The sequence below is a fragment of the Nyctibius grandis genome, chromosome 18 (assembly GCF_013368605.1).
Source record: "Nyctibius grandis isolate bNycGra1 chromosome 18, bNycGra1.pri, whole genome shotgun sequence".
NCBI classification, from domain to species: Eukaryota; Metazoa; Chordata; class Aves; order Nyctibiiformes; family Nyctibiidae; genus Nyctibius; species Nyctibius grandis.
In genome coordinates, this window is record NC_090675.1 from 3,855,332 (window position 1) to 4,092,816 (window position 237,485).

At 47.0% G+C, this 237,485-nt stretch overlaps 9 protein-coding genes across 11 annotated transcripts; 3 read left to right on the plus strand and 6 right to left on the minus strand.

Moving 5' to 3' along the window:
- Positions 1 to 16,047: 16,047 nt before the first annotated feature.
- RABEP1 (rabaptin, RAB GTPase binding effector protein 1) lies at positions 16,048 to 65,581 on the plus strand. Of its 2 annotated transcripts, XM_068415528.1 has the most exons (18): positions 16,048 to 16,244; positions 34,301 to 34,429; positions 36,581 to 36,784; positions 38,048 to 38,208; positions 44,629 to 44,748; positions 47,622 to 47,757; positions 48,530 to 48,708; positions 49,658 to 49,783; positions 50,650 to 51,117; positions 53,145 to 53,249; positions 54,010 to 54,126; positions 55,397 to 55,495; positions 56,877 to 57,017; positions 57,739 to 57,928; positions 58,185 to 58,240; positions 58,540 to 58,638; positions 59,443 to 59,559; positions 61,468 to 65,581. In XM_068415528.1, exons 1-18 carry the CDS (start codon positions 16,211 to 16,213, stop codon positions 61,567 to 61,569), a joined length of 2,583 nt encoding a protein of 860 aa, XP_068271629.1. In that variant the 5' UTR covers positions 16,048 to 16,210; the 3' UTR covers positions 61,570 to 65,581. The 2 variants fall into 2 exon arrangements, with proteins under 2 accessions (XP_068271629.1, XP_068271631.1); XM_068415530.1 differs by lacking the exon at positions 53,145 to 53,249.
- Positions 65,582 to 65,826: 245 nt separating this feature from the next.
- NUP88 (nucleoporin 88) lies at positions 65,827 to 76,386 on the minus strand. Its single transcript, XM_068415686.1, has 17 exons — positions 76,150 to 76,386; positions 75,631 to 75,800; positions 75,050 to 75,175; positions 74,746 to 74,832; positions 73,929 to 74,105; positions 72,655 to 72,838; positions 72,074 to 72,224; positions 71,283 to 71,381; positions 71,042 to 71,132; positions 70,069 to 70,170; positions 68,857 to 69,015; positions 68,266 to 68,391; positions 67,664 to 67,729; positions 67,393 to 67,473; positions 66,926 to 67,052; positions 66,440 to 66,558; positions 65,827 to 66,048 (listed from the first exon to the last, which is right to left on the minus strand). Exons 1-17 carry the CDS (start codon positions 76,384 to 76,386, stop codon positions 65,985 to 65,987), a joined length of 2,166 nt encoding a protein of 721 aa, XP_068271787.1. The 3' UTR covers positions 65,827 to 65,984.
- Positions 76,387 to 76,486: 100 nt separating this feature from the next.
- RPAIN (RPA interacting protein) lies at positions 76,487 to 79,579 on the plus strand. Of its 2 annotated transcripts, XM_068415748.1 has the most exons (7): positions 76,487 to 76,586; positions 76,890 to 77,078; positions 77,631 to 77,694; positions 78,208 to 78,322; positions 78,543 to 78,606; positions 78,719 to 78,853; positions 79,416 to 79,579. In XM_068415748.1, exons 1-7 carry the CDS (start codon positions 76,509 to 76,511, stop codon positions 79,443 to 79,445), a joined length of 675 nt encoding a protein of 224 aa, XP_068271849.1. In that variant the 5' UTR covers positions 76,487 to 76,508; the 3' UTR covers positions 79,446 to 79,579. The 2 variants fall into 2 exon arrangements, with proteins under 2 accessions (XP_068271849.1, XP_068271850.1); XM_068415749.1 differs by lacking the exon at positions 77,631 to 77,694.
- A 678-nt stretch (positions 79,580 to 80,257) lies between these two features.
- On the minus strand, positions 80,258 to 84,403 carry C1QBP (complement C1q binding protein). Its single transcript, XM_068415590.1, has 6 exons — positions 84,148 to 84,403; positions 83,733 to 83,883; positions 83,171 to 83,258; positions 82,032 to 82,127; positions 81,163 to 81,285; positions 80,258 to 80,683 (listed from the first exon to the last, which is right to left on the minus strand). Exons 1-6 carry the CDS (start codon positions 84,383 to 84,385, stop codon positions 80,534 to 80,536), a joined length of 846 nt encoding a protein of 281 aa, XP_068271691.1. The 5' UTR covers positions 84,386 to 84,403; the 3' UTR covers positions 80,258 to 80,533.
- An 886-nt stretch (positions 84,404 to 85,289) lies between these two features.
- Positions 85,290 to 95,812, minus strand: DHX33 (DEAH-box helicase 33). The gene is made up of 12 exons (XM_068415589.1): positions 95,705 to 95,812; positions 94,651 to 94,811; positions 93,718 to 93,945; positions 92,782 to 92,952; positions 91,685 to 91,870; positions 90,862 to 90,973; positions 90,322 to 90,481; positions 89,812 to 89,900; positions 89,089 to 89,216; positions 88,308 to 88,511; positions 87,467 to 87,553; positions 85,290 to 86,715 (listed from the first exon to the last, which is right to left on the minus strand). Exons 3-12 carry the CDS (start codon positions 93,874 to 93,876, stop codon positions 86,407 to 86,409), a joined length of 1,605 nt encoding a protein of 534 aa, XP_068271690.1. The 5' UTR covers positions 93,877 to 93,945; positions 94,651 to 94,811; positions 95,705 to 95,812; the 3' UTR covers positions 85,290 to 86,406.
- A 1,687-nt stretch (positions 95,813 to 97,499) lies between these two features.
- On the minus strand, positions 97,500 to 103,318 carry DERL2 (derlin 2). The gene is made up of 7 exons (XM_068415633.1): positions 103,206 to 103,318; positions 102,563 to 102,628; positions 102,224 to 102,297; positions 101,778 to 101,871; positions 101,048 to 101,243; positions 100,406 to 100,496; positions 97,500 to 98,430 (listed from the first exon to the last, which is right to left on the minus strand). The coding sequence occupies exons 1-7, from the start codon at positions 103,296 to 103,298 to the stop codon at positions 98,325 to 98,327; spliced, it is 720 nt and encodes a 239-aa protein (XP_068271734.1). The 5' UTR covers positions 103,299 to 103,318; the 3' UTR covers positions 97,500 to 98,324.
- Positions 103,319 to 103,622: 304 nt separating this feature from the next.
- On the plus strand, positions 103,623 to 105,006 carry MIS12 (MIS12 kinetochore complex component). The gene has a single exon (XM_068415873.1). It carries the CDS (start codon positions 103,852 to 103,854, stop codon positions 104,494 to 104,496), a length of 645 nt encoding a protein of 214 aa, XP_068271974.1. The 5' UTR covers positions 103,623 to 103,851; the 3' UTR covers positions 104,497 to 105,006.
- An 8,008-nt stretch (positions 105,007 to 113,014) lies between these two features.
- On the minus strand, positions 113,015 to 208,201 carry CAMKK1 (calcium/calmodulin dependent protein kinase kinase 1). Its single transcript, XM_068415450.1, has 16 exons — positions 208,117 to 208,201; positions 167,296 to 167,852; positions 158,494 to 158,541; positions 156,728 to 156,781; positions 149,212 to 149,263; positions 148,507 to 148,640; positions 147,847 to 147,883; positions 145,727 to 145,748; positions 143,689 to 143,777; positions 131,134 to 131,333; positions 130,355 to 130,408; positions 129,315 to 129,388; positions 124,797 to 124,884; positions 123,446 to 123,574; positions 122,290 to 122,393; positions 113,015 to 115,960 (listed from the first exon to the last, which is right to left on the minus strand). Exons 2-16 carry the CDS (start codon positions 167,749 to 167,751, stop codon positions 115,888 to 115,890), a joined length of 1,614 nt encoding a protein of 537 aa, XP_068271551.1. The 5' UTR covers positions 167,752 to 167,852; positions 208,117 to 208,201; the 3' UTR covers positions 113,015 to 115,887.
- A 6,684-nt stretch (positions 208,202 to 214,885) lies between these two features.
- Positions 214,886 to 227,446, minus strand: P2RX1 (purinergic receptor P2X 1). Its single transcript, XM_068415692.1, has 13 exons — positions 227,141 to 227,446; positions 223,981 to 224,128; positions 223,376 to 223,447; positions 222,621 to 222,690; positions 222,013 to 222,109; positions 221,208 to 221,288; positions 219,479 to 219,620; positions 218,365 to 218,495; positions 217,593 to 217,683; positions 216,856 to 216,921; positions 216,128 to 216,220; positions 215,548 to 215,595; positions 214,886 to 215,246 (listed from the first exon to the last, which is right to left on the minus strand). The coding sequence occupies exons 1-12, from the start codon at positions 227,275 to 227,277 to the stop codon at positions 215,551 to 215,553; spliced, it is 1,173 nt and encodes a 390-aa protein (XP_068271793.1). The 5' UTR covers positions 227,278 to 227,446; the 3' UTR covers positions 214,886 to 215,246; positions 215,548 to 215,550.
- Positions 227,447 to 237,485: the final 10,039 nt, after the last annotated feature.

Here is a 237,485-nt window from a genome sequence, read left to right on the forward strand (position 1 = left end):
GTTGGAAGTTTGGATGACCCTTCCAAGAAGCAGAAGGGAAGGCAGAGAACCAGTGAAGTCTGTTGATTCCTCCAAACAAATGTAGCCTTCTCTAGGTGTCCTCAGTCCCTTAGAGTGAACAGTTCATGTCCCCTTCTCATTCTGTCAGCAGCCGTGTACCCCCAAACCTCTGCTTTGTATGAACTGTGCACAAACTTGAAGTCTCCAAGTTCCTTGTCCCTTTTTGTGTTTTTTGTCCATACTGGAATTTAGTGGCTATTTGCTCCAGTGGCTTTTCTGTCATCACCTGCATTGTCATGATGGGTAACTGAGGCTGGAATCAGAGACATAGAACACTTTAAATATTAATTCATTCAAATACATTCAGCCTCCACACTGCAGAATCCAGAGACTCCAGGATACACCAACTGTTCAGTGAGAAAGGAACCTGTTACTTAAACAGAAGTTATTCAGGTGCAACATTATTTTGTCACTTGGCATTGAGTATTGATAATCCTGATAGCTTACATCGCTGTATTTATGATGTACAGAAATTATTTTCAAAGTCTTATTGCTGTATAGCTACAAAAAGCTTCATAGCTGTAGATGAGCTCTACTCAAGTTCACACTCATCGCCCACGAAAGCAGCTGGTACATCATTGCTTTGGATGGTTGACCTACCTGGACAAAGAGCATGGAAATTTGCTGGAGAGCAGTTCAGAATCAGAACAACTCTGCAGGGCTAGAAATGCAGAATTTTAAGACTTCAGGATCATACGTAGAAAGTTAATGGCTGTGACTATCTTGCAGACTGGTGACTCAAGACATTTAAGCTCTTCAATTATAAAACAGAGTTTGCTCAGGTTACCTCTTACAAGCTGTTTTCTGCACACGCAGACATTATGAAGCCAATAACTACTTGTGATGATGAAAACAGTTACAGGCACTGCAATCCAGATGCGTGGCTTCCAGGGTAAAAATCATACTTGTTTACAACCAAACTTTGGGAGTAGCAGCAAAGCCGAATGAAATACATTTGGACCTTACCAAAAAAATGCAGCTTTCCTTTCAAGTCATATATTTTGAAGGCCAGGCCTTTGGTCTCAGTTGGTCTCAGCAGTATTGTTCTAATGGACACAATAGACATAAACCCTCTGTTCCTATTTCTATTCTTGAACTGCCAAGTGACTATGAGGAAGTCACGTAGGCCACCACATTTAAGAGTGCCCATCCATGCTGTGTTTTTGCATGCTCAGTTTAAAATACGTAGGGTGCCGATGTGCAGACACTTAAGGAAGCAACTTCTAGAAGGTATCCAGGACCTCTTAAAATCAGACCTTAAATTACTCAACTTCTCAACAGGAGTACCTTGCTCTGCAGGACACTTGTGAATATTTCTTCTTACCACTTCCCCAGAAGTCTTCACTGGTGGAATACTTCAGTGGTGCAGCAAAGATTCCCCAAAAGACCAATACACCTTGTTGAGGAGTTGCCATTCCTGAGATGCTAGAAGCACTCTAACAGTAACTCACAGAGCTTTAGTCAGCGCTCCTCATGCACACACAGACGCTATTGCACTTGTGAATAAAAGATACCATATGCTACTACTCCAAGCAGTTCAGGGGGTTAATTCATGTGTGTGAAGCAGGCCCATTGTCAGTTCAGGTGTATATTTTTGCACTGATCCATCTTAAGTTATTTACTTAGGACAAGATCCCACCATGAGTGACTGAGGTTTACATAACTAGATACCTTGTAAAGGCGCCTCCTTAGAATTTGCTGAGAATTCATCCTCAGAAAATCAGTCCTCTTCACAAACAACAGTATCTGGAAACCTCTTACCTCTTGTAATCACCAGTCTGATGGAACTGGTTTTGTGCAAATGGTGTACAGGTTTGGTCCCCCATGCTCCAAAGACTACACTGAATCAGAAAAAGGCCACCTGAGTGGCTGAAGAAGAAACAATTTTATGAGAAGAGTTTGTTTTTTTCACTCTAGCAACATAGGGAGAGAGGGCACATGCTTGATTTCTGCAAATATATTACAAAGAAAGAAAATTGACTGTATTTGCCTCGACATAAGATAACAGGAGCAATCATCAGAGCAGGGATGCTGTTGCTGAAAGGCTGGACCATTCTGATTAAGTTACACAAACCTAAATATAAAGCACTCTCGTATCATCTGCTCCTTTTGCTTTTTTCCTCGCCCCACCTTGAATTTTTGGAGGAAATAATTTGACCTTGAATACAAGGTGACCTTATATTTAAGCTTTTTTTTTCCCTGAAAGAGACAAAAAGCAGGAGAAACCTAATATTCAGGCTCACATTCTATTTGTGTATAATCTAAACTAAAAGACATCTTTGGCACAATAATATATGTGAATAAACTAGTCATTAATAACTCTAGTCTGGAAATTGAAGGAGGTTTCTAACAGAGTGGGAAAAACCTGGCAGGTTTCAGAACGGTGCTTACTTAATAGTTTGTGATAGAGTGTCACTGGACTTGATCCTTTTAGTCCCCCTCTTGTTTTCATAAGAGGCGTATTTCTGTTTTATTCATGCAGGTATTTTTCATTTATGTAGGTATTTTCTACAGAGGTGACAGTAAACCAGAACATAAGCTCCAAACTTCCTTGAACTTTGAGATGCTTGGATTCTGATTCATACTCTCCGGCTGGAGATTAGTTGAAGACATTGGTTGTATTTATACATATGCAGAGGAAGTAAAGCCATTTTGTCAACTTGTAACAGAAGAAAGGTAACGCAAATTTTCTCACGTGAGTCTCACTTTAGAGAGTACTGTCTGAGGATGGGCACTGGGTTTTGCTTGCATAACTCACAGACAGGAACAAAAAAAAAAATTCCATATGTTTTGCTGAGTTCCATTGTCTCTTCCTTTGTAAGGAAAAGAAAGCCTATTTCTCTACTAGTTCCATGAAATCTATCTGAATCCTGGTAACATGTCTCTGAGAATTTGCTCAGAGGGAATAATAGAGCAGGGTACACCCTCCTTTGCTATGTTACTGTTCCATGAGTTCCAGACAAAGGCATTTATTGTGGTTTGGCAGCAGCCATCCAATTTCTAAAACCCTGGGACTGCATTGTTCTTTACTTGTCAAAAGTTGATTTAGTACCTACAGGCACTGATCGCAGGGTTCGTCTTTTTAGAAAGGATCTTCAGGCTTTCTAGACTGTTGGGGTCACCCCTCAAGACCACCTGGAGGAGTTGCACCAAAGTTGACTGTGAAGACCAGGCTCTCAAAGAAGCAAAAGCTCTGCCCTGCAATGAATATTCCAGGATTTTTATGCTGACCTAAGCTGAACAGTAATACTCCATAAACTGAGCAACCAACTGCTAGGCCCATAATAATAACTCTGAATCATTTAATAAAGATATATCTTAGCAAAAAATATTGTTAAGGCCCCAAAATTGTTTTGCTGTGTTTGGAATTCTAATAATGGTAGGCAGGTTTGACTGGAACTCCTAATGATACAAAGATCTTGCGATCCTACCTGTAGCTAAGATAGTGAGCCCGGGACCTAAACAAAGCTATCAGGAGGCCCTTCTTCTGCTCGGAATGGTGTATCTTTACTTTTAAAGTAGATCATTAAAAGTAATATCTAATGAAAACTCCATCTGTTTTCCATTGTGCATACACTTGGCCTTTTTTCCCCTAAGGTTGCATGAAGCTTTGCAGCCCACAGTGCTGACACCTTCACAACGTAATAGGATAAGCCAACCCTTGATGCAGTTCCTTTGTCCAGGGAAGTTAAATATTGGTTATATCTGGATCTATTAACATAAGGCTGAGCTTTTGGACCTTTAATTTCTTTCATATCCAGGAACTGAAGACAGATGTACAAATATGGTAGTGATGTAATAAATCTTAGGTCACACAGACCTGCACAGGTCTGAGTCTTCAGACCGTAAAGGTTATTTTACAAAGCATTAGCAATAAAAGCTAAAACTTGCCACTCCGTGCTCTCTTACCTACTCAGCTAAATGGGAATTTCTGTGTCGTGTTAAGACACAGGGTCTATGACACAAAGTTGGGCAGTTGTGATCCCTACAGACACTCCTACAGTTTTCTATATCATGAACCCACAGAAGCCAAACAGATACACATGCAGTTTCCATTACTAAATAATTCATTTGCCAGTCCCAGAAAAAACTAGTAGTATTAGATAGACAAACATTTTACGCTAAGTGCTGTTGAAGCCCAGTTTCCAATAGACTTGTGTCTTAAGGATTTACTCAAGCGTAGACTTTCTATCCTCTTAGAGGGGTCTTCCTCTCTTATTCTCTATACAGACATGGCTACCTATAGTAATGACTTTTTCAGGAATTTCATAACTTTGAGACTTCTCTCATTCTATCAGATGTGGCTGAAAATGGTCAATGGCTTAAGAAGGGATAGGAGAGAGAAACAAGCTGACACACAGGTAGACAGTATATTCTTATAGTCAGGCTAACAATCGAAGTATGAAGGTGGAATAACATGGCAAAGAGATCACTAACGGCACTTGTGTGGTGAGCAGGAATGTGTGTGTGCTTCTGTTCTGGTGATATGAGCATATGCTATGTGGCTGTGGATTGCTCTTTGCTACAGCATTTGTTAAAGTTTAATATTCCAAAAAAAACTGAAAGTCGGGACATTCATCCCCAACCATCTGCAGTTCCTGTTAGACTCTTGAGACTCCATCTGATTTCCTTTTTCTTTTACACCCAGACACCACTGGCCAACATCTACCATCCTGCCAGTTAAGACTTAGAAGACAAGTTCCAGGCCGTGTCTGGCTTCCTTTTGTCAGTGTCCTGAAAGGGGCCAGAAAACAGGAAAGATCCCTCCCAATCTTAACCTGCCAGGCATAGAGGAGATTCCTGGGTGATGGCTGCCTGCCACACACACCCTTGCAGACCCCTGGGACAAGGTGAGGCAGAGGAGGAAGGGGACCAATGTGGAAGATGATGAGTTTAGCCAGATTCCACTCCAGTTATCTTTGACTGCTGATATGTTTTTGTGGGGACCAGGATAAGCATTGTTCAGAAATCACTCACATCTAAAGAATCTGAAGCAGGCCTCTGCACCCAGCATCCAAGCATGGCTGCTTAGCACCAAGATGTGGCTCACTTCACAATACAGGCACTGGTTCCAGCTGACAAGGTCTCCTAAAGGAAAAGTTCCACTGCAAGAACAACCGCAGGCCCAAAATTTGGGTTTAAAATTTCCATTGCCATCTTTCTTGGGACCTTTCAGAGATCCAACTCAGATTCAAGGGCTTAATCTGCCATTATCAAATATAATGACAAAATCTGGCTACTTTGCAACAGAAGATAAGGGAGCCTTGACCTCTAGCTCTTGTTCTGTTTCCACATGATAGCTCCTCTTTAACCATAAAGAGATGCCACCTTTTACATTGGCACAAGTGAAGCTGAACACATCAAATTTTGTCTGATCTACTTCTTACCTTCTTGTCTCATCTTCTCCTTCTACCTCTTGAATTATTGCCCCCCCCCTCATGCTTTTCATTTTTAAATTAATTGTTCATTTACATTAAGCAAACTAAACTAACCTTGCAGAAGATTAAAAAGACAGTGAGAGTGACTTCCAGAGTTGTCGTACTTACAGGACTGTTCTCAAGATGCAAGCATAAAATTGAATCAGTGTCATTTTTCTTTACTCTTTGTAACTTAAATTCTAACAATCAAGGAGGTTTGAAAGAAGCAACTGTGATTTTTTTTAAGCTTTCTTAAATCCTGGTGATGTTTTGTAATAGCCATTTAACCATTTCTTAATATAGAGGAAGCACAAGTTACATTTCCAATGTAAAAAATAAGCAGTGTTTGAACGGATAGTGGGGTTATTAATCGGAGAGATGATGGTAAGGTCAATCAGAGGTGCTATGCAAGTAAAATGAATAAAATCAAGATGGACTTTTATTGTCACTGAGAAGAAAGTGAAAGAAAAGTTAGCTTTGCTGAAGGTACAGAACCCTGTTCATGTTTGTTTACAGGAGTTGGCCCCAAATAACTTTGGAACTGATTCATAATTCCCACTCAAATTTGACATTCTTGAGATACTTAACTCCTGCAAGCTTTGTGAAAGTAGACGGCCAAGTAAAGAAGACACATTTTTCATCCCTCATTGAAGAAACACGCTAAAATGAACTCAATCCCCATTAAACATCAGAGAATCCATGCCGAAATACAATCCAATATATAAATCCATAGGAAAAAAGATTTCCCTATTTGCAGAACTACTTGTATTGAATGAGATCACAGAGACATAACATCGGTATGACAGAATCTAATCACCACTCAACAAACATTTTGGAAACAAGTCAGCGACCACATCTGCTTCAACAGAACCAGAGCCTCATGTGACAGGAAGCTTATTAGAGACCCTGTCTCTCATTATTTTGTTTTTGCTTATAACTTCACAGCATATTGTAAAATAAAGCAGTTTCCTTCACAGACAGTTCAGAATGGAGAAAGAAATTGGGCCAGACATTCCAGATCCCGAAGAAATTGGTGCCTGTGGAGCTATGGATTTCTACCAGCAAAACATCTGGCACAAAATAACATTAAACATGAATAACTTGCTTCTCTTTCCTCTTACCGGTGGTGTGTGGCAAGAAGAACTCTACTGAAGTTTGCTGGATGTATCAAGCCTGAAAATAAGACAAAAGAGAAGAAAATCAGCCCTTTGAACATAGCAAGACATCTTAAAGGAATATAACTCAAAATATCTTATTTCCTTAATAGCATAAAATGTTACACTGTGAGACGTTTTTCTTGTCTACTACACATGAAACAGTTGCTTCACAATATTCTGAATGCAACTTAGGCATTCCCATTTGATGCTCTTTCATGGCTTCTGTCATAGCTCCAGGAGTCAGAGCCCCTGCACAGGTAAACTTGGGCGATTCGCAACACCACTCATCTGAAAATCTGCCCAGGAGTGGAGCCAAGTGGAGCTAAGTCCCAGGGAGGGTAATGGGAGTCCCGTGTGCTCTGCCCTTCTTAGCTGAAACACTTCCTAAAGTGAAAGGAGTTAATCTCAAACATCTCTAAATTAGGTGGTCCGTACGCATCAGCCCTTGATTCGCTTCTGCTGTCTCAGTTATTGAAGTGAAAAACACGTAAGCCTGCCCTTCCTCACCGTGCCCATCAGTGGCATGTGTTTTGGAAGACTAGGGCTGTGGATCTCTTAAGTAGGGGCACTTCCATCTGTTGTATGGCATCAGCCATACAACATGACAAGAGCTCCCATTTCCCCTTCTCACTCTTCAGCTCTGTAGGAGTTTTTCTTGCACATCAGGCAGGACTGGCAGTGGGATCTGTCAGTGCTGGGCAGTGGGATGCCGTTCACTTCCCCTGGCAGGAAGGTCTTGCACGGATGGATCCACACTAGGTCCCTGTCAGGGGCCGAGGGGTTTTATACAAAAACTCTCCAATAGGGCTACACTCTGCGGACACATCAGGCAATATCTTCCCTGATAGAAGTCTCTGGATAATGACTCCTTCTTTTCTCCTTCACCTTGAGGACAGATAAAAAGCCTTTCAGGGAGATCTTAAGTCAGTGCTGCCATTTCAACCCCACAGATGCCAAAGTGATTTTTATACTCTTTCTGCTCAACTAATTGCCAAGCCCCAACAAAGGGACTTTAATGGGTTGCACCAGGCAATAAACCATCCTCTGTTGGCTCTAGAAACAGGGAAGCAAGAGAGGGAATGTAAAGCTGGAACAAAGCATAGACCCAGAGCAGGTCCAAATACTTGCAGAAACTGATTTATCCAAAGATTTGATACCAGATGTTCTATTCAGACAACTTTAACAGAGCTCCATAGAACATTAAAAGCTTCTCATGTTTTCAGTATTCAAACCACTCCATCTGGGCTCTTCTGCCACAGGGCACAAAGAAAACACTGCTTAATATTAATCAAAGAAGTGAGTTCTGCTCCGCAAGTTCAATATAAAATGAGTAAGAGCAAACACATGCTAAGTTGTTCCTGGGAACGCTGAACACAACAGAGGAGCTGACTTGGATTACAGCATTTCTAAATTATGCCAGCCCAAAGTCTGATTTTAGGGAGGATATGTTAGTGATATGTTACAACAAACATTGTGCTAAACTGGAGCACTCTGCACCTTTGATTAATATATGTCCTGTTCGTAATATACCAAACATTCCTGTTTCCTTGTTTACCTAAAGTTTCAGCAGACTGTTGCACAACTACTGGTCCATGGAAAAGTTCCATGCTTTTTCTTGGACATCTACTTGGGTATCACTTCTTTGCAGATAATATTAATTTTTGCCTGTGCCTGCTTTTAGGCTCATGGACTCCTTGTTTTCCTATTAGTTCCTTCTCTCTAGCCCACCAAAAGCCTGTAGCCATACGTAATAAGAATAATTACTACTTATTGCACACTTCTGTGCAAAATCTTTTTCCAAATAATTTTCCTTCTTGAAATCCAGGACTACCTACATTTGTCAAGCAATACAAGACTGTTGAGACTGGGCAGTGGCAGCTGAAGTCACTTCTCCCTTATTTTCTCAGCTGCCAGTGGAACTTCCTAGCTTCTTTTTGCTGATTCCACGCTGCAAGGGGGAAGGATTACCGGATAAGAATCAGCCCAATTTTCTCTCTCTGCCGTAGGTCCTTCCCTTCATGTATTGAATTTGCATACTTTTCTTGACCAGCCCCATCTATTGCCACCTCCATTTCCTCCTGCTTGTGTCTTTTGCTCCCTCAATCGTCAATAACTCCAACTCAGAATACAGCTGTTCTTTAAAAGATGCAATCTTCCAGGTTGTCTCATGTCTTCGTGAAAGGTTGACAACTTTGCCAGTCTTCCCTTAGAAGTTCCTTCTATAACTGACTGTAGCCTCTTTTTATTTAGATCATCATTCACCCCGCCAGGTGTAGCTTGACTATGAGATGTGCAGATGCCTTTGTATCAACGCCATCGAGTTTTTCTGTATTTACTCTGATTAGACACTGGATGGTGCTCTTTGCACTTTCATGCCAGCAAAAGCCCTTCCAAAGCAAGCGAACTCCCTCTCACCACGAGAATTGTGAATTTCCCCAGGGTCAGATAGAGTTACATGTCTAAGCCTCTAAACCCTGTGGGAAGAGCATGTTTTGACTACACAGAATGTAGCTGAAGCTGCAGTGGAAGAAGCTCAGCTAGGTAAGGACAAATGCCAAATAACATGTCACTGCCTATTACACGCAAATCCACCAAGTAGTGGCTTTCACATTCCTCCTCAAATATTTTATTTGCTAATTGGTTCCTTATCAATGTTCCCCATAGCAACAAGAGAGATGTAAGTGGCATAAAGTGGGCTGAATGACATTATGTCTGCATGTAAATGTAACTCGGATTGTGCATGGAGGAGATGATCTGAAGGAGGTTAACAACGTAATGTGAAACCTCCTGTGGTCTCAGAGGAGAATGGAGATTCTTAATGGTGAAAATGGTGAAAGAGTAAGGCAGGAAAGCATATCTCAGCAGCAAACATTTTTGAGAGAATCAAACTGAGATTCTATAGAAAATGAGTTCATTTGATCTTTTTACCTGCTAAGAAATACTCATTTTACAACAGATGTTTGTCTTTAGCTATTTGTCAAAGATGGTCAGAAGCATCTTGATATTTTTAAAGGTGTGATGAATAAGCAGAGGAAAGAATATACTTTATGGCAAAAAAGCTACAGGGACATAGGAGATACATGTTCAGTTTTTTTCCCCACTATGCTGTCTTTTGTGTATCCCCAAGCAAATCAGGCTATCTCTCTGGGTCTTACCTTCCCAGCCTGTAAATCTGAGATCTCTTCTGGCTCTACTAAAAGGCTCTTTCTCCATTGAAAGGTGCCACAGAGGCACAAAATATTTTGTGTGTCTGCATCTAAGGGACACAGCTCAGGAAAAGGCACTCTAGTGAAACAAAGAGGCAAATAGGGAAACTACTGTAACATCTAGGAGAAATCAGGGAAAATAGGAAATAAAAGGATTCATAAGGATGGGATGGAATTGATGAGAAACAGTTGGACTATCTGGGTCTACCCACTGGCCTAAGATGTGTGATTTAAGCTTGTATTAACAAGTATTTGGGTTGGTTCACCTCTGGACATACAGGCATAGGCAGAGCCCCAGGAAAAGCTCAGGAATCACTGAAGAGTCCCACCTGGAGGAAGACCTCGAGCTATGCTTTTGGAACTTTGAGCAATCCTACCTGGATTAAACTGTTCAGAAGGGTGGGCTTGTTCAGCTGAAGGACTTGCAAAGATTTGGTGATCCTCTGAAATCCTATAGCATCTCTTCAGCTGCCTGGTCCATTGTTTACATAAAGACTGCTCAGTGTTCTTGGGTATCATGTTCTCCTAAATATCTCCGAAGACAGTTCTGAAAGAAACATACTGAGAGTTAACAGTGGTTAGATTAATAAAACAGTCCAAAATGAGCACTGCTCAGTTGAAGTCTTAACACTGAAATCTTTTGGCTACACCATTTAATACGACACACATGGGACAATGAATTTTATGGTACTTGCAACACGTCCCCCTTCTCTTGGCAAGAGGGCATTGCAATCATTAGAATTTATGGGATATCTGATCTGCTTATGCCTCAGAGGAAGAAAATGGGATAAATAGCCCAGTCCTGCAGATCTGACGTGACTCACCTTATTGATGTTAATGAACTGGTCTTCTCAAGATTAGGAAGTTGAATGCATGAGATGCTACTGCTAACACGGCCCGTTGTTTTGAAAATTACTACTATATGCAATATTTACATGCAAAACAGCCTCAAAAAGCAGAACCCCCTATTGTTATTTTAGGTTTTTTAAAGAAAAGTTTAATCTCATGAGCAGAGTGAAAAACAAGAGAGTTCTCTCTGGGGTCCCATTACCCTTGTTGTCCCTGGTGCTGGATGATGCTGGGCTTTGCTGGGTGAGGTCTGATGAATGTGAGAGCCTTGCTGGTGCCTGCTCTCCTCTATCATAAAATCCTGCTACAATAACAGAGTTGGCAGGAGGGACGGTGTGTGTCCACACTACTGCAACACAAAGTCCAACATCTCTACTTAAATCACTGATGAAGGCAGATGTGGATTAAGGTTAAACACTGCATGGCTAAGCACAATCCTACACTCCACTCTCTCTGCTTCACTGTGACAGGTCTCTCTAACACAAAAGCAGAGCAGGCTGTAGGGCCCTAGCAGTTTAAACCACTACGAGAACGTTTGCCAGAATATTTGCCAAACTCCTTTGCATCTTTCTCTGCATGTCTGTAGATAGATGCAGATAACTTTTTTAATACAGGTATAGTGAGTCTGAATGGGTTATGGCATATTTTCAGATCTTCCAGTGAAGAAGTCTGCAAGTACAAAGCAGTATTGGTTTTGTGTCTCCCTGCAATGACAATTCTAATGAAGTATTGCTGAACAAGGTTACCCAAAAGACTATGCTCTTAATGTGTCCTTTGTTATGCATACAGAATGAGTTTCTGATTCCTTCGTTATTTTGCAGTAAGCAAAATTGTTTAGTTTCATGGTACATCACAATATTCAATGAGATTGCCCCCTGGGAACCCAGAGAGCTTTCAAATCTTAATATAGACATCTTTCAAATGAGATCATTAATGTGCATATATCTAGATTTAAGGCCAATGCAAGCACTTCGATTTCTGCCTGCCAGATTTTCTTTTTTGGCTTCATTTGCTTCCCATTTATTCAAAGAACTGTACCACATGGAATCCTTTAAACAATGGATGGGATAACATAATTTTTCAATTGCTCTTGAAAAGGTTTTTAACCACATAAACTATTCCAGGGTTCGCTAAGAAGTTACCATTGCAAATAATGTAATTGTTCCAGACTGAATTCCTTGCATTCCAGAATAACTTTTGAAGCAAAGAGCATGACTGGTTTGGGACTTTTAACCAATCTCTTTATGGTAATACTTAGATGAATGTAAATTTTCTCCAAAAGCTTTGCATTAAAATGAAAAGACCTACAAACACTCAAATCTGCAGAACTTAATGCTAATGACCCATCAATCTCAACAAAAGGAAAATAAACATTTAAACATTAAGAAACTGTGAACACTTTTTTATCTTAAACAAATAAAGAAGTGAGAAAAACAGTAGACAAACTCTGGCAAACCTAGAAATACATGAAGCGCAAGCAATAAATTCTGGTTTTCCCCTTCTCTTTTCCTAGACGGACAAGTCTGTTACTTGCCTTTTGAATGAACCCAAGGCTTGTTGTGAGCAGCTGCATCCCACCTTAAAGATGTGTGCAACTTCTGTTTCCCTGAGCTTCACCTGGAGTTAAGAACACACATTTTTTTCTGGTCATATGTTTACTCTCCACATTCAAATCATTCTTGTTGCGTTCATCTAAAAACATGTCATTTCATGGTTTGTCCAATGAAGGAGACTGTTACCAAAATCTTCACTGTGTAACACCTACAGGTAGAGTCATCTGGGATAGATGAAATTAGCTCTCCTGGTTGCTCAGGCAGAGGGTCCTCAGTTCTGCAATTTTCTTCCTCTGTAAGTGGAATGGAGTCTGGTCTTGGCAACCCACAAAGCCACTTCCCAAATCTACCTTGTTACTCAGCTTTCTTGGATGAATTGAATTAAACAGTGGGAGGTTTATGAGATGAACTACACTGGGGAGCAGGGCCTGTAATTCACTGCATGCTCCTACCATACAGGGCACAATGGAATTAAACTCCTTTGTGGCCTGTAGGCCAGTAAAGCAATATAAATGGGAAACAGCATGCTTCAGAGGGTCTTTTTGATCTTCATTTTGATTCTGTGCTACAGGTCAGCTTCTCATTTCCCACATATCAGCCTGTTTCCACTGAATTCCCACCAGATGTAGGCTTGGACTGGCAAGTCCAGAACTTTAGCTTATCTTTTTAAGAGAATGGTTTTGGTAGAATCAGCTTAGCTGTCGTATAAAAAAAAATAGTATCTTGTATCATTCAAAACTAAAGGAATTAGCTCTGTATTTTATTGGCCTCACTTCCTATGAACACAAAGCTTTTGTGATCATACTCTTCATTGGTCTGATCACAGCCCTGGACCTCTGATCATCCACATCAAGGGACTTGCTGGAGTGTGCAGTGACTTCTCCCAAAGCTGTGTACTTTGCCGCAAGTGGTAGCACAGTGTATGTAATCGGGTCTTGTCCTGACATGGAGTTAGGAGAGAGCCAGGGTAACTCAACCAGACCTAGGATCTGGGACTACTTTCACGGATAAAGGCAGTGATCATTACATTCTTCAAAGCCTAATGAACAGAGATGCTTCAGTTGAGGTTAAAGCGCCCCAATTAAAGAAAAAAAAAAAGAAAAAGAAAAAGCAAAGCCACACAAAGAAAAGTCTTTCTACATGCTCAAAAAAAGTTTCATTTGGAACTTGAGCATTCATAAGCACTGAAGTCAGTCAACCACAAGACAGATCTATTAGGAAAACAGATTTAATTAGCTCTTTTGCTACTTATTTGTTTTATTTTCCTCAGGCAAAAAGAAAATACTTCTCTCCTTGATGTGTTATGTAAATTACTTCACTATGCTCTTTGTAACCAAACCACCACAGTCCCCCTCCCTTTACTCCTGGTCTCCAGACAACCACAGAGCGTACACACTTACTGCTTGTCACTGGATGTGACTGTTTAAACAAAAGCTGCAAACTTATCTTTTTCAGTAAGCCTGCAAGATTAAATTTCAGGCAGAGTGCAAGGTGACAGCTGCTCCTCCAGCTTGTACTAACACAGCACACACTCTCCAGGAAGATGCATCTTCCATTAACTTGTGTCTGCTGCTTCTGGTACTGATGCTGAAAACGCCCATGTTAGACTTTTAGGCCAAATATATTTGATAAAAATGCATGGGATTCTAGGATCATTATTATTTCTGGAGAAGTTTATTCCAGAAATAGTCTCTGCCCTCGTGCATCTCTCTAGATCTGACCCGTGTCTCACTGATTCATTAATACTGCACTTGTCTAACATTTACAGCATGGGCATTGGAATTCAGGACTTTTGGTCTCTGCTGGTTCTGCCACTGCAATAGACCTGTTTCTATGACTGCAAACCACTGTTGAACTTTGCTTATCTCCTTTAAGGTTTAGCTGAGTCATGTTGCAAAATTCTTTGAGATCGAGGCTATAAGAACTACAAGTGATTAGAATTAAATGGGACATTTTGAGAGCCACAGAGGAAGTTACCCAATTGTCCCCAGTTCCAAGACATTTTCACTAGATACTACATAAACTTTTGCATCTGTCAAATGCAATTACTGTCCACAAAAAGAAGGAAAGATTAAATAAGAATCATACCTATAAAGTTAGTACAGCTTTAGATTGGAGAACAAGAAGGAAAAAAAGTACGAGCCCCTTGAGAGTTTTTCTATTCTTCAAACTACTGTATAAACCCATTTCATATGTACGCTCAGGAGTTCTGATAGAGATTTTGAAATGTTGCAATTCAAATAGTCAATATTTTGGCTATGGAAGAGATGGGAGGGATATGATATCCATCCCTCAATAAGCGCTGGTAGGTACAACAGATATCAAGCTTGATATTATCTTACTTTATGTTTGCAGCTGGAGTAATGCATAAGGGTTTGACCCCAGATCGATCAAAAAGTGTGGGAGTTCTGTCTTTACATGAACAAGATGAAAGTAGCTGTTAATACGAGTGGTTTGGGGTACCCATATGAACACATGTGAGGACAGAGTTTCAAGACCTCAGTTACCACAGTTAGGACCAGACTTTCAGAAGGATTTATGTGTTGAATGCTTATAAAATCCAGCTCCTTCTAAAAGAGCCTAAGCAGTAGCTAAGAAATTTGGAAATGTACCTCAAGGGATAGATACTCCAGTCTTTGTCACTAAGAATTCTGTGAGCAATCGGCAGCTCTGGGTTCTCCAAATACCCATGAAAAGCAGCTCTCCATGCCTCAAGTTGGGAACACTGAAAAATTAAGTAAGTCTTTAGTTTAAGCCCGCTTTTTACAACAGCACAGACTGAGAAGATTTACCTCAACTGATCAAAATGAGAAAAATGTAAAGGAATAATTTTCAAAGACTCCCTATTTCAAGTTTGTATTTGGCTTAACTGAGCAAAAATCTAATACGAAACGGAGAATCCCATGTCTTGCCATACCACATATTTGATAGCAAGGCCCGAAAAATTGTGGCAACAAGCAAGACCCAGTTTGAAAATGACTTGTTTTTAGGGTACGTAAGCCATAAGAAAGGCCAGCCATAACAGATCCTGCCCTTTACAGGACTTAGTGTCTTACTCTCCACTCCAACTCTGCTTTCTCTGATTTTACATGGGCTCAAAGGACATAAATCTACTTTTCTAATGGTAAAAACCTGGAGTTTTGACATGATCTCCCAGTTAGGTGGAAGGATGCCCCCTCCTCCATCAATACAGACCAACACACCATGGGTGATGGATCTGGAAGGGATCCCATGGCTGGACAGGCTCCTTCCGCCACCCAGCCTGGTCACACCTGCTTCCCTCCCTGCGTTATACGGCAGAATAATATTCTGTTGGTGCCACTTATACCAATTCCCTGAATAATAAATACCAACTGCAGTGTGAGGGTAGCCTGTGAGCAGACCCAGGGATGTCTCCCCGACCCAGACCAGCCGGGCGGAGGGGACAGGCCGCGCAGAGGGGGCAGGCGGCGGCTCGGCCCACGACGGGGTCCCAGTGCGAACCCGGGGCGGCGGGACCCCTCGGGCGCCTTCAGCCCCACCAGCTCCTCCGTGAGCCCGCCGCCGCTCCGGTCCTGCCCGTCACGGGCGGAGGCTTCGGCCCAGCTCCCGCCGGGGCCGGCTCTGCCTCCCCTCTCGGCCGCTGGGTGACAAAGCACCTCAGCATGGGGCCGGGAGGCAGCAGCCGAAAGCCCCTCCGCCCCCGCCCCTGCCCCTGCCCCTGCCGCGGGGGCGGCCAGCGCGGCCCCGGCCCTCGCAGCCCCGGTGGCGGCAGCCGGTCCCGTGGTCTCACCGTGGGCGCCTGCGCGGCGCTCCTCCTCCTCCTCCTCCCGCCGGCGGCGGCCGCTGTCAGGATGAGGCGGAGGAGGCGGAGGCCCAGGCCGGCAGCTCCCGTCTCTCGCCGGGGCCCCCTGGCGTAGCGGTTCCCGCTCCGACGCCGCAGCTGGAGGCGGAGGAGGCCGCGGCGGCGCCGCCCGCCCGCCGGAGCCATGGCCCAGCCCGGCCCGAGCCCTCCGACGGACGGTAAAGGGGGAGGCGGCCTCGCTCCGCGGAGCCGGGCGGCCGCGGCCTGCCCAGCCCCGGGCTCGCCTGCGGAGCCGTGCCGGGCGGGGGGCAGCGGCCTGGGCGGCCTTGCCGGGCCGCGGCGGTGGGTGGTGAGGGCGGCGGGGAGGTGGGATCGGCCGGGGCAGGGTGCGTGGGGCAGCCGCGGGGGCGGCCCGGGGCGGGGGTACGCACGAAGGGGAGCCCCGCGGAGGGGCCTGTGGGGCCGTGCCCGGCCGGTGGCGGGGCGGCGGTGGCAGCCGCCGTGTGAGGGGAGGGCGGGCGGTGAGCGCCTAGGGGGGAGCTTGGCTGGGAGAGGTGGGTCGGGAAGGCCTTGCGAGGACGGAGGGGGCATCGCAGTGGTTATTAGTCTGTAAATGTGCTTAATGTGGAGCAAGGGCGGCTCCCCAGCGCGCCCAAGGAGGGAGGATAATGCTTCAGAGGACACCCGGCTGCCAGGAAAGGGGCTCAGCCTGGGCGTGCGGTGGGGCGAGGGAGGCCTCCCCACCCTGGGAATGGGGGGATGCTGGGTGGGAGGAAAAGAGTGGTGATGCTTGTATCCAGGTAGATGTTTCTTGTCTGGGTAGGACTTCATCAGTGATTTGGCCACAGCAGGTGATGTAGGGCTGTATTCGCAGTGTGCGTGTGGCGAAAAGGCACTTCAGGAGATTGAGGTCAGGCTACTTGGTGTGGACAATTCATTCCTGTGCTGGAAAAGACAAAGAAAATGACAGCTCTTCTCTCAAGATGGTATTTACCTGTGCAGGAGGAAGATAAGCTTTCCCTGAAGGCTTTTGTTACAGAAAGGTTATTTGTTTCTGCTTTGGGAGGAATTACAGACAAGGAAGTATTTTTTCCCTTGGAATAGGTTACAGAGCTGTATGCATATCAGAAAGCCTGTAGGTAATGCTTTGCTTGGAAGGTGGGACTGAAGGGACAATGTTTGGTGTATGGGGTGTATGGGAAGGGGTGAGAGAGCGAGAAATTTAAGTTGACACTGGTCATAATGTAGAAATAGGAGGACTAGAGAGCTGTACAGGATCTTGAAGGATAGGTGCTGACCCAGCCGTGGGACTGCGCCAGAGCTCTTTTTTTAGAGAGCAGATGAGTTTCCCTGGGAAAGCACTCTGTTAGAAAAGGGCAATGATGTATTCTTAATTATGCATATCTAGGGAATTGTGGGCTCTTTTTTTTTGTGTGTGGAGTTACACGAGAAGTGCTTATCCTCAGGGATTTCAGTATTTCAGTCTACCTTTCCAAAGTTTTAATGATGAAGGTGTTTAGATTGTGGGGCTTTTTTCCTACATTGAGGTCAATGATTGCATGCTTGTCCTTCTAGAGCACTGAGGGGAAGGTGAATTTACTTGCTGTCATGCTTGTGAGATTGGTGTTGGTATGGGTTGCTTTTGTGTACTTTCTGGTGAATAACCATTGTTTATTGGTCTTTAGCCTTTTCTTCTGAGAGCTACAGAACAACTTCCAACAAATTTTCTTCTTGGCTCTTGCAGACTGTTTGGCTGCAGATGTGCAGTGGAACTGTGCATTGTACAAATGTTTGCTGCCCCTTGACCAGGAAAGGTAGTTGTATGTTAGTAGTATATTAGAAGTTACAAATTGGGTAGATTTTATTTTTTTGTTGTCTAAAAAGAAGGCAAAAAGGTGCAAGTAAAATTTAGTAATGTGATAGGTTGATGAAGTCTTTCTTGTAGGAGGTACGGATTGCTGTCTTTCTCATGCTTTCTAGCTGTGGGAAGATGAGGGTGCTGTAAAAAAGGCACGTGGCTGCGAGTTGGATGGATTCTGAAAGTGGTTGCTGTGTTCTTGCACTAAAGAATTAGAGCTTCTAAAATGGCTCCTCTCCCCCGTCCTCCTTTGGCAGTAATAGGACCAGTTTGGGGTTTTTCATCCACTTTGATTACTATACTATTGTTCTCATGTGTGTTGGTTTTATTTTTAAGTAACTCACCAAAAGCAAGCCTTGAAACTTCTCCATTCTGTTTTAATGTGGATAAAAAATTGAAGAAAGGAATTATTAAATATTTTTAGTTATCTGCACTAAATTTATTGCTTAAAGGAGTAGTGTAACCTCTGATTTAAGATACATGACAAAATAGAACTGGATTAATATGTTCCCCTAAGGAAAAATAATGGCTTTTTATAATTACTTCTATTGATTATAAATACCTTATGCTTTCTTTACTTGTGCAAGATGCATCAGCTATGATTTTTTTTGTTGAAAGTAAGTATGAAAGAACTACTGTTTCTGCTGTAGTAGAAATAACATATATGGAACAACATGAGAGGAATATAATATAGAATGTATATTCTATTCTAATGTCCATCGTGAAATGAAAATGGGCACAAGAAGAGGGGAAGAAATAGCACAAAGAAATAGGAAAGGAATGGATGTTGGGTCCTACCCCATTTTTGTACTTTGGCTTGGTATAGAAGTTAATAACCTTCTCATTCTTTTGTGTGGGGTAATAGAGTTTCCATATGATAACAATCGCAGAAAGGCTAAGTGCAGAGTCCTTTGGCTGCTGGTGTGGCTTTGTGCACTCTGCTGTGAACTGTTAGCTAATGATGTCAGCCGGTGTTGCAAGTAGGGGTGTGCTTCATTGATCCTGGCCGAGGTGCTTTTTTTTTGAGATTTTAATTAATATGTGTGTTGTCTAGATTGTGTGACTGGAACAGTAATGCCTAATTTTTAAAAATATTTTTATTTTTGAAGGTTCAACTCTCAGCCTCCCTGGGTTTAGTTCAGGTCTGGATGCTTGCCATTTCTGAAAATAAGGTTACCAAACAAAATGTTTTGGCATAGTTTTTCCCTATCAGAACGCTTAGGCTTTAGTATTATTCCCCTTCTCATATCTGGAAAATGCTTCAATGAAGAAACCGAAGTTACATAAAACACTAGTTCTTCAAGACTAAAATTAATTACAGTGATATGCAAATTATTAAACTCTTCTTACTGCACCAGTAAACTTGAACTGTTAGTACGGTCAGACTGATAAATAGCATCTCTGTTGATATTATTCTGTGATAAAGGAAACTGTTAGTGGCACAGTCTAGCAAATATTTTAATAAGAATTTGCTAGCAGAAGGAATTCATACAGTATTGGAGTAACTTGTTCTTAACCCCTGTGCTTAGGCCAGTAAAAATGGTGTCTCTTTTTTATGGTCAGAGATTATGCCAGTTCTCAGGGGAGAGGACTGCTCAGCTGTATATAGAAGATTGGAGGACGTTGCCGTATTGATTTTAGTAGGACGAGCAGTGCTGTGGGCTGCGTTGTTTCCCTGTGGCAATAATACGGGATCCTGACAAGAGCTGCGACTTGCTGTCACTGTGCTTTTCACATATCCCAGAGGTTGAGCATTGCTTGTGAAGGGGTCTGGGATGTCATGGAGAAAATTAAGTAACAAAACTTAAGCCTTTGACACTTTTACATTTCTAGTTATTTTCCTTATAAGCGTCACTTATAAATTAAATTGAAGTATCTAAAAATGCTGTTACTCATCTCAAAAGCTAGGTGTGGTTGGTAGGGGACTGGTTTTGAGCGCTGAAGTTCAGCTCAGTGGTGTTGATGTAACGGTCAGATGTTAAACTCTTCTCTTGGGGAGTAACTTCAAAATTGTTGGTACTTTCCAAGAGCCAAAAAATTTCTTCCCTCACTTTCATTTTGCTTCATCTTAGTTTTATTATGTTATTTAATAGTTATTAATATTATTAAACAAATACATTTTTAATTAAAAACCACAGACATTCACACATCTTTTTTTAAGCTGTACTTTTCTCCATGTCAGTTCAATGGACAAATCTGGGATTTGGCTTCAAAAGCAATACGGACACTTTAAATGTACATGTTTCCACCTTTTAAAATTTCTAAGGAAGTTTTGATCTGCTCAGCAGGTCAGTTTGCTCCAGGGTGGAAATAAGCACATTCAGGGTGTCTGTTTTCCTGTGGAAGCCAAGTCCCAAATCTCTCTCTTAATTTTGAAAAATACCGTGACCCTGTTCTTTATAATTAGCTGTTGACTCGCCTGAGGGCACGATGAATATACTTTCACATGTGTACCAACTCTCTTTTTGCATTTTGAACACTGGAAAATATAAATTCTTTTCCCATTTGTATTGCTTCTTGGCCACTTCACCATCATCACAGAGAAGATGGCCTTAGTAAATGTTTTCTTCGCTTCCTGGCCTGATGCCTCAAGATGTTTAGTTGCTTTCCCATAGCCCTTTGTGGGTGGAGCAGATATCCACTGTGGAACTAGTTTGTGTGCGCTCCCTTGAAAGTGACTGGAGAATGCATTTTGTTTTAAAACTTTTAAGAAGCTAAAACAAACAGTGTCTCAGTGTGGGAGTAGCCCAAATCCCATAGGCTTCGTAATGTGTGATGGTTGAATGGCAGACTTCTTGGGTTTTCACTCCAGGCACTTTATTAAAAAGTACTTCTAAAATGTGAAGTTTTGTATTACATTTACGTATTTTTAAATAAAAGTATGTCGTTTAAACAAAAATAGAAAAAGCATGAGGTTATGGCTTTACTCTGACTGAGGTCTTCCAAGATAAGAACTGGTAACATTGATAAGCAGCACTTACTAAGCAGACTTCTAAGCAGTCTCTGACAGCAAGGTTGGAAAAAAAGATGACTAGCTATAATGCCATTGTGTGTGTGTATTTAAGAGGAACATCTTTCACTCCAAAGGTCTAGTACTTCTGAGTGGTTCATAGTCTTTACTTGTAGAATTGTTTTTAGTATCTGATTTAGTGGTGTCTGAGTTAATGGTACTAGCCTCTGCAAGTTATTCTATAAATAGTGTAAGCATTGTGTAATTTTAGTCATGGTATAGTCAGTTGAGCATGATGATGAATTATCTCTGGAAAAATTTAAATCATTTGATACCTTTATGGAAATTGGCATAGGAGGAATCAGTGAGTAGCATACCCTTAGTTAATATTTCTGTGTCTTTCAGAAAGAAGAGAATTGCTTTTTAGCTCTCCACTGAAATGTACCTGGTGCTTGAAAAAACTTCTGGGTTGTCCTGTTGCTTTATTAGCAGTGCCTATAGTACATTAAGAATGCAGAGCTGCAGCATGACTGTTAATATAATGAGGAATTGCTGCATTTATTTTTTTTTTTCCCCCCATTCGTGTCTGCTTCTGTCAGCCATGGCTCCTGTTGGCATTCAGCTGCTCGTGGTGGTGCTCCTCTCCTTCCTGTCCCCATCATATGCTTGTCTTCCCTGGCCTGACTCCTCCAGTTGCAACAAAGAGGAAAAATAAAAGCTTTCAAATCAACCTTCACATCTGTTTCCATCTTCCCTGGCAATTTCTGCTTCCACACAGTTAAGTGGCAGAAATGTGGCCTTACTTGACCTTTGGTCGCAGATTTTTCCTCTCCGGTCAAACAGCCAGTCATTTGACCTTGTCTTGGGCAACTACTGCTCTTCAGCTAACCCTCTGCTTTCCTCAGTCCTCCTTCCCAATCACCACCTCATCTTCTTTAAATATTGCTTTCCCTCTCGCAGGCTTTTTGCAACCTCCAGTCTGTGGGTGTTCATGTACCTTGCCCTTGTTTTGGCTGCTCTGGTCTTTGCTTGCCCTGCTCTGCAGTTAGCACACCCTCACTCTCCGTTTCCTTCATGCCTTCATTCTTCTTCTTCTAGAGAAAATTGCATGACCGTATAAACTTCCTCTGTGAAAAATGTCTTCTCTTTTCTTTTCCAAACAGCACTGCTTGCTGGTTTTTTTTAAATATCTTTTTCTTTAAGATCTCTCCAGTTTCTTTTTTTAATAAGGGAAGATCTCCTGCTTTGCTCTTGATATAGAGCAAGTACTCATCTGCTTTTCAACCCTACCTTATACATCTTCAGGTTCTGAGTTTTCTCAGAACAGGTTATAGTATGTTGCAGGCAATGGACTTCATTTACTCACCTGTTTATCATGAGGTTGGCTGACATCTAATTCTTCAATACCATAGTATCTTTATTTGTAAACCAAAGCAGGTACGTGACTCACAGATTGTGAGAATTAATTGCTGGAAGTTAATATATGCCTCTTGGAAAGGCAGAAAAATCTGAGTTCCATCTTTTGGCTTTCAGAGCAGTTCTGAAAATTGGTATCAGTAGAGAGCAGGGCAGGAAACCCGCACTGCTGCGATTTTCTTGTTTTGTTCTGTGTGCAGTTAAGAGCCCTGTCTTGTCTTGTGTGTCTGGCAGTGTTAAGAACTGAAAAATAAGATCTTAAGAAAAAAAAAAAAAAAAGCCTGATTTAGTTATTCATAAGCAGAAGAGACTTGCCTTACTGTGATGAGTCACTGAGAAAAGAAATTTAAATTCAGGTGGGATTTTTTTGTTAATGTTTATCTTCTTGTTATATTTTGTGGTTTCTGAAAATGTTTTTTAGTAAACCCGTGGAGCAGAAATGCAATAGCAGATAGAAGTTATATATGGCAAAGTGAATCAGAATCAATAATTGAAAGAGAACAAAAGCATTAACTGTGTGGTGTTGCAGAGGGAATGGCCTGTAGGTGAGAGAACAGGATTAACGGAGGATCAAACCAAACCAGCTTTGTTGGTAATAGCGGCATTGCCCAGGCCTTTAAGACAGTGACCTGAATCAACAGTATGGTTTTTATTGCATCTTTTGTCGATACATATTTTTAACTTACAGATAACCGCAACAAGACTTGAAATGCTATTTAAATGTCAACAAAAGAGAGAAATATGCAAAACAAAAGAAGAAAGAGCACTCTCACCGTTTTTGTCTTAAGTGTTTCCATGTATAACTGTTTACCCACCACACCCGTGCCTTGGTAGGGTAACTTTCTATTTGCATGGGTAGTTACCATTAATATACTCCCCAGCATATTATATTTTAATCTATGCTATTTCAATGCTATGCAAAACAATTACACTAGCACCGTGGTTGGTTGCTTTAAAAAAAAAAATACAGTGACTTGCAAACAGTAACTTGGATACAACCACAGAGTATAAAACAATCCTTACATCTGTATTTTCAGTGTAATTGGCTTAATCTACATAGGAAGAAACACAGATGAGTGATAGAAGTTGTTGCTCAAGCAATAATTATGTTAACCATCCACTATAAATTTTCATGTCTGGTACCCTTTAAGAAAATTGTCTTTCTGAAGGCCTACTGTTCCTATTAGACTCCCATTGATTTCAGACACAGGAATTGAAACATTCGTCTTACATTAAAAGTAGTCTATGCCAAAATCACTGTGATATAATTTAGCTGTGGTGTTACTTGGTTTATTTTGATGAAATACAAAGCATAAATTTGGCTCTGTTAGTTCAGATCATCTAACAGGCTGGCATCTTTATGTCATATGCTACATCTTTTAAATTTTGTTCTAAAGATTGGTTTCAAGTAAGGTTTTCTTAATTGTCAGCTGGCAACGTCTGTTTGAATCTTCTTCCTTGTGCTGTATCTAGAAATGTGTGCTAAATTAATGGGAAAGCAATTAGCCAAACTCTGGGTTCTGTGCTTGACTGACGCTTGTAACTGTGAACATATTATAGCTGTCTGTCTGGTCTTCACAGCTTCTGTTTGAGTTTTAGATGAAACTAAAGATAAAGATGCTAAATCTCTAAATGGTGTAGAACCTCCTGATGTTACAAAGGTTGCATTCATTTGAGGCCCTGAGGCTAACGTTTACCTGAGAATATATCAGAAGGGTTGTAATGGCACATTATAGGGTCTAATCTCACTGCAGTTTTGTATTGGCGTATTTGCTTTCAAGTAAGAGTAAACACGAGCCTAACCTTATTCTGGACTACAAGTGTTTTCTGATACTTTTTTATCTACAGCTCTAGGTTTTGTACCAGTCTAAATGTGTCTATACTGGAGACACCCTTTCAGCTGCATTTGTTCAAAACCTGTGTGTATGCAAACACTGATGGGAAAGCTGAGTTTTGGCATTTGCTTGCTGATACAGATTATGTTTGTAAGCTTCCCCTGAAGAGTCTGAATGCAAATCAGGATTTGAGGAAGGTCATTTATGACTTAAAAATGACAGTCATCAAGTCTTAAGAAGTAAGTTCTGCTGTGTGACTGCACCAGTCTCAGTTGCCGCAAGGGAGAGTGTAGGACAGAAGGAAGGCCAGGCTGTTTCTTTTGGCAAGCAGGATGCACTTAGGTTTAAACTGATTATCAAACTGTACCCATAGGCTATGGTTTCATGTTACAGCTATGCCAGTCTAGAGGGATGCTGCTGCTAAAAGGAGTGATCCTGCTCTCTTCTTCCTGCTTCCACAGTCGTGTTCCCATAATTTCCTTTGTGCCAGCTCTGCGCGTTGGACCCATCGCTGAGCCAGTTCAGCTCAGTCACCCAGTTGAGAACTACTCACTGCTGGATTAATGAGTTTAATTGATTTAGTGAAAGACCTGATGAGCATTAGAGCTAGCATAAAGGAAGGGGTGGAGACTGCCCAGTAGTAATATGAGTGTCCAAGGGTATAGTTCAGACTCTTCTTCACAGTTTAAACCAGTCTACATCCTCACTGTCATGTTTGTGCTGGTTCTGGTATATGCTCAGCCAAGTGATGGGCATGATCAGGGACCTGGTTTGGCTGAAAATTGGTTTAACTCACTCCCCTCCCACCCCCCAACTTTTTGCTGTATCACTTCTCTGATCCCATCACTGCACAGCCTCGAAGGCCCTCGTAGCATGGTGAAGTTAAAAGGCCCGTGTGGTCAGGGTGAGGTGGGAGTGCTGAGTTACCCTTTCAGATGACCACCAGTACTTAAATTGATTTAAAATTATCATAACTGCAGGCTTAGTAAAGTCTTCATGTTCTATATTGCTTATACCCCAGACATATTTAAAAATTTTTTAAAATCTCATGCTGGAGGAAGATTTTCTTCCTTTTTAACTGTTCAGGAATTCATTTGGCTGACAAGTGGTAGCAAAAAATATGAATATATAGAATGCTGGCAGTGTTTTCTGTCAAGAAATAGATTATAGAAGCTTGGGGGAGTAGTACTCCGTTGTTCTCAGGGAAACTATTAAATTGCTGTAGAAACCTTACTCCAAATTACAGGAACTGTATCCTGTTCCTTATCAAAGAAAAATGTTAATCATCTTTTATTATTTGTCATACTGTATTTGTCACCAGTGTCTCCATAAATACATCTGGCAACCATATTTTCCAGGCCGTTTATTAAGATTTATATCCTTTAAATGGTTACTCTACAGCACCATGTTTTCATGCCTGCAACCTGCTTTTCTGACAACTAGCACTTTTGAATTAGTATTCCTTGAAAGTAAGGTTTCACCTATTCTCTTTCTCAGTTTTTTCTCTGTCTGCCAATTTGAGTGGCCAAATTATGTGAAGGGATTTCTTTCCCATTCACAGAGGGAAAGAAATCTGGTGTTAACTCCCTTTTGTGGTGCTTGTTCCCATTCATAACTCTTGGGTTATGTATGAATTACTGCTATTTCTGAAGCTTTTCAGGTACCTGTAAAAATACAGTAGTGCTGTCTGGTAGCTGCACACATGGCAGTGACTTTGCGTGCTATTATTATGTCTTAGCTTTTGAAAATGTCCACAAAGATGCTGATTTGCTTTAAATGGCAGTCTCCTCATACCTGAAGGAATGGTAAGCTAGAGAAGCCATTGCCTATATAAATTTCACAAACAGTGACCTCTTTTTGTTTTTCTCTGCATCATTTTCTTGGTCTAGCTGTGTGCTTATCTCTCCAATTGAATACCTCACTTCTGTTACCTTCCTTTGAATTTTTAAGTGTGTTATGTCATCGTCAGTTTGTTCTTTCTGCTCAGGAATAGGGAAGCAGAGTTATTTGGGGTGGTCTGTAGCGTGAATGCTCTCAAAGCTACACCTCAATTATTGTCCCTACAACAAATGGCAAGACAGCATGAGATCTTAGATGAGTGGTATCTGGGGGAATTTTTGAATTAATGGAATGGTTTTGGTTTATGTATTAAATTACTTCATCGAAGAGAACAATGCAGTAGGGTTGTTTTGTTTTTGTTTTCCTGAGGGCTGAGTCATACTTTATTCCCTTTTTTCCCCAAAAGAGGACAGCCTTTAATAAACGTGTAGGCAAAGTGATAAACATATTATAAGGAGTCAAAGAGATTTTTTTTTTTCCTCCCACTGAAAATGAGTCAGCAATTAAATTACCTTGAAAGAAAATCAGTATTGAGTTTGTTGTCTGGGTTTAGCAAATGTTTACATTTTAAGAAAACATTTATACTAGTGGTATTAGAGTGACGAATTGTGTAAGTGGTCTCCTGTATAGTGATGTGCATGTCAGAATCTCTCCCTAAATATCTGTCACCCTGAAATATTCTTATGATCAGAACAGCAGGTTTCTGATGGTTTACTAAAGCAAACAATATCCTCTATGTAAATTTTGTTTTTCTTGCAAGGCAAGATACATTGAAAACCTCACTGTCAAGTGTAATTGCCACGTGAAGTAGTTTAATCCTGTTCTGGATTTTGTGGTTATATCGTACAAATGATGAGATGCGGTAGTGTGGAGAGGCTTGGCAGAAGCATTCCTGTGTAAATACCAAGAATTATTCATATTTTCAATGTTGCTTTGGTCAGGAAGAATTAAGTGACTTGACAGTTTTTGGGGGCTTGCTTTAAAATAGTGTGGAAGGGCAATAGGTGGCTCTGCTGGAGGTTGTCACAGGCTGAAGGAGCCTCTGTGTGTCTGTTTAAAATACCTGATGTTGAATGTTTAGCTTACCAGTTAATGAGGTAGGACAGACTGATGAAATAAAAGGAGTGGTGAAAGTGTGTGTGAATGTTGACATGTTTGACAGATCCATTGTTTAAGCTTAGATGTATTAAATGCTTGAAAAGCTTTGCCAAGGGGATCAAGTCAGGCTCTGACTGGAGGGTATGTAGATCTACCTAGGCTGGCTTTGGGCTGGTGGTGGTGTAATGGTAGCAGCAGTGACACTCGGTGCAAGCTGCGAACCTTTTGAGAGAAATCTGACCAATACTTGGACACTTATCCTTCAGAGTTTTGTGCTGCCATCACCGTGCACTTGTTTGCTCAAGCAGTGACTAGTTTGAGTAAATGTACACAGCCTGCAGAGTAAATAGACCCTTCGTAAACCCAAGAAGTCATTGAGCTTTTTTCCTGCAGTCTTTTTTAAAAAATTGATCCTCTTGTAAAGAGCAGTTATAAAAATGAAAAAAGTGTTAAAGCCCAGGGAATAAGATACAAGCGCTGAGAGAGCAGGGAAAATGCTGATGATTGTGATGAGATTGGTAACTCAGTTCTCTCCATTTTGTGTCGCTATGGATGAATTCACAGTGTCTGTGTTCACCAGACTGTATCTTGCCGTTGACTTTTGAGATACTCTGATATGCATTGAAGCTTACCAGCACTGAGAAGACTCACTGATGGTAGCAGCAGGATGCAGCCAAAACGCTTTCTATAGGTTACCATCTATTGTGGTGTCCGGTTGACTTTTCCAACACTCTGATTCATCCACTGCTGCACTATTTAAGTTATCGCTAAATTGATGAGGCAGAAAGCATGGTTGAAAAAATGCTAACAAATAGTGTTTTCCTAAAATTTTATGAGGGATTGTTCTCCCCTCCTTCCACCAAAACGTCAGTGGCAGAAATAAAATAGGGTAAAAACTAATGATGGCAAAACCTCTCACACATTGAGTTGAAACTTCTGTGGAGAAAATTGTGTGCACAAAACTGAGAGGTTTGATGGCAGTGCTAGTTAAACGGTGAAGGAAAGAACCAGCTACTATGATACGGGATGTAGGAAAAGCCAGGCTGTAAGCATGGAGGTATGGACTATCCTTGGGAAGAAATGGTGCTTTTAGCAAATGAAAGATGAATTGTGGGGCAAAAATTCAAGCCCACTTCTGTCATTGGAGACATATGTGATTAACTTCATTCCTGTGATACTTGATGTGAGTGAACACTCTTCCATTCCAGTCTAATTTAAATGATGTTTAAGCATAAATTTAAAACTAGACTTAAGTTACCTGGGGCCAGAATGAGTAAATGTGTAGAAGAGGTGAGGAGCATTACTGATCACATGAAGTGGGCTTATTGAAACTGGGAGGAAGTCGGGTGTGATCCTCCTTTACTGAGTGCGAATGGAGTGTCAGGGGGTGGTGATTTTCACCCCAGAACAGCAACTGCCTGGTTTTGCATCCAAGAAAGAAGACAAGGGAGGCAGTAACAAGGCAAGGAAGTAGTTGACACGTGAGCGCCATGAAAAGGGAGAAAAAGTGGGAAGCGGAAGTGGAAAAAATGGGGAAGGAGAAGCAGCATGTTGGCTTTTTTTCTTGATACTCTGCATGGTGATGTTTGCTGTATAAACAACTTTGAGGAAAATTTCAGTAAAAATGGTTACACATCAAAAATACAGGACTATACCTTGTCTAACTAACAAGTACTAAGTGACATCTTTGGTAATCAGTGGTTGACCTGAACCAGGAAGCTCTCTCATGCTCATTTGCCTGCTGTACGCTTCTGCATCAATTTAAACCAGCAGCACCAGATGTAGCTTTGGTGCTGATCTTGAGCAACGCTTCATAGTGAACAGCTGGTGGAAGCAGGAGCAAGACCTTTAGAGATGATGCACCTGTGAAATGCAAACAGCTCATGTAAAATGCCATGAAGATGGTCATATAAACAGCTATGCCGGTTTTTACAATGTCATGTTAAACATTACTTAGTTGTTACTGCGTATGGCTGTTCAACTGTGCAGGATTAATTAAGCCATTTAAAGGACCCTTGTCTTCTCTTTGCTTTGTTTTTATTCTGTTCTTGATTGTATTATAAAAGAGAATCTTCCCATTTACTCAAACGGCTCCATTTCTTTAATTTTAATTATTTTAATTTGATGGTGGCTTTAGTTTTTTTTCTGAGATCCTTAATGTAGCATGTCATACAGTGTGTAACATAACAGAGGAAAATAAAGAGTAGGAATAGGCACTACTGAGACTACAAGTTCGAGTGGAAAGCTGTGTTTCAGTCATTCAACTTCAATGAAAAAGTAATAATACTTTCAAACTTTAATAGTATATTGCAAACTTCCACTTGATGTTACTATAATATTTATAATGTGTGGTTAGATGTTTGTAACATACAGTGCTCAGTTGAATATTTTTGATCTTGCAATTATTGATTTACTGCAATAAATGAAAAGATCCTGTAACAGATATGATGCAGCAAGGCTCAATTCTGCATCGTGATACCTGCATTTGTGAGTAGCCCCAAGTTTTTGTGTATCTAGCATTAAATTTGTACTGGATTGTTTGCTTGTGAATGTTCAGTCAATAGAGAACAAATTGTGGATGTCAAATAACCTTAAACTGTACAATAAACTAGAAATTGTTGGATGAGTGCAACAATGAGTCGAAAGCCACGCTGCCCAAAATGCGGAACTGCCCGAGAGTTACTTCTGCAGAACTATGTGGTGGTAACAAGGGCGAGCAACAGCGTGCCTTCCGTGGCACAGCTGAGCGTTAGAATATTTTTCTTTTTTTTTCCTTTTTTTTTTCTTTTTTTTTACCCTTTCTGTAGCTTAGTTGTCATCATTTCATGCAGTGAAGTACTCTGGAAAGGAGAGGTGTGACAATCCAGAGGGATTTGTGGCCACTCTGAAAACGAAGGTGGCAAGTGAGAAGTCTGGTGCAATTCTCTGTCCTCAAATAGAACTAGGAAAGTGTATGTGGACCAGTAAGCTTATGTGGACCAGTAAGCTTTAGCCATTTGTCCAGGGAAATAAAATGCTTGATGCTCCCAAGTGCAAGTTTGGGAAAAGCAAATAATTCTTTTCTTCCTTTTTTTTTTCTTCCCTTTTCTTCAGTTTGGTCTGCCGCTGCTGAGTATCTGTGTGTAAGGGCAAATTTTGTTCCTTGAAAATAAACCAGCCTACATTTCATGAGTCAGGAATTATTTCTGTTCAACATGCTTATTAAAAGAACCATTATCTGTTCATTTACTTCTGGGTGCCTGTTAGAGAACAATTGTATTGAAGTGTATTTTAAGAATGTCGGGGGTTTCAGGTTTTTTTTGGGGGGGGTTATTTGCTTGGGTTTTTTTGTTTTGTTTTGTTTTTTTTAAAATCAAGTCCTGTTTGAAGAAAATAAAGAAAAACTTTTTGCAGTCTAAATATACGTTCTGGTGGCAGACTCTTAGATTAAAAATGTATCTAGTAACATAATTGTGGCTCCAATATGATGTCATGATAGATGAAAATTAGTACTCTTAGGAAATAAGCATGAAGAAAAATGGGCAGCCGTATATTTTTATTTATCCATACTTCTGTCTCAAGCAATCATGACAGGAAAAGAAGAGGTGGAAAATGACAGAAGAATGACAGAAGTTTGTTTTTTTTTAATCACCAAGTTTATTGGATGTATAGGGTTTTTTTCTGATCTGTTTTTCACATTTCAGCTGTGTAGGGCTGAACTCTTGTTGTCACATTTGACACTTTAAATATCAAGTAGAAAGATTTGTGGCATTAATTTTATAAATAGACCTAGTATTCAAAAATAGTCTTATTGATAATCAGCTTTGTCTATCTGAGTTCTGGAATGGTCAGTACATGTTTGTGTAACAAGAAACTTTGTCATACATAAAATTTAATCCTTTTGGGAGCTGATCTGTGAAACAGCATTTAAGTAACTAGTCAATAAGAAAAGTGTGTTTGTTCCCGTGTTTTCCTTGAATTGAAATTTTGCTGTGCAGTGGGTTAAGAGAAAGTTGTATCTCTTTCACTAGTTTGTGTACTCCAACAGTTTCATGGTTCTCCTGTAAATTGATGACTTCACTCTGAAATGAATTTTGCTACCCTTCTTTTGAGTTTTTCCACCTGGTTAAGCCTCACAATAGCATACACTGTACTTTGCTATAAATTAGTGTTAAACAGGGAGGTGGTGATGCCTGCGTCTGACCTGGTGTCCCTGCAAAATCCGTGTTGTTCGTTAGAAACAAAGCTAGTGATGTAATTGGCATGTCCAGCTGTGTCATCAATAGTCTATTTGCCCCAATACTCTGAGGGGAAAAAAGTGCTATTTACAGCTAATGAATTGTTGGCCAAAGGGACTTCTTGTTTGCTTGTTTGTTTTTCAGTTTGGCATATCAATTTTAACTTAAATTCTTCTCAATGGTATTTCAGAAGTTAAGAAATTAGGTCTTTAGGGTTTTTGTTTGTTTCTTGATGAGTTAGGGCCCTGATTAGCAAATTAGGTCTTCCACGCTACTGCTCTTCAGAAATACAGCGTGTCCCGTGCCTGTTCTGATCTTGTGTGTAGCGCAAGATCCTGTTTCAGCCGCGCGTAGCTCCACGAGAGGTGACCGTCTGTCAGGCTTTGTTGACTATATACTTCATCGGTGTCATTAAACATCGATAGCTGCATTTCGGTGCATGGAAATGGGAGCACAGGGACAGGGACTCTGGCAAGTTAATGAATGCTGTCATTGCAAAGTAGATGTTTTGGGTTTGGGATTAGGTTTTTTTGGTCAGTTTTAAGTTGATAGCCTGTGATGGTAAATACAGTTTTCTTTTACAGACCTGGGGTGAGTTGGTGCTAAATTCAGAGCAAGAAGTCAGCTGTAAATGACAAAAGCCTAATTGAAAATCTATGAATGAAGCCATTTCCTACCACTGCCTGCAGTGCGCTTCCAGGCGGACTTTAGCCCACAGTTACCTGCATTTGGCACTTTGGATTTGGGTTCACACTTTCATTTTGGAAAGTATGGCCATCATACAAATCATACCCCCAGAGAAGAAAGTAATTTTGGTGAAAATTTAATCATTCATACTTAGAAGAAAGAAGGTAGTTGTCATGCTGTCTTAGAAAATAAACCTTCCTTTGCTTTTACTTTTTATGCACATGCGTTTCAGGGGTTTGATGTATTACATAGCTTATTGTCCTCAAGTTTATGTGTTCTGTATCACTGCAATATGGATAGTGGTATTGGGGACAAACTCCTCCCCTGTGTGAGAAACGGCAAAGTCTGTCCTGAGCCGCATACACAGTACAGGTGGTAAAAACACATTAAACTTAATATCTGAGTTAAAAGAATGGTATTAATACACAGTTGCAGTGATGCATGACCTGCAGTTGAGATCTTAAACGGTTTGGTTTTTTTAATGCCTGCAGCTGGTCCTGACAGTGGACAGAGCTCTGTTGTGATGGGGGTTGATTATTTATTTATTACTTTTTTATACATAACTGCCAGGCTGTAGAGAAGGGCAATACTGTAAATGTAAATATTTGAAGTTTAAATTGCATTTCCTGCTCTGTGACTGCCGTCCCTCTTTCTGTTTGGGTGGGAGGATTTAAAAAGGATGAGTCTGTTGTTTCCCCAGCTTAAAGCACTGGAAGTTTCTGCTCTTGTGGTGTCCTCTCTTCCATCCACCCTCAGCAGAAGCAACTCTCGCCTTCAGAAGAAATACAGCTCAGTTGCTTTGCACAACAGCTTTCTGATGGGAGCAGTAGCACAGCTGCTGCTGTCTCTCTGCAAGAGAAAGATGGAAAGGGAAGCAAGTAAACAAGGAGTGCTGGAGTCCTCTTTGGTGAGGGGAGTTGACAGATGTCTGCAGTTGATTTGCTAACTTTCAGAATTGGTAATTGTAGAATTAAATATTTTTTTCTATGGCCTTCAAAACTGTGTTTGTAAGGTGAGCGATGTCCAGATTCCTCCTTGTTTTGTTTTGAATGTGTGCACGTGGCTTCAGGCCTCCCGGCTGGTAACTGGACACTGCACTGCGTGGCTGCACCTGGAGGGTTTAGCAACCTGCCCCTGACCGTGGCGTAGAGCTCACTCAGGTTTTAATGCCTGTCATAGTTTCCTTTCAAGAGCTGGAACTGTGAAATGGAAACCACCGCCTTAGAGCCGAATGTCGCTTCTCGTCGCTCAGAGGTGTGAAGCGGCGTTGCAGCAGCAGGCGTTGTGGCTGCGCGGGGCCCTGGCCTGGGCCAGCAAGTGAACTGCTCTCCCCGAGGCCGCGGGGAGCAGCTCTGCTGGCAGCATCACCCTCTCAGAAGTCAGCGGGGAGTGGAAATGCAGGCAAACCCTTTCCTTTTGGAAGACTTCAGCAAGAGATCAAAGGCAACTCTTTAGCCTTGGGAAGCATTTTCGCTGCCTAGGCCTGGCGCCATGTGTGCTATTTCTCTCCTGGTTTTGATCCAGCCGCTTTCCTAGCTCCTTTGGAGCCTTGCTCTGTGTCTTGTCTTTGCTACAGGTTTCTTTCATTTTCTGGAGAGTACTCCTGTGCAGTTGGCTTTGCACTATCGAGGTAGGGCTTGCTGGCCAGAAAAATGGCTGTGGTAAATACTGGAAAACAGCATGATGTATGTGCGCCCTTGAAGATTTTTACCTGCTGGAAATAAGGAGAATTTTATCTTATGATCAGTTATTTCTCCATGGATTGTGGTCATCTTCTGGCAAACTTCTCTGAGTATAGTCTGAGAAGCCTTCTTTTGGTGAACGTGAAGAACTGAAGACAGGCAAGATAAGGGCATCTAATTTTTAGCTTATGGGTTTTGCTGTGCCTTGTTCTTCCATAGTTGTTAGCTGAGCAGCTGTCACTTTGTTTTCTTTGATCTCAGCCTTTGAGAACTTGGTGCATTGTTGTTCAGCCTTTACACACTGTTCCTGTGCCTGGTGACTAGATTCCCGGTGTTTTGGAATGAAGCACCAATAGAAATAATTCTGGCGCTGTTTTTTTTCCATTTCTTCTTTTATTGTATATACAAAATTATGGTTTTCTTTGGGAGATTGATTGTTTTCTACAAAATTTCCTGCCACATGTACCCCTAGTGCTGTGAAGATGTCTATTACAACTTGGTGGTACAGTCTAAGAAAAATTACTTTACCTTGTTGCTCAAAGGACTCTGACTAGTTGTCCTAATGTATCATGGGGCAACAGCTGAGCTAATGAATAAAGATATTTTAAAAAGAATAAGCCCCAAACCTCAAAGTTGCAGAATGGGGTACCTTAACTGTTAGTGACATACCTTATCTTCTGTTTTATTTTTAGTTGCTCTTCTACAACGGGTAGCAGAATTGGAAAAGGTCAATGCAGAATTTCTGCGCACAAAGCAGCAACTTGAGCAAGAATTTAATCAAAAGAGAGCAAAATTTAAGGAGTTATACTTGGCTAAGGAAGGTAAGTTCTCAATTCTCTGAATTATTCTAAAGTTTAATTAAACTGGAGCTTCAAATAATCCCTGTGTGGAGAATAGCCATTGTAATGCCAGCTGCTACTACTCCCCATTTGCCTATGCACACTACATACTTTCTTTTGTGTGTGAGTTTTTTTTTAATTTGGTTAAGGATAATAAGGATTTAAGGGAGTTTTCTTTCAGTACTGGGATAGTTAACTGCATATCCAGCATGATTGTTATTTCTGATTTGCCAAAAATGAAAAAGTGGCAGTAGTCTTTTAAACAAACACATAATAAGAACATAGGAGACAAGCAGAGAGTAAAATTCAATAGATGGCTATTTAGCTTCCTGGAATTAATTTCTAGAATTAATTTAAAGATTTGCCTGCATGGCTAGGATTTAGCAGAGCAACTTGATGTACATGCAGAAACTCCACCACTGAGTTTTAATACTAACATTCTGAAGTGCTCATTCTCTCTGAACAGCAGCTGATCTGGTAAGTGGAAAGACAGTCTAGATGATGTGCTATTTGTACTTTGTGGCTAGCTTTTTTATGTTGTATTAATTTGTCTTAAATTTCCATCTGAGGTAGAATATAAGCAGACAAACATTATACAAGTTTTAATACCAGCCAAGGGCATCTATTTCAATAATGTTCTTTATAGGAAAATTTGAACCATATGAGCTCAAATATCTGATGAAGAATTGGAGAGTAGAGATAGCTGCGGTTCTGAGAGCCAAATTGATTTATTTCTAATCCTGATGATTTTCCTGTCCTTAGCATATGAAAGAAGAGCCAAAAAATAATGCATTAAGACTGCAGCTGCTTGTATAAGCTTATGAGATCAGAAATACAACAGGCATAATGAAGATCAGATCATACAGAAGGCCTATTTCTTTGTGTTTCTAGCAGCTGAATGAAAGGAAAGTTAAGATACAAGGCAATGGTGATGAGACAGCAATAATTCTTTCTTTTTCAGAACAGAACAGTCAAAAAAAATAGAAAAGAAAAATAAATTGTGACGAGGGAAAAAAATAATCCAACTTTCACATGTTCTGAAGTGAATGGATACAAAAGGAGGAGACTATACATGCAATTATTTTTTTTTTTTTCCCCAAAAGCTTTTTTTTCTCCTCCCTCTGTTCTGAGACCCTTTCTTAAATGTACATTGGGACTGTCACAGCCCATCCTTAATACTGCCATTTGAGAACTAAGTAATGTAAATGCTGCAAGGTCTTGTTTTTTTTTTTACGTGAGGATTAATGCCCTTTTGAGTACCTGGTTAGCTCTGGGTTCCATATTCGTTATCAAGGTGTAAGGTGTTGGGCACCAGGATTGATTAAGCATTTTGGTGCTGAAGGAAGTACATGAAAATAGCTTGCTGTTTGTTGTACATTGGCCAGGTGTTTCTGCTAAAAGTGATTGCCATTGAAATAGGCTATGTGGGCATAAAACTACATTTTGTGTTAGTGCTTTTGGAATTAATTCTATAATCTATATCTTCCAGAGCTTTTTGCTTCAGAAAACTCAGGAGGATAATGTGAAATTAGTTTAATTTCTGTTTGTAGTTGCAACAATTAGAGTAGCGGATGTTCCATTGAATGTATCCCTTTTTTCATTAGAAGCTTAGTTTTAGCAAAGCCATGGTAAAGAGTAAATCAGTCTGTGTAGTTTTCTTACGTGGGCTCCATTTAGTGGTCACAGAATGTTTCTGTTTGAGAAATATGAAGTGTTCTATCCAAATTCAGAACCAAGTTGGTGCCAAAACTGGGGGAAGATCTGTCTTCCTGTCTGTTGTTCTTATGTTTTCCAGATTCAATACCAGAATGAGTTAAATAATAATGAACTAATTAACAGCACAGTTCACTTTCATCAGGTATATTGATTCATAGGTTTTATCCACGGTGTCTACTTTGTGGCTGCATCTGTGAGAAGGTACTTTTTTAATAAAAGACAAGGGCAAACAAAGTCAAGAAATAATGTTCCCTAAAGATACGTGCTAACGTTTGTTCAGTTGTTATGGGTAGATGCTTTAGTATCAGTGCTTCCTTCACCCTCTTGTTAGAGCACTGTTCTTTGTCATAGCAACTATGTATATTCTTCAGATTGAATTTATTAATCAAGTTAAATGGACATAACACTTCTTTTCAGAGGACCTGAAAAGACAAAATGCAGTGCTGCAAGCAGCCCAGGATGATCTGGGACAATTGCGAACCCAGCTGATGGAAGCTCATGCTGAAATGGAGAACATCAAAGCTATAGCTACAGTATCCGAGAATACAAAGCAGGAAGCTATCGATGAGGTGAAGAGGCAGTGGCAAGAAGAAGTAGCTTCACTACAAGCTGTTATGAAAGGTAACAACCAGGCAAGCTGCTGCCACTTTAGACACCTCTAAAGATTAGACACCTCTTTAGTATGCATTCAGTGATTTGTGCCTGCTCTTGCACAGAATGTGGACAGCTGCCTTTCATGGCTTGGCAAAACTGGGCTACAGAAGTGATGGATGAAGTGTAGTTTGTAAGTTTGTGAAAAGGAGCTTGGTCGTTCTCTGTTAATACGGGGATAGAATTTAGAAGGAGTCATGGCAATGGGAACTCCCACATATATGCAAAGCATTTTTGAGGGACTATGAATGTGATACTTCATCCTTCCACAAAGATAAGTATAATGCATGTAATTTGACAAGTCTGGAAACAGCTTTAGGCTGACAGTATGATTCTCTTCTCTCCTTCTGTGTAAACCTAGTTCTGTCACAGTTAAGTGTCCCTCCAGTACTATCACATGGACTTTTCCCCAGGCTAGTGGCTGAACATGCTGCTCTGTATCAGTCGTGAGTCATTTTTTTTTCTTGATAGTTCTGACCTATTCTTTGTGATGTGTGCGTGTTGCACAGCTGTTGAAATTTCTGAGACAAACTATGTGCAAGGAACAAAATGCAGGACGTAAACTGAGGGCAGACTGTTGCCATAACTGGCTGTTTCCTTGAAGGTTCACAAACAGGATCACAGTATCCTGAGCCTACAGGCAGTTTTCCATCACATGATTATGCTTTTACCCCAGAGAACACAAATCTTCATGTACATTGAGTACACAAATTTCTGTTTATTTGTGATCTACATAGGTACATGAACCTAGATCAAGGCTCAGTTGTGCCAGCTGTGATACGTCTGTAAACAAAGACAGCTCCTTACCTGAAAGGGTAATACAAATAATAGGGAACTGAAAGCTATGTGAGAAGTTCTAGTTCCTTTGCATTTTGGAGTAAATAAGTAGGGTTTTCATAGTTTGTTTGGATGATGTGCTTGGAGGTAGAAAATGTGCTGCTAAAAAGGATGTTAGGCATGTACATTATTTTGAAATTAGGAGTTACATGGTTTTGGGGCCTTGTTTGTTTGTGTTCCGGTGATGGTACAAATTGAGATGCAGTTCCTTTGGATCTTTTGCGTATGTAGTTGGATTTGGGGGCAAGAGTCAAAGGGAAGAGAGAGGAAGGGAGAGTTCACTGTTGTCCTAGTTTTGATCAATTATGATAAATCATTGAGTGGTTGGAGATGAAGTTCCTAAAGCTCTGTTTTTTAATTACATTGCAAATAAGTTTTGAAAATGCTGTTTTATAGAGACTGTTCGTGACTATGAGCTCCAGTATCATCACAGGTTGGAGCAAGAGCGAGCTCAGTGGAATCAGTATCGAGAAAATGTGGAACGGGAAATAGCAGAGTTAAGAAGGCGTCTGTCTGAAGGTCAAGAGGAAGAAAACCTAGAAAATGAAATGAAAAAGGTACGCTGAAATCTAGCTCTTCAATTTCTGTTTCAGGATACACTTGTGTTGTTACACATGAGTTCATTTCTACACCCTGCTATAATTCCTCAGAAATACACACAGCCTCATTCTGCCAACTTTCAGCTCTTTGTTCATGAAAGTCATCATGACCTAATCCTGTATTTGAATCCATAAAAGCATTGTACCTGATTATGTGGATTCAGTAAGAGGATTGCACCTGAGAAGATGGTAGGGTTTGGCCTTCAGCTTGTAAAAGCAAGGAGGCCTTGTAAAGTCTCTTGTCATTACTTGAGTTCACTTGATGTTAAGCCCCCTTTAGATTTTTCTGGATTGGCTGCAGATTTATAAAATTTCCTTTACGCTTCTGCACCTTTATTCCTTTTCTCAGATCTTACAGACTTCTTTTGAGGTTTTTAATGGGCACTATATTTAAAATGTCTTTTGTCTTTCTTTAAGGTAAGCCATGTACTACTGGCTTCCTAGGAAATACATCATAAAACTATCATAAAACAATAGGTTCTAGATGATGAAAGATAATTGCTCTGGAGTTTGGAAAGATTTTGTTGTTGTTATTCAAAGATCTGTGACTTAAAAGAGTTCATAGAAGTAGATTGAGGTGCCTTGTGTTGAGTTTGGATTTTTTTTTTTGTTGAGTTTGAAGATCTGGTGTATTTCTCTCTCAGGCACGAAGGAGATTGAACCTGTTGTAATAGATCAATGTTTTGGAATCCTTGTTTATCGTATTATAAAAACTTGCATTTAAGTGAATTTGTCTTCTCAGCAGGCTTACAGTAGTCTTCAAGATATTATAAGACAATTTTTATGGAAGAAATGATCCTATATTCAATAAAGAAAAGAGTAGACTAACATTTGATAATCTGTCACATATCTGCATTTCCTTGTTTCTGCTTGCTGTCAGCAGAAGAAACACAGTATTGAATATCACAAACATTCCACATAATAAGTATTTTACCTATTTTTACTATGTTGTAACAAGCAATCGGTATTAGTGTTGCAAAATGGAATTCTTTTTCCGAGACTTAAGATATTCTTGAATATTCTAGTTGTAGTTGCGTAATTGCTGTTTGGTATTCAGTGAGGCTGCTCTTCATGTAGTCCTGATACATAAAGGTAGGAGACAGAGTAAAGCCTACTTGCCAATGTTCAACTACAGAATTACTGCCATCAGTAATGATGAAAGACATCAGCTGTTTTTAAGAGAAGGTTTTAGCCCTATTAAGAGAAAAAATGCTTCAATTAAAGCTGGAAGGAATGTTCAAAATTGGATCGGTGTGGTGAGTCTTGTAGAAATAACCCAGAAGATGCAGAGTTCATAGTGTAAGAGTCCCAGCAGTGGACTTAGGTTACCAACAAACCACCAATAAGAATTTTCAGAAAACAATTTCTCTCAACTGAGAGTCTTTCCAATAATTAAAATCTCAGCACTTTTTTTTTTTTTTTTAATCTGAATGTACTGGTCATGTAACAGTTGGAGTTGCAAGTTGCTCAGATGATAGCCCAGCTCACCTAAACTTGGTGGCTTTACTATGTGCCAGTGAGCATTTAGAAGTTGAATATAGCAGCTAAATAGCATTTTCAACTATACTCCTTTAAAAGGGAAATAGATATCCCTTGTGATCCTAAAGGAAAAGGTGATTGGTTTATTAATTTGTGATTATTATGAGCTCAGAAACCTTTATAGGCCTGTAAAGCAGAGGAATGTGTACTTTATGTAATAGGAGGGGGAGGGGGAAATCTGGTCTTCAGAGTGCAGCTTGAAATAATTGCTTAAACTGCTTTGCATGCGTTTTTTAATCTTCTTTGTCATTAAACCGGTGAGTTTTTTCCTCAAGGAGACTTAAGAATTAGATCAAAATTAGGAAAAGGACATTCAATTTTACCTAAAAGCAAACAAGCAAATCCCAAGTCCATAAAAAGCTGTGTTTGGCTAGCAAAATAATGAATATTCATGCCTCAGCAGTCAGTGCGAAAGGAGGAATGTCCTTGATCGCTTAGGATGTGCTATTTGAAGACTTGTGATCAATTCCTCATGCAAAGTGGCATTTCCAGGCAACAATGTTGTATTTATCCTCCACTATAAGGATGGATTTATTTTATTTTAAGGCATGAACTTGGAAAGAGTTTTTTCAAAAATCTCTTCATCTTCTACCCAGTTCTAAGGAATCTTCAAACATCTCAAAGGAATAAAAAAGAAAAAAAGTACTTTGCTCTCTGGGTTGTAAGTAGATGCTGAACCAGCATATAATATATCACATTTCTTAAAACTAGCAGAAAACCATCCTATTGTCTAGCGTTCTCAATGAGAGGTGAGGTGAGAAGAATGGACAGAACCAGAGGTAAGATTGCAAGCCATGTATTTCAGTCCAGGACGCTAACCTTCTTGGCTCTCTTGACTGGATAATATCTCAGTTCTGTCATGTTCAATTTGGCTATAAAATCCACTTTAAACTACAAAGAAAATCCATGAAATTTAATATTGTGTCCACATAATTGCTAATGATTATGCTTGTTGTCTGCATACTTTTTTCCCTGAAGAAGATGAAGGGTAGATAACAAATGTTGCTTCAAATTCTGTAAATATCTCTTTGAATTTAAAATTTATTTATTTATTTGGTTGAGTGTACAGTTTTTGTATGTGTGCTATAAGGCTTCCAGTATGCAAGTTACTTATCCTGGTTTGGGAGCATTTTGAGCGGGTCAGTAATGTTTTGATAAGCATACTATTTTGAGCTGTGTTTGCTAGATTGTGCCTACTTTGCCGGAGGTATCCAAGTCTAGCCTGCAAGCCTGGAGCTCGGCATTCTTGAGCATCCTCTGGTCGGAAAGCGTATCTGGTGGAACAAAGACACTTGTCTGGAAGCAGCAGTTTTGCCTTTCCATGTAAATGTATTTCAAGTTGCAAATTGCCAAATCTCTGTAGAAAACTTGTGTGTTCTGTGATTTTTATCATAAAGCAATGATTTCTAAGAAATTGGTGCTGAAAACTTTGTGTGTATTCTATAAATCTCCCTTTCCAACTCAAAAAAGGTAAATACCTTGTTCTAATGATGAGTGTGCTTACCTAGTGATTCATCTCTCAGAAAATGTATTGGTGATTTATAAAAATCTCTCTGTGTTTCTGTTGCTTCGTAATACCAGAGAAGTTCTGGGGTTTTTGTTATCACACGTGCTAAAGGCAGACTAGCCGTAGTGGCATGTGCTTCCATGCAAGTTCTCTGCTCAGTAATGGCTGGAGTCCTTCTGGGTAATGACTTGGCAGGGATGTGTCTTGCACACTGGCAAAATTTGGCTAGTCCTTTTTTTATTCAGACCTCATTTTCCGTTCAGTAAAGGATCTGGTTTTCAGTTGGAGCTGTGATGAATATAAAGACTCTTCTTAGCACAGTTGTGTCAAACTCTGAGTAGCAGAAGTCTGGAGGACATGTATTTTGCATATAGACAGAGTAAGAAAGGACTAACCTCCTCTGATGAAGTGTACTTATTAGTCAGAGGAGGGGAAATTGGAAGGGAAAGGTAATCTGATTTCTGTGACAGAGTTGGCCATAAAATCCTATACCCAGTAAGCTACTTTGTTAATGATAAAGAACAGTGGAATAGATTTAAATGAACTTTAAATGGTTTACTCGTACTTTAAAGAGAGATTCTCAAATTGTGTCTGTGCATTTTCCGCTTGTGTCATTTTTAAGGAACCTGAGATTTCTCCAGCCAGGTTTTTGTTCTTCTGAAAATGTTGGTTGGAATAACAGTAAAGGACATTCAGGATTGCCATAGGTAGCCGTCAGGCTAGCAATGCGATGTTTTGTGTGGTGACTTGGACTCATTTTTAGGACGTTCTCTCTGTGGAGTCATCTTCACGCTGTGGTCTGCAGGTCCCTTGCAGCGTGTTCTTCAGCCGCTGTGCTGGGGGAGGCAGGTTTTGCTGGGGCAGAAGCGGTTTGGATGCTTTGTTTTTGATTAGGTGATAAGTAAATACAAGCTGATAAATGTGTAAAAACCTTCGTCTTTGATAGTCAAGTTGGTTTGGCAAAAAGTTAGAAGGAAATAAATGTTTTGGGGATCACACCTCTGGAAGAGTCAGAGTAACGCCTTTTAACACAGGAAACGTGATGCTGTGGCACCTCTTGCCACACTGACTGTATCTTATGTAGCATTTTTCGACAGGGTAGATACTCTCATTTTATTAAAAGTTTGAGTGGGAACTTTAACCTCAATTTGGGAGTCTCAGTAATTATATTTTACCTTCGATAGCAGGCCCAGTGACCAGCACTCATTTTGTTCGGACATACAGGCTATTCTGAGTGTTTAGCTCAGTGTCACGCTGACCATTAATATGGATCCTTATCCCCCCCAACCTCACCCCCCCGTTTTTTAGAGGAAACATTTGCAATATGTTGCAACCATAGTGTCAAACTTCAGCTCTGTTTACCAAGCAGTAAAAGCTAGAGTAATTCTTCTGTCATGTGGAATTTGATACAGTTTTGTCTTTCCAGTTGGTCGCTGTTCAATAGTCTGAGTTTTGCTTTCAGGGAACTTTCTGACTCTTTCTCTGAACTGGTTGGTTCTGACATGGATGCATTTGTTGCTCTATATTCAGTGTTGAACTGTGTGAAATCAGACTGGTGATGAAATATTCCTGCAGTTATCATGAATAATTAGGAAAAAGCTTATTCAACAGTCCTAAAAATGTTGGGCTATCCTTAATCCGTATGAGCTGGCTATAGGTAGCATTAAATGAGTAGAACTGATACAATAAATGAAATATAAAGCAATCTTTGCAGTTGAACTCCTGCTCCCATCTGTTCGAAAAATGTGACTGATGAGTTGCTGGCTGCAAGTGACAGGGTATGTACGTACGTGTGACCCCGTCACATGTCCCTGGTATTGAATTCACTGCATCATGTGGTGTCCCTTGCCTTCCTCATGGATTTTGTTTGTACTCTTTGGACAAGCAAGCTAGCAGTGACAAAATCATAACAAATGTAGCAGGAGTGAACAAAACATGAAGAAATTTAATTTTGTTTTCTCTATAGAGTTTTCTTTAAAGCTTTTTAGAGCCCAAGGGCCTGGTAGCATTTGTGTGATTGACAGGTATTGCAATATTATTTTACTATGTCTATTAATTTTAAGTTTAGAATACTTCAGTGGATAAAAATATTGTCTGTTTTTCTTTCTGAAAGTCTTGCTCAGAATACAGTTGTCAATAAGCTTACCAGAAACTGAAAGTCAAATGAGTAGCCTCTAAGCCCTGCATTCTAGTCTAGATTTAAAAGAAGACATGAATGTTATCTTTGAGCAGCTGTTTTTGCTGATCAGGTTAGGAAAAGTGTCATCTTTTGAAACGTCAGCTTTGGGACACGGTTCTCTGCCTTCCCTCCCCTGCTGAGTTCCTGCAGTAGAAGACAGAGAACAATGGAGCATTCTGAGCCTTCATACATAAAACCAGCCCAAATTAGGTTGCTTAAATTCTTTGTGGCTTGAAGAATTTTACTGCAGTGAATATCTGAGTGTTCTGCCTGCTGTTGTGGAGTCTATGGGAGCTGTTCCTTTCACTTGGAAAGTTTTTAGTGCATCCATGAAGGAAAGCCAGAGCATTTAAGGAATGGGGATGTCAGGGCACACTTTGACATGTACAATTCTGAATTTGAACACTGAACGCTATTTCACATTTTAATTCTCACTGTTTTTACCTGGCTCTTTCTCTCCTCTCACCCACCCGTATAGTCTTCTCATTCTGTTGTCCTGCTTTGATCTTTTCAGAACTACTTTTTGAAAAAATCATGAGGTTTTTGATAAATTGTCTGTATATAGTTTTGCAATATTTAGTACAGTAACACCAAAAGCTGATGCTACATCAGTGGTAATTTAACGTTGAAAAATGGTCTTCCAAAACAGAACAAAGCGACACTAGGCATTACTGTGCAGATCCTTTTTCTTTTAACTTCATGAGTAGGTAGATGAATGGCCAATAAATAACCCACCGTGCAGTTCTTGCATTACACTTTTTTTATATGTGCTGTGTGGCAGCAAGTTGCGGGACACTTAGGACTTTAATAACAGGAAAGTGTACATATTTTGAAATGCCTGATCCATAAATTTTCTCCTAAGTATCAAGAGTGATAGATTTACTAACTTTTTCTTTAAAAACAGATATTCATGGCCTAATCCATACATGGATTTAAAATTTAACTGCCTTCTGTGCGTGGAGTAATATCAGCCTGTTGTCATAGAGATGACTGCTGAACTAAATAAATAGCAGTAAGATGAATATTGAAAGTGGAAGTTTAGTCAGCTATTTTTGTTGGCGTAGAAATTTTCTCCAAATGTCTCTGGTAATGGAAACTGTTGTGGTGAAAACTATGATAATGTGTTATTCATAATTTATTGTGTTAACTTCAGGCCCAGGAAGATGCCGAGAAGCTGCGTTCGGTTGTGATGCCTATGGAGAAAGAGATTGCAGCGCTAAAGGAGAAATTGACAGGAGCTGAAGAAAAAATAAAAGAGTTAGAAGCATCAAAGGTGAGGTGGAGCTGTAACTGTGTCCTGATTTCTGTCTTGCATCATGCTAGTTTGATGCAGATAAGTCAAATTATGTAAGAGAGAAAAAGGTGTATTGTGAAACTCTTCATGTGCGATACATCTTTTCTGCTGTAGCTCAAATAACATATTCAGCCTGTATATGTTTTCCCATCTTTCTGTTTTGAGGGTTGTGTTACGTGTGTGTATGTGTGTCATCTGTGCTTAGCTTTAAATTGCATGGCTTCGGGTCTACTAGTAACGAAAAAGCTCCAGAAAAATAGCTGCTTTGCGCCATTGCAACAGCCTGGCCTTTAGATTACTGTCGTGCTTGCAGCCCCAGGAAGATTTGCATTTGGCAGAATTCTTTTAATCTATTTCCATCCAGCATCTGCTATATTTCACTTTCTAGTCCTGGGCATAAAACTGAGGCAATATCACCAGAACTTTTATATCTTAAAATTTAAGCAAAGCTCAGATTTATAGAAAGGGATACTGGTCATGGCTGCCAAGAAATCAATGTAGGTGATTTATCTAGCATTCCTGTATTCTTCAGATATGTCACAACCCCTATTGAACTTTCTCATCAGTTGTGAAGGGTAAATAATATCTACATCACTGTAAGATAGTTGCATTTAGTGTACTCTTTTATACAGAAATCAAGATGTCTTCTGTAACAAATATTTTATCTTGAAAGTCAAATAGGCTGAAATTGCAAAGTTACTTACCATATGGATGTTTTTAAGATGTACAAATAAATACTTTCCTTGTCTTCTGGGTTACTTGCATTCTCATTTAAATAGATGATCATCACTTGTTGGAATTATTTCTCTTTTTTTTTAATATTTTTTTTGTTTGTTTTTTTCCCTTTTATTCCAACTTGGCGGTCTGTTTGAGATTTGGGAGAACAGTGTAATTTGTTTAATGGTCTAAATTTTACTAGCTTGAGAGTCCGTGCTTGAGTGTTTTCCTTCTTCATAGATTCTTTGTGCTTTATATGTGAAATTTTTGAGACTGAAATGTTCCTAGCAATAATAGTTCTCCGGGTAGTACTGCTTTTTCTCTTAATGCAAATCCTTTTCATTGCCACGGTGAATTTGAGGAAGATGAGGAAATGTGAACCTTCTCTTCTTGCTTGCTCTCAATATGCTTTTTTTTTCCTTATGTTTTATCTTCTTTTCTGAAGAGTAGTCTAGAACTTTTCTTAGTTCTGGTTATAATTTGGTGAATTGGGTTATAAAAATCATAGGTCATTCTTGTCTCCCTCTTTCCTTACAGGCAAGGCTTAAGTAAAATTGATAGTGTTTCAGGACCAGGAGTTGTGTTGGTTCTCTGTCAGACCTCTGAAATCTGAGCATGTCGTTCTATGGGATGAGTAAAACACAAGCACACCTCTTGGAAAAAAAGAGAATAATCACTTTATCCATGTTTCTAGATTATTGGGGGGTTGTTTTTAAAGATGTAAAGAAAATAAAGAAAATAACTTAGGCCCTTAATTCTTACCTGTGGTCAATTCCACTTCATTATTCCTTCTGTCCAAAGTTGCTGATAGTCCTTTTTAGCTTAATGGGGAAGAGTTGCTGTTTTGTATCTAGCAAGGAGATGTTTAAGCACAAACTTAGGAAGTTGTCAAAGTACTTTAATCTACGGCGCTATAAAAATGCAAGGTATTATTTACATGATATGTATTGCTAGATGGGTATGAGGAGTGATGTGCAGAATGAGCGGTGTATTTGGCTTCTCTGTTGGTCATGATGAAATCCCTCAGATCTGCTCGAGTCACGTCATTTTGTTTTTCAGTGTCAACTGTTTAGCTGGATTAGTGAAACAATGCGTTTCTTTTATCCCCCCCGCCAAGGGCTAGTCTCTCCATTTCGCAGGCTAAAAGACTAGCAGATAGAAGACTTGGTATCCTTGGGCAGGAGAAGCTGTCCCCACCATCAATGGCAAGTTAAAGCCAAAGGGCTATCTTGAACTCTGAGTTGGTGTCTGTGGCTCTTGTATTGTGTTGAGGAAGACAAGCAGCAGCTCTGTGGAGCCAGTTAGGAATTGCCTGAAGCTTGTGTTTCTTTTAAAATAAAAACTCCTGTGATTCCTGACTCAGCAAGCCATAGAACTGAATAGTCCCATAAAGAAATCTTTCAACCCATTCCTTGCTCCAAGATGGGATCCATTTCTACAAGCATCATGTTTGACAGATGTTTATGTAACCCTATCTTAAAAGGTTCTCACCGGATTCTCCAATCTCTGCAGGACATTCATTCCAGCTCTTTGTTAGCTTTGCTATTTAAAAAACAAAAAAGAAGAAAAAAATCCTAATATATTTCTTCAGTCTTTGTTGAGGTAATTGTTTTCCATTGACAGATTTTTCCTTTCTTTTTGCAGCAGTCTTTCACAGGTTCGAATGTTTTTTTTTCTTGTCCGTCCCCAGGTTTTCTCTCTTCTTAGGTTTACCATCTCTGGTTTAGTTCCAGCTTGCCTCATAGTCATGTTTTCTGACTACTATTATCACTATTTTGAACTGTCTCCACATCCTACTTAGTTGTTGGCTTATCAGCACTGATTAAAAGATTGCTTCATTGTTTGCTCTTCTTAGATATTTGCCTCTTTACCACCTTTGTGCTCAGTGCTGCTGCTGTTGTGATCCAGCTGTTATAACTGTGATATACTGATATGTTTGACTTTAGCAGAATTTTAATGAGTAATTTATTCAGAAATAAATACTTGAATATTTGTGATTTCTAGAAATAAACTTATCTTTCAGCACCTTAGGACCTATACGTTACCCAAACAGGCGACACTATAACTTCTAACAAAAAGGAAATGCCTGAGAGTGTTCCCCCAATGAGATGGTAGATTTCCCTCTTTTTATTCAGGTTAAAGAACTGAACCATTACTTGGAAGCTGAGAAGTCATGTAGGACAGACTTAGAGATGTACGTGGCTGTTCTTAACACGCAAAAATCAGTCCTGCAAGAAGATGCAGAGAAATTGCGGAAAGAGCTGCATGAAGGTACTTATCTAATAACAACCCTTTTGACTCTTTTACACTAGGGATGCAAAAACCAACATAGCTGTTAATTCTTTTCTGATTTCTTATTTGAATGGGATTTAAAGTATTTGTGGGGGGAGGTAGCAGTACTTTTAAATGTGAAAGCCCTTAAAATGTTTACAGAAGAGTTGAATGTGGAGGTTTTTTTATGACAGAGAAAAATAACAGAGCTATTAATTCTCTGGAGGGATGCTATTGAATTTCTGCTAAGTTCTTATAGTATTGCAAACTTCCTTCTTATTGAAGTGATTTTACTGGCGTCTTTTATTTGTGTACAATTATGAGCATTATTTCTGTAATGTATTGATATGTCTCCCTGAGGTATGTCAATTCTGAATGCCTGGTGGTGAAATGGATGTGTAAATGTACATGCATGGCAGTACAGGATTGCTGTAGGAGAATGAAAAATGGAACCTTCTGTTGAAATAAATAGGGATGTAGAAGACAGTCTTTTGAAGCCAGCACTAAAAAAAAATAAACTATTAGAATTCATTAATGAAATTAAGGTGTTAGTCTTCTAGTTGGGAAATCTTAAACAGTCAGTAATACATCCCTAATCACAAGCCAAGTTTGGGAATTAAGAAAATGTCTTATTTTATCCTAAATAGTTGTTGAACAAAGCCTGACTGTTCTCAATTAGAACAGTAATTACTTTTATTAATGAAAATGCTTCTCTTTGGAAAAGAGGTTAAAAAAATTCTGGTTCAAAATGACTCTTTCTGTTTTTGAACAGTCTGCCATCTCCTAGAGCAAGAGCGACAACAGCACAACCAGTTGAAACACACATGGCAAAAAGCCAATGACCAGTTCTTGGAGTCTCAGCGTTTGCTGATGAGGGACATGCAACGTATGGAAATTGTTCTGACCTCTGAGCAGCTCCGACAAGTTGAAGAACTGAAAAAAAAGGATCAGGTTACTTGCTGCTTTCCTCTTTTTTAAAATACTCTAGATTTAATGTGGTATAACGGGTATGGAAATCACATGTTGGAGACAAGGTATTTAAGTGTGTTAGTATTTCAAAAAATGATAGCTGACAGTTTTAATAGAAATTCTCCATTTGAATGACGGCCAACAGTTATAACAGAAACTCTCAATTTCTGTGAATATTTTAATATTAACGTATATAGTAACTTTAGAAATATTGTTGCCAATATTGTTAAATGAAGAGGTAACAATATCCAGAAGTTAATCTTGGAGGAAGAAACAGTGATCTATGAGGCAGAACTTCTGGGTTAAGGATGTTAGGGTAGCAAGTTTCACTTCTTTCTAGGCTTTTCCAACACAGTGCCTAGCTCAGGCATAAATTAAGAGCTTCATTTTAAATTAGCTTATGCAAGTGATTGTGTACATGCTTTATGACTTGGTGTTCAATGATGTCTTTCGATTCTTTTTCCGTATGTTATATTCCACTGTTTAGAGTTATCAAGGCACTTGTTTTCACCTTTTGTTTTAAAGTTCATGCTTGTAAAATCCTGTTAATGGGGCCATTAGTGAGGCAAATGTGTTATCAGGTTCTATACCATAGCCAGTGTAACTGCTATTTTTGTTACTTATTTGGTAATTCCTATAATAAGAATTTTGATCTAGGTAATATGTTCTTTGAATAAAATTATTCAAGAACATGAATTGGCCACTAAGCTTGAAAAGTAAGTTCTCATTTAAGTCAGTTTGGGTGCCTTGTGAAGTGAACACTAGATTTTTAACCAAAAGAATCCTTGTGTGATAAATACTGGGGTTTTAACCAAAATAATCTTTTCCGGTGCCGCCTTTGTAGCATAGTTTATCATGAAAGCTAATGTCATGACTACTACAGCAAAACTGAATCCCGCTTACGTGTTCTATATCAACCACTGATTTCTAGGAAGAAGATGATCAGCAAAGGCTTAGCAAGAGAAAGGAGCAGAAGCAAAAAGATTCAGATGATGAAACAAAAGCTTCATCTTCTCTAGCCCATGAGGAAACCCTTGCCCAGCTCTCTAGTGAAGAGGTAAAACAATTGGATGGCTCAAAGCAACTTTGAGCACTCGTGCTTTCCTCAGGGTGTTGATTACCAATACAAACGCAGACTTAGTGCCCTTTATTCTGTGTAGCTTATACTTCTTATTAAGCAATGAAAAATCTTTGGAGCTGCACTTGAATGTATACATTCTAATAAAGGTTGGAAGACAATACTTTACAATCCTGAGAGATGCTGTTAAAAACCGTAATTTACCTCTTGCATTCTGAATGTTAATTGCTGTTAAATTCTCTTGGGATTCATAGCCACATTCTAACACACCTGAATGTTCAGAATTAAACCAATTATATCTGAACACTGAGCTTTCACTCAAAGCAGAAGAAAAAAATAGAAGAATATTCACTTGTCAATATAGAGTAGATTTTAAGTATATAATTCTCTGTTTATTTTTATGTTAAAGTTTTTTGTTTTACAAAAGACTTCTGAATTTACTTGTGGAAGTGGAATATTTGCTTTCCATTGTGTAGATTATAGTTCTAGAAGTGATATTGCAAGTATATCTTTGTAGTGGAAGAAGCACTTTGTTTCAAATGTTGGAATAAGTAAGGTGACTGTGTCCTTGCTTGTCTGGCAGGAACACAGATTCTTACAAAAGCACTCTGTTCACAGAAGACTCTCTTTTTCGCTTGTGTGTTTGTTTTGGTTTTTAATTCTAGCTGGTACATTTCAGTTCTCTATCTTCTGCCTGCCATCTTAAGTTTAGTGATCAGATGTTCTTGCCAAAGCCAATTTAAACTTGCCTTTACCATGTCTGATAATTAGTGTCCAGCATTCCTCTTGTACCATGCTTCTAGAATGGAGTATATAATTTTTTCTTCCTTGTTTTTCAATTCCAGGTGCATGTAAATAGCACCCATGGCTCAGTCCATTCCTTGGATGCTGACTTGCTTCTTTCTTCTGGTGAATCTTTCAATAAATCGGATAATGATATGTTTAAAGATGGACTACGGAGAGCACAGTCAACAGACAGTCTGGGGACATCTGGATCTTTACAGTCCAAAGCTTTAGGATACAACAACAAAGCAAAATCTGCTGGGAACCTGGATGAGACAGATTTTGGACCACTTGTTGGAGCAGATTCAGTGTCTGAGAACTTTGATACAGCTTCCCTTGGGTCTCTGCAAATGCCGAGTGGTTTCATGTTAACCAAAGATCAGGAAAAAGCAATCAAAGCAATGACACCAGAGCAAGAAGAGACTGCTTCACTTCTTTCCAGCGTTACACAAGGGGTAGAAAGTGCTTATGTATCTCCTAGTGGTTACCGCTTGGTTAGCGAGACAGAGTGGAACCTACTGCAGAAGGAGGTGAGTACCCACTGCGTGCCTCTGCCGTGACCACTGCCTGCATGACAGGCTGCCTGCGCGTTGTGGGCTGTCTGCTAGGTGAAAGCTCTTCCTAATTTGCTTTACACGGAGTCAGGTGCAGAAGGAAATAGGTAGCATCGTATGTAGCTGTTCACTTTTTGCTCTTGGAATACTTCTGTAGGTAAAGCACATCTGATGTAAACCATATTGGCTGACTCTGTGGGAAAGTCAGCTGTACTAAATACAGGGTATTTTTCACTTAGGGGGGGGTCTGGCAGAGGTAGCTGTTGATCTCCCCAATATGTGAGAGGGTGGAAAAAGATGGAAGAACTCAAAGAAAAGGAGAAAATGAGAAGCTAAGGAAAGGACATTATAGTGCAACTGGGGGTGACTAGGAAAGTGCAAAGATTAACAAAAGGAGCAGAGCCAACAGTGCTGTTCTGTATGCCAAGGAGTTTTACTGAGAATTGTGCATGGAGTGCAGTTTAGAGATGAGCAGCCAAGATACACATAACACACAAAGCTACCACAAAGGAAGCTTCAGAAAATTCTTGGGGACTTGCATCATCAGAAACCAATTTCTGGGAGCGACAAGCAGCAGATTAGACTTAACACTGTGGCAGTTTCAGTGTGGGTGACCAAGGAAGTTGCTGCTCCTGGGTGTTCTGCCTGTCAGTTTTTCAGCAGCTTTATTTGATGCCAGTTCAAAGCTTGCATTTGGTTTATTGCTGAAAAGAGGTGTATTGTGAGGCCCCTGTGGTTACTTTTCAGAAGAAGAGAGGCCAAGGAGCAACACTTTGGGGGAAGAAAAGGGGAAGGGGGAGATAACAATCCATAATGGGTGAAAAGGAAGACAAGATGGGGGCGGAAAAAAAGGAATGTAAAAACGCAGTGAAAGAGAAGAGGCTAGGGAAAGGACAGATGAAATGAAGAACTAGTGATATTTTCTTCCCTCAACTTGTTGGAATTCAACTTACCTACAAATCATTACTTAGGACGTCTCTCCAAACCTATTGTAAAGTTGCTACTTTTCATGTTGCTGTTAATTTGTAATATCTGTAGAAATTACAGCGTTGTGATCTCAGAGCTGAGTTAAATCCTCTACTCTTGAGTATTTCCTTGCCCTGTTAACATTTGGATGACATTTTACTCCAGCCCTTTCTCAGAATTCGCAAAAGAAATGCACTGCTTCCCACGTGATTCTGGAGGCAGGAGTAAAGGCAGGGTGTGTGAATGCCACTCTGTGTGGGTGGGACATGGAGCAGCAAATACACATTTTCAGCTCAAACCTGACTGGCAGCTTTGATAAAACTTCCCTTTGTCCCCTTGGCCAAAACTATGACAATTTCAAAATGACAACTGATTTACTCTTTGTTTCCCCCCCCCCATCTGCGTGTCTTCTACTTTATTGTTTCCCAATTGTTCTTTTAGCAGATTATTCAGTCTCTGATACTGAGCAGAGCTGGAGGAGGGTAATAAAAAGTAAATAAAGTTACAGGAGGAAAAAGATTTAAGGAAGTCCTAACCTGATGAACTGACTTTCTTTTTAATTGGTTTGTGTTGATTTAAAAAACAAACAAACAAACAAAACCACCCCAAACACACACACAAAAAACCCAAACCAGGTAGTATTGTGTTTATAATTTGGTTTGTAATACCAAATAATTGCATGAAAAAATGCTGTGGTCTGTTGAAAGCTTTTCTCTGAGATGTCTGTTTCTATACAGGTGGTTAAGTAATATATTTCAGAAGGACACACTGAATGACTTGATGAACTCTTGTGTGCCATGGCTTATTGCTTTTGTGCTAATAGTGGGACATGTGCCAGGAAAGGCTGATATCCTGCAGCCGCTTTACATTATCCTTTACTTTTAGAGAAACTTAATCTTGCCATTACATGATTCTGCCACTGTCTTTTATCCGTCATATTTTGTGATCACACAACACACCTGAGAGTATGTAGCACTCCTGCATTCCTTGAAGAATTTTATGGCCTTTATGGCAGCTGATAACTCTGTGTTCTCCAGGTGCAGAATGCAGGGAACAAGCTGGGTAGACGCTGTGATATGTGCTCGAATTATGAGAAGCAGTTGCAAGGTATCCAGATTCAGGAAGCTGAGACAAGAGACCAGGTGGGATTTCTCTTCAAGCTTTAGCAAGCCTTTTGCAGTTGTTCATACTATTAAGGTTGCAACAGTGAACTATCTGCTGTTTTATTCATTGTTTTTAATTGAACAATGGCAGCATACTTAAAATCTGGATCTTCTGACGTTTTATTGACATAACCTGATTTGTTACTGTTATGCAGTCATGAGTACCACATATACCTATTTCTTAAGGATTCACCTTGGAGAACCACTTTATCCTGTGCTATAAGACCACGCAGTAAAGGCACTGTTCTATAAAAAGTGTTGTGCTCATTCTGAAGTCAGTATCTTTCATAATTTATATTCTAAAATGCTTTTATGCATTAAATTCTATTATCTTTGGAACTGCAAGAATTGTTAAGAGCGAAGGAAAAATTAGAGGACCTCATCCTAGCAGCATAAAATGACTGTAAAGTATTGGAGGATGTTTGTTTCCTGCCATATACTGAAGAACAACTTTCAGATGGGTACGGAAAGCATGAGTCACATTCTGCTTTGAAATAAGTGATTGAAGTCATTACGTGGCGATAGTCCAGTGCAGTTTGATGTCCCATGTTTCCTTATAGGTATAATCTGTGCTGCAGGGTGTTTCAGAAGAACAGTAAAGGAACTTCTGGGTAGCATAGGGTTTTGAGGGATTTGTTTTGTGGTTTGAGGGTGCAATGGGGCAGGTTATATTTGTGTTCAGGAAATAAAAGCTCCCCAAAAGAATGGAAAATTAAATTATTTTGTTGTAACAACACAGGTGAAAAAGCTGCAGGTGATGCTGAGACAGGCTAATGACCAGCTGGAAAAGACAATGAAAGACAAACAGGAACTGGAGGACTACATGAAACAAAGTGCTGAAGACTCCTCTAATCAGGTACAAGCATTTTGTAATCAAGATGGTAGGAATGATGAAATGTTATTCAAAAGTATGTAACAAGAACTCATCTTCTGTTAGATATGGATGGACTACCTGCTGTAGATGCAGCAAAAATGAGACTTTCTAGGGTTAGTTATGCTCCACCTGAGTCTGCCACAGTTTCTAGATAAGTCTGACATGTCTCTAATATCATGTTAAACAGTTTTGGCCCTAAAGTTTTGTTTCTAATCTTGAAATCCATTACAGAGATGATAATTGGAATTTGAGTTTTGAAGTGACCTATGGGTGAAATCACCCAAACATGCAAAAGTAGCCCTGTGTTCCTGGTCACTGTCCTTGTCAGTAGAAGAGTGGTACTATTCATACCATTTGCTCTCATCAATACTTGACACCCAGTTAACAGACTTGTGGTGAAGACATACAGTTAATGAGTAGCTGAGCAGGCAGTAACCGTAGTTGGTCCAAAATATGCACTGGACTTCTTTAAAATAATAGTCTGCTGAAAAGATTTTTCAATCTGAGATGTGTATATAACTCTCCTGGAACAACAGAGCCAAATAAGATGTGTGGTAGTCATAGCTTTAACAAAAAAAAGTCATCATCTTTGGCCTATTAAAGATTACAATATTAGGTAAATGCTGTGTACAAGACATTGAATTTACTTCACTTGAGCTGGAAGACTTTCTCTCTTCCATCCCACGCAGTATTTTCTTCTTACTGAGGAAGCAGTAGTCATCAGACAAAGTCTGTCTTAGATGACAGGAATATGTTTATATGTTTGTTCTTTTGGCTGTACCAGGGCACTGTTAATTAAGTAATGCTTAATCTTACTGTTAAGCATGTGTTGTTGTAGAATAACTTAATTGTAAAGTTTTTGAAGATTTATGCTTTCATTAAAAGGTACAAAAAATAACTTTAAGATAAAGAAAATGCTGAAAACTTAGGTAGTAACTCTGCAGTCTTCCTTCAGTGTCTCTGAACTGGCTTACATTCAAGTTTGATTAGAATTAACTGTTTGTTGTTTAGGGTTTAGAAAATAGAATATAAGTATATTATTGGTATAGAAGCACAGCACCTCTTCTTACTGACTGGAGCTGCATTACTGCTCTACTGAGTAGCGAATTAACAAAATGAACTTTGGTGGATTAGTTTAAAATTTCAAAGTATATATTAGTAATGATAACAGGCAAGCGAACTTCAATGCTTATTTCTTCTTCAAAATCTGTTTCGTGCTTTATATCTTTGTGTGGGTTTTCTTTTTTTTAAGATCTCTTTGCTTATGGCTAAATGTCAAAAGTCAGAGAACTTCCTCAGCGAACTGCAGCAGGCGTTTTCGCAAGCAAAGAGAAGTGTCCAGGAGCAAATGGTAAGCCAGCTTAAACCCAGAGGTCACTTGAACAGCACTGTTTGGGTAACCTTTGGAGCTCAGTGTGTTTGTGACAGACTTTGTCTTGCTGCCCGGCCAAGCTTGGCTGGAGAGAGCTGTGTGTCTTAACATAAAAAGATGCTGATCAAGTGAGCTCTGATAGCAGGTGCTGGGTTTGTAGGGTCAGTCTGTCATACTTTCTGTGTGTATGCACATTGATTAACATGGAGATCACTAGTCAACTTCTTTTCCCCCTTATTCTGAAGACAGAGTAGATTTTCTCAGGACAATTTTTTAGGATTCATCGCTAGTGAATATTTTCTTGAGTTTTGGAGATGAATGCTCAATGTTTAAATGTTTAAAATATCTGTCCTAACACTCGGGAAGAGGAAACTTACTTTTTTTTTTTTTAAACTATTTTGAACATCTTGTAGGAATTAAGGCAGAGAACAGGAATAGGACCTCATTTTCTAGGGCAGAACAAGGTCTAACTTCCTTAGAGCAATTCATTCACTTCTATAGTAGAATCAAGTCTCTTCTTTTTTCCTCCCTTGCACAGCATTGTGTGGACTAAGAGCATTCGTTCTCATGAATCCCAGTATCCCATTTCTGGGGTTTGGGATTGTCTCTAGGACATCAGGACGTTGCTTGCAGATGTGTTCTGGTTGATGATCTGCATGAGAGCATGCCTAATGGAGATGCAGAAGATTCAGAAAATGTATGGATCTGAATCTGCTTTTCATGCTATCCACCTATGATACAAAGAGCAGCTTCTGTCAGAGTTCAAGTCCTTATTTCCCTATACCGAAGCAATCATTCCTTTTAGAAAAGTTCACTGGATTTTTTTCTGTTGTAATGCAAGCAAAACTGTGTTTTCTTATCCTTTTTGTTCACAAGAGATCAGCTGTTTTCATCTTTTCCTCAAAAGACAGTGGGAGGCAGACACCTACCATTGAAAGTTTCAGGATGAATGTTCAAGGTTTTTGAATAACCTGACCTTACAGCTGAGTTGCCAAGTGATTCTAATAAACTTCACTGCCAGTTTCCCAAAACCACATGTGATTTCCTCCCCTGCCCCCCCTCCATGAGCACAGCTAGCTAATGGATAAGTACAGAGGAAAACTGGGAGACTTAACAGTGCTGTACTTGTCACCTGCTTCCTCCTGTCTGCCTGTACAATTAAGGTTGATCTTGCCTTTATTTCTGATGCATAGACCAGGCAAGAGAGAACTGATCATGCTGATCCACACAATCATTTTGTTGCCCATCTTTGCAAAGAGTATCAATTCACCAGGCTTTTGAAAGCAATGATAGTAAATGGGGCATGAAGAGATCTGAGCATGAGCCTAAGTGAGAATTTATGCTTTTCTTTGCATTGGAGGCTGTCCTGACACAGTCAAGGGAGCAGGTTTCTGAAGAGTTGGTGAGGCTGCAAAAAGATAATGAAAGTCTTCAAGGAAAACATAGCTTGCACGTGTCTTTACAGCAAGGCGAAGAGTTCGTTCTGCCAGAAGCAGCAGAGGTAAAACATTTTAAAATCGTTAACACAAATAATGCACGTGACTAGATGTCGCTGGAAGAATCTTTATCAAAAAGCTGACTCAAATAGCTCAATGAACAATAATCTGGATTTTAACCCCATAAGTCCGTGATGTACAAAATCAGCAGTCTTATCCCACTGTGCCATGGTGTGCTTCAGAGTATGGATAGATAGTAAAATGAGTTAACTATGGCCTGACAACTGCTCTGTTGTCAGTAGAGTGTGGGTTTATCCCAGTTCAGCTAGTTTAAGCTGTATTTTGCAACTGGGCACATAAGTGTTCAGTCATCATGGATCCTCTAATGTAGATATTGATTCAGTAAATTAAGCTAAGTCGGTCACTTTAATTTCTGTCCAGGCGTTAAGACTAGTAATAATCCTAAGCCTTGAATAATGATAAGCCTCGTCATCCTTTTCATGGCCACTCCCTTATGCTCAAGCATATCAAGCTTAAAAGCTTGTGGGGGGTGAAGGGCAGGGGGAGAGGGGTCATAAGCCTGTGGAGACGTGAATCTTTACACATTCTTCATTTACTATGGCCAACCAAACTGTTTGCAATTTTGTTTTAATACCTTGCTGGATGCAAGATCTGGTATGGTGGGGCAAACCTCAGGGTAGCATAACTTTGGCTTCTGTGCTGATAAATGTAGTACTGTGTGTATCTGAAGATCATAATACAAATCTTTGCTAATCATTGATTCAGGAGCTCCGTGAGCTGATTTTAAAATATCGCGAAGACATAATTAGCGTGCGGACAGCAGCAGATCACCTTGAGGAGAAACTTAAGGCGGAGATTTTGTTCTTAAAAGAACAGATTCAAGCTGAACAGTATTTGAAAGAAAATATAGAAGAAACTCTACAGCTGGAAATAGAGAATTGCAAAGAGGAAATAGGTGAGCAGGGGTAAAAGTCTCAAAATAGGAATATTAGAAATTAGTAAGATAAGTGAAGACTTGATTTTGTGATAAGTAGACTTATCTGAATTTTAAATACTGTCCCTTTTTGATAGCAATACACCAAAGCTGAAAACAAAAGTACAATTATTTATTTACCTTTGAGGTACCTTTGATGTAGCATGTGCTTAATTCTCCTTTAAACATCTGTAGAGGTTTTTTCTTGTATTTAAGCTTTAATATTCTTGTTTTTCAGCATCCATTTCTAGTTTAAAAGCTGAACTGGAAAGAATAAAAGTGGAAAAGGAACAGGTAAGGAGCTCTTTCACTGTGGGATTTGGGTCTTGGTGTGGTTTTTTTTTTTTTAAACAAAGAGAATAGGATTCCTTTTCTCTGCTAGTTCTATCAGTGACACTGTGTTGCTGTCTTTGACATCAACCTCTTCATATCAGAGATGTTATTTAGGTGTTTTCTGTGTCCTTAGGAGAGATTATTTAGGTGTATTCCTGAGGCCCAGGAAAGACACTTAGGTTATACTTCTGCATGGAGGGACTGTGAGAAATTGAAATGTTAGGAGTCTTAGTTAATACTTTTTTATTATTATAATATAGTTGGAAAGTTCTTCGCAGGAAAACCTGCAGCAGCTGGAGAGTCTGCAGGAAACAAAAAACACTCTAGAAGAACAGCTGAAGAAGGAGACAGCAGCAAAGGTAGCTATGATGTCTGAGTATGAAGTATGTAGGCATCTTTTATGGTGATCAAACTGTAGAGAGAGTGTATCGCTACATGAGAATGGAAAAGGAAGCTTTTGAACATTGATAAGATTCTGGCAGTAAAATAGTGTCCATTGGATGTGGTTTAAATCCTCATCCCAGTCACTTTGCACTTGTATTTGTAAAGCAGTGGATCTGAAATGCTGCTGACTTGAGTATCTCTTTTGGCTTGTCTTCCAACATTAGGCTTCAATAACATTTCTGCATGGAAAGCTTCCTGACTAACCAAACCTTGGTGTGAATGCTTTGATACTTTTGAATAAATGTCATTTTGTTGCTGCTGTAGGAAGGAGCCCAGCTTTGGCCCAGTCAGATTAATTAATTGTGATCTAACTTCTCCCTCTGTTTCTTGTTTTTCTTTGTCCCTTCCACCACAGACTTTTTTGACTAAAACTCGAGACAGCAAGATAGTTATATTTTCACCAGCAGATTACTGCCCTTCATCTATGGTCCATGTACCATTAAAACTCAGAAATCTGCTTTTTTATTTTGAGATTCTTGTACATAGTGCTGTTAAAAGACATGGGGCTTTTTCATGCTTTAACCAGTCTAATCATGAGAATGTTTGTCTGATGCAGTTAGGAAAATTGAGGTGTAAAAAGAGTGATTGGTTTAAATTTTTGCCAGGACTCTGAGAATAACCATGCTTCTTTGCTCTAGTATCATGCTTTAATCAGTTTATACCAGCTTCTCATTTTTTATTCAGTTTAAGCACAGCATAAAGAATCTCTCTCTCTTCAGGCAAACCTTGAACAGCTGGTATTTGAAGAGAAGAATAAAGCTCAGCGGTTGCAGACTGAATTAGATGTCAGTGAGCAAGTACAGAGAGATTTTGTAAAGCTTTCTCAGACGCTTCAGGTAAGGGAGGTGCAATCAGTTTGTAAGGTGCTGCTTTTGTTTCTTTACTTCTCCAGAGCTATGTAAAATAAGAAGTAGCAGTTGTAAATTGTCTTATGTTGGTATTTATGAACTATTTTTAAAGTTATTAGTATAATAAACTGATCAAGTATTCCTAGTATAATATTAATATTAAAGCCTATTGGGGATTTTATTCTGATGACTTGATTCCAACCAATACTCAACAGCAAAGATACACAATTATGGCGCTAAAAGGAACTGTAGCGAGCCATGAATGATGGTACCTTTAGACCCTAGCATTTCATTGTCCATCTCCTGATGTTTTTCCAGTATGTTACTTTTAATAGCAAATCATTAGGATGTAAATATTTGAGGACAAAGTAAGGAATTTGCACTGTTTGATCTGAATATATGAAATGGTTCTTCCTGTTACATTTACTGCTTTCTGTTTATACTGTCTTATCCTTGCTGTTGTCGCTGTTGCTATCCTTGTATTTCCTCCAAAAAGTGGAACCTGCGGTTGGCAGTGCCATACCAAGAGGTGGCTGAAGGAAGGAGTTTTGGCAGGGGTGTTCATCGAGGCTCATTCCAGTTTGTCAGGCTGATCTCTCTTCCTGTTAACTGTAGAGAACATGAAGGGACCTGCAGTTGTTGCGTTTGCAGGGTGACTGTCTCCTCAGGGAGCCAGGCTAGATTGGTCTCACCTTCAGTGTCTCTGTTTTTAGAATTTGCACCTGCCGTCACCTTCCAGCTTACTAGAAATCTTGCTCACAAATGAGGTATTGAATTTCAGCACTGTCTCCTTTGAGTTCTTGGCCAGTCTGCTTGGTGAAATTCAGCAGAATTAAAAATAGAATTTTTTTCAGTCAGGTGTCCAGGTTGATTTGGAAAACTAAAACAGGAATATAGGAGATTGTTTACTAGACAGAGTTTAGCTGGATGGACAATAGGGAATTGTCGTCTTTTGTTCTGGCTGTTTCTGGAGGAGTAGGTAGGACAAAGGAGACTATTGAATTGTCCTGGCTAGTGAAGTTGCTTCTTGCTTGTCATCCTCTTTTTTTTTTTTTTCTTTTAAGTACTACATGCACTGGTTTATGCAGTTCTTAGAGCAAAAACATACACACTGCTTTGAAGATGTGTGGCGCACTTCCAAAACTTGCAGGTAGCTTAGTAAGCCTTCAGTACTGAGCTCAGGAGGTGTTGTAGCTCTGTATTTGTGCTTTCTTTCTGCCCCTAAGCAGTTATTACACATCAGTTTCTCAGCAGTTAGTGTGTTCAATTTAAACAGTGGTTTGCACCATCTCCACCGTGCATAGTACAAGATCTGCTGCATAACATGAGATCACCATCAAATGAGGAGTTTGGTTTCTTGATAGCCAGTCAGGGTTATTTCCTTCCCTGACCTTGTTGGCGGAGAGCCTGGGTGAGTATGACTTGTGTGAGGTGTCCACTGGCCAAATTAGGTGTCAGCAATGGAGAGAAAGGGCTAAAAATCAATTAACCACTAGTTGCAAGTTTACAATTGAAAGCCCAGATCCTAACACAAAGAATGTGAAAGTTGGAATGTAAAAAAAAAAAAAAAAAAGGTTGCCTGGCCAGCATGGTGTTGGTTGCTGGTTATTAGGCAAAACATAGAGTGACGATGAAGGCTTGCTTGAGCCCCCCAGAAAGTGTCTTTTTATTGTAAAAACACAACTGCCTTATGTCTTCCTTCCCCCCATTCTTGGTTCTAAATTAAGCTTGAGCTCCTTCATGCCTTGCATTTTTCAGCCAATGATAATTTGCTGTCTCTTCTGCTTGCACAGGTAGTAGGGGTTGCTAACGCTGCCTGTTGGCTCAGTTCTGGTTATGGTTCCGTGGTCCCTTGGCATGTTTTACTAGTTCATTGTGTCTGTTGGCTTTCTGTAGGTGCAGCTGGAGCGGATCCGGCAGGCAGATTCCCTGGAGAGAATCCGTGCAATCCTGAATGACACAAAACTGACGGACATTAATCAGCTTCCTGAAACATGACACCCTGATGAGCGGGCTCCAAGGCTGCATTTGGGGTTTTTAACTCATCTTTATAGCAACATTAATTATTATTTAACTCTAACCGAAAGAGCAGAAGACAACAGAGGGGAGCAATGACTTAAGTTTTGTTTCTAGAGGGGAAAAAGGTTTCGTACTGGGCAGGAAGAGAGCACAAGGGTGACTTGCAGTGTAGGAAGGAGAATTTTCTAATGGAAACACTAATGAGTGCGGTGTTTCGTGTTCCACTGAGTGGGATCAGTCCTTACATTCTGAAAAACTTCCCCTCTTTCAGCCGACTTCGTAACCTAATATAGAGTTTTGGAACATTTACCCCCGTCTTTCCCTCTTTCCTTTCCCCCCTTTACTGTGATCAAAGTAGCTGCTGGAAACCATATTGTCCCTCCAAAACATTGAAGAGCAAAGTGGTTGAAGTTTTTCTGTTTGAATAGTCAGTAACAGTATTCAGCTAGCAGAGAGAATGAGGTGTAGAGTATGCTGTATGAATATTTTATATTAAAATATGACTTTATTAGCAGGACACTGGATATTGATCTTATTTCATAACTCAGTACTTTTTTTTTTTTTAATTTTTTTTTTAAACCATTGACTTTGTGTTGAAGAATCTGAATGCTGCTGAAATGTGGTGGACATGAGTGAGCTGTGTGTCTCCTGAACAGATAAATGCTAATCCAAAAAACATGAAAAATGTACTGAGAATTTAGCTCCTTGAAAATTTTTTGTTTAATTCTGATACTTCATGAAAAGCACAAGAAATGCACTGTTTTGTAATCTCTTTTCACAAATGTAATTTAGAATATGGAACTACAACTGGTTCTTTCTCATCTCTAAAGCTGAGCAGTACCTGCAATCCCTTCTCTGTGTTTATAAGTAAAAATCCTGTGCATTGTCTGAGCATTGGCATGGGGTTTTATGCAGGTCTGCTTTGCTCTGGTGGATGACAGCAGGTGTAAAGTTGCTGGCTTTCACTGGAAAGTGTCATGGGAAGGTGCTGAATGAAGCCGTAATAATATGCAAAACAGTGATTGCACTCTCGATCACAGAGCACAAATGCGCTGGAGCTGCATTATTCTCCTGGTTCAAGTTTGAAAGGTACAGTGCATCTCTTACAGTATGGTATTGTGGTATTGCTCCCATCTTTCTATAACTGTACATTGAAATTACATTATGTAACATGGCAGCAGAGGCAAGAAATTCTTGTGATCAATCGGGTGCTAGGTTTGGGTTTCTGGTTCTATAAATGTATGGCGGTAACATGGCCATTCCTCCTCCTCTTCCCCTTTTATTGGAGTTTCATGCACACAGTTGGATAGCAATGGTTTCATCTGCGGTTGCAGGGGTTGATAATACTGGTGGTACAAATTGAGTTCTTGAACAGGCCCCTGCTTACAACTCAATTAAAAGAAAGGAGGCTGAAGGAGCAGATCATTACTGCCCAAAATTTATAGCTTAGACTTTCCTCCATTGCTTATTGGTTTTTTCTTTATGTACTTGGTCATAGATCTGAAGATGATGAAGAAAACCAGAAGTGACAGAAAATGCTCCAGGCTGTAATGCACATGACTGTATTTTAAGTGCTTAAGTCTTATTTTTAGCAGTGTGTATCCTGCTACTAACATCAAGTTAGGACCAGTGGTTTTGAAGAGGAATGCCTTAAAAATAGCCAAAAAGCAGCATACAAGCTCAATTCTTTGTCACTCATTGAAGAACTAAAGCATTTTATTCACCCTAGCAATTAATTATTTTCATAATCCTGACACCCAAGAGCCATTTTTCCTACCTTAGTAATGACTAGACTAATAGATGGCAGAGTTGTCGTCTTCTTAAGATGACACTTAATTTCATTTAAAAGTGAAATTGAAATGTGGCTTAGGTTCTTTATTAATTGGCTAGTGGCAGATTTTGGGGTTTTAAATCTTTGTCAATATTTGCTGAACTGTGAGGTGACAGCAGCTGCCTCCTGATGCATAAATCCAATACCAGATATTTTGCATTTGGTTTTCCAGTGCTTAGGGTCCTGTTCTGTTGAATAAACTTTGGAGGAAAAAAAATAAAGGCTTTTCTTAGGAGCTGCAGAATGAAAAGCTTTTTCCTGTGTTCCCTTCCTTCCCAAAAACTAAATCTTCACTGATTACTGACACTTAACCTGGGCAGCAATGTTTAAGGAAGCCTGTTGTTGTATGGCAAAACGACAACAAATCCTACACCTCTCTTCAGCAAACTGAACGCTTGAGGAACTGCACCTGAAGACCTGTGCAGAAAAAGAGTTTTTGATTGAGTTTCTGGATTGGGCTCCTAGTGCAAGAGAGCAAGGAAAGCAGCTGTTAACGGCCCTTCGGCATCCCGTTCTCCGTGTGTGAGTGCCCGTTCTCAGCCCTGCCTTCCTCGCTGCTCTAAACCACCGCGGCCAGAGCTGACCATTTTAGATTGTTTCAAATAGTACAGGGCTGGTGTGGCTTTTCCTTTGTGTAATTTTACAAATTGTTGACATGGCTTTCTATAGGTGTGGTGTTGGCAGGTTGCAGATGGTGGCTGCAGGGTGTTTTTTCTGCAGTCCAAAGGGGAAGACAGGTGCGTGGGCAATCAGTTTGTGATCTTTCCTAGACGCAGTAACAAATACAGCAGTTGCCAAATGGAGTTCTGCATGTGTGTGTTTGTATGCATGCTTGTTTATTTTTCTCAGTGAACAGCGATGGCATGTTGGTCTAGTCAGAGCAGGCTGGAGGTGTATGTGGTAGAGCACGAAGGGGACCGAGATTAGAACTCACCTGCAAGGGCTGGTGCTGACTACTGGTTTCCTTGCTTTGAAATCAGGCACCGCACACATCAGTGAAGGAACTTCCTTGTGGTTTGGAGGGGAAGGGTACCCAGTTACTGCAGGGTCGTTCTCCTTTTTACCACCTTATTCCATCATGCACCTGAACACCTTTACTCCTGTTGAAGTACCAGCTGTGCCCTTTTTGGAGCTGGAACACAAGTGACCTTTTTCACCAGCTGATGCAACTTACGCTCATACCTTTTTAACAAGTTCTTATCTTTAAATTGGAAACGGAACTGTTCACGGAAGTGGTGGGAGATGTGCTCAGTCCCCACAGCTGTCCTGCTAACCCAGAGGGGCTGCCCCTCCTGGGGAAGGGAAGCGCAGCTTCAGAAGCAGTAACTCGAGCTTCCGCTGAACTTAAGAAACTTAAAGGGGCCTTTAAAAACAAAGCAGCGTGTGCCAAATTTGCAGAGCACATTTAAAAGACTGTAAATTAAGTGTAGTAAAAAGCTCTTGGTGTAGGTACTCGCTGGATGGCTTATGGTGGTATTGCTCATAAAACATCAGAAAACAAATGCTGTTCTCTCCAGTTCTTGGTGTTCTGGAGCTTGATTTGATGGGGGTGGTAGTAAGAGATTCCTAACAGGCACTGCTTCTAACTTGGCAAGTCAGCTACGCTACAGAGGGTGAGTGGATTACAGAAGTGGATTCTGTTCCCATAGACTGTAAGAGGGCCGAGGTCGAGTTTTGTACGCATTCCTATACTTGTATAGTCTTAATCTGTACAAAAAAGTGTTCTTGCAGCATGTCTGGTAACCCTGTTACCTAACGGGTCCTAACAGCCCTCCTTTCCTTATAGCTTGACTTTGGCACCTCTTCCTGTGCCCCTTTTGTAGCAGTGCAGTACTACTTTTCAAAACTGAGCTTGACCATGTCACCTTTTCTAAGGGCTGGGGGAAGAGGACAACAATTATTGTGCACTAAGGTTTGTCTACAGCAGATAAAGAATTGGCCTTTTACTGTCAAGACGGACTCCAGAGCCATCTTTTGATAAAGGCAAACTGAGTGTTTGGAAGTTAATACTGCATTCCAGTGACCCAAGCCATGGGTGTCCTGTGCAATTGTGGGTGTAGGATTCTGCTGTCTGCAGGATTCCCGTGTAACCGTGTGTTAACTGTATTGAAGGTGTGTCCTTTATGAAGAAAGTGTTCCAAATTAAAAAAAGCTGCTGAAGTGTGTGTGTACGCTTCTCTGGTCTTTCTACTCTGCCTTCTGCCACAGGCCTCCCCCCAGTAACCATGGACCAAGGGTAGGAGAAGTCTCCTGGAGTAAGCCCAGGGAGCTTTCTGAAGGAAGGAGCAATTCCCCCACTACTGAGCTAGCTGTGAGTATTACCCTGTAACATACTTCAGGTTTAAAATACCTGCTGCACAGTCTCCTTCCCAGGAGAAAAGCAAAAAAAAAAAACCCACAGCATGTTAAGAAGTCTTAACAAAAGTATTTTATTTCACAGTCCAACTTTACAAAGTAATAAGTAAAAGGCATATTGTTCAACATATAAACGTTAAATAAACAAGGGGAAATACCAAGGAAAATGAAAGCTCGTCCAGCCTTTCGGTTCCTCATCACGGACACGTTAGAAGTTCATACGGCTTCTGATGTCATTGATCTGTTTTACCATTTCCCTTATGAGTTCTCCCCTTCAAGAAAAAGAAACCCAAGTCAAAAGGCTGCAAGTCATCTTTGCTTGATACTGATCAGGAAGGAAAATACTTCATATGGTAGGAGCAGAGCATGGGAGCACTGTTGCAAGTCACTTTGTTAATTACAGGCTGGATACAGACTGCCAAAAGATCCTTGGGCAAAAAGCGGACTGACTTAAACTAAATCTGCTTTAAAGGAGCATAAGATGGCCAGTGCTGCTGGCAGGAGCTGGCACAGCTTATGCTTCAGACCATCTCAACAAGCTCCAGCTGGTGCCTCAGCCCCTCAGGCAACATAGAGCTTAAATTATACCCTAGAAATGTGAATTGAACTGCTTAGGTAAGTGCCAGGGCTTGAGTTCTACAGGGGATCCAAGTGGTAACTTACTCTTCTTTCAGGACGGTTTGGATGCACTTGCTCTGGTAGGCACTGAGGGTGATGCTGGGTTTTTGGGGCCTGGTGCCCGTTTCCATCTTTTTCTGCTGGTATTCCTTTTTCATTTTAACCTAGAAGGCACGGACAGAAAGAACAGCCCGGTCAGCACTGGTACTGCCTGCCAAAGTGAAAGCTGGTTCTGGTTACAAACTGGTGTGTCATACTGCAATGGATTCCGATTCTCTCTGGGTTGGAATCTGCTTGCTTTGCACTCCTCCCCCCAGAAAGAGAAAAGAATGTTAGTACTAGGACTAGTAAGGTGTGTACACTTTCTTTCTTAGGGTTTATAGTGGGTTGCAGAGGTTCTGTCTACATTACTAAGAAGGGTCAGAAGTTATTTTAGTACGTTGTTGCTAATTTAACTAAAGTTGCTCTATTGGAAGGACCATATTCTATCAGCACTGTCATTAGGGTGCTGTCAGTAATTCGTTCTCTCACCTGTCTGATAGCATTGCTCAGGTGCTGGAGCTGGTCATGTATTGTCTGCAATTCTTTCCTCATATCTCTTTCACTGTCTGATAGAACAGGAAGCTGAGAGTGGAAACTCCGAAGCACTTTCTTCATCCTTCATGTACAAAGCAAGAAATGTTGCTGAATTAACTTACCCACTAGACCAGTTATGCCAAGACACCAACAGTCTTGCACTTCTGTCACTCCTCCTCAGTCTCAGGGGCTCAAGCCTTGACTTCCCTCTTTCTGCTAGTCTCACATGGCATTCCTGAACAGCAAGCTGACAGTCTGGGCCTGAAGGAGCACTGAAAGATCACCCCTGAGCCCCAGCCAAGAGCATTTCAGAAGCCCAGTCTTCTAACAAGCCACGGTGGCACTTCCTGCCTGCTCGGTTCTACCATACTTTTGCAAACAGCAAGTGATGTGTGATGAAATGGAGCGTAGCTTGCACTCACCTGTTCATAATATCTTCTTGCTTCTCTTTGGCTTCCTCATACTTGTCAGCCAAGCGCTCAGCCATTTCCCGCAAACTCTTCCTTTATGCAAATGAGAAATGTTTATTTAATTTAGGTTTACCTGCAAGGCAGTCTGTGGAAACAGGACAAGGAGCCTGGAAATGCGTTCGCCTCTCCTTGTTTCACACAGGACCCTCGATAAAGTACTTTTTGCACAAAGGTGCATCATTCCTGATGTCTGACTTGATAAAAGCAGACAGATCCTACTCACCTTTCCTCGCGACAGTAATTGAGATCTTCCAGTTGTTTCTTTTTCTGTCCCTGCAGCAGCTTCACTCTTGAAATAAATACATACATAAAATGAAACCACCCACAACAGCAATCCAGCTGAATCGGGATTTAGGCCACGCAGAAAATACGACAGAAGTGATTAATGCTCTCAGGGGTGAGAACAAACTCTTCCACTTTGTCCTAACTTTATAATACAAATAAATATCTATAATTTGAAGAAGCAGAGACTTATTTAATGCCATTTTCCTTTTAGCAGCCTTGTCAGGATTGTTGCTGAGGTCAAAAGATTTCCTGCCACCTGCAGGCACAGGCAGACTGACAACAGCAAAAGTGAAGTATTTCATGGGTGTATATTTACCTTTTTTCCCTTCCCCTACTAGCCACTACAGAGATCCAGTACTGCGCTCACCCCTGCTTTCCCTGGTAACTCCATTTTCAGTTCTGGTATTCCCAGTGTCTTACACAAGTCCATTTTACTCATTTACAAGGGTTAGTCCAGTGGAGGAGTGCTCAGTACTTAGTGATGTTGTTTCAAGAGACACTGTTCAGCAGTTCGTTAGAAGGTGGGTTTTTTTCCCTTACCTTTGCTGAATTTCCTCTCTTGCCAGATCCTGTTTCAGTATATATTCCTCTCTGAACACTTGTGTGGCTCTGCTAAGCAGCTGAAGGCATTCTTCAGGGGGAGGAGCAGCATCTTTATCAGCAGACCTTAAGAATATAGAGACAGGCTTTTGCAATCTTACTCTAACATGCTCCTTTGAAGGGCTAAACCACTTACAGGATTGATGGTAAGGGCTCTGGGGGCTCAGTTATGGAAGTGAGGGGCTATAATTAAATCCCTTTGCTATAAATAATTTTTCTTATATAAGGAAATCCCAAAATATCTTAAGATAGATACTCCAAACCCAATGGCACAAGCGATGAGCAACCTCATCAGCTGTGGTCAGCCCTGCTTAGAGCAGCAGACTCGACCAAGATCATCCCCCTCCCAGCCTGCACGGTTACTTGATCCAATGCCATCCCTGTACGGAGAGAGGCACAAGTGGGCTGCAGGAGCAGTGCCCCCCTTATGGCTGTGTCCAGGCTAACGTGCTGCTCAATCAGGAGCCGATGAACACAGTAGTCCTGAGAGCCTTCCCTCTTCAGGTCCCCCAGGAAAACATATTTACATACTTCAGAAGCAAGGGATTGGCAGAGCTGCGCTGCAGGATGCTTCGGATATGCTTCTCAAATGAGTGCTCTGACTTGGCCAGGATCCGGAGAGCGGAAGCAGCAACATCTTTGTCTTCTCTGGTACACAGCAGGGGCGGGGATGCAGGATGGACTGTACTTCTACCAAAGAACATAAAATCGGAGGAACACAGTTTGAACTAGAAAAGTTTAAACTACGTCAGAGTTTAAATGGTAGTTAAAGTGAGGAACTCATCCACTGTGGAATTCATGTATTACAGCAGTAAGTCAGAAGTGTTCCAAGAGAAAATATTTCAATTATGTGGTAAATCCAGCTCTAGAAGAGGCTGGTGGAGCTCATGTCCCCACCTGGCAAGAAACTAGCAAGAATCGTAGATAGCCTTTTACTTAAGGAGAAGGAAGTTCCCTAACAAGGGAAGCACGTGCTTGACTAGCAGAATGACCTGCTTTTCAAAGCAGCCTGCTAGGTCACTGTCCATCTATGTAATTTCAGAGAGTGGGGTTTAAAGAGCTGTAAAAAAAAAAAAAAAATCTATTTAAAAACACTACAGAAATAATTTTAAAAAAATAATAAAAGGTCTGAAGGAGAACCTGACATTAATACTAGCTCTGCTGAAGGTACCTGTCATACATTAAACAGTGTTCTCGGCAATAAATAAACTGAAAATAGTGCCCTCCCCTCACTGTGTTCACTTAGTTGTGCAAATGCAAATCTACCAAACTATCTGTATCTTTCCAGCCACCCCAAAGTTGTTTAAAAATGCATACTCAAATCCTACTACTTCAAAGCAATTTAAGAACCCACATTTTTTTTTCCTTCCCCTTTCATGCAAATCTGTGATGCCCATTAAGAATCTCTGTACTAATGTCTGTAAGTGAATTTCTGATTTGCAGATTCCTCATTATAAAAAATGAAGAAAAAACCCCAATAATAACGTCAAGAAGCTTTTGATGCAACTCTTGCCCTAATAACTCATTAGAAGTGATATAGATTAATTATATCTCCTACAAACACCTTACCAGTAGTAAATAACTACTCTAACCCTTAAGTGCTGAGCCAGAAGGCAAACTTCATTGTGTGTCATAAGAGGTGCAGAAGTCTAGGGTGAAAGGATCAAAAGAATAATAATAAATATTATCCCAAGATCCTTTTTATGCAAGTCACAGATTCCAAACCAATTAAGAGCCACGTACAAGAGAGGCCTTGTAATACACTCATAGGTGTTTGTGATGCAGATCATTGTGGGTCCCAGGATCTCAGAAACGATCCAAAATCCTCTAATCGGAGCAGGTTGCCTGAAGGGAAGAAAACACAAGAATTACCCAGTCAAAAAAGTTCTTTGTTCCTGAAGCTGTGGAGCAAGTTCTCGAGTCCTGCAAAATAATTCTCATCCTGGCAGACAGATGTCCCAGGACACACTCATCCATCTGCAGAGAGGGAGCACTGGAACAACTTCACTGTGAAACATGCAAAAAGCTGCTGTGACCCAGGAAACGTTACCCAGTGCTAGTGCTAGCCACTGACTGCCTCAGGAGAGCACCCAGGTGACTGCACACCACCCTTTTGGTCCAAGTGCCTTCTCCCCAGGTAACTACTGACACCATGGGAGATTTACCATCTGCGCTAGCTTAGCTAACTAACACCTATTAATAAATATATATTTTTTTTAAATTATGATGTTTAATACATAGCATTCTATAGAAATTATAACAGTGAGAAAATAAAGCAGACTGATAAATACTACATAGCCCAGCAAATGATGCCTCTTAAGCCTGACTAGGGTACTTCAGGAGCCCCTAAAAAATCAGATGTTCTTTGAAGGCACTGTTTGAGCCTTAACAAGTGGACAAAAGGAACATGTCAACATGTCACCATTCATGACTCATAGCCAAATCAAGCCTCAGAGTTGTCCAGGGTCAGGTAAGTACGTGAAAATTTCTTCTGGTTTGATACATGATTTTCAGACAGTAACACAGGAATTTAGCTTACTTCCCTCACTGTGCACTAAGAATCCTGAGGCACAAATTGCTTATTTGTATTATTTGAATTCTTTTGAGTTGAATTCATAATTTTTAATGGCAAGAATGCAGGAAAGAGGGCAAATCATAAACATTTTTCCATAGCAACTCACTGATTTGGACGCAATAGAAAGGGTTTGGTTTTTACCTGCATGGCAACGGTTTTGTACAAAGAATATGTTCAACAAAGCACTTCTGTTCTGCTCCCAACTCTTGTAAACTGTCTTTGTCTTCTTCATCTACAAAGGGATTTGTCACAATGCATCAGATCCGCTTTGCAGGGTGAGGGATTCTCGGCATTACCCACATCCCCCAACTTGCTACTGGCAAAATTAAGTGTTGGGACAGTAACTCCCTTCCTCTACATGCAATAGTGTCTCGCCCCTCACCTGAGCTAAGGAATTTGTGCAGTTTCTTGATCCACGTCAACCCCACGCTATGGACACCAGCTTCGTGTGTGCAGTGGTATCTGGAGGGACATTTCGGATCTGAAATGTAAACAGCAAATGTAGGAGAAGGCACTGAACAAAGAAAAACTCATCCTGCAACCCTGCACCGTTGAACATGTGTCTATTGCCCAGTCAGCATTAACATCTTTTTCAAGTACTAACTAGTTCCTATCCAAAAATTGAGCTAGATGCATTATTAGAGTTCTACACATAAATTACTCTTGAAATACCTGATGAATTGTTTTGAACTATTCCTATCACACAACATCTGTATCAACCCACCAGATTTTCAAGGGAAGAGCAGTTAAAGCCAGCACACCAGCATTCTGACAAGCGTCTTGGTCAGAAATACCCCAATGCTTTGTCCTACCCTGCCTCCTGCCCCACGGTTGCATCTGATAGTCTAATAAGTTGATACCAAATCTTCCTTCAGGATCACCATCCCCACAGCACTTGCTTACATACATAGGTCATCGCAGATGCAACAAGTTCTATTTTTATAATCCACAGCTGAAAGAATTTAGTATTTTGTGACCATATGCCATCTGCCCTTGAGTAAACACTAAAGCACCTCCCAGACTTGCTCTTTCCAAAGCCTTACTAAAGACATCAGGCAAATCCTTATTCTAATACCACTGTTTGTTTGACACCAATGATAATTTGTAGGTAGCTTGATCCTAAATGCATGAAATAAAGCAAGTAAAAGCCAACAACCTGAACGACAACCCCACCTCGATGCAATTTGATTGGGCAAGAGAAATCAGACTCCAAAGGCTCTTCTTCATCTCCTGATGCCAGTTTCAGTGCGAGTTCCAGCTCAACACATTCAAACACATACAGGGAAGGAATAAGATCAGATCTTGGGTCCCACGACTTCTCTAACTGTAAAGAGCATCGAATTCCTGTGTCAGACATCATTTATACAGAAATGCCAACACAAACAGCATCAAGAGAGACTTACATAATATAGGCATGAGTATTAATTGTCAAGGAAAGTAGCTCAAGTCCCTCTATTTTTTTTACTTAAAAAAATTTATCTCAGAAACAGGGTGTCTTCTTAGAAGACGCTCTTTACAGTTCATAAGAAGTTTGATAAAAAAACTGATCCACCTGCAGGATACACAGAATTGGCATTTAAAATAAAAGCATCAGAGGGACTGGCTGGAATAGGAGGAAGACTTGCTACCTCGTTATAAAATAAGGCAGCTTTGGCACCTGGCATTCACTTCCAAGCATCCTGCCATCTGGCAGCCAGGGACTTTTAACTAAAGAAACAAAAATACATATAGAAAAAAAAAACAAGATGAGGTACCTGCTCATCATCCTCTTCTCCATCCAGTACCACGCAGTGATAAAGCATTCCCGACTCCGTGGCAATCACCAGAATGTTTGGAACACAAGGCAGGCAAAGGACAGCACAGGCATCGTAGCCGTAGTTATCTTCCGCCGCAGGGTGCATGGGCAGGGGGCCGAGCAGCTTGCCAAGCTTTGCAGTGCTGGAATAAAGAAGACGTGTTCACAACACCAGGTGCGGAAGCAGAGTTCTCCGTGGCTGCCTGCGGGAGTTTGTTGGACAATAACTACAAAATAAGGATGATTAAAAAAAAACCCCAATGGTTTGGAGTTCTGTTTAATTTCCATTAGATAGTAGCGACCCAGCCTTCTGCAGACTAAGAGTCTGCACTACACCTACTTGGTGGAGATCTCGGAGATGAAACTGGAGCTCAGCAATAATGTTTTATGCTTTGAAAGCATCCAAGCTATACGTCAACAAATTCAAGAGGAAACATTTTCATAAAGGAACACAAAGTATTCACGGAAAGCTCAAGTTAATTATCTTTATAACTTAATTGGTTTCTTGCTTAATAAAGGACTTTACAAGCAGCATTTTGTGTCCTGGCATTTCTCTAGGTAGAACCTTTGAAGGACTAAGCCCATTTCATTGCCCCCAGACAGGATCTGCTCAAAGCTGCATCACTGCTCATGCAGAGGCAAACAGTGCTGTTTCTAGCCTAAATACCAAACATTTTAATATTCAGTTACACTAGATCTAACCTGTAAGTTCTCCACCATCTTCTCAGTTTTCTGAAGTGATTTTTTTCTTGTATCGTGTTTATATTCTTGATTTGTGTTCTTGACCTTTCATTACAGAACATGCCTGTGAACCCTCTATGACCTTAAAATATTTCTTTTCCTAAGGTGCCACTGGCTCTTCCAGCCTCCTCCAAAGCTAAGAATGTCTGCACTGTGAACTGAAGGCCCCAAAATACACCTAACAGCCTTAGACCACTGATCTTTTAACAAACAAACAGTCTGGTGTCTTCATTTCCAATTTCTGATTGCAAACAATGGACAGCAGATTCTCAGCAATGCAAACTGCTGCTCTAGGTGAAAAAGGATGACACACTATTCTTGGATTTCCATCTATTAGCACTGCCACACAGAGATAAAACAGGCTGCAAGACAATAAAGCTCAGCCCGGCATCCGTTAGAGAGTCCCAGCCAAACGGAGAGATGGCTCTCCAGCCCTAACATTGTACAAACATACAAGCACCCCACGAAACCCGAGGATGAATGCGATCCTACCTCTGTAGCAGGCTGATATATGTGAGGAAAGTCTCTCCATTTTCATACAAGATGTAAAGTGGATAGGCCAACACTTCTTCACTCCTTCGCTGTCCAAGAATGTTCTTTGGGACTGGTGCTAGCAGGCCAAAGTCAAAGGCCACCGCGGTTTCCCCCAGCGATGCTGTATAGGCTCTCCTGGGGACAAGGCAGAACAAGGCCTGAAGTCAGCAATGACTGTGAGAACACAAGTGGTTAAGCAGGTCCACTGGTACGTGCTGACAAATTGCTGCTAAGCCCCTGTCCATCAGTCCTTTGACAGAGGCTATTTTCAGCAGCAAAAGCATCCGATTAACATCCTTCTTACGGTTCCTCATTTCTGCCATACACCTACCAGCCAGCCCAGTTTCACAGGACAGAAGAGGAGGGTGTACTGGTATTTCCTGTGCAGTACATCTGTCTGTGACTTCACTAGTAGAGACCCTCAAGCTTTTCCTTTCCAACAGGGCCAAGAGGGAAATAAAGAGATTATCTATTTTCTCACTCCAAAAGCCCTTCTTAACCCCATCTTAAAGACAATCTGTATTTTTCAAATGACTACTCTGACAAACCCTTGACCATACAGTTTGTTACCACTTTCTTTGAGAAGGATGGGAAAAAAAAGAAAAAAAACCAAACATGCAGTTACTGTGCTAAGAAGTGCTAGCACTGAAGAAATCCATGAAAAAAATCACATCCGATTTTCAGGCAGATTTATCACTCATTCATTAAAAACACAACTAAGAATGCAGAGCTTATTCTATCAAAAGCATTTCAAAATACAAGCAGCCACACAAACCCTTTTTTGATTGTTAGAGTCTCCTCCTCAGTGTCTGAAAGAGCAATCACTTTGATGGGTGTCTGAGGCACCTTCAGACTGTAAAACCTAGAGGAAAGAAACAGCAGCAATGTTCGTTCAGCTGGCAGTGTTGCACATGGCCCTGCTGATGCAGGAACATCAGCTGGTATCAGTCTACAATTTCTCCCTATTTTTTACTGGTAATCCTGGTAAGAATGGCAGGACACAAGTATCTAGTGGAAAATCAGACTGGCTATGACAAAAAAAAAAAATACTTAGATAATCAGCTACAAACAGGTTTTACCTTACAGTGTTATCTGAAGTCAAGAGCACAATATGGGGCTCTAATGTCTCACAGGGATACCAGGCAGCATGCTTTAAAGTCAGAGATGGTGAGCTTGTGAAGAACCTTTCCGCAATAGGAATAGTGCTGAAATACAGAGCAGAAATACGCAGTCACAAGAAATGCAGAAGACATTACTTCTAAAGGGAAGTGGGGGCAAGAGGAGCTAGAAACCCAATTAAAAGGTTTTAAAGCCATTAGCTGTATTATTCTTAAAGTTGGAGGGACAGCTTTAACTGGAAGCCCTTTGTTATTTCCATCTGGACATGTGCTTTTAGCTACCACAGCTAAAAGACCCCAGGAAGGCTAGAGAAAACTAGAGGAGCACCTCACTCCTCAGCAATTGCAACAAGTTTAGAAGGTCATTTGTTTGGGTCACTTAGCAATCAGCAAGTCCCTGAGCCAAAATAACTTCATCGGTGATTGTCCCTACAACCCCGATACAACCAGTGTCTTCCATTATCTGTTTGGCCCCAAGAGAGGAGAGGCTGTGGAGGATCGACGGCAGGATGAGGATGTCGCTATCGGCCGGTCTCACCCACCTGCACTTCACCGTGGATTTCCCACCTTCAAACTCGAAATTCTTCCCCCAGCGTTTAGGCAGCTCCAGCACCATGAGCCCCTTCGTGCCGATGAGCGCCACATGATGCTGCGTGGGGCTTAACAGCGTCTGATACACCTCGAAAAGGGGCGGGTTTATGCAGATAAGGGTCTGGAAACACAAATATTACAGTTAAGCACAAGCCATCAAAAGCGCTCACGGAAGTACGGCACATCTTTACTCTGCACGGTGATTTATACAACGGCTACAAGGTGCAGAATGCGGCAATACTTTGTCTCCAGCCGCGGCCACGCGCAAAACCGACGGGTTCCACCGAGGAAAGACTCAACGACAGCGGGCTGGAGGGTGACCACCCGGCTGGGGCCCTCCAGGCACAAGTTCCCCTCAGCCCCGCTCCCGTCACAGCCCCCCCTCCCCTCCCCTCCCCTCCCCTTATCCCCTCATCCCCTCATCACGGCCCGCCGGCCCCTCACGGACCCCCCTCAGCGCCGGGCCCCACCTGGTACCGGCTGAGGCCGGTGGAGTCGGGCCCGCCGAGGCGGCGGAGGCCGATAGCGTAGAGCGCGCTGCGCTCGCCGTCCCACAGGAGCAGGTCGCCGTCGAGGCCGAAGAGCAGGTTGCGGACGAGGGGCGACCGCGCAGCGGGGCCGGGGGCGCGGTCGCGGAGGCGGCTCAGCACGGCGTGCTGCGGCAGGGCCGCCCGCCACTGCTCCGCCGGGCCCCACACGGCCGCCATCGCTGCGCGACCCGGCCTCACCCTCCGCGCCGCCAACAGGCGGGGCCGCGCCTCCTCCGCGCCGGGACTACATTTCCCGGCGTGCCCCGCGGCAGAGGCGCCCTCCCGAGCTCCCGGCGGCCATGGAGTCGCCGCTCCGGCGGCACCGCGCTCGCTACAAGCGCCCGGCCACGCCGCCATGGAAGGAGACCTACCGCCGTGTGAGTGCGGGCTGGGCTGGGCTGGGGGGCTCTGCCCGCTCCTTTGGCCCCTTCCTCGCCCCCCTTCCTCCCGGGCGGGTGAGGCGGCTGAGCCTGGCCCCCACCCCAGACCCTCTCGGCGAGGGCCCAGCGCTGCCGTCGCGGGCGGGTCGAGGCCCGCGGGCAGGTCGGGGCCAGCCCCCGGTAGGAGCTGCCACCCCGCTCCCGTGCAACCCCTCCGGGATGCGACAGGCCCTCGGGCCCCGTCTGCCACCCCACCCCACCCCGGCACTAACGCGTTCCGTCTGCTGCGCTCCCTCCCAGCGCTGCATGGAGAGGCTGAGGAGCAGCCGGGCGAAGCTGCTGGACCGGTACCGCCAGGCCGGGGAGAGAGTGTGCGGCCCGGGCCCGGGCGCGCTGCTGGTGCAGGAGGTGATGGAGCAGGAGTGGCAGACGCTGCAGGCCGCGCAGGAGAGCCTGCCGTCCCTCAGGGGCAAGGAGGCCCTGGCACAGGTCAGTACAAGTCTTAGGCTGGTGCGGTCTCAAGCATCAACACGCTCCGTGCCTAATGCAGGCGTATCAATACAGCTCTCTGCGGCTGTAACTTAAGTCTCTTGCTGGTTGGAGCTGGCAAAACTCGGAGCTTCTGGGTTTCCTGCTTCCACAACTAGTGCAGGGTGTTGTGCTGGGGAAGTGCTTGCCTTTGGGCCCACGGGTGGGGAACTTCCTTGTTTCCTTCACGAACTGCTTGTGAATCATGGCAGAGGGTGGGTTCCTCGACTGTGATTTTCAGAGATAGTCTGTCACTGACCACTCCCGAGAACGGGAATAAAACTTTAAAAATCAAGTTCTTGGACAGGCTGTGTTTGGATCCATTGTGGCTGGCTTTGCACAGGTGGTTATAGTATAGGTTGCTTTCCACAGTGCGTAGGTTTGCAGTTGCAGAGATTTACCAGAGAGAATGCACAGAGTGAATTTACGTTGCAGTGACAGCTCAGTCAGGTGCTGTAAGTTAAGCGAGAAAGTAGCCAGAATGGGAGAACCACTGACTGATGCACCTTTCAGATGCTAGAGGACCCCGATGAGCTAGCAGTACTGGAAGAGATCCAACAAGAACTGATCTTGCAAGGTAACATCACTACGCATTTTCTGACTCTTACTTGATTTGTAATATTCCTGACTTTCTAGTAATCCAAACTAGCTGCGGCCGTGCTTCTCAGTTCTTGTAGACCACGTGATACAGAAGAGCCTCCTTAGAAATCTCTGCAGCCTCTGTAACGCATTGAGACCCTCTTAGACAGTTTTAACTGGGATTTTAAGGTCTGTGAGAAGCTAATAAAAGCGGAGACCAGAGAAACAGCACTGAGGTGTTTGGGAGCTGTAGGAACCTGTGTAAATCAATACGGAATGTTTCAAAATTGTTGCTTGGAAAGTCACCCACTTGAGACCAGCTAAAGACTGAGCCACAGGAAAAACTGGATTAACAGGAGTGATTTCCTCAAGTGTAAAAATCTGATCCATAGAATGAAAAGTTCAGAAACGAGTGGCTGCCCCAGCCGCCATCTGCCCAGCGGCCTCACGTGTGCTGCTTTGTCTCAGGCTTATAACAAATGCCTGAGAGTATTTTGCCGTGTTATTGCAGAACAGTCGGTCATAGAAGAGTACGAGCGAAGTCTGCAGTTCGATGAAGAATGTCTCAACGCGATGCTCGATGGCTTGGATGCCAGCGACAAGATCATCTGCCCAGTGTGTAGACAGTAAGAACGCCCTTGGCATTGGAATGAGGTTCTCTACTCTCTCACAGCCGTATGGTCTTAAAGAGGCAAAAGTAGTGGGGTAAACAGAAGCTGCTGTTAATGCTAATTTCAACAAAATAAAAAAAAAAAAAGCAATGATGTCCTACATCTAAGAGGTTTTTGGCTAAAATGTACCTTTGTTCTGGTTGCTGTGACGATGCTCACTGTATGCTCTTTCTAGGAATAACCTGACTGTGAGGAATCACTTTGTTTTTTGCCAGTGTGGATTATACATCAGCACTCAGGTAAGGCGCACTGAGGCATCAGCAGTGACTGCCCAAGCCTGCTGTGAAGGGGCAGTTTGTAAGCTACAGACAAAAAGAAATGTAAGATTTCTTTTAACCCAGTCTTTCTCAGGGTATGACAGAAGAGAAGCTACGGGCACTTCTAGAACACACTGTGACAGAGCACAGTCACAGGTGCTTCCACAACCCAGAGTTCACAGTGACCAGTGGAATGGAGGAGGAAACCAGTCTTCTCATGAGCTGTTCGGTGAGTCTAAATGTCAAGTTCCTGGCCAGGACCTCTGCTTGGATCCACTTCTCAATTACATGGGCAGAAACCACAAGTCCATTGATCCCAGGGGTTTGTGTTGCTCTTTTCCCACAAACATCCTTGGAAATGCTTTTACTTTTGGCCACTAGTAACTGTAAAAGGAAGAGCTAAATTACACAACTTGCCTTAACTGCTAGATTAGGGAGTCTTTCAAGGACCTGTCAAATTTAGCACTTTACCTTTCTCACACCTTAGCCAACAACTTCCAAGTCTTGTGTGGAGCAGCTGTTCAGGTAAGTGATTCATGAAGAAGTTTTAAAAATTATTTCAGTTTAAGCCTCCTCAAAAGGCTCGACCATGCCTCTTAACAAAGACATACCATCCCTTTGGCTCAGGCTACAGCGAGCGTGTTCTTAGCTTTGCTGCTTATCTAAAATTACTGCGTATACCTATGTGGTGAGAGCAGTGTTGGGAGCAGAGCGTTTCAAATAGTTTTGAACATTAATAATTCATTTTATACATTGCTATAGCTTCTCCCTTCAACTTACCTTTTGTAAAGGTCTGTGACTCTTGGACGATTCTCCTGTAAGTGGATTCGGCTTCTGCTTTTTTACTGGAAGGACTTCAAGACTACAAATCCACCCAGAGCTGCTAGTATTTTTATGTATATATTTGTAACTGCTGTGTCAAAGATACTTGAAAAGGCAGCAGTATTGCCTTAACCTGCACTTTAGTGGCACAGTACATGTTTTGAAATAAATATACTTAGTTTATTTCAGCCTTCGTGTTGTCTTAAAAAAAAAAAAATGCATCAGTGATCTCACAGCTCACAATGGACTTCAGCTTTGGGTTCTGTTTAACCTTATGCTAACCTGCAGGCAACAACTGGAGGCAGGGGTTGGAGGGGTTTGCCCGGCAGCAGCACCACCTCTGATATCAGCATCCATGGCCTTTCTGTCATTCTGCTGGAACTGAAGTGTTCCAGCCTCCCTGGGGTATTTTTCTAAAACAGCTACACTAATACTAATGTAATAGGTTAGGGCAGCACATCCCTTTTTAAAACAGCTCCTCAAACACAAGGTTTAAGACCCTGAATTCTATTCCCTAACACAAAGCCAGCCAGCCCCGACTTCTACAGTGAAATTTGTGTTTGTAATTAGCACTGCTTGGCCTGCAGCCTTCCTCCCACAGCCACAGCTCTGACAGGGGGCACGCTGTGGGGCTGGAGCTGCTGGAATAGCTCTCCCTGGAGAAGGCTCGGGGCCAGCACACACCACTGCTGCAGCAAGAGCTCTGCGAGCAGCTCTATTAACACTGGCTCAGGCACAGACAAACACCAGCAACTTCTTATGGCAGCTCTCCAGTCAGCAATGGTACAGCAGGAAGAAAAGAAACCACCAGTTTTCCGTGATTTGAACATATTTTATTCTTTGCCTTCATTCTTAATTGTACAAAAACCACCACGCAGAGTGAGGCAATTCCGGACCATGATGTTAGAGAACTTGATCTGGGCTGCAACATAAATACAAATCCCCAAATACGAGCAAGAATCCTCATTCTCCCATTTTTCAAATTCAAAGTTACTCACTGTATCTGTTGTGAAGATATATTTGGGTATTGCAGGCCAGAGCGGTGCTGTAGAATACCCACACTTGAAGATCAGCTTCCTAGCCTACCCTACTGACATTTGACAAAGGTTTTAAGGTCTTCAAGGAATTTAATGTACTCCTGGTGCTCCAGTGCAGTGCTGAGCTCTATTAACTCATCAGCAAACGTGTTGTCCACGCCTCGATCGGCCAGGAAATCCATTAAGTGATCGTACAGAGCCTGGAAGCAATGAACAGGAAACTTCCTTAGCAGAGCACACCTGGGTAGAGGTTGCTTTTAAAATGTCCCATGGCAGCTGGCGTTTCTTTCTCCCAGGAAGATCAGGCCAGCCTGCCACAGGAGAGCAGGCAGCTCCCCATCCCCTTCTCAGCAGCCTGGCCTTGGGTGTAACATTTGGAGGGCAGAGGCTATGGAACAGGTCATCCAAACTCATATAAACCCAAACCCCACAGTAGAATCACGCTGCACTCTGTAAATGATCAACTGACTGTAGGAGTTGTCCTCTGAAGTCTGTCAAAGATGACACACACCACACCCTGCCTGTCCCCCCTCCTGGGGCCTTGGGGGTGAATTGTGGCAATCCCCCATGGCAGGCATGTGGGACAGGACTCTGATAATTCAGGAGCAGACGGACAGCCAGGCGAGACATGCTGAAGTGCCCTCTGCAGCCTATGGCCCACAGCGTCAGCAGCACTTACCCAGTCAAGGGAGTCCGTGTTGAGGGTGTAGTTGGTGTCCTTCCAATCCGATTCCCCAGTGGGCTGAAAACTAACCTCCCGAATTGTGAAAATATCACTTTCTTCCTCTCCCTCATGTCCAACCTGAAACAGGAGATGAGATGTAAGACATACATACAATTAGCTCTAACTGCAGGGCCCCTTCAGCCACCTCATCCCGACGCCAGGAATGTTACACTGCAGGCAAAACCCCAAGACCAGGACTAACGCTGCGCCTCTCCCCTCTCAACACGTGCCTGTGAAGACAAGCACAGACATGCACAAGAATGCAGGAAATCCTCTAAGAAGTCAGATACCAGCAGCAATCTGATGTAAGTCAGCAGCCTGATTTCTACAAAGATGTAAAAACCTTTTCTGCCTCATTCTAAATAGGTCTTCTCAAGTCTGTCTGACCTTTGTCAGCTAGGACTGGCTGCATAAATGATTGTTAAGGTTTACCAAAAAATCCACAAAGATCAGCCTGAAGCAAAGCTCTCAATTTTATTTCCCCCCCTTCCTTTTTTTTTTACTCCCTACTTCTCTTTGTGACACCTCACAACCATGACATTTGCAAGTTACTGACACTGTATTAAATCTATCTATCATCTCATTTGGCCATTCTTCTTTACCCCTCTCAAGTTGCCGTGCTGTTAAAGTTAAGCCTTTTTTTGTGTTTAAAAAAAAGAGAGAGGAGAGGAGACTGCACTTTCTGCAGATTCAGAAAAGCAAGAGACTACGAAGAGCAGTTAGAGTCAACAGCAGCACAATTACACCATGGTCAAGCAGGAAACACACAGCGAGTCCCAGCCCAGAGCTGGCTACGGCTGACACACAACTCGTTCGATACCCACCTCGTCTTCGGGATAATGGCAGTCGAGAACAAGGGTCTGTTTTGTATCGTCTTTTATTACTTCCACAACAAAGTTTGGAGTTGATGTAAGATCAGGCTAAAGAAGAGAACAGTTGCATCAGCATCGGAATGTGACCAGGAGCCAAGGTGAGGGCCGTACAGCCCAGCAACACAGCCTGCCTAGCACAAGTTGTTCCCTGACACCCTTTTTCTGGAGTCTCTGACCTGTTCACGGCAACCCAAGCCTCCCCCAGCCTCGCCAACGGCTCTCCAGCCCCTCCTCTGCTCTGTGGCTCATCACACAGGTAAAATGGCAGCTGGGAGCATCTGCCACCCCCTGACAACCCAGAGAGCCGGCAGCTCACCTGGACCGGGCCATCCAAAGTGACACGAACTGGGAACAGACTCGGATTGTTCTGACAGCAGGAGCTGCTGGTGCCTGCCCTCCTTCACGGAGGAAACCTGGCAGGGCACAGCGACTGCCACACACGCATCCACGTGCACAGGTCAAGCGCGCTGCACCTTCTCAGCGCACACCGGCACGCCCAGGAAAGGCATCCAAGTATCCCCAGTATTGTCCCACTCAGCTGAGTGCAATGCGCTGGAATAAATACTACCGTGCAGAAAGTGCAAGTTAACTGCTACAAACCAGCTGCATCCCCGGCTCGTGCAGCACCGGTGTCGCTGCAGATGAAGCCATCTGCCTCAAATGATATTGCTCATTTACAGTTTTTACCAGTATTTTTACTAACGATCTTATTAAACAGGAGTGAGACACTTTGCCCAACAAACCCACGCAAGTGAAGCCATGTGAACAGCTCTGCGTTGCGCTGACATCGCATACCAGCGCCGTGAGTCAGGCCAGCTCGGTACAGAAGGCAGTGTTTATTGCAGGGGGTTGCAAAGGCAAGAGGGATCCGAGCTCTTCTCATTTCTCCTCGTGGAACCCTCTCACCCTGCTCTGCCTTTCTGCCACAGAGAGGAAGGTCCCAGCCAAGTAACAGCCAACCCAGAAAAATCTGCATTTTGAGACTTAATGCTCACAAATATCAAGTGAGAGAGGGAAAAAACCCTTAAGGGCAAGGTTCTAACTCCCCTATGTGTACCCGTCACGGAAGTGCACATCAAGACTCCATTTACCTCCTGCTCATCAGGTTTCTGCTCTTCTTGTGTTTCTTCATCAGCGGAGGGTGGAATGCTGTTATTGATGTTGAACGTGACCGTTATCCTTCAAAAGAAACAGAAGCGGTTGCTTGAACACGCTCAAAAAAATACCCATCCAAATTTCTTCTGTTGGAAGCTTTTGTTGTGGGGAAAGCGTTACTGGTGTTGAAGTCACACGCTGTGAACACGACTAGGTACTGCCGTTTAAAACACACGCTGGAATGAGGCTGGCTTCCTCCAGTCGCTCTCACAAACAAGCGTTTTTCAAGTTTTACTGGACTGAGCTGTTATTTTTAACGCAGGAAGACTGCAGGAAACTCTGTAATGCGTGATACAGCAGCAAACGTTTGAAAAAAAAGTGCCTTTAACCCGAGGTGGTAAAATAAAAAACCTCTGCAACGCCCAGGTTGTACAGACTGGACAGATGGAAAGAAAACTAACACGAGGACGAGGAGAAATGTGGGGTTATCGTTATTTACTAGCCGTCGCAGGTACACGTGCTTGCCCAGCCGAGTCCGTTACTCAAGGCCACACTTACTTCTCCCCGGCGACCTTCCGCACCAGCTTGGCCTCCGTGCCGTGGACCTCCAGCTCCCACCCGCCGGAGACCTTGGGCAGAGATTTGTGCTTCTGGATCTTCCTCTCCTCTTTGATCTCGTCCGTCAGGAACTGCGCGAAGGCTTTGTCACCTGCCGGGGAGAGGGGGCGTTAAGGAGAGGGGGCGTTAAGGAGAGGGGGCGTTAAGGAGAGGGGGCGTTAAGGTGAGGGGGCGTTAAGGAGAGGGCCCCCCCCCACGTGCTGCCCGGGCTGGGGGGGGCAGCGCACGCGCACATGTCCGCCTCGCGCCGCCAAGGGCGGGAGCGCCGCCTCCCCCTCACACGGGGCTCCCCTCACAGCTCCCCCCGGGTCCCCGCTCCCCTCAGGGCAGGAGCCCCCCGGCCCGCCCCGCTCACCCTCGGTGTGGAGGCCGCCGCAGCCGCAGGACACGCCGCCGGCCGAGCCCCGCCGCGGGCGGAGCAGCGCCGTCCGCCAGCCGCCGCCCAGCTGCCAGAGGGAGCGCGCCAGGGGCGGCGCGGCGCCGGGCGGCGGCAGGAGTGCGCGGGGGAAGGAGGAGGAGAGGAGGCGGCGGGGCGGGCGGCGCAACGGCGGGCGCAGGGCGGCGGCGGCGCGCAGGGCCCGGGCGAGCAGCATGGTGCGGCGGGCAGAAGGCGGCGGGGCGGGGCGGGCAGAGGACACGGCCGGCCCCGGAACCGCCCGCCCCGCTTCCGGCCACAGCCGGTCCCGGCGGCCCCCGCGGCGGGGAGCGGGGCTGAGGGTTCGAGTCCCGGCCGCGGCGGCAACAGGGAGCGTGCTCGCAGGCTCGCTCGCTCACTCCTGGTTTAAGTTAAAATTAAAAAGCAAGGATCGGAGGACGCGGCAGGGACGCCACGTCCAGAGCACCGGTACTGGCCGCCTCTCGCGCCCCGGCGCTCCGGTGAGGCTGGGCAGCGGTGAAGGCGCAGAGGAAGCTCCAAAGCTTCCCCAGCCCTAAGGCTGTGGAAAACACGCTGGTGCTTCCCTCGTGCCTGCAGCAGGGAAAAGCAGCGTCCGTGGTGAAGCTTTACTCCCCTGCATCGCCCCACTCTTTGTTAGAAGAGGCAGCTTTCTGGCGAGACCTCAGCAGTTTACTCAGAAAAAGAAAAAATGTTTTTTCCCTCCTTTAGCAATAAATATTTTAGAGGGAAGATTGACAGCAGCAAACTGTTTCCTGGCATAAAGTGTTCCCTTGGTCTAAAAGCTGGCCCTATTGCCCTCTATTGAGCAGAAGCACAAAAGGCCCATCGGTGCCCACCGCAAGGCTGTGGACACCAGAGAGCATCAATATGATCCCATCGCATGGAAGGACCAGGATGTTCACTCCCAGCTCCACACCGGTGTTTGAGCACCGCACACGTAATGACAGGGCCTGCTCTGCACGTGACGCACAGATTCACTGACCCACCTTAACATCTGGTCTTTCACATCTGCACACAGACACCCCAGACTGCTTAAAATGAAGAGGTTCCCACAAGAATTGAAAATGTTCAGTTTCAGTTCAGAAAACACCACCCAGAACTTGGATTTTTGCCATCATTTTATTTTGAGAAAAATATACAAAGTATTTCTAAAAACCCATCACCTCCCTCAAACAGTTAAATTAGACTGTCCAAACAATGTGCTTATACTCTGTTTTCCCCTATAGATGCAGAGTCTGTAAAACCAAGAAATACACAGATCCAGTGCTTTGATAACTCCCTACAACTCGTGTGAGAACAACTGGAATAGCTGCATACTCTTGAAAACCCATCCAAAACCACACCTGCTCATATGTACAAAAGAGTCAAGTTTTGCCTGTGCCCCACTCACCTTTTTTTTTTTTTTCTTTTTTTTCAAACCACCAAAGAACAAATATTGCCAAGAGGCACCACAAAGGGAGGTGTGTCCGTTTCCACTGCACCCCTGCAGACGTTCAGGAGCACCCTTCCCAAGGACAGGCTGAGGGACGAGACCGTCCCAGGTACTCCGGGTACCTCCTTACACTCTTTGGGAGACAGCAATTTGCAGATCAGCACAAGTAACATTCCAGATAAAAAAAAAATTAAGAAAAAAGATCAAAAGAGGTATTTGCCCCAGTTTTCAAAGAGAAAACCAAGGTAAGCCAATACTGGAGCCCAAAGAAAAGGCAAATACAATGTGTTGTGTAACTGTGATGCGTGTAACCAGAAAGGACAAATTCTGACACGGAACTGCAGCCTGTCCCCACAGATCACAAGCAAAGCCAGAAGCTTTCCTCGAGCAAACGAGCGAGTGAGAACTTGCCAACAGCCAACACGACTGCATCCCTGAGCAGCCCTACTAATATGTTACAAGCTTTTTTTTTTTAAAAGTTGCTATTTGAAGGCTACAAGGACTGAACACCACAATCCCTCACAGCCCACGTGAACTAACCCCACTGTATTACACAATGACACTTCAAGGGCAGAGCAGCCTCCCCTCCCACCCTAGGAGGACACCTAACACCCGCCCAAAAATCAGTATGAATTACTACTCTATGTCAACAGACTCTGTTGAAACTGGAAGTTACATCTCTCAGTTGCATTACTCTACTGCTCCCGCACATTCATTACAAACTAAAAAACAGCGTTTTAGGGTGAGCCTAAAAAGGCCGGACCTGTTGGTCCCAGACTCACAGGTCAGTTCTTGGCCGTTTGGAGCTTCCTGCGGAAATAGTCAGGCGCTGCATCGTACAGCCAGTCCGCATCCACCACGCACAGGTCCCGCATGTAGCACTTGTTGGTGTGAAGCAGCGCGTTGTAAACCACACAGGCTGGCTTGCAGTGGAAGAGCACAGAGGAAGGGTGGATGGCCACTGCCTGGTGAGAGTCCATGGTGCTGTAGGTGCCGTCCGGCTGCAGCTCGGCGGCGTTCATGAAGAGGCTGTGAGCCAGGCAGCGGCGGATGTTTGCAGTGTCGGAGCGGGAGGACTCGATTGGCATCGATAGCTGTTCAGCAGCGAGAGACACGAGAGTAAGCAAGCCTGTACATGCAGCCTCGGGGGGAAATACGGCCCTGTTTTAGCGGGCTTCCGAGACCAGGCAACATTGTGTCACAATCCTGCTAGTGTGGGAAATATAGAAGGACCGCTAGGAATTCAGCTCAGGCAGATGTTAGGCTAATCCAGACTAATTGCAAACAAAAGACGAGCTGCAAAATGGATCGAGACTCTCCTGGGAGTGAGTTTCAGGCCAACCAGCATTTGCAGCGGGACAGGGGTGCCAAGCGGTGGGTCCCACGTCATGAACGCACTGCAGGCAGTTCAGCAGCAGCTCCCACGCTGCCCTTGCACTCTGTAACTGGCAGGAACAGCGCTGATGGGAAAGCTGCTGTTAAACTGCATGCCTGACTCTGTGAAGAAGCCGGCCAGCATGAGCTGCTGAGGCTGACACCACTCAGTGGCACAGTCACATCTACACTAGAGCGGGGAATCCCTTAGGAAAAACTGTCCTCTACACAAGAAGCCTTCCCAGAGCTCCCCTTCTCTCTTCACCTTTCCTCGATCCACTGAGCTCTGCAGCTCCGAGATTTTGGGACGCAGATACCGAGTCAGGAATTTTACCTGACTATTCATGTGAGACTGACAAGAAAACCACATTTTCTCACTCCTGGGACTTGATGCACAGCAAAATCAGTTTGGGGACAAACAGAAAAACACAAACAGGCGAAACAGAGAAATACAGTATGGCAACAAGTTACCTTTACACAAATGTCCCTGAGCTGAGCTCTGACGTCGGACACAAGCAACATGTTCCTGCTGTTGACAAAGTTCTCTTTGCACCATTCCTGCAGCAGAGACACCAGGAGTTAGAAGGGGCTGTTTCTTCACCAAAAAAGCAAGACAGTCTTTGGATACTATGAAAAGCAGAATCCTCCAAACACACCATCCTTTCTGAGAGAAAAGGTGCTAACCCATTTCCTCATCGTATTTCTACTCCTGATGACTCCCCTCTGTCTACATTCTCTCCCACAATGCCAAGAAATAGCATGTTGTTGTCCTCTTCCCACTCAGAATCGCTCTGCAAGGTCACCAAGTGCTGCAAAACAGCACTGGCTATCCCACGGGTGGTGGAAACAAATTACAGAAGAATGACCGATGATGCAAGGAATGAGGTACACGAGTCTACAGATCTACAAATCAAACTGAGGAGTTTATAGGGTAGGATAAATCAAAATCTGCTTGTAAGTATGCTCAGTGTTTTTGCAATGAATCCTGCCAAAGAGCGTGTCTGGGGTATTTATCAGCAAGTCTGAACACTCTCCCATTCCCTCCTGTTTCCAGCTGGAACCAGGGAAGGAAGAGACCTGGCTCTGATTACAGAACTGGCCTCATGAAGCTTCTGATAACCAGTTTTGCTATAGGTTTCTGGGGGATCCTTCGGCACTTGAACTGCTTTCTCACATTACCCAAGTCAGTCCTCTCTTCTCATTGCTTTGGAAGGATGCGTATTGCATCAGCTGCGAATGATGCAGATGTCACTCTGCTGTATGCCAAAAAAGCTCCACATCACCATAAGCCCAGACAGCACTGGCATCCTACCTTGTTGCCACTGACATTTCTGAAGGCCCTGTACACGCTGAGCAGGGTAAGATGATCCCCCTCACTGGAGATGAATTTCTTCCTGACGGATTGCACTTCATCCCGCCGGGCAGGGGGATTGTGGAGGACACTGTCCACTGATAACAGTGCCACGATGGTCAGGATCTCTTCTGTACAGTGGAACTTGGGGGACAGGACGATGGTCTGCAAATCACAGAACAAAAGTGATTTTTAGTCAACCCAATCCACTTCAGATGAGCACACTTTTCTGCTCACTGGCAGCCCAGGAACTTTACCAAGCATTGTTTAGGACAATTAGATAAACATTTGGACCTAGAGACAACTGTAAATCCTCTTATGGGCCCACCAAGCACCTTTAACAGCAACTGTCATGCTCTTTCCTGAGACTGGCCAGTTCTTATACAGTACAAACATGGCGACTACAATCACCTACAGCGTCAGACACTTCATGAAACTGCTGAACAGTGCTACCAGCAATCCCGGAAACTGCAAGGGAATTAGTCTTGCTTCAGCTTCAGAGGTGCCAGAGGAAAGAAATTACTTTTTAAAAAATCTCCCTGCATTACACAACAAATGACAAGCAAACCAGCACAGCTGCTGGAAATACGAGTTGTGCTTTATTAACATACTGCAAATATACTAGTACAGCTGCAGTCGCCCCAAATTCCAGATCTTGTTTAAGGAGTTTGAAAGAGAAATGCCAATGGTACTGGGAAGAGTACAGGACATAAAAATCAGCCCATTTTTCTGTAGTTTTTACTTTAGAGAACTTTGGTTCCAGTGGAAAGGCCGCCATCTTCCTTCCCAGGGGGGTTAGGACAAGCTGATCTTCCTTTCGTTCCACAGCTCCCAGCAGGTCCAGCTGCTCAATCGCTGCTTGAATAGCGTCTGTCAAAACAAGGACGTTCAGGCTGTGAGGCCTCCTGGCTGGCACTGGCAGGGATGTGAGGCATCAGCTGATACCATCACTACCTCTTTCCCCTGGCCAGAGGAACAAACAACATGTTCCTGTTTCTGTTTAGAGAACTCAGTGCCCCAAACTGTGTTTTATCCCCCTCTATCCAGTAAAACGATCACCTTTTCCAATTTAAGTAGCAAAAACGGAGGCAAAACTAAAGCTGCCATCTCTAGCTTTGAGCAGAAGCCACGGGAGATTCTCTATGGCTTTCCTTGGCAGTAAGGCCCACCTTCATGTTCTGTATGACTCAGAACTGCTCCCTGCTCTGTTTGGAAGCTGGACTCCCCAGCTCTCTGCCGTAACCATGGCTGCTCTGATGAGGCTGAGCACAAGCAATGAGCGGTGAATGAATCTGAGACTTCTGGACCACCAGGAGAAGACGCAGCAGAAGGAGGCAGCTCCCCTTTCACAGCCCTCACCTTCCATGCTCTATCTTCTCAGGCTGGCCTGAAGACATTATTTTTAAGCAATTCCTCAGTGACTCATTTGTCATTTTTTTCCAAGGCTGTCTTTGTAACCACTTACCAGGAGATGGTTTGGACATGAAGTCAAAGGTGAGCACATTGGGAACTCTCAGGGCCAGGAGCTGAAGCATCACACTGGCCAGATTACACCTGCATAGGCAGAAAAAACAACTGAGATTGTTCTCTTCTCTTTTTTTTCCCCCTCTTTTTTTCTTTTCTTTGCCTATAAGCAGAGATGGAGTCCTCAGATCTCTGCTGCAACTTGACAGAGACTAGTCCAATGCTGGCTGGTGAAGCCTTACTTCCTAAAGCATGAACGGTAGGAGGCAAGGCCAAGATTTGGACGAAAGTCAAGAGAACTATTGCCCATGTGTGTTTGAAGACTCAGAGCCCAACTGTCAACCCCGAGCAAAAGCTTCTTAGTTTTTCTGTTTAGTCTCCAGAGTTCATTTTAATTAAGAGTCAACCAGTCAGACCCCTAGATCCTGTTTTGCTGTTCAGTTCTTTACACTGTAACAGTACATAAAAGAGGTGTAGCAAGAATGTGACAGTATCAGGGTTCTGTTCTCACCTCTGTATCTCTGGTATTGTCATTTTGTCAAACTTCTCAAACTCATCCTCTGTGTAGAGCCGGTAACAGACCCCACTGTCCTCTCGCCCTGTTCTCCCTGTTCGTTGCCAAGCCTGAGCCTTCGACACCCGCTGGACTGCCAACACTTCCAGACCTACCTCTGTGTATGGAAAAGCATCACTTCAGTCAATGTCTGCATAATGCACAGCTTGGAAAGACATAAAAAATCCCAGGGTCTGCCAGCCAAATACTGCTCAGACTTCACTTGGCTTAGCACCCTGAAGCAAAGCTAGCTATCACACACTGTGTCCACAAAGAGAAGATTCATATTTGACAGGTTTTTACCCCCCACATGGCTGGTACTCAAAAAAAAACAACCAACCAACCAAAAACCAACACCAAAACCCACACCTAAAACCTGGGATATTAATTTAGACAGTGCAGAGAGTGTTTTAAATCAGCTCTCAGCGGGGCTCATTGCTTCAAATAACTTCTACAAAACTGAAAACACACTCTGCATTGTTCCTTACGACTCCTCACCGGGGTTGTACTTCTTTGCTTTGACCATGCCTGTGTCCACAATGTATTTTATTCCTGCAATGGTGATGGAGGTTTCTGCGATGTTGGTGGAGAGGATCACCTTGCGACAGCCCTGGAAGGAAGAGCAAACTAAAGCCAGTCAAAAGCTATCATAGATTAGCTGCAATGAAGAAACGCTGCTACTTTTGGCCAGCACGGACCAAGCCTACGTATCATTGCAGCATGCTGTGACCACACACCATACTTGCTACGCCAGCTTTTGTAAATTAAAATAATCTCTAGTTCCTAATCCGTTTCTAAAACACGTGCTTACACTTCTTGCAACAAAATACACCACCCAGGACAGCTGTTATCAATGTCTTTAATCCATTTTGACTTCATTTCTGCCACATGCACGAGACCTGAATTCTTACTTATCTGCTGAATAGGTACAGAAGGGCCTGAGGCAGGACAACTTCCTTTTTCTTATGGCCCTGCCAAATATGCCCAGGTTTTTAGCTTGCTTTGTATTTGGCCCATTAACTGCTGTAGCTTTTTTGTGATATGGCCATAAGATTCCTATGAAATGGGGCAAATTGCAGTTCCTCTGCCCTTCTCACTCCTCCTAATCCTTGCTTCTTTTTATGATCCCAGACGACTTATTATATGCATCTGTTAATACCATCCCAGTTGCATTGTCTTATATCACACTGGAACCTAAAGTCAGTACACAGTGGAGGCTATTACTATCAGTACAGACTGCTTTAACCCCTTAAATTCCACATGTTTCTTCCAAACACTCATGCAAACAAACTCATCCTCTTCACCCACCATATCGCCTCACCTTGCGGGCAGCCTGAAAGACGCGGAGTTGTTGAGAGTAGGGCAGAGAAGCATAAAGAGGCATCACCACCATCTGTGGGCAGCCATCAGGGAGATGCTTGGCAATGTCTCGACAGGTTTTGGTCATTGCTTCGATTTCTTCCTGACCAGTCAGAAACACCAGGATGTCATGAGAAGAGGGTGCTTCCTGGAGCCAAAGGAAAAAGCAAATGAGTAGTTAAGACAGTTTGGATAGGGAGGGAGAACTGAGATTGTAATGAGATGTTGCCCTCACTGCAAGTCAGCAAAGCAGGGAAGGAAGAAAGAAAAGACACTCGTGTTGTGCAATGTATGCAACAGCCTGAAGTTCCCAATGGATTCACCAGAGGTGAAGGGTAAACCGCATTTTGCGGGACTCAGTCTTAACGGGATGGAGGAATCATTTGAAGTCACATATCTATTTCATTAAATAACTGTCCAGGACATGCAAATGAAAGAGCCAGCAAGCACCCAAGTACAAGCCAGTAAACACAGAAAAGTCAGGTGAGAGGAACATTTGGGTATTAGGTATGAATTGACATCAGAGATCTTTGCTCAGCAGTCTCTTTTCAACTCCAGCCTTGATGTACAAGTCCCAAAATCCTAACAGCAGCAGCATCTTCAAAGCATTAAATGGAGGGTAATAAACAGTTTAATTAAATGATTTAGCCATCTGGCAGTTTTGCATTCAAGCATTTAGTCACAAAATGCCTATGAGCTGTTATTTTAATAGATTTCTACTTGCTCTGTGGTCACACTTTGCCAGTAAATTAGAATCACCTTCAAGCTACTGCTAGCTTATGCCTGGATTTCCCACCACAAGACAAGACTCTTTACAGTTGACCACTTCCAATCTTTCTTTCCACTTTTGGAATAACACCAGCATTTGTCACCCCTCCAACACCCAGCACACTCCACAACTATTCACTTTTCCCGGAGAATGCAGTGGAGCACCTCAGGGACATCTCTGATTTGGCAGCATCAAGCTCAAGCCACGTCTTCTGCCACAGCAACCTGTGAGCTCCCCCAACCAACAATCCGTGGCCCCGGGGAGGCACAAACCTGACGAGATTGCCCTACCTGGTGGATTTGGAAGACTGACACCAGTGCTGCTTGGAGGTAATCACTCTGAGGGTGTTTGGTGTAAAAGATGTCAATGGGATGCTGCCGGCCTTCTAAATAGAGAACAGGAGCTCCATTGAAGTACTGGGAGAAGTGGTCAACATCCATTGTAGCTGACATGATAATCACCTTCAATGTGAGCATAAGATGGGTTAGCACTGCAGTTTAGACCCAGCAGGACACTTACCAGTCAGGACTAGCCAAAAGTCAGCTTCCTGACACTGAGATATATGCTCAGAACAGCAAAAAGCACACAGAGTCTGGGACAGAAGACAGCGCTCTTTCCTTGTTAAAGCCATCAGCTCTAGTATCACACAAGCATAACGTGTTGGTATGATCAAATGAGTGAAGATGTGCTAAAATTCTCTTCTGACATTTAAAAAACAGACCTGAGTATCCACAAAGCTAGGCTGCTCCATGGTCTGTTGAACGACACAGGGCTAGGACCCCACCTGTCCCCTACATGCCTTGCCCATCAAAACCAACATGCTCTCACACACTTCATCACGTATTCACAGAAATTCTTGTGCACCTGACACACATGCAACCTCCTTCCCCAGCGTGAGCACGTCATACAGCTGTCATATCAGACAGAGAGCTCCTGTATCCAGGGTGGTCTCAGCAACAGTACCAAAACCTCCCCCAACAACGTGTCTAGTCTATAGCTCACACCCAAGGGGCTCTTGTGAAAAAAGGCAACATGGAGGTGACCAGAAGCCTTGTTCAGGTGTGTCTATCAGGCCCACACATCATAAGTTCTATTCAGATTTAAAGGGGCTTTTTAGGATCAGGAAAATAGTCAAGGCTGAACTTTCAAACACTTTGGAAAACCCCAGGAGATATTCATAGTGCTCAGGGCCCAAGTCCCATCCCTGCCATCCGAGGTGCACACACTTTTAGTGGCAGTTTGCCCAGTTCCTTTCGTTTCTTTTGTGCAGCTTTCACCACGCCAAAGAGCACGTCAGTATGGATTGTCCTCTCATGGGCTTCATCCAGGATGACAACGCTGTACTTCCGCATCATCGGGTCCCCAATGGCTTCGCGAAGCAGCATCCCATCTGTTAAAAACTTGATTCTGGTTTCATCAGATGTAAGATCATCGAAGCGTACGCTATAGCCAACCTAAGGAGGGGATCATTACAGAAAGCACAGGCACAGAGTTAGTTACATTTCTCACTGCCACCATACCACGAGGAAGGACTACAGAGCGCTGGTCAATGCATCGGACAGAGCCAACCAGAACTCCGGGGAGATGCTGGAAAGCAGAATGGTGTATCTGCAGCCTGTGAGCAGTTAAGTCTTGCAAATCTAATAATCCTAAAGGAAGCTCTTAACATTGTATCCCAACTAGATTTTTCCCAAATAGAAGTTCATCACAAATGCTCCAGGTTTCCTTTCCTTCCTCCCCTGCTAGAGACCACTGCATGCTCTCCGAAGACTTTTTGTAGGGGGAATCTTTCTCCTCCACTTTCCTCTCACAGATCTGCACAGATTCAGCACTCTGCTCTCCTTGACAGTGACTTTTGACACAGGGAGCAATGGAAGGGCATGCAATATTTTTTGTTTTATTCACTAACCAGTATTTTTTCAAATGGAGGAACACAAATAATAATCAAGAAGTAAAATACCACAGAGACAGAGTCGAACATGCCCCCCCCACCCCCGAGCCACAGAAGCAGGTAAAATCCACTCACGCATATTAATAAATGAAGACTACTACCTATTACCCCTGTAGCTGTTTTTTACCTTACCCATTAAGCCCTGATACAGTTCCATCAGCACTGCAGTACTAAACCAACTCTGTAAAGACATTGTAAAGCGACCTACCAGTTTCCCCAGCTCTGTCTTCTTCTCATCTGAGACTCTGGTAGCTAAGGATATAGCTGCTACTCTGCGAGGCTGGGTCACAGCAATGATGCCTTGGCGGCCAATTCCTGCTTCGTAGAGGTACTGAGGGATCTGAGTGGTCTTCCCTGAGCCCGTTTCTCCTAAGGAACATCAAGGGAATAGTTTTCCCCTTCAAGTGAAAGGTCCCAACTCATTTTTTATGTTAACTTTTAACCATATTTCAGGATGGGGAAGCTGAAGACAGGAAGAGATTGGACAGCTTGCCCAAGTCACACCATAAAGCAGTGGCAGGCCAGGGACAGAATCCAACACCTTGCTCGAGTTGCTACACCACTCCTCTACAAAACTCCTTTCACCCAGGTTCTCTCCAGCCACACTCTAGTTTAGAAACACATTCCAGTCTGTCCAGATATGAAGTGTTTGCTGTGTAACACAGCCAGCACAAGATAATCACGCAGAGCAAGGAATAGACACTGATTTGGCTTTATGCATATATTTACACTAGGACGTTTCAAAGTAAATGTGTCAGCAAATTAAAGCAAAGCTTTTGGCACAACAGCAAGTAGCAAGTTACGGTTTGAGGCTCTCTTAGAGGAGCACTCAGGGCACCAACAAGCCAGCAAGTCTTCCCCTGTGCCTCTCTGAAATCAGAGACAGTCCCTTCAGGCTCAGGTGAACTCCAAGGAGATGGTGAAACAGAAAGGAGAGGGAAATGCTTTTGCTTTCTCCATAAAAACTAAGCCACCAGCTGCCTTAACCAGTCACAACTCAAGAACAAAGTCACAACTAATTTACCTCATTTCAGATTTACAGCCAAACCACTTCGGTGCAACTACTCACAGGCCGCGCCACCCCCCGCGCCCGGCAGGACCAGACCAAACCCCGCGCCCGGGACACCCGCTGCCCTCTCGGGACACCAACGACCACCTCCCCCCCCCGCTGAGCCCCGCAACGCTCCCCAGGAGGCCCGGGCCGGCGCCGAGGAACCCCGCTGCCCCCGCCGGGGCCGGCCCAGTCCCGCTCCCGCCCTCACCGAGGACGATGGCGCTGTCCAGGCCGCGGAGCTGGCTCAGCAGCGGCCCCCGCGCCTGGAAGATGGGCAGGCCGCGGCGCTGCGGGGCGGCGGGCGGCGGCTGCGGCGCGGGGGAGGCGGGCAGCGCGGCGGGGCGCGGGGGGAGCATGGCGGGGCCGGGGGGGAGCGCGGCCTTGGGCCGCTTGGCCAGGGGCTCCGCGCCCTCCGGCGGCATCGCCGCGGCCCGCCGCGCCCCGGTGCCGCCTCCCGCCGCGGCACCGCCCGCCGCCCCGCGCCCCGCCATGGCGCCACACGCGCCGGAGCGGGGCAGCACGGGAGATGTAGTGCGGGGCCCCGCCGCCGCCCGTGGCTGGGCAGGGTTCGGGGGTCACTAACCCCTCCGTGCGGCCCTGGGGCAAGGGCACCCCAGCAAAGCCCTCTCTCCGCCCCGGTAAACTCACAGACGCGAAACAGCCCAGATCAGCTCAGAAGGGCAGAGCCCAGCGGTAGGTAACGCCTCAGAGGGGCAGGCGCCAGGCCTGGGTCATGCCAATCTGTGATCTGTCGGCACAAATCATCTCCCACATCACACACACTGACAATACGCTCTCCGAAGAGAGCCTTGGGATTTAAACACATTTCTTTGTGGGACAGGCTGCCCAAGAGTGGTTTCAAGAGCAATCAAAGACCAGGTCAGGCAGGAATCTGCCAGTAACAGTCAATTTTGTCTCGGGGTACAAGCAAGCAACATTTCAAAGTTCTTCCCAGATACGGATACTGTGGTATTACTCGGTAAAGAGACGAGTACAATGTTACATACTCCACCAGAGTGGAAGGAAGTGTGTGAGGAAAGCAGCTTTGGAACAGAGAGGATAGACGAGCCACCTCATCAATACATGACTTAGTAAGAACAAGAGATCGTCCCCAGGAAGGGGCACATCACCTCACCCGCTTCACAGTGGGGCTTTGGGTTTACAGGCAGCTTTATCCCAGCCACAGGGCTGTCTTTTAGCTTCATCCTCACTCCCTAACGTCCCACCAGCAAACTACTAAGAGGCTCTTAAACACTGAACTAAAAAAAGGTTTCAATCCAATTCCTGTCTCAGAAGCTGCCCAGAAGCAACAGTGCCCAAGACTTTATTACTCCTAGAGAGTAAGACTTAAAATCTGTTTTGAAAAAAAAGAAATTTTCCTTAGGCTTTCATAACCTTTAACAGACAAAATGCAGATACAAATGGACCCACCAATTTTGTTTATCATAACCTAATACACTGCTTGTGGACAAGCATTACCCCATGAGATCCCACTACATTCATCTCCTGGACCACAAACAAATTAAAAACCTGTAGCCAGTTTAAGAACAGCAAAACCTGAGACTAAACAAGATGAACATGTGTGTCAAGGGTGAGCTTATCCTCCCAAATTTAGGAGGAAGATGTAGTTTCAGCAATATCTGTTTCCTTCTATTACAACAGAGCTACCCAGCGGAGTCTACGACTGAATGCAATGAGTTAAACTGTCTCCTGAACACCTTATGTGGCTCCTTATATAGAGATTTATAATCAACGTAACTTCAAGCTAAATCCCACTCAGCGTCACTAACCTGTGCTGAATACTCAGTCCTCCCACAACAAACTTCATACACAGACCACGAATTTAACATCTTGAGTGGACAATCCTGTTTCCTAGCAGTTCTGAAAGACACTGGTGGGAAAAGCTTGCATTAATGCCATCTTTTCCGGGAATTGCTTTTTCCAACCTGCACTTTTCCACCAGCTGCCACAAGATTATAGGATTATACAAAGGATTAACAAAAAAGGATCCACAAGACATTTTATTCTACTCATCGTCCGAGACATCTGAGCAGTTCTGACTCCAGACAAGTCTTCTCCCCCAGCGCTCCAAGTCATTTAAGTGTGCACATGTGTGTGTGGGGGGGTGGATTTTGTAGAACTACCTATTTAAACAAACCAGTCAGACTCAAACCTGGTCATCTGCACACACAGTCTTTGGGGGAAAAGCCATCAAAAGGCAGTCTCAGTCTGCAAGCATATTCCCACAGAGGCACATTCCAGAAACCCGACTGGCAAAGTGAAAAGCCTGCATTATGCTGCATGTTGTATTTCTTACAATTCAAACAAGACTGGAGACAACAGCATCTCAGATTAAAAAAATCCTTTTGCCATTGAAATTGGGACTTACACTTTCAACCATCTTGTAGCTGTTTTATCCAAGAATAAAAAAAAAAAGAGTCAAAACCCAGAAAGTTGGTTTTGTCCCCTGTAAAGTTTCCCATATTGTTTCCTGTATCAAATACTTGAAAAAATGCTTTAGAAATCACTTTAAACAAGTACTCATGGTCTTGCTAACTGAAGTTGACAGGAAATGGTTTCCAGTTTTAGGTTTTTGGCTCCACTGGATTAGTATTTTCATCACCAGCAGAATAAATCCCCTGGCTGGGAAAGACACTGGTAGCCTGGAAGTGTCTTGGATTAGACTGCCATTTCATAAAGTGCTTGTATTCAAAACCATAGAGCTGTCAAAAAGTGTCCTTTCTGCAATGGGAAATGAGAGTCCCAAGTATGGAACTTTATTCAGGTCAGTCTCTCCCAGTTGTCGCTGGGTTTGGCACAGCCACTTCTTAGCCTCCAAGGCGCTGACCTTCTCCCCACGCAAATCCTCCCGGTCGTTCTTCTGGCAAGGGATTGTAATTAGGGTCATCCTCCGGTGTATCAAATATTGCTTTCCTGGAAAACAGAAAATATTTTTTTTATCTCTTCAGACTGCACGTTTCACAGTAAGACCAAGACTGTTCAAATTCTGCACAAATACAGCATCCTCCCTCAGAAACAGCCTGCCAAAGCATCGCTGATTTACACCCAAGTCACGCATGCCCTTCAATTAGGAGCCATCAGGATGAAGGTCTAGAATTATGTGCCTAAATCAACTGAGACTGACCAGATTCAGCTGAAAGTTAGAATTCCACCTCCAGTGTAAGGCAGAATTTCATACAGCTAAGCATGTTCTCCCAGGACAGGATAAGGGAGCAAAACATGAATGGGATATTGAAAAGCTCTTCACATTTTGAGACAGGGACAAAGTAAGAGTCAAATACAGGCAGTATTATCTCAATCTGACAGGGAGGATGCATGTGTTGACAGGCAGATTTGACATTCACAGAAGAGTCTGCACTTGGGACAACATTAAAGGCTTGGGTTTCAAATTTATTACAAAAATCACGCTTGATCTCATAGGTTATTTTGCCACTCTCAAAAGTAGTTTTAGAGGTTCTTTCTCCGTATATTTATTTATCCAGAAACAAAAGTGTAGTAGGTTCTTTGAAACAAACAAACACAAAAATCACAGGCTGCATATAAGCTATCACTATATCAAAAATTGCTTAGAAGTAAAGTGTGTTTAACAAGACAGTTCTTAGAATAGCTAAAGGGATTATTTCTCTTCACCCAGAGTGACAGGCCATTTCAGAGTTTTCAGAACAGGAAAAAAAAAATACCAGGGGTAGTACAGGATTACAGCTAATACATCAAAGAAAATTAAAGCATCTGGGGAAAAAAAAAATCCGGAATTTGAGACCCAGACAAGAATCATAAGCAGCCTTCTGAACACAGACACGTAAAAGGATTTAAATGGCAGCCTGCAGGCAGGCTGACACTTTTATCCAAAGGAAGAGGGTTACTGAGACAGCACTCATTGCTCCAACGGCCTTCGGATTCCTCCTGCACACAGCTGGGTGCATACACCCTCTGTGAAAGTGGGAAGTCTCAAACATACCCTTATTGCACATGTGTAATTGGACGCTCAATTTGTCTCCAGCTGCATTTATACAAAGGCAGCCCACACCAGGAACAGCCTTCAGCTGCTAAGGCCAAGTTAAATCAGCGTAGGCCTACAAAAGCAACCAGCACAACATCCAGGCCATTCCTGCAGCCATCACTTGCTACAACTACTTGCTGAAGACAAAGCCTACCCTGAACAAAAATAAACTAGCAGTGTAAGTGTACTTGTCCAATCAAACAGGTATGGCCCATCAGTTAAACTCCGCATGGGTCTGAATATGACATTTTAACTACTCACACTTCTGGAGGCCAGTTCAAACAAAAAATGAGGATCAGTTCAGCTCTAGACAATTCTGAGAGTCTCACAGGGCTCCACTTTCAATGTCTTAACTGCCCTATCGTTTAGGCAAGCTGCTCTCACCCAGGCTGCCGTACAGCATTACAGATGACTACAGCCCTCTACGCAAGAGGGAAGCGAGCAGGAATAGCACCACTCAATACTCTAAACCCTGAAGTCTTTTGCCAAAATTGTGAAATGAGGATGATTTACAGATGAAAAAAATATTAGATGTATTTAATACCTCAGTTACTCTGTTCATACACAGCAGGACTCAGAGACACGCATCTTTGGTGCCACCAACAGGCAAAACTCAGTTAGCAAAGACCAACAAGTGTTACCAAAGAAACCAAGGGTTACAAAAACCCTTTAGCCCTTCTCCTGAAGGAGTCAGTTCCCACTTACACATCTGTAAGATCCTCCTCCCTTGCTCAGCAACACATGAGTTAACTAAAAGAGCAAGTACAGACACACCAGAGTCTTCCTCAAGCTGCCTAACTGACCAGAAGTTGATGTGACTGAATTATGAACAGTTTTCCATACAAGCACTTTTTCTACATTCGTTCCAAATCAGACACCAATACTTACAGGACAGATGGTGTTCTCAGAAGCCTTCCACCACCGGGCTGATTGGGAAAGACATCCTCTAAGAAAAAATATATATGTCCAACGGCAATGCCTAGCAGACAAAGAAAAGTCAAATGGTGGTTTTTCAATACTTCTTTGCAACTTCCAAATGCTTCACTAGAGTCTTCAAGAAAAAAAAACACAACCGCACATTGATTCTTTCACAGGAAACACAATAAGAAATATAGAAATACAAAAACCAATGAAGCACACTGACATCAGATGGAAAGCTTAACTTGCACTACAAGACATTAATACAAGGAAAACTGCTTGCCATTATTAAACATACTGATGTTATGGCCTTATTAGAGTTGATAAAAATACTAACGTAAGATACTTTACTTCAATAGGCTGGTGCCCACAATCAGATTATGTACCTGGGCTGATTCCAAGCAATAAAAAGCCAAAGCATCAGAAGCTCTTTCCATCCTTGTTACAGCTCAAAATATGCTACCATGTTTAGAAGTCAGAAAAACCTGGTATAAATATACTAGATGAACTAATACTAAGTAAAAGGCATTTAGCCCTTAGGTTTTTCCACATTTCGTGTTTCATGTAAAACATTAGCAGGAACAGATCCTTGCAATTATTGCAGTTGCTTACCCAGGAGATCCACAATGATGGAGTTCCCCAAAAGCAGTGAAAAGCCCATCAATACCCAGGGTAGAAATGGGGCTTGAAAGATGAGAAGACCAAAAAAGTTCATGCGGACATAGGGATTCCTGCGGCTCCACACGTACACGAGCATTATTGTGAATGCCTGACCCAAGAAAACCAAGTTCACAAACAGGCCAAACAGCTGTGATAAATAGTTAAAGAAAACAGTTCACCAAATAATTGTTGTGAGGTCAAGCATGAGAAGAATTTGACAGCTTGACCTGTAATCCGACGTTTTCCATACAATTCCTCTCTCTGCTTTCCCAGGTTCAAGTAAATCAAACCTACTGTCAATCAAATTCGACACCTATAGCAGGATTCAGGGTACCTGCAGCATGAATAATCCCTTTAAAGTATAATTTAGCATGAAATCACTGGAACAACAGCATTTCTCTTAGACAACCCGAGCATGATTATACACCTGGGCAGTCCCCTCTTATCTGCTAATCCCATTTCCATAATCCTATCAAGCAGTAAAAAGCCTGAAAGACCAGCCCAGTAGTTAACAGCAACAGTCATAAAGCATTCAAAACTACTTCAACAAATACTGCTATTCCTCATAATACAAACAAAATATATTATCACCTAAGAATTAAGATAAATGTAACCTCGTGGTTTCAGTTCTCATTCACATATCTGTAGCTTCACTAAAGCAGGCTGGAATAAAAAAGGATACAGTCATTAAAAGTCCTCCAAAAAGGAACATAAACACGAAATCTGCCGTCCGACCTCGAAAAGAGCCCTCCTCAAGCATCCTGCAGTAACGATATCTGAAGTCGCAGGTCAGGAAAATTTGATTGTAAATGAGTTTAAAGAAAGATCCAAGTGGAAAATGATTCAATTATACAGAATTTTCTTCTGCATGTCACAACCAACCTGAAGGACCAGGCTTGTACAACAAAGTCTTAACACCACAAAAATAAATGACAAAATTCTTGACAACTTATAAAGAAAATCCTGCTGATGTCCATTCACGACATCACTGAAGTTGGCCTTGCTAAACTCTCAGGAACTTCATGGTGAAGCAGAACTGAACCTTTGCCTATATGCAATATATAGCAACACGCCTGTACTCGGGAGCTCTGCTTTCCAAGGAAGCAAAATAAACTTGATGAAGGATACAAAAAGATCATGTTAAATAAAAAATTAAAGCCAACTGGTCCAAAGAATAAGTAGTTTGTGATTAACCGCCATACCTGGAAATAAGACAAATACAAGGACATAAACATGACAGCTTATTTTTATTGTCTAAATACAAAAGCAAGTAACAATGTAACTGAAATCTTCACAATCAACAAATCTAAGACCTATGCTAAGATACAGTGACTGGTGCTCTAGGTTTTTTAAAATATAACTTCAATACTAAAAGTCCTAGTCATTTGTAACATGCAATTTTGAGAGGACAAGCACTTGCAAACTCAACATTGTACTTAAAAACCTTCCATACTTCAGAAAACTTACTTGAAAGTGCTTAAATATTAATTCAGGGTTGAAATACAGCTGGAACGGTGTGATTAGTTCTAATTGCTGAAAAAGAAGATAACATTTGATGGAATCAATACACCAAGGAAAAACTACACACGCCCAAATAAGTAACTCCCTTTCTCTATGCCAAAAAGAGCCCAACGAGCTCTCAGTCGGCACACGGAGCTTTCTAGCAAAAGCGAGCCCCGACAACCTCTTCAGCCCCCCTCACGCTGTTACTATTTATTTATGCTTTGCTCCTTTCCAGGTGTCACGGCGGGCTGGCTGTGGGGGCCCTGGAAGCGCTGCTTTCGGGGGATCCCCTCCGCTCGGAAGGCCCTGAGGGGAACAGACCCGGTCCTGGGGCAGGGGAGGGGTCTGAGGTAAACCCTTCCGCGGCTCCCAAGTGCAGTCCTCTCCCCACCCACCGGCACGGCTCCAACAGGCCTCGCCCCCCCTCCCGAACACCCTCCGCACAGCCTTCCTCTCCCCCGCGCCCGCCGGCTCTCTCAGGCTGTGGCTGCCCGGGACCCCGCGGAGGCGGCCCCACCGCCCCACCCCCAGGCTGGGCCCTCAGTGAGGCCTGGGGAGGGGCGGCCCGAAGGAGCGCGGCCGACGGGGCCGGGGCGGCCCCACTCACCACGGCGGCGGTGGTGAGGACGCAGGCGGTGGTGTAGGCCCGCGTCACGGGCGGCACCCCCAGGTACTCCTGCCGGAAGGTCTGGTACGCCATCTTGGCGCTCCCCGCGCCGCTTCCGGTTCCGCCACGCCTCTGCGCCTGCGCGCACCGCCCCCCGCCCCCGCCGCAACCCCCGGCGGAGCCAATCGGCGCCTGCAGCGCACGGGCAATCGCGCTGCGCTCTCATTGGCCGAGCAGCGAGAGCGGCAGCTCGCTCCCTTCGCTTTCCCCGCCCCCCGAGTCTGGAGCGCTTGATGATTGGACGGCGCGTTTATCCTCGCGGCCACTGATTGGCTGCCGGTGGGGCTGCCCTCCTGAGGGAGTTCGAACGAGGCGGGAAGCGGTGGAGGGAGCGGAGCAGCCGGAGGCCGAGCGGCGGCGGCGGGTGATCGGCGCCGGTTACCGGCCTCGGTCTGCGGCACTGGAGCGTGAGGGGCGGCCCCAGTGCCTCGGGTAACGGCGCGGGAGGCCGCGGCTGCGCTGGGCCTCCTGCGGAAGCCGGCTTCCCCTCGGACCCGGGCTCGGCCCTCCCGCCTACAGCAAGGCCCGTCTCCCCGGGGCCTGCGCTTCTCCGCTGTCCTTTCCGTACCGGCTTTCATCTGCCGCCATGTCGGTCAATCCCATGGCCTACGAAGCGCAGTTCTTTGGCTTCACCCCCCAGACGTGCATGATGCGCGTCTACATCGCGTTCCAGGACTACCTCTTTGAAACGATGCTGGTGGTTGAGAGCGTAATCCTGAAGAAGCTGGTCGCGTTTCCCGACTGTAAAATCAGCCCCTTCCAAATCCGGAAAAGCACGGAGAAATTTCTTCTCTTCATGAAGGAGCACTTTGACAAACTCTTCAGCAAAATGGAAGAAGTGCTTCTGCAGCTGGTGTTAAACATCCCGGAGAACGTGCTCCTTCCCGAGGACAAGGTCCACGAGCAGTACCCCTACAGCAAAGAGCAGTTCCAGGCGCTCCAGGATGAGGTCAGTCAGCTGCAGCAGCAGTACAAGGCTGAGGCGTCTGCTGGGCAGGCACTGCGGGCAGAACTGGAGGAACAGAAGGCTGTTCGGGCTGAGCTCGAGAAGATTTTGCAATGGTTTGATGGGCTTGAGAATATCTGTAGGGAGCACGGGACCAGCAACTTCAAAGAAAGCTTTGCATTCTTGACACAGAACTCTAAGAAACTGCAAGATGTGCTGAAAGATGTTGAGAAGAAAAGCAACAAAATAAAGAAGCATGACCAGTTCTTGGAATGGAAATGCTGAAAAGGCAACAAAAATCATTTAGACAGCTTGCTTAAAATGATAGGGGCTTATCTTTCCAGAAGCATCTCCCCAAATCCCTTACTCCTCTAATCCTGCCAGGAGCTAGACTAAAAGCTGTTTAGCACCACCCTAGGGAAGCAGGGAGAGGCAAAAACCTGTCAAATGTAACTCTGAAACTGGTTATTGGGAATAAATTTTAGGTTGGAGAATCTGGCTGTGGAGGTTTCCAGTGACCAGCTCGATCACTTTGTCCTACTTTAGCTTCTGTAGCTCTCTATATATAGTTTGGTTGGTTGGTTGGTTTTGTTGTCCAGCGTCCTTTTTCTACTAAATAGCAAAGTTCATTTTGTTCATGTTTAATCAGATTTTCCTGTACAAATGTCGTGAAGACTGACTGATCTCCTTGAGTTCTTAATTAAGCTTATTCTCTCTGTACTTAATTCAAAATATGTTACAGTGTGCGTGCATCTTTCCATTGGCCTCGGCAGGTTTTGAATCTCCTGTACAGACATATCACGAGATAGTGATACTAATTTCTACTTCACTAGCATAGATGTTTGAAAGACATTAAACTTGTGAATAATTTAGAAGTTACTTCAATAAAAAAATGTATTAAAAGCATAAAACACACTTTGCAATTCTTTCTTCCACAACTTCTAAAGACTTCATACAGAATCAGCGTGGTAAAACCAGTCTCTTTAAGCATACATTGCCTTGATGTGTGGAGACCTGCAAGACTCAGTGGCCACTCTTGAAATCCTCAAGAAGGAAATATTAATTTCTGATTAATTTCTTTCTCTAGACCTCTGTAGTGAACGTTAGTCTGCGGGGAAGCTAGAGTTCAGGGGAGGGAAAAATAGGGAATCAGGTAAAAATGCAGTTGTGTGTTTAGAAAACAACTTAGTGACTTCAAAGTTATCTAGTACTCTTGATCTTAAAGTTTGAAGAGCAGAAAAATGTCGTGGTTGATACAATGTCTGCTGTAAATAATCTTGCTGAAAAATTGTGTCTTCATTTTATACTGTTAACATCAGTTGCAGGAATCAAGCAGCCACTAGTCTGTAAATTGAATGCAGACCTGTAGATACTGTTTCATTTCATGCTAAATTGTAAAGAATAACAACTGAAAAACTGACTAAGAAACAAAACTTGAACCCAAACAGCCCGTGACCGTTTCCACAAGAGAACTACAAGCAGAGTTTGACAAAGGGGGATGAAACAATCAATTGCTGCCTGTCCTTCAGGGCACAGTTCAGCGTACCTGCTGTCCAAATCCCGTAATGGCACAATATAGTCATTGAAGTCCTCGAAATGGTTGGTATCTTGTACTACAAATAAATAAAGAGGAGGAAAAAGAGATGTGAAAGATAGTACTGATGTACCTGAACCCTTTTACTTTCTGCCTGCAATCCTGAATAAAGGCATTGCTGCACACAGAGGGGCAACGGCCCGAGCAGGAAGGTCTTTGCGTAGATTCACACGTTTCAGCACCTGCACCCCTGAGGTTTGCATCGCTGTGGGATGCTTTGGCGTGTAGGTGCTGGTGGATTAAAGGGTGACCTGACTTCGTGTGTTGAATTAGATATTTTAAGGTATTTATTTCTGAAAAGGGGCTTGGGTTTTTTTAGTGAATGAATAAATCAATATGAACACGTAAGACAGACATTTACAGCCAACAGAGGTTCTCAACAGGAGATTTATTACACTGAGCTCTTTGTTTAGGTTTCTCTTCAGCTGAGATTGAATGCTGGTGGTCTGACAACAAAACAGTTTAGTTGAAATAAATGCCATATGGAGAAGAGCAATCTGTGAAGAAAAAAAGGAACTTTGCCACGAGCCCTCTGGAGATAATAGCAGTGGAATTTAAGTAGCTGCTAAAATCCTGTAACCTAATTTCTTCTCTTCGTTTTTGTTCATCAAATCAATTTTAAGAATAAAATAACTGCAGAGGCAGCGGGATACAAAGTGCAGGCTGTTGCCAACTATAATCCTTCCCAAAGAGTAATAAAAAAATCTCAGCAGGACATCCAGCGTAGTTCAGTAACATGTGGTAGCAATATAATAAAGAACAATTGTTTTGTGAGAGAGAATAATGCTATTTTTTTTAAATGCTTACCTATGAAATGCAAATAAGCATTGAAAGTCCTTTTTTTAATGACGTTTTCGATAAAAACGGCCAATGAAGCTGAAAGGGAGTGGCACTCCTGGGAGCTCACCTTACCTAATGCCAACCTTACGGTATGAAACTGAAAATACTGTCACAGGTGACATTAGCACCAATGAAGAAAAATCCTTGAGCCCCAGCACTGAAGGGGGGGGCAGGAGCCGGCCCTGAGCTCCCTGAACCATTGTGATGCCAGCACGGCAGGGCCATGCCTCCGGCCAGGGACACTGGCAGGAGAGGGCACCAGCAGACTGCCCAAGGCTTCGCTCACAGAGAAGGCTGGTTTATTATTCCTCCTCTCCAGACCTTTTGTGTGCCCCAAGAACTTGCCACCGCTCATGAGGCGCCCGCCCCTCTCTGCTCCCCGCTGCCCCAATCCCTAATTGCTGGGAAGGTCCCAGAGCCTGTGCCAACCCCCCTTAACCTCAGACACTCACGCAGCGTTACAGTGTCCGGCGAAGGCCACGGGGTTTTCCTTCCAGCTTCACCTGCTGCTGCAGCCGCTCATTCTTCAGGGGCTGGTTCCAGCGGTACCAGAGGGACATTTCCAGCCCCAAATCGTGCTCACACGTTTGTGGGTCCCCTCGGGGTCCAGAGGCTGGTGAGCAGCTTGACGTACCCTGACTCCATCCTCACCAGCCTCTCCGGCCGTCCTGGCCCTGCTCGCCGGGGGCTGGTTCAGCACATCGGAGCAGCGGTGGCCACGGCACGTGTCCCATCAGTGACAGCGGTACGAGGCAGCCAGAGACAGGGTGGCACCAAGCTGCTGCACAAGCAGGACCTGGGACTGGCTTGTAAAGAAAGGGGAGAGCTTCTGCGTGGTTGATTTTAAAGCTTGTTTTCTCTAAATGATTGCGCGGAGCTGGAAGATTCAAAGAGCCCCAGGCTGGGAGTGAGGTACTTTATAAAACCCAATGTCAAAAATATAAGCAGCTGTTTTAAAACATTATCGAGAGCCTTTCGCAGGGGGAAAACAGCCTTGCTGTTGTGCACTTGGTCCACAAAACACCTCAGCAGCAGAGCTGAGGTCTAAGGGGAATGAAGCCACCGGTTTTCTTACCGGGATAACACGCACTCCTGGTCCAGAGACACATGGGAGCCCTGAGGCTTGTCAGGGACGGGGCCATCCCAGCAGCCGGGTACGCCATTGGGATGGGGAAAGGCATCGAGCCCCAAGGCTACCGGGACGATCAGGTTTTTCAGCAAAACTCACCCCAGGGAATAAACAGCACTCAGCAGCTGCAGGGAGGACATGCAGCTGGATTTGCGGTCCCTGCGCATGGAGGAGGGGGTCAGGTGCAGCAGGGAAGGCGCCAGCACCATGTCCCAGGGGTGGTGGTGTCCCCAAAATGCCCTGCCAATGCATGGGGGTTCAGTTCCTGATGCAAAGGGAGAAAAGATAAGTAAAATTAAGAATTTTTTTGGCAGAATTCACAGCCAACTCGAGCACGTGGGGCCAGGCGATGCAGCCCTCCTTGATGTACACACTGAACGATGGCGTAATTAGCAGCTGTTAATAAACCCGCACCTGGCAAAATGCCACCAGCCTGGGGCTGGGGTTACCATATGCCTCCTCATTAAAAGATTTAATTACAGGCAGGAAATGCTGGTGGCAGCCACACGCTTTAATTGCTTCACCTCAAGCTGGCAGCGGGTCAGCTCCCTCCCGCACCAGCAATCCCACGGTGGCTTGGGGCTGCCATCCCCATCCCCGTCCTCATCCCCGTCCTCATCCCACAGCAGGGCTGAAGGGACCAACGGGGCAGGGAGGAGATGCTCACAACACCATCCTATTATAATGATGGAAAAAAAAACCAAACACCACCCCACAAACCTGTTATGCCAAAAGATTTTCTTTCACAGGGATTTCGGCTGGCCCAGACTAAGCAAGAGCATCTCCTTGAGAAACCTCCCCTGCCCAAAAAAATAGAGATTGCCAGGCAGGGGACAGCCAGGCGCGGCGGTGATGCAGGTTATCCCGGCGGTGTGCGCGGCTGCTCTCCCTGATGTGTTTGCACATCACACACTGTAAAATTGGGTGGGGGGGTGAAAGCACCGCGTGCCTCGGTGGGATTTACGGCAACCTGCCCTGGTGCTGCCTGCCCTGCACGCCAGCCCCGGCATTAAAATAAATGGGGCACAGAAAATGGGCGTTCAGATCATGTTAGTGGTGAAACATTGATTTACCCAAGCGAAGAATCTCGGTCAGGGCTCGATGCTGGCGGCTCCTGCCTGTGTTTGCTGGACCTCCCTGGAAATTGCTTTAGAAAAGAAAATGGTAAAGGGCTTTTTCCTACTCAAGGAGAAGAAAAGACAAATCCTAGAAATGTTTGTCAACAAAGGGATCACTTTCACGTGTAAGATCTTTCTCCCCACCCCAATTAAACTGTAGGAAATACAGAGCGTGATTAAGCAGCCTTTGCCTGAGGGCAGCCTTGGAGGCGGCCGCGCAGCTTGGTGTGGAGCAACACGGACAACGATAAAGGGTGAAGTTTATAACAGGGTTACTCCCAGGTGGGGCTGTGTCTTCTGAGGGCTGATGACTCCCCCTTCACTGGGGACAGGAAAAAACACGCCCCTCGCAGAGCCCGGCACGGCTTCGGGTGCTTCCCCGGCTGTTCATCTCGCCCCCATCCATCCTACCAACGCTGCTGTTAGTTCCAAGTGGCAGTCGTGGCTCCCAGGGCCGAACTGGGAATGACAAAATGTGATTCAGAGGTTGGTTTAGCTCCACCTTGGCTCTAACTACGGACTCAGGCTTTTGCTTTAAAACCACCACCCATTTGTAGCCGGACTGTGCCCAAAGCCTGGGCAGCAGCTGCTTACCAGCACCCAAACCCGCAGCTCGTAAGGACACACGCTGGCATCTCATATCAGACTCGTGAGAAACATCTTCCCATATTTTGTTGGAAATGATCATAGGAGACCTAATTTCAGCCTGAAGGGGAAAAAAATAATAATAAAAGAAGTAACGAACTAGAGAAATAATATCGAGGCAAGATGGAGCCTTTGGAGCTCATTTCCCTGTTTGGATCCTGCCAGGCAGCAACACCCCAAAACTGGACCCCTTGGAGCTGATGGCCCCACGCCTGCAACCCCTCTGCTCGGTGCCCTTGCACCCACCAGCTGCTCTGATCATGTTTGTCCCCACCCCCCCGGCAGTTCCCCAGCCCGGCACCCCACTGCCCACCCTCTGCCCAGGCAGCTGGGGCTCTGTACGGCTGCTTCGGGGGATTTTATCACCTCTCATTCCCCTGCAAAAAGGAAACTCCCGCTGCTTTGCCTCACTTATTCCTCCTGGGCTGTTATTACTCCTACTTACACAACTCAGAATGTTATTCCCTCCTGTCACCTTAATTTCTAATAATTAGTATTTGGTATAATGCTACAGCAGAAGTCAGCTCTTAATGAGTATTATATATATATTATAAGCACTAAATTATAACTTACTGCTCAAGAAATCCATTTTGAAACGCAGCCCATTTAAAAGAAAACGAGCGGGAGTGGCTTGCAAACCATTTCCCTGGCTGGATCAAACCCCAGATCGAGTCCCCATCAAGATCCTAAAATGACCATAACCCCTGGGGGCGTTTACTGGCCTGGGACGTGTCACCGACTGTGATGCATGTGATGCATGAAGGTGGCAGCGACGTGACCCACAGAGGTGCGACCAGGATGCCGCATCCCTGGGGAACAAGCAATTATGTGACTTCAATATTTTATTTACTCCCCGAAAAAACTCCCGGTGTGGGAATGGGCAACAGCATTAATCCAGCAAAAGTGCTTGTGCATTAACGAGTCCTCAAGGTCAGTGTCCGCACACCCGAGCCTCTGCTGGTCCCTCTCCCGGGGTGGTTTTCTTTCCTTTCGTGGTGCTGGTTGCATCCTGTGTCTGTTTGGGCAGAACATTAATGACAGGTGATGAGATAACGCCTTCACCTTTTTTTTTTCTTTTTCAGTATTACAGGGAAGAGCAGAGCAGGGTGCCTCTGCATGCCTCACCCCGGAGCACCGTGGGATCAACCGGCCAGTCCTGCCCGGCTCTGGCACGGTGGCATCGGACAAGCCTGGGTTTCGCTGTGGCTTCCACAACCGTGCACAGTGAGCTCCAGCCCAGGCCAACCCCTCTTTTTCAAAGCAAATTGCACGTTTCTTTGGAAGCAAATGCAATTAAGGCAAGACAACTTCACAGGTCGGGTTACAGCAAGATGCTGTAACAGCCGGCGACGTGGTACCGAAGCACAACGGGTCCCTGAGCCTCTTTGTCCAGGGAAAAGCCCAAGAGGGAAAGGGCAGGGAGGAAAGGAGTGTCACCAAGTGTCGTTTCTGTGGACTTTTATTGTCATTTTCTCTTCAGTTCTAGAGTACAAAAGCATGCAAAAAATAGCATCTCTATTCATGGTACATATTTACAGTGTAACAGCCACATGCCATTACAGTACTGAGTGCATATACATCATGCTTGAGTTATAGCAGAGTACATACAGAGTCATATATTTAACATCAAGTATAAACAAGAGACTTAAATACAAACAGAACAGGCCTATAAATCAGAAACAGCAGCAAAATTACGGCACAGAGGATCCCAATTATATCCTCAAAAGTTGCAATTTATTTTTTCTTTAATTTACACTATTTTTTTGGAACACTGACTGATGGCTTGTGGTTCCTGACTGAGGGCCTGGGCGTCTGCTAACCGCAGCTCTGAGCATACATGGCTTTTCTTTCAGGAAGGGGAGGTGAAAGGCAGCGACTAGCTCTTGAGCTCCTTACTTTCCCTCATCCCGCAGGAATCTGCGTTCAGAATAACAGGGTCATGGGATAATCCAGGTTAATTCAGGCTGGGAGGGACCTGATCAGACCATGGTCTTCTGTAGGAGGCGCTAGGCCAGAAAAGAAATCCCTTTCACTGCTTTGCTCAGCAAACACCACTGTAAATGTGCCCTGGTAAAGTGGAGAAGTTTGGTACCCAAACTAAGTTACATACACACACAAAAACCACACTACCTGCTTTCCAGTCCGCAGTATTCCTGCTGGACACCTTCCGTGCTCACGCTCTCAGCGGGACCCCCAGCACTGCAGCACAGTCCTCCTTCCTTTGGAAACGTTTTTACATTTATTGAGATCCCCATCCCCTCCAGGCAGAGAGGAGCCTGCCCTCCCTGCCATCGCCACCCGACACACACAGGGGACATCACCTGTCCCACCTTTTATTGTGGCAGAACAGTAATAGTGAGCAGCAGCTAGGAAAATGCTGACGATGTGGGCTCTGTGCCTGGAAATCACTGATGGTGTCCAAGACCTTAAATAAGCCTTTTAACTCACACAGCCAGTCTGCCCAGAGACAACACCGGAGAGACCCCAGAGACACCACCGGAGAGACAACCACCCTTGCTGCGTTGTCCCCCCGCCGGGTTCCCTTCGGATGCAGCCGTACACGAAATCAGCTTTCCCGTGGCCGACCCCAGCGCTGCCCGACCACCGGCTGCTCCCACCTTCCCCGTTTCATTCCCCAGGAATATTTTTTCCAGGGCAGTGAATGCTCTCAAGCATTTATCAAACCGCTCTCCGTAGGAGCCCCAAACCACCCAGCCCGGGCTATCACGCCATGCTGCGCGGAGCTGGGGGCATGTTTAGCCTCAGTGGGTTTTGCACCGTTTTCCTTGCCTTGGGGGCCAAATTCTGGCAGGCTACACCCCCGGTCGGACCCACTGCCCACGGCATGGCTGGACCTGCAAACCCGCACCCGACCCGCCGTGCGCCCTGGCACAAGTTTCCAGGTGAACTTTCAACTTTGCAACTCAAAGATTTCTCTAACCCACAACCTGCAAGATGCAAGAAGTGAAGCACCATCCCGACAGATGTTGGCCCCAGACAGGACACGAACAAGATACGTAACTGATGCCGCCACGACCAGCAAAGGACAGGCCTGACTTACCCACCCTTGAAATGATGACACAGAAACCATGTCAAAGACAGGTGTGGCCCTTGATCTTTCAGAAAACCCAGCCTTTGGCTGCACAGCTTGCTTCCTGCATCTTAAGGCACTGAAAAAGTAAAAAACATCCACAGCCCAGTCACACTCACTGCTGCAGGTGATTTAGTTTCTCTCCCGAGCCCAGGCTCCTGGCGCCGGCTACACCACGGCTGCCCACGCTGCGATTTGACGGATCCACTGGGAACCACCACCCAGAGCAGAGCCCCCCTACCTGGGCACAGCGCGGGGAGGCAGCTGGATCAGCACCGGGAGGGGTTCTCTGGGCACCCATCTGCACGCTGCGATACACCATTAAAGAGCTGAACACCCCATTTACTTGCAAGCGCGACATGCATAGCGACGTCCTCCTGCCCCGAGGGTTAAGGACACTCACTGCGGCATTCCTCTGCGCCAGACAGGAGAGACTAAACCAGGGTTTTCACTTTGCACTACCTCCCAAACCAAACACCCAGAGCTATTAATTGAACAAGACAGAGAGAAATCTCCCTCCTGGAGATCAGAGAGATGCACGATTTCCCCAACAGAGAAATTTCCTTCAAGGTCTCTCAATCTGGGCCCCTTCCCAGCTGGAAAAGCCAACCAGAGCTGCCCAGAGCCAACCGCGCCAGCACGCGCCGGGGGAAAGAGGAGCCCTCCCGGGACGCAGAGCCCAGCAAACGCAGGTCAGAGCATCCCCGTATCTCTTTCACAGGATGCCGGTGCCCACGAGCGAGGCAAGCGAGGATTTGGAGGGGAAAGACACAGAGTACGTACAAAAGCATCCGAGCGTGCCTATGGCAGCTCTTCTCGCTGCTCGGAGGAGCCCCACCACGCCGAACCCCGTCCCCTCGTTCATAGAGAGAAGCGAGACAAATATTTAGCCATCCAGCTAAAGGGCATGACTTTCCTGAACGGATAAAAGGGTTGGCTTGCTGGATATGTTTATTTTTAAACAAATACTCTCTCTTTAGTCTCTTCTTGAGAGCTGCCCTAACAGGCACCTAGACAAACAAGGATTTAATTTCAGCTAAGCCCAGCTGTACATCTCTGGCTCCCTGGATGCATTGAAGGATTTCTTTCAGCAGAAAGGGCAAATTTTTCAAAGTAGATTTTGAGATAATCATAAAAAATACCCATTCCCCCACCATTCCCTTCCAAAACTGAAGCAACACTCTAGCTCCCCCCAAAGGAACATGACACAGAGCTAATTTGCAAATGGCCATTTGTTTGGTCGCATTAATTGAGGCCGAGAAGAGCCTTCCAGCAGCCTTGCCCTGCCACCTCCCAACCCCTTGGGCATTACTAGAATAACACCAACACCTTGCTGGCTTAGCCAAGTGTCTCTCCGTCCCTAAATTATTCTTACCTTATATCAAAAATACAATAAATAACCCCACATTTGCAGTCTTAGAGCTCTTTGAGCACCACCCAAGAATTGCTTAGACCTCAGAAGGGCCATGGGGATAAGGTTCACCGGTACTCCCTGTTCTCCCAGGGGTAAGGTGACTTCCCCAGACGTGTCCTTGTTGCAAGATCACCCTCTGCGCAGGCTGGGGGCTCACCCAGCTGCACTCCCCGCTGTTGGCAGCCCAGCCCCGCCATGGCCAGCCCTGGGGGCACCAGTTGGACAGAGCTCATTTTTCCACAAACTGGAGGACAGACAGTTTGCTCCTACCAGGCCCTCAGGATTACCCTAAAAAAAGACAGTAAGATGGTTATATAGGAACCAAATTTAATCGTGTTCTTTATTTAACTACTATAAAATAAGAACCCGATCCCATTGGCTTCCCAGGGGCACGTTCAGACCCCATAAAGCTCAAGGGAAAATATTGATATATATTTTGACGGATTGATGTCACTGGTTTTTTACTCTCTGAGTGCAAGAGTGAAATTCCTGACTATACACACAGTCCGTATAGTCAACAGCCACTGAAACAGCTGCTTTTGCCCTTGTAAGTGCGATCTCTCGCTGTCGTCCAACCGTAGAGATGAAGCTTCTAATCCCCAGTTTAGAAGCAATCTATGGATAAAATAGCAGCATCAGCACGTGCATAAAAATTACAGTCTTAAAATAAAATTAAAAATTAAAGCCTTAAAAAAACCAAGAGATCAAGTTTTGATCTCATTTGTGTTCTGTAGCTTTCCTTAGTCTAAAAACCCTTCACCAATGTTTTCCATCCTAGGGAACTCTCCCAGTTTGGGTCATTTGTCGGGAAATTAAAGTTTAAAAGCATCAGGTACATAATTTTAAAGAAGCTAAGAGATGAGTGAGGGAAAGGAAATCACCTTTAAATAAACCCAAAACCTGCCACTTCTTCTCAGCTTTGAGAACAACGTCCATGTGCACAGGCCCAGGTGCGGCTGCTGGAGTGCACTCCCGGCTCTTTGGGAAGAGCACGTGTCCTCGGTGCACTGAGCCTTGCCGTGTAACAGCATATCCCCACGCTCCAGACCTCCACCATGTTCAAAGACTCTTGCACATTACAGGGAATATCGTATAGGTCGTCTGTTTTACAACACAGCCCTGGCCAAAGCCATCAACACGGGCAGGATTTACACTGTGCAAAACTGAGGGATGAGAAGGAGAAAAAAAAAAAAAGAGAAGGAAAGGCATGGAAAGTGACAGCGTTCACTCCAAAAGGAAGATCTCATCCTCATTTAGCTGAATCAATAGAAATTTTGCTGTCAACTCCAACAGAAGCAGGACTGTGTCCTGGTATACAGAAGTGCTTTACCCATGCATTAAATAAAACAGTTGCCCTCTGACATAAAACCTGGCTCCGATGTAATTTTTTTTTTTTCCTGATGCTTGAAATAGAGAATGCAAAAAAGCAAGGAAAAAGTCTCCGGGGCGAACAACCCACGAGACAACCCATTGGTTTGCTGCGTTACAAATAAAACCACGTTCATCGGCCAAGACACCCAACTACAAAGCCCACACGTGAAGCACAAGTGGAGAGCAAGGCACGCAGGGAGGAGCGCCCGGACCCCTCGCACGAGGAACGCAGCCGCCCGCGAGGCCGAGCCAGCCCTCTGCCAGCCGCGCTGCCCCAGGACTCGCTCTTCTCCTTGTTGCTGCTCTGTTCCTCCTTTCTGTTTTCTGCGTTGGTCCGTGGGGATTTTTTTATTATTATTTTTTTGCTTTGCAGGCCCCAGACTCGGCGATGAGGGCAGATGTGTGCTAGACAACACCATGATGGGTACGACAGCAGCAGCATGTGAGCAACCAGCCTGCGACAGCCAGGAGGCTTCAGGAGGTGGCTTCGTCTTCACACACGTCGGGCAGCTCCGAGTCCCTGCGTCCTTCTCTGCTCCCTTGTTTTCTACATGAACGGCAAGGAAATAAAGAGATTGCAGGCACATAGGAACGCGAGAAATAAAGCAGGTGGTGGTCTTTCCAACAGGCAACCCAGGTCAACAACATCAATATTAAGAGGGAATAGGAAGGAACCAGCCTGCTGTGCTGGTACCACGTAAACAGCTCAGCAACGTCCCAGCTCAATGCGCTGCAGCGCTGGGCAACTTGTGCCTACACACCTGCTCAGTCCGTGCGCCCCGAGGACTGAGCTTGGCGCTTCCCCGAGTGCCCTTCTCCTGGCTGCAGCATCACGGGGAGGAATCTGGTTCTTAGACAAAGTCTTGCAGATCAGCAGCAATGTTTCAAAATTATCTAGTTTGTACTTGGGGAGTTCTGGTTTGCTTTGCTATAATTTTTTTGTTTTAAAGATCAGTGATGGCTTGATCCCATAACTATTTCTCCAAAGCTTCACTGTAAAAGGCAATAAAAACCAAACGCTTCTACCAGAAGCCAGTTTTCCCTACACAAGAGCTGTTTAATTTCAGTTTCTGTGAGTTTGGTCTCTAAAACAGCTCAGCACCCGAGAGCAGCAGTCCTTAAAATACAGCCAAGGTAACGTACTTGCATTGCACATATGCCACGATAGCTTCAAGCCGGTTCTCCCTGCTCCTAATTTTCAATGTCTTCCTACGTAGAAGGCTTGAGCTTTGCTGTGGTGGGATGGGACAGAGATGGACACCTTACCTCTGCCAGTGGGGCGGCAGGCTCAGCGCTGCTTAGGGCATCACTCTGAAGCATGAGCAGAGACTCTGAGGGCGATGGAGCATTTTGCTGGCTCAGGCTGGGCGTCTTTTACAGGCTCCGAGCAGAACCAGCCAGTTTGGTAAAGCCGTGGCCGAGCCCCAGCCACACTGGTAGCCACAGGCACAGCAGCACTGCACTCCGGGGCATCCCTGAGGAGTAACATCTCCACCCAGCCCAGCCATCCACACGACAGCCCGTGCCCGCAGCTGCTGCCGCGTCCTGCCCAGCCTGCTCCGTGCCCGGGGGGTGCCCAATGCCCCCCCGCTGCCCCGAGCACCTCCTGCCTCTCCCAACACCTCGCAGCAGGGCGGGAGGGGTGCCACGCAAACCAGGCTGACACAACACCCCTGTGGTGGTGAATATCAGCTAAATTTGGGTTGCACATAGGGCAGCAGAAATCAAGGCATCAGCGCTCCAAACTCTGCATGGGAGCTGGGACTCATGCTGTGAGGCTGAACATCAATCTCCATTAAATAACTCTTTTTAAGAAATAAGACTGTATTTCTGCTATGTTTTTTAAACCCCAGGCAAGTGCAGCCTGTCCTGTGCAATGACCCAAGAGACCACATCGCTGTTAACCGCGGCAGCTGCGGGAAGATCACCACTCCTGAGCGCTTACACTGTGTTTCGTGCCCAGCACGGAACAAGCCTCACAGCGCTTCCCTCTGAAACACCAGCAGCGCTAGCACCTCCTCTGCCTGCCTTCTCCTAACTGTTTTTGGAGGATCTCTGCAAACCCCTCCTCACTCAGAGCAGGTGGCATCCTGGCTTGGCTCATCCATGCACCTCGGAGCGGTAAACCAGGCCAGCCAGAGCCCCCAGAGCCATGGAGCTGCTCCCAAAGGTATTCGGAGGCGGGTGGTGATGTCCCAGCCTCTCACCCCAGAGCAGAGGCTGTGTCCTGCCTAAGCACCAGATCCTGGGACTTCACTCCGAGATGTTTGTAAGCCGTTTGTCATGGTTTGCATTGAATGTTATTTTGTTATTTAACAGAATTAATTGGACCGCTTCCTAGAAGGGTCTGTGCAACTGGTCAGACAAATGACTGTGTTTTAATGAAGTCCTGGCTGAGGTGGGGTGGTTGGTCACACAGAGCAATTTCCGTCAGCCCAGAGTCCTCCCAGTGCGGTATCAGAGGCAGAAGCGGAGCAGCCAGAGCGGAGAAGGCTCCAGCTCTGTTTCTTTTGCATAACCACTAAATACTAAACCTGAGCCCCAATTACAAAGTTCAGCCTCAGCCCTTCCCAGATTCTGTGGTTCTTCCTCTGCGAACGTGGGGCTGAGCAGCAGTTCCTGCTAAAACCCAACTGGCTTTTTCACTCCTCCCTCCCCAAAGAAGGCTGAAATGCCAAAGAACCACAAATAATAATAATTAAAAAAGCATACATAAACATTAGTGTCACACATACAGAATTACTGCAGTAAAATTGCTCCTACAGGACGGAAGGATGGAGCCAAATGCTCTCACTACCACACAAATCACACAGGCTGAGGAGAGGACACACGTTTCTACAGCACCCAGGGGAAAGACAAACACTGAATTACCTTAAAGACGGATGCAAATATACAGATGTGTTTAAGAGCAGCCTGTCCCTGAGAGCAAAACAATGAAACAAAGGAAGAAAGTGATCATGAAGATGATGGCAGCAGGCAAAGGAGCTTGTATTTCTGTGCCTAACAAGCCTGGTGAGCAGAGTGAGATGGAGGATGGAGCACGAGTCACGTTTACCTGCAGCTCAAAGGACAGATGAGGACGGGCACTGGTAGCACTGGTACAAACCCACTCCAGCCCCTACCGCTGCTGAAAGCTCCAGATTGATGTCCAGCTGCGCTTTCCTGGGCCACGTAATTTGGCACCTTTCGGGGTTTTGTGTCCTCCCATGGTCATGGCATCACCACCACGTGCAACGGGGTTTGCAGCGGCTGAGCTCAGCGCGGGCAGAGCCACACGAGCACGGGGCCCCTCACCGGAGGGTCCTGCTGATGGTGGGTCTCTGCCAGGGGAAAATCCTGTGCCGCAGTCGGTGCCTCGGTCCTTAGGTGGACTACGAGGATACCTGCCTGCACCATGGGGCTTGGCTCTTCCCACGAGACACGCAGTTCTCTCTTTGCAGTGAAAATTGATGTGGCTTTTGGTTGGGTTTGACTCTTCTGACAGCATTTACGTGGTACCTATCCGAAATCTTCCTGGGACTGGAGAGAGACAGATCCCGAGCACTAGCAGAGACCAAGGGAGCATCTTTAATGGAAACATCTGGCAAATTTAAATCCAGCTGTTCCCTTGTCAAAGATGATGCTGTAAACCTGGCTGCCCTAGGGGAATCTCCGCAGCCTATTTTTGAGCAGCCCTATGGCACCGAGCTCTGGGACTTTCTCAGCACAAAGCCCCCACGAGGCAGGTACCTCTGGGCTGCTTTGGAAGAAGCTGTTTCTGCCTGGAGACCTGGGTCAGCCACTTTTTTACCTCCCTCTCCCCCTGGCTTCCTCATGCCTAGCCCACATGGACAGTATGGCCCCAAGAGCAGCGATGGCTCTTTTGCTCTCTTTTTGGGAATGCTGGGAACAGGGCAGGCTTTCGCCATGCAGACTGATCCCCCGTACAGGAGCTGACAACCACATTTCATCAACAGTAATAGCAGCCATAATGGGAGAGTAAATTGGGTCTGTCAGAACACAGCAATTAATTTGATAGGTAGTAGCTGCAATAAATGAGAGCAATAAAATGTGGTGAAGCCAGTGCTGACTCAATTAGGAGAAATCTGAAGGAGGCAGAAGAAATGTAGCAAACACTGCTAACAGAAACCCAGAACGTAGCTGTGAACGCCAAACAGCTGGGTTCAAAAAATACTCTGCAACTGGAAAAATGAGAAATTATCAGTTGCTTCAGCAGCCACCATTAATGACAGGCTTGAAAACCTGGCCCTGGCCTGCAGGATCTGCAAGGCTCAACAAATCGCTGCGTCTTCTGGGACACCCTGCACCAAAGGCAGGATCCGGTGCCACGCGGACACCCGGCCCCGGCTACCGTGCGGCTCGCAGGGCACAGGGACAGAAATAACACTGTAATCAAGAGAGAACTCACTGAACAATGAACATTCCTATTTAGACTCTGTTCACTTAAGATCAATGTCATTAGATTCAACAAATCTATTTAAATCTGAAGTAATTTTCATTAGATTCAACCAGTATATCATTTTTTAAAGTTTGAAATAATAATCCACACTCCTTAAAAAAAGCATCCCTGCTGTAGTGTTTAATATACAGCACTATTTGTTGAAGAGATTTAGCCAATGTCTTTCTTCTAAACAGAAGGGTTTCGAGATGGGTTCTCAAAGCTCCGGTTGTACATGAATTAATTTAGAATAAAGTCAATTGTTACTGCCAAAAATGGGCACTGATGGCATGAGACAGAGAAATTAAGTGCAGGGGTTAATGCAGTGGAGAACTGGCACATTCAAAAACCATTCACATTCTTTTTGGACATTTCTCAGCACTTACACTGCTGGGCAGAAGCCAGCCCAGCACGGCTGCAGCTCCATCCCTGACCTGTTTTTGTAAACCAAGGGCACTGGACACAGCAGCACAACAGTGGAAATTATACATGGTTTTCAAAAACCTTTTAGCAGAGTCCTGTCCAAGGAGCCCGAATGCAAACATGGGGCTGAAATGAGTAGAGACAGGGCAAGATGCTGGTTTTGTGTAAGCTGAGAAGAATTTGACTAGCAGCTTTGGAAAGGAGACAAAAGTAAAAGTGGAGGCTTACAGCTCATCTTGAAGGCCTAAAAAGATTTAAAAAGGGATTAGACACTGATAGTGTGGCTAATCAGAAACTTCACAGCTACACTAGATCAAATGAACTTTACTTGTTCTGAGCAGATAATAAAGCACCCGGCTCCAGGCGGGAACCAGCCACAGCATCACAGCTCAAGACATTTTCCCACCAGCTGGTTAGTTCGTGGCATGGGCTTTCAAGTATCTCAAATGAAGGTGGAAGGGAACAGGTGCCTTTTGGAAACAGGCTCAGGGTACTAGAAGAAGAGACCGCCTTGAAATATCACTTCAGGCAGGGTTTGAAAAGAAGAAATCCTGCCTTGCTCTGCATTAGCTGTCCTGGGCAGTGTGAAGCAGACAATACATTTTTTCTTCAAATTTCGTAAAAGTTTCCCCATCTCAGAGCAATGCAATGCAGTGACCAGGAATGATAGTGAAGATATGGGCAGGAACGCATGTCAAATTAGCAATAACTAATGTGGAAGGCAATAAGCCAGGGGAAACAAATGAGGACAAAGCTCTTGTGCTAAGCTGGCAAAGGAGCCATGACTGCCACGCTCGTCAGATACGTCCCCACAGCAGCACTCGTGTGGGGGGTGTTTAAGTGTTAAACTGGTGTCTAATATTAACTGGTCCTGGACTCAAAGGCAAAGCCTTTGCTGAAGTCTCCAATACACAGTTGGGCCCTAAAGCATTATCATCCTTAATTGAGCTGAGCCCTTAAATCCCCACACACCCGTGAGAGTCAGTCAGTCCTCTATTTGCATTGTCAAAGGTGCAGCGAGACTCTTAGCACACTCTGTTGGGAGTCTGCTAGGCATGGCACAGGGATTTTGGGTGGAAAAGGATCATTTTGGGACAACACAGCTTTGATGTGAACCACAGCCTTACAGATCCCTGTGGGGTGAGAATATGAAAATAATTGTCCCAGGTCAGGCTAACGATCTAGCTGTTACTTACTGGACTAACGGCCCAGAATCCTGGCTCTGAAAGGGATCAGTAACCAAAATGAGGGAGAAAGAGTAAGAACCAAGTAAAGGATAGAGGAATCCTCCCCATACATCCAGACCATTGTGTTTAAAAATTGTTGATGAATCTAATAGTCATTAATCTGTCTATTCCCTTTTTAATTCCAATATAGCCATTTAAATCCAGCCTCCAAAATATCCCATTGCAATGTGTTCCACTATTTCATAACTGGCAGTATGAAAAAATACTGTATGTTTTCTCAAATGAAAAAGCAATGTCAAAGTGTTCTCCGCTGTCTGCCCATGTGTCTCCGTAGTGTCTCTGCCCAGACTCAGGCCTCAGACCACAGACAAACCACGTCACCTCATTTTGAGCTTATAAAACATGAAAACTGCTCATCTAGCACCTTTTCTGTTGTCCGTGAAAAGGAGAGAAGAATGAAACCCTCCAATACATATCTAGACTAGATTCTAATTACACTGATTTTAGTTCACCAATCTCTAATGGATCTTTGATCACAGCATATCATAAACTAATAGGCTAAAAACCAGACCCAAGTTTAACACCTTACATGTGTTTAGGCCAAACCTATCCTACAGAGAGAACTGCATCTATAAAAAGTGTTTTTAGGCTGCTTTAATACATTGTATTTTAATCCTAGAGGATCTGAGGTAGATTTTATCTTCAGTGTTTGATTTAGAAGGGAGCTTTGTCCTTAAATGCTACAGAAAATATTTGCAAACTGCTTCCTTCATCCTCCCCACAGACCTTTGCTCGTGCAGCAGAGCAGGCGAGGCTGTACATACGTACATCAGTAAGTTCCCTGGAGCAGACATGGACCTCTCCTCCCGCCTCGACTGAGCGTCGAATGGATTTCCGAAGGAGCGTTTTCTTAGCATAGCCTTCACTAGGATCTTTGAGGAAGAAAAACAGACCAGTGAGAACAGCAGGACCGGCTGACTCCTTGGAGCTAGCTCAAAGGAGTCTAATAACAGCTTCTTTAAAAATTCAACAGACATTTAACAGCATTACGGCTGGAGCACAAACTAAAGGAACCCACAGAACAGCTATTTGACTTCCAGGCAGTGACAACGCCACTCCCTCGGGCAGTGAGCTCAGACCCCGGGATGCACACCATTGCTGGCAAAAGGTGAAGCAGATGCTGTTGACCACTGCCTGCTGCTTGTGGTGGTCCAAGCCCATGAGAAGGAGGCACCAAAGGCTCTCCTGGGACATCCTGCCAGGCAGGCACTACTGCCTGCAGAGTGCTGGGTTCAAAGGCAAAGGTCCTGCTATCAAAGGAAAGAATGGTTTTCACTCCCTCAGCTGGCTGTTGGGGCAAGTGTCTAAACATCACACCACAAGAGCTGTGAAAACGGGTCCTCGTTGTGCTCAGCACCTCTCTCCCCATGGGCAACCCCCCAAAGGCACCTGCATTGTAGTAATTGCCCATAGCAGACCTCCAGCTGGCTACACACAAACTGCCGAGAGAGCCCTCAACACCCACGTGTGGTCCCCCAAGTCTGGCAGGCAAATGCCAGCTATATACTCTGTGGCAGATGTCTTCTCCCTGCTTCTCTGGCCAGGCCACCTCCAGGTTTGGAGCCTTCATTTTGAGGGTCAAAATGAGGTGTCTTGCAACCTCTAGATTAATGAAATAAAACACACTTGGGATGATTCTGGTGTTCTGGGATGTCTGATGCCAGACACTTTGAGGGTGTGACCTACAGCTCTTATGAGAGCAGCCAGACAGATACAAACAGGACTGCTCACATGGTCAGGCCCTCCAGAGTCAGGCTGCTGCAGTACTCAGAGACCCAAAAAGTTCATACTGGGTTGAAAGGCCAAGCTCTTCATGCCAGGAGCACACATGTACTCTCTCCAAACCTCCTTCACCAGCTGAAAGCCTCAGCAAAGTACCACGCTCTTGACCCATGCAGAGGATGCGGTTGTGGTTTATACATACCACAGCTGGCAAACTCGGAATCGTCTTCACCGAGTTCTTCACCTCCTCCTCTGTCACCTCCACCACAGTACAGTGCTCTTCCTCCAGCGGCAGGGGCTCCTCGCCACCCTTGGTTAGCCACGGATGCACCTGCACGGGGAGGAACACAGAGACAGCTGTAGCTCTCACTTCTACAGCAGAGCGCTGTGATGTTGGTGATGAGAGAAACGGGGGCACAGGACTGATTACAGGGATAAGCTGTCGGTCCTGCTCCATTTTCCACTTCCAGTGATGCATCTCAACCAGCTCCCTCGGAAATCGCTGCAATCTGGTGCCTGGACAGATGGCATCCCCTAACGCCCAGTGCTGTCGCACCCACTGCCACCGACCGGCATCTTGGAGGAACCCTCTGAATCAAGTTTGAAACGCTTTGAAAGTCTGAGTTATCCAGAGCCTTTTCATCTTTTTCTCTATGCACACATTTCATGTAGGGTTATGCGTGCTCGTTACCTGGGAGAATCAAGATTATTTATGCATCTGAACAAACAAGGGTTTAGATGCTTAAAATGGAGTACTTGGATCTGAATATTGATGCAAGAGCTGCCAAGTGAAATCACTTAATACAGCTCCAAAGCACTTCCCACCATCTCTGGCTGTGGCCTCCTCGGTATGGAGGGAAGCGACATCACATTTCTTCTCAAAGTTCAACCTTCCTACTGTCAACTTTGGTGGCATATGTTCTGGTGTTGGCCTGAGACAAACAGAGAAGAGTTGTGTGCCCCACAGAGGATGCTGATGGATCTCTGGAAATCTTGAGAGGCTCCGGCAGGTCTGAGGCCTCAGTGAGGGGTGACAAGAGGACAGAAAGCCCAAGCAAAACCAGAATGAAGCCAAACTGTGTGAAGCATTGTGCTCTACCAGTCCTAGTTGTTCTCTGTGTTCATAAGCATCCCCCAAGTAAAGCTGAGAGAAACAAATGTGCTGCCTTGAGGCCATTGACCACACGAGCACCAGAGAAGGAACACACTTTCAGCCCCTGTAACACAGGTCCAACACTGACAGCACAGGCTCTGCAGCTAGCAGTCCCCATGACAATGTTGATTCTCCCAGGGATTTGCTGAGGATCAGCCAGCTTTTGAGTAATTTTAATTTAAATAAGTAAACAAGAAAGCTTTTGTCAATATTCCCCAAGCAAGCAGCAGCAACAGAGCTGTCACACGCTGCAAAATGAGCACTCTCCCTTTCCGAGGCGGCGTGCCAGAGCAAGCTCCCAAAACAAACATGGGGAACAGCTCTGCCTCATTACAAGGTACCAAAGGAACAACAAAATCAGACTATAGACAAAAGACTATAATATCAATGTCCAAATTACCTTAATTTCAGGGACTGTTATCCTTGTTTCTGGATTTTTATTGAGCATGCGCAGGATCAGTTCCTTGAGCTCTTCACTTATGTGTGCTCTGAGTAAAGAAAATAGCAGTATACAGTTAAGAGAGGAATTGTAAGTGCTCAAGGCATGCACAGTCCTTACTGCAGTGACTTGGTACAGAATTTGCTTTGCTGAGAAGATATTTTCTCTGCAAACCCAGTTTATGAAAGGAAAGTCTAGTTGGCTTGGTTCCTTCTCAGGCATCACTGCTACGGGGTTTGATTATCCTGTTCTGCCCACTAACGCAGCTACACACTCTCAAAATGCAGCTCGAGGGATCAGGTGAATGGATCTCAGGACATTTTTGAAGACACCACATTATAGGGGAAGTTCAGAGGACAGATTCTGGGCAACCACATGTTATCGAGGGCAGAACTGGAGCTGGGCTCTATGATACAAGAAGGGCACAACTTGATATGCAGAACTTGCATCATGAGCAACCACATGCTGGAAGAAACATCCCCATTTGACATTCAAGTTCCCAGCTAAGCTTACAGGTTGTGTTCATTAAATTGCTTCCATGAACACTGATGGCAGCCAGTTTGGGAACTCGGTATTTCCTACCTGTACAGCTCAGCCTTGGGGTAACAAAAGCAGGGAGGGAACAGACATGACTAAAAGACAAATGCATCTGCCTGAACCCAGAAGCCACCCTATTCACACAGAGCTCTTGGTCCTGCAGTCTGTCCCTCTAGTCCAAATGCTTCAATGACTTCTGTTGCTAATGATGCAGGCAGTGTCTTTAAAACACACTTGATATGTATGATCAAAGTGCTACCAAAATAAAATGCCAGCGTATGGCAGTTGGAAGTCTGTATCACAAACGACTTCTGAGGAGCTGCGTTTCTGCATGGAGATGGGATTTGGCAGCATAAAATGTCACTCCCCAGCAGGGCTGGATTTCACATTGAAAACACTGATGAGAACCAGGCGCTGTGCCCACCTCCTCTGCACCCCCCGCAAGCAGAGCAGGGAATAAACTATCATAAACCTAAATGAAGACCACATCACAGTAAGGGCTGTTATAGTCTGATGAAAACAGAGCTGCTGTTTAATAATTTATGAATACTTCATGTGGACTTTGGTTATAGGATCTTTAACAACGAACCACAAGGAAACACTGCTTGTTCAGTGGGAACGGGCAGAAAGTGGGTTCAGTTTAAGGTCTGAACACTTTCAGAGTTGCACCAAGGGTCTGCAGTACACAGGCAAGACGGCCCAGACAAGGGGAAGGGCAGGATGAGTCCTCAGAGACCTCCCACTCCCTAGGCTGCACTGCGGGTGACAATTGAGGTGGGAACGGGAAGAACGGTGCTGCTCCTGAGATGAGCTCCAGGCACGAAGGAACAGCTATGGGGAGTGACAGTGCATTTAGGGGGTCGGAATAAACAGACTCCTCCAGGAGTACCACACTGAGATGCAGGTGAGATGGTGTTTTTGAAATATTTAACATCAGATCTGTGCCAAACTGGCAACAGCTTTATTTAAAATACAAGAAATAGAATATATCATCACCTAACATTTCTGGGCACCAGACTGATTTCTGTGCAACCCAGGATTAATGTCATAAGGAAAAGCGCTGTAAAGAGGATCACAGAGTGTCACGTGGGCTATGGCCAGGTAACAGATCCCATCAGTCTGTCTGTTTTTCCTCCTCTCCATCCTGACAGGGTGCATGCTGTACCCCATGGCATTTCTCATCTGAAAAGCCTGCGCTATCTGGAAGTTCTTACAGTCATAGTCCTGTAACAGCTCTCAGGGAAATGCCAACCATCAGAGCTCAGCACCCACCTGGGAGGGCTGCCAGCACCATAGATCATTTTACAGGGTGCCTGCAGGTCAGAGAACATTGTCCTGGACTTCAGCTCTTCACCAGGAGGAACTACGCAGAGCTTCTGGCTCTCTTAAAATGTGTCTGGACAGAAACTTCTCCAGCTTGCTTTTTAGTCATGCCAGGATGATCAGAGTGTGAGCTAACCCCATTTACCTTGTGTCATTCCAAGGACTCATTGACATGAATGAGAACTCCAGAGCGATAAATATTTATCCCAGCGTCTCTAAGGGAAGGGACGGGACAATGACGCCGGCACAGTCAGCTCCATCTCTGCCCTAAAGGTTGTCAGGAAACAGGCAATGAGTTTCCATGGACTGTCTGCAAACAGGAACGTGTCTTTTGTAGCCATGGTGAAATAAATTGAAATCAAAATATTCCTAACTGTAGCGAGGTGCTAATTCTGTGGGAGGTCAGGGTGGATCCAGTCCAGCAAATTCCAGCTTTATGTGTGTCTCTGTTACTGCCTTTATCTAACAAATAGATGTAGCTTAGACAGCCGCCAATACCCAGTAACTCTCTGCTCCTCCAGCAACCTAACAGGGGGTGCAGTTTTATTTAGACTGGGAGAGCAGGTCACTGAAAAACCCAAATAAATCACGCAGCTGAATTATCGCTGAAGAAAGCGCCTGAATGAAGAAATGGTTCTTAGCACAACCCCGTTAGCCCATTAAATGTTAATAACTTACTGCAGAGACAGATGGGAACAGTCTCTTGTAAGCTGCCTGCTAACCCAAATATGTGATGGCTGAGAGAGGACAGGCATTTTGCCAGGACCCAAGCAAGCAGAGAGAAGACTGCCAGGGAAACATAAACTGGTTTTTTTTTTTGTTGCTGCAGTGCCGTAAAGTCCTGCCCCGACTGCAGAGCAACCGGTGGGAACACAGCAGTGTGGCATGACCAGCCTTCGTGCTCTTAATGCCTGAAGTGTGGTTAGCTGTAAAACCTCACCAAGGGCACAGGGCTGGCTTGCCAGCATTGCTCCATACCCACGACTGGGGCCCATGGTTGCCATCTAACAAGTGGCCTGACCTTGTGGCCGCAGGTTCCTGGGAGGTGGATACCTCAGTCCTCGGTGTGGGCTCTACCAGCTTGAGCGGAGATGGCTCCATCTGAGCTACCTGCAGTGGCTGTGCTTTGTGGTCAATGGAGGGGTAATTCATACAGCCTGTGGAGCCTGGGGCATGCGTCATCCCATCTAAAGCAGATGTCTAAAACAGGACAGTCTGAGTACCCACTGCTTTCTGCAGTCTCAGAAGGAAGCCTGGGACTGCCAAGGCAGAGGCCCAGCCCTTCACTGTCAGTGTCTAAAAATTCAGTGAGCGTCTTGCAAAAAATTCAGGTAACGGTGGATACAGGCACGTATCGCAGGCTGCCTGACAACATCCCTCCCTTCCTCTCTAATACCAGATGTGCCCTTCATTAGAGTTTAATTTCTTCATGCTTGTTTTAAATCAAGTCGTCTGATCTCCATGTTTTTATTAGAATGAGCAATTGGGTCAAGAAGGTAAAAAATTCTTTGCCTGACTACTGTGCTGATTTGGGAAGGCAAATAAAGAGTCCAGGTTTGGCTACTTCACCTGATAGCAACCAGGAGAAACAAATTAATCACCAACAGAAAGTCACCAGAGGCCTGAAGATGGAGGAAACGCCGAGGAGTGCCCAATACATGAAGGGAAAGGCATTGTGGCTCAGTGGCAGCAACCAGGCACACATTGAGTGTAACCATCTCCTGCCAGGCTCATCTGAGAAGACCACAAACACTCATCGCTCAGTGCCTCGACACTGAACTTCCCACTGCTCAAGTGGCACATGAGTGGCTTTGGCTTGCCTCCCTGCACTGCTGAGTGCACTTGGGTGGGTTAGAGGACACACTGTGACTGTGCAGCTGGCCATCCCACCTAACACAGCCCAGTAGTCTCCACCACGCAGCTCTGATGGTGGCCAACTTGTGTTTCTTCCACTGACCAAAGCAGGGCGGGGGGCAGCCTCTCGATATCAAATGCATAAATTAATTACTGTATTTTTTGTAACTAGCCCCAGTCTGCCAGCACGCAAGACAAACCCATGTTTTCCTGGAGTGTGTTGGAGAAGGCAGAGGAGTGGGGATGCACCAAGCTGTGGTTGTGTATCTCAGGACAAGCCTCCTTCCATCAGACACCTCCCCCAGCTCCAAGGTTAAGTCCATGGAAGCAGCATGTGTTTACTTAGATTGAGACTGAGGTCTAGAAACCACATTGCTTTTGAAAACTAGTACATTGAATCATTCTGGTGGCTACACATGGGAGAAACACAAAATCCCAACCAAACCGTGCTTCCAGCACCTCCAGGGCCAAGTGGCTGGGGCAGAACTCCCTAGACCCATAGCGAAACCCCTCCGCTTCCAAAGATTTCACGAGCCATTTCCTTTAGTCCCTGTCTGCACAACGTGGACACAGGAACGGCAGAGGCAGCTGCAATGCTTCGACAACATCTGGCACAAAACCCACGCTGAAGGACCCAGGAGAACGCAAAGCACCTCGCCTGCCCTTGTCCGTCCCTCCCTGGTGACCTACCGGCACTTACGCTGCACAGTGGATAATGCTGAAAACTGAACTTTATTTTACAGTAGCTGAGTAAAGTTTACTTACTCTTCTGGGAACTCTACAGGCTTGTTCTTGATCCTGTTATGAAGACCCAGAATATATTCATCTATAAAAGGGCACTGTAAAACAAACAAAAGATTTTCCAGTTGTCAGATCCTGGCACCGCTTGGGCGTTTGTCATTCACGTAACAGAAGTGCACTCTCTGTTGGCGCTCTCTCAATTTGACGCAGAGATGGAAATAAATAAAATCTCCTCACACACTATAAATTAATTTGTTCCTTACTAAAAAATAAATGCAGAACAGCAGAGGGATCTAGGGAATACATAACTGGATTGGGATACCTCCCCCTATCCAGCCTACCAGGCGACCATGAACTACTCATTTTCCCTTTCTCTGCTCCACTTTTTCTACCCACAAAATGGATACACTGATATCGCCTGGCTTGTATCACTGCTTTGAGGTGTCTCTGTGACAAGCATCATTTGGAGCTAGGTATTACTATTAAAACACCTGGTTTTCCGCTGTAAATTCAAATATATGGATTCAAAGCATATTTTTCTCCAGCACAACTTGTTACACTGGATTAATTTAGACCTAGAGTCTGGCTCTTCCTGCCTAGCAGGGCAGGCAGGACTGGCAGGCGGTTAACTGAGCTGTGGTGAATGCTGTGCGGGATGCAGGAGCAGCATGTTCACAGGCCCTATGAACACCTGCATCAACACTGAAGGAGCAGGTATGCTTGTTTTAGTGGGCTGTGGGCTGCTGGTGGGCCCTGTCTCAGCCTGCCTGACCAGATTGAATTATGAAATATAAGATAGGTAATACCGTTGTTGGTGCTACTGATGCTGCTCTGGGTTTGTAGCATGAACAACTGCCCTGAGTACAGGGGCCAACTCTAGAAACTGTCCTTTCCACAGATCACAACGTCAGCCCCTTCCCATCTGCAGGGTGATCTGGGAAAACTGGAGCTTGCAGAAGGCAGGTCTTTGTTTCTAATATTTGCCTTTATTTGGAAAGGAATGAGTCAAAAGCCAGGCAGGCAGACTCTGCCATCAGGGCTCCAGCATCCGAAAGCCAGCTTACCTTCCCGTAAACAAAGCAGTACAGGGTAATTCCCATGGCCCATATGTCAAGTGCCTGAAAGAAAGCATGGGCAGGCAATAAATGAGATGCAACACAGAGACGATCTGAATGAGCTGGATTTTCCCACTGATTCATAGAACATTATTTGTATGTTTATTTTCTATTTAACATTTAACATTTTCTATTTTGCTGTGCAGAGTCTCTGAAATTGGGCTCCTAAAAGGCATCTGTAGTGTGCCTGGGGAATGAGGACTGTGCTGGGCCAGACATTGCCTCCCTTGTCCTTGCTGTGGAGTGCAGTGACCAGCAAGCAGACCCTTCTTCTTAAAGGAGATGACACCACTCAAGGCTGAATCTCAAAAGTCTTCTTCCAGGCACAAACCCCCCATTAGACCCTATCCCCATGTCTGCATTGCAACGCTCAGCAGTGCCTCTCACTATCAGTGGATCAAGATATAACCTTGGTGCTCAGCAGCCCCCAGTGCCTCTTGATTATTTTGGAAGGGAATCAAGAGTTTCCTCCTTTCCGTTTGGGCAGGGAAAGGGCTCTAACATGGCTCCTCTCTGGGCAGGGATCCACAGCAAAGTCTGCCTGCTGCACAGAACAACCAATGTGAGTTTTGCGTGGACTGAACACAGAACCAGAGCTGCAGTTTTACTTAACAACCACCCCAACCTGCACCATAAACCCTGGGTGGGCAACACGCAAAGGATGCAAGTGTGGTGCTGCCCTTTGTGCCATGCCTGGGGGTCCCAGAAGACTGTGAGCAAAGACCTACCTTTCCACTGAAACTTTTGCCAGTGTCTGAAATGGCCTCTGGGGCCATGAAGGCTGGTGTCCCTGCCGTGCTGGAAAGCTGGGCATCATTCCCTTCAAACTGATTGCTGACTCCAAAATCAGCAATTTTGACGTGTCCATCATCTCCTAAGAGTAAGTTGGAAGGCTTGATGTCCCGGTGAATGATCTTCTGGTAGTGTACTAAAAAAAACCCATAAACAGCAGCATGGTTTGTCACGACAGCCAACACACCCAGGGGAAACCTTTCCAGGAGGATGGAAATAAAGGTGTAAGCTCAGGCACTCCACTCAAGGCTGCTGCTGGATTCGCAATATAATGTAGTGGAAGTGCCATTTCCTACAGCCGTTCCTTTTCGGTGCCTCGCTGGGATGTACGGGGCACAACACTCAAATACATCTGTCACCAGTAATTACACAAAGAACGGACATGAACCCAGAAACAGCCCAACCAGCGGGACCGAGCTGAGCTGTCAGAGAAGGAAATCACTCACGGCCTGCAGATTTGCTTGGCCTTATCAGACCAGCTGATTGATTGGGCAGCTTGCTATATTAAAGGTTTATGGGATCCAAATAAAGAAGTTAATTGTTAATTTGGTTAGGCAGAACCACAGGCAGAATGAAGCAAGCCCAGAGGAGATATTTAGACAACTAGTAGCTGAGCACCAAGTCCAGCCAACAGCTCAGAAATCAATGGATATTTCCAACTCAGAAGATGCCTCTGACCATGGAGCAGTGAATCACCAGCTGGTTGGTGCCAGCACTGACAATAAGGCGCTCTCTCTCTAGCCATGCTTTGCAATGGAGCCCACAAATAGCAAAACAACCTTGACTTGTTTCACATCACCCCAAATCCCTATCACCACACAAAGCTGCCAGCTACTCTGACCACTCTCACACCCAGAGCTGTGGCCAAACCTCTGCCACGGAGCCCTTCAGAGCGAAGGCTCTCCCTACACACAGCCCTTTGCTCCACGAGGCTGCAGCAAAGACTCCAGCTCTGCCCTGGCTCCATGAGGCCAACCATGGGCACCAGCTGAACTGCTCATACATCCAAAATGAAAGAAACCCTTGCAAAGAGTTTGGAGGCTGAGACACACTGAAAACAGCAACAAAAAAATCCCTCTTGTTACAAGCGATCTGGGAAGCAATATTGCAGCTGCAAGAAAGCCCCTTCTGGGCCACTGAGTGAAGCAGCAGCAAGGAGTTGTAGGAAAGTGGCTGACTTCTCAGGAACTCTGAACACAAATTTAAAAATCAAAAAAGCAACTTTCAGAACATGAATTGACCCCAAAGGCAGAAGTATAGAAAACCCAAGAGACTTTACTGAACAGGAGAGGAAATCCTCTAAGTCTTAACTGCCCCTCTCAGGGGACCAGGACCCCTCAGCCTCCCTCCGCCCCTGGCCCCAACCACCATTTTCACATTTCCTTCTTGCAAATGGACCGTGCTTGTTTATATACCTCCCCATAAGCACTTTTCATATCTCCTAGGAAATATGCAATTGGGTGGAGGAAAATGCTGGTCTAACCCTTTCCTGCTTTACAAACCTGGTCAACACATTGTTACAAACGCACCCTGCCCTCCGGAGCATCTCAGCTTGTGTTTTAGGACCAAGAAAGAACAAACTTCACGTAACTGTTCTGCTCTTTTCGACCCAACTTTCCAGCAGGCTGTGTCCAGGGAGGGGAAATCACACTTGCAGATACTTTTTCTGCAAGGACCTCTCCTTAGTTTAAAGCACCACCGGGGGATGCTGTCCTTGGCACGTTAAAGAGCTGATCTGGAGACCCAGCAGACAAAACCTTGCTGGAGAGCACCGGTACTTACATCCTTTTCCAGATGTGCAGCAAGTGTGTGGCCACACTGATGTGAGCCAGTTAATGCTGTAACAGCCTGGCTAGACAGTCAGGATAAACACTGAAAACCCTGCAACAACAGTAATTACGAGGAGACATCTGCTCCACAGCAAAGCTGGTGGCAAGCTGACATTTCATTATGGTAATATAGGGAGAGGAGAAAAAAGTGAGGGGGGGAGTGAAGTTTCCCTTCAGGAGATGATGAGCTGCCTTTTATGCAGGTGTCTGGTATCCTGTCTGATACCACAGGGCTGGTGCCCAATGCCTCTAAAAAAAATACAGGACACAAATATACATGGGCCATACAAGTACATCCCTGGAGCTAAGTCTGTGCAAACTGAGGGAGTTACTCCAGGCAGGCAGGTACTCCAGGCTTTTTATTATTCCTTCCGTATAGGAAAGTAAAAAACCCAAAACCAAACCACAAACCAATTCCCACATCAAATAACTATTTATCTTGTAAAACCCATTCCCTGCCTTTGCGCAATCTAATAAAAGCAGAGGAAACACGCGGGCCATTGGCCAGATGCTCCGTGTTTGCTCAGTGCCCGTCTCCGCCTGGCACCCAGCGGGTCTGGGCACTGCTGGCTGTTCGGCACAGGAGCAACGTGAATGTTGAACAAAGAAATAAGAAACACATCCTTTGCAAAAATCAAAGCCATCAAACACTAGGGTCAACAAACATTTGCACCTCCCAGACCAGAACATGCACGTGCTTGACGTGAGCGTTAGGGACGGTGACAGTCTCTGACCTCGGCTGCTCGGAGGAGAAAACAAGCCCACGTTCCTTACGGGGTAGAGGAGCCACGGCTGCCCAGCCCAGGGTTTGCAGGAGCTTCTGCAAACCTGGCACACGATCTAAGTAATGACAAACTGGGATGGGAAGGAGGTGGGCACGGAGGGGAAGCGGCTGGCCAGGTCAGGAGCAGCGGTGCTGGGAGCAGTGTCCAGCCCCACACCGTGCTGCTTTGCCATGCTGTTTGGGTGACAGTAATGAGAGTCTTGTGCCAGCTGGCTCAAAAGACTTAAGCTATCTGCAAATTCCCTCCCCTGACTAGCTGCCTTGTGCAGAGGCAATAGCCATGAAGGGAGAAGGACGGGGGACAGGAATTGTGCACTGAGCAGCAGCTGGTGTAAGTGAACGAGGCTCCATTACAGCTACAAAAATTATAAGAGCAAGAGCTCATGTCTGCCAAGAAATGATTTAGTGTGGAGCTGCTAGCCTGATGAAGGCAACCTGAAATCCCTTTTCTGCTCAGAAGCAGCACAATTCTTAAAGTCCCAGTCTCCCAGCTGCTGTGGGCATCCCTCCCTTGCACAGCTACCCAAAACAGGCTTCAGGCTTCAAAACGCACGGCCTTATCCTCTCCTGCGCTGTGCCTTGCCACTGGTGCAGTTCAGTACAACACAGGGCTGCAGAAAGAAAGCAGGACTGCTCATCTGCAGGACATCAACAGCACTAAGCGCAGAAAAACTTTCCAGCCCACCAACTTTTGCTGCAAGTCCAGATCTCTTGCAGATAACGCATTGCAGGGAGAAGGGCAGGGAACAATTAATTCAGCAGGGCTGGCCAAAGGCTGACCGGCCAAGCGGCAGGACGTGCCTGCAGTGACACAAGCTTCACTGCCACACGCTGCAAAAGGCGCCCAGGGACAGAGCTGTCTTGCAGGAAAGGTACTCGTTAAACCAGCGTGATCTGCATTTCCAGCACAACACGCAGAGGAAGAGATGGTGTTATCCCTGCAGAACTCCAGAGGGAGAGCTAAGCATCTCAGAAATGAAAACCTACCACTAATGATACCCTCCAGACTGCTAATGAGTGTACAGAAGGGACAACGGCGCAAGGAGCACGCGACCCACGGAACCACCCAAGGGGAGCAAGTGACAGCCACAGGCAGTTAAACACGATCACCAGCACAAATTAACCCTCTAATTTCACCCCCCTGAAGAATGTGGGAGCAAGTTCCTTCCCTCTGCAGAGGTAAGAGCAGCAGGTAGGAAAGGCAGCTTCGTTAGGATTGCTATTCAATGTCACTGGAAGCCAGGCCCAGAGGTCCCAGAAACAAAACACTCGTCCTTGGGACTAAGGACACGTTGTGATGCAGCCGCTAGCAAACAGGAGCAGGGCTGCATCGGGCACAGTACAGAAGGAAAAGCACTTTCAACATAAACAAAACCCCAAATGTGCATTGAAGGAACATAAATATCTGTATCACCACACCTAAACTTACTCCATGAGGGGTTGGGGATTTTCTCTTAAAGCAAACCATGACCTCTCCTTAGTCCTCTCTCCATGGGGAACTGGGACCCCTAAGCTGAGTCTGTGCCTTTGAGGGAGCTTCCAGCTGCTCTGTGTCCTCCTGCTCAAAGAGACCGGCCACAGCAAGGTGCTGGGATTTCTGCTTGCGACGTTACAGAAACAGTCACAAAGCAGGCAGACGTCAGCCCTGGCAAGACTGCCCTCAGACCCACGCCGTCCAGCCACGGGGACGTGGCTGCTGGGTGCACGCAGCCTTGGGAAGGACCATCCCACCAGTGCTCCTCTCCCAGCCCCACCTGCCACACACAAGGTGGACATGAACAGCCGAAAAACACTCCTTCCCATGCAAATGTACCTGCCTGCATCCCTCCCCAGGTTAAAATCCATGCTGAGCTGGCCAAAGGAGAGCACTTGCCTGAAGCTGCTCTGGCACACTGACATAACGGTTCCACGTTGTTTTTGCCTGGAGAGGATTTTGCCCTTAAAGCAGAGGTCAGCAGCTCACTGGAACAACTTCCCTGGGCTCCAAGATGCTCTGCGCTTTCTGTGCTGGCAGACCCGCTTCAAAGAACAGATCAATACCTCTTCATAATGAAAATGAAACAATGTGAGATATTACAGAGCCCTTAGGAAAGAGTCTGATTCTGCAGTGCTCCATTAAATTTGGTTTTATTAGGCCCATCCTTCACTTCAGTGGAAAGGTAACAGTATTTCAGGCCTATTTGCATGTGAATAACAACCCCGTGGATTTCTAGAGCATCATCTAGGCAAAGATCCCAAAGCACATTAGAAATACCTGTTTGTTACGCCTCAGAGCCACCCCATGAACAAAGCAGGCAGGACAGCTGAGGGCCCGCGTACTGCATTGCCATCACAACTTGTGTCAGAAAGCCTGACCAGGCACATCCGAGGTTTGACTTAGTCCCCCTGAGGTGCTCAGAAACAAGGGAAATCAAGCCTAAAAGTCTAGACTGTCTCCTGACTTTGGGCACAGAGCGCAGGCACCTAAGAAAAGCCTGCTGAAGGCTGATGCTATGTGGTGGGGAGATACAACGTCAGAGGAGGATTCAGAGCACTCAGTTGGGAAAGGAGCATCTTCACCCCTCTCGACTTCAGACAGAGCCTCTAGCAAGTACGCTACACCTATAGCGGCTGGGATAAACCCCTACTTGGGTGTTCAAATTCGAGCCTGTACAAAACAACCACCCAAAATAAAAGGTCTCATAGAAAATCTGGCTTTTCAGGGTTTTGTTTTGCTTCTTCATTACAAAGTATTTTAACTCATTTGGTATTAGCAGCATGGATACAATTGTTTTTACGTATAAAACCAGAGTTTCTCAATAATGAGGGTTTGGGGTGTGCCGTGCTGGGGCTCCCTGCTTCTCCTGCTTTCACACCTTCCCAACAGGGGAAGAAAAAAGCACCCGCAGCTTCAAGAAAAGCTGCCTGTGACCTTGCAGCTGGTCCTTACAGCAGACCTTGTCCCAGGATGGATCCTCTGAAAGCCTCTCCAGCTGCACACCTGGGCTACTCACATCCTTCCAGCAGTTTCAGGCAGTCTGCACCCACTTCTCCCTTAGCTTCATCAGCACCACAGATATGGTTTCTCACCTTGACCCTACACAGCAGGACAGCATGTCTTTACTGCCCAGAAGCTGTCACAGCTGCCTGGTGGTACTCTGCCATCCAGACGCCTCCGAGCCTGCAAACACTCTGGGTGCTGACTGTCCAAGGAACGAGCAGCTAGTTTGTACTTCCAGGTCACAAAACATGCCCATTTAGGACACCATTTCGGCACACGCTGAGCATCATCTCCGTGAAAAGGCAGCGAGTGATGTGGGAATGGTGTTAAAGGAAAGCATAGGCAGGGCTGAGCTCCTGGAGCATGTGGCTTGGAGATCCTGCGGCACTCGTGTCTTGAAGCGGCGATCGGGCAGGGGTGAATCTTCAGTGGCTGTGGAACAGTAGATGGGGCAGGTTTTGGGGAGGATCTCTGCTGCTGGGCCAGCTGGCTCCTGTCTGTGCCTGCAGCACACAGCCCTGCCTGGGCTCTCCGGAGCTCTCTGCCGCTCTGCCTCCCTGCTCCATCACTGCTCGTTAGCAAAGCCCCACTGAGCACATGATTTCTTTCTGTTCAGTCCCTTGGCTGCCTTCGGTGGGACAAGCCACATGTTTTTTCACAACATGCAACTCATTTCACAAATGCTCCTCATTTCTAGATACCGCAGGCTATTCAGAAACTAAATAAGCTTTCCTTTTCATTCGGAAGCAAACGCCTGGGAACTGTCTGCCTAGATTAACAGCCAGCAAAGACCAAGAGGGAGCAGAAATGGGAGTGCTAGAAAAAGAGAGATTGTTCCCTGGTCATTTTAAAAAAGGTGCCTTTCACCACATTCCCTTCGGTGAGCTCCAGCAGGTTAATACCAACTTGCTAAAAGCCCACTTAAAAATTACACATGTAAAACTTTGCAATGCACTGACACATCCTGCTATTTACTGAGGCTGATGCTGAATTATACGTGATTAAAAACAGAATCCCATTCCCATTCAAGGAAGAAAGCAATCCATATGGTGCTACTGCAGAGTCTGCTTAGTATTATTCTCACATCACCCCTGTAGCAAAGAAATGATTTAATACCCTCCCAAGGAAACTGCTGCACCACCATGCAGAGCTTAAAGCAAAGGCTGCTCTTTGAAGCAAGCCTCTGTACTCATCCGCAATGCCCCACCGAGAAAGAGCCGGAGGACATGGATGTGCTGGGCTGTGCACCTTCCCTCCCACGCTCACCTCATTGCAGCGTCTCGTGTAGTAGCTGGGGTGAGGATCCTGGCTCTGTTCACTATTTTGCCACTCTCCTGCTGCACCCATCACACCTCTGCCACTTGAATATGTTGCTTGAGCCCAGGTTTTACAAAGAGGGATCCCAACACCCAGCACTGCCCAAGCCCCTTGGAAGAGTTCAGCTTCCATTTGTGCTCCATCTTCAGCACCTGGCTGACCATCAGCAGAAGGGACAGGGAGGGGACACCGCCAGTAGGAAGCAACGGGGAAGAGGAAGGAGAGGTAGCCTTGGCAAAGGCTGCCCTTCTACACCTGTCCTCCACCCCACATGAGCACACCATGTACCACCAGTCACAGGGGACGTGCAGAGCATCCTGCCACGGCTACACACATGCCAATGTCCGAGGGACCACTGGGAAAGCGGGGAGCAGGGTACATGCAGCAAGTACTGCTGGAACAACCTGCACAGGCTGTGCCATGGGCTGCTTCTAACCCCAAGCACAATCACTTACCTAACTGCATCAAACAACAACAAAAATCAAAGTGCCTGATCTTTAAGAGGCTCTGGCACATCTCTCTGATCTGCTCCACCAGCTAATTACTCTCACTCTTACAGAGTCCTCATCAACCAGTATCAGCAACACTTGCAGCTACATTAAAGGTTTTTTGTTTGTTTGTTTGTTTTAATTATCTAAACAGAGCTTGTCTGCACGTGATTAAACAAGCCAGCCCCTGTTCTCCTGGTGATGTAATTTATAACACCCAGCACCTTGCAGCTGTAGTGGCAGTCGAGAGCCCTCACCTCCCACCGGAATGGAGGCACAGATGGATCAAGTAGCTTGCTGGGAATCACAGTAGAGCATGCAGCAGCTTCATCACAGACTGGTGTCCCAGCTCTGCTGGCCCATGCCAACCAGAGGCGTGAGGAACTCACTTCTGCCAAGAGCCAAACCAGATGAAACCCATCTACACCACTGATGCTTCAACACACCTACCCGGGCTTATGTTGCAGTAGATACTCTTCAGAGGAGACAAGCCTGTGTTGACTCAGCTGTTGAATTATTTGCTTAAATTTCCTTTTAAGATAATGGAAATTATACTCACATGTTGATGATCAAGTAGATTAAGTCTTATCTCAGAAAAGCCAGCTTTGATCTGCACATCAGGCACTTCGCTATGGCTCCAGGCTTAGCATGCAGGGCTCCAGAGCATCGCAGGCATTCACACAGGTGCCCTGCAGAGAACTGCTGCTGGAAAGGGAACTTCCCAACAGCTTTAGCTGCACACTGTGACCTTCCCTTCAACCCAATAGCTCACATGAGACAAGCGTTCCTCTGCAGATGGGACCAGATCTGCCACCCTTACTTTCCCTAGACACAGTTGCAGGAAGGAAATGTACATTTTCTACAGAGAATGCAAGAGGTTTTTCTTCCTTTCAGCCACACCGACAGACGCCGCCACCAGTAATATAAGAGGTCAGCCCACATCTCCCCCCAGCTCGGCTCCTGTGGCCCCTTCCCACTCACCACAGACCATCTGCACCGAGGGCAGAGCACTGGCCTGGATTAACACCTTGCAGGCTCCCACAGGAATCCAGTTTGCAACTTCTGGTTTAATAAAACCCAACAGCATTGATGCATTTGCTGCTGTGACGACTGCGAGCTTCAAGCAGCTGCGTGGTTATTGAGTCTCCCAAATTACATAACAATTATGTACGCTTACAGTAAAACTACCTTGCAATCTCTAGATTGCCTGGCAACACTTTTCCTTCAGCGTGCACAAACGGTGCACTTTTCCTCTGTAATTACATAATAATTGCCACGCATTTACCCAGCAGTTCTGAGAGAACACCATCTTTAACTTTCATTCACTAATAAAATAAGTGGTTACTCTATAGCCCAAAATAAAGCATCCTATTGTTCCTGTTGTTGGGAGTGTTGGGCATCCTATAATTTATTGCCCTGTTTCACTCCCTCTGCCTAGGACTACCCACACTTTACTTTTTTTTTTTTCCCTCTCTCTTTTTGATTATCTTCTAAACTTGACGTTTCCTCTGAGCAGGAACTGTTAAGCCAGCAGCATCCAGCACAGCAGAGCTGGGGCATACAGGTTCTGCTATGATATGAATGCTAACGAAAATGTAAAAAGCTGCAGTCTTCACCCTTCAAACTCTACTGAAAAACAGTCTTGAGCTTCCTATTCATATATACATTTCCACCAGCTTTCTGGGGTGACCTGACTGATTTTGGCAGCACCTGGTAGCTTCTGCACTGTCACAGACTTGCAAACGTTGATTTCATTCCCACACACTGATTTTAGACAAAAACTGAGGTGGTGTTGCATCTCATTGTGGAGATGGACCGAAGCATTGCAAACCACCTTCCTCTGTGAGGCCCATTATGCTCAGAAACTTGTTCTCTGCAGGTTTTTGAAACTAAGTGAGTCTTCAACAAGAGCAAAAGGGGCTTGCTCTGGCTCTGAGGAGCTGCTGAGCTTGCAGGGTCCACCAGAGATCAGTAAAATTAAGGCTGACGTGGCTCAAAGCACTACAGCAGCATGAAACGTTACTTTTCAGTTTGACGCAGCTACACATTGGCTTTTTGAAAGCACATTTGAAACAATTCCCTCTGGTTTGTGAAAGAAGCAGGTATTTCCTCAGGTTGAAACAGCTGGAAAAATCTCACCTTGGACTAAATAGGGAGGGTGACACAGCTCTGTCTTGCACATGTCTGACCTTTCACGCTTTGCAGTGCTCCTTGGCTGGAGATGACAATCACTTGCTCAAGCAGAGAGATGTAACACCTCCAGTACCCACACTCCCTGCTTTAGGCAGCCCAAAGGCAAACTCTGCCTGTATCCTCATATTTCATTGTCCCTGATGCTCTTTTCTTCTACAGATCTGTCTAATCACTTGGAACCCATTTAGTTCTGGCACCTGTTATCTCCCCTAACAGACAATTTCACAATTTAATTACACACTACATGAAAGAGTAATTCCTTCTGGTTTAAATTGGCTACCTGATTATTTTGTTTGCTACCCCTCAGTTCTTGTGTTTTAGAGCCAGAGAAGATTCATTCCCTGTTCATCACTTCCCTGACACTTAGGATTTTAAGAGTCTCTGTCATATCACCCCTTCCCATGATAATTTTCAAATCGTAAGAGCTTCGGTCTTATCTCTGTGCAGAAGATGTTCCAGGACCATCCTGATCACCCTTCTCAGGCCTTTTTCAGTTCTAGAGAACTGTTTCTAAGACAGGCTGAGCAGAGTTGCACAAAATATTCAAGATACTCCTCGCCTGTACCTAACAGCTCTTACAGATCCAAATAATGGTATAATGACATTTTGTTTTCTTCTCTATTTCATTCCCAATAATTCTCCAAATCTTGTTAGCTTTACTGAATGTCACTAAGTAATGGGCTGGCATTTTCAAGAGAACTATCCAGAATGAAGCCTGAGTGAGAACAGCTGATTTAGAGCCTGACACGCTGTATGTATTTTTAGTGTTGTTTCTCCCCCTCATGCACTACCCGGCAGTCAGCAACATGAATTTTTATCTGCCATTTTATCATGCCGTCACTTGCTATCATGGCATCTTCCTGCCAGCCTTCGCAGTCAGTTCTAACAATGACTATCCTGAATAACTAGATGTCATCACCAATCTCTCGTATTTTACTCTGCCCTTTTTCTGATCATTTAGGAATATATCGAACAACCCAGGCTGTACTATGGATTCTGGTTTAACTGCACTAGTGACTTTGCACCATTGTGAAAGCTGTATTCCTGCTTTCCTGATTGTCTTGTTATTAATCCCCAAGAGGCCATCCAACCAGAGAGACTTATAAGCTTCTTTATGAGTTACTGTTAAGGGATCTAATCAAAAGCTGTTTGGCAATTGAAACACAATGTAGTAAGAGGATCACCTTATCTACATGTTTGTTGTCTCCTCTGGAATGCGAGGCATGAATTGCCTCTGCAAAAGCTGTATTGACTCTTCCTCCTCACAGTCAGCCGTCCAACCATGGTCAATTCTTTGGTGCATCAGTGTGCAGAGAAAGCAGTCAATGAGGAGATCACTAAACTCTATGGAAGGCTGTCTACAAGGAGGACAGCAGAATCAAACAGGCACAAACGCAGCTCACCAGCAGTTTGACAATGCACCCAGCTGGTACAGAAGCAGTAACTGCAGACCAGACAACTCATGGGAACCTCTCGCATATGAGACCAGGCTACACAGGTCCCTGGCAGCACCCTGTGTATGAACTGCTCCAGTGCAAGCAGCAGAGCTGAGGATAACGTGAGTGAGCAGCAAGGGATCCAAGTTGTGCCTTCTGACTTGATGACAATGCTGGTAGGAGGCTCAGGAGGAGGGGGAACGTGCAGTGTAATACAGACACAGGACAGGAGTAATGCCAGCTACCAGCACCACACCACATCAAAGCACCAGGCTCTCTGACCCACACCACCCTGCATGGTACGGATGTGTCCTGCACCCATACATGCCCAGCTCTACCGCACTTGCTACTTTCAGAGGTCTGTCTTACAGAAAAGAAAGCAACCAGCAATTTCATGAGTATCCTCCCACTGCTGGCACAAGTCAGAAGAGAAGCCCAGCCACGATGCCTGCAGCATAAGGTCTGCAGATCAGCAGTGAGCAAAATGTACCATCTGTACATGCCTCACACCCCCCCGCTATGGAGAGCACAAGGTTACATGGACATGCCAGCTCTGCTAAGAGTCCACGAGATGAAACACCAGCCAGCCCTCGCTGCTCCTCAGGGCCCACACTCATAAGATGCCAGCACACAGACTGCTCTACCTTATGCCCTCAATTCAGGGACCCCTCTCCTCCCACCCCTGCCAGGTTCATGCCGGCAGGGACATGTCAACTACAACAGGGCCAGAAAAATCCCTGCTGTCATTTACAGACCTATGGTAGCCTCCTTGTACTCTTCAGAACAGGTGCTCAGCACAGAATCTGGCCTCAGCCACATCGGGAGAAGCAGCCACATTGGGAGAACTTACTAAAAAATGGTGATGATAATCAAATAGGCTATAAAGAGGAACCCTGCTGCTGGAGTCTCCAGACAGAGCCTGGGAACACACTTGAATCACCACCTCCCTGAGCAGGCACAGCAGCGCTGGGCTCTCATCACCCCACAGCCCTGAGTGACGAGGAGTCCCTCAGGCTGATGCTGCGGAGGGAGCGGACAAGGACAGACACCCTCCCCGTGCCGCTCGCCAGCTCTCCCTATGGCCTTGCCTTGCTAAGGTAGACACAGGAATTCGTTCCAGCTGAAGCTGACTGACTCAGTCCATGTCACTGCAAACGTCCATTTTCTGGCTCTGCTATGGCTTTCAAAGACGCTCTCCAAAAAGAGACAAATGGAAGAAAAAAGGAAGCTATTATTTTCCTAATGTCCTTCCTATGGAACGCCTGCTCCCAGCACCTGTGATACTGCCTGGGTAACTCTGAGCTGAGTGGGGCCACCACCAACCACGAACCCCACCACAGGCAATCAGAGAGGACCTTGCTTGCTCAGCTGACAGCCCACCAGAGCCGAGGGGCTTCTCCCCAGTTGAGCAGGAGGCCGACGCACGCACTCGGCAAAGCTGCTGTCAGTGCTGGTGGTACTCACAGTACTCAATGCCCAAGACGATGTCTCGGAAGTAGAGCCGAGCCTGCTCCTCGCTGAAGGGCTGGTCACTTGGTACCTCCATGACAGGCCTGTTAGGAAGAGGGAGAGTAACTAAGTACTTTGCAGAGTGGCAGTAACCCTCCTTGCTGGAGGAGTTTCATGTTCTCCATCACCGTGTCCCCAGGACTGAGGGCCAGGCTCCAAGAGGTTCTGGGTGCTGTGACGCAGGGTGGAGGCATAGCCATCCTTTCTGGACATGGTGACGCTTAGGTTAGTGAGCTCGGCTAGCGGTGACGGGTGGCTTTGCACAGTCCCTGAGCCAGCGTAAGCCACAGAGCCCTCACCAACATCAGGGTTAACTGCTGCTGTCTGCACAAAATAAGGCAAACACTATTCACTGAAAGTCCTAATGGGAAAAGTCTAGTGAAAGAACAAAACTGGATTTGGCCTTTGGTTTCTTGCTAAAGCTGCTCATGGCTGTGAGCACCAGCATCACCAGGAGGGACAGAGTGCCCGTTGCTGTGCACTGGATGTCGTGCCTGCTGGGGCTCAGTCCTGAAGCAACATCAGTGTGCAGCTAGTCTAAACCAAGGCAGAATCTAGACATGAACCACTGGCTCAAAGGTTAAGTGGGAATATTTCCAGTGCATTGTGCTGAACTGCTTTGAGAACCTATTTAGCTGTTGAGGGTTCAGCCACCACCAGAACTCAGCCATTCCACCCTAAACAGCCAAGGTTACCTGGTCAGCTTCTCCTCGCCTTTCCACTGCTGAGAGGTGCCCAGTATCCTCTAAAAGCCCCTCTTCTGCCTGTGCCTGCTGAAAGCTGAGGGCAAAGAGCCTGTAAGAGCTAGTCAGCATCTTCTGTTCCCCAGCTGACGAATGGCAGGAGCTAAGGACTTCAACTGCACTGAGGGTTAATCGTGCTTGTGCTCAGCACCTTGACCTTGCATTTGGACATACACCCACCAACTCGAGCTGGATTTAAGTGAGTGCTCCTGAGACACCGTCCTTGCAAGCCAAACCCTGGCTGAGAATAGCCCATCACCAAAACCGGGCTCTGCAGCTCTTCCCCTCAGCACCCAGCAGCAAATCCTTCCTGCATCATTTCTCTCTTCTCCCTTGCTGCCATTTCATCGATGACCTTCATCTCCCACTTGCATTTTTCTGCCACTGCCTTCCCTCCCTCTTCATGCACATTTTTCTGCTGCTGAAACCAGGGAGAAATAATGTGAGCGGCAGGACTGGCAGAGCCCCTAATGGAGTCTAATTGCCTTCTGCTAGAGGCAGACAGGCTGTGCTTCGCCAAGCTGCACGTTCCCTGGCCACAGCTGATTACAGGAGCTTTTTTTTCCTCTCCTACAGGATAGTCATCAGCCTGGTCACCAGGGAGACTGGGGAGCCTCTCACCAGCAACCCACTGGAGCTGGCAGCCTGGAAGAGGCTTTCTCATGGTGCCAGAGAGAAAAACAAGCCCTTTGGGAATCTCCCCCATCCTGGCCACAGCTCTCCTGACCTTGCTGTGACTCTGCAGAGCTGCAGAATCAGCACAGGTGTAGCAAAAAGCAGTGAGGAGATTCCCAACACCTTATCACTTCTCCTGCCACAGAAAAACACAGCCACAAAACAGCCTCCCACAATACACTAGTGCTAGGGGCAAAATAAAGCAGCGGGTGGCAAGTAAATGTTGATGCAACCACACGCTCCTTGTGCCAAGAGAAGCCACAATGTGGCTGTTACCCCAGCAAAGTTTTCCTACTAAAACCTCTTCTTCCAGGCACCTAATGGGGAATTGACATTAAATTTCTTTCCCAGATCAAAGCCTGACATCAGGACACGTGCTCCAAGCCCTTTACTACCCACTACATCACTCCAGGCTGTAACACTGCAAAGGCAACTACAGCTGGATTCTGCCTCCTCTGCGCTTGCCTGCAGACAGCAGTTTGCCCCACTGCACATATCAAACCTCTATTTCACCTAGGATGCTAATGATGAACACCAAAAATTTCAACACAAGGGATCCCAGGAGGGCTACTTACCCTTTCCTCAGGAGGTCAAACACTGCAAGAGAAGGAAATCAAACCATGAATTAATCAGAAGAGGGGCTGGGCTTATTCATTTTTTAGCACCTACAAAAACACATCCATTCCCATACCTGCAAAACCAATTTATCTCCACTGACTTCCCTCACCCATGACAAGGACACCAGAGGATGCAAAATGAAAATATCCATCTCTTCAGCAAAGACAAATATCCCCACCTCCCGCCAGCTCCACGCAGGGAGACAGCGGGTGCTAGTTTATCAGCCACATTTCTGCTGCTCCTGGTGTCAGCCCTCGCTGATTTGAGCCCCGTCTTGTTCAGTACTTTCAGGGAGGGTGTTTGGTGAGATATTTCTGCTAAATCGCTGATACCGAATAAGATGCTGTAAGAACACGTTGCTCCATTTCTGCTGAGTCAATCAGCAGCACAGCTACATGCCTGTCAGAGGTAAACGCTCCCTGGCAGGAGCAACTGGAGAGGATTCGTCGGTGTGAGTTGAGGTTTGTAGAGCACGTGAGTTTTTGTGTCTCATTAGGGGGATGGTGGCAATGTGTTTTTCTGATCCTGTCCCTGACCTGTTCTGCAAACAGAAGGATCTGCCTTTAGTAGAAGAGCTCTTTCCTCATGAATTACTAAAGGATTTCTTGCACCTCCCAAGAAATCCGAGCAGATCACCCTCCCCAAAGCGCCAGGCAGCCCTGCTTACAGCTGCGATGTCAGACCAGCTGAAGGTAAACACGCAACAAGTCAGCCTGCCTGGGCTCATATTGCTCTCCAGGCTGAAGAAGCTGCAGCTTGTGGCAGCATTTCATTATTCAACCATCTTGTATCATTGCAAGTTGCTCATTTTCTATCAGCACCCTCCATTCCCAGGCAGAGCAAAGGGGAGCAAAGAGGTGATGGGGCACAGACAACACGGACTCACTGCTCAGGGACCACTGCAACCTCCCCAGGACCCGCAATGGGACCAAGAGATTTCCCCCTTGTCCTGCTGCTATTGCTGCCAGTCCTGGGACTGTTATCGTGCTCCACAGGCAGAGCTTGGTTTCAGGGTTTTTTTTCTTTCCTGCAGCTTTTTTGACTTCCTCATGCATTTATTTTCATTCAACGAAAAAGCTTGCTACCTCATCTCTCCCCTTCCCTCCATCCCCATGAGTTCAGGCCTTTAAACAACAGCCTCAGCCACCCTGCCCACCACACGTGCCATGCTGCCAGAGTACCCCTGGGGCTTCAGCTGAAGGGGAAAAGTGCCCTTGCAAAGGCAAATAGCTTCATTTGCTAGGCAGAGCCCCCCCTTTCACGGGCAGCTTCAAAAGCATCCCATAATTATTTCATGAGAAGCAGCCTTTGAGCCTGTCTCATCAGGAAACATCATGGGGAAGCAGAGATGGAATAGGCTCAGACGTCCCCCTCCTGTGGCCCATTTCAGAGGGCACCCCAGTGCCTCCCAGGCCTGTCCCTCCAGGTTTTGCCCAAATGGGGGTGAGGCTGCGGCTGGTACCTCTAAGGTTTGGGGGAGAGGAAGACAAAACGGGTGGAAATTCCTCACCCTCTGCATGAACACATGGTCAGCTATGGCCTCCCACCTGAGCACACCATGGCAGGGGCTGGGCTCAGAGGCCAAAGGCAGGAGTGTTGCTGTCTTAGGAGGTCGCAAGGCTCAGCAGGGTGGTCAGTGTCTGTGCAGGAGTCACAGGGAACACGCCGAGACAAGAGTGCTTTCCAGAGTCACTACCACTACCCACAGCCTACAGGAGTCTGGAGAGACCAACCTCATACCAGGAGGATGAGAAGCCACCCTGCACCCTTCTCTCCTAGCTCTAGGACTGGAACTGACATATACATAGGGAGGGCAGAGCCACTGTCATGTCTTTTTAGTGTCCCCATGGCAAGGGGATATGCACAGCTGTACTAAGACACAAGGCTGCCTTACCCTACTGCAAGGGGCCCTTCCATCTCAGCTGCCTTTACAGGCATTTTAACTTTTCAGAAAAAATAAGTCTGCTGAAGTTGGTACAAGTTTCTTCCCGGTACTGACCCCCAGCCCTGGTACGTGTTACTTGCATCACTAGGTCTAAGCCCAGACAGTTCTGGTAGCATATAATGACTCACATACCCATGTACAAGTTGTCCTCTGCAGGATCATCAAGGACCTGTAATTGATAACAGAGAGATAAGGGGAAAGGTGAAAAAAAAAAAGAGAAAAATAGCAGGGAAAAAAAAAAATTTTAATCAAATAACATTTTACTGCTCCCTGTACACTGTGCTGAGCTGCAGGGCATTGAGAACGACTTACACTAATATTTAGAGATTACTGGAGAGAGAGGGGCTTTGAAGGACACAGATTTTCCTGTCTCCAGAAAAACCTGAGCTTCTGTCTGTATTTGGAGAAACAGCCTACCAATAAAGGCACTGCTTGTCCTAATCTGACCTCAGCCAATATTGAAACTGGCACCAAAGCCTTGCACTTGTGCACCTTCCCAGGCTTGTCTACACACAGGTTTCACTGGTCAAAGCTTGCTGCTATTTCTACCAGCACAGCCAGCTGCCTTCTCTTGTGCACTCACTTGGGCACCCACTTGGCCAAAGCCCTGGGTAAGTATGTCAGTTTGTCATAAGGAATTAGTATGCTCTTGCTTGGAATCACCAGCCTAAATTTCCAAACAATTACTTTATACCAATTTTGGCTGAAGTAGGAGCAGTCAAAGAAAGATCCTTTTGTTGCAATACAAACCAGACTTGTTTCAGTGTAGCTTAGAGTGGAGAAGCAGCTCACCTCTATCAGCTTAACGACGTTGACATGGTCCAGTTTCTTTAAGATGGCTATTTCCTGATAGACTCTGTCCAGTGGTGCCATGGGCTTTGGCTGCTCTCCGGAGGATGCTTTCGACCCTCTGGGAGGAGGCCGACCTGCAATCGCAATAACACAGTGAGGAAAAACTCATTTTCCAGCAGCGCCCGGCACACAGGAGTGAGCAGCCACTGGCTCCTCCGCAGAATACCTCCAGCTATTCTGGAATACCTCATCACCTTGTTATCACCCCCAAAGCATTGCACTCTCCACCTGAAACTGAGATTTCCAATGCCCATTCAGACCAGCTCCTCCCAGCTTGGTCTGTTTGCCAGGTCCCACAGCCCCTGGAGCCAGGTGCTATCTGAGGGGGTAGAAGAGCCCTAGGAGGAGGGGGTCTACCCTGCCTAACTCCCAGCACTTAATTAGGCTTCATAGATGGTGAAGGTGGAAGAGTCAGCACTTCAAAGAGACTCAGAAAATCAAAGCCAGGAACCTAATTATCGAGTGCGTTGCATTTCCCTGTGGTTGTGCCTGCCCTTTTGCTACCCACTGCACTTTAACCAGCCCCCAGCTACTTGGGCAGCTTTCAAATGAGGCCAAGTTCCGCAGCCTTTGTGGACAACATTTCTACAGAGATATTTGCCTGGCTGAGGACAACAGGCAGACCTCTAAATGCGAGATACCCACGTGGAAATCCATACTGCTTCAAGAGCTTCTTTTTGGAGAGGACTTTCATAGCCTGAAGGAAGAAGAAAAAGCAGTGTTAAAACTGAACAAGGGCCAAAGTGCTCACTGCTGTGACCCAGGAGTATGCTGGGCATCAGGGACCGGCTCGGGTCTGTTCCTCAGCCTAGAGAAGAAGTCTCCTGGCTAGTGGTGCCCACAACAAATGTACACACACGCTGACCCAGGCTTTCCTGAAGGCACTGCTAACCATTTGTTTCATTCGTCTTTTTCCCCATGAAAAAATGAATGGTTTTGATTTATTTTAAATCGGACAAAGAAAAAGAAGCCCAATTTCTGCATTTGGGGCAGGAGCTTGGGGGAAGAGGTGGGTTCCTCTAGCTGACCTTTCTGTACTTGTTGCTTTGGAGGATGCTATGGCCATGCCACAAGTCAGAGCCACTTCAAGGCTGCTCCACCTTATGTTTTGCTTTGCCAGAGAGTCTAGGAAGCAAAAGAGCTGGGGTGTCGCAGCCATACACCTAACACCCTTGCAACCTACATCACAGACCTGGAACAGGGTGAGGACACAGCCCTTCCACTAGCTCCGCGCTGCCTGCGAAGGCCTTTTGTATCCCCAGAGACTATTTTTGCCCCATAAACCTCTTATCTGCTGCCAGAGCAACACAGAGCACCTGCAGTGTGATCCAGCACCATGCCCAAGACCATGAACAAGGTACTTCATGGGCATCCGTCCCTGCACTATCAGAAACGGCGCAGGCAGCTCTGTGCAGGAGGACGGCGAAGGCACAGGGAGGGAAGCAGGGTTTTGGCAATGGCTTCCCTCCCTTCTTGTACCCGACTGTATGCTGGCACCGTTGTGAACCCAGGCAGCTGAGGCACGGGAGGGGGTCAGGGTAATTTTTTCTTCCATGCAATTGGCATTAGCATAGTGGCAAAAGGCAATCTGAATTTAATAAACAGTCTCTGTGCCCCCATCTGCTCTGTGCCTTAATAACCTTTCTGAGGGGCACTCAGCCAGCCCTCAGTGGCCCAGCAGATAAATATTTCATGAGAAACCAGCTCATGGTACAATTTGCTTAGGAAAACAGTCTATGCTCCCAGGAACTGGGATGGTCGCTCGCTCCTTCCCCTAGAATGGGTAGTTACTCCTATTAATTAACCATGCAAATCTGTAATTCACACTGGAGTAACCCCTGCAAAATACAACTAACCAAGGACTCCTGCAGGACACAGTCAAATGCCAAGGAATTTTGCTTTAATACCATGGAGGCAGGCTCTCTGCACGCTACCTGTTTTTAACACGTACACCAGGAACAGAACACCAAAACCATTTCGGCGAGCTCCTTCCCGAGCTGTTTTTCCTGGCAGCGATGCCACGGCACGCCCCAGGATCCCCACCTCCCATCAGCGCTCCCACTGCAGCCAGGTTCACGGCTCGCTGAAAGTATTGTTATTTTTGGTACTGATCCAGTGTAATCCTCTAGATTTGCACCCGTGTAATTGAGAAGAGACACTGTGTAGCTCTCAATCCTGCCTGACAGCTCTGGAGCCAACTGTTGGAAATGATGGTGTTGAGAGACAGACTCAGAAGTGCTTATCTTTTACTCAGCACAGCACTGTGTCCAATATAGACAGACAAATGATTCACAGTCTGCTGAAAGAGGATCTGAGATGTGCACAACCACCTCCAAAGACGGCCAGGACCAAGCCTGGAGGACTTCCTACGCTCCTCACTTTTATCTCTCCCTAATGAAAATTTATGGGAAAAATCAAAGGAATTCATACATCTCTTCTTTCAGTCAGTGCCCGGGAGGAGAAGGCTCCCCTTGCTCCAATCCCACCTTGAGTCCTCCCTGCCTTCTGGCAAGGAGCTGTAGAAAAAGAATAACTAGAAGATGCAATGTGCAGCTGACAGCACTCAAGTTGCATCAATGCTTGGGGAACCCAGCCTGAGGAACTGAACCATCGCCACCAGCCGTGCCCACATCAGGCTAGTCCTTCCCGGGGCAGGCTCTGGGGAGAGGCTGGAGGGAGCAGGAAGGTACAGAGAGGAGCAATAGCAAAGACGAGAATTGCTCTCGGGGACAGAAACGGAGGGAACAAGAGCTATGGCTGTCCCCCAAACTCCTTGAAGGTTGCTACGAGGGGCGATGGGGGGGATGAGTGGGAGTTACTGTATCATAGATGAGCTGACTAAACCACCTCTACTGCCACAGAAGAAGCACCAGGACATGCTTACACCAACTTCAAAGCACCAGTAGCTGCAACTACACAAGCAGGGCTGGATCAGAAGAGGGGACCTGTGCCACTGCGCTTTCAAATGCGAACAGGGGGATGAAGAGCAAACTTCAATGGGCCAGAGGCACTTAATTATCACGAGAGCAGAGATGAGAGCACATGGTGGGGTGAAGCTTCACTTTAATTACAGCGCAAGCTGGCAAGGCAAGGCTTCCTCGCTGAATTGTAGCAGCACATAATGGCAGCAACACCGGGATGCTTCAGCAAACCTCTCCTTCTGGGCTCCCATGCATAAAAGAGCCAAAGACATTTGTACTCACAGGCAGAGCTAATTACCCAGATAATGCCTTTCTGATAAAGAACCAGCTCAGAGCCAAGCTGAGGGATTTTCCCTTTGCACTGGCAAGCGTTGCTTCAGCTTCCTCAGGAAAAGAGGGAGCCGAGAGGACATTTCCCCCACACATGCCCTTGCACCCTGACCTTCTGACCATTCGCACGTGGACATGGGCCTTGACATTTTCCTTTGAGAGGCAGCGGGAAACGTGTGCTTTCCTTTGATGTACAGTTACTATCCAAGTTTACTGCGCTCCCTCTTAGCAACCTTGCAGCTGGAAGCCGCAGGGAAGCTGCTTCGTGAGGATGCCCAAGGGAAAGGAGATCCCAGGTTTACAGAGAGGAGGGATGCCTGGGACACAGCAGCTTTCATAACAGGGAGACCTCGAGCCCGCATCCTCCTGCTGGTAATAACAGTAAAATGGCCTTTATTTGGGGGAGGGAAAGGTGATAAAATAGACTGAGCCAAGGAAACTTATCCCCTGTCCCTTGTGATGCTCTCACAGCACTTAGGATGTCTTTTTATTTGCTAACAGAGACTTGCATTGCAAGGGCAGGCAGCCTGTGCACAGTCCCTACCTGCAGCTTCCAGGGGAGTGGGATGTTGCTCAGAGGTTGTTACTACCCACCTACATCCTCTGCTAGTGTGTGACAACGCTCTGTGGTAGTGCTGAGCAGACCAGAGAGCATTTCCAGCCCTTCCTCACCTGTCCTGTCTGAACAACGACATCCCTCAGACAATGTGGCTAAGAGGGAAGCGCTGCCGGGAGAGAGGAGTGCTACACACGGAGAGAAAAGCCTAAACCAGACAGGCTTAGCTGCCATGCCCCTAAAATCCTGCTCCTGCATTTGCCCCCTTTTGTTCCAGACACCACTTGTCACATCAGCAGCAGCATTACCTCGGCAGGCTGTGCTCCATCCATGCTGCGATGCCCTGGGATGCCTTCCCAGAGCAGCCACGCTCGCCTGCCTCCAGCCATCTCCCAGAGGCTCCTGCTCCTACCCCAGGTGACCCAGCTCCTCACGACCCCGCTGCTGAAAAGCACGGGGTGTTAAAGTAAAACAGAGATAATTTTCCTGGTCCTCACCGCACTGGAGTGCGGCTGGCAGCAGTTCAGTACCTGTTACGTGAGCAAGAGGATGAGAAACATGGGAGCTGTTCCTTCCCTTCCCACCTGAGTGGCCAAAGTGGATTCTCCAGGGGCTACAGAGCTCAAGGCTTGCTGCTGGCCACCTTTCCCTCAGCAGCAGCACTTTGTTCAGCCGTCTCTTTTCAAAGACTTGGAAGGATTTTCTCCCCATCATTGAGAGTTGGTAAAAAACAGCCCTCCATGCAAAGGTTGTTAGGTACAAACAGAGGCAGAGAACACAATCACACAAATCTTGTTTCTTAGGAAACCAGATTAAAAAAAGAAAAAAAAAAGAGAGAAAAGGAGAAACCCACTGACAACCTACGATGTTATTGCTTTTGTCTAGAACTAGCATAACAAATGAACATCATAACCACTTCACTTTGCAAGCTGATTTAGAGATTGAAAATAGGAAGGAGACATGACCCGAGGCATCACAGAATCAAACTCCATCACCGCAATGACTCCAAACCAGATCTCCGCCTGGACACAGTTGCCTTTGCTATTTATTTGCTGCTTTTTCACAGAGCTTGGCTTTTCTTCTTTTTTTTCCCCTAATCACTGTCAAAGCATCTCTTGCAAACTGAGACACTGAAACCTTTCCGGCTGTACAGGGCTCCTTTGCAGAGCCCAGTGAATGCTGCTGTAACAGCTTCACATGGCCCAGCAGCAGCAGGGACGAGCAGGGACCTCTGCTGCGGGAGCCAGCCCCGCATCCCGACGGGGTCTCCTCCTCAGAGGGAGCACTGGGTCACATACTTGGTGCTGAAAGTTCAGTTTCCTCAGTCTATTACATTCCCTGCATCCGTTGATATAAGTCAGCACACGTTCACAGCCCTCCACGGCACTGCGGTTCTTCACAGCAACGAAGGATAAAGCTCTTGGAAGCACTCGCTCATCTTTAATGGAAGGTAAGAAAAACCCACAAAGTAAATACAACCCATCTACATTTTTTCCCAAATGTGGTGATCAGCTTTTTTTCTTGAGAGTTTTTCCTAATTCTAGGCCAGACACAGAACTCATTAAAGGAACAGAAATCTTTCCTTTTGCTTTGACAGGAGCTACATAAGTTCCTGGTACCTATAAACTCTCCTTTATGAAGAGAGCTAGCAAAGGGCCCCATGTCTCAGCAAGAATCAGGAGACACATGAGGAATTATATTCCAAAATAAAAATATTTTGCTTTCTTTAAAGTTTTGCTCCTTTTTATTGTAGCACACTAGCTTAAAGAAAATAAAGCAGGGAGCAACACCCTGGCCTCATGCTAAAACATTGCACACGTGATTCAGTTATTAGGTGCGGGGAGCTAAGCAGCTGTTAGCCCGGTACACAATTTGCTGCTATTTCTCTGAAGCTTTAAAAGGTCTGCCAGCTCCTGGGCTGTCTTAGCATCTTGGAAAAGTGGAGGTCTCTCCATCATGGCTCGCCCCCCTGGGAAATGCAAGCATGGGCACCTGGAAAAATTAGGGGCCACAGCCTGTCCGCTTGTGACTGCAGCTGGGGAAGGGGGAGAGCTCCCACTGCCCCAGCCAGAAGGGTAGCAAGCACATGAAACACAGACCTCAGCATCACAGCCTTGGGCAGCAGGGCAGCCATCTGCCCTCTCCTCTCCCATATGCTGACGTTCACTGCAATACAGCACAGGCAGACACTGCCGATGCTCCTGCTCTGGTCCCACATCTCCATCACTGTAGCACTCTACACACCTCCCAGGATCAGCTTCACAGCCCCAGGGTCGCGACTGAGATCTGGTTCAGACCCTGCCTCAACCCTCACAACAGGAGGATCAGGGTGAACCCAAGAGCGTGTCCCTGCAACGCTGGCAGTCAGTGGGTCTGCACACCCCGTCCCTCTTTGGGTAGCGAGGCTGAAACAGAAGCATCCAGACACGGGAGCTACGCTCGGGCTGCAGTAGCTTTAAAGTGTTTGCTTAGATTAGAAGAAGAAACGGAGATTAAATGGGGATTAACTAACACACACCAGGCTAACCTGGACACAGGCTTTCACTTTTGGCTTTGACTTGACCAGCTAAATCTACGTCCACGGCGTTAAGCTACATCCAAAACATGGACAAGAACACAACAGGCGATGCTAACCTAAACCCACGTCTCCCTGCCAAGCTGTGACAACCACCCTGCCTGTCCTGGGCAGCCCGCAGCACAGCATCGCTATTCCCAGAACAAAAGGGCAGTGACAAAACAAAGATTACAGCTTTCAAATAAAAATATTTTCAGCTGGAAATACATGCAATGTGATGTGTTCCCACTCTGCTGCTGGTCCTGGCACTGCCTACGCTGGCACGACAGAGGGATCAGAGAAGCCGTGGCTGGCACCATCGCTCTCTGCAGCACACAGCCCTCCTGCTGCAGGGCACGGGAGGGCTCGAGGGCAGCGGAGAAACGGAGCCATCGGAAACAGCAACCGCTGCGGTGCGGTGGGAGAGTCTGCTTGGAAAACACAGGGGATGGAAAGAATTGTGGTTCCTTTGCTTGGCCAGCTCCAGGGCACCTCGTCCAGATTTGTCTCATCTCTTCCATCCTTCATTTCAAGACATTTCTCCTGTGATTTCATGCCCACTGGAAGTGTGGAATGAGCTAATTAATACTAACAGGCATGCAACTCCCACCCAGCCCCTCCAACCTGGTATGTCACTTGTAAATCCAAGAGTCAGGGAGGAAAAACTAGCTGGGGAGCAGCAGGGAATCACGCTTTACATTGCCATGGAATATTCTTATTCCTCTTTATGCCAAGACCAACAGCTCTGTGCACTGGGACAGGGAGCAGCATATGAGTCTGTCTGGGTGCTCCGATGGGCCCATTTTCACCCACGTGAGGCCACTCCATTGCGGCAGCGAAAGCAGGACCCCCCTCACCAAACACAGCACGGAGCAGCAGCTGAAGGCAGGGCCAGCTGGCAGGGCTGCATCGAGGGCAGATGGATCCAGCACTGCGACACCCCAGCTCTGCTCAGCAGATACCTGCCCTGGGATCCACCAGAAACTCTGCTCAGAGCAGCTCCCACAAGCCTTCAGGCACAGCCACACACAGCACAGCAGTTTTCCTTTTGCCAGCTGCCCAGCTCCTGCTCTCAGCCTGAACAAAACATGCCACAGGGCAAGCCCAGGGACATGAGCACATCAGCAGACAGATTTTGCAGGAATCCCAGCTGGGATGGTTGGGGTTCATCTGCCTTTGAAAGGGGAGGGACAGAGATGGAGCCTTCAGCATAAGCAGCCTTTTTTTAATTTGAAACCCTCTGGCTTCAGCTCAGTAAAGGATTTAAAAGCCAAGGTTTGCCTTCTGCCCTGCAGCCTACACCTCATGACCTGACAGCAAGGTCCTGTTTGGCATACGGGGAGGCATCCCACAAAGGGGTAACACGCAGCAGAGCCAGGCGCTGCCCAGCTGGGCCACGCTGTTCTGATGAACGCCCCCATTCCCTTACAAAACACGCCTGCTCCTTCCAGGCTGATCTTCCAATGCACAGCAGGGGCTGAATGCCACCACCCACACACCTCTAATTTCAGGTGACCTGCTTCATAGCTAGAAAATGTCAAGACACATCAGTGATACACTTCTGCAGCCCGCCTCCAAGATCCCCACCTGTTATATAAAGCAGCCCACCCCATTTCCCTCCCGCTCGGCACCGCACGCGAGCAGGCAGCAGCTCCATACCCAGCAGGAAGGTTCAACTCCTTGCATGCTACCCAAAATCAGAAATGCATATGCTAAAAGCAGCAATGCAGAGGGGACCTAGCTCGCAAGTGGAACGAGGAGCAGTGGTGGCGGCGAGGAGCAGAGCAGAGAGACACTTACGTAATACTTGTCATCATTCTCGTTGTAGGCCAGCTTCACAACACCATAGGAACCCTAAAAATAAACACAAATTGCACAGTCAGTTCAGCAGCTTCACCTTGTCTCCTTGCTGCTCACGGCTGGTAGACCGTGGCCTTACACAGGGGGGAAAAAAAAAAAAAGCCTTCAAGGCCCCAGGATGTGCCTACCCCTGAGAAAAGTCTGCAGGTGATGTGACCCCGCAGCGAGGTCATACGTTTTGGCAGCTCTGTTGCAGCCACGGGGCATTTGAGGATTAACAATGCCTGGAAGAGTCAAGCGTTAGCCCATCACCTCCTGCCCTAAGCCAAAGCCACTGTGTCTGTCTGAATTCAAACGTGGGTGGGGAGCAGAGAGAATAATTTTCAAGCAGATTTTTTTTGTGCATTGGAAATTCTGCATGAACACCTTTCCTGTACTTCTGTGCAAGACCATTTTCAGCAGGAAACCTCCTTCGTCTCTTGATAGTAAATGGACTTCAGTGAGGACCTGCTGCCTTGCTTTCCACCAACTGCGTGTTGCCCAGGCAGATGCAGACCTGGATTGCTGCTGTATTCACAGCTCCAGTGACAGCCTGAAGCCAAACCATCCAAATCACTTTTTTTTGCAGTTCTGTGTCAACACTATACATTTCATGCAAGCCAGACAGGACACCATGGCTAGGTATCATCCCTGACAGGCACCTGTTGAATAAACGAGTGGGATGAACACTACAGCCTTCAAAACATTTCTCTTGACTTCACTGAGAGCTGGAATGAAGGTCCTGGTTTCAGAGGAGACCGACCGATCAGCCATCTGGCTGATTCACAAGCCCAGCAGGTCCAGCAGACCCTCTACCAACCTCAGGGTGCCTATCTGCTCACCGTAACCCGCAGGGAAGCAGGAGGCAAGGGCAAATCTACCAGAGAGAAGGCCTCACACTCTCTTTAAATCATACTTAAGCCAATGACAAAAGCCATAAGTGGGTCTGAAGCTGTGTTGCAGTTTCAGATGACATCTGCTATATCACCAGCAGTGGTATCTCCAGCCTTACACCCTGACTGCCAGCAGCCAAACGCACAGCCCACTGCACAGAAGGTAAGGGTGCCTCCTCCCATGGCCCGGGGCCTCACGCTTTGGAGAGGACTTTGGGCTAATGAAACTTTTGGTGAAGGTCTCTGCAGCTCAGGGTACAGTCCCTTCTACTGCAATGTTCCAACTGCAAAGGTAGGTACAGCTTCCAGACAGCACTGTTGCTCGTGGACCCATCTGCAGTGGTGGCAGACGTCCAAATACACAGGTGTCTGGCCTGCTCGCCTGCCCAGACCTCTAAATAACTTTGGAGGAATCTCTTCTGAATCATTCTGCAGCTTTTAAAGAAGGATTAGAACTAAACTAGCATCTCATTCATGGGCATAAAAACTACAACTAGTCCTGACGGGGACCAAACACCTGCCCTGATCTTTTTTTGGTTTTCTCTCCTCGCTGGGCTGTATGAACGCATCAAAGGCTCTCAGTGTTACATTTGGCAAGCAAACACCCTGGAAGGCAGCCAGCTTAACCACCTTCAGAGGGAAGGAAAATAAATTTAGATTTCAGAGGAAGTAGCTCCACTTTGACCTTGAACAAAACTTGCTCAAACTAATAAGGCAAAAACCAGACAAAAAACCCCAAACAAATACAAGTTGCACAGAGTATCAGTCTCTCCGCTCGTACTCGTGTGTGCACATGCAGGTTGGCTGTGACAAGCGCCAGCTCCAGTAACGTACCTTGCCTATTTCGCTCTGCAGCTTGTACTGGTTCAATTGCACACAGTCCTGCAGATCAAAAGGAGAACAGAATTAGAGTATTGGTAAAAGGAAACGACTGAGTTTGAATTAACATCAAGTAGAGGCAGAGTGCTGAATAATGAAAGACTAAATCTTATTTAAACCGGTATATGTTATGTTATAAGCACTATATTTTTTTGGCAGCCCAAGACAAAGCAATTTTGGGCTGAGTTCTGACTCTGGCTGTGCTGGTGTAACCCCAGAGGCCCCTCCATCCCAATTCCCCAGCATCGCTCCAGGTTCAGCCCAGTGAGCCTGACAGCAGCCCCCGGCCTCTTTACATTAACCATCTACATCGGACTGTGTTCAATACCCGTCCCCAGATCAGGGGGCTCTCCCAGGCTGGCAGCTCCAGCACCCAGGCACCCACGCAAGCCCCAGGGTTGCAGCACGAGCCCATACCCTTCCCAACATGAGCCTGGCAAAGGGAGGGACCCTCTGCGGGCCACACACCAAGGCTGGGGCTGCACACAGGGGAACCCTCACCTGGATCACAGGCTGCTCTTTGAGGAGAGCACACGGAGCCAAGCTCCTTTGCAATGCAACACAAACAATAATGGGTTCCCATCAGCCAATACAGTATTTGCCAGAATAAATCACCCCTAAGCAGCCTTGATCTGTTTGCAAGCTATCCAGCACTGAAACCCCAAGGGGTGGAAGGGTGGTGGATGCAGACCCCCCGCAAGCTGTGACAAGGGTGGAACGACGGGGTGCTGAGTTACCTGACAGAGCGGGAGCCATGCAGGGAGTGATGGTGGCCCCAGGAGACAACTGCTGGAAGCCAAGGCAGAACAGAGGAGCCATGCAGTCGTCTGATGCTAAGTCCATCACTTCCCTTAGTATCGTACTACCTAACAGAAAACACCTTCTTTCCCAGCAGCAGCAAAACCTCCCCGGCTGCGTTTCACTCGGAGCTGACCCCTCCGCCCTCATTCATTACAAGAAGAAAATCCCAGATGCTGCAGAAGCTCAAGGGGCTCATGGCCACGAGCACAGGGTGAGCACTGTGCACTGCCCACACCGAGCTCTCCCTGCAGCTGCCCCGGAGCACCCAGGGGACCTGCCCGGCTCGGGGTCCGCGGGAGGACAGCACACACCTCGCTGCAATGCGAAGCTCCTGGCAGAGTCAGAGTGCCCTTGGGGGGATCTCTGCAGCGCCGGCACCAGGCAGCGTGGGCTGCAGTGGCTTTTGCCTTGGTCCTGGCTTAACACAGAGCACTTAACTGTGTTGCAAGGGAGGCGACAGCCTCAAACTCAGTGGGGTGAAGGAAGGGGGAAGTTTCCAACCACAACACATCCCACTAGATGGGACACACTTCCCCAGGCAGCATTTTAAAACACAGTATTTCTCACTGAGACTGCCAAGCACTAAAGCAGGCTGGAAATTCACTTCCAACCTCTGTACCGGGCACTTCTTTGGGAACAAAGCTGATATAAAACATGCAGGCAGGTAGATGTGCCTTTCCATAAACCTCAAAATAGCCCTGCAAGCTACAGAAGCAGCGCCAGGACAGTAAAGCGGTGCCAGATGCCTCCAGTCCGTTTGTAAGAATAGGGGGTGTCATGGCCCCGGCCCCGTGCAGCATCCCCACTGAAAGCAATGCTCCTCTGCCTCTCGGGATGCATTACAGCACAGATGTGGTCCATGATAATTTTGACTTTTCCCCATGACCAACCAGAAAACACTCCTAATGCAAGCGATCGTCACAGTGAAGGACAATAAAGGAATGGGGAAACTGATGACTTTTTAAGCTTGCAAGCAGTGGCTTGTCAGGAATACAAGGAATGATTTAAATCTTGATCTTGTTTCCAGTGAAGGAAGTTTTTTCCACTGCCCTGACAAGGAAGAGCCAACTGTGAGTAATGGGGCCACAGAAGTGTATTAACTCTGCTGCTAGCAAAGCACATATCTTTCCAAAGGCAAAAACTAATCCATCAGAACTAGGAGCAACAAGAGAGGGAGAGCATGACCCAGCAAAAGCCAAGATGTAAAGCACAAGGCCGCTGAAATATATGGAAAACAAAAATCTGGTTGAATTTTGTAGAAAGGACTCCCCTCCCCAAAGGAGGGGGCAGCTCGCAGGAACCCCGGGTACAGACACGTGGAAGACAAATTCCCCTGCAAACGCTGTGACAGCAGATTCACATCCCAGCGCGAGGCTGTGCTTTGCATCACGGTCATTTTCACAAATTAAACAGGAACAGTTTTCTGCTGATATCTCCTGCCCTGGGTTTCCCCGTGCTCAGCTTCACACCCCTCACCTTGTCCTGTGCAAAACTGCAGTGCTGCTCCTCAGAGTGGCCAAGACAGGCAGGAAAAGTGATCACCCCTCTGAGAAAGCCTCCAGCCACCTCAGTATCTCCTGCTCTTCAAACCAGCAAGCTTGCAATGACCAGATCCTGTTATCAGGCTTCCTCCCCTGAGTAGGGATTACTTGCACGAGTAAATACAGCCCTTTACATGTAGCTGTAGACTCTCTGGTCTGCACTCAGTACCTTGTTTCAAGCCAAGGAGGCATCTCCAAAGCACCAAGTTTGCTTCATGGTGATGGTGAAGGGGCTTACAAAGCATTTAGTGCAACTGAGGAGGGACTATGCCTTGTCCCTGTGTCTGAGGCACCAATTCCTGTGACTCTGACCATCACCTTCCCACCATCCCTCTAACCTCTGGCTAGAAAATACCACTCTTATCCCGTACCAGGCCGACAACCTGAAGCATCTCTCTGGTCTTTCACTGCTGCTAAATGGAGCTTCTGTGCAATGCCAGGTCACCCACCTTTGGAGGATGGTTTTTTGAAAGCAATGGATAAATACTGAGGTGGGAACACCCAGAGAGGGTCCGAGGGAAAGGCAATGACAGGGTCTGCAGCACAGCCCCCGAGAGTTCACACTCGCTCTCATCACATCCCTAACCTGATCCACACCTCCATCGCTCTCCACTCACATAATTACTGGTGGGAAGCACTATCATCTTAGCTTCTGCTTTGTTTGGAGCACTTGACCTGAATGCAGCAAAAATCAAACCAGATTACAGGTGCTACCTTTTTTTTTTTCCTTGCAAAAAGACCATAATTCACAGCTTAAGTGACTCCTGACACATGTCACTGCAGACTGGCAGGGTTGCTGTTAGGTTATTTGGTTCTCCTGCAGGAACTGGGATAATTGTACTATCCCTTTATCGGAGAGAAACACCTCTCTCTGGGCCAAGCGTTTCTTAAAGATAACATTGTACAATCCTCTTGATTTCACCACGCCAATGTATTTGCAACTTCTGATAAATACAAACAGAGCAAGAACCTTAATGAGATCCTTTAACGAAAAGCTGTCAGCAAATTAGACTGCTGTGTCCGTCCAAATGTGCAATAATTGTTCTGTGTTAAAAAACAAGATGCCCCATTTGTTAATATGTCCAAGGCTCCCAGAGACCGGAGGAGCGTGTTACCTGGACCAGCCCAGCACTGAAGCACTGCCTCTCACAGCTCTTGACACTAGTTGCTTCGAACCAGCTGGCCAAACAAGCAGGAGGCCTGTGATAAGGATGTGGAAAGCCAAGGAAAGAAAGGACAAAGCAGTGATTTATTTTCCATGCCTCTGGGATAAGCCATGAACATCAAGTGTAGGAAAATTCCCTTTTCAGCTTGTCCTCCTCCCTGAATGCTCGGGCCAGCAGCAGCACCAAGGAGGGAGAACGCACTGGCCTGACTCATCCTCTCCACTCTGCTAAAGCACACACAGCCCCAGCCCACTGCCACAATGCAGTGGGGAGCTGGAAGGACCTCCTGCTGATCCCTGAGGGTGGGGAGACCACGGGGACACCGGGGCTGGGAGAACTGGGATGCCAGGGAGTGGGTAGATGCAGGGAGAGAAAGGGAACGCATGAAAGCGAAATGATGATTCAGCCAGAAGGGAGTGGAGAAGAAAAAGTATAAAGCAATTAACTGTGCTGGCAGGTCTGGGGAGAAAGCCTGGAAAAAGACATCTTTTATTCTTCTTCTAGCCACTCTCCAAGTAAGACTTTTCTTGGCTACCTAAAAAGGTTGGTTTGGGATGGCAGAATAAAAAAGCTAGCATTGAATTTTCAAATGCCACTTTCCAACAAGCAGCACCTCTACCCTTTCACAGACACAAGCCCTGCCTTTTTAGGTGGGACAAGCTCTGCCAAACATGGTGACAGTATGCCCATCAGCCTGTACAGACATGTTCACAGAGAGTCTTGCCCTGGTACATACAAGCACTGGAGCATCATCCGTGCAGCAAAGCAGAAGCTGCTCTTGGCAGCCCCAGGAAAACCCTCTCCTCTCACCACGCTGCCAGCACCAAGCAGGAGCTGGGAACGTCACGCCAACAGAGGCAACATGGGTCAGCAACCTAAACTCTGGGGCCTGTGCCTCAGCTCTGCAGAGTTATGTACCCTTAATAGCTTCAGCTTAATCACTTCTGTGCCACAGCTAAAGGCAAAGCCATTCCCTTGTTAGAGCAAAGCACGTGGGGAGCAAAGGCAGCAGAAATCCCACCATCAGGCACTCCTACCAGCGAAGGTAGTGCTGAAAGGACCTTCCAGGCCATATTCCATGAATAATCTAAGAAAGGAGGGGAATAAGCAGGAAATTTTTAAAATTACAGATCGATTTTGATAGAGATATGACAGATCAGGTTAATTGAGTACACAGTAACACTGTCAGGAGAGCAGAACAGGTTACTTCTCCTGCAGCGTTAATACTGCAAATCCAGACTTGCCAGCAACGGCTGCAAGACACCAGCAGCTACCAACTCTTTGTCCCATGGCAACTAGCTAATTGGTAGCTCTGCTCCATTGATTGGGAACTGCCTCTGTGCAAGACAACAAGCTCTGGCTCTGCTGCAGCCTTGCCAGCCCAGGAGCCACCATCTTCCTGAGTAACAAACCCAAGAAGCCCCGCTCAGACGCAGGAGTTTGCGGTGTCGGTCCTGGGGACGGCACGGCCCAATTCACTGCCCGCTCACAGCACCAGGTGAATCCTCCTTGCAGCATCACAGGCTCAGCTTCAGCTCTTGGCCCTCTGATCCCTGAATATAAGTTTTCCTCCAAGCCTGTGAACAAGCATTAAACCAGCATTAAAAAGCTCAGCAAAGTCTCTGTAACTGAACACATGGTTCTTCCACAATTCAGCAGAGAACAACAGAAAATTCATCTCTGCCATCTCCCCATAGCACATCTCTCCGTTATTTCTCCAGATCAGTCAAGGATACTGAAGCGCTGACAGCAGGGCAGTGAGCTGCCACTCCTGCTATCACCGGAGAGGGAAAGCAGACTCAAGCCCAGATGGCTATCGGCGTAACACAGGAAATGTTGATCTGCAGCTGTGCCATCTGTCTCTGCTCCTGACGGACGGCGCCTGCACGTGTGCCACTGATAAAGCCCGAATGCTCATGAACTTCACCTTCATTTTTGCACAGACTACAACTCACTCGGGCAGCAGCCACGAGCCAGAGTGATAGATGTTCGGCCACCTGAAAGGCACTGACTGATGATGCCGGACACTCAATGCAAGGAGAAAGGAGCAACTTCAAAATGACTTTAAGCAGGTGAGAGACATGGAATTGAGTACAAATGTGCAGCTTGCCTAGAACAATGTGCGTCAGAGTCATTTGCAGGCAGACCGGGGCAATGCCATGACAGGTGAGCTGGATCTTGTGAGAGTGACCTACCAGCCTCCCTGCTCACTGAGGGTCTGCTTATCAAAATGATCAACAGAAAACACAACAGCAGCTGCTGCAAAGTACACCACGATTGTATTTCTCATCACAGGATTATTTTAGCCCCCATAGGACCGAAAGCCTCAACACAGAGTCCCCCGTAACCCTTAGAAGCCCTGCCCCTACCCCGGTGCTGCTCAGTCTTCCTTGCTCATGTGCAAGGCTCTGCTAATTGCTTACAGCAAACGTACTGAGCAAATGCATGTAACAACAGAAGATCCGCTCTCCATTTATCTTCCGAGTTCCCTACCGTATCTCAGTTAACTGTATAGCTGGGATTTGGAGTGTCAGTGCCTCTCACAGCCATGAACACAACGACCCTGCAACAACCACTTAGCAGCAACCAGTAGGTCATACACAGGACGCTGGAGTTGGGCTGCGCGCAGGCTGCACGCTCGCCTTGCTGTCACACCTAACGCTTATTTCTCATCATTCAGCCTCAACCTTTATCCTATAAACAAGCATGCATCTTCCCACTCCTTTTGGTATTTCTTACAGGACACAGATACTGTCCCTATAAGCTGTGAAGATGAAGCACAGCTCCCGATGTGAGGGCGAGCACCCACCTCCGAACGCACACAGCTCTCTCCTGGGCTCCCTTCCCCCTCCTACCGCAGCGATTCCCCATTAATATGAATGATGGTTTCCACTGAGCACGGCTTAGTTAAGCCTCTGGGCTGCACCAGCACAGGGCTCTAAATAGTTATATTAAAATGACCATTAAAAACGTAGCACTGCGTAAAGAACCTCTGCAGGAGCAGGGGAACGAAGGGCTCCGCATCTGCATTTCAAACTAAGCATTTCCTACCCCAAGGCAGTAACGATTGCTCCCCAGGACACAGATGCTGTGGAAGGGGACAGAGTATTTTGAATTTGCTTGCAGATGGGAATGTGCTAGTCGCACTCGACTGCAGTTACTTTGAAACAGATTTCAGACAAGCCTCACTCCTGGCACAGGCAAAGTACTGCAGGATGGGAGAGCTGGCACACAAGTCACGTCCGCTTCCAAGAACTGGCTCCTCTCCCTCCCTGTCTCCCTTACTAAAGCATACGGCTGCCGTCAGAAGAAGCTGCAAGCTCTGCAGTGCACCTTCTGCAGATATCCCCTTACCCGCTGGGGATGCCACAACCCATCTCGCAGCTAATGTGACTTGCAAAGCTTCCCAGAGGACAATGGCTGATTTGCTCGTGCACAGCATCCACCCTCTCAGATGTGCAAGAGGAAAACACCCTCTTTTCAGGAGCGAAACACTAAGCCACACAGATGTTAAGCTCCAGGTCACTTGGACCCACACTGGCAAAAGTCTAAACTCCAGTGATTTGGGTCCCTTATGACACAGGGAAGGACCACGGTGGGATTTAGGCATCACGTCTGGGAGCATCACCATGCCCAAGAGCAACACATTGGCACAGTGGCACCAGCAGAGCCATGTTCAGCAACATGTTCTCCATCAGCTGGATAAGGGAGAGTCAGACTGTAACTGCTCCTGAGCCTCTGGCTGCCGTGTCTGTCCCACTTCAGTGCCTGGGCACAGCAGCAAAGGTGAATTCATGGGTCAGCATTGCTGTACTGCCAGTTCTAGAGGAAAAAGAGATTGAAAATGCCCATGGAAAGGGCCCATCTCCCTCACCAGAACAAGACTCATGGTCACAAGATGAACCAGAGGCTTCTCTGGGCTCACCTCCTGCAGGGCAGGAGATGCAGCGCTCTCTGCAGGGTAAGGCCAGCAGGTCTATGCCACCACTGCTCCTCTCCAGCATGCTGCCTCTTCCCTGTTATGGCACCACCGAGTGAGATCGTGCAGTTGTAGCACCCACAGACATCCCCCACCTCTCCCTCTGCCCTGTCTCATTCCCCAAGAGCAGAAACACAAGACAAATATGACTGGGAAACAAATTCAGTCTGGAAAAAACAGCAAGGCAGAGAAAACTTGTTTTTCCTCCACAAATAGCAGATAAAACCAGCTGCCAGCACCACTGAGGTGATGTTCCCTCTCCAGTACTCCAGACAGCCCATTCCCTACTTAAAAACCTTCCCCAGCCAGTAGCATTTTACAACACATTTTGGCTTCAAGAAAAACCCCTTTTACGCCACCTCCATGATGTCTGGCTTTCAAGGAAAACCCTGCTGCATGCCCCTTCTTCATGGGCATTGCTGCAGGCTCAACATCTTCGGCATGACACTGGGCAGCACGGCCCAAACAGCCCCTCCCTCCACTCCCCGTCTTCCCCACAACAGCACATCACAGCACAGGGAATTGCAAACAGCAGCCGCTTCCATGAAGGCACTTGACCACTAACAGTGTGTTACACCTCCGGGACAGGTCTGAGCTCAGGTCTGGTACCAGGAGAGCAGCTGCAAGACGGACGAGCAGGAATGGCTGCAGCCAGCCAGAGACACTCCTCTGAAGAAGAGGGTCATGGCCCTCAGTTACCACTGCTGTTACAAACGCTTTAAAGACAAAGGAAAATCCTGACAGGAGTAGGAAACACCAGAGCATTTAAGCTCTTTATAAAATTAAATTATGCATTCAATAATGGCAAAACACAATGGGAGATACATAATCTCCAGAAGCTTAAATCCATAAAATACCAGCAGCAAAGCTGCTGTGACTGATAAACTCCCGAAGGGCACATACAGCAGGGACACGAGAGCAAAGCCATTTGGCTACAGCCGTTTCTCTGAACAGCCTGACAGGCCTTCTGCATGCTATCGCTACACAACAGGGGCCCCAGCCCCTCAACGGGACCATCCCAGGCAGGCAAGGGCTGAAGGAGCCGATGTCAGGACCAGGGCTACCTCCAGCAGAGGTCTGGGGGATAGATGGAAAGGTGTTCAGCCATTCCAAGCTAATACAATCCCCGGTTTCAGTGATTTTTTTTTCCCCTCCTCAGAAAAAACAGTGCTTTCAGATCTACTGCTTCAAAAGACTGAAGACTCCCATTACCAGTTAAGAAAGACTTACCTCACCTGGACATCACAATTATAGTGGAGAACATGCCTACCTCAGAATCTGATATCGAGACCCGATGGGACTCTATCGTTGGCCTCCTCATCATACGTGGCGATGGCCCTGTGGCATAAGGACCATAACCTGGAGTGCTGCTAGGAGGCAAACAACCTCCTGATGATCTTTCCTGAAGAGACAACTTCCTACTTGATAGGACAGGCCTAGTGAGAGGTCTCTTGGGAACGTGCCTCCCATGACCATCTTCTGACCGTCGGGGAGGCAGAAATTCATTCATTCCCACATCACTGTTGACTCCATTTCTTTGGATGTCTTCTATGTTATCAGAAAAGACTGTGTCATTTTCTCCAGTGTCATCTTCACCATTTTGGTCACTTCTGCCTGGGCCAACAGCCACATCTATGGCTGCTACCCCATCTGCCAATTCAGTCTGCGTGTCTGTGCAGCACGTGTCTATGCCTCCATCCACGGCGTTTGTTGGAGAGTCCCCCATCGCTGCGTCCAGCTCGTATGGTCTCAGATGGCACTGCAGAGAGCTGCAATGCTAGCGCTCACAGCCAGCACGTGGCATGAAGGAATCTCTCCATGAAATACCTAAAAGGAAACACAAAAAGCGGTAACCTGAATAATAATGTTCACTCAACCAAACATAACCAAGACGCCCAGCTCTGGCTTCTTCGAACATAAAAGAAAGCAAAGGCAAAACACTGGCAGGCTGTAAACAAGTTGCAAATGCTCAGAAGGAAAGGCAAACCCAAGCACCGAGCTAGATATGAAAGCGATAAAGGTGAGATTTTATCTGATGTGTAACAAGCAACACAGCTAAAGAGAACTTCTCCTTCTGTAGCTAGACAGTCAACCAGAGCTTACAATAAAGGGGGAAAGTGCAGATTCTTAACAAGCCGAGGGTGAAGGGTCAAACTTTTGACCTCTTGAGTTCTTATTTATAGTGTACAAGAGCTTCTGGTATGTATTCAAACCAAACATGCACAACAACAAATCCACAGTACTCTCTCCATTGCCCTGTAGGGCCCTAGAGAGTGTCACAGAATGGCCTGGAAGCCAAGCCATGGCTGGTGACTTCCACACTCTCAGTTATCTGCAATGCAGTCAAGAGCAAAGGCAGAATTTAAAAGCAAGCCTGGTCGCCCCTGGCCCCCCACAGTTGCAGCCTGGACGCAAACACGCGTTAACCTTGCTGCCTGCCATGTATAAAAGCTATATTGTGTTGCAAATCAACAATGCTTAATGCTAATGCTTAATGATAATGGGAATCAGCTTTTTCTTTGGAGAAGTCCTATAGAACATAAAAATGCAGTAATGAAGCTAAAACTGCTGAATAAAATTGATGTTTCCTGGATACTAATTTCAGTCTCAATTAAAAACAGATTTCAGTCTTCCCAGCACGGTCCAGAGCAGGAAATGATCCTCTACAGCACGTGGCTGTCATCCCTTAATCACCTCTGAAGATGCAGTGCTGCAGGATGCATCATCTCATCCCTCTGCCCAGCTTCTGGGGATGGTGGGGAAGAACTTCAGTTTAGTCACAGCATTCTGGACTGCATCCAGTGAATTTCAGCATAGGCTTAACTCTGAAATATTGCAACCTTTGGTTGTCAACAAGTAAAGCAGGTTGTGCATAAAAATCCCTGCAAGGCAGGCAACACTTGCAGCGCCCTGTTTTCACGCTGGTGACATTTAATTCACATGAGGAAGGGTGGAGGTAGCGAGTTCAAAAAGCCCCATCCAGCACCAGCCTGGGAACACACACGACACCCTCGTGGAGGAGCATGGAGCAAAGGTCAAGCCTGGCTCGAAGCTGCCCAGCGACACTCAAACACACTCAAAGAGAGTGTGCTGCAAAGAGAGACGACCTCCTGAGTCCCCTGCAGAAGCGCAGCAGCCAAACTCAAGCAATCTTGTGTATCAATAAGAGAAGTATAGAGAGATCTGGATGGGAGGCTTCACCCTAGCTCGCATGACAATCCCGGGGGACACACGCTGGGCACTCGGTGTCACAGAGAGGAAACATCCAAATCCACCATGTCCCTCCCCACAGCCCGCTGTTCATCTCCTTCCCCTCCTTCTCCACCCAGGTATAATCTTCCCCCTTCTCCTGCCTTTTCTGCAGGCTTGTTTGAAACAAATTGGCAGAAGTGTCACTCACTCAAAACAGTAATGAAATGGTGAGATCAGCTTTAACAGCTTCTATTAAAACTATATTTAAACGCTTCAATCCCAAAGCATAAATCCTGTTCAGAGCCAGGGTGCAGGCATCGGGAGGGGTTCACAGCAGCAAGGGAAGGGGTGCAGGGTTCGGTCCAGCACATGCTGCATGTGGTCCCGCAAACCCAGAGGCAAAGCAGCACGAGCCTCTCTGCTCTGCCGGACCTCCCTGCTCTCCCAAGCCCCCAAAGCCAGGCTTCAAGCTAGAAAGGCAGCTGCAGCCCCGTGCTGGCTCAGCAATGATCCTGTCCTTCGAAACGCACTTGTAGGAAGCCCGCAGAGGGCTTTGCTGTCTGCAAAACGCTCGTGTGAGGTTTGCACTTGGGAAGCCTCTGGGCTGACCCAAGAGCATTGAGTCAGGGCAACTGCAAGCCCGTGGCCACCCTGCTCTCTCCGATGAGGCTTTCCTTGTGCTCCAGAGCCTGCGGAGAGGCACGTTTCCCAACGGGACACTCGCAAGGACTCCCCGTGGGACGCCTGCACGCTCGGCTTTGGGTGCGGGTCAGCACCTCGGGCCCTGGGAAGCCCAGACCGGCCTCCAGCCCTGCCCGCGGGGCAGCGGCTCCCCAAATCCCCACCGCCAGCAGCCCCCCTCTGCACCGCCTGGGCTGCGCCGCAGCTCTCCCCGCAGCCCAGCGCTCCAGCCTGCGTGTTCCCTTCAATCAGGGAAACTATTTTAAGCAAAGGGAAGGAGGCAGTAAAAATCCTTTCCCCATTTAATCCAGCTTGCACGAGGGAATAGGAGGAAACTTCTGATTCCACCCTGCGTTAGAAGCCTGGTTTTGCTCTTCTGCCTACAGAGAAACAAACCCAAGGCCTTTCCTTGCAGCAGCTTTGGTTTCTGGACAGTCACAGCTCACCTCACTCCTAGGGAGCATCAAGAGGAAAATCAACCTGCAGCTCCCTCACCTTCTTCCCTCCTCCTGCCACGAGGTTTTCCCCACAAACAGGAGCGAGGGGAGGGAAGCATCTGCCTGTGTTGCTGCATGGCTGGCCGTGAAAGCCCACAAATCACCACCTGGATTGAACACTTGGGTATCTCACACACAACACATCCTCATTCCTCAGCCAACAGGAAAAAAAGCCAGGAGCACTAGGAAGAGCAGTCAGGTCCCAGCAAACAGTGATGCTCATGTTATCTACCTGCACAGCTCTTCGCTGCCCAGACCAGGCACCCCGGGGTGTCACCCCCTCAAAAGCAGCAGCACGCTTGCATAGCTCTAACCCACAGCTCAGGCTGCAAAATAAATCTTCAGCTAATTGACCACTTAAACAGATAAACTTAAAATAAACCCCATAAATCAGTTCATCCGATCAAAACAGACCCATACAGCATCACAACAAATAATGCACTGCTGCTAAAAGTATGCTAAAAAACCCAGCAAGACTTAAAAGACAATAATTGTTCATCTGTAGAGCTGGGCTTTGTTTCATGTTCTGCTGTTTTGAAGGATTCCTTTTCGCTGATAAACTCTCCAAAAGTATATTGGAAAGCAATGGTTTCTGAATAAGCGAATCAGTTACGCGCAGACCAGTCTTACTGTGCATAAAACTCAGTACAAAAGGCAATTATTTATTTCTGAGGGGCAAAATCTATGGTGGATTTGCCATTTGTCAGGCTGTAACACAACCGCACCTTCTTGTGATGGGAAATCCCAGCGAAACAGAGACACCACCACTACCTTCAGCAGGCTCCTGCACAGCTTTGGACCCAATGCTCTTCCCTCGGACTCCAGCCTGATCCCCCCAACACTAAACACCTGCTGTAGATCAGAGGATTACAACGCAGACACGAACTAAAGCTGCAAACAGACTTATATGAGCAAAATTAATTTACTTACACATATCTTATTTACCGTTTTTCCCCTGTAGCTGTTCCTCTGCGGCAGGCAGACTGCCACTTCAGCAGTGTTTTCCACAATACATTTATCAAATGGCTGCACACATTTCCCAGACAGGCGCTGAGCAGAGCATGGTACACAATATCCTTTGGAAAGGAATATGATTCTGGAGAAAAATCTCTGTATTGTACGTCGGAGTGGGACATGAGTGAATGCAATTAATTCTGCTGCTCAATAAAGTGTTTCAAAGCATTGTTTGAAAAATAAAAAATTGTAAATCTAGTTCACTGCTTGGTCCTTCCATTCGGCTGACTGGAAAGGTTCCTGTCAGGAAGGACGGGGAGGTTAAAAGGCCCTGGGTCTCTGCAAATCCAGCTTCATTTCCTGATTTTGCTACAGGCTACCCAGAAAAGTGACTTTACAGCTTCATCTGTCACAGTTCCCAGGTTAAGAGGAACAACGCTGCCCTCAGCCCACCTCGTCCCGCTTCCCCTTTCTGTCTCTGAGAACAGATCTGCCCTGCGCTGGGGCACCGAGAGCCTTTGCAGTAAAACCAGTCCCACTGAATTATAACCATAACAAGCACTTGCACGGAAAGCCTTCAGGCAGCAATTTTGCTGCTGCTCACAGCTGGAGACTTCTTCAAGCGCCCGTGGATGGCTCCTCTGTGCCAGCATGTGGACCGGCAGGGATGTCACACTGAAACCCCGTTTGAAGGCCACGTCCATTAGGTGCCTCTTGACCACACAAGACCCACAGGCACTCTCACAAAGAGAGGTCCCAAAGATCCCAGAAGGCTTTAGTCTGCTGCTCTAATACACACTAGCAAGATCAGGAATCAGGCCAAGCTTTCTAAATGGTGCAGGCAGTCACGTACCAGGGCAGGCTGCCTGCAGAGGGGATGTCATCTCCATCACCAGCATCCTTCTGCTCAGATCAGACCCCCCACCAGGAACTCAGTCCTGCCTTAGGGCAGAGCTGAGCTGCACATCCAGCCCTATCTTCTATCACCCTGTGCTTGTGTTGTGTTTCCTTCAGGTGTTCCCCCACAGCAGCACAGTCAGGATGAAGAATCTGCTCTGACTGCTGTCAACCGGCACAAGAAACTCCCTTTAAGGAGAGAAGCAGCAAGTCTTGAGCTGGGATGCCAAGTCCTGAACAGCTCCTCAAATAACATATTTGAAATATTAGGTCAGCAAGTCCCTTCCAGAGCCCGAGCTGTCTCCCCACACCAAGCAACACAGCCTTTGACTATTTCCATCCTGGAGTCTCTCCTGTGCTCCTTGTTCTGCAGCCAGGTCTGCAGGACTTCCCCAGGTACTCAGCATTAGTCCACCAGCCTGACATGAGGGAGATATTTTCACACCCCCCACCCTGACCCCATCAACTTTTTGTACAGAGGGGAGGTACTTGCCCAAAGTCCAGCCAGCTCACTCCAACACCTTCAGTCTGGAGAAGCTTAAGGGGGACTTATGTCCCACAGCCATGCACCAGAGCAACATCTGAGCTGCTGGGAGCCCTGCAAGCACAAAGTGGTTTGAAACACATGGCTCTTCAGGTCTAAGGAGCCAGCCACTGATGGGTCTCATTGCTGTAGTGGGAGGGCAGCCAGAAGGTTCATTTTTTCTTCAGCAATTCAATTCAGAGCATGTCGGCCTTCATTTGAGCTCTGCTCACCCCTGGCACACCAAGCAGGGCACCTGCAGATGAGGTTGCCCCCAGCCCATCTCCACTCACACTGCTGCTGTGAGGAATCAGACCTCAGAGAAACACACGAGCTTCTTGGCATCTGTGAAAACCACCTTCAGACACCCACTGGCTAAAAGGCAGCCCAAATCGAGCGGTGAAGAACGATGAGAAGCTGCAGCCCTGTGAAGCCAAAACCAAAGCAAATCCCTGCAGCCCTTGCAGAGATAATCAAGACAGATGTACACTAGACCAGCCCTTTGGACGGCGTTCTCGCTCAGAAGAGGGTAATCGCTTTTGGTACCAATTCCCGACTAGAAGCAGGAGGCATTAACACAACCCACACAATAAATGAGAATATACTGTTTGTGCTTTTTGCATACACGCCATACGTTTGCTTTATTCTGCGGCTTACAAGGCTCTTGTTTCAGAGCACAGACAATCGTGTCTTGCTGAGAAATCACTCAATCCTGCTATAATCATCCTAGTCTTTTTCCCCATTCTCTCCCCAGTTCTTGGCAGTGAGCCTGGCTGTTGTGCCACAGCTGAAAATTAGATCATAAAAGGAAAGGCGCTTTGATTACTCCTGTGAAGCTCCTAGCACAGCTTTAACAGTAACCGCTGAATGACGAAGAACAGTGTTTTTGCAATTCAAGCACTGCGTAAGAAATCTGAAAAGCAGGTTCAGGCCCCTGCTCCTGCCAGATGTGTCTTGAATGACAACCAATGTCCCCAGACCACAGTCTGGAAAATGCACCATTTCTACCTCCTCTTCCTCAGTCCTTACCAAGGTGTTTTCAAAAGGGATTTCGGGACCAGTTCAGCCCCTAAGCTACAGACAATGAGCACCACGAGGACCCATCACTCCATGCTTGTCCTCCTCTCCCCTCTCTTCCCCAGAGAGACCCTGGCTGCAGACAGGATCCAGGGTTTGGGTCTGATGCAGGACTGAAGCTTTCATGTCCCTGGGTGTAAGGTGTGGATGCAGATGTGAGACAGCAGGGCTGAGCTCAACAGTGAGCTCCTGATATTACCACGTAAAAAAGAAGAGATACACTCCTTCACACCAAGAAGGTCACGTAACCAATTTTAAGAGCAATTAACAGCACATTTTAAATACATTTTGAAACTAGCCGGGATGCTGAACTAAAATCTCCAGAGATAACAACCACCTTGTGCACAGAATTCTGAGCTCAGGAAGTTTTACAAAAGATTTCCCCACTGCATTATATTTCAGCCCTCCGTGTTCTAATTATATGGTTAAATACATTTGCATAATCAGATGCAATTACACTAATTGCATATATAAGCAATAATCAACCAAAAATTACTCTGAAGAAAAAGTTTCTACTTAAGGAAATTCCTGTAACAAGAAAACACTGAGGAGTGCCAAATGTATCTAAATGAGAGCGATATTCACATGAAACACTCCAGATGATGCTGGTGGAACAGGAGCCCTGCCAGAACATTATTCAGCTGGGTGCAGCTATATCAGCACATTTCAACCATGGCTTTGGTGGGGACAACACCAATGAATCGAAGAGGAGCTGTGCTCCTTTGTACTCAAGCCCTGGCTACAAACTACTTTCATACAGCAGGTTTGGCTGCCGTGTTTTATATGAGAGAGGTTCAGGAAGACTTATGGACATCAGATCCTGATGCTGGACAATATTCGCCTCTGCTTTAGTCTTTTATAGCTATTTATCAGTGTACAAATATTGGAGGTGCTTTTATTTTGCAAATTACATCTGGGAAAGCATGGGGAGTGGTCAATGAGAGGCACTCAGCCCACATATCCCACAGGTTTTGCTTGCAATGATGCTAAGTGCTTCCACTCACCATCTCTGCAACATCCCAGGAGGAACCACAAACCCACACATCCCAACACCCAACTCCACATGTCCACACAGACCCTGCAGATGACCTGAGCTCAGATTATAATAAATCCCATTTGCCCTTGCGACAAGTGACAAAACAACCTTGCAGGGGAAGGACCCTGGCCACTGTGCCAGCCTGACGTCAGCCCTGACAGTGCAGCAAGGAAGGACGGGAGGATGGAGGAGGCTGGTGTGGGCAGAGAGGACCGAGCCCGATCATGCTGTGTGACCACACAGAGAATGTCCCAGCATGTCCCCAGCCATATTGGACGCCCCATGTGCAGCAGGAGAACACAGAAGAGAAAATCTGAAGCCAATGGACTTGGGCAGTAGTAGCAATACCTGCTCCCATCAGCTGTCCCACGTCCCACGAGACACCCTGTGGTGCAGGTCACGGTATCGCTGACAGATGAATTACACTGCTCTGGCTACTCAGATAGCCTTCTCCTGTTGCCAATGGGAAAGAAATCAAAGAACAAAACTGGTAACAACATGAAAAAAAAAGCAAAGCATGTGTTTAAAAGCCTTGCTGGCTCCCAGCCAGGGTGCCCAGCACCTTCCAGGATGCATCTCAGAACAATTAGTCTGTATGCAGCCACCGAGTTTCTCAACACTCTACTTCTCTCTGCAATGGAGATGTCGGCTCTACTCCAGCAAAACACTTAAGCACATGCTTGAACTTTAACCATGGTCTCAGGATATCAGAAGGGACAACATTCATGTGCCGAAGTGCGAACAACACTGAAAATCTCAGCCTCAAAAATGTGGAAATACTCATGTGAGCGGCTGGGTGAATGTATTTCACATGTGTCTAAACGAGAGAGCCGCCCAGTTACACCAAACACACCATGGAGGCAGGGCTGGGCTCGGTCTGGAGGAGTTTGCAGCTGCCTGCACACAAGACATGAGGAGCAAGGACGCAAACTAGCTGTGGGGTGGCAGAGGGCTGCGGGAAGGTCCCACCCGGTCACACAGATCAGCTATGCTTGGATCAAGTCCTCCAAAATCGCTGCTCCCATCATAGGCTGAAGATGCTCCAGCATCACACTTGGACGCAGCTCCTGCTCAGTTCCTCTCACTTTGTCCCTCTCTGGCCCTAAACCGCTGTGGCTGTTTGCTTTGTGGCCACTCGAGCCCATGAGAGGTGCACGGGGGGACAGGGAGCATGGTAATCTCCCCTGCTTTCCTCATTGCTTGTTGGTGCCTGGGAGGCACACACACACACCCCCCCACTCATCTGGAAAGGGATGCCAGAAACACCCGATATCATCAACCAAACACGGAGCAGAAGTACAAATAAACCCACAGAGGTAACGCACTTGGAGGCAGCTCTATCTGCATATGAACCAACCTCACCTGACAGGTTTTCTGTGCAGTAACACCACCAAATTGCTAACATTTGCCTTCATTATTATTATATTATCATGCATTAGTTTAATCCCTTTGCCTGTGAGGTTTAGTGACAATCTTGTAAATTATTTACATTTTAAAACAGAGAACACAAACTTTTTCTGCAATTAAAAGAGGCAAAACAAACTGGAAAACTTCTTGAGAAAGTGAGAAATTCCTTTTGACTTGAATTCTCCAAAAGGGACTGCTGGTAAAATCCTCCATGCTTGTGACCCAGGAGATCTAGCATAGACAATTATAGAGACCTTAAAACCTACAAGCCTGTGAATTATTCTCTAGTATCTGACAAAGGACACTTGTAAGAAAACTATTCTTGGCTTTCCTTTCACTAGTTGTTTAACAACAAAATCCTATCTTCAACTCCCTGTTTTTGAAATTGTAGCTCAACACATTTCAATATGAAGTTCTCATTTACGTAGTATCTGTCACCTGCCGTGACCTACCCCTGTTTTACAGATGGTGCCTATTCACCAAAGGCCGAGAGAACGTTTACAGAGAGGAGTTAGGAAGAGACACTCTTGCTCAGGGTCACCCAGATGGCTCCGCAACGCTCAGTAAGAGAATCCCAAATTTCTGATTCCCGACCTCTGGCTACTTCATTTGACTTTGTACTCTCCCTACAACCGAACATACTGTTGTAAGAGTAATTCCAGCATCATTTTTTATAACAACACTACATCATCACTGCTGTCAGAAATCAAAACAACTGCACTGGAGTCATGCTTACAGATCTGTTATTGACAGTCAGTGCATCCCCATTTTCAACATCTGCAGCACTGATAAGAGTTTCACCACATCCAGCTTAGCAAAGCTCACGCCTAAGCCGGCAGCAATGCCCCATGTTGCTGGCTACCACCAGCCATGCAGGTCAAGTACGAACCGGAGATCACACCATGCCACTCCGAGCTCACCTGATTCATCATGAACCTGGGGAGATCAGGAATAGCCTATGTTATATTTGTTGCAGGATGACTGAGATTAGAAAGAAGAGAAAGATTAGGAAGAAAAAAGAAAAAAAATCCCAGTTTATTTGCTATATAGATAAAGCTGGCAGTGGATTACAAACTAATTTTTCATTGTTTCCCCATGTTCTCACACTTGCTTAAACATGTGCATGATTGTTTGTGAACAATCAGGTTTAAAGTCATCTTCTTCAATATTTTGGTAATGAAAAATATAATTACATATAAATAAAAGTTGAGAACAGCAGCAGGGTTTTATTTGCACAGCAGTCTTGAGAGTGTTTCAGGGGCCAGCTTCCATCTAAGGGTGCTGGTGGCACAGGAATTTGAGAACAGGCTCAGACTTGCACCCATCCACAATGTGGACTCACTCAAGTATTCTGAGAACAAAGCTGGAGAAGTCTTGATTTGAAGCATGAGATCACTCTGCCTGACCAGGAAGCAAAGAACAAAATTAAAGTCTCTCAGTGTTGTAAAATTCAGGCTAAGTACCTGGCGTGCACCTTACTTGCCAGATAGAGCTGGTTCCTCTTCTGTCCAATAAATCATCCCATCCCATTCTTTTCAAAGGCCTTGAGTTGACTGTATTATCCTCCCTCCCACAATCACTCTTTTTTTAGGCATTTTTAAAAAAAATTATGAAAGAGGAGGTAGAAACTTTAAGCTCATCACTACTCAAGCCTTTCTGGAAGCACCCAAAAAAAAGAAGCACTTATTCTAAAAGTGATCAAGACGTGAGGCATCTGATGAGTAAGCACATTGGCTCTAGAAGTCTCATTCAATCCATGACCAAATCCAAATCATTTCATTACCTAAATACTTGTCCATTTTATATGTTAATGCAGCAGCACTCCAAGGTCAGGAAGGGGCTCCCATTTCCAAAGCCAGTGTAATCGCTGCTGATCTTGTCATGCTCAGACAGACAGAGCACTGCTAGGAAACCCCATGTTGAAACAGCGGAGGAAAACCACGTTGAGAGTTTGCAGTTTAAAGTGTTCTGAAATCCAACACTGAGACACCTCCAACCTCAGTTAACACTTGGGTTAAGCACCAGCAGATCGTGCAGCTCAGCAGCCCGCAAATGCAAACACAAGCCCTGCTCCTGGCAGCAGGGACAGGCAGAGCCCGGCTCCCGGAGCCAGCGGGGCTCAGCGCAGGCAGGTGCCAGGACTGCAGCCAAACTCCTTCAACATCCTTCTGTTACTCTCACAAAAGCTCTTATACGAAGCTGCAAAAGCATTAAGTTAAACGACTTATGGCACTTAAATATCTCTCAATTCTGGAGGAATACGAGCACCCCGCAAAACAAATGCACTCATCTTCACAAACATCCCGTGGGATACATTCACGGGCAGGGAAAGAGAGCACTGGGGAGCAGATGTAACTCCCGTAAATACTTCTGAACAGACCCCAACAGATACCTTGATGCCTTTGAAATGCTAGCTTAAGATCTGACAGCAGGTCTATGGCAGATTGTCCCTCTGCCCTCTTCCTAAAATCCAGGTGAGGACATCAGTCAGCAGGTCTGGCCTCTCCTCAGGCCACTGTGCTCCATCAGGGCAGCCACAAGGACAGATGCAGTAACACGCCCAGCAAACAGCCCGAGCACCCCCAGAAATGAGGGGTCTGATCTGTTTTACAGGCCAGTGCACAGCCTTTCTGTGGGGCTGCTAATTTCTCCATGTTCAATTAGCACAGCACAAGAAATACACTTGTAAGTGGAACTCAACCTCTTGCAAACTGAGATCAGATAACGGGACTTAATCCCATACAGACAGTCAGCCTTGGCCCCACAGCTGGTGTGCCGGAGTGTGGCAGGGATCTTCCTTGGCTGAAACATTAGATCATGTCTGCCCATGCCTCCTGGCCATTTTCCTACACTCCCCTCCAAAAACTTCAACTTCACCACTGAAATAATCTACTAACATAGAAAATGACCCATCTCAGGTAGCAGAAGGGAAAAGAGCCCAGACAACAGGCTGGCCTGAGGATGGAGAGGCTTACACCCAAAGACACAGCCTAGAAAAACTTGGATGTTATCACTCAGCCAAAATTACCACGAAGCAGAAGCAGCAGCTGCCAGCATTGATGAGGAAGGATGAAAAGGCTGAAAAATCTCCAAAGACTCACAACTGCTGCCTGCGGGTGCAGGTACAAGATTAGCAACAGATAAGTCAGTTTTCAGCATCATTACAGCACACGCTGCTAAGCTGCAGGTGGGTCAACACACACCTCTGAAGGGTTTGGATGGAGGCCCTGGGGACCCACCGCTCAGCTGTGACCACACCCCAGCTGCCACCAGGATGGCACACACTTACACACACATCCGTGCACACAAATTTAAGCGAACAGCTCAGATCCCACCAGCACACCGTCATCTCTTGTGCTCCCTGGCGATCGTATCAGGTGCACGAACAAGGACTCCAGGAGGGAGGAAAACCCGACAGCCTTCAAGAAGAATGCACAGCAGCTCCACTGCGAATCCACCTCACGCTGATGCACACGCATCCCCTCTCCCACACTAAATGCATCCTTCAAAATAAAGAGTAATTTATCCATCCACCAACTCTTCTGCTACAGTTATAACATCATGAGATCTGTCTGCTCCCCGCTGGGATAACCACTCCGCGTGTCTGTCTCTGCCTGAGCCACTCTCCCAAGCACCGATGAGGCAGTAAGACTTCACTGGCCACGTCCAGCTCTCCTGGCCATCACACAAGGCACTCGCTGGCTGCTGGACCATTGCAGACCAACACACCGCTGTGGCACTTTGAACTTACATCTCTGGGACTGATGAAAAGCGAACTCAAAGACAGACAGATCATCTCAGCAGACAAATAGCTGTACCTTGGGAAAAGAGAGAGGCAGGTAGAAAGGAGCTTACTCTTAGCCTTAATCCCTTTCTCTGGGAGTCCATCGCAGAGACTTAAGGACAGTCTCACCCCTGGAAATACTCCCTCAGCTGTTTACATCTGACCTGCGGGCAAGGAAGTCCTGCAACACACTGATGCAGCTCTCTTTCCTGGTGGCTGAATTCGAAGGGAACTGTGGGGAGCAAAGAAGCAGCAGGAAAACACACAGAATAAAACACTTTATAAAAACCCACCCACTACAAGCCCCTGGTTGCAGGCTAAGGGTTTCATCCTGCTCCAACTGGAAATCACTGGTGAGATTTCATTCACCCTCTGCTCTGTGACAGCGCAAATCCCAGAGATGTTGGCACTTCACACAGATTTCTCACCCCCGGGAAGACTCCTTCCAACCCTGCTGTAAGCACATGAGTAAAGTCAGTAATGACAGAGCTCCCCAAGGATGGAGCTCCGTGCAGCCGCCACCACGCTGTCCCTCCGCCGGCACCGGCTCTGCTCTGCAGAGGACTGCCGACTGCGGCCAAGGCAACTTCATCGCTGTTCTGTTTTTAAACAGCCAGAGCTCTCTGAAGTCATTAACTCATATAAACATTTCACATCTGTTGAGGGAGCTCCATTTTTACACACATTCACACATGAAAAGCGATCACGGAGTACATCCAAGAAGAGCTGAAATCAAGAGAGGAAGAAGTTTTTGCTATAAATAGTGGAACACTTCCCCAAGTGCACGTTGCAGAGCCTGGTTCCTCCAGCTCTATGCCACGCTGTATTTTGTGCCACGCAGCCTTTAAATCCTGTTACCTCCAACATCTGCATCTTTGCTTTAAATACCTTGCTTCCCCATACTGCTGCTGTAGTTTTCAGAAGGTCAAAGCCAGCCAGAGCATTTGTGGCCTGCCCAGGGGGGAACCTAGTCTGACTGGCTAAAAATCTGCACTCTCTTCCCTGCCTCCCCACCCTTCTCTCCTCCCCTTGCTGTATCTTGACCTTTAGACAAGAAGTTTTTGAGTCAGGGTCAGTCGTCAACTGTCTTTGTACAGCACCAGTGCGATGGGACCCTGCCTCACCGTCCCCACAGTATGAACCATGAACAAAGGAAATGGAAAATTCTGCTTGTACAGGGTCTGGTTCAAAGCTCGTTGGAAAGGTGTCCCTCTCCAATGGCACGTGGACCAGAGCCATAATGCCAGCATGAGCAGAAAAGAGCTATTTGCAAAGCTAACTATTTGGGGAATACAATCATACAAAACACAATCTTCCAGCAGAATGTCTTCGTACTTTCCAACAGACCAAAAAAAGTGTGTGCACACACAAGTATGTTTTTATCAAGCATTTTTGGCATAGGAAGCATTCTGATGCCATGGTGACGGGTGCTCTTGCAAACCCTTAATGTAATAGATACAGATAAACCCCAAGCCAATTAGGAAAGCAACACTGCTGTGCTTACATGATCCACAGCTACTATGAAAGGGACAAAAATTTAACTCTCATGAAAAAGATCAAAACAAAAACCCATATCCATTGTTAAACAGATTAATCAGACTCTTGGAAAGCTCATCAGGGATTGGGTTCAATCTCTGCTGTTGTTATTAGCATAAGCCCTGTACAGCAGTAACAAAAGACTCGCCTAAGTCCCATGCTCTCAGTTTACTTTGCAACGAGACTCTGCTCCAGCTCACAGCATTTAACATACGCACTCTTAATTAAGGGGACAAGGCCAAGAGGAAGAATCTGGCTGAAATTTATACTGCAGCAGAACAAAACTGTTAATGGCCCTTTTTATAAGGGTAGGGCTACCAGTCCCTCCTCTCCTGAGCAAGGCCAGCACATGGGAGAAAGGAGCCCTGGTGCCAGCATCGCTTCCCTTGACCCAGCTGCGTCTGGGCACGATGCTGTGCAGGGTACCCGCGCTGCTGCAGACCAGGCGCCGAACTCACATACAAGAGCCACGTCGGGGACAGAGGAGAGCTAGTGATGTCCGTATGCAAGGTAGGCAAAACCACACCACGTGGGCAGGAGCGAGCCCGGAGCTGACGGGGCATCGTCTGGCTCAGGGCTGGGCTGTACCTGGCCCCTCGGTGGCAAGGCACAGATGGACTTACAGCGGGAAGGCTCCTGCTCACCAGTGCAGCAAAGGTACAGCCAAGAAAAACAAGCCAAAGCATAACCCCCAAGTGGTTCCCCACAGCTGTGGGGACTGGACGGGGTCCCTCGTGTGCTGCTGGCTCCTGGGAGAGGCTGCTGGGAGGTGTTGGGGGAAATGGGTTAATGGCATCCAAAGAGAGAAGCCTCTGTGGCAGAGCTGACAGGTAAACAGAGAGCGGGAATGACAGCCTGCGGAGAAACAACACCCTGCACCCCTCGGTGGGCGTCAATCACGCGTTCCCAAAAAAATCCCCAAATGAGAATTAAATACGCCGCCGCCTCTGCACCAAAAATTATTCATTCCATAAAAAGCATTTTCCTACATCTCTCTTATGACTCTTCCATTCCTCTCCAGGCCCCCTCACTCCTCTCCCACAGGAGTCATTTGATTAAGGAACTTGGATTGCAGCATTCTGCAAACTTTTTTTGCAGAAGGGTTAAAGGAGCGTATCCCTGTGGGGATGGTGGATGCCAGAGGAGAGGGCCCACCCCTGGTTACACTGGCAATAGCAAGGGGATTCTTCCCATTGCAACTGAGCATCACATCTACTTTGCTGAAGGCAGAGGGAGTCCCACCACCCCTTCCACTGTGATTTGATCATATTATTCTTCCAGACGTGCAGATTAGAAGTAAATAACTACCTCAACACATGCCTCGTTTGCTTAGGTCTTGTTAAAGCTAAGCAAACGCTTAAGAGCACATATTGTTTAGGGAAGAACTGCCGGAGGGGATCTGTGCTTTGCTCACCCAGTGCTTTGGGGGGGATTCACATGAATTTCCAGTCACAGCTCGGGAACTTGGGCAGGAAGAGAGATGGTGGTGCATGGTCTTACATATAGCAACATCTAACAATGGGTCCAGGGAGGACATGGAGCCAGCAGGTTGCTGTGTGCATGCCCTGCAAGCCCATGGATTCAGAACCAGTTGCATGGCTGGGACAGGTAAGAGTCACCTCCTTTTTTCAAGCAATTACTCTGCACTTCTCTATTCCAGTCCAGAGGAGGAATCACCACTGTAGAAGCAGGGAGCCCAAGTCCCTGCTGCACCCTGATGCTTGTGAGCCAAGTTTTACTCCTGACTGTCAATCCTTCATCACACAGAGTCAGACAAGTTAACCCCACCTTGCTGCTTCTCCCCAAAATGGGGCCAGCAACTGCTCATCCTGGTGCTGGGAGGACTGAGCCATCACCAAGTGTCTCACGGGTCCTGTCCGCTTGCAGATCTCACTCACTTCCACCAGTGCTTGCACCAAGTGCCATGCTGTCATCTCCCACTGCTCAAACTCCCAACTTCCATAAACCAACTGCGGCACTTCCATCTCCTGCAATGTTTAACTGGGACAAACGCCAGCGTATACATTGCTGGAGCATTGCTTGGCGAAGAGTACACAGAGCTATAACACCAACCAAGAGGTTTAAAGTGGTAATTAATCAGCTACAATAATAAATAATACATATACTTTCAAGTGTTTGCTCATTTCCTGAATGTCTCCCATCTAACCAGTAAAGCACGCTTTGAAGAGTGACACTTGTATCTTTTTCCCTTCTGAGCTAACTCTGTGCTATTTACTTAAAATAGAAAATTCAGTAGGAGAAAGACAGGTTGAAAGGTAACACGACTTTGGAAATATTTTGAGCACTCAAACCTGCTCTGAACAACAAATACTTAATACAAGTGTTTGATCTTTTCTCAATCTTACATTACTTTATAGACAAATTTTATACACCTGTTTTAATCCCTTCAGCCAGGCAGGCTGCTGGTCAACAGCCTTCATCAGCAAGCATCACACTCATGACAGGGCAGAGATTGGGCGTGCAGCGTCACAGAAACCAGCACCAAGATAAAAGCCTGGCCTCAAAAATACAGCAGAAAGCAGCCTTCACTGAAGCACGAGAGCTTTGCTTTCAATGTAGATGGAATTTCTAATTCAGGCTTTTGAAACCAAGTGTTGTGTTACAAGAAAAATAATGAAGAAATCAGTGAAAGCCTCCCCCAGAAAAGGACAGTGGAGTTGTCGAAACAGCTGGAATGCTCTCCACAGCCTTCGGCATTTGCTCGAGAAGGGGCTGGAAAAGGCCAGTGTCATTTGGCTCTTAGCAAGGCTTAAATGAGCTTCAGCCCTTTAGGTGGGGGCTGGCCAGTCTGATGGGGTTCTTTTACCACGCTGAGCCTTGGCGCCCTGCAAGGCACCCCAGTGCAGGCAGTCGGTGCCAAAAGCTGCTGCTCACCACTGCCATCCTCCCAGGGAAGCTCCTCGGGTGACACCGGTCTCACGCTGGCCTCTGCACCACGTTGAGTCTCTTCTCTACCACGGCACGGGGATGCTCAGTCGTAATCACCCATCCCATCAGGGCTGAACGGGCTTAAGCTACATATTTAGATGGAAGGTGTAAAAAACCTACCTTAATATTCCAGCTGGTACCTAATCCCGTAACGTCTCTGGGTGAGGTGCCTTTCATTTCCAAAGAAAAGTGAGTTAATGTTCTTGCCAGTGCTGTTAATCAGAGCAGCAAAGCCTCTTTTCATCCCGCAGGGGCCAGGTGACTGTTTCCAAGGGATTAGCTGTTACCACATTTAGTTCAGTAAAGGGTTTATCTCAGCCACGTTCACAGAGGCCGACTATGAAGACATTCGCCTGCCGAATTCCCGCGGGCTGACACCTCGAGCAGCACCCGGGGAAGGCATGAAATGGTCATTGCTAGGAGTCAGGAGTTTTTCCACTGGTCTCCAGCGCAAGAAGCCAGGGCACAAGACAGCTCGTTTTGAGGGGTACGGCCACCACCGTCTGCCAGCGGACTGGGCTCTAGGGACCTGGGGGCAGGGGAGAGAACATTTTCAGAGGCTCCCCCCCGAGGCAGGCACCAAGTCTTTCAGCCATCTGTCCGCTAATGGTCACAGCAGCTGCCATCAGGGACATCTGGTTGCCAAACCCATGAAGCACGTATTCCAGAGAGCCTCTGAAAATTGCATGGGGTGAAACCATTGGACTTTTGCCACCAGCTTTAATCTAGAGCTCAGTCAGACTCTGCTAAACACTGCAAGCCAGGAGCAGTGCTAAAGGAAGCACTGGTATCTGCAGCCACCTTGAAGGTTTCAAAGGAGACAACTAGTTAAACTGGTGCGAACTTCCAGCCGATTAAAAACAATCACGTTTTAAAAATCCAGAGTTTGTGCACTGCTGTTCCCTCCAGCATTGATCAAGCATTTCGATTCCTAACTCACTGCCTGCTCCATCCTCTTGAGCAACGACTCAGGTTTTCATTAGTGCCAAGGACAAACACTGGAGCTTCGGGACTGCTTCCTAAACTCTTCAGCAGTCCAGAGGGAAATTCATATTTTCCCTCTTGCTCATCGAGAAAGCAGGCTGGGGTGGGGCTGGAAAGACTTACAAAGCCCCGGGCGCCCAAGGATAAGAAATTCCACTCGGATGCTGCCTCCCCTGCTCCCCCCCAGCCTCGCAGGGGGCTCTGCTGGCATCTCACACCAGCTGGCTGAGCGCTCACCGCCTGCGTCGTGCCAACATGCTGCCTGAGGCCCCGGAGAGAGCTTTTGTAACAGCAGTGTCAAGTGGCTGAATGAAGAAGTATCAGAAAAGGGGGCTGGAAGGAGAACGCCTGAAGATACCAGTGAGCGGGACAGCACCGGGCATTTAGAAGAAAGACAAAGGCAGTTTTCACAAACGGAGCGGGGAAATAAAGGAGAAATGAGACTGAAGATGGAAAACAATTTCCTAGTGTTTGGCACGCTCTAAAATTAGTGCTGTAATGGATCTCATCAGCCAGCATTTATTTTTCATTCTAAAGACAAGAATTCAAATAAGCAAGCTGCAGCAAGAGAAGCACTTGCTTAGCTGAACAGCCAACCTCTAACACAAGCAGCAACGCAAACCTGGCTACTCCATTCCTGCCGTCTCTTGCTCGGGATTTTCATGAATGATAACTCAAGTTGGAGACCTGCTTTGCTTGACCACATTACAACCCCGTTGCTACACAGGCAACAGAGCCTCCAGAGCAGGGAGGGCCAGGCTGCCCACAGCAGAGCTGCCCCAGAGGTCTGCTGCATTCACACAACTGTACGAGACAACTGAGGGAGTCCCAAAATTATTCTGCAGGATGGGACCTGAAGCAGCAGGTCACACACCACACTCTGGGAAATCCCTGCTGTTAATCATCTCGATGGATCTCATTCCTGCTCTCCCCAAGGAACAAGCGCTGCTCACCTGGCTCACGCCTGGGCAGGGACACCCTGACTGCTCTGCCACCTTGCTGTGACTGCACAGGGCCAGCTCTCACCCAGCTGGGCTCAAGCCCACTCCAGCCTCAAAATCCAGCACATGGGTTGGTGCAGCCGGACCCCAGGAGGGGAGCAGGGATGGCCACTGGTACATATCAGCATCCCACTTGCTGCTGTGCTGATCTGCACGCCTTGAGGACCTGGTCCACAAAGTTCTGGCACAAACAAAGGCTACGTGGTTTCTAATTGAAAGAACAAGCAGCAAATCACTCTGGGTTTTATCTTGCAACTCTCATAGTTACACTCCCTCTCTTTCAAACGTGCACCCACCAGGTAAAGGTACCTAACACATCACGAGGCTGCGGAGTGCCAGGGACACACAGCACTGCCTGGGTAGCTCTGGAAAGGCCACCAAGCTCAGCTGGGAGCAGCGATGGGAGCACTGCTGTGATGCACCCATTGCTCTGTCAAAGTTTCAGAACAAATCCCCGACGGCAGAGGGGAACTGGCAGCATCACTCAGCTATGAGGTGTCAGAAATATTTCAGGCAGCCAGATATTCCCATGCAGAAACAGAAAAAGTCACCTCCTCACTCCCCCAGCTGCCTCTCTTTGCATTATTGCTAGCATGGATGTGACTCACTACAGTTGGGTTTATATTAAACTCCCGAAACAGATTGTTTGGCTGTTATGTAAATCCAGTAAATGTTAAAATACTAGAATAAATCAGTCAAGCAGTTACCATAGCCAGCTCTCCAGAGACATCCAAGTAATTTTTTTTTTTTTAAAGGGAGAGGTGGCAAGAGATGAAGGGGGGAAAATAAAAATTAAAAAAAGAAAATCACAGCAGCAGGAGAGCTGTGCCGGTGGCTGCAGTACCGCCGTCAGTGCTGCTACCAGTGTCCTGCCCAGCTACATACAGGCAAATCTCCCCATTGCTGCTCTGCACAGGTGAGGTTACGCAGCATCACCTGCACAAAACACAAGCCCTGTGTCAGCACAACTGCCTCCTTACCACACCACATGAAACAGCAATGCAACCTCAGGGGAGGTCAGTATGATAGTACTGACGCTGAGGTTAGGACTTCAGCCATATCAAATAAACCCAAAACTGGGCATGAAGGTGCTACTTCCCATCCTGCCACTGGGAGGGAGGTTCTGCTTTAGAAGCTGCCCCTCCCCTGCGGAGCAGAGGGCATCTGCCACCCAGAGGAATGTCTTCTGCTCACAGTGGCATCAGCAAGCTGGCACAGGAACAGATTTTAAAATTTGCAAACACAAGTGTTTTTACCAGAAACCTGACTCCAGGATTTTAAACAGTGTACAGGCCAAAGGATTAGTCAGAAAAATTATCTGGCAAATAACCTGCAACAATAAGCAAAACCAGAGCGTATCACCATCTGCTCAGATACCTCCTAAGGCAGAAACAAGGAGCCTTCAAATTAAAGTCTTCACTTAGTATCTAGCTGTTGATAGCCAAGCCATCGTACTCCAAATGCTCCTACACCTACATTAGCCACAAAAAATGAAACGTGGAAATTAGGACCCCAAATCTTAGCTGTAATGGAAAGTGTGTTAGTTGAGCTGCCACTTGAATGGGCCACATCCAGCTTCAGAGGCTGGCCCAAGTGCCATATTCCCCATCATAGTGAAGAGCAGCTGGAGCCCGTAGGTCCTAAATACATGAGCCCCTCCAGGATTAGCACACTGTTGGGCACATCTGGACAGGCACATCTGGGCAGGAGACAGCAACCCATCTGGCCTGTGCACAGGCAGAGCACAAGCTCCATTTCTAACTGCCCCAGAGATGAGACTGTAGAGCAATGTAGTCACAGTATGGAAATGAAGTGGAAGAGATTTCTGAGCTCTGTTTAATTAAATATAGCCCGAGAAAGTCTCTGCTTTTGTTAAACACTGCCTCAGAAGAACAGAGTTGAGTAATCCACCAATGAAGAAAAACATACTCTTTAGCTACAAGGTGTTATTATTATAGGCTTAATATCAAAATGGTTTGTTCAGTTATAATGTTAGAGTGGAGCAAATGCTCCCAGCCTTGGCAAGACTCAGAGGTCCTACAGAGCTACAGCACACACCTATACAAGCACTCAAGGTTCATTCAGAGGAGTCTCCTGGCTGGAGAGGTGAGGCATTGATTTGCACCAGGTTTCCCCAGCACAGGACTAGCAGAACAGCATGCACGTTGCAATGGGCACCGAGAGGGACGGGAGCCAGCGCTGAAGCAAGGCCAGTGAAACCAGTGGCATTGACTGGGGCCAGCAGCATTAGAGGGTGGCTGCAGGAACTCCAGGCACGGACGACGCAAGCACAGGCCATCAGGGAAATGCTCCACAGGTGTCCTGAATACTGAGGACACCTTGACCAGCACCATATGTTTGACACTGAACTTACACCCTGCTTAACCTTGGGCTACTGCTTCCTCGCCTTCCCCTTCTGCAAAACAGAGATGATCACATATAAACGCTTAGGTAAAAGGATTTGGAGCAGTGGGTTAAGCAGTATTACTGCTACTGAATCTGCCCTTGGGCAATCCGACCCGTGACAAGCAGGCACGACCCGTGACAAGCAGGCACGGATTGCTGCGTGCCACTGGAGCACACCAGCGCCCGCTTGCCTCCCCGCAGGTGAGGCCAGCCCCAGGCTGATTCCCATCGCAAACACCCAACCCATTGTTACGATTATTATTTGCAATCTGAGACTTCCAACAAACCCTCACATTTAAGGCTCTTTTTGAGCATTCAGTGAAGAAGAATCTCTCACTTCTCAAGTTGAAAAACAAACCCTTTCTCTGTCTTTTATTTGCTAATTAAATGCTTTCATTGTATTCAGATCTCATTTTTTGTGCATAATGTTTTGCCCATCTGTTTGATTAAAAAAGAACCCAACCACCCAGCTTCATTAAGCTAATTAGAGGCATTCAGCCATTGGTTAATATTCTGAAGTACTTCACAATTATTCTCCCCAGTTATTAAATCTCCTCTGAGGATTTTATTTTCTGTGCTACACTCTTTATTAGCCAGCACCCAAGTCAAACTGCATTCGCCCACTGCTTACCCACATGCAAACATCCCACCGACTCCTTCACTGGTTTGTGCTCCAAGACACACAGATGAATTCATGCCTGGATCTGATGCTGTTCACTCAGTTCACCCTGGCCTCAAAACACAGCATCTTCCTCCCTCTGTGCAACAGGGGTTCAACACTGCCTGCCCAGGGACTGCTGGAGGACAATGACACGTTAAAAAGAGCACCACAACTTCTGTTTCCTGGGCAGCTGTGTCCAGCTGAAGACTGTAGGATTATTTATGTGTCAGGGATTTCTCTGTTCCGTATTTACTCTCCATATGAAGTTTTAAAAGAAAAAAAATGGTCTCAGAAAGTCTCAAGGCCATCAGTCTGATCATCTAGAGGATGAAAACTAACACCAGTGAACTGGTATAGCAACAGCACAGCAGTGTGGCATCACACAAGTTAGCCTTGCTGGCAGTCCCGTGAAGGCTTCTAAGGTGTCTTCTTAGGGCTCAGGTTTCTGTACTAAGTTGTGGTCAGGCAAGCCACCTGCATCCTGGACCTCACACATCCCAGTCTCCACAGGTTCTCTGCTCCATTGCAGAGAGTATGCAGCAGCGCTGAGGCTCAGTCTCCACATGTCCCAGCATTGCTGCCCCACTGCTCCTCCAAAACGACCCAAGCCTCAACCAGCACTGCCCCCCCAGCAGCCCAGCCCCAAACCCCAGCAGTCCCTGCTCAGCCTCAGAAATGATCATAGGACAAGGATCCTTCAGGACCAAGCAGCATGGGCAGGCAAGGGGAAAGAACGGCACTAGAAGCATGGCAGGAAAGAGACTGAAGATGAGAGAAGCAGCATTAAGTCACCTTGTCCTGGTATGAGCAGATCTAATGAGTGGAGCCCCTCACCACAACATCCTTCCCCTCCACCCAACCATCCATTTCCATGGAAACTTGTAACAATACATCGTTGAAGCCTTAACAACTACGAGATGCTTAAGTCCAGGAGGACAAAGGCTCTAGAAGCTGATGGGTGCCAGGGTGGGAGCCAGGACTGACAGAGATACGCAGCAGATGTATGGCTTGTCTTTTACATAGGGGCTGGTTTCAGAAGGAAACCAAGTTAAAAAAAAAATTGGAACACTTTTTTTCACAGCAAGCTCTGATTTACATGGTTCTAGTCCTACCTCCTGGCCCCAGCTGACACCAAGATCTCCCATCTTGAGAAGGAGCTGCAAGAGATAATGTTGAAACTCTGCACTCACATGCATTGTGGACTCGTGACTGCTCATCCTTCCTGAATCAGCACTAAGTTTGAGATGTAGGTCAAGAGCTTCTAGAAAACAAGCCAGCAGATCGTTTATAGGAAAAGCCATACTGAGTCAGGCCACGTATCCACCTTGCCCTGATTTCTGTCTCCAACAGGGGCCAGGAGTGGATGCTTGGAGGGGTGCTGGTGCAGAAATTAAGAGCTTAAAAATAGTAATGATAATCAAGAAAAGTTTAGAGTTTGTCCTCCTGACAGCACCTCCCAGCTTCAAGCAGTCACTGAGAGAACATCTCTGAATTTGTCTACCACCATTTTGAAGCTATTTATTTTTTCAGCCTCCACAACATGTAGGGAATTGAGCTCAGCAACGTGACAAGCACTGCACAGAAAGCACTATTTGTGCCATACCTGCTGGCCACGCAAGGAAGTTCAGGCACCCCCAATACCCATCTCACACAGGGTCAGAGAGGATAAACCCCCACACACACACACTCACTGCCCCACAGTAGACCCCAACACAGGGTCAGCAGGAAGCCAACACAAATGCTTGGTACAGTGTACAGAGCAACAAGGAAGGGCAAGGGAAAAAACCTGTCCTCTTTATTTGCTTCTGCAATCCCAGCCCAACCTCTAGTATTTGGATTTAGAGAAAAGAGCCATCATTCATTCTCTTGGTATAAAAGGTGGTGACACTTGCAGGAAATCACTTGGTGGTAATTTAACTGAAAGAGGAAGAAATTTAGAGGTTGATGCAGCTGTGATTTGACATGGGCTGACCCAGGGCCTGAGGAGAACCTTACCAACATCTCCTTCAGGCCAGCCTGCTCTGCTTGGTTCACACTGTAATTAGCTTTCCCTTTTCGACATCCAGGCAGAGAGCCTAGACCAGCGCTTGAAAATTTGGCCAGGTTATTACAACTTTTCAATAATGTGGCAACAGCAGCAATTAATAAGAGTGCTCACTGCCCCGCTGTGCTTAATGCTGTAAGGCACGCTGAAAGGCAAGCTTTGGCTCAAAGAGCTTATAATCAAAGCAGGCATTAAAAAGAGAGCTTAGGAAATTATCCCCCAAAGGCCAGTGCATTTAAGTGGGTGCTGAACTCCCTTGAAAGTCTAGCCCCAGCTGGCACCTGCACAAACAGTCCTACTGTGTCTGTTTAGGGAGCAGAAGCAAGGAGAACCCTGTCATGGGACACAGGGCTATCATTTGAGGTGTGATTTTTCAAAAGGTTCATCTGTGACAAGCTAACCACTCAGGAGGTGAATCACACTCCCAGATTAAAAAAGAAAAAAGAGACGGTTTGCTCCTTCCTTAATGATTCCTTTCACTTCTCTTCCAGGTTTGGAGCCTTCCAAGTTGAAGGTTTCACCTGTTTCTCTGTGATCCCAAGGCATTTCCTGCGTGCCATTTATAAATGACAATGTGAAAGTCACCCAGTTACAGGCCTCCGGCATGTCTTGAAGGCACCCAAGTACCATGTTCTGGCTGCACACAGAGCTCTTAATTTGGCTCTGTGGAACTCACCCCGGGAGCATGATAGAGAGAGCTCTGAAACGCTGCAGGCAGGGTGGGATGATGAGCTCAAAAAGGGATGCAGGCAGGGTGGGATGATGGCCAAAAGCTCTGCAGCCCTCCAGAGCAGGGGGGATGCAGGATCAGGCCGCGTTCCCGATAAGCTCTGCCTCCCTGAGCACATGGCCTTCCCCTGGGGAGATAGTCGAAAGGAAAGGGAGAGCACGGAGGGCTGGGTCTGAGGTCCTGGGAAACACAAAACAAGCTGCTCTTCTGCATCTCCCCTCCTCCATCACCAGTACTTCTTTAACTTAGCCTTAAGGAGAAATTAAGATTGCCAAGGACTAATTCAGGCTGTTCTTAAAGTCCCACCAAGGAGTAGGTGAGCTCTGCTGCACATCCCACTGGCCAGGCAGGAATCAAGGGACAAGCAGGGCTGGAAAGCTAATGCCCATGTTAGTCAAACTCAAGAGCAGGGCTGGCTTTCATCCAGGGGTTACTCCAGATGTGCTCTGTGTCCTGCATCTTGGGCTTTGGCTGCTTTACACGCTGCTTTCCTCACTCATGTCCACAGCAGGGACAACGATCTTGTCCCTCTGCTGAAAGGGCAACAGGTCCCAATAGGAAAAGCACAAGGCTGCAGATTTCCAAAGGGACAAAGCCAGTGCTTCACTTCCCTGAATTCCCTTTATTCAGGCTGAATCTGCCTCCTGCCACCAACTCCGATCACTTTCCCAGCATACCAGTTCAGGGAAACTGGGCAGTACCCATGGGAGTGGGAAGCACCATCCCACCCACCCTTTTGGGAAGCCAGCAGCAGCCTCACAGGTAAAGCTGTCCCCCACTAACCCAAACAGTGCAAACACGGTGGTGGCTGGTCCCATCTACCTACCGCCCGATGAACAGCGTGACCCAGGTGATCTGTGCCAAAGCTGATAACAGCAATAGCAGCCCCACAGCATTATGTGAACTATGGATTTACAGCCTCCAGTGAAACCATCAACACCCCCCCAAATCCAAAAATCTCATCAGTGGTTTCTTCTTGGAAATCAGCCAATGCACCAGCCAACCCAGAGGTCAGGAGGATGCTACTGCCTAGGAGAGATCTGCAGCAGTACACAAACGCACTGCAGAAGGGACACCTACCCTTCAATTTGCCCCCCTCACTCCCAAGATTCCTTTCTGTTTCCCTTAAGATGATGTCTGCAGCTAAATGAACACATTACAGCAGAAATTCTACTCTTAATTGCCCCTTGGGTGTTTTGCTGACCCTACCAAGAACTATATTTAAATGTGCAATTTCCTGGCTAGGCTCATTTGCAGTCCCTTCCCCCCAGCTGCCTGTGCAAGTCTGGCCCAGAATCCAATTAGCTACTACCACTCTTTAAATCAAAGGAATTAAAAAAAACCTCAAACAAGAAAAATAAAATTAAGGATTTTAATTACATCATTCTTATTATATGCCTAAATACTCACAATTCCCATGCTCTCTAGGAGGTGGGTTTGAAAGGCTAGAAAAGTGACAAGTTTCCAAGCAGACAAAATTGTAGCCAGAACAAACAGTTTGACAGGAGAGAGACTCTGCCCGCCCTAATCATCAGAGCCTGTTTGGTTTAATGCACTGCAGAGACAGATGCAGGACCCGCCTGGCACCAGGGGAAGCAGCAGCTGCTCCCCAGCATCCGTGGGAGGTGTTGCAAGCCCAACAGCTTCCAGCTTCATACATGAAGGAGCAGCTGCAGCCCATCTGGTTTTAATGTGAGGAACCTCCTTTGATCAACATTACAAAGGAGGTGTTATCATGGCAGTTTTCAAAGGAGTCTAAAGTGAAGGGACCCAGAGTCCACTGACACTTTGGGCATCCCTTCTACTAGGATCACAGCTCATGGCAGTTTCTGTATGGGGAATGGGACAAAGAACAGCTAGACTGTGCTGTACACTTGGTCAGAGACAGCCATCTCCCACAGACAAGCCCACAAAGCACCCAGCTGTTTCTGAATAAGCGACCCAGCAATTAGAGGTCTGGTTTGCTTCTGGGATTTTGCTGGTGTCACACTTACTCCTTGACCACTTTCAGCTGGCCATGGTGACAGCCACCATGTTCCCAACAGTCCCAGCTTTGCACAGGAACACAGCAAGGAGGCTGTGGATTCCCAAGGCCACATAGCCCAGGTTTTCACCATGACAGAGGGGTGTTTCACTCCTTTCCCTGTCATGTCCTTCAAGACTCACATTTCTGCAGGTCGGGTTCCCAATTGAGTGTTGCTGTGGCTGTTTAGACTTAACAGTGATCTCAGAGCATCTTCAGAGTCCCTTTTGGGCTGACTTCTCCATACCCCCTCCTGCTCAGCAGCCTGTGCTCCAGCTCTTGTCTTCCTGCTTGCCTCCAGGAGCTGCTCAGCTGATGCTCACAAAGCCTTTGACTCTGGTGAGTCTCCACAGGAAGGTCCAGCCAGAGGATGGGGCTGTGCAGGGCAGGAAGAGTCAGGGGCTGTGCAGGGCAGGAAGCCATCAGTAGAGTGGACATGCCATTTGCCTCAGAGCTAGCTGACTGCAAGTGCCTCAGCCTGGACACCAGCGTTCCCAACTGCCAGCACTGCTCAGCTTGGGAGATACTACAGCTGCAGAAGGGTTCGGAGGAGGTCAAGGACTTTGGAATAGCCAAGTTGCTGCTGGAAATGGTGCTTCACAATGTCAGCAAGGAAGCAGTGGCTGGGATGACTTTGCTTCAAGGTATTAACTGTCCAGGTACAAGCAAGCTGCCTTCAGCTGCTGGGAGGAGCTCAGTCTATCCTGAACAGTGCAGTCACCTGTACCTGCTCCTGAAAAACACAGGGGCTTCACTCAGACCTCCTGCCCCTCAGAAATCAGACCTGCCACCAAATCAGGGGACTGCAGAAAATCCACAGATGAACTAAAAAACTCTTTTATGAGAGAGAGCGTTAGACTGCTCAGCCTCCTGGGGAGTGGAGCAGGAAGGGGCTTAGTGTGCGTCACAGGCTTCTTGCCAAGAAAGTAAAAGAAGAACTGCAGAGGCACCAAGTGATGCACAGGTCATGACAGCGGAACAGACACCTTCAAAGGGGCTCAAATCAGTACCCTTGTATGGTGGGACAGGGATTCTCTACAGGAGGGAGCACTGCCAAAGTAAATGTATTAAAGCACAATGATGAAATAGCTTTCTTCATTGACTCCCCAATCCCACACCCTTCCTCTGGTGAGGAACAGATACACATGGACAGAGCTGTCAGACAGTTCTGCAGAAAGCCATCAGCTAGGATGGGCAAATTCCCCAGGAGATGAATAACTCTGAGCCATCTTCCTCTTCTCCTGCATGCCGCTACACTGACAACTTGCAAAGACACTGCAGAGCTTCCTAATGTGCTAGAAACCAGTTTGATGGTGAAGTGTCAGCACATTTCTAGGTTAATAAAAGCTGGGGCATGAGAGGAGAGAGAGAAAGAGGGAGGCTGATTGTCTTGCATAAAGACTGGAATGGATTTCACAGCAGGAGAATTTTCAGGCCAAGGAAATATTTATTCATACCTAAAGAACATGGAACATTAAGACTCTGGAAGGTTTCCTTTCCTCCACAAGATCTTAATGGAATGAGACTCTCAGCACTTTGCAGTAACCACAACACACCCTCAAAGAATCCAGGTGTTTTTATCCAGCTCACAGCAAAAACTGAGACATACTTTAGCATTGCAGCCATGCCATTAGCAGGAGGCTGGTGCAGCCACCACAAGCAGCAAGGAAGGACAAGCAGCCTCAGCCCTGAGAGCAGCGAGGGCCCTGGACCTCTCTGGGTATGAAGGGAGGGGGCTTCCCCAGGGAGGTCAAATCTGAGACATCACTTTAGCTAGCAAACAGCCCTTTGGGCCTTGCATCCCCAGAGCATGTGCAGTTCTTTGACTCAGATCTGGAGGCTCATTTTGCATTGTTGTGGCATTTCAGGCTCAGTTATCACCGCTGCCTGATGCTGTACCAAGAACACACTGGTCCCCCCTCTGTGAAGTTTATGCTCTTAACACAAGAAACAATGAGGCAAGCAGACTGACGTCTGGAGGAGCACAGAGAAAGCAGTACTGGTTTTGCTCATTCATTCCTTCAGTGGCTGGGAGGACATGCCACAGAAGAACCGATTCCCACAGATGGGGCATAATCTTATACTGCCCTTTTGCATCTGTGATAATCATTCTGGATGGCAGACTGTTAGATACAGCAGCATTCAGGTGGAGCATAGCCAGTTTTAGGCTCCTTGGAAACAGCAAACTCTGAAAGTTAACCAAAAATGTCAGCTCCATTATGCAGTCTGACTTAAATCAATCTATCTGGCATTAAGGAATGGACTCCCAGCAATTGCTATGAATAAACCATGCCTTTTTACTATTGCCTCAAGGCAAATTACAAGCACTGCTCACATCAATACTGTATGAGAAAGGAAAAAGCAGAAGCCTGATTAGAGTATGGAAACATGCTGCAAGAGATGCCTGATCTCTCTAACATGTTAAGTGCACAGTAGTAACGTGGCCTGATTTGCCAACTGAGAGCACTGAAGTTCATGACCACTACTACAGGACAAAGGCAGGCGAAGCCTACGTCACACCTTGGAGTGGTTTGGACTGACCCAACAGCATCGTAGAGGAAGGTACAAGCCCTCTCCAGTTTGCATAAAACTCCTCTGTCTGCCTCTTTCCTCAGATGTTCACACTTCCCCAGTCTTCCTCCGCCAGCACTGTGCACATGAGACAAGCTGAGCCAGAGGACCTTGTTCTCACCATTCCAACAAATCACACCCTCCACACACAGTGACCCTGTACCCCGGCCCTGAGGCAGAGGCACACGTTTCTGTTCCCTCTACACTCAGCAAGGGCTGGCCTGACAAGCTGCACTCAAACATATTCCACTTCTCCAGCCCCATCTGTCAGCCTGGGGATGAGGTGCTGACACAGCAAGGCAAAACACCTCATCTCAGGACTGTTCTACACTCTGCCTCGAGGAGCTGGGAGCCTCAGATATCACTGACTTTTGTCAGTCAAGCTACCTGACAGCTATAGAAGGGTCAATCCAGACTTCATCATCAAAGCATCTCATCAGTAAGGGGGCAGTGGATGAATCTTCCGTCCTCGTACTGCTACTTTGGGCAGGCACACCATTAGCACAAGAGGACCCAAACCCTTGGTTCCAGCACAAACAATACCACAGAAGAGCACTACTGAGCCAGCATGACCAGAAGCAGGCGTTATGAAGTGCCAAAATTAAGACTTGTCTTGTCTAGGTGGTTGGCTTATATATGTGTACTGTAATAATTTTTGTCACAAGAACACTGCACCAGGTTCTGCTGCCTTCCAAGTATCTTGATCTCTTTGGCAGGGCGCTACTGCCTTCTATATCACCACCATCCAAACACAGTTCTTTCTCCTTTCCTCCCAGTTTCTCCACACTGATCTGCAGCCATTCACAAAAAAAGACAGAGAGGGAAGCTCTGAAGAAGCAGAATACACTTTTCCAAGGCAGCACTCAACTCCCTTGAGGGGCAAGTCCATCCTTTTTCCCTCATGTTACCATCAATCACTTTTCACATGCTGCAACAAGGAAACCTCCTTCCCCAATGGAGCTGTGATACATCCTCAGATCACATCCATCCCAGGCTCCTAATAAGGAGGCAGCTCACACATCTTCCACCTTCTCGTCCACAAACAGGCCAGGCCCCATGTGCAGGGGTTGTATGAGGGGAAGAGAGGGTCTGGTAGCAGATACCCAGCATGCAGCAACAGCTACAGATCCTCTTCTAGCAGGGGTCCCTTTGAGCATCCCAATTTCTCTCCAAGAGCCCACATCAGAGAAGCAGATCAGACTAAGACTGCCAGCTGCATCTAGCACATGAGGAGGTCCAGAGGCAGGAGAAAGGCTCCAGTGATGCCAGTGTGTTGCCAGTACCGTGGTGAGGAAGCACAAAGGCAGGAGCTAGTTGAGAGTAACATGACAGAGCTGGATGCAGCAGCAGAACAGCATGGGAGCCAGTAATTAGAGCCAGCGCCAGGCGGGTATGCATGCACACAGTACTCTGCAAAGCTGTGCTGGCACATTTTCTTCCTGCTGCTGCCCAGTTCCTTCAGTTTTATCTACTGTAGATATGACAGCCTGCAACTGTGGGCTTCATGAGGCTGTGCCCATGCTACTTGTGTGTAAAAAGTCTTCTCCTCACCAGCTCTTTTGTGTTTTTAGGACTCACTTCTATTTTATAGAATAGAAACCCGAATTACCTCCTAGAGTGGAAGGGGGGAAGAAGAGACAGACGCCCATGATAAAGTCTTTATCATGACTACAAGGGATCAACAGCAAAACAGTCTTTGAGTTAATACATATGCCATGCAAAAGCAGGGCAAAACCAAGACAAACTATGGGGTGGCTGGTCCGAGCTTTGCTGCACTCAAGACTTGAAGGTGAAATTGTCAACAGTCCCTGCAACACAGGGATAGCTGAGAAACACAGGCCACGAGAAGGAGGACAGCAGCATCGGAGTGCAGAGCACTGCTCCAATGCAGTACCCAACTGCCAAATAATAGGCACTAAAGACCAGGTCACTACAGTATGATGATCTCACACCCCTTGATAGGACTGATTCACACCTTCACCACAGTCACAAATCCAACACTAACACATCCTCAGAAGGTGTTATTTAGCCTGGGCTTCCACAGCACGTCCTTATTCCTCCCTTTCCCACCCCAGCTGAGCCCCTCATGCCTGCTTCTAGTTTAACACCCATGCTAAGCACTCAATGTTTGGGGCTATCTGTGAATTGGAGCTCCAAGTTGCCAAGGAAATCTGTAGCCAGACAAAATAACTGAATGAGTCTTCTCTGTGTTAATTTAACATCCTACATACCAGATCATCCTTCTCCAGTTGAAAGCCTTGTGGGTCTGTAGGACTTGGTTCTACTTAGCAAGCTTAGAGTTCAACAGTCATAGCAGAAATCCATGTAAAGGGAGAACACTAGAGGCAAGAATTTTTGCTTCTAAAGTTGAAGAAAATGTTATCTGCACAGCTGTGCAAAGTCAGGAGTCTTACCCCACGCATTTTCCCCACAGGAATAAGGACCAAACAGCCATCCAAAATGTGTCATTAATGCTTTGTCCTCACAAGGTCACACAATTATGGGGCCACTTGGCTGAGAAAAACAATCAGCACACCCCAGAAACATTCACGGGATATCGCACAGGAACAGGGTGAAGTCAGGGGGTGAATCTGGGATGAAATCGGTGTGCCCAGCTCGCTCCCTGAAATGCCTGTACACCAATGCGTGCAGCATGGGGAATAAGCAGGAGGAGTTAGAAATCCGTGTTCGGTCGGGGGGCTATGATCTAGTGGCAATTACAGAGACTTGGTGGGACGCCTCGCATGACTGGAATGTGGTCATGGATGGCTATGTCCTGTTCAGGAAAGACAGGCCGCTAAGGAGAGGTGGTGGAGTTGCTCTTTATGTGAGTGAGCAGCTAGATTGTATTGAGTTCTGTCCAGAGGCAGATCAGGAGCGAGTTGAGAGTTTGTGGGTGCGAATTAAGGGGCAGGCTGGCAGGGGTGATACTGTTGTGGGTGTCTATTACAGGCCACCGGATCAGGATGAGGAGGGTGATGAGGCCTTCTACAGGCAGCTGAGAGCAGTCTCGCAATTACAGGGCCTGGTTGTTGTGGGGGATTTCAACTACCCTGATATTTGCTGGGAGGCCTACTCAGCCAGCCATCCCCAGTCCAGGAGGTTCCTCCAGTGCATTGATGATAACTTTCTGATGCAAATGGTGGATGAGCCAACTAGGAGAGGAGCGCTGCTGGATCTGATCCTCACTAACAAGGAGGGTCTGGTTGAAGAGGTGAAGGTTGAGGGCAGCCTTGGTTGTAGCGACCATGAGATGGTAGAGTTCAGGATCTCATGTGGCAGGAACAGAATAGCTAGCAGAATCACAACCCTGAACTTCAGGAGGGCCAACTTTGGCCTTTTTAAGCAATTGCTAGGGGAAATCCCATGGGTCAGGGTACTAGAAGGTAAGGGGGCCCAAGATAGTTGGTTAGCGTTCAAGGACTGCTTCTTCCGAGCTCAAGATCAGAGCATCCCAACAAGTAGGAAGTCAAGGAAGGGGACCAAGAGACCTGCATGGTTGAACAGGGAACTGCTGGGCAAACTCAAGTGGAAGAAGAAGGTGTACAGATCGTGGAAGGAGGGGCTGGCCACTTGGGAGGAATATAAGTCTGTTGTCAGAGGATGTAGGGAGGCAACTAGGAAAGCTAAGGCCTCCTTGGAATTAAACCTTGCAAGAGAGGTCAAGGACAACAGAAAGGGCTTCTTCAAATACATTGCAGGTAAAGCCAACACTAGAGGCAATGTAGGCCCACTGATGAATGAGGTGGGGGTCCTGGAGACAGAGGATAAAAAGAAGGCGGAGTTACTGAATGCCGCCTTTGCCTCTGTCTATACTGTTGGAGGCTGTCCTGAGGAGCCCTGGACCCCTGCGGCCTCAGAAGAAGTCAAGATAGAGGAGGAATCTGTCTTGGTTGATGAGGGCTGGGTCAGGGACCAATTAAGCAACCTGGATGTCCATAAATCCATGGGCCCTGATGGGATGCACCCGCGGGTGCTGAGGGAGCTGGCGGAAGTCATTGCTAGGCCACTCTCCATCATCTTTGCTAAGTCGTGGGCAACGGGAGAGGTCCCTGAGGACTGGAGGAAAGCGAATGTCACTCCAGTCTTCAAAAAGGGCAGGAAGGAGGACCCGGGTAACTATAGACCGGTCAGCCTCACCTCCATCCCCGGAAAGGTGATGGAGCAACTTGTCCTTGGTGCTGTCTCTAGGCACATCAAGGATAGGGGGATCATTAGGGGCACTCAGCATGGCTTCACCAACGGGAAGTCTTGCTCAACCAACTTGATAGCCTTTTATGAGGATGTTACCCGGTGGATAGATGATGGTAAAGCTGTGGATGTGGTCTATCTCGATTTCAGTAAAGCGTTTGACACGGTCTCCCACAGCATCCTCTCAGCTAAACTGGGGAAGTGTGGTCTGGATGATCGGGTAGTGAGGTGGATTGTAAACTGGCTGAAGGAAAGAAGCCAGAGAGTAGTGGTCAGCGGGACAGAGTCCAGTTGGAGGTCTGTGTCTAGCGGAGTCCCGCAAGGGTCGGTTCTGGGACCAGTTCTATTCAATATATTCATTAATGACTTGGATGAGGGATTAGAGTGCGCTGTCAGCAAGTTCGCTGATGACACAAAACTGGGAGGAGTGGCTGACACACCGGAAGGCTGCGCAGCCATTCAGAGAGACCTGGACAGGCTGGAGAGTTGGGCGGGGAGAAATTTAATGAAATATAACAAGGGCAAGTGTAGAGTCCTGCATCTGGGCAAGAACAACCCCATGTACCTGTACAAGTTGGGGACAGAGCTGTTGGAGACCAGCGTAGGGGAAAGGGACCTGGGGGTCCTAGTGGACAACAGGATGACCATGAGCCAGCAGTGTGCCCTTGTGGCCAAGAAGGCCAATGGCATCCTGGGGTGTATTAGAAGGGGTGTGGTCAACAGGTCGAGAGAGGTTCTCCTCCCCCTCTACTCTGCCCTGGTGAGGCCGCATCTGGAGTATTGTGTCCAGTTCTGGGCCCCTCAGTTCAAGAAGGACAGGGAACTGCTAGAGAGAGTCCAGCGCAGAGCCACGAAGATGATTAAGGGAGTGGAACATCTCCCTTATGAGGAGAGGCTGAGGGAGCTGGGTCTCTTTAGCTTAGAGAAGAGGAGACTGAGGGGTGACCTCATTAATGTTTATAAATATGTAAAGGGCAAGTGTCAAGAGGATGGAGCCAGGCTCTTCTCAGTGACATCCCTTGACAGGACAAGGGGCAATGGGTGCAAGCTGGAGCACAGGAGGTTCCACTTAAATTTGAGGAAAAACTTCTTTACTGTAAGGGTGACTGAACACTGGAACAGGCTGCCCAGAGAGGTTGTGGAGTCTCCTTCTCTGGAGACATTCAAAACCCGCCTGGACGCGTTCCTGTGTGATATGGTCTAGGCAATCCTGCCCCGGCAGGGGGATTGGACTAGATGATCTTTCGAGGTCCCTTCCAATCCCTAACATTCTGTGATTCTGTGATTCTGTGAACTGCAGTTTTAAGGGAGCTTCTCTCTTCCCTCTACCTTGGCACACAGCTCTGTGTTCCTACTGGCTTAATACAGATCCCTCTGCCCCACCTCTGCTCTGCAACAAGGACTCCCATCAAGACCCCAGGCTCTGCTGCCAGCTGAAAAGGATGGGACATGGTCCTCCTCACTTATACTGGTGTGAGTGAGCAGAAACTACTGGAGACAGGGATTGCAGGAGGTGGCAAAAGTGAGGCAACGAGTTTAGCACAGAATCACAGAATCAACCAGGTTGGAAGAGACATCAGGGATCGTCGAGTCCAACCATCGCCCTGACACCACCACGTCAACTAGACCATGGCACTAAGTGCCATGTCCAGCTTTTCCAGCTCCACCAACCTCAGGGGCGCAGTTGCCACTGGTCACTGGTATCAGCAGAAAGGCAGGCTGGACTTCCACGGCTTTCCTGCTTGCCCAAGACATACACATGGCTGCTCTGCAAAGAATACAGCATGGGAACAGGAAAGAGGGGAAGGATGCCTGTATCTCAGACAGACACATATTTGAGTGCTGCTCCAGCAGACAGTGGCACATCACAGCCTCACTGTTTACACTCACACCAGAATAATTAGAGCAGTCACTGTTAACTAGCTAACAACTTCATGTAAACTCACTGAACAATACTGAAGAATTAATCACAACATTTCACAGCCTCCCCTGAACACAGCCACCAATCTGCAGAAACACTGAAACCACCCCAGAGACAAACAAGCTAAATTAATCCCACACGGCTTCTGGCAAAAAGAACAACTCTCTCAGAGGTACTCACCCTAAAATAATGCCTGCCCAGGGCAGCAACCCAACAGAAACACGTCCTCAACAAACCACACCTTTACCCACAAGGCATGACTCAGCTCGTGTGCTGGGTGCCATCAAGAAATAAAATGCAAGGGTTCGTATTCAGCCAGGTTCACTCCCTAAACCAGCAAGTTTCTGGGATGAGAAGCTCCCAGCTGCCATGGGACAGCCTTCCCTTGCAGCTGCAAGCCTCAGCCCACTGAGAAGCTGTGTCCTCAAAAGGTTTTGACCTTTCAGGAGAACTTCCCCATCCAAGCACAGCACCACATGAAAGCAATAAAAACAATTCTCCAGTGTCATGTACTTGACACTTATGGCAAATATTTATGCATCTCCCTGTTTCTGTCCATATCACGCAAAAAATAAAACTGAAGACTGCAATGGAACAGGGAAGTGTTTCTTGGGACTTAATCCAGTAGGAAAAGTGACTGACAAATCCAGACTGCAAATTCCTAAGCAAGTTAAAACTGCAAGTTACACAGTGCTTGACTGCATCTCATTATTAATGATGAAGTCTATAAAATGACTGTATTTGTATAGGGTACAGGGAAAAAATAGACTGGAAAGCAACACAGCAGGTGGAAACTAGGAAAATAGGAAAGGCTGAGTCAGATTTCCAGGTGGATTTTTTGATAGCCCTGATGTTTGATTCTGGAAAAAAAAAAAAAAGATGCTACACTTGCTAATTCATAGCAACCCTTGAAGTAAGGCACAAGCCTTCCCTAAGAACCCACAGGAGACCTCCCTGCTTCACCACATCTCTGGTTTCATCCCTTCTCCCCTGTGCCTGTCACCAGGTGCCACTTCTCACCCAGACTAACACGAAGGCTCCCCATCTGTAGGGCAGGCAGCTCTGGGCCTGAGGCACACTACGCTTGCTGGTGCAGGGTTGTCACTGCTGCCCAGGGCCTGAGCAGTCCATTTCTTGACAGCTCTGCAACATCCTCCAAAGGAACCTGCAACCTCCTGGTCTGGTGCAAATGTCCCTAACTGAGCATGTTTTTCTGTGATGAAGGGCCCAATCCTTAAAGCCACCACCTGGGGCTAACTGCACAAGCCTGAGAAACATCTGATTTTCTGAAGAGCTGGAAACATGCAGGTATACTTACACCTCACCCACCACCATAAATCAGCAGCCACCCTCCCACACACCCATGAATTCAGTGCAGCTTCTTCCTACCATTATCTGTCAGGTTAGTATCCTACCTCAATTTATCAATTATCAGGATCTCTTCTCTTTAGATTTCAGACATTTTTCTCCAACCATGCTAAGCTTAACCACTGTCTTAATTAAAACAACATGCTTGACTATATGACATTATTTTATATCATTCATTTATCCACTGTACCCAATGCTTTGATGCTTGCTTTATCATAAACACCACTAACCTTCACATCTGCCACAACAATTGCATTATGTCAACAATTGCTTCTGTGCACTTCAATCAACCCCACGACTTTTCAGCCAGCTACTCACATTCATTTCTTCAACTGCATATTTTCTGATGACTGGGTCACCTCCCTACACATTGGATGCTTGCTTCTCAAAGCAAATTACAACCTGTACCAAAAAAATAAAGGACTGAAGATCAGGGGAGAAGGGGCAATTGATAGCATGAGGAGAAAGACATAAGAGGAAGGATTTTGATGAGGGTTACTATATACCTAGTTTTGCCCAGGTGTGTCTGCTTTCCTACCTTTTAAGGCACAAGCCAGTAACATTTTATCTCATACCAACCTTATACTTGGCGTGTACACTGACAGTTCAGGTCTCACTCTTGGGCCAGAAGCCGAAGGGGTAACTTGCCTCCTCACTGGCCCTCAGCAAAGGAACAGGCTCAGCTTCCTGCCATCACCAACTTCAGCCAAACTCCAGCAGCAGGGCTGAGCAGCAGCAAGCATCTGGCAGAGGCTGTGCAGGAAGAAGTCACTCCCCACACACAAGTTCGAGGGGGTCAAAACCCACCCAGAAGCAGCATTTGCCCACCCTCCTTCACACTCAGGTGCCAGGAAAGCTCCTACTACAGCCTGATGCTGCCCAAAGCTGGGCTCTGCTGCAGACCTCAAACTATTTTCCCTCCCACCTTTTGCTGACTTGCACTGCCTGGGTGCTCAGCATCCTCAGGCTCCCGAAGCCAAGCACAACCTCCCACATAACCAAAGCCTGCCTACCCCTGCACCCAGTGTTTGTCAGTGCTTTGAGCTGCTGAACAGACCCATCGACACTCCACCTGCACTTTAGGGCAGGAATGGGTCTGCTCTCTCCTGGCATCTTCCCAAGACAGAGTAATTACACATATTGATTTCAGATGTTATTAACAAACTGCCTTCCATAACTCCAGCACAGCCACCATCCTCACACTGAGCTCCCCACCAGCACACATCCCTTCCCCTCCACTAGCTTGGCATGCCCCAATCTGCATCGGATTTATCCTGTCTGCCCCTCAGCCAGGCAGATACATCCTCTGGAGACCCAAACCACACTGCTAACAGTCCACAGAAGCCATCCAGCACCCCCAGCCTTTTCCCAAAGCCTCATACAAAAGAGGTTTCTCCTTGCCCCGCTCCTGGGTAGCAATGACTATATAAAGGCTCCTCTAAGGTCAGTACTGACTCTTCACAGAAGACTTGGCTTTCAGACAGGACTGTTCTTTCCACAGTTTGAGAGAGGCTGGCATGAACAACTGGGTTAATACATCCTTCAGTAACTTCAAGGAACAAACACCAGCCAGATGAGATGCTGTACTCTGGCAAGCAGACCCTTGGCTGAAGTGCAGAGTGACATGCTCAGCATAGTGCTACCTCTTCACACCCGGCCAAGGTCTAAACCACATAAGCTCTTGGGGTGACCGCTACCTAAACAGTGCTTCTTCCTCCAGCAAACAGAACACTGCTGCACTGTCCTTCCAGATATCTCCTCTGCCGCAGGCTGATGAGATTCCCACTGTAGCCACCCCACAAGAGCCCCGAAGGGAAGAGAAATCCCGCAGCCCCTTCCCAGCAAAAGAAAGCTGAGCCTTGAAAGTCTGGTTAGTGCAAGGACAATTAATTGTATCAGGCAGAGACATTTAGAACTTAATGAACACCCCAGTTAGGGGGCACAGGGCATCTGTGCCCCCAGCAGCACAGGCTCTGAAAGCCACAGCAGAAGTAAAGCACCAACAGACTGTGTGAAGCAATGGGGGCACCTCACTGCTCTCTGGGGCAATGCTGGCACAGGCGAGGTCCCCTTGCAGCTCAGCTGCAGCAGAGGCTGGATGAGCAGCTCTGCCCACCCTCTCTGGGCCAGGAGCTGTCCTGGGAGCATATGCTCTCCCACATATCCCACTCTGCACTTCATGCCAGTGAACACAGCTTGCCTCAAAAAAGAAAACTATCAGGACCCAGTGGCCCAGCACCTACTGTGACAAAGCCCAGCCTTCATACCATATCAACCATTAACATGCCTGAACTCCTCACTGGAATGATAAGAGGCTGGTGCTTACACTCCTGGTTGCTAAGATCTGGCCTTCTCCAGGCAAAAGCCAAGGGAGCAAGCCCAGGAAAGCAATTTATTGTTATGCCTGGAGATTAATCCTACCCAGATCACACACCCCAGCGCTGTGCCATGCAGAGGGACGTGTTGGAGCACGGCCCCAGCACGCTGGCTTTGGTTTTTCTCTTCAAGCAACAGAGATAATGGCTCTCCGCTTGCCTTATCCAGTTTCAAAAGCAACACTTCAAAGCCATCCCGTGTCAAACGCCAGAACAAACTGAAGCTGCCAGAGATGCCTCACAGGGAGGAAATTAACACATTAGGGCAAGTGGCACTGTAAGCTTAACTTGGAATCACAGACTATTGTAAATAGAAAAGCAACAGTCTCCTATTAAACAAACAAAACCTTTCCCATTAAGTTACAACAGAATGGTAATTTGCTACAACTACAACAGAATGGTAATTGTAGCTTCATGAGAGCAGCTGAAGAAAGCCATACCCCTGCAGGATCAGCAGTTTTCCTCGTTCACAGCATACAGGCCTGTGAGAGCTGCAGTTTATTCTCCCCTCAGAGGCAAGGTGAGCAGAGAGCAGATAAGCCCCTCTTCGTGCCTGCCTGGCTGCAAGGTGTGTGCTCTGAGACACTGCCAGGGCAGGGCAGCTCAGACCAAAGCACTGACCCAAGAGAAAATCCAAACTCTGAGGAGCTCAGGCTGATCCCCAAGGGCAGCGAGGAGGATTAGGAAGCAGTGACAGACCTGCTCAGAGCTCGCCACGCTTCTTCCCTTCTCCACTGCCCCTTCTCTCCCTTGAGAAATGGGAGAGACACGACTGGTGTGATGGGCAAACTGCTCAAAATCCCAGTTTTTAGGTGGATTTTCTTTCCCCTTTTATTTCTGGGCTCGGTAAAAGCAACAGCTCTGCAGCTGCGGCTGCCCAGCGCACCCCCAGCCCCGCTGCGGCGGCGGAGCGCGGCTCCCGCAGCCCGGGGGAAGAGGCAGCTGCCCCGGGCACGCCGGCATGGGAGAGCCCACCCGCACCGGCGACCTGCCCATGGCCGGTACACACCTCCGCCTCCCACACCCCACCCGCCGTGCCCCCTCCACCGCCGTCGGGACGCTGCCCACGGAGGAAACCCGCGTGTCCGTCCCCCCCCCACCCTCCGCCGCGCTGCACCTGCCCCAGGCCGGGACGGACCCGCCGGTCCCGAAGGCGGACGGCGCGGCCTAAGCGGCCCCTCAGCCGGGGCGCGCGGCCCCTCAGCCCGCCCGGCGGCGGCAGCAGCGGCCCGCGCGGGAGCCCCGCGGCCGCGGAGGGGAGCCCGCCCCGCGCGCGCGCTCACCTGCGCCCGGCGCCGCCCGGCTCCAACGTGCCGCTGTTTGCGGCGCGCGGCCAAACTCCCCGGCCCGCGCCCTATCAGCGCGCGCCGCACCCGCGCGCGCCGCAGCCGCCCGCCCCCCATTGGCCTTGCGGGGCCTGAGCCCCCCCCCCCCCCCGCCGCGTGCAAATCACCGCCCGCCCGCCCCCTCCCATTGGCTGGCGGCGGCCGCGCCCCCCGGGGCTCGCGCGGCTGCCGTTGGTGGGTGCCCGGCCGCGACGGTGAGGCGGCGCCGGGGACACCGGGCTGCCCCGGCCCCGCCAGGCTTTTGGGGCAAAACCCCCCTTTTTCGGGGGCGTGTGGCCGTGTGGTGTCCGCCCGGGAGCACAGCTGGGCTGGGGGCAGGCTCCTGCGTAAAAACACGGGGGGTTTTGCCAATAAAATGAGCAAAGTGGTGCTGAGGGGGCCGGGAGCGGAGGGTCTGCTGGGCCCGGGGGGTGTTCCAGGCCGAGGGACACGGTGTGGGCACGGGCTGTGGGGGACCCTGGTGGTGTGGGGACAGGCAGCAAGTGGGCTGCTCGCAGGGTCACGGGCGATCAGGCTGTGGGCGCGGTGTGCGGGTGGTTTTCCCTGCACCGAAGCACCGTGCCCGTGTGCTCCTCCTGGGCAGGGTAACCTTGTTCTCCGGGGTGCTGGCACGGGGCAGCCTGCTCGCCCTCCGTGTGTCCGGGTGTCCCCTCATCCAGGCTCTGTCTCTAATAACAGTCAACCCTGAGCATATGCACAAGCATTTTCTAAAGTCTTACAGCAATGGGGGGAAACACTGCACATCAACTAATTCCGCTGCCATTACTCAAGGAATTCCTACAGGCAAATGCCCTCTATGTTTCATGACTCATGTTCTGGCTTTTATTTTGTCCCCACTCTCTCTAACCTACTCGGCTCACAGTTCACCGTGCCCCTGGGTCGAGGGGTTCCCACTGCAGCCCTGCACCCAGCTGCGAAGTGTGTTTCCTGTGGGATTTGTGAGGATGTTGGTTTTGTGACAAGTGACTCGCAGCCAGGCTCTGCTGTGGCGCCGCTCACAGTCAGGGTCCCCACCAGGGGATTTTGGCTATAGCCGGAGAGCAAGAGTTGGATTAAATCCACACCGTGACTCAACCCACTGCTGACTGCTGCTCCTTCCCGCTGTGACAACAAGCGGATAGAAATGTCTGCGCCTACTTCCAGTGGGTCTCAAATAATCCTCTGCTTTGGAAACAAACTAATTTCTTTCCGTGGGTTTCATATCTCAAAACAACTCAACATATTAATAATGCAGCTTGTGGTTTACTACCAACTTTCTTTCCATCCCAAAAGACCTTGCTCAGATTGTCACTGTGTTTAGAGAAGTATCGAAACGTAATTAAGAGACACTAATCATTAAAACAGCAAAGTCATCCTGTAAGCCTTGTGAAGACCATGAACTTTGTCACTTACTCATTCTGTGGGTATGTGCCTTACAGTCACACATGCCCTACTGCAATTTACTATGTGCATCCAAGTCTTAACATTTCCTGCAGAAATGTGCTTTGTCACCCCGGTTGGTCATACACAGCTGAGCAGCTCTCTGCAGATGAACAGGTTTATCCAGGGCTAATGCCCTTTCACTTCCACCTAAAATATTTCTCCATTCTGCTTGCCAGTTTTCAGTCAAAAATACTTTGAACTGAAATGTTTTGAATTTCACTTGAAACCTTTGAGAGCTTATTTGCCTACTGTTAATCTTTAAATTGGCTAATAAAATAATGGATCCAATTATGTGACTACAGCATACGCTGTCCCCTTATTTATTTTGCAAGGAACAAATTTTTTAAAAAGTGTTTTTTTTTCTTTAGCCAGCAAGCTAAAAATCCATAGTTGTGTGGTTCTAAGCTTGACTATTAAGAGTTATCACATTCAGTGAAATGACCTCTGTTAGAAAGCTAGAAAGGATTGTGCTTTCAGCTTATCACAGAGAACATCCAGCAGAGAAGATTTTCCATGGACAGGAAACACTGGGGCAGAGAAGGGCTCTTGGACGAGGTGAACAGCAGTGTGACATGAACCAGCGGGAGGGTGGCAGAGCCTGCCATGTTTTAGAGCGACCAACAAACGTGTTTTCTAGTTTTTACTATTGGCAATTTGTCAATCTCCTTCTATGTATTTTATTCATAATTCTGACAGTTTCCATGGTTTCATGTCTTTAACTATTATTTGGTCCATTTTTGAACTTCGGGTGTACACAATTCCTTCCTGTGGCAACCAGAGCACAGAAACTGAAACAAAAGTACAAATGATGCATTGAACGCTCATGGTTTCTGAAGGAAGACAGCTGGGACAGCGTTTCTCCACCGTTGGATAAACCACTGGCAGCTGGAAATACTTTTTCATTTCCCTTTCCATGCAGAAAGCCCTTCTGACAGAAATAAGACAGCAAGAAAATGCTAGGGTTTATTTTCAACACCAAAGCCTGGCACAAAAGGTTTCCATCATCTCACGCTGCCCAGGTTTTCTGGGCGATCCCTTCCAGCCAATGTTCAGTCTCTGCTCAAGCACTGGAGCTTCATTTGGCTAAAACCCAGGGCATTTAGGAGGAGGGATTTGGCTGGTCTTTCTCTAGCAGTTCCCTGGTCCCTTTGAGTGTCCATTGAAGGCAAGAAGCTGGTGAAGGGTCTAGAGCATAAGTGTGATGAGGAGGGGCTGGGGGAACTGAGGGTGTTTAGTCTGGAGAAAAGGAGGCTGAGGGGAGACCTTATTGCTCTCTACAACTGCCTGAAAGGAGGTTCTAGCGAGGTGGGGGTTGGTCTCTTCTCCCAAGTAACAAGCAATAGGACGAGGGAACTGGCCTCAAGTTGTGCCAGGGGAGGTTTAGATTGGAGATCAGGAACAATTTCTTCATGGAAAGGGTTGTCAAACATTGCAACAGGCTGCCCAGGGAAGTGGTGGAGTCACCATCCATGGAGGGATTTAAAAGCCATGTAGATGTGGTGCTGAGGGACATGGTTTAGTGGTGGACTTGGCAGTACTAGGTTCATGGTTGGACTTGGTGGTCTTAAAAGTATGTTGAGATGAAAAAAAGGGTTGAAGCCATCATTTCTTTTGAGAACAGCTTGGACCAGATCTCTTTGTGGTGCCATAAAGCTGAGCAGGATCCGTGCCTGGTACCGGTAGGCAGAGCTCTGTTAACTGGAACGATCCTGATTCACCCCTGTGAAAGAGCCCATCAGTTGACTGTGCTGTTGGCGTATTCAGAATCCATTTGGACACTTGACTTTTACACTTTTTAAAATAAGGCAATAAAGCAATTAGAGATAGATAACAGAAGGAGAAAGCACTTCACCAAAGAAAGCAAAAGAAAATAGTGTGGCATAATTAAGACAGAGCTGGCAGCAGTGTAAATGAGCTGTGACAACCGTGCTGTCACCAGGAGTACGACCGCAGGCTGAGCTGCAGATGTCTGGTGCTGTAATGGCAGAGAGGGTCCTTTCACCACCCAGCACCATCCGGCCGGAGAATGCACATCGTTGGGGCAGAAGGAAATAAAAGCATCCTTTAGAGCTGGGAGGACATAAACATTCTTGTCAGTCCTTCACTGTGTGTCAGCCAGAGGATTTATCCGACTGACAACATGCTGCCACATCAAAAGAGAAAGGGAATTAGTGTAACCAGAGAGGCAGGTGCTTTTTTAGGGAAAAATCCAAGAATGGCCTAAGTGGAGGACTGGGTTAAAAATAACAGGGAGTGTGCTGTGCCCGAGAAAGAATGAGTGGGTTTAGAGATAGGAGAGATTGCACAGGGAAGGAGCTATCTCTTTCTTTAGTGTTATTTTTAATTTGCATTGTTATATTGTCTGGAAGCACCAGGTGGAAATCAGGGCCTCATTGTGCTGGGAATTGTGCGCAAACATAATGATTAAATGTTGCCAGCTCTGCAGAGGTTGAAATATAATTCCTTTTCTCTGCAGCATCACTAACCAGTGTAATTATTGCCGAGTAAGTTTTTCTGCACTTGCTCTTGTGGAATATCTGTGCTGCTTTATTTCTTTCAGAGTAACCACGCCTGAGGGGATGAAAAGTCCGGGTCCAACCTGGTAACCTTCACAGATAATAATAACTGGTCAGAGGCAGAATCTGCTCACCATATTTGCATACATATTCAAAAATTATTTGCTTGTGTCTTGGTTTCCCTTTCTGTAAAATGGGAATACTAACACTGCACCCACGGCTCGCTCTCTCCATCTAACACCCGTGAGCAGTGCAAGGGTTCTGTTAGACCCTTAGAGCACTGTACTGACAGCATTGCATGCAAGGACTTCTTAGTGCTGTTTGTAATGATTAGGGATTAGCTGGAGAATATATATTCTTTCCTGTGTGTTTTCTGGCTGAAAGGACTGGAAGCAGTGTTTGATTTGCTGAAGGTTCCTTTTCTATTAGTATTTTTCTATTCGCTAAATAACTGTGTAAAAACCAAAATGCAATTAAACAAGGACTTTTTTTTAAAAAAAAAAAACCACAACCCAACCCTCAATTGCCACAGCATAAATAGGAAGCAACACAGCAAACTGTCATTGAAGTGTCTTCACACGATGACCAAATCCCTTTGGGTTCCCATGACACTTTGACTCACTGCTCAGAGAGCAACAGCGTCCGCTGGCCCCATTTTTACATCTTCAAATACAGGCACTTTCTGGCCACAACAAATGCCAAGCACAGGAAATTCTTCCCTGACCCTAAGAGCAAGATCAGGTCAAACGAAGAGGACAGGAGCATGGACCTGCTGGTCACCCACACCTCCCCACTGGCACTGGCACTGAAAGCCCTCCATGCCAGCAGCTCAGCAGCAACCCCAGGATGCTGCAGGTGCAGCCTTGCTTAGGGCAAATCTTAAACCTGAAATTATTATTGCTCTCCCACCCCGGAGCACCAGCTCCAGCCCCTCTGGCAAAAGGAGGGACTGAAACAATTACCATGGGCATTCCCTGCCTTTTCATACCGCAGAGGGGACCAGCATGTGTTAAAATCAGACTCTTGCTCAGTTTCCTGCAGACAGATATCACTCTGCATGGCACCCACCTGAAAGCCACAGGCCCTGGGGAAGCTTGTTTTGGGGAAAGAATTAAAATTACAATATCTCGTTCTGCTGGTTGCAGAAATGGTTGGTGAATGAAAAGCAAAGAAAAGGATCCCCAAAGATCGTGCATTTTTAGAAAACAAGCAAGGAGATGAAAATAAACCCTCCCACAATTTTTAAAGCAGTCTTGGGAATTTTAGGGATCCCAGCTCAGAGGTTTTGAGTAGCAGCTACAGGGGATCATTTACAAGTAGCATTTTTCCTAATTTCCTATTCTGCCTTCTTATACTTCCTAGGAAAGAGCAGAGGCTTTGCATTACAAGCAGTTTGAAAGATGAAGCAGGCAGAAACAATCCCCTGCTCTACCTGCAGCCTTGCGCTGGTTGTTTTAAGTTACGACTGGAGATTGGCCCAGTTTAAGTGGGTGCAAAAGGTTACCTGAACGCTCTCACTTCGCTGTCTCTTATCTTTGTCAACTGAATTTTCCCCAGGCGTATCTGTGTGAAATGGTCTTCCAGTCCCCTCTGCTGGTTGCAGCTTGCTGGAGAGCTGCACCCTTGTACCGCGACTGTGCGGTGCTTCGCCCCGATGGGTGCTGCAGGAGGGCACACTGCGCGGGGATGCCACCAACCCCACGTCCTCAGCGCCCGCTGAGAAGGCACCACCTCCTCCAGAGACCAGGAGGCTTTTCCTCACCCGCATCTCTGCATCTTTAATGTAAGCACCTGGCACTTCTCTTACGCAGGACGGCATCATGAGAAAGGGTGAAAGCATTAGCCAAAAGGATAACCTTAAAAAAAAACCCTGCCTGTGGAAGCTGAGACATCCTTCTGAGAGCAAATAATCTCCCCACGGGTAATGTGTGGCTCAAAACGTTTGTTGAGCTTATGACCAAATATTACCTGCAACTGTTTGTGGCACGTGCCTCTGCGTCCCTACAAGCCCAGTGCGGGGCCAGCTCCTGCTCCCCGCTCCAGCCAGCGGCACTGCGGCCACAGGCAGAGCAACCCCCATGGCTTCTTTACTGACTTTCCCACAGCAGCTGGAATCCAGTTTTGAAGCGACGAGGGCAAAATTTCCTCCGGGGGGTACAAAATGACATTCAGAGAGAGACACTGCAGAAAGTCTGTGCTGATGCACAGAACAGAGCAGAGCCAGCAGCACAGGGCAGGGGCTGCTCATGGTGACGTGGGGCTGGGGTGTAGTTCGGGATGTAGTACAAGTCTTCTAGGGAAGTTTTGTTCCTGGGTGCAAAGAGCTGGTTTGTGAGGCTGCCGCCCAGGAGGTCAGTTCTGACCGGCTATCGCTGACGGCAGCGGGAGGCAGAGTTGGCACAGGGCGGCCATTCCCGATGGCCGGCAGCGTGCCAGCGCTCTCCGCCAGCCGGCCTGTCTGAGGAGGAAACCCAAGTGACAACCCTGATAACAGCCCCTGCTTGTGGCCGGAGGCCCAGGGGCCCTGCACGGGAAGGCAGAGCCCGCGCTGAGCCCATCGCGGAGGCCCCACGCTCCAGCCCCATTTACAGGATTGCTTTGCGTGCACAACCCCCCCAGTGCTGAAAAGCCCTGCATCCCCCGCGCCCCGGGGCAAGCACGGGCACTGCAAAGGGATGTAGTAGAAAAACTAAAGGTTTATTTTTTTTTAATAAAATACATCCTTACAAAATAACCCTTTTTCTCCCATGCTGAGGGGCTGGGTGTGGTTCTTGCCAGCTCGCCTTCCCTCCCCTCAATTTGGGGCTGTCCAAGGGTGCTGTGGGGGAAGGAGAGGCAGCGATGCTCTCCCCAGGGGCTTCAGGGGCAGGATGCCCTGGCACGGCCCTGGCACACCAGGCGGGGCCCCGAGGGTTAACCCACCCGCAGCATCGCAGCGTGTCCCACCGGAGGCAGGGCGCCGGGCCGGCCGGACCCTGCCCTGGCTGCAGGGTGCCACGTTCCCATGAGCCGGTGTCGGACACTGCTCCTGCTGGCCTTGGGGCTGGTGCAGGCTGGTGACGGGGGATGACAACCGTGTTTTAGGAGAGGAGGAGGAAGAGGGTACAGGTTTGTCGGTCAGTGTGGATTCTGCCAAGGGAGAGAGGTGCACAGTGATTTCTGGTGTCTTGCCCCGCCACTGGCCCTCCTCAAGCAACGCTGCCATCGAAGACGTGATATCAATCCCACATCCTGTGCCCAGGGCAGCCCCATGCACCTGCCTGCCCCGGGAAATGCTGAGCCCAGGTTAGACATTACAGCCCACAGCTCAGATCTCCTCCGTGCCTCGCTGGAGCCCTGCTGCCTTCCCAGGGCCTTGGGGTAGCCCCGAGACCCATAGCCCTCACCCCTGCCAGCCGTACGCTAGCAGGGCTGGGGAAACACCGCTCACCTCTCACTGCGTGTTGTCCAGCTGCTTTTCCTTCTTATGCGACTTCGACTGGGGATTAAATGAGAGAAAACAATGATTCTTTTACAGACCTGCCCCTTTCTAATGCCAGGGAAAAATGTGGTTGAACAACTTCTAGCCCGCAATGTATAAGCATATTTTCAGATGAATTTGAGGGGAGCTGTTTTCGTGTCTTATGAAAGGCCACAAAACATCCCATGGTCATGGAGATGTTCTCAGAAACAGAAAAGGCGACATTTTCCAGTTTGCTAAAGCACTGACCTGCCCCTGCTTCCCTTAAAGCAACGCAAGGGTTACCTGGTATTGGAATATCGGTGTATAAAGGGAGGGAATAAAGCTATTAACAGTGAGTCACACAGAAGATCTCTGTAATTTTGGAGAGGAGATTCATGGATCCCAGTCTCCATCAGTCCCAAGGGCTCAGGATTCCCCCTTGCTCAGGAAGGTGCCTGGTTGCTCCTCAATATAAGTGTGTTTGTGTTACAGCATCGTTAGCCGTGCACACATCCACACTCACACACCCACAAAAGCCTCTGCAGGGGAGGGACTCGCTGTTACTTACAGGCTCCTGTTCCGCGTATTTGAATTTCTTCTGCTTGTAATAGTCCCGTCCTTGGAGAAAATGCAGCAGGAGCAGGTCGCAGAGGACAGAGGCCTGAAATCAAAGTGCAGTTAGGCTTGGGGCTGCCCTCCCAGCTCACCTGTGTCACCTTGTACTTCCAGCTTGGTCCAGTTTGCCCCACAAATTAGGGTCACGTCTGCTTCAACCCACAACGTGGCAGCTGCTAAAGAGCATACAGCCCCCGAATGTCCATTTAGGACAGAATGGGTTCAATACTGGGCAATTTAAGTCAATAGGAATTGTTTCCACTTTAGGTATACACAGAGCACAACACCCTATGGGTCTCACCGAAGTCTTAAATGACCATAACCAAATAGGATGCTGGTTTTCTGTCATGCATGAAATACTGCCCATCACCTCCAAAACCCCCTCAGTACCAGCTCTAACCTGAAACTATCAAGATACCATGACATAGCCCTGCCTTCCCCTCACTCGGCAGGGAAGCAGCTCCCGCTAGCAGAATTCACAACAGCCGGTGGTCAGCAGGAATCTATTTTCCCGAGCTAGCGAGGCAGGAGAGCACCTCCTTTCCCCCTTTTGCCCATCCCCTGTTGCCTGAGTGGGAGCCAGTATTTCACTGCAGATCAGGGACACTTCCCCAGAGATGTCACAAGCAAGGAGAATAATTTGAGAGTCTCCATATAGAGGCTGGAAATATCTGAACTTACCACTCCAAAAATACCAATTCCAGAGCCAATTGTGGTCATGGTCGGGATGATGTCAAATTTGCCTGCCTGAATAAAATTGGAGAAAATAGGGGATATGTTACAATCAGCCCAGGATTAAAAAAAAAAGGGTGCTATAGCTGTAGGTGGGGGTCAGCTAAAGTGCCTTGCAGCAACCCAAACCACAACCACAGCATAGAGAGGAACAGGAGCTGGGTAAGAGCTGGTTTTAAGCTCATTAGTAAAACAGAAAAATATGGTAGGATGGTTTTAGGCTGACACAAATTGAAATTCCTTTGCTTCCTGTATTTTTAATTTAAAAAAAAAAAGTATACCCTTTAACTGTTCCCAGTGGAAACACAATGAGGAAAATCCTTCTCTCCCGGTGGGAAGAAAAAGGCAAAATAGAAAAATGCAAATGTTCAGCTTTTGGAAATATCAGTAGAAGGTTTTGACTTTCCACAGTTTCCCCTTAACCCATCACGATGGTTTTTGGGACAAAACCACCGACCGAACTGCAGCTGATAGACATGACCCGTAAAATGGGCTTCCCCTCTATGTTCCCTTCCCAGCACTTCCCAAGGGCTGCTGGGAGTGGGCCAGCACCCGAGGAAACCACTCGCGCTGGTTTTCCTGGCCCCATGAGACCACGGTGCTGCATTACAGAGCTGGTACCTTCCTGAGGACATGGCACTGCCTTCCCAGGGATCCGGGGCGAAGCAGCACCTGGCCACCCTTACCTTGCCATTCACCAAAATGTCGAACCGGATCCCAAACACCTTGTAGAGCGTCCTCTTCTCCATCCCATCTTCTTTGTAGTATTTGGCATATCTGTCCGATTGGATGGTGAGAGTTAATGGCCTGCCAGGGTGTCTAACAGCCCCCTGCAACCCAACAGCATTGGGATCTTTGTGGGCTGCAGAGCAACACAAAGATCTGGGGATGTGCTGTCACAGACCTGCTCCTGACCCTCTCCTAAACCCCCTTGAAAGAGCTGTGCTGTTGGCACCTCTCCCCTCTGTGCCTCAGTTTCCCTGCCTGCAAGTTGGAGTTAAAGCTCCTGCTTGTGCTGATACCTGATGATCCCAAGTGCTCTGTGACAGTGGACACTAGTGCAGCACTCATGGCAGCTTCACACAGAGCAGCAGTTAGAGCAGCAGCTCATGCCTAAATGTCATGCTGGGGCTGAATGCTTTGAAGCGTGGGGACACGTGAGATCACCCTGCACCATCTCCAATCTTCCAAGGGGCTTCCTGAGAGCTCAGCTGAGCAGGAGTGTCTGCAACAGCGGGGGGGAGATATAGAGGGAAAGGCAACGGGGTAATTTTGAGGCCAAGGGCTGGGTTACTTTTCTCATGCCATTCTAAAGAGAGCACTGCTGTCTGGTGCTGCAAAGGCAGTGAGTGTTTTGGAGAACACCATTTGGATCTTCCACCACCCCTTGAGTGCTGTGAGATCCTGAAAGAAGTCACCTCTGAATTCTGCCTGGAGGGTTAACATAGGTCTCTTTACCTGAAGTTGAAGCCCGGTGAAACGTTACTGTCATCATTGTAAAGCCCGTGGAACTGGTAAATGGGTTTGCAGTACCGGACGGGCCAGTCGAGGTCACAGTTCCAGTCTATGGTGATGCCCACCACTCCACCCTGCAGCCGAGAGGAGAGTCACGAGGTTGCCCCTCCTTGGATCTGGCCCACATGCAGAAATGCTTTCCTTCCTCATACGTGGCCTTTCTCAATGCTATGAGGTGGCCTGGCTCTCCAGAGTACATGGACCCCACCACTGCCTCAGCCCTCCTGGGCTTGTGCCCTGTACATCACCCTGTGTGGAGGTGCTTGCTTCTGCCCTAAATGCTGGATACACAACTAAATTAATGTCCTCTTGCTCCTGATCAGCTCCGTGCTCAAGACATAGTTCTGAGAAACAGTGCTCACCGCAGATCCCCCACGGGCCTTGGGGGACAGCCTTCCCTTGCCTGATTTTGCCCACAAGATTGGCCTTTCCCATGGCTTAACCCTGCCGCTTTAACCGTTAACGTCACAGGGAAAAATCAAAGGCAATTTAACATTGTCAGAGAGGAGAGTCAAACGAACCATGAAAATCAGAAGAAAACCTCCTCTATGAGTACTGGCCACCTGCTAGGAAACACAGCAGTCCCTCCTGAGCTCGCTCCAGGTTGTAACTAGCTGTGCCCCAGGACCCGTCTTTTTGCACCTTTAATATATGCAAGCCTCTGATTTTATTGAATGCCTGGCAACGTTCGCTTAAGGCTCTGCAATGTGGAAATAGCAAATACTCTTGTATACCACCCTGAGAAGCGTTGGGCAAAGCTCGGTTGGATGGGGTTTGGCCACGCAGCTCTAGTTATTCATGGCACAAATTAAAACAAACCGAACCCTGGATTTACTGCCAGCAGGTCAAATCTTGTCAGTCTTGCAGGGGAATTTCCAAGAAAGGCTTAAATATTAGGCCATGTGCAAGGAGATTCATAATCTTTAAGAGGTAATTCTGACACTGCCTCACAAGTCCTTGAGAAAACAGATTCCTCACATCTGAACAGCTTAGGGATGATTGCTCTTGGTGTCCCCCTCCCCACGTCAGCAAGAAACATCATTTGAAATTGAAGTACCTTAACAGCCAGGAAGGTAAAATTCTGACCCGATTCCTTCACTATGTATCCCAGGTCAAACACGGGGCATAAGGAATCGGTGACTTTGTGATAGGTGCATTTCTTCAGGTACTGTTTGGTAACGCTCTCAACCAAGTTGCGCCTGTGAATGAAAAGAGTAAGAAAGACTCTGAATAATCCAATAATTTGGGTGGGAAAGGACCTCTAGAGGTCCCTGCTCCAACCTATTGCTCAAAGCCAGGTAATGTCAAAGCTCAGGGCCTTGTCCTCCTCTCCAACACGCTCATCAGACCCCCACACGTGGACAGTGGGCTCGTTCCTCCAGCTCTGCCTGGTTTCTCCCACCCCACCAGCAGGTCATTTCCCCTGAACCTCCTCCTACGGAGGAAGCCTCTCTGCTGTTTTCTTTCCCGCAAACCTTCTCCACCTCTGCTTTGGGTTTGCTGCTTTGGCTGCTGCCCAAACCCAGCACACATCTGCCTGTCCTCACCTCTCCTAGCAACCCCCTCTCTTGTTCCTCAGCTTTGCAAACCCTGTGTGGCCTCCACCATCCCTCCCCGCTGCCTCTCCCGTTTGCATGTCAGCTCATACATGGCTCTGCCAGGCAATGCTCCGTGCACCAACAGTTTTCATCTGGGACAGCTCATGGATAGGGTATCCCACAGCTTTTACATTTAGCTGGATTTTGCTATCTCCTCCAGAAAGGGTGAAAAGGAAAGGACAATGTCTTGCCTTCCACCCCGCTCTGCTCTTTCACCTAAAAATAGTCTTTCTGTGAAGCCTCCCTGGCCCAGATGGTTTTGTAAGACTTGTGCCTTGCTCAACCCCGTCCCATCGTTTATGCTCAGTCGTTGATTAGCAGCAGTGATCAAAGGCAGGAAGTTTCCCCATGACCCCAGTGGGCTCCGGCTCAGCCCCTGCGACAGCAGCCAGCCCAGCCACCCTCACCTCCTAGGACCTGCTCTGCCCCCACATCCCCTCTCCTGCCTGCCCTCGCTCACATTGCTACCTCTCCTTGCTGCTGGTGAGGGATCCCCTCTCCCAGCCACCTCTTGGGGTACAGCACGAGGTCAGCTCGAGGTCGGCTCGAGACTTTGCCAAGCGTGCTGGCTGCCAGGGCATTTAACCTTGGCTACAGCGCAGGGACGTGATCGGCTTAGAGAGAAGAATCTGCTGTCTTCAGCACAAAAAGCTTCTGTTCATTTGTTCCAAGTCAGATATACGATCAGTGTCATCACAAATCCTCTCACGTGCACGCCTTCAGCTGGCAGCAGTGTTTGCAGAGCTGCCTGGAAGGGGCCAGCCCTATAACCCGCTGCAGAAACAGGTGGGAACCATGATGTTAAGAGGGGCCTCTGCTCATTTTGGGCACCAAGCTTGTCCTGGCTGCTCACACCCCACTGTGCCATGGAGTGTTTTACTGTTATCTTCAGAGAGGGAAAGGGAGAAGAAAAATGAAGAATCAGAGAAACTGTATTTTCATGTGCATCACGTGAGAGTAACTATGGGGACATTAATTCCAGAAACCTTCTTCCCTGTAACCACAGCCACCAGCTGAGGTGGGACAGATTTGGGAGGGAAACGTTACTATCAGCTAATCTGGTGATTGGTGCAGCAGTTAGAGTAGTCCTGGGCTTGCTGGTGAGGGACAGCATCCTCTGTATCCAGCGTCCTGAGGGACGTGGCTGGGGGAACCGAGCAGAAGCCATCCCCCCAAACCTCCCCTTACCTGGACACCTTGAACCTGGGGAAGGTGATGCTGTTCTTGATGAACAAGGTGAACTTCTCTGCTTCTGACAACAGGGCAGGGCTGAAAAACACAAGTGTTGACATGTGTCCATCACTCAGCTCTCCAGCCTCTAGGGAAAGACCCATTTGGTGGGTATTCATCCAAACCGGGATGAGCAGGACCCAGAAAAACTGGTGATCTCATCCCTTCCCTTTCTAAGTGAAAGATCCCAACAAGGTTCAGAAGAGCCCCAAGGAAGGATGGAAGTGCCTGTTAGGGGACAGAGAGGGAGTTAGATACTGGGATTTCAGTTAAAAAAAATCTCAAAAGCACAGTGAAGTGGCTGGAAGAGAGCTCAAGGGTCTGCATGCTTCCCTGGGCTCCTTGGTGGACCCGTGGCTGTCCCTGGGGCCCCCCAGCGAGGAGGGAGGCAAGGAAGAAAAGGACTTTGCATCTACCAGAAGGTGCTTCACAGTGGCCCGTGGGGGCTGGGGGTGGAGAACATCTCGTGGGCAGAACACAACTTTACTCTGAAGGCAAAGGGGATAGACAGGGGCTGCTGGTCCATGCACAGAGCACCCAGCAGAGATAGGGTGAGCTGCCAGCAAGGTGAGGAGCAAACCACACCAGGAGAGGCACAATTCCCTGGGGACACCAGACAGCATGTACAGCCATGGGGTCTGCATCAACCCAGGCTGTCCTGGCAGCAACCCGCAGAGCCCTGGCTTGCTCTGCCCTACACCGAGTGCTGCTGGTGCAGCTGGGGTGGGACTGGGGTGGAAAAGGGGGCAACATCCTTCCTTACCTGGGAACATGGTAATCAACTTCAACAGGGCACCAGCCAAAGATCTCGCAGGTCCGCACGGAGCTGTTGAAGTGCACACACTTGCCTGTCATGATCCCTGTGGGAAAGCGAGAGAGCTGGATACTGGGATACTGGGAAAGCCCAGCCTCATGCTGGGATGGATGGGACCTGGGTGGAGCTTCTGCCCTGCCACAGACACCCAAAGCACAAAATACACAGGGCTTTGGTGCCCCTTTATAAAAGGGATAATTAATTGTGGCCTCTCAGCTCAGAGCAGTGGTTTCTTTTGCACTATTGAACAGGGGAGAAACAGGGTATTTTTCTTGCTAAAACACACCTCGGAACATGCTGAGCTGTCAGGAGGACAGAAGTGGGGGGGAACGGTTCAGTCTGGGTTAACCTTTTGGTGGCAGAGCTTTTTGCAGCTCAGGTATCTTTCAGAGGAGGAAAGCATGACCAGCCCAGGTAGGACCCTCACCCCGCACCTCAGAGGCTTTTCCCACACCCTGTCAGCTGGGGGTCCAAAGCGGGTCCCCCTGCCACCCACCCCAGCCACGCCGCTGTGTTCAGCGTGTCTCACCAGCAACGCCGGGGCCTCGGGCCCGTACCTTGTCCTTGGCGGCTGTATTTCCCTTTGCTGCAGTCGCTGTCCCCCGTGCAGAGCCCGGCGTCTGGCAGCTGTTGGGAGAACACAGGCACAGCATCACACCCTGCGGTCTCGGTCCCTCCTGCCTCACCAGGCAGCGTCTTCCTCAGGGGGAAACCCTGCTCGGCTGCAGCCAGACCCCCGTCCGTACCACAACCAAGGTTGTCCAGATTAAGCAGGAAGAAGGGGGGATTTCTTTTTTAAACTCTAGGCAGATGCTTTTATTTAAGCCTTGAGTCTGCTCTGCTTGATCATCTCGAAGGAAAGAAAACTTAAATGGATGCGGGCTGTTTTTCAGCAGAGTAAAAGCCTTCACGTAGCACTCGCAAGTCAGGAAAAATAATATAGAATCATAGAATCGTTAAGGTTGGAAAAGACCTAAAAGATCATCAAGTCCAACCATCGACCCAATGCCACCATGCTCACTAAACCATGTCCTGAAGCGCCACATCTAGATGTTTTTTAAACACCTCCAGGGATGGTGACTCCACCACCTCCCTGGGCAGCCTGTTCCAATGCCTAATGACTCTTTCAGTGAAGAAATCCTTCCTAAGATCCAGCCTGAACCTCCCCTGGCGTAACTTGAGGCCCCATATGGGGCCAGGATCAGGCTTTTACTAAACCTCTCAATGTCAGGAAAACGCCTTCCCCATTGCTGCCACCACAACCCCCTAAATTACATAAGCTGAGGCCGCTGAAGGAAGCCAGTACATTTACCTCCGGGCAGGTTCCTTGTTTCTGTCCAGGGGTGACAATGAAGTTGGTCATCACCACGAATGAGTTGTCCCCCTGTGGAGACACAGCCAACGAGCTCACAACCAGCACAGTGTTTCCTGATGGAGTCTCTGTGAGGAGCCTCCCCCTGGGGCAAGGCACAGGGCACCCAAACCACTGGGGCATGTCCAGGCAGACAACACCTTTCTCCCTAACTTTGGGTCCTCCACCCTCCTCCACCACAGCTCAGGAAGCTGCTGGTGGCCCTGGGGAGCTGCAGTGCCACCAGCCACAGGGACAGTGGAGGACCCTCCCTTGCTGCCTGAGACGCTCGTCTGGAGGCACCGGAGGAGCCTTGATCTTTTCAGAGACAACCTCAAACATGCCCCCTCAACCATGGCGAGTCCCGAGCACCGAATGCTCCCCAGGGTGATATGTGGGCAGAGGTTTGTGGCAGGAGCAATGTGCTTTCCACCACAGGGACACTATCTCATGGCTAGCCCCATGGAAAGCCTACACTGAGGAGCCCATCTGCACCCCAGCACAGGGGGAAAAGCAGCCACTGGGACAAAAGCAACCCCCCTAAGCCACCCACCCTGCCTCCTTACCTGGGGTGGGAAAACATAATCCACCACGTCCCAGATGTGAGGGCCCATAACACTCTCGTTGGTCAGTGTCAGGCCTTTCAGCTTCACCGAGACAGAGCTGACAATGCTGTCCTGAGACTGGTAACCCTTCTCGTAGAGGAAAACCCACCTGGATAGGGAAAGGGGGTGGGGTGAGCATGGCCACTGGCACTCATCTGCAGGAGCCCCAAGTCCCAGCACATCGCTGTGGACTGGGGCTTCTTCTACCAAGTTGCACCTGGGGGTTATTTGCCCAGTTTCATCCAGCTGGCTGAGGGACCTGCTGCTGAGCTCTCCCACCCTTTGCCCAAGGCATGTGGCAGCTGCAGGACCTGACTTCCATGGTGGGATGATTTATTCTGGGGACTAGGACACATGTTGTTGTTGAGGGTGTATGAAGGCAGGTGGAGCAGGGTGGCCATTGGCCATTTGGGATTAAAGCCTATGGCAGGTTTGGAGCTTGCTGAGCTCAGCGACCCACCCGGACCCTCCTGATCCATCACACAGGCACGCTCCAAAAATTAGTGCCGCCAGGGCTAAGACAAGGGTACGTCTGGAGGCAGCTCATGTCCAGGGCTGCCATTCCCCAGCCAGGAAAGGGAACTGCAGAGCCTTGGCCCTGGGTGCAGGAAGGCTGCAGGAGCAGGGCTGGGGACACTGCTGGGGCTGGCGCGGGGCTCTCCCTGTGTTTCCCAGCCCATCACACAGCCATTAGGGCCAGCTCCTGACACTAATTAACCTATGGAATAAACAAGCTGCCACTGGATTAACTCTGACTCAGGGAGACTATAAACATGGGCGAGCAACCATTTTGGGTAGCGTTCCCAGCGGCGCGGAGCATTCCCGGCGCTAAAAAAGGAGCTATCTGGTTTGTGTCCCCACTGCCGCAGGCACCGGTCCCGCTGGCCACGGCAGAGGCAGCGCGATGCCCGTGGGACGGCCCGTGACGCCAGCCCGGCCTGTCAGCCCGTCCTCGGGCACCCAACCAATGGGCACAGGGGGAGATGGGGGAACCCCAGGTGCTGCCTGGAGGTCTGCCCTGCAGGTGCCGGACCGTATGGGGACATCTTGGGGATGGTGCTTTTTGGCTTGCAGCCCCATCAGCGCCGCGGGACAGGGGGTGAGGGGACCACAGGGATGGCATCTGCCCCAATATCTGAGGATGGGAGCAGAAATTCAGCACTGCTGCCACACCAGCTGGGATCCCCCAGCTCCAACCTCCTCCTCCAAAGCAGAGGGCCATACTGGCTTACACTGGTTACACTGGGCATCTTCCCCGATGGCCTCAGGGCTGTGGGAGGCTGCGAGCTGGGCAGCACCATGGTGGAGTGTTTCCCTCAACCTGCCTCGCAGCCTCTGCTGCTGCCACCTCATCGCTCCCTGGCAGAGGTGACTGCGGGCACACGGGGCTGGGCACCCCACCGTGACACAGCCTCCCCATGGCAGGATGCGGCCCTGCTGCCGAGCCACGGTCATGGCAAACTAGGCGTCATTTCCCTATCGTGCTGTGAGTGCCGCATCGAGCCCTGCTGCCAGGGCGGCTGAATAGGTTAAGCTGGGGTAATTGCACATAAATAAATATCTGCCTGGCAAACTTGCTTTCAAAGAAGAGCAAATCTCCAGCGTCGCGGTGCGGTGCAGGTGGGGAACCGGAGGCAGCGCCGAGAGCCGCGGGGGTATGGGCAGCCCCTTGCTAAGGGAGCCTGACCCCACCAAGACAGCAAAAATGGAAGAATTACATCAGGTTCACGCCAACCTCCTCCCCTCACCCCTGGCCCTTCCCCCCGTGCTGGTTTTCTCTTCGCTCCCTCCTGGCTGCCTGTCCTGTTTGAGCTGCGTTGCTCAACCCACGTTTCCTTGGGAAGTCCCGCTCTGAGTAACTGTCTCTGCTGGTTCCCTGCCCGCACGAGCGGTTGCCCCCGGCTGGGTTTGCTGGAGCCCAGGGTTTCACAGGCTCAGCCCTTAGGAGAGCCAATGCCGCTCCCAGTAACACCAGTCTGGGCCAGTGCAGAACCCTTTGCAATGGAGCATCCTTGAGACCGTGGCTCGGCAGCAGTTTGGGAGGAGGATTACCCTCAGGAGCCAAACTGCTGGTGAGCAGGGTGGGAGCAACATGGGGGTCTCACGATGACCCCTGGGAAGCTTTTCCCCCTTTCCAGGGCATCTGGGCTAAAAGCTAGGACAGGCACTGCTGCTCCCCGCACTTGCACGGAGCCCTGGGAGCTACTGCCTCTCCTTTAGGTTGCACTAGGTGTCCTGCACCCCCAAAACACACATTTTTTCCAGTTCATGGCCAGACACCCCCTCTCCCCACAAACGTCTTGCCGTGGGGCCCTTCCCAATGGAAGGGTGCCGGTGTCTCTCTCGAGAGCTGAGCTCACAGCAGCCGTGGGGGCACAGCAAAGATTTTTGCACTGTTTTGCACATCGCATCCCATAGCACATCGTACCGTGCCGAGGGGATGGAGACCAAATTGCCATGGCAGGAGCAGCAGCACCAGGGCACCCGAGGACGCACATCCTCACACGGCTCCGAGCCCGCCTGCTCCGCTCGCTGCCTTTTTTAAGCAGCAGCTCTTGCACCGCGGCTGCTCTCGGGGCTGCCTCCCACAAGCAAAGCAAACCAGGGATGTGGAGCCAGGCTCCGTCCCAGCCCCGGCCGCTGGGCTGGCCCTGCCTCCCCGGCGGCGCGCTGGACGGGTAGATTTATGGTCCTGTCTTGAGCCGCTTGGGTCTCACAAATCACCGCGCTGGCCCCAGCTGCCTCTTATTTAATATAAATGAAAATAAAAATAACAACAGATTCTCAGGCCACCATCCAGCAGCTCCAGCGGGATTTGGACGCGTCTCAGCGAGGAGCCGGGGCCCCAGCGCGCCGAGTGGGGCTGGGCAGGGATGAGCCTCCAGCCCTCACACGCAGCCGCTTCTGGGGAGGATGCAAGGACTGGGCGACCACCTGGAAGACCCACAGTGGGACACTGGGCTGCCCGGGAGTGGCCACGGCCAGAGGGATGTGATGCCATCAGCAATAAACCTCCCCTCCATCGGGATATAGGGGATATATGACCCCCTTCATCTCCATTGCTTTGTAACCTGGTGGCAAAGCATTAATTCGGGGGAAAGCAAGTGCCGGGGAGCCTTACCCGATGATGTACGCCAGGACGATGAGCTGGATCAGCCGGAAGGTCAGTCCCACCTTCTTGTTCCTCACCAGCACCATCCTGGGGGTGTCATACTCGAAGAGGAAGGAGGACACCTTCTCCATGCACTTCTGCCCCATGGCTGCGCCAGGGCTGTGCCGCAGCGTCCTGCCGGCCCCACCGCTCACCACGCCGTGGGTCACGCCGTGCCCACCACTGCTCGAGCAGCTCCTCTGTTTGCAGAGAGGAGGGGAAAAAAAGAAATAAAGAATAAAAAGGCTATCGGCGTTGCTCTGTGCACATCTGGGCTGTCGGGTTTCCTCCTCTGCGCGAGGACGGGGTTTCCTCTTCCTATAAGCTCTGGGCTGGGAGCAGCCGGTGCCCTACATGGTATGGGGGTGGGACGGGGTGTGGGAGGGTGCAGGGCCACCCCACTGCCAAGCCCACGTGCCACCAGGATGGAGCTGCCTGCCCGCAGGGGATGCACCCTCGCCCAGGGAAGGGTCGCTCCCTGGGGACAGAGGGGCTGCGGGCAGGGCTTGGCGTGAGCAGGGACCACGAGGCATCCCTGGGGGCAACGGGGGGATGGAGGAGATTTTAGGAACTGGGGTTGGGGTGTCATCTTCCCTGCCCCAGTAGCTACTTCTCCCATCCTTGTCCCTAACCCACGTCCTGCTCTGTCCCCCAAAGGCTGTCCTGGGAAAAGGGTCAGGAAGAGGGAGGGTGGGGGCACAGAAACCCCCAGCCCAGCAATTCGGAGCCAACCCAGGCACCCAGCTTGGCCCCCTCCCGCAGTGAGGCTGCCCAGCTGGGGCTTGGCTGGGTCCCAGGGCTTGCACAGGGCCAGGCTGGGCACATTTCGAAGCATTTTCAGCATTTCCAGCATTTCCTGAAAGGCAGGGCCATGAGCGGTGCGGGCGAGCTGGGGTCACAGCGAGGGATGCTCGGCAGGGTGGCACAGGCACCGCTTTTAGCGAATATCGCTGAGAATGGGGCTGGATTTGTACGTGCCACACTGAAATGTGGGGCCAACATCGGTGTGGTGGGAAGCTTTGGTGGGGGGTTTGGGTCATTGCTGGGGAAAGTGCAGGGGCTGTGGATGAGGGACCCTGTACTCACACTGCACCCCACTGGGCAGCCCTGAGGGCACAGCCCCGCGGGGATGAGCGCTTTGCTGGGGAGCACTGGGGCTGAGGAGGGTTGTTCCTGGGGGAAACAGAGGATGGTTCCCCCCTAAAGCCCCAAGCCCAGCAGCTTCAGCACTCCCCACAAGGACAGGCTCCATCCCGTGAGCCCCAGTTCAGCCACTGCCTGCCGTGACCCCGAAGGAGGTGCTGGCTCTCTGCAGCCACCGAGGCTGGGACAAGGTCCCTCTCTGCAGTGGAAAATGTTTTTGGAAATATGGAGAAGTTTAACCTGCTGGGATAAATCTTTCCTTTTCAGAACATCTCTCGTAACATCATCACCTTTCATGTTCAGTTGCCCATCGCTTGGCATCACGTTGACCTGTCGACTCAATATTTTGCAGACATGACAACTGCGAAACGAATGGAACGAATTGATTATCTTTGCTGGGCAATAAGAAAAACAGGGGAAAAAGAAGAGGAACCATTTATCCAAATATTTTGGGCATACCATGAAACTTGGGAATCAAAATCAGATGATCCCACGTTACAAGTGACGTGACACCAACCCAACGCCCCAGTCCTCGGCCACGTGGCAAGCTGTCAGACGGGAAGCCAAAAGCAAATACGAAATACCGATGCTAATCATATAAGATTGAAGGCTGATACTGCTATTGAGCGGAGCAGACAAACCTTATAAGCTTAGATATCTGTCAGGAGAGAAGCAAATAACTTACTGTATGAAACGAGGCCTTTTAGGGAAGGCTGCTCACCCTTGCCAAAGCCATGGGGATAATGAAAATAGGACAGCTAAATTTAACAGCAAAATGACTTGTAAAAGAGTCACTTCTAACCTCCTCTCTGGTACTTGGAGTCAATAAAATGGTTATAGCATGGATTTAGCTAAAATACTTTCCATTGGGAGATAATATGCATCTCCCAGTTTAGTATCTCTTGGAGCCATGTTGCTGCCGGCGAGTGGGGCCGGACCCCGTGGATGCGGCTGGGGCAATGCGGGGAGCAGGGAACCCCAGCACGGGAGCACCCACAGGGTCTGGGTCTTCTCCTGGGCTGCTATCAGCACCCAGCACGGACACCCTCTTGGCCATGGCACCCAAATGTTTGAAAAACATCGTACCCTAAACCCTCATGGGCTCGCGTGCCACCATCGCTCACACCTCTCCCGTGCCCACGCCATCCCTGGGTTTGACTCTCTTCAAATTAGTTTATAACAGGGAATTTAACCGGTTTGGGCTGGCATGGCTGAGCTACGTGGCCCCGCAGCAGCGACGTGGGTGTGCCAGGGGGCCAGCTTGCCCGTGTCCCGCACACCCCCGTTTGCGGTGATGCTTCTCCCGGTGATAACCCGTGTGAGCTGCTAACACACATCCCTGCCCCTGCCGGGTGGTTATCACAGGGAAGTGCTCTGCCCGGGCTGTTAGACTGTTAATTTACCTGCCCAGAGAGGGTGGTCGCCTGCTGGGAGATGCTGAGTTCACGGGACAGGGATGCTTTCTGCTGCGGCACTGGCGCTGGGCTGTCCTGATGCAAGGTTAGGGCTTGCTTTCTGTTTGAAATAATCTGCTGTGATAATAAATGATTACCGTAATGCCTAAATGGAAAATAAAAACAAGAACAGAATCAGTGGAAAGAGAGTTTTATAAGGCTATTGTGTGAGGTGCAGCCCAGAGGGGTGCCCAGGACCTGCTGCATGGGCCGTGCACGGCCCAGGCAGCTGTGGCCGTGGGGCTGTTTTTATCTCGGGTTCCTGCAGGCACGAACTTGTACGATGCTGTCGATATGCTCACAGTCATTTCCTCCGAACAACTTGTGCATCTCTTGGCTGCTTTGAAGCAGGGCAGGCAGGAGCCCCCGGGGATGCTCTGCCTGGGGTGACGAGGTGCAAAGACTGTGGATGTTGCTGGGGGAGCAGCTTGAGCTGGGCTGCAGCAGGTCCTGGGCACCAGGGCTGGGTTTGCCCTGGGCATGGAAAGCCCTGAGCTGGGCTTGACCCCAGCAGCATGCAAACATGGGACCAAGCCGGGCGGGAGCAGGACAATGCGGGGACACAGAGGGCAAAACCAGGTAGAGATAAGGAAAATGAGCCCATCTAGCTCCGCTGCCCACGGGAGGTGAAAATAGAAGCAGCAACAGCAAATGAGGCACTAAAGCCCCTGGGTCAGTGTCCAGGGTTGCAAAGCCCCAGGACCAGATTGCCCTAATGCTCTCCTGGCTCAGCTGGCATTGCCCAGTCCCCAGCACTGGGCTTGGCCTCATCCTGCATCTCCTTCAGCTTCAACTGGCACAGACACCAAGAGGGCTGGTGACCCACCGAGGGCATCCCGGCAGTGCTGCCGTGGGCTTAGCACAGGACTCAGCCCACAGCTGCGAAAGCAACTCCTTCCCCCTACCCGTTAAACAAACTCAACCTCTGCTTGGGGCTGTCACGAGAAAAATGCAAAAAATGGTACTTTTAAGGGAGACATTTGGAAATGTGAGTTCATCCTTGCTTCGAGCTGGGGCACAGACCCGGAGGACGGAGGAGCTGCTGGGGCAGGAAGAGGGGGGGTGTGAAAGTCTCTGCATGGGGCTTGAGCCCACCCGCACCCAGGAACGCAAAGCTGTGATGGGCATAAAAGCTATCAGGTCTTTCCAGGCTCTCAGACATTGCTTTTCCAAAAACTTCTTGGGGGGAAAAAAAGAAATAAAAATAATAGATGAAGCTCATTACACAATCCAGACTCACGCTTGGCAGCTTCCAGCATAGAGCTCTGAATTTCAGCACAAAAATGTGCAGCACGCTGCAAATCCGGGGATGGGGAGGAATAACACTGTAGCAAGTAGAGCTAAAATATGATGGTGGGTGCAAAGGGGACCTGCGGTGGCTGAGGTCACCAGGAAGAGCCCCTGCAAGTTGATGGCTCTTCCCAGAAATTTTGGCCGCCACAGACGCCCTTGCCCCCACCAGCCAGAGGAGATGCTCGCACCGCCCCGCTGGCCATAGGAAGGGAGGGGGGTGGTGGAAAAAAAATTGGCAGATGAGAGCAAGCAAGGTCCTACGAAACGGCATGTTCAGTTTTCTTTCCAATTTTAACTTGTCCTTGACCTCTCTTCGCTCCTTCCCAGCAGGGCTGGCTCCACTCCGTGCCCGCCCCACGCTGCGACGCCCAGGCGCACGCAGATGTTTGGTGGTGGTACTCACCCCACAGACGCGGCACTGCCATCCCCGGTTGCTGCGGCAACACATCTCCCTGGAAATACCTCCGCGGCGGTTTAGCCAACGCCAAAGCAAACACGTGAACCCGAGATGCTGGGGGTACCCAAGGGCGTCAGCGGCCCCACGCCCATCGCAGCCGCTGGGACCGTGGCATGCACACCCCATGGGGCAGCTGAACGCTTGCGTGGGGTACAGGGACCCTGGGGTTTTTTTTTGGGAGGTAACATCTGTTTTCTGAACCATACCTCTGAAAGACATGCGTAGCCCCAGCGGTGAAGGTCCCCAGTGGTCCAGGGACAACATCAGGTGGGGAATTTGGGGGATTTTGCCTTCACCCCTATGCGCTGAGACAGCGCTGCATCCTCAGGAGTGGCTGGAACAGGGGGCCAGTTTGAGGATCACCTCCAGTCACGGCGGTGGTGGCCCTCCCATGCCAGTGCTGGAGACCAGGTCTGCATTTGGAAAGAGAAGAGCAGGCAACGGCCCTTTCCAAAAACCAGCGTTTGCCTGGGTGTCCCACATCCCTCTCTGTAACCTCCCCTGGGTTACAAAGGGTTTGGCTTACCCTGTGCAGCACCTTTCTCCCGCTCGTAGCTCTGGGAAGGGGCACAATGGGCCACCTCCCAGCAAAAACACACCGGGGCTGGATCTTACCCTAAACCCAGATTTGCTCCAAGACACAACCCACAGCTGGGGCAGGATTTTCTGCTCAAAACATGACTGTGGGCAGAGCTCAGGGTGAGGTGGAGATGGAAATGGAAATGCACGGCCCCAAGGCCCCGTGCCACCCGCCAGAGGAGGCCAAGTTACTTAATTATTATTTATTATTTTAATAATTATTTCCTTTGGAGGTCATTGCAGGGCTTATTTAAGCCTCCTCTCACAGCTGGGGGAGATAAGATGAGGACTATTCTGGATATAGTCAAAATTAGCACTGTTATTTGTATTCTTGTGCCCCGAGAGCGAATTAGCTGGTACTTTAAAAAATTCCCAACAGTCATATCATGCCACTCCTTTCATTTCGCCTTTGTCGTCCCATGCCAGAGACAAGCTCAGCTCCATTTCTAGTTTGGCTGCTCTGAAAACCCACAAGAAATCCTCATCTGGTGAGCACAGCTCCTTTTACGGGTGAAGAATGCCCTCAGGCACTCCCATACAGCTCCATGGGCTCCCAAATGTCCCCCAAATCGGCCACAAATGGGGTAAAAAAAGCAAAAAAAAAAAATATTAATAAAACAACAAAAAAACCCCAACAAAACCCCCAGAGTCATCCAGTAAAATTGCTTTTATTTCCGTAATTTCGTAAGTATAAAACAAATCAGCCCAATATTGTGTGAACAGAGTGGATCGGATGGATGTGACCACGAGGAGCCTTCCCACGTCTTCCCGGCACACCTGGCTATTTACAGTCGGACAAAGGACACGATTTAGGAAGCGGTAATTTAGTGGAAAAATATCTCTCATATAATAAAATAGGAAACCTTGTTTCTTTCAGTTCTACCCCTCACACAACACCCTCCCACCCCTCCCAAGATATAATGATTTACCTTTCCCTACGAAGCACAAACTCAGAGATTTCTAGATTTGGCTGTTCAGGGATATCATATAAAAAAAACAATCAATCAGCATATTCCCAGAGTGAAGCCACTGAGGGCACCCACCGGCAGCTCAGCGGTCTCCCTCCTGGTCCCGAGTGCCTGGACCAACCCAGCTCAGACACCAGCCAGCAGTTACCCATGTCCCCATCGCTCCAGGCACACACAGGTTTAGGCTCGTTTAATGCCCTACTCATACCAGGAGCTGAATGGCACCAAGAGGGCAGGTCCAGGGAGCACAGTTTATGCCGTGTGTCCCCTTCCTCACTGCAGCCCTGCAAACCCTAACCCAAACTGTGCAAGCTCTGCACAGGGTGAAGCCCTTCTCCTTCGTCACAAAAACCTGACCCCTGTCCCCATCAGGGACAAGCCCTGCCAGAAAGTGCCACTGCAGAGAAGGGGGAAAAAAAAGCCCAGGTGGGACCGAACAGGGACAACTGAATCCCTGACATCTTTTCTACAAGGTGATGGCAATGCCAGGTACGGACCAAAAATCACAGTAAGTCTTAGCAGTCGGTATTGGGAACTCCTGTGAGTTTGAGTTTCAGGAGCAACATGATCCCAAGGTCACTGAACCTCATGAACGTCTCCCACCAACCAGGATAGCATTAGCCTGAGCCCCTGCACAACAGTTATTTGATGAGTGTTTGTGGGGCAGGGCCCTGACTGGGAGGCAGCACCATCAACCTGATGTACAAATGAGCGACCAAAAATTGCTGCCGAGTTGTCCTATTGAATCACAGAACGGTTTGGGTTGGAAAGGACCTTAAAGATCATCTAGTTCCAACCCCCCTGCCATGGGCAGGGACACCTTCCACCAAACCAGGTTGCTCCAAGCCCCATCCAGCCTGGCCTTGAACACTGCCACGGAGGGGGCAGCCACAGCTATTGCTCCTCTGGCTACTTCTGCCATCCACACCATGAGCAGAGACTCCGGTTCAGTCCCAGATTTGATGCTGTTAGAGGAAGGAAGTCCCTCAGCCCCTATAGTGAAGCCTGTCCCTCCTCCTCCTGGCTTCTCTAGCGCCTGGTGGTACCATCCAGCCTTGGCTGAGCAGAGCATCAGAAACACACGTACGACATCTTCACAGTGCCTAAGTCTCAAACACACAAATCAAAACCCTCACCCAGACCCTGAGCTGTACAGTGGCCACATGACAGAAACAAACCATAGGCTGCAGTCCTTTTTTGCTTTGAAGATCATCTTTTTCCTCCAACGTGCCTCCCAACAGGATCACGCACTGCAGGGGACGAGCTCATCCAGCAACTGGCCAAATGACACAACAGCCCAAAACAGCACAGAAGACTTGTCACAGCTGCTGCCCAAAGCTGCCCCCTCGGGTGCTTGCTCCAGGGACGTGGGACCGTCGCCTCCCACCTTGGCTGTAACCCAGCACGGTGCCTGGCCCCTGAGAGAGGAGTATAAAGTGCTCATGGACAACCCCACGCTGCCATCCCAGCACATCCTCCGCCATGCATCCCACGTCGCTGCTTCCCTGCACACAGAGGATCTGTCACAGCAGCCCACAGATGCCAAAGGTCTTGCTGGAAAGACCTAAGTTTTATTTAAAAACTCTGAATATGCCAGGCAGCACCATCAAAATAAAACTAAAAAGGAAATAATTCCTAAACTCTGTTGTCAAAAAAGCAAGGGTCCTGGAGGCTTTGCCCCTCAGCTGCCTTTTTTAACAAGCTCTTGGGCAAAACAGCCACCCAGTGTCCATCCCCCTTGTATTGCACACAGCTGGATGTCTCAATAAGACACAATACTCGATCCCAAAGCGATGGTCTCGGCTCTGGGATCTCCAAGTTTGCACAAGAACATGCTCCAGCCTGTAAAAGCACCCAGCATGCTACTGGTGGCATACACACAATAAATAACTACTCTGTGATTTATCCTGACCCTTAACCAAGCATACAGGAAAAATAATTAGATTTACGGATATTTTTCTACTTCATTAAAATATCTGAACTATAAGCCTCTGTAATCAAAAAAGCATCGAGTGAAACCTGTATTCCAAGTAATTAAAGGATGGGAGGAAAGAGAGACGTGGTCAACTGTTCAGGTGGGGAAATGGGGATGCATCAGAACGGTCTCTCCTAGCAAGCGGGATGCCTGCTCCGGGCAGCCTCAGTGCAGGTTTCCTGCACTATTTTCTAGGTAGATCTAGAGGCTTCCAATAAAACAGCAAATGCAATTTGCTGCTGCTGGAAAGAACAAGCCTTTGGCTGGGACACGGCTCTGGTTTCTTGCCCATGATGGCTTGGGTTTTGGTAACTGACGATTGCAACCCAGCGACTGCACAAACAGACCGGCGTTGCCCGGGCGTGCGGCAGCGTGGCATCTCCATCAACGATAAACCAACAGAAACTCAGAACCTCTACCAACAATAAAATAACAAACTCAGCATCTCTTCCGATCGCTTTTGTGTCAGTGGGTTCAGAAGGATGCCTGGTACAACCACCCCCAGCTCTGCTGTCAGGTGAGACTAAGCAAAAATTACCAGTAGATATTTAACAGCGAGTTAAAATTTCATTATTTCATCCCTGCTCTGAAACAGAGCTCTTATTTATTTTTTTTTCCTTTTAGATCTCCTTACGTTAGAGACTTTCATCCATTATTCAGTACTCACTAGTGGGACCTTTACACAAGAAACTCTTCCACACGCATACAGATTTGGGTAAAATAATAATCCTACACCAGACCTTAAACCCAGGGAAAGCAGTTTAACTCAGGTGGTGCAATACAGAGTAGATGGACCAAGGAAGTCCCCACAGGCACGACAGACCAAGGCCACCATGTCCCAGGGAGATGACATCGGGCAGCTGAAAGCCCCACTGGACCCTACGAATGGGACCGGGATGCTCTGAATCTGGTCCAGCCTCTCCCAAACTGGTTTTCAAGCCTCAGGGAAACAGAGAAGCAATTTCCTCTGAAGTCACCGAGCTGGTAGCGGGTTAAATTCCTGCTGGTTCTTTCCCTGCACAGAGAGCTGGAGATGATCTGCACCAAAACAAGGTGAAATCCACCCTTTTGGGGAAGGGCAAATCACATGTCTGTGGTGTGAGTCTTATCAAAGCCTTATTTTGAAAGCTTAAGCAGTACCTGGGTCATGCCCTGGTCCTCTACGCCAGGGTGAGCCTCATCCACAGTGAAAATCTCTACAGAGGAATTGGTTGTCCCATGGGATCACCAACTAAATCAATTAGACATAACACGTTTGAAAAGCAAAACTTCTTCAAGACAAAGTATAATAATATTAAAAAAAAAATCAGCGACAATCTTCTAACCACAGAGTATCTATAAAGATCCTTTTAAAGAGCTCCATATTAAAATTCCTTGAATACATTATATATTAAATACAGTAACAACATTTCATGCAAGGTTTTTCTGTACAATTAAATCAGCTCAGTAGTATAACAATTCTGTACATTCCCATTGGTCTGGGGGCTCTGCTCATCTTCCATGCTGGTGATGGAGAAAAGAAAAGAAGGATGATATTTGGCACCTACTGTACAGAGGAAGAGTAGCTCTTGCCCAGGTGAAAGAGAAACAGAAAAGCACTGGAAGCTTTTAAGAGGCAAAAAGTAAAAAGAAAAAACCCAACAGCAAAGGAGCAAAATGCTCTCCAAAACCCTGGCTCTAGTGCTGTTGCTGGGATTGAGAAAGGGAAGAATTAGGGTCTGACTAGCTAACTATCATCAGGATGGATCATAGGGGAACGTGAGGAAAACAGGAGGGAGGATTTGGAGAGCTGGAGAAGAAATTGCCCACTATCAGCCCCTCAGCTGATGCAGCTCAGTGGAAAAAGATCAGTTTACTGGAGCCCAAAATTCACTCCTGATCCACAAACTCTCGCTGCAGCCTGTGTCGCTCCTGCTGCAGAAAAATCGCAAGAGGATCAAATGAAGTTGGTGCCTTATAGAAAGGGATGCCACGACAAACACCGCACGCAGAGAAGGACTACGTTATGTACAAGCATACATTCATTCCCGTCCCGAAGGCAGATCACCGGTGTCAAGGATGCCCTGTGTGAGACAGTGATGCCCTCCAAGGCAGAGGACATGAACTCATGGGCGTGCTCCCAAGGACTTAAGCTCTGATCCTGCTAGGGAAATAGTTAAAAATCAACCGAGTACAGAAAGCGTGGCCAGGAGGGAGCAGCAGACACGAGGAATGCAAAGTCGGTCATCCCCAGGCTTTGCTTTAAAGGGTTGCCCCTACGAGGAAGACGGCTATGGCTTCAGTAGAGCAGGTGGGATCTAACAAGACGTCGGATGGAGGAGAACAGACAAGACTACGTCGCGCTTTGGTGTCGGATGAGCCTGAGAAGGTGCAGGGCTTTCCACAACACGGGGATCAAACAGGACAGTGGGATAAACAGGGAGAGCTTCACCTTCCACCACACGCA

Excerpts from the sequence above, each read along its gene's own strand:
- RABEP1 (XM_068415528.1), top strand. The coding sequence starts at position 16,211 with ATGGCCCAGCCCGGCCCGAGCCCTCCGACGGACG. Across the intron at positions 38,209-44,628 it reads TAGAAAATGAAATGAAAAAG|GCCCAGGAAGATGCCGAGAA; the intron begins GTACGCTGAAAT and ends TGTTAACTTCAG. Across the intron at positions 55,496-56,876 it reads GAAGTGTCCAGGAGCAAATG|GCTGTCCTGACACAGTCAAG; the intron begins GTAAGCCAGCTT and ends TTTGCATTGGAG.
- NUP88 (XM_068415686.1), bottom strand. The coding sequence starts at position 76,386 with ATGGCGGCCGTGTGGGGCCCGGCGGAGCAGTGGCGGGCGGCCCTGCCG. Across the intron at positions 72,225-72,654 it reads GAGAAGAGGATGATGAGCAG|TTAGAGAAGTCGTGGGACCC; the intron begins GTACCTCATCTT and ends TGCTCTTTACAG. Across the intron at positions 70,171-71,041 it reads ACAAAACCGTTGCCATGCAG|GCAACCTGCTCCGATTAGAG; the intron begins GTAAAAACCAAA and ends TCTTCCCTTCAG.
- RPAIN (XM_068415748.1), top strand. The coding sequence starts at position 76,509 with ATGGAGTCGCCGCTCCGGCGGCACCGCGCTCGCTACAAGCGCCCGGCC. Across the intron at positions 77,079-77,630 it reads GCAAGGAGGCCCTGGCACAG|ATGCTAGAGGACCCCGATGA; the intron begins GTCAGTACAAGT and ends TGCACCTTTCAG. Across the intron at positions 78,607-78,718 it reads GATTATACATCAGCACTCAG|GGTATGACAGAAGAGAAGCT; the intron begins GTAAGGCGCACT and ends AGTCTTTCTCAG.
- C1QBP (XM_068415590.1), bottom strand. The coding sequence starts at position 84,385 with ATGCTGCTCGCCCGGGCCCTGCGCGCCGCCGCCGCCCTGCGCCCGCCG. Across the intron at positions 82,128-83,170 it reads AGAAACCTGATGAGCAGGAG|CCTGATCTTACATCAACTCC; the intron begins GTAAATGGAGTC and ends TCTCTTCTTTAG. Across the intron at positions 81,286-82,031 it reads GCCATTATCCCGAAGACGAG|GTTGGACATGAGGGAGAGGA; the intron begins GTGGGTATCGAA and ends CTCCTGTTTCAG.
- DHX33 (XM_068415589.1), bottom strand. The coding sequence starts at position 93,876 with ATGCTGCTTCGCGAAGCCATTGGGGACCCGATGATGCGGAAGTACAGC. Across the intron at positions 90,482-90,861 it reads AGCAAAGAAGTACAACCCCG|AGGTAGGTCTGGAAGTGTTG; the intron begins GTGAGGAGTCGT and ends TTCCATACACAG. Across the intron at positions 87,554-88,307 it reads GAAATGTCAGTGGCAACAAG|GAATGGTGCAAAGAGAACTT; the intron begins GTAGGATGCCAG and ends TCTCTGCTGCAG.
- DERL2 (XM_068415633.1), bottom strand. The coding sequence starts at position 103,298 with ATGGCGTACCAGACCTTCCGGCAGGAGTACCTGGGGGTGCCGCCCGTG. Across the intron at positions 102,629-103,205 it reads TCCTCACCACCGCCGCCGTG|CAATTAGAACTAATCACACC; the intron begins GTGAGTGGGGCC and ends CTTCTTTTTCAG. Across the intron at positions 101,244-101,777 it reads TTGGAGGACTTTTAATGACT|CTGTTTGGCCTGTTTGTGAA; the intron begins GTATCCTTTTTT and ends TATTTATCACAG.
- MIS12 (XM_068415873.1), top strand. The coding sequence starts at position 103,852 with ATGTCGGTCAATCCCATGGCCTACGAAGCGCAGTTCTTTGGCTTCACC.
- CAMKK1 (XM_068415450.1), bottom strand. The coding sequence starts at position 167,751 with ATGGGGGACTCTCCAACAAACGCCGTGGATGGAGGCATAGACACGTGC. Across the intron at positions 156,782-158,493 it reads TGCAGAGCGAAATAGGCAAG|GGTTCCTATGGTGTTGTGAA; the intron begins GTACGTTACTGG and ends GTTTATTTTTAG. Across the intron at positions 147,884-148,506 it reads ACGTCGTTAAGCTGATAGAG|GTCCTTGATGATCCTGCAGA; the intron begins GTGAGCTGCTTC and ends TATCAATTACAG.
- P2RX1 (XM_068415692.1), bottom strand. The coding sequence starts at position 227,277 with ATGGGGCAGAAGTGCATGGAGAAGGTGTCCTCCTTCCTCTTCGAGTAT. Across the intron at positions 222,691-223,375 it reads AACAAGGAACCTGCCCGGAG|CTGCCAGACGCCGGGCTCTG; the intron begins GTAAATGTACTG and ends TTCTCCCAACAG. Across the intron at positions 215,596-216,127 it reads AATACGCGGAACAGGAGCCT|TCGAAGTCGCATAAGAAGGA; the intron begins GTAAGTAACAGC and ends TTTAATCCCCAG.